Genomic DNA, 257,084 nt, shown 5'->3' on the forward strand with positions numbered 1-257,084 from the left:
CTGTGTTAGTAGTAGGGACTGAAATAGAGGTAGCTGGGTGTCAAACAGGAGGTCTGCAGATGCCTGTCCGGCTGAGTGCTGCAAGGTCCCTCCTTTTGACAGAGTATCCATTCAGAGTCAATGAGCTGGGTCAAAGCCTGCACGTCAGGCTGCAGCTCGGCCGAGCACTGGGGCGGTCCAAGAGGTCAGTCTTATTCACATGGCGCTGTCATGCAAATGAACCCACCCACGCTTAAACAACTCTTGGAATTTTTATGTGTGCTCCCTGGCCTTTTTTTCTCCATTTCTCCCTCATTTCCCTACTTTCCTCACTCCCTCTTCTCCTCTCAAAATCTCTCTTCCCTGTATTCACAAAGTAATTGACGAGACATTCAAAGCTTTTTAAATTGGCCAGCTTCATTGTGCCCGCACTAAAGTAGGGGGGAATGGAGAGAGGGAGAGTGTAAAGAAAAGTGGGCCTAAATATACTCCGGTCTGAAAGTAGTTAGATCATGTTCTTTTCATGGTCCGATTAGAATCAAATCGATCCCCCCGCCCCTCCTAACACTCAAAGGTTTGAAGAGGAGCGACCAAACAAAGATTTCTTGGCTTAGACAGGGGTGATGAATGCCCAAACCTGAATGCTAAACACACTCTTAAAAGTCTTATTCTGACACATGACAATACCCATGAGAGTAAATTTGTTTTAAGTGTGAGTGAGAGATGTTTGTGTGGATGAAGAAAAGATATCTCTACAGTGATGATACTGTAGGAGCATCTCTGGATGAGACCTGATCTGCATATAAATCAGGAAAACACACAAACCTCAGTGGATCTTCACTTAAAAAAAGGCTTTGAGACTCTTGATGACAAAGAAGAGGATTTCACACAAAAGTACTTTATCAAAAAGTGGTATTTTTCAATCAAGGAGTATTTTTGTGTGAGTTTTCTTTAGGACGAAGGTTACATACACGAAAGACAAAGAAGTGAGTTAGTGTTAGGAAACTGGCACTTTGGCCCGAGGATGTCAGATGACAGAGAGAATTACAGCTGGACGCTGCGGCGGTCCTCTGGGGAGGCGTTTTGAACTTGGTGACACCCTTTCTGCACCTGCAGCTGTGAAAATCATCTACTTATTCTTCATTTTTTGTCTTTTTTATTGGGTTTGTGTAGTTTTTGAGGGAAACAATTACAGCATCATTTTGACCTGATGAGCAAAAAATAAATTGCTTGAGTTTTTGATTTTTTTCCTCTTTAAAATCTGGCAAAACCAGCCCTATTTCCAGCTTTTTATGATGTCTTTTTCACAGAACCCAGTGGATTTAAATCAGTTTAAAGTCTTAGAAGACAAAAAGAAAATTTAGTTCTCAAAAGTTTAAATCATCCAGAATTGGAAAGGGAAGTTTTTCACTACAGAACAATATTTTTAGGCATGCTTATGTTTAAAATTATAAGGTGAAAAGGCTATTTTTAGCAGTCAGTAAGTTAAATCAGTTAATAAACTAGCAGGTATTTTACTTTATCCATCCCATTTATACCAGGAATGCAGTTTAAATAATGATGATAGCCTCCAAAATCATAATCAAAGTTAAATCAAAACCTGACTACTAAACTGTAGGCCTCATTAGTTCTTTAAAGGTATACTCCAGGATCCAGAGACTTCAGTGATTAATGAATATAACTACCTTTTTAGTGATCCAATTTTTTTTTAATCTGGTTCATTTTTAAAGCACTGATTTCATACAGTAAAATGTGAAAAGCATGCAACTCCCCCAAAGCTCTGTGTGAAAGGCTTGAATAAAATCGCTATGGAAACACTTTTTCCTTTCCCCTTTTTTTCTGTCTGACTTCTGGTTTCACTTTCTCTCTGTAGGTATCATTAGCCTTTCATAGTCTTTTGTTTTTGTTTATTATATATATTTTTTTATATCTGAGCCAAAGTTTAACCTTCTTTCACTTTTCTATTTTTTTTGTTTTGTTTTTAAAAATTATAAAATTATTACCCCTGGATAAAAACATGTCCTCAAATTTATTTAATACACTCTGAGAGCAAAGGGAAAATGAACAACATGGCATCTGTTGCTAAAAGAAAATGGAAACAAGCTTCTTTGGCCCCATCACTCGGTCAGAATGAGATTTATTAAAGTAAAGCAACTATTTTCATTTTTACTTCAGATGACTTAAAACTATAAAGTGAAATAAAACATTTCTGAAATTTTCTCGGTGCTTAACAATACTTCACCCATTTCCTTGGTGGTTTTCTCTTAGCATGATATATTTTTAGCCAGCCCGAAAGTCAAATATTTGACCCCTTTTCTAATGTTGTAATATAATTATTACAGCATTAGAAATTATATTACATTATAATAATATAATGTAATATAATGTCTTGTCTTGTTGTTAACCAGGATTTAATTTACTCATGTCTTATGACAGGAACAGAACATCGATTTTGGTCAAATAAAGGCTTTCATTTCCTTTACTGTACACAGCAAACCTGCTTACTATTAAGCATGCACAAACACTGTTTCTATGCCAGTAAAAATCCTATTAAAATCCACCTTTTGTATTAACTTTTGGAATGATGCAATAAGAAATCCAGCCTGGTCCTGATGCTGGAACCTCCAGGGTAGAAAGGGTTAATGGACTGTATTTATTTATATTTACTGTATTTAACAAGTGATACAAGTAACAAGGCTGATATATGTAGTTGTGTTTTACTCAATCGGAGGTCATTGTTGGTTCTATTAAACATTCTGTGTGAATAAACAGGTATAAATGTTTTGTCCTTTTAAGTAGCGTAGACTTTTAGCTATTATAAATTGTATTCAAACTGAGAGATTTAAAACTTTTTTTTATTGCTTTTGCTTTAGTGAAAGAAAACACATGAGTCTGAATTTTACCCAAAAAAAAAAAAAGCACACGAGATTATTTCCATTAGTTGGGATAATGAAGCCATGTGAATTCTAATATTTGCACGTTTCACTCAGTGTAAACATCATACAGCCTCATGCGGAGCTGGAACAAACTGATGCTGTAGATAGTTTATGATGTGGTCAGACAGTTTGCAAAAAAGATTGTATAAATGAAGGGGGGAAAGACAGGGAAACCGAAGCATCAAGGTAAATGTATACACATTGGCCCCTTTCAGTCCACATTCTCTACTTTCTCCTCCCCTCTCAGTTCTTTCACTGGAGTTATAGGAGCAGTCTGAACTTATAGCACGTACCACGAAGTTGTTTATGTTCTGAATCCTAGGAGAAGCCAAACAACTCTCTCGAAGTTGTTGGAGGTGGAGGGACAGAGGGGTGGGACCACCCTGCAGCTGCCCCCTTCTCTCCTCTCTCTCTCTCACTCCCACCTCATCCCTTCATTCCCTCTCCTATTCATCCTGCAGCTGCAGTCTTGTGGCTCTCTCTCACTCTGTCATAAAAAGTTTCTCCCTCTCTTTCTCTATTTGTCCCTGAGACACAAAGATGGATGGAGAAGCTCCTGGAATGGGGTCCACAATAGACTGTGCCACAAGGTGAGCAGCCTCAGCTGCATACGGCTCAGTGCTGCCTTTTTTAGCTCCTGCGAGGCTCCTTACCCGACTGGAGTATGTGTGTGTTAAGGGGGGGTTGAACGGCACAGTATGGCAACAGATGCTTTTGTTCGGCCAAAAGTCTGAAAGGGGCCTTGGGTGGGGGGCTTAGCAGTGTCAGAGCACAGAGTCATTTTTCTCTCACTCTGCCTCTCTTTCTCTGTGACTCCCTCTCCCCAGCTGTGCCTGCCGTGGCGGCTGAGCAAGAGGAAATGCAAGGGCAACGGCATGATGGAATACGTAAGTGGGGCGCGCGGTTTTGGCCTGTTTTGTGGGCGACTTCATTAAAGGGTCGTTTATCTGGCCTGTGATCCCATTGTCCTGGGCCTTCTTTATCAGACCCGGTGTGTCAGAGGGGTGTAATTGGCTGATTGGCCACGGTCTGCACATGCTGAGGTGATTTATAAAGCTGTGAATGGAGCTGACTCCTCTCCGGGCAGCACTCCCTCTCCCATATAGGAGACACTGCACTGCAGAATAACACTGAATAAATGCAGAAGAAATGTGAAAAGGATGAAACGTCCCCAAAGCTCTTTGTGCGAGTGTGAAATCAGAGGCTTGAATAAAGGGCGCTGGAATCACTCTTTCCCTTGTCATCTATTTTCTCCACCTTTATACTCTGTCTGACTTTGTTGTTGCACCTCTTTAGACGCTCGTCTTCTCTGTGGTGCTCACCCGCCTCCCCCCCTAATTTCCTTCTTGTTTAATCAGTTGAAACTTGGTATGAGTGAAACTTTTCTTTTACCTTTCCTACAAACTTTTGTCCTAATAAGTGAAGAAACATGGGGCAGACAGCAAAACTGTTTCATTTTAGTAGCATGCTTGTCTTTTTTATTTAATATACTTATCATAACATTTTAATTCTAGGCTGTGGAAAAGGGTGAGTATTTCCTTGCATAAAATTAACACAGACAAGAACAAGACATGAAGTTTTTTAGGTATTCAGCACTGTTTGACTGAAAGTCATTGTCCAGATTTTGTGCTTCCAGGTGGGAGTGCTGGCATTATGTGTTCCCGTGGTGTCCAGAGGTTGGCTCTTAATGACCTCCTAATTAAAGCAGGCCCTCCTCTCAAAGGGTTGATCATGTAGTGGAGGTCAGAGGTCATTTACAGGGCCGCTGGTGGCCAGAGTTCCTGCTCATGCTAATTGTTTTCCAATATACCCAAATGAGCACATGATCATTCTGATCAACTATAATGGTAAATCTGATTTCTAGTGGAATCAGCAGACGAGGCTCTTTCGATATTATTCCCAAGCATGATTTATTTTTATTTTTTTTAATTCTATTTGTATAATTTTTCTCTGTTGACTTAGAATGACTTCACCAGTGCTTCTTCTTTTACAGCCGCCAGTCTCTCTCAGGAAGTTTTTGCATTATCCCCCCACAAAACCTGAGTTCATTAAGCCAGCCTAAGTGTTTATCTAAAGGCTAGACGAGACGACTTAAATCTCTAACAAGTGTTTGTTGACATGCAGATAAGGTCTTGCTAACACCATTTAAGGGTACATTCACAGGCAGACCCTTACTTATTAATGCTACTTACTTACATACTGCTTAAATGGTATAGATTGTAACCTGTTTGTTAAAGAGAAAGTTGATTTTAAAAAAAGAAAAAGAGAAAAATAAGACAGCATGTGTTCCATCTTAAACGAGAAACTTAGAAAACAAACATGTTTTTCTTTGGTAACTACTCTCTCTGGAAGTTCTCTGGAACTGGGCAAAATCCTGATGGAGCCTCCTTCCACAAGCAAGAGAAGGCCAGGCGAGGAGGAGGGGCCTGGCTTGGGTTTAATGTAGCTGATTGTGTTCCCATGAAAAAAAGGAACAGTTTCTTCTGTGTTAATTTTCAATTTTGTTGCTGTCTGTGTGCCCACCCTTTGTGTCCAATTCTTCTTCCCTCCCTAACAGCACCAGCACCCCTCTCTTTTTTTTCTTTTCACTTCTTCTCTCGTCAGGCTGTCTAGATTATGTTGCTAAGGAGATTTTTTTTTCTTTCTTTTTTGCTTTTTTTCACTGTTTCCCATTGATTTGGTGTTAATGCGTTTTGAATGCCCCTTGGTGTGTGCCGAGCACTGGGGGAAGGAGGGGTGCGCAGGGTCTTGCCGAGTAGAGGAATTTAAATCTGAAGCATTTAGGTGGGGGTCCGTGTGGGTTAAGGCCCAAAGAGAGGCACTCAAGTGAGAGCTGAAGTGGTTTGCAGAGCTAAGGAACTTGTCCGGCAGCCGCTCCCCTTTTCTTCCCCATCTCTTTATTCAGGGTCACTCCTTCATTGGCAGCCCACAGGTGCACTGCCAATCTTCTCTTTTTATATCCAAAACCTAGCCCATGAGTAAAACAAACATATTATTTCCTTCATCAAAAAAAAAAAAGAAAAAAAACTTGAGGTCCAGCTTCCACACCATATTAGGTGTACAACAATTCAGTTCAAGGTTAGATATAAATCATGGTTATCATGGGAGATTTTCGATGCGGTGAGGAAGCCTAAGAAAACACGCCTTTTCATTTCTAAAGTGTAAAGTTTTCATGGATCATATTCTAGTCCCAGCCAAGAATCCTGTACGGTTATAGAGCTCATTGTGTACATCCAGAGGGAACAGTCAGTGCCTGTGCTTTATGAAGCAGAAAGTAAAGGTGTGAATGTGAGTTATTCATGTAGCCAATCCAGCCTTCACGCAGTCAGCCATATTTTTGCCTCCTGTTGCAGGCATTTGTCTCTTCTTTCACACTCTCTATATTATCCAATAATGACATTCAAGTCTGGTGATAGGTTGACTTCCTTAAATGTTAGAGCACTAAAAGCAGATGGTTGGGCAACTATGTCTATCTTTGTGTACATCAGAGGGCAGGGTATGCTTTTTGTGCCTTTCACCTGGAGCTCATGTTAATTTCCACAGTTTTTCCTTAAAAACAACTGAGTGAGCAACATCAACAAACAACCTACTGAGTTTTCAGATTGAAAAATTAGTGCATGGTTTGTTTTGGAATGCGGTGACAAATGATTTGACTAGTTAATGATGTTTTCGGTGATTAAGTGTGGTCACATCTGCGGCAATAAAACTTTTTTGCACTGGGTATTGCTTTGTCCCAGTGTGAGTCATCGTCATTCAGTACTGTAATAGTTTATTAAAAACACTCCGCCTTCCAGCTTCTTCCACCTCTTGGGTGGAACTTGAACTTGGATGTAGACTGTTATTATTCTACTGGGACAGGAATTACTGATTTGGCTGTACCATACAGAAAAAGCATGTGTACCAAGCAGGCTTACAAGTTATTGCTTTTACTGTGGTTTTAGTTATGAGATGGTTGGAGCTAATGGTTAAATGGGTAGCCACCATAAACAGTGCAAAAGATGAAAAGAAACATGCATTTTGTCTTCCTGCATGCTTGCACGCCAACCTGCTTACTTCAGTTCATGTGCAAAGAGGACAACGCTAGAGTGATATACATGAGCTTTTGAGGAGTAGAGATATAGACATTTCCGCACTGTTGCTAACACAACCTCGACTCTTGGAAAGAATCCGCACAGACAGCATGCTAACACAAGGCTAGCTAAGAACCCAGAGTGAATGCTGACACCAGACCAGCAGCCAGACCCTAAACTTCAGCAGGTAACAAAAGTAGTGATGAGGAGACAGGCTTGTAGCATTGTAGCCTTCATGTCTACCTGTTCATGTTTCTACAGTAGAATCACTGTGACAATTGCTTTGAAGTCTCTTTGGGCTGTTTTTTTTTTATCTTTGCTTTGTGTAGTTAGCTTTGTGTTCATACGTAAAAACTAAAAGAAGAGTCATATGTGTGTCTTCATTGGGATAGGTGTTGGTATGTGAGACTGTAGCCTCTGATTTATATTGCTAACTGGTAATTATGAGATATTTCAGGTCAATTTGCAGAATAAGGTAAAAGTAATGTAATGAGCAGTGTAGCAAATTACTTTCTCTGTCAAGTAATTAAGTAACACAATGCATTACTTTTAAGAAATATAACAAGTAATGTGTAATGCATTGCATTTTAGAGTAATGACCCCAATACTGCTTACAGGTACATCATATGCAACCAGACGCAGTGCAGCCCCCTTAGCTTCATGTTTCATCTTCTCCTTTCACACACACACACACACACACACACACACACACACACACACACACACACACACACACACACACACACACACACACACCTATCTAAGCCCTGAGCAATGTGAGAAGTGTCCCCACATAATGACCTTTCAGACCATTTCATTAACATCAGGGTTTAGCATAATTAGGCAATCAGAGATTTGCCTCCAGCACAGGCTGCTGTAGCAGGAAAGTTTTGACACCCAACTGCGGTGTATATCCTTTAGTTAGACCAGGAGTCTCAAACGCATTCTACTTTACCCACCCAGTTTGATCTTAAGCGGGGTCGACCGCCATCCCCAGTATATTTGTCACTTCTTTTCAGCTCAATAAAGCTCTATAGCATCATTTGGCATTTTATGCAGCATTAACAATGAAAATAAGATATTCTATTTAACATCTAACCCAAGCCCAGCTTTTAATAAATGCTTGTAACTCCAAACTAAAGCTTTGATTTGGAATTTGGCAGCAAACAACACTTTGAAATGTAAAAAGTGGTTATTTGTCTCCACACGTGTATTTATGTTAGATAAAATTAGAGTTACAGGTGAATGCCTGAGGTTGTTGTCTCTAAGTCAATTAAAACTGTTCTACACCAGGGGCAGTGTTGACCTCTGACCTTTGACCCTGGTTTAACTAACTAGCACCAGTGTACTACAAGGAGACAAACACTCCCAGCTGCTGAGGATCTCAATAGTCTTCAACTGAAGGGGAGGAGAGGCCATTCTGTAGCAGCAGCTAAAGAAAGCCCGAAACTCTTGTACTCCACTTGTAGGAAGTCGTTTGAGACTGTTGTTGTCTCAGCAGATACAATGAATGGTGCATAATATGTGCAAATTGGAAATGGTGCTTTGATTTACCAAATAATTTGAATGAATAAGGCATCTAATTCATTGTATTTTTGACCCCCTTAAAAACAGATCAATCGCTTCATGAGGTCGGCCAGAATACACGTACCAAAATATTTCCGTTTCGATATTCTTGCTTCTGTGTTTATTTTTAGTCTTTGCTGGGAACCTCTCTTGGTTGGCGTTAACCAGTTTAGCCATGCATGGCCTGTCACGCTGACATAAATCATATAATGTGTATGCAGGCAGAACGAAGAGACAAATAAACTGACACTTTTCTGATGTGATCTTTTATTTAAGTACTGATGCTGGTTTTCTTGGGAGATGAAACAGATGAAAATAAAGATTACTGTGCAGCTTCACTGTCAATTATGGTCTGCCCTGTTTGTTTAGTCTTCTCTTTGATTGGATAATGATAGACTAAGATGTAATGAGACATACACGGGAACAAAGAACGAATTTCACACACCAGGAATTATCTCTTTATGCTTTGTGCTTATTGATGAGCTGTAAGCCTTTCTCTGAACAAGTACCGGTTTATTCAAATATAAATAAAAAATAAACTTAGTTCAAACCAGCTGTGTAAACTTTGGTGACTTTGTGGTCTTCTGGGGTCTGATGCAGATAAAATAATTTGTTTGTAAGAAATTAGGGATTTTAAAGGAAATTTTTCATTTATAGGAGACACACAGACCTACAGTGGCTTTCTTTTTGTTTAACTGTTGTAGCTTGTAGGAATTACCTTATTACTGGCCACTGGATGGTTGCAAGCTTTCTTTTCAAGTGGTGTTGATGGTGATGGAGGTTTGTTTATCTTTAAGTCCTGTGGGAAACATGACAAATATTCCACCAATGTGCACACCACTTGTTTAGAAGCAGTTCCTCACACAGGCTCAGTAATTTTTACTGACTTAAATTGACAACATATGCATACACTTGCTCCTGAAGCCACCTGTTTTTATCCTCCACATAACTCACATACAAGAAAAATGCACACATATGCATGCTCATACTGGATACACACTTGTGCAATGCAACAGTAGCAACAGCAGCTGCAGTGGGGTGCCATCACTGGTCATGTCTTCATACGTTTGATCCTTTTGACAGCGAACTTTACTGGTGGAGGAGAAAAAAACAGCAAAACTGAGCTAATGTGTGTCTTTGTCCGCCATGGGAGGGGAGAGCCTTTCTTCTCCCCAAGTACAAATCGCAAGACTTTGGCTGCATTCTCCCAGGACAGAGGGAGGCAATGGCAGAGTGAAAGATCCCAATCAGACATTGATCTGAACCAAACTAATCCCCCATTTGTGCCAATGTGACCTTAAAAAATCGGCTTAGAGCAGCTCGGTTAAACTGGACACGGTTTTCTATTTAAGCGGTTCCAGCACAGCCCACCCTAATTTTGCCACCCACAGACATTAGTAGAAGAGAATTAAGACACATACATTCATAACACTTTTCATTACATCGAGGGTGGGGCTGTGGGTGGCGTATCTGCCGCCCTCACACAGCGAAAACAGCTCTACAAGACGGATAAGCCTGTGGGCCTGATGAGAGGAGTTTGGATGATAGGTTGATTTTTATTCTCTAACGGTTTTCAGTGGAGTTTTTTAGTATGGAAATTGGTTCTTTTGAACCTATGTGCTGTAGAGCTCACATAGTATGTTTGTTTTTGTGAAATATACACATAGAAATCACTTAATCTTAAAGCTCTGATTCGGATTAGAATACAAAAACTGTCCAACTTTACAGCATTTAAAAAGCCTGATGCAACAAACAGTTTCATCAGTCGGTATACTGGAAGTTCGAGTGTGTCCATGTTGATTGACAGGCGTCTGCTAGGTCTTACCTCCTGAACCGGAAGTGACTGAACTGGACCTGTCGGTGCCCTTTAGAACATTTTTAATGGAATTATCATACAAAACCAAGGGCTTTCTGTGTGTGTGTGTTGTGTTATGTGTGCATTAGACCCATACATTTTATGACCACAGCTTGCTAACCGAGTTTGCCAGTGTTAGTTGATAGCTTAGCACGGTACCCTCTAATCCAAATACGGTAACTTTGCATGTCAGTTACAGTTAGAGGTTTTGTATATTTGTCCGGTACAGTTTTTGTGTCTTGCTGGCTTTGTGTTTTTAAAAGAACTCAATTAAAAAGCAAGCGTGTGGTTTTTACACTAACAGTCGTCAACAATCCTAGCTCATACAGTACTTACAGGGCTCCTAAGGGTTCTATGATGGAGAAAACATATACAGTGGGGCAAAAAAGTATTTAGTCAGCCACCGATTGTGCACGTTCCCCCACCTAAAATGATGACAGAGGTCAGTAATTTGCACCAGAGGTACACTTCAACTGTGAGAGACAGAATGTGAAAAAATAATCCATGAATCCACATGGTAGGATTTGTAAAGAATTTATTCGTAAATCAGGGTGGAAAATAAGTATTTGGTCAATAACAAAAATACAACTCAATACTTTGTAACATAACCTTTGTTGGCAATAACAGAGGTCAAACGTTTACTATAGGTCTTTACCAGGTTTGCACACACAGTAGCTGGTATTTTGGCCCATTCCTCCATGCAGATCTTCTCGAGAGCAGTGATGTTTTGGGGCTGTCGCCGAGCAACACGGACTTTCAACTCCCGCCACAGATTTTCTATGGGGTTGAGGTCTGGAGACTGGCTAGGCCACTCCAGGACTTTCAAATGCTTCTTACGGAGCCACTCCTTTGTTGCCCGGGCGGTGTGTTTTGGATCATTGTCATGTTGGAAGACCCAGCCTCGTTTCATCTTCAAAGTTCTCACTGATGGAAGGAGGTTTTGGCTCAAAATCTCACGATACATGGCCCCATTCATTCTGTCCTTAACACGGATCAGTCGTCCTGTCCCCTTGGCAGAAAAACAGCCCCATAGCATGATGTTTCCACCCCCATGCTTCACAGTAGGTATGGAGTTCTTGGGATGCAACTCAGTATTCTTCTTCCTCCAAACACGACGAGTTGAGTTTATACCAAAAAGTTCTACTTTGGTTTCATCTGACCACATGACATTCTCCCAATCCTCTGCTGTATCATCCATGTGCCCTCGGCAAACTTCAGACGGGCCTGGACATGCACTGGCTTCAGCAGCGGAACACATCTGGCACTGCGGGATTTGATTCCCTGCCGTTGTAGTGTGTTACTGATGGTGACCTTTGTTACTTTGGTCCCAGCTCTCTGCAGGTCATTCACCAGGTCCCCCCGTGTGGTTCTGGGATCTTTGCTCACCGTTCTCATGATCATTTTGACCCCACGGGATGATATCTTGCGTGGAGCCCCAGATCGAAGGAGATTATCAGTGGTCTTGTATGTCTTCCATTTTCTGATGATTGCTCCCACAGTTGATTTCTTCACACCAAGCTGCTTGCCTATTGTAGATTCACTCCTCCCAGTCTGGTGCAGGTCTACAATACTTTTCCTGGTGTCCTTCGAAAGCTCTTTGGTCTTGGCCATGGCGGAGTTTGGAGTCTGACTGTTTGAGGCTGTGGACAGGTGTCTTTTATACAGATGATGAGTTCAAACAGGTGCCATTCATACAGGTAACGGGTGGGGGACAGAAAAGCGTCTTACAGAAGACGTTACAGGTCTGTGAGAGCCAGAGATTTTCCTTGTTTGAAGTGACCAAATACTTATTTTCCACCCTGATTTACGAATAAATTCTTTACAAATCCTACCATGTGAATTCATGGATTTTTTTTTTCACATTCTGTCTCTCACAGTTGAAGTGTACCTCTGGTGCAAATTACTGACCTCTGTCATCATTTTAAGTGGGGGAACTTGCACAATCGGTGGCTGACTAAATACTTTTTTGCCCCACTGTAATGATGAGCTTTCTGTCTTTTATGGTATAGCTAGTCATGGGAATGTCCACCACCTTGGGACAGACTCAAATACATTTGCCGCTACATCCATGTTTGGTGGAGTATTTTTTCATATTTGGGTTGCTAGTATCTCCAGCCAGGCTGTCTCCTTTGAAGACTGTTAGTTTATTGAAATTTCTTCATTGGATTGATTGTCATGATATTTGGTACATGTATCAGTGAGAACTAGAAGTTCAGGTAGAAGTTCAGGTATGTCGTCTTACCTATCAGTGTCTGACCAGTCTGACCATATTAAATTCTGTGCAATAAAAACAAAGCAATCTGTGAACAACAAATAATGTGCCATATTGTACCAGCCAGTGTGGCGTAAGCCTTTCTTAACCGCATCTAACGTTTTCATTTCTGCTTCTGATTAGAGACCATGAGCCCCGACAGCTAATCGCAGCTCCACCGTGTCTGCTGCCCGCCTGTCTGTCTGTGACTCTGAGTAGGAGGTTAGTATATGAATAGATAGGAGGGATGTTGCATGGAACTTTGTTTATATGTACAGCACAGTGAAACTAACATTAAAGAGGCTAAAGAAACACTAAAGATGTTGATCTGTATTGTGGCCTGCTAGCTTACAGGCTTGTCTGAAGACAGAAGGCTATTTTGAGCCTGGGTAAGAAGCTTCTCAGCTTTGTCAGAGATTGTAAAGATGAAGAAAGCAACCACAGTAAAAACAGTCATATCTTGATTTATATGAGCACCAGTATGGCCGCTATCCTCGACCGCCACTTCCAGGGATCAACGGCTAAACCAACAGCCAATAAGAGGCATTTTGGGGTTACTGGCAGTATGCCAGGGCCCATAGAAAGGGTCCCATTATAAAGCCAGATCCTCCTATTATACAGCCTTCGCCACAAAGACTCCTCTGACAGATCTCACACAGAAGAATTACGCAGATACAATGAATACAATTACGCATAGGTCTTATAGATTCTGTCAGATGGCCTTTCAGTTTATGACTTCACTCCTGTATGACACATGTCTGTGTAATTACAGTCCAAATGTTTATCAATAACAATGGGGATAAATTTCAAAGACAATCGTCCACTTCTTTCTGTGAATATGAATGATTGTGATGTGGCCGCATTGGAAATTATGAGGTTTTGTTTGAGTCTTTGGCAATTCAGCTGGGCAATTCTGTAAACTTTGACCATGCCCTGTGAGGTGTCTGTTTACTGTTTAGTCTGCCCCATCCGACAACACAGGCCTGGCCCGCGTCCTGTCTACTACTGAGACTCTCTGTGGGGAGGCCATGAATGTGTGAGAGTGTGTGTGTTCCTGCACCTTCATAAATCACTCAGTTGACTTCTTCTGGACGTCTTGCTGATACATCAAAAGACTAGCTATCCAATGAAGACAGCAGTAATCTTGCCCACCTACAGCAGGAAAACAGGCAGACACTTCACACATTTGTCTTGAGAAAAATGCAAGGTTGCAGACGGAGGGAGATTCAATTGCTAATTCGTTCACTGAGCAGAGGGATTCGGCTGTCATTTAAGATCATTTACATGAGTTAACACAGAGCTAGGTTACCTACTCTTTATGGAAATTGGAAGGAGGATTTAAAACAGCAATAACATTTCATTTGCGTACCCAAATGAAACATAAAAAATTGAGTTTTTCTAAAACGCTTCTACTTCAGACAAGCATGTCTTTTTTTTCTCGTTTTTTTCGCCAGCTGTATATCTGACCACATTTAATCTGGCTCTGACACAGTCAACATGTTTCTGACAGTCAAACAAACCTCATTTATTTCCATGATAGTTCTAGAGTCTCCGGTTTCCCAGCACTGTTCTCATCGAAAAAACTGAGCGCTTGCTGGAGACACGAACTCTCAGGGCAAATGAGGCAGCTTACAAAAACCACACCACTCTTAACTTCTCAAGAGAGACAGATGCACTCGAAACCATTCTCAAGACTCTCTTAATGTGTCTCTTCAAAGGAGACAAAAGTATAAGAGCACCAATTACGGTAAGTAATCTTTTTTAGTATCAACAAAGTGCTATTGAGATTCAAACCACAATGTGAATGTAGAAACGTCATCAAGCTCTGTGCAGGAGAGAGACGAGTGAAAGGTTACATTATTGTTGTTCTAAGGTGTGATATAGTTTTGCATGGTGCTTCTGTTGCATCTTTGAATGTGAAGGCCAGTGTACTTGTTTTTTAAGGCTTTAGTCTTTCATATGTTGCTGATAAACTGACTCCTCCAGATCTGTTTCCCATGAGACCACCTCAGCATGAAAAGACAAACACTGCCCTCTACCTTTTTTGTGCGGAAAGACAGGAACATCACAAACCCTTATTTGGCCTATCTATAAACAATGTGATGCAGCCAGACTTCGCTCACAACCTGCAATGTCTAGCTACAGTTATGTATTTTGCCCTGGATGATAGTATATTTTTTGTGCAACAGTTTCACGTGGCATTTTCCTCACTTGTTTACAGAAGGGAGACTTTAGCTGACTTTGTGAGGAGTGTGGTCGGTGAGTCGGTAAATTGTTTCTTAAAAGGAACCCAAAAAGTTTAATTTGCCAGCCCAATGACAATGTGATGTCTTTTTTTCTTACCTGGGGTTAGGGGCTGTCCCTTAGGGAAATATCATTCAGCAGGTCCCTCTAAAAAAACAGCGATTGTGAAGCTGTCAACCTGATCTGCACATCAGCACAATATTGTATTTTCACACAGCACTTTCTAATACCAAAGTTTTTGTAAGCAAAACAAACTTTTTTTTCAGCGAGTTAATTTGGAGACACAACATTTGAAAAGTCCACAGGGCAAAACGGACAAAAGGTATTAGATCCAGGATAAAACTGAGGATGTTACTCTGTTGCTTTAAGTTAGACACAAAGAAACATGAAGCTCATACTTTTCTTTAGTATGATGCTGATCTTTGAATGGCAAATGTGAAAATAATACCTGTTTAAGGCAAGAGAAGCTGCTAATAATCCATTTATACTTTTACAGAACTCAGAGAAAAATGCATCCAAACATATATAAGCAAATAAAAGGCAATAACAAGTAACTAATTATTTGTTACTAAAAGAATGATCTGTTTTTAAAGGACATTTTCAGCTTATAGTTAAGATCACTTTTCCCACTCATAATCTGTAATGAGTTCTTCAGATAACAACTACCACAAATGAATCCTTCGAATACGGGAAGACATCAATCCAAAGGAGGGTTTATCAATGGGCACCTTACAGTTGCCTACAGATAAATCCTGAGTCGTGAGGAAGAAGCATGTAGAAGCAGCATCTCAAGTACCACTTGAGATGTTCCTCAACACCTGGTCCCTCTCAAGGTGTTATTTAGTTCAAATCAAATATTTAGTATACGTTATCTTCGGTGCCATTATAGAAGCACAAAATCAAATAAAACTTACGAGCTAGCTCAGGCAGAAAAGTCAAGCTGTGCCGCGTCATACATACTTAATCACTAATACGTCAAACAAACACACTCCCCCAGTCCTCCCTCTTTAGTGTGGCTGCTGTTGTGCATCAAAAGAGTGATGCTAAATTCAAGCTAAATTCTTCTGTTGTAATAAATAATTTAAATGAGTTTTAGACCTGAATAACTTTATCATCATAGTCATGTAAAGATAAATATATATGTTTCATATATAGTTATTGTCATATTTGTCTCTTTGTGAAAACCAACTAATTGCATTCACTGAAATGCTGTTAGTTCAGCACTTCAGATGTACTACTTTCTGCTTCTTTATACTTCTGTTACACTACATTTGATAGGAATGTTATACATTTTACTGTACTTGTGTTTATGATTTATTACCCTTTCCAAAAGAGCTAATTTACATTTTTCTTTCCTTTGCAAAAACATTCATTATCTCATGCCATGTCAGATTTATTTAGAGGGGCTAAAGCACTAGACCAAGCCAGTGAACTTTACTCTATTAACTCATTCAAACTGGTTCTACAAACATCATGCACCAATTTTAAAAAAAATATCTAATCATGTAAAATTTAGCAATACATAGTTTTATTGTGAAGTGGAAGTAGGGGTCATTACTTTCCCTTTACACTGTTAATTGTTGTGAAAAAGATATGAATGCTCTCCTAATGAATTTAAAACAAAAACAAAAGGTCATCTAACACATGACAGATTTTACTACCTAAACTTGTTTCTTTTTTAATCTTTAGTTATAATCAAGACATGAAAAAAAACATTTATAGCCTGATCTCTAATCGTGTGGTTTTCTGTTGAACTCATCACAAATCTTTTCAGATGCACTCCAAAACTGGAACAAAACAACCAAGCCACACTCAGTTTTGATGAGTCTGTCCTCTCACTTGATCCCAGGACAACTATTCTCCCTGTGTCAGTAACAGGCTACTTTCTCATAACCATTATATTTATTTCAGGGGTTGCAGCTCATCATGTCTAATCCCCCCTGCAGCCATCTGGTTTCCATGGTGTTAGCCTGTGGCAGCTCCTGGGGAGGTGACCTATTACTGTGTATGGGGACCAGCTACAAATGACAATGACCTGAGGGTGGCACTCAGAAAAATCCCTGTCATTTCTTCGATCGGCCTGACCTGTCATTTGGCCTGCAGGGGGATTAAAGCCATCAGTCTTGCAGAAAAACTCATCTTCAGGTGGTAATGACTTTTCTGCACCTTTTAATAAATGCAACCAGGAGCAACTGGATGATATTCTCAGTCAATAAAAGTGATCAGATTCTGAAATACAACTTAAAGATTTTATGTTTACCTGTTATTTAGTAGTTCTTTGGCTGTATATGTAAAACTCATCAAACCACCGCTTCTGCTGTCTGCTGGCTCCATGTGGGAGGTCAGCTTAGTAACCTAACTCCACCTCAGCCGTGTGTGAAGGAGGTGGGCCAAGATAAGGGACTATAAGGAAGCATTCAAGGGAATTTGACATGGTTTGTTGGAGGGCTAAAACAATTTCCGGGCGTTGCATTTTTTGGCTCTGTTGAGCGTGACTTGATTCATAAAATCCTAATCATTTCTAAATTCTTCTTTTCACTTTCTCAAAATTTAGAATCACATCCCTAAATTTTCTATATTTCTAGCTAGATTAGACATTTCTTTCTTTCTTGTGTGTGTGTGTTAAGACAAAAACTTATTTCACCCTCTTGCCTTCGTAGTTCTTGAGGTGTTAATGATCCTGGTTTCTTGGGTGTTTCAAACTCACTATATTTTAGGTTTGGGTTAAAGGTCAGGAGGACCGGTCTGTTGGTATGACCTCCTGTAAACACGGTCACTTATACCAGTCTATGAATCATTCAGTAATCTGACCTTCTGTAGCTGGATGCTTACCAGCCTGCATCCTGGCAAAACTCAATTTGAATTGATTTCATGAACAAATAAGTTTGTATTCTGAGTCTGTACAAACAGATAGCAAAGTTAGCTACTCTAAATCACAGCATGTAATGTATTAAAATAGCTTTACACACTTTGTTGTTTGAGCCAACAAGTTTTCTGGTTTGTGTGTGATCTGAGTTGCTGTTGTCTTCCACAGGATCCATGTTTTGCATTCCAAACACGCAGTGTTTTATGGCTTTTGGTGTCGGCAGTGGGGAAAAGCCAAAATCCAGGCTCTGTCTGCTGAAGTCATTAGGCTGCTGGTGGACAACCTCTGAAATATTTTACTGTTAAAGGCTCAGTGCCCAGGAACTCCCGCCCTCTCCCATGTGGACCCCCACATTCAAACCTCAGTTTGTACACACAAAGTGCAGCTGCATGGGAAAAAAAGAAGTATACCCAAGGGATACTTAGTGGGTTGTATATCCATTTTTTTCACTGGCTGACACAAAACGCATCTCAACTCAAAGCATAACCTATCAGGCATTTCAGCTCACACACACGACACACATATGCCTCATATGAACTTAATTATACATTTAACAGTTGTCAGCACCCCAAAACCGAGAAACTACACTCCAAGCTGTATCACCTCTGTCTATATATCTCTGCCTTGAAAAGAACAGACCCCCCTGAACCCCCATCCAACTCTAGCTCGTAGCAGCCCTGTTTCCCACGAGCAGGCATAGGGAAATGGCCCGGGCGCGGACACAAAGGTCATCTAACTGACTGCAGAAAATGAATGGTGTGCTCATCTGCTGATTGACCAGCAGGAAAATCTGTCATTGTGGTTTTAAACACTTTCACAGAGGTGTCTGCTAACCTCTAACCCTGTGGCTACGGGGGGGAGGGGGGGACTGTGACAGTTCCATGTAAACATACACACATGCATAACAACAACTAGGCTGTGGTTTACAGCTTATGTACAACCTCACAGTTAAACATGACTCATGTTGTAACCCAGCAGGAAAAGCCAGAAACAGCTACACTATCACTGCATCTACAAACAGTGGAGTCTTGCAGGTAATTGACCGGAGATCATCAAAGCATCCGACAGTGACACACACATAACTGGAAGTGTTTTCCATTGCAGCAACAAATTTTCTTCTAATGAAAATGTCAAAGCATTTAGTCAGCCATGATTTAACAGTTGGAGTGAAGAGGTTTGTTGATTTGTGGAAATATGATAAGTAGTGAATAACACAATGGATGCAGTGAGTAAAAATGAAGACATATACATTGTGAAATTAATCAGAACATGGGTGTTTATTGAGCTAACCTTTGGGGAAAAAAATCCTCATATCAGGCATTTTTAGCAGAGGTGTCATGGTGGGGGCTGCAGAGCTCATGAGGCTAAACAGACTCCAGATGTTGAAGGAGAGCAGAGGACAACAGTGCAAGCGGCCTGACAGCAAGAGAGTACACAAGCAAGAGACGCTGCAGGCCCCCCAGGGCCCCACAGGGGACATGACTAACCGCTGGGTCATATCCGTCTCCTTCTTTCAACATAAAGTCATTCCTCTCTTTCCTCCTCTTTCTTTGCAACACTACGGTATGTGTCAAAGCCCTTCCTGGCAACATTCTTCCCACTTTCTTCTCATCAATACTGTATTTGCTAAATTTACTATTTCCGCTGCCAATTTGGTTCAAATCTACTCCTTTATTCTATGTTTCATCCCTTTCCTGTACCCTTCTCTCTGCTTGTGGCCAGTGTTGTGCATACTCTGCTTCTTCACAGTGATGCCTCTGTGTGTGGATTACAGAGGAATTTATTTACTGGAAACATGAATGCAAATTAATGCAGGACTAGGTTTATTCTTGCTCAAAGAGCTGGCTTGTTTTCCTGACAACTCCGTGTAGCGGGAGAAGAGGGATCTGCAGTTTCTATCAAAGGTCCTCGATGACATTCACATGTGCAAATAATCCTGTATTTCTCTTAGGTTTTGATCAAAGCTCTTAATTTGATTGAATAATTCTGTTTGATGGTACAGGATTCATATCAGGTGAACAAGTGCTTTATATTTGCACATTTATGTAAAAGTGAGCTCAATATGTTAACATAGGCAGTGGCTATTTCTGGAATTCATAGGATTTTTCCATCAGAAGGAATTATCTTAGCTATCAGTGGCTTGGATAGGATTTTACACACACACACACACACACACACACACACACACACACACACACACACACACACACACACACACACAAAGGTGCTGGAAATCAGTGCTACACTGCCATCTACAGCATCCTGAAGCATCACATTAACACTGCGTTCATCTCCGTCACTGCTGCATATGCAATTTTCTCATCCCTACAGATGTTACAAATAAATTAAAGTGCTTCTATATAGAAACAGTTAAATCAGTTAAAACATGGAACAATAGACTGAGGCTTCAGTCTTTGTCCACTAAAGGTGTAACTGAGATGGGAAACATATTTGAAGATAAAAAAAAATTTGATGTTGCATAAATAGCCAAATATGAACATGTGAATTGCCATTTGTTTAGAAGCTGTAAAACAGCATTTCATAGGCATTTATAAACTCAACCACCTTTTTCTAAAAGGGAACAGTCAATCTCTGAAAAGTGTTGTAGTAAAAGCTGGATTTGATCAATTCAATTGAGTTCTATGCTGACCAGTTAGAAGCCTGAAAACAAGCTGTACATGTAAGTTAGATTAGAGGAAGTAATATGTGTATATACACCAGCCACAAAAAGAAGATTATGATTACATAATATACAATATAAATGATGCACAAAATGCTGGAAGTAAAGCCAACCTACAGTGTTTACTTTAGGGTTATATCCAGTCACCCTAGCCCTATCTAAGCAAATACTTATGGTAATGTGTTTACTCCAGGCAAAGCAATTGATTGCCTTATCATGGAAGACTCTTTAGTTCACAGGTGGCCCAATAGATTAAGAAAATGAGGCACTGCAAAGCCATGGAGAAGATAACATATATTCTAAAAAGCTAAAGTGATACCCCTGACAGGATTTAGACCCACTTTATCATTTGGGCACCTTTAAAAGGTGGTAATAATTGTAAAGGTAAGTCAGCAGAAATTTAGCTAACAGTATACAGGATGACTGACAACGCTTTTGCCAGAGCTGGCACAGATTTGTAATTGTACCTCTTAAACTGGTGTAAAAAAAAATTACAATCCTGAGATAAAGTTAAGTTTTCTCCAGTTTTTCTTGTTGTTTTTCCCGTGTTATATACATTTTTAACGTAAATTTGTGTAATATATGTTGTGTCATAAACATAAACAATTTTTTGTGTATTTATTTACAATTTAATGAGTTTTTAAGATTTAAAGACTAATGAATAATAAGAATATCCAAGTAAGTTAACTTAAGGAAGCAAATTTTATTTTCACATTATAATAATTTAGCTCTTAATTTAACACATCAGTTCTCAATTTAGTAGTCTGTGCAGATTTATAGTTTGCATGTGTTAATGTATGCAAGGGAGTTGGCGAGTAATGCAGTGTATCACAATGATAGTTTGCTCTTATGTTAAACACATTTCTTAATTTGATAATGTGACCCTCCCTTCAGCCCTGAAAATTTTTCTTGCTGAGCTTAACAGACTTACCAAAGAAGCCGTCTCCTACAACTATAGATGCGGTATATGCTTCAATTCTGTTGCATGAAAATTTGCAGTGGAGGATTTCTGGAAGGGGCTTGATAACATCAATATATACTCACTGTCACAGAGCTATCAATCAGGCAGACATTAAAAAAAAATGCTGTAGAATTTCATGACTGGCTTAAAGCTGGTGATACATTTAAGGAGACTAATAATGTTTTAAAATTCTCCCAAGTGTCTGTTACCCATATAACCCTTTTACCCAAGGTTATTTATCTTGGTCTTACAGTTTTGCAGCTGTTACTAAATGGACACCATTGTCTTGTAGGTTTAACAGGTTAAGTAAACTCATCATTTCAAGCCAATTCTTTAGTCAACTCAAACGTAATACATATTTATATTAGGGCAGAATTTAAAAAAAATAAATAAGCGATCATATTAATTTATGGATTTTGTTGTGTATTTAGTTTGTGCATTTAGTAATATATATGTGTGTCATTGATTGACAATGGCATCCATAGATGGAACACCACATGAAATTCCTGTTCTCGTGACCTGCAGCGTGTATCTGTAAGATGCCTGATTGAACACATCTTCCTTCCTCAATCCCACCTGATTACTGAGCCGGCTTCCACTGACCCTGCCTCAGACGAAGTCACTCTGGCCCATTGTGACTAAGAGACTTCAATCAGAGCAGTGAGCCGGAGCTGTAATGACTTCCATCACATGCGGAAATTGGACCAAACTTTGCAGTGTTTGACTTTGTGACATGTAGCAACACACAATCAGAACGGTATGCATGGGCTGCCTCTCTCTCTCTCTCTCTCTCTCTCTCTCTCACACACACACACACACACACACACACACACACACACAGAGAGAGAGAGAGATGGTGTTCAGAAGCAGCTCATACTCATTTCTATTCTCCAGGGGGCGATTGTGGCTCAAGAGTTGGGTGTTTGTCTTGTAATCGGAAGGTTGCCGGTTCGAGCTTGGACAGTCTCGGTCGTTGTGTCCTTGGCAAGACATTTCACCTACCCCCTACTGGTGTTGGCCAGAGGGGCTGATGGCGCGATATGGCGGCCTTGCTTCTGTCAGTCTGCCCCAGGGCAGCTGTGGCTACAACTGTAGCTTGCCTTCACCAGTGTATGAATGAATAGTGGTATTGTAAAGTGCTTTGAGGGGTCCCGAAAAGCACTATATAAATGCAATCCATTGTTATTATTTCTCTTATCACTACTTCAGCAACACAGCAAGAATAAAGATGCTTCAAAATAAAGGATTGGTCACGTGTTTCATTTCATCTACGGCTCAGACCAATCCAATTATCCCTGAGGGGTGACAAACACATCAACCCCCTGCAGTCCATCCTATCGAAATCAAGGGATAAGGCAGTAAAGAAAACTTCTCAAAGTTGGACCTCAATGGATTTAGTGATCTGTAGGTGATCAAACCTTTCACTGCTGTTGGCAAAACTGTCCCAGATACAAGAGAACAAACATGTCACAGAGTAAAATTCCTATTATGGAGTTCCAGTATGGTACAGGTTCCAGCAAGATGACATGCAGAGAAGTATTTCTCCCTTTAAATCAGCAGTCAGCTGAGTGTTGTTGTGTTGGTGGCTAGAGCAAATTGTTTATGGCCAAGGTAAACTATTGATCGTTATATATGCAAGCATCAAAAGATAGGAAAGTTCGCCAAGGAAGTTTGTGCTGCGGCAAAGCTCCAGTCCAGATGTTCACATAGAGGGAGGAGGTGGAAAGACAAATATTAGTCTACAGGAAAGCTCAGAGGAGTGGGCTTTGGGTTTGGAAAAACATCAACAATGAAAGACTGAACACAAAAATTTGGTGAATGAGAAGATAAAGGGAACAGAACCCTTGTTCCTTAAGAAGAAAGTTTTGGCAGAAATATTTTAGTCAGCTGGGGAAGAGTCTTTGTTCAAGAACATAAACTCTAAAAAGCCATCACAACATGGATGTTTACTTTGAGAAAACTTTAGTTTCTTAGCAAAGCTGTTCTTTATGTATTTATGCAGAGGGCCTAAAATGGAAAAGTTTGTTCATAAAGTATAATTTGTGCTGGGAAAAATGGGGCCAGCACCCTGTGAGGGAGCATCTTTATTTTAATGAACCACATGGAAAATATAAAAGGACTTATCTTAGATCGCTTCCCTGAGAATATCTTTTTCTGAAGGAAACATTATAAACATGTCTGTAGTTATGATACATATAGGCCTCTTGAGTCTTAAAATATATGGAAGAATCAAATATTTAAGAAGGAGGGTGGGGCATTAAGAAAACCAGCAGGCATCATTAAATATATTAGTAAAGCAGATTGCTGATACACATGTATCAGCGTGTGTTAAATCATCTAGTCACGTGTCAAGTTGAGAAGTGTCGCCAACCCAGTTAGCATGAATTTATGCTGTTGTATCAGGTTTTTTCCCTTCTATGTCAAGGTCATGCTGATGAAATTGTTTCTGAGATTTTCAGGGTGTCCTCCTCAGCACCCCTTGGTCAAATTCTACTTATTAGTAAACCAACCCAGAGAAGCACCTACACTAGAGTAAACCAGACTCTCTGTGCCTCTGGGGCCCTGTCGAAGGAAGGGCTCTGGGTGTTAAGTGACACTGAATTGAATTAGCAAATAAAATGGACAGGCTGTAGCAGGGTAATTTACCATGTCAGCCCAAATCAAATTATCCCCGAGGTGCAGATGGCAGTGTGTCCATTACTACAGCTGAACTGGTAAATGCAGGTCATTTTTATCTTTAGTCTGCCAATTTCTTTCCCTTATTTTGCCTAGGAGGAAGTATGTTAAGCAGCAATGATGAAATGATTACTGATTAAACAAAATTACTGCTCTGGTGTTTAAGAGGAAACTTAAAAGAGGCATGCCAGGAATATTCGGCATTGTTTTGTGTTAACATAGATCACATTTTTGGAAACTGCAGATTATTGTCAATTAGCTGGATTCTCGTAGATTAGAAAGAATCTGGTTCAAAGTGAAACAAGCCTGCAAAACTTCCAACAGTGCTTGAAACACTGTGAGATTCTAGCACAGCCATACTTTTGGCTAAGCGCTAATCTTAGCATAGAGCCTTGTATCTTTAGGCACTTTGTTACTTTTGGAGGCTGTTGCATAAACACACAGTTTGTTCCCATTTCTTTATTTAAATCAATGAAAAATACCTTATTTAACAGAGTTTAGCATGAATAAAATTGTGTTTTTGTAAACTTATTAGCTGAAAACTGGGTATGTCTCAGCAAGGTGTGCATGTTTCCTTAAGAAAATTGAGGAGGCTGGACAGTGGAAGACAATGAAACTGGCAGTCCTAAAAACCTATCTGCAGCAGTGTATGAAAGTGATGTTCATAAAAGGAAACCCTATCCAAGGATTGAGGAAGCCTCATCAGAAAAGGTCTCAGTGGAAGAGTGGAAGAGTGGCTGTCGAGGCGCTATTCTTAAGAAAGAGAACGCGAGGAGAAAAGGCTGAAGGGTACTAATTCATACAAAAAGTGGACTGAAAATCAGTAGCAGCAGGTCTGATGTAGTGATGAATCAGTTTTTGAAATGTTTGGTTCAAATTGTTGGTAGCATGAATGTGAAAGTTCAAGAGAGAGGTGCAACAGTCAGTATCTACAGCCAAAAGATGGATTAGAGTAAAAGGATGGAGACTCTGACGTGGTTTGGGGCTGCATTTCAGCCAGTGGTGATCATGTCAAAGTTAATGGAATTATATCCTCAAAAAACTACAGTCAGATTTTGATTGACCAATTAGTACCAATCAGATGCTCTGGAAAGCGTCTGATTGGTAACAGCTTCATTTTTCAGCATGACAATGATACCAACCACACTGCCAATGCAGTAAAAGCATACCTGGGTAGAAAAACAGAGACTAGACCTCAACATTATTGATGCTGTGTGAGATCATCTTGACAGAAAACGGGACAAACGGCAGCCGACATCCAGCCAATATCTCAGGGAACAGGAGACGTCTGCCAGACAGGAAGATCGTGTTGGTCCAGGATTATATCTCACGCAAATCAGGTTCACTGTCTGAATGTCTGAATACCTCTCCTAGACTTCAATTCCAGTATTTAACAGTCTGGCTAGGAGGCTTTATTTTGGATGTCTGTGGAGGTAATAGACATTCAAGACACTGAAATGTGATTAGTTGTTAATTCTGTTCAAAAGTTTTCAGTGTTAGTTGGTGTAAACGGTTGTCTCTTATAGCATAATGTTCATACATGTTATTGAAGCTACACAGATGCCAAAACTGAATGTCTAGAAGAATCATAAAACCTTTCTGGTTCTCCAGGGGATGTTTTTACAGTGAGCAAAAAGCAAAACACATTTTTATAGGTACCTTAGAACAGTGCATTTTTTAAAAGAAAAAACAGTTGGACAAATCAAAATTCTGACCTCATCACTGAACTAGAAGAAAAGGTGAAAAAAAATCCAATACCAGATATTGAATTTGGATGAAAGAAAGTACACAATATTCCCAGAGAGGGGTCAAGATCTGTACTGCACTGAGTGCCAATCTGCCCAATAATTGTTGATGAATTCCACTCAGTGCCACAACGATCATCTAAAAACACTAACAATGGACCCCCTGGGAACCATTAATATCCTTACAAAAATAAAATGTCAATCCACCCTGCAGTTTCTGAGAAGCTTTTTGTTTGAACGGAAAGGAATAGACTGGCAGATCAAGCTGAAAATGCAATTTTCAGTGACATGCTCCAAGCATGGCAAAAGATGTTGTTATCACAAGTGTTTCAGCTGTAGGATAAGAGATCAGCAAGGAAAGAGTAGCAGCAAAAGATTCAGATTCATTTTTGTGCCCTATACAGGCTTCCACCTATGATACATCAACCTCTCGCCCATCCCGTTAGACAAATATTTAGGTTCCCCTGATACATGTAATAAAACTGTTTAGACTGTTTCCCCAGTGTTTCACCTCAGAGGAAGGACATAAACTATTTAACAGCTCAAGAAAGAGAGGAAGCGTGGAGCAAAAGGAGATTGAAAGCCTATGCACACCTTATCTAAATATTTAGGACATCTGCAGATTCTGGGTAACCTTTCCTGTCTTGAAAGATTAGATGTTTCCTGTGATATGGATCCTGCCTCATCTTTCCCATGAATACTGTCTCTTTTTTTATCACTTTGTCCATCTGGTGGCCCATCCTGGCCCTATAATAAAAATGATGCTTTAAAAAACTCAACAAAAGTCTTGCCTCTACTTTTAAAATACACAAAATAGGGATATGAATTAGAATGTAAAACGAGAAATAAAGATGCATGGGAGAGATCACTATGAGTCAGACACTCAGGAGAGAATATATAACTGCACTTGTAACGTCTCTCACACTCTTCATGCACACGTGTCTGCCTCCTTCCCAGTGGAGCTGAGGCTTACATAAGTGGCATCACTGAATTAATATTTAAGGTTTGTTTTGGGGATGGTGCTTCTTGCATTTTTTCATGCTTGTCTTTCTCCCATGATGATATTTCAATTGAGCTGTTACATCATCTGGATCACCGCCACAGATGAGATAAAAGAGCCCTGTGAGCCATTAGTGCTGGAAGTATGCTGCAGTATGGTCCATGTGATACGTGTTGGGAGCTAACCGGGATAGCTGCTCATTAATATGTCTCAGATGTGTTTCCAGAAACAGAAAGACTTACTAATCATTAATCTGGTGGTTATCGCCAAGGTTATTTATCAGCACTGGATTTGTGTATTCATCTGACTGATACAGTAAGCTTGTATGGGTATTAAAGTCTAATCTGAAACATTAAAAAAATCACATTTTATATGCTTTGCACATACATAAGGAGTGAAATAGAAGGAATCACATGGGGGGTCCTTTCTCATTGGTACAATATGATGCTCCTGACATCAACCCCGGAGTCCCTATTTTAGCCCACAGCTGACAGATTTCTCCAAAAGACATCGCCGGGCAAATGAGAGAGAAGCTGCAGGCTCTGTCTTTCTGATGGCACCTTGATCATATCATGCTTTGATACAGATCTATCAGAGTTTGAGGCAAAGCTCAGTGCAAAGGTAGATGGTGTTTCTGTTCTCTGTGACTATACAGTGCACATCAGTTTGTATTACATGTGCATCAGCAGAGAACTTTTTTCAGTATTGTAATGACTGCTGTTACATTACATCTTTGTGAATTTCCTCTTAGAGCTGTGCCATGAGCAAGTTTTAAACGCATGGTTACTCTGTTCAGCTGACAAGCTGATCTGAAATGTATGAGTGTGGCCGGGGGTAAAGGTCCTCATTTACTGTGAGTACTGGGAATAAGTCACTGTAATTAGCTATTAATATTGCTGGCATGTAATTAATCTGTAATGAATAAATGGTTGCGGCAATTGCTGAAAACAGAGTTTAATAGTATAATAAAATTACTAGTTTTATAAATTATATCTTCTTTTATTGTTCCTAAGAGAAGATATTAATTCTATCCCCCCATGACCCCACATATAACATCATATGTTGTATGTTATGCAGTTGTTACTGATTACCAAATGTTTTAGAGGTTTTTACCTAATCGGTGAACCCACCCTCGTTCTGATGGCAACAAATACTCTGGTCAAAGTCCCTGGTGTCTCAGAGACACACTCAAGTTTTTCATACAAGGGTTAAGTATTATAATCATCAGCTACATCAGCTAATGCACTAAATTGTTTGTTAACCATTTACAAAGTTTCATAAAGATTCGTTTTACTCTTACAATAACTGTCCACTTAATATTTACAATGGCTTATAAAATAAAGTAATTATTAATGATATTGTAAACACTGTCTTTTAAAATGAAATTCGCTACATTCAAATGACTATTAATTTACTATTTATTAATAATATTATAATATAAAAAAAGTTCTTGCCTCTACCGTTATTCCTGAAGGTAAGTATAAGCAACCAGCACAACAAGACATTAAGTTAAATTTGGCAACCCAAGTGGGATTTCTGTCTGAAATTCTCTGTCATTACTGCCACACATAATAAAAATCAAATTTCACAGCTTGGAAATAGCCTGAGCAAGATGATATGTCACATTGACTATGAAGTTATGAATTTGGTCGTGTCAGAGTTTGTGTCTTTAATCACTGTTTCATTCTTTTGAGTATTTTCACCTCAGTCTGCTCATTATATTGCACCCTGGTTACTGTCAGTTATCTGACACCTTTGGGAAGAAATGAAAGTTGTGCTGAGGAATAATCCCTCCAACAATATGTCTTCTTGCAAACTTTATTATCACTATTGTGTCTTATTTTTTAATTCGAAGGGTTTTTGCAAGCAGAAAAAAATAGTTGATTTCATGCCACCAGAAATGTTTCTTAAAAATATGAAAATCAGTGTCCACAAATGTAATTACTTTGACATGTAAAGCTGAGCTGTCGACAGAGGCTCTTTAAAATGACTGTAACTTTAAGTAATGCTGGTATTCTCTGTTCTATTCTCATGAAAGAACACGACTTGTATTATTTATGCCTTTACCGTGGGTTTAAGACACAAGCAATTGTTCATAAAGAACTTCAAACATAAACCGTCATCCATTTTTTCACATGGAACTGCACCAGTAACTTTTGGCACACCATCCACACTCCTGTTTTTCATGTCACCAGTCAACTTTCTGACACATTGCAGTGTTTTAGTATTCTGTCAGCTCCGGCCAGGACTATGAGTAAGATGGCTGTCTGCATCCATCTCCAGCACCCTGAGGGTTCCTCGGGTTCCTTCCTGTTTTTACATTTTTAACACTAAGCCTTTTTATACATTGAAGCCTGACTATACCCATAGTTTGTCTGAGAAATGACAGGGCGAATTGTAGGGTTGGATAGAGTGTTAGTCAGTAAGCAAAGAGAGAGAGGGAGACCAATTTTTGTGACAAATGATTAGAGTTATGTTCTCTGATTTTTCCTCCATTGATGGAAATAACTATTCTCTAAGTTATGGTGTAATTGATTTGCACATTGAACTGTGCTGTTGCATTCTTTTTGAAAATTTATTGATATATTGTCAAGCGTGGGGATGCTTAAAATGCTGCAGAATGAAGGCTTTCATCAATCCAACGCTTCCAGCTGCATTTCAGGCTACACTGTGTTTTTTCTACATTAAGTGAAGAAACAGTGTACATGTGTAACTCATATGCACTTTTCAGTCTATTGTCACTCAATAGACTTGTCCCTCATTGACTTTTTCCTTCCATGTTGTGTAACATTTCTTCTTAAATTATGAATGAGATTACACTCTGGACTTTATTATGCAATACAGCATCCTAAGACCACTGGTGCTATATTCAGTCTGTCAGAAGTTCTGGTCACAAGACATCTCCTGGGAAAAAGAGTATAAGAAGAGTGATGAATATTTAAGATGAGGACCTTTAGACTTTAGACTGTTTTAGCTTCACTTCTCAGCTAAACTTAAAAAGTCCAAATTATTAATCCGTTAAATGGATTGCCTATACTCAGCAGTCTCACAAGAGCCATGTGAAATGTGGAAGGTGTGCTAAGGTGTAAAGGAAATAACACAATCCATTCTATTACCCAAGTTAATCGAACTTGGCAGATTGTCAATTTCATTTATGAGAGCAACTTTAAGGTTAACAGTTGCAATTAGGTTTGACATGGGGAGGGTGAAGGCAATCAGCAGTGTTAGACAGTGGATCTATAGCAGTGCATATGTAATTAATGCATTCAGCTATACCCAGAGTGTTTCTCAGAGGAGAACAAGCAAAATGCAAAGGCAGCTTTAAAGCTGGGATAAGTACAGCTGCAGATGTGAGTGCACTTTTTCTTTGTCAAAACCTCCTTTGCTGCCTTGCTCACTTGCATGCGAGTGAACTGCTAAGTCCACAGACCGACTTCATTTACTGGCACATCTCTTCTTTTAATGTTCTGCCTGGGTTTCTGTGCATGTGTGCACTTACAGTATGCGTCAGGACATGTGTGGCAGAGCTGACAGGCCATCAGAGTAGCTGTGGCAAATGAAAGCGATGCTCAGGAGGAGAGATGCCTGAAGGAAGGCTGGGAATAAACACCCGGATCTGTGACGCACTTTGAAGCGCACATCTAAGAGGAAAGAAGGAGGAAGCAGACAGGAAAGGAACAAGTGCAGGGACAAAGTCTAAGTATAAGGAAGCTTTTTTCAAACCCTTATGGAGCTGAATCTTTAACTGACCAGACAGAAAGCCATCTTCCAAATGCAGAGTAGCATTCTCTGAGGACTCAGCCTGATGCCAGCCAGCAACTCCTTCAACATCACACACATCTACATATGTGCCTAAAGACACACACACGAAGACTTTGAATCAAGAGAGCTACAAGGTTGACCTGTAGAGCACATCTTCAAACTGTTTTTTGATGTCAAAAATGTTTTCTTGTACCCTGGATGAATAAAGCAGGTAAAGGTAGCAGAACAAGCTGACAAGATGATGGAATATCAGATAAGACTGCCATGCCTATAGCATCGCCCAGAGGCACCGAGACAATGTTTCTACTAGTTCTTGACACAGACGAGACAAGAAACTGGGGTCCTCCGGGGCACACACGATGTTATAAGAGAACTCGGTGTTTCGCTACAGAACAAATATAGGTTTTAAAGAATGTATTTACTGCAGTGTAGGATTAGGGTCATGTCATTGTACCAGCATGATAAGAGGAACTGAGATTACAGACATTCTTATCTAAAGCCCACCACCACTATGGGCAGCATTAGTCCGCTTACTCCAACACAGGAGTGTGTTGCGCACACTGTTATCTACATGCGCACACCACACATGCATATGTGAAAGTTTTAAATCGGATTATTAGCAGTAACAAAAATAAATAAATAAATAATAAAAAAAACTTTTATCCCACATAAAGTTATATCATGTACATTGGGCATCTAAAATAGTGCAGCAGCCTCATGTCTGCTCTTGTTTTGGGTATATTGACACCTTCAAAGAGAAATTCTCCTTGTCATGCTTCAAGGAACTGTAGCTTGTAGCCATATAATCACATTTTTATTCTGAAAAACAAAATTCAACTAAGTATAGATGCTGTTGTAAAAAACTACCACTTTCTTTGAAGGAACACACTACCAGATATTTTAGGATTGTGATTTAATATAGATATATAGAATAGACAAAATCAAAACCAAAAAATAAATTAATTAATACAATTAGATGAGATAAATATGAAATAAAACAAATAAGGATAACTGATAGTCTCTTTGGACAACATTCAAAAATTACAAAAAAAACCCTATTTTTTTTTAAATGCACATTTTGTTATATTTTATTAGACTTGAGTTAGACCACAAACTGATCAGGACAATTAAAAAAATAATAATATGTATATATTTTTTTAAAGTATGACAATTTTTTTAATTTTTATTGAGTTCTTGACTGACTTTTAATGTTTAGTGTAATTTTAATGTTGTAATTTAGCACCTGCTAGCTGTGGAAGTTCATTATTAATAGCTGAAAACACAACACACACTCACCGAACACCACAAATATCCTCCACCCACACTACCCTGCATGGTGTAATGAGCATATAAGCAGCCAGAGGCCCGGCGAGGTTGTGAAACAGATCAGAGACAATCTTGATCCTTTTAGGGATGAGATGCTCTGAATGCAGGTCTCTCATTATCGGACAGCCAAACGATGCAGAGCACAACCCCATTTTAATCCTAATCGCTTAAATGTATTCACCTGCACATTCTGAATTATTAAACCAGGATGTATTTACAGCCTTTTTTTCATGCCATTTAATACCATGAAAATGAGCAGGGATGCTGAAAGCTTCAGTAAACACAAGTGTGATCAAAGAGTGACACTCTGTGTGTGTTATAAGCAGGAGAAAGTATAAGAACGAGTGTGTGTATGTGTGTGACTGCAGGTTTATACAAGTGTGCCTGTGGTCTTGTGAGAAGCCATCTGTATGCATTTGAAGTGTTTATGCATTTCAGTGTGTGTATGCCTGGACGAGACTGTTGATAAGTGATAAGGGTCATAGAGAGTGACAGGGTGGACAGCCGGCAGGAGTGTGTCAGTGCTCAACAGGTTGAAATCTGGGTTATCTGACAGGGATTTTAGCTTGCACACAGGATGCAGCTGCTACAAAAGGAAAAAAAATCCAAGGTAGCAGGCTGTGGCCATTTCACAAAAACTATAGCAGCCTGTTGGACTATTTTTTCCTTCTCTCTGAGACTGATACCACTCTCAGATCTCTGTTCGTTTTCTGATACTGGCAGGAGCTTGTTAGTTACGTAATGAATCTGCTATTAATATCGCCTAGCAAAACATCTCACAAATTCATGATTTTTTACAGTACTAATTCTTCATGACAGTAAATATAGAAAGAACATTTTGGAGCTTTACTGTGTTAGACTACAGGGATTTAAAAAATCCCACAGGAAAAAGTAATCCTGCATGTAAAGCTGTATAAAACAACATATTTCCTCAGTTTTTGATCCTGGTAGACTTTATTGTTTTCCCTTTAGCCCTCATAAATTTGTGTTGTCATTTACTCCTAAAGCAGTACCATTACCTCATGCACTATCCAGCGGTAAGCATAATTTTCAGAATTCCTTCTTACTCCTCACACAAGTATTGCGTTATGTTGCATTAAATTGCATCAGCTCACACCTTAGAAACTGGAATAGTTAAAGTACATTACCTTTGCACTTCTGTGTGAATTGTAAAGTGAAAAAAAAGCGAGAGGAAAAAAAAGTTGCAAGTTTTTGTCAACACTCAAGAAAAAATATACCGTACCTGCAGAGACTAGAAAATCAATTCTAGCCATTCTTTTAAGTCAAGAGATCGCGCAAACTCAAGCGATTATGATGAAACTGATTTGGTGATGAGAATCATCTGAGGCTCATATATTGACTCATAGGAGTGGTGATAATATTTTGTAACTGAATTTTAATTAAATAAATCTTAAATAATGCCTCGCAATATTATTAAGAATCAAACATTAGATTGCAATGCAAAAATTATTCAGTATTATCTTTAATAATGTGATGTATATTATTCCTAAAATGACTTGTAAAAAGACAAATCCTTAAAAAGAAATTCAACTATTGTATTACTCGTGCTGAAAATGAATCCATAAGCCAAAAGCATGTAAAACCTCAGCACTTTAAACTAGATTTAATCGCTTAATGTAAATACACAGAGAGTTTAACAGCAGGTTATGTTGATGTTATTATCAGCTGTAATAACCTCATAATATCAGAACAACTCCTCTCCTGATTCTTGACCCTAGTTTGGGACCTATATTTCTTTTTCTTGTAAAATCAAGTCACCCCACCGATACAATTTACTGTACATGCAATCACGGGCATACATTTAATTCTTGCTTTTAATGAGGAACAAATAGAATATTTGCTCCTTTTTACCTATTTTGGTGATGCAAATGTCACAGTATATTTTGTCCATGTTCCTGAGTATATGATTTTGTACCTGTCCATCCAGAGAAACAGTACAAGCTGGAGGCTATTTTTCTTCCATTGCTGGAAGAAAGCAATATATCACTGTTGGTCAACTTCAGTCAGTCAAGATCTGCCAAGCAACTGAAAAATCATGCCTGACATCAGCAACAGGCAGTTATCAGTAAAAGTGCAACAGGTACAACAAAGCAAGACTAAGTCCCATTCTGCAGCAGCAAGGCAGCATAAACAACCTAGCAAACCACAAAGCTAAATGCCCTCTATATATCCTGGGGAGCTAATGAGCAAGCGAGCAGCAGCTGTGCAAGCAGGTGGCTGATCACAAGAGCAGTCAGGTGATTTAAAGGAGGCAGGGAAGCTTTGAGAATGCCTACTGGCAGGTATAGCATGAATGGGTCTTAAAAATAAAGTACAAAGTGTGTCACGGGGCTGAATCCTCCTAGGTTCTTCAGTGGAAGCATCAGCATGTAGCTACACCATTTTAAAAGAAAAAAACTGAGTTTTATTTGTTGTTGTTTGTTTGTTTTATGCTTGTTTGTTGAATTGAAAGGACATGGTCTTAGTGTCACTGAACAGTGGTTACATGATTCTCAGCGAATGAAGTTGGCAAATATTAAACAAGACTGTTGCCAAGGCTGAAAATTCCCTTAACACATGCAACCAGGACTCAACATGTTTCCCAAGTTTTCTTATTCACTTTTGATATGAATATATGAAGATATTACATAGACAGTGACTCCGGAGTTTCACCACTTCATGGTTGGACCATAATGATGGATCTGCTAATCAGGGGTGTCGAAATCCAGGCGTCTAGGGCTGGTGTCCTGCAGGTTTTAGATATCACCCTGGGTCAACACACATGAATGAAATGATTAGTTCATTACCAGGCTTCTGGAGAACTTCAAGACATGTTGAGAAGGTCATTTAGCCATTTGAATCAGCTGTGTTGAATCAAGGACACATCTAAACCTGCAGGACAGTGGCCCTTGAGGCCTGGAGTTTGACACCCCTGTGCTAAATCCTTTCTGTGAATCCACCTTTCTTGCCAGCTAACACTAGCTGTGCAGCTGCAAGTTGCTTTGCAGCTCTTCTTTTCATATGTCTGACTTATTCTGTGGTTATTATTCACTCTATTGTCTTTTGTTCCTTTGAGAAGAGAGCCATACTGCCATATATAAATCAATAAATAAATCAATGCAAATAAAAACAACATATCTTATTTTTAGTATTATATTCATGAGTTCAGGTGGTCATTCACTTGTAGTTATTTAGAACATGCACATAGAAAGTATCTTTCATTTGCTTCAGGCGTTTGCCAAATACACATAAAATAATACATCTGGAACATCTGGTAAAGAGTTTAGTAATAGTATGACATTTTTGGAAATATGCTTTTTCACTGTTATGCATACCGTGAAATATGGAAGGACTGTTCCAGGACAATAAATAATCTAAAACATGAATCTTTGTACAACATTAAGCTTTCATTTTTCTTTCTGCTATTTCTGCAGTTTAAATAAACAAGTAACTTGTTAATTGTTAGAGTTAAAGATTCTGGGACATTGGTTGTATTACCTGTGAACAGAGCTACACTCTAATCAGTAACAGTTTAACCAAAAGCAAGGCCAATAAAAGTAAACAGCTGTTCCTAGGACTGCGCTCTTCTGGACAGAGATCTCTGATGTTATTCCTGGGATCTGCTGGAGCCACTCTGCCTTTATCTGAAAGTCCCACCGAACTTCCAGATACGGACCGACACAATAGGGGGCGTGTCCCATTTTGACCTCGAAACTTCCAGGCCATACTTGGTACAGACGTTCCTGTAGACTATGCTGGCCACTTGGTTATGGCATTCCATGTATGCCCTGCCTGCTTGGACATTACACCCTGCTGTTATGAGCTGGGGCATCTTTGCACAGCCTGCACCTGGGGTCTTGTCTGGTGTGATAGAGCCCAGCCTCTATAGATCTTGTACTTAGAGCTTGTTCCTGTACCACCACGATTAGTGCCCCTGTGCTGTCTTTCAGTCCATTTTTGTCCACCCACTATTAAGATTTCTGGGTGTCAGCCACTTCATCTATATGCTGGTGCACATACCTTGCAGGGGACTGTCCTTCCATGATTGTTCTTCTCCTTGTTCCTCTTCTTTCTCTGGTACTTCCTACCTGAGGTACTCACAAAGCACAAGGTCAATTGGAGCCATCTGCCTGAGGTACTCATGGATGTTTGTTGTCTCATCCTGGACAGTAGTTCTGACACTCACCAGTCCTCGACCTCATCTTTACGTTTGGCGTGCAGTCTCAGGGTGCTGGATTTGGGGTGGAACCCTCCATGTCTTGATGTCAGAGGCTTCTATTGCCTCCTTTGGCCAGCTTATTATCCCAGAAGGGTACCTGATCACCGTCAGGGTATAGGTGTTGATTGCCTGACCCACTGCAGGTACTTTGTGATTGCAGCTTTCCTAGCAGCCTCTTTGTGGTTCCCATTTGCCTGTGGGATTTCCAGGTACTTGTGTGTATGTGTGTGTATATATGTATATATATATGTGTGTGGGGGGGTATAAGTGTATATATGTATGTATAGAGATATATGTATGAATCATGATATGAAAATAACTGATTTACACAGTATGAGATAGTTATGAGTTAAACAGCAGAATGGGGGGGGAAAGAGTGTTCTGGTCAAGCAACACTGGTCACCTTCACACTGACTCAAAGGCATTTTCTAAAGCTGTTGATACTTTAGCTACCTGTAGCTGCTGGTTCATGGAGAGTAGAAGCTGCTGACAGGGAACTCCCAAGAGCACCGTTAGTGCTGTCAGCAGTTGCTCAGCAGGAAATGCCCAGGCTTCAGGACTATCAATAGACCCTTTCAACAGTCACACACCAGCAGTGTTCAAGCCAGGTAAACAAAATACGAGTCACACCTTCCACGTAAATTCAAAATGTACAGTCTCAGTGCACATTCATTTACTGATGCTATGATATCCTGCATGCATGGTCTAATACCTCATTTAACCGGACTTAAAAAAAAAAAGCAGCTATAATTGTAAATTTATTTGAGTGCACCATCTGCTTCCAACCTGTGAAAGGAAACTTTGTTGTTTAGTTCAGCAAAGCCAGACTTAGAAGTTAACTGATTTTTATTTATTTTTTTGTCCACACCTGTAGGCAGAGGTGCCTTGGTAAAAATAAAACATCATATTTATTTTAATGAACGCATTGCTAATTCGGGATGCAAAGAGAAGAGGAAATGAATGCTTGTATGAGACAGAGGATGAAGGAGAGCAGTTTAACTGAGGGCTTAGACTGAAAGGAGAAGACAAAGGTGAATATGTGAAGTAAAAATGTAAGAATCTCATAATCATAAAGACTAATTGACTTTTTTTTTTACTCTGTTTGTGGAGAGAAATTAGCTTTGAAGTTCAGTGATGAACACAGTTTGTGTGTTCATAAAACAGCGACAAAAGACAGGGAGAAGTAAAGGGAGAGTGAAAGCGAGGGAAAAACCTCCTCCAGACAGCTGGTTTTCATCGTTCTGCTTCATGCTCCGTCCATCTTCCTCGTTAGGGGCTACTCACACGGCTTTCATCAGAAATTCTCACATCTCTGAGTTTGGAAAAGGTATTTCTCTTGTGTATGACTTCCACTCTTTTATAAGCCACCTTCTAAAAGTCATTCACACTGCCTTTAAGCCAGGTAATATGATTCAGTGCCAAGAAGAGCAAATGAAGGGTTTGCATCAGATGAAAAATCAACCTAAAAACATACAGATAGATTCTGAGTGCTGCAGAACGTAGCAAACCTGTTAAGCTGGTGTGCTTAATGATATGAAGCAGGGCTTTCAGATCATCTGCTTATCATACTGAGTTATTCCCCTGTAGGCTGTGAGCCTTTCACATAACCTTGTCTAATGACTGATCTCCCACATCAGAAGTGTCAAGCTCCTGACATGAATTCTGGCAAATCAAAAGGTGGCACATGGACTGTACGCTGAATTACAAGTAAAAGTTGCTGCTTCTCTGGGAACAGGTGTTCAGCCTTTCTACTTTTCCTTCTCTCTGTCAGTCTGCCTCCCTTTCTTCTTGTATCTCTCCCTCACACACCAGTCCTCTCCCCCTCCAGGTGCCCCACCTCTCCTTGCAGCTCTGATAAGAAGACAAAAGATAAACAACCCCTCCAGCATCTGCCATCGATCGCTTCGGGGTAAAAGCTTAATGGCTTGGCTCAAAGTAATAACACTCCCAGAGTTCTCTCAACTGATGGAAATGATAGATTCCCTTCCCTCAGCCTGGAGTTTGTAACCAGAGAGAGTCTGTATGTAGATGAGAGGGTGAAAGCAGGGGCATAGAGGTCAGGACAAGGAAAGAACAGAATATGCACCTCAAAGAACATAAGGGAGCTTCTTTTCTTGAGGCATGGAATGTATTGTTATGCCTGCCTTCACTCTCTGAGGTAGTTTGGGTTGCGCCCCAGTACATGCCACTCATTTTGATGAGCTGCCCGCATTGACATAGCGCCTGGCTCGTGGCTGAACCGGACAACATCCCTGTACTCAGTGTTCTATCTGCATATGTCTGCAGATGGTGTCTTTCAACACCAATTTCTAATTTTTGTGCTTTGATTGCCACAACCCAGCTCTTTATGTACGCATCCTGAGAAAATTAGTACTGAAGAGACTAGAAATACTATTAAAAACCCAATTTGGAGCAAACAAAGGAATCGAGGGAATACAGCCTGATAATATGAAATAGGATTTCACTGTCACTTTGCTGTGATACAATAAAAATGACTACAGACTCATAACAGAAGGCGATCATAGCGTTTAATTTGGGAAAACAATTCCCAACAAAATTACTTTTAGTGTAGTGATTGCACAGAAGGAAACAAAGACTTTGTCATACAGTTCAAGCTCGCTTTTTTGCTGGTACAAAAAGACTTGACGTTCACATACTAGGACTTGTTCATCATAAAGTCAGCCCACCTCAAAGCATTTTACCCTCTTTTTTTCTTTTCTAATGAGGACCATAATTTACAAAATGAGCATCATGTTGTATTCAGACAGACCCGCAACAAGTGATTTAGAGCAAAAACTAATCAAGGAAGTGTTTTCTAAGGTCATATATCAAGGGAGTAGTAGATTAGTTTCCCCGTAGTACAATACAATTTGACTTCTTTTTGCATGGCCATTTGCAAGAATGTAGGTGTATGACAGTTCCACACTGGCTTCATTTTTCAGACTGGGAAGCTGCACCCTGGTCTGAAAAATGAAGCCAATGTAAAGTCTATGACTTCAAATAAAATGCCTCATGCATTTAGGCCAGATTTGTATTTGTAAACGTACTTCTTAGAATTAACTTTTTCCACCTCCAAAATGTATTTCATATCATGTCCAAACATTCAGTAATAATGGAAGCTAAGCTTAGTATAAAAATATAAAACAGAAATACTAAATAACGCAGCTCTTTAATTTGTTTTTTAAAAGTGACTTTTTCTAAGGGGGTATGAATAAGAACAAGAAGGAGGATAAAAGGATAGAAATAAACAACACTTTCAGAGGAAGGTCCCTTCTCTGTCTTTTCAAGTGGTTTTCTTCAAAATTGGCTCTAACACTTTTTACAGCTTAAAAATCCTGCCGCTCCCATGGGGCTGTGACTACTGCTGCTCTGCCCAGTCAACAACAGCTTACCCCACCCTAGAGTATTTAAAACATTTACTGGGGTCCCAGCTTATTCGCAACCACGTGTCAGCCTCTATCATGCTCACATCGCCATTTCTTATGTGGCAGACCAGAGCTGGAGCTGGTCCACTGTGCAGCCTGAAGCTTTGACAGAGTGACATATCTTCTTTGGTGTACAGTCAGTAAAAATTTAGCTCCATGCAGGGTTTTGGTAATTTAGAGAGTTAATTAGGGAACTAATTAGCCATTCAGTCATTACAGTGACTTATTAGATTGAATAGTGTCAGAGATTCAAACAGTGTCATTCACTTACTAAAAATAACAGTCTTTGCACTTTGGATGACTCTAGTGGGTCTGATGCAATGACACGCTCTCCAATCAGAATTAATCAGCTTACGTTTACAAGGTTTTCTTCCATTCATTTTTTTTAATTGAAAAAATGATTAATCAATATTTTAACCACGTTGATGAGGTGACAGTGAACAGAGACAAGCTCTCTGTGCTACTGTGGGAACAGACGGGACCTCTGACCTCTGACCTCCCTGCTGAGGCTCCTTTTGATTGGCTGTGGCTTCGTGATCACAAACACTCACCTTGGGCATGATGGACTGTGATGGATGGTAACGCATGAGCCACAAGGTCAGCTAAGTCAGCCCCACACAGATTCAGCCACCTGACCTCAGATTGGTGTTTATCTACGTGTGTGTGGCATTGATTAATTCAACAATCCATGTGTTTAAATAAGCTTCTTGGCATTTTGTTTGGGTTAGATGAATTGGGAAAAAATCTCAATTTTATAGAATAAAGAAGAAAAAAACAGAAACTTGCAGGTGTCTGGTGATCATTGCTTAGCAACAAGCAGAAATTGCTTTTGTTCTGTTTGAAAAGCAATTGATTTTAAAATTCACAAGAAAAACGCTGCTATGAACAAGCAGTGAGGATTCAGCTGATGGTCTTGCATTTATCCTGCGGTGTCTCACTGCAGCAGCTCAAGTCTCCTATGTGCATGGCAGGATAATGATATCTCCCCTTTTAATCTTCAAAGTGAGTCCTGACACTCATGAAAATGTCCCTCGGCATCAGCCCAGGCACGTCCCCGCTCCGTCACAAGCACGCAGATGCCTTCCGCCATCCATGCTGAAGGTGGGAATGTTACGTAAGCATCCTATGATAGACGGGAAAGCAAGTTGGCAAACTGGCTCATCCTATCTCTGAAATCAGAAGGAGATAGCTTAAAGACACGTTTATACTGAGATGTGTATGATGAGGACTTCAAAAAGAGAAGCTCAGGCACGAATAATCACTGAAGATTATAATATTAGGCACACCAATTTGTAAATTGGAAGTTGGTACTATCTGATACACATCTAATATATAATTTCACAGCTGCAGCCAGGTAGAGAAATTAGATGACAGCTCCTTCTGCACCCTGAGATACCCAGATCACAAATGGCACACTCAAGCAATGTTTGCATTATGTATGCTTCTAATTAAAACTCATTGAAATCACTTAATTTGCCCTTTTAAAATTCATCACTTGCAGCATCCCCATCATTGGCACTAGCTGTCTTACATACAGCACTAGCACGGACAGAAAAGAGCCCACCTTTTACCATGAAGTGCGTTTAGGTAATTGCTCAAATTTCCAGGGATAAAATCAGACAGTAGGCTGCTCTAAAAGCTCTATAAATGGAATGAGTCCTTTTGTTCTTCCCCTAGAGACAAAGTCACACAGTTGCCTCACACATGGAGGCAGATGAATAGTTTTTAGCACTAGAGTGGAAAGCCTTTTACAAGGCCCTTCAACAAACTCTCATCGCTTCCTGTCAAGCAGCCATCATATAGGAAGGAGTTTTATAAAGGTATATTTAGCCACAACTTGGTTAGCTCTAGTGGACTTTGGACATTCTGTTTGCATTTCATCTTATAAATGAGAAAATTCTGACTCATAAAATCAAAGATGAGTTTCCCTTGTCCTCATGTGCTGGCTGGCAGTGGAGTGGTTCTGGGTAGGCCAAAGTCACTGGAGTTAATTACGAGAAAGGTCTGTTCTCTCTTTAGAGGAGAAACAGCAGGCCAACAAGACACTGTTCAGATAAAAGCTGAGGGACAGACCAAGCAACAAAAAACAGACAAGTGGACAAAGACTTTTAGTTTTCTTCTACCTGCAGTGAGAGGACCAAGAAGTTAAAGACCTTTTTGGGGTCTTTTGTGGAAGGTATTTCCAATTTGCTATTTTAAGGTAAACCTAAGATCACCTGTTGTAAGGAATTAAAGTTTGTTCTAATAATTGACAAGTCTACATATTTTTATCTGTGTATAAAGAAAGTATAACTTTACTGTTGAAGATTTCCGTCCCTAATCATGTCATAAAACCTATACAAAAAGAAAGTAAAGGCGGGGGGGAGGCTGACCTGAGCTATTCCAGCATAAATCTTTGAAAAACCTTAATGATGACTATAAATGTGTCAAAACTTGGTGCTTGTGGTGCGGCAGAGCATCATCATACTAACCCCTGGGCATGTGAGCATCAGAAGCAAACCCTCCAGCAATGCAAGAAATGATAGTTAACCTAACAAGTATGTCTTTGCACTATGAAAGGAGCCTGAAATACCCAGAGTGAGCCTACACAGGCACCGGAAAGACATCCAAACTCCACACAGAAAAGCCCCAGCAGAGCCAGGACCTTCTTGCTGTGAAGTAACAATACTAACCACTGCACCACTGTTTATTTACTCAAAAGCCAAAAAGTAGTACAATATGTCCCAACATTGGAAAATAATAGAAGAAGCAAAAATTTCCAATACAGGAAATTCCTTCCTCCAAAACAATGTGTCCACATGAGAAAACCCAAATTTCTTAATCACTAATTAGAACATTGTGTTCATGACTCAGGAGGTTAGCAACAAGGTTAGCAGATATTCACAACAACAGTTCACAACAAACTTTGTTGGACCAACTGTTTTTTGCGGTGTGATTGACCACTTGAATACTGTCTGTCTGGAAACTATCTCATCCATATTCAAGCTGAATGTAAGTCTCTGCAGGATAAACTGCACTTTCTCTTCCACAAAAAGGAAAAAATGCACAGGTAACTAAGGTCAGAGCCAGACAGAGGCATCAGCTCACACTCTCACACTCTCACACACATGCATGTTCATCACAATCCACCAGGAGAATAATGTGCTGCTCAAGGGTCTGACTTGGATCAAAGGTCACATATTGAGTCTGTCCTCATCAGACGTTCATCTCTGACACCGTTGAAGAGGGGTCGTGCATCGCGGTGGGAAGTCCTGCATGTCAAATTAAACCCTTGTGTAGAACGGGCCATCCTTCCTGTTTTTAGTATGTGTGCTTTTGTGTGTGTATGTATGTTTGGTGAGTGATTCACCAGTAAATAGTCCCAAATCTTGCATTATTTCACCAGCTATTATATTTTTTCTTTCTGTAAGGGTCTTTAGCTTATAACAGTTCATGTTTGTGTCTGCCGGTGTGAACAGAGATTTTCTCAATATGTGATTTTTCGTGTATAGTGGGGCAAAAAAGTATTTAGTCAGCCACCGATTGTGCAAGTTCCCCCACCTAAAATGATGACAGAGGTCAGTAATTTGCACCAGAGGTACACTTCAACTGTGAGAGACAGAATGTGAAAAAAAATCCATGAATTCACATGGTAGGATTTGTAAAGAATTTATTCGTAAATCAGGGTGGAAAATAAGTATTTGGTCAATAACAAAAATACAACTCAGTACTTTGTAACATAACCTTTGTTGGCAATAACAGAGGTCAAACGTTTACTATAGGTCTTTACCAGGTTTGCACACACAGTAGCTGGTATTTTGGCCCATTCCTCCATGCAGATCTTCTCGAGAGCAGTGATGTTTTGGGGCTGTCGCCGAGCAACACGGACTTTCAACTCCCGCCACAGATTTTCTATGGGGTTGAGGTCTGGAGACTGGCTAGGCCACTCCAGGACTTTCAAATGCTTCTTACGGAGCCACTCCTTTGTTGCCCGGGCGGTGTGTTTTGGATCATTGTCATGTTGGAAGACCCAGCCTTGTTTCATCTTCAAAGTTCTCACTGATGGAAGGAGGTTTTGGCTCAAAATCTCACCATACATGGCCCCATTCATTCTGTCCTTAACACGGATCAGTCGTCCTGTCCCCTTGGCAGAAAAACAGCCCCATAGCATGATGTTTCCACCCCCATGCTTCACAGTAGGTATGGTGTTCTTGGGATGCAACTCAGTATTCTTCTTCCTCCAAACACGACGAGTTGAGTTTATACCAAAAAGTTCTACTTTGGTTTCATCTGACCACATGACATTCTCCCAATCCTCTGCTGTATCATCCATGTGCTCTCTGGCAAACTTCAGACGGGCCTGGACATGCACTGGCTTCAGCAGCGGAACACGTCTGGCACTGCGGGATTTGATTCCCTGCCGTTGTAGTGTGTTACTGATGGTGACCTTTGTTACTTTGGTCCCAGCTCTCTGCAGGTCATTCACCAGGTCCCCCCGTGTGGTTCTGGGATCTTTGCTCACCGTTCTCATGATCATTTTGACCCCACGGGATGAGATCTTGCGTGGAGCCCCAGATCGAGGGAGATTATCAGTGGTCTTGTATGTCTTCCATTTTCTGATGATTGCTCCCACAGTTGATTTTTTCACACCAAGCTGCTTGCCTATTGTAGATTCACTCTTCCCAGTCTGGTGCAGGTCTACAATACTTTTCCTGGTGTCCTTCGAAAGCTCTTTGGTCTTGGCCATGGCGGAGTTTGGAGTCTGACTGTTTGAGGCTGTGGACAGGTGTCTTTTATACAGATGATGAGTTCAAACAGGTGCCATTCATACAGGTAACGAGTGGGGGACAGAAAAGCGTCTTACAGAAGACGTTACAGGTCTGTGAGAGCCAGAGATTTTCCTTGTTTGAGGTGACCAAATACTTATTTTCCACCCAGATTTAAGAATAAATTCTTTACAAATCCTACCATGTGAATTCATGGATTTTTTTTTCACATTCTGTCTCTCACAGTTGAAGTGTACCTCTGGTGCAAATTACTGACCTCTGTCATCATTTTAGGTGGGGGAACTTGCACAATCGGTGGCTGACTAAATACTTTTTTGCCCCACTGTACCTCAGTGAGAAGATAAAATGCTAAGGTCTGACATGTGAACTGAGGGAATGTTTTTTAATTTGTTCATTTTAAAGTATTTTTATTCCCAGAGTAATTGTCATGTGACTTGGTTGCTTGGCTAACCAGCTGCACTATGCATATGAAGTTGCTAAGAAGGATAGTTGCCACCTCTGCCACAGTGGAGATACAGCAATCTCTGTACACTTTCACTCATGCAACTTTCCAGGACTCTGCATTGTTCAGCCATCATTAAACATTTTGAGGGAAAACTTGGAAAAAATGAAAAGCTTTCAGATTATTGACTCTGCGGCACGTCTGTTAAATAAAAACCTTATTCCTCAGAGAGCATCCGTCACTTTTTTTTTATCATCAGTTTCTGCAACAAGAATTTCTGCAAACCTATGATGAGACACAACAGTAATAATGGAGTGAAGATAGCTTCCTTCATAGGCTTATTTTCAGCTTCATGATCTATGACACACGTTTGCAGTTGTCCAGGTTTCTGCTATTTAATGATAGATGAGCCACAGATTTAGAGATTGCTCTCATCTTCTCTACAGTTGTCTCCCCATCCCGCTCCAATGCTTTCCCTCTCTCCCTGTATCGCTTTTTAGCTCCGGTACATTTTCTCCTCTGAGCTTTCCTCCAGCTATCTCCCTTCACACTTCTCTGTCCCTCCCTCTCAGTGACTTTGTGGATTTTTGCATCTCTGTTACATAATGGGACTCCGGGGACGAGGGCACTTCAATCAATACTTCAAACAGCCCAGCTCCAGAGGACTTGCTCCAAATGCCACGTGACAACATGAGAGGATGACATTTGTGGAGGGGATCGTCTGCCCCAAAACACCTATTACTACCAACAGTAGGGAGATGGTTATGACTGGGAGGAAGAAAGTGCACCGGGAACACTGATAAGAGAGATTAGGGACCACTGGAGAGGGGAAGAAATTTCAAAAATAGGAAGAACAATGGGCAGATAAAAACACATTCACTTGGGGACCAGAGCCCAGGGTGATTCATATGTCTGGGTGAGATAAAAGCTAGCCGAATAAACAGAAATGGAATTATTCATACTGGTCCATCGGTAGAGTTAGCACAAGCTTTATTTTTGAAAAGACATCAAATCTGCATACACTAACTAAAAAAAGGCAGTCTGTTCACGACCAATTTTGTGAGGGTTAATTGTGAATTTGATCAACAAAATGAGGATTTATAATAAAAATATGTAAAGGTCTCTCTCAGGTGAGGTCGGTAACGTCATCCTCCCATTATCGAGCCCTTCAACTGGGACTTGCTCTGAGAGGAAAGCGAAGGCCCTGTACTTCATAAATCTTCTGCCTATTCATGCTATTTTAGGTCTAAGTGACAACATAGACGTAAGTGTAATTGTGAAGCTTGTTTGTATAAATCTTTATTTATTTGAAACACTACCTTTGAAGGTACACTCTCCTCCTCTTAGAGATAATCAGCTGAATAACGTACTGGGAGGTTTTGTATGATGAATTGAAGAGAAAAACAACAGCATGCATGCATAAGCCATTATTACAATGTTATTACTGTGATTATGTTATTAAGCAGATTAATGTTTATGGCAAATTTAATATGTTGATGGCTCAAGACAATTACAAGTTCATATATATACATATCATACACTCACCATACAAATGCTATGATATAAAATATTTTTTAATGGAGTATGAATGCTAAAATGAAGGGTGACAGTTTTGTGTTGAGAATGACTTGACAAATTTTATTCAGGAAAGCACAACCTGAGCGTATCTTTCTCCTCTGCTGGGCCAGTTTATATCAGATTCAGACCTCCTTGTTCCGTCTGCAGACCTGACCTGAATCTTTCAGCCTCTGCGCAGTTTTTTTTTTTTTAAACTGTTGCGTCCCAAATGTTCTTGTTCAATTTGACAGAGGAGGTTTACAATATCAGAACAGTAGAGTACTGGGTCACAGCCGCAGGATCATATGTGTGTGCAGTTTAAATGCAGGAGGTTAAAGTGTGTAAAGAATTTGATTGAGTATTTGAATTCTTTGAAATCATGCCCCCATCTTATCTTAGAGATCTCACCGTACCACATTTCCCTAATAGAGCACTTTGCTCTCAGACTTCTGGCTTATTTGTGGTTCATAGGGTATTTAAAGGTACAATGGGAGTTAAAGCCTTCAGCTTCCAGGCTTCTTTTCAGTGGAATTAGCTCCCAATTGGGATCTGGGAGACAGACAGTCTCTCTACTTTTAGGACTAGGTTTAAAACTTTCCTTTTTGAGCAGCATATAGTCAGGACTGGATCAGGTGACTCTACACCTTCCCTCAGTTACACAGCAATAGGTCCTGACTGCTGGGGGCTTCCCATGATGAGTACTTCTTTTTCACTCACCCTTTTTTCACTCTCACTCTCTATTACTTTGTACACCACTCTGTATTTAACCATTAGTTAATCTTCATCTCTGGCTCTCTTCCACAGCATGTCTTTGTCCTGTCTTCCTCCCAGCATCCCCGACCGGTCATGGCAGAAGGCTGCCCCTCCCTGAGCTTGGTTCTGCCAAAAGTTTCTTCCTGTTAAAAGGGAGTTTTTCTTCCCACTGTTGCCAAAACCCTTTGTAGTTTAGGGGGTTGCTAGATTGCATTGACTGTATCACTGGGGGTCTGTACCAAAGGCAACCAAATGTGTTTGAGGATAGAAGTAGCTAAATAAAACTTGGAAAAACAAAACCAGTAGCTGAAGTATTAAAAGTACAAGCATATTTAGAGTATCACTCTCAAACTGAACAATTCCTCCTTATACAGCATTTGTTAAATCTAACGTCAGTTTAAGTTTTCTTGAAATGCAAGAGGTAATCTGTCAAATTAGTCATATACTATAGCAATACTATTATCAGACTAAACATACCAAATTAGAGAAAAAAAACTATGTTAAATACAGGCTTTGTGAAAACCTTCCCCACGTTGATGCCTAAGGGTCCACATTTCCTCACATGACAACACCTCTGCAGTTGGTGCGAAGTTAAACTTATGTAAACTCTGATTAATGGATTACTCATGCCGAAATGTTCCCAGAAACAGAACCCTGAAAGGACTTTTCAGAACTAACACTAATCACAGCAGGGTTGCCATTTCCAGAACTGCTAATGGAGCAATTTTACCTTATTTTCTGAAACCCCACATTGAGGTCAATTAGTGAGTCAAGGTAGGCTGAGATTTTCACACTCTTAGTCACCACAGTAAAGAGCTCAGGTGGGTGAGGATAAAAGAGAAGTGAAGGCAGTTTGTAATAGTTGAGTCAGGGAAACAGCTTTAAATCCTCAGGTTTGATTACATTAAAAAATACTGATTTTGAATTTTAATCATAAACTAAAACCATGTATGATTTTAGTTGAACACTAAATTCTGCTTCTCTACTGTTAAGATGAAGGCCACTGACAGTTTCAGTTCTGTCTTGTTACCACTTTTGCAAAAGTCACTGAGCACTCACATTTTTTTAATGCAACATTGTCAGATTAACATTTAGGGCTAGTTTATTCAGCAACAGCACAGCACTGTGGGAAAGCAATCTGCTCTAGCCGGTCTAGTGAAGCTGTAAAAAATGTCCACAATAAGCTGACATTCAATAAAGGTAAGCAATATTGTTGTACTGTTGTGTGCTGTACAAGGAAAACTGATGGAAATCTGTAAAGCTGTGTACTACCCAACTGAAGAAAAGATAATCAATAATGTTTAGTTAGTTTAGTTAGTATTCACTTATTAATTATTTACCTTCATTTAATCAAAATCACTAGTTTAAAGTGTCCAGCAGATTCCAATACTATTATTTTGAACAAATTTAGATTAGAAATCAAGGAACTATGAATAAATTAGAATTAGAATTAGAATTCAACTTTATTGTCATTGCACATGCACAGGTACAGGGCAACGAAATGCAGTTTGCATCCATCCAGAAGTGCTTAGTGATATAGATATATTACAATATATATTAGCAATAATATAGATATGTAAGTATATTACAGAAATGGGTCTATTATGTTATAATGTACACGGTATGAAGTATGTTGTGAATATTCTATAACTATAAGTATGTACAGGCTGTAGTGAGTACAAGCTATGTACAGGATATGGACAGGATATAAATATGAAAAACTATACAGAATATGAAATAAATAACTTTACAGGAATCTGAGATATACAGCTATACAGAAATGGGAACTATGCAAGTTGTAAACAGTTGTAGGGTTAAAAATTATCGTATGTACAGAATGATTGTTTACACAGGGCTATACAGTAGTGCAGTTAAGGTAAGTGAGGGTGTGGATAATTCCTACAGAGGCTATATAAAATGCTAGTGGTTGTGAGTGGTGGTTCACTCCATGTTATTATTGTGTGTTTGAGGGTACAGTTGTCCATTGTGGGTGTGTGTATGTTCAGTCCATGAGTTAACGTGGGTCAGATGTCAGGAGGCAGAGTTCAGGAGTCTGACAGCTGTGGGGAAGAAGCTGTTCCGGTACCTGGTGGTCTTAGTCCGGAGGCTCCTGTAGCGCCTCCCAGAGGGCAGGAGGGTGAAGAGTCCATGTGATGGGTGACTGGGGTCTCTGATGATTTTCCCAGCCCTTTTCAGACACCGCTTCCTGTAGATGTCTTTTATGGCAGGAAGTGGTGCTCCGGCGATGCGCTGGGCAGTTTTCACGACCCTCTGCAACGCCTTCCGGTCCGAGGCAGAGCAGTTCCCGTACCAGACTGTTATACAGTTGGTCAGGATGCTCTCGATGGTGCAGCGATAGAAGTTCACCAGGATGTCTGAGGACAGGTGGTTCTTCCTCAGAGTCCTCAAGAAGAAGAGGCGCTGGTGAGCCTTCTTGACCAGCTTGGAGCAGTTGGTCGTCCAGGTGAGATCCTCGGAGATGTGGACTCCCAGGAACTTGAAGCTGCTCACACGCTCCACAGCCGTCCCCTTAATGTGGATGGGTGGATGTGGGTCAGCATTCCTCCTGTAGTCCACGATGAGCTCCTTGGTCTTCTCGGTGTTAAGCAGCAGGTTGTTTGTGTCGCACCACTCAGCCAGACGATCCACCTCCTCCCTGTAGGCGGCCTCATCGTTGTCACTGATGAGGCCAATCACCGTGGTGTCATCTGCAAACTTAATGATGGTGTTGGAACCATCAGCAGGTCTGCAGTCGTGGGTGAAGAGGGAGTAGAGGAAAGGGCTCATCACACAGCCTTGTGGTACACCGGTGTTCATCGTGATTGTAGATGAGCAGCGGTTATCCAGCCGGACATGTTGGGGGCGGTTGGTCAGGAAGTCCAGTAACCATTTGCAGATGAGGGAACTGATGCCCAGGTCTGTCAGTTTCCTGATGAGTTGTGAGGGGTGGATTGTATTGAATGCTGAACTGAAGTCTATAAACAGCATTCTGGCGTAGGTGTTGTTGTTGTCCAGGTGTGAGAGGACAGAGTGCAGTGCGATGGAGACTGCATCCTCTGTGCTCCTGTTCTGGCGGTATGCGAATTGGTGGGGGTCCAGGGTGGGGGGGAGACAGGATTTGAAGTGTGCTAGGACCAGCTGCTCTAAGCACTTAGTGATGATGGGGGTGAGTGCTACTGGGCGGTAGTCATTGAGGCAAGATGGGTTGGAGTTTTTGGGTATCGGGACGATGGAGGTGGATTTGAAGCAGGCCGGTAAAGGCATTAAATATCCACATCCACGTGACGCCTGCATGATAAATGCTCTGACTTGTACCTCTTTGACTCTTCCACGTATGTCTCCTCCCATCTCTGTCACATTGGCTGTGACTCACATCATTGGCCTCAGAGACTGATCAATCACCATCAGCACTGACCTGCATGGATGTCATCCATCACTACTGCTTCAGAGGTGTTTGTGATGGTCTCTTCAGTGCTGTGTGCCCATATTCCGGCACAGCCAGCCAAGTTCCCAGAATTCCTTTCATTTGGATGGAGACTGTTAGGATAATAATGATAAACATTGCTAATCCTCCCGTGTGCTTTGTTCCGGGTATTAGATTTGCAAAGCTGATCCATTGATCATTTCTCAGGGGATTTGGAGAGAGCATGTTACAAAATGTTAAATTTATTTTGGGATCCACATGGCACTGTATATAAGTTGTCTGTTGTGTAAGATAATTTTTTAATTGCTATGTCTTGATTAACTCCCAGATTTATCTCCCATAAGCCGTGTGTTAGATTCTTATTTCTCTGGGTTGAATCCTCAGCTGAAGGTGAGATTTAATCAGTGGTTTTGCAAGCATGACAAGAAGGAAAGAGGTTTTTTTTGTTGTTTGTTTGTTTGTTTCTCTAATCTCAATTCTTTTTATCCCAGTTTGCCTCATAAGCTGGTTGTATTAGTGAATGGTCATCTATAAACCTAAATGTCCTGTGTCATGTGCTTACATGCTGCCACCCCATGTGTATCCCCGGTGTCTGCTAAGCTACCTACAATATGACTCTGGAATTTAGTTGTGTGGTTAATTATCACAGCCAGTGCTCACAGAGCTGAGGGAGCAGACTAAACTGTTTGCCTGCATTTGGTCCCAGTTCATTTAGCTGCTGCCCGCGGGACTGAAGCTCTTTATTATGAATGAGGCGCCTCATTGATGTGCCTCAAAGTCAGAGGCTCATTAGAGTTAAATACTGTGTGCTGGCTTTGCTTGCATCTTGATGACTCAAACAGCAATGCGCTACCACTCTGTTGTAATGCCATCATTTTTGTGCATTGGCAGCTACCTGACTGATATGTCTGTTTACAGAGTTATATGCTCAAAATTGCACTTGAATTGATAACCCTTGCGAAGAGGTTCATCAGCAATTCTGCATGTATTTTGCATTTATTATCAAAATTAATGATTATGGCTTATTTTACATGTACATATAATTTGATTTAAGAATGTGGTGGAGGCAGTATTAAATATAAAATGCTGCAAGCAAACTGAAGCTCTTTTGGTTACGTTTTAGCCACAGCTGTTCTTGATGCTGTCATTTTAGGACAGACTTAGACAGGATTTAGACTTCTGGAGTGAATCTTTGTAGTGCCTTCGACATAAGCTATTTTAGTGGCTGACATAATTGCTAGCATTTATTGTTGTGTTGGAGCATTATGTGTTAATTACCTTGTGGTCGTGTCCTGGTGTTTTATATCCAGTGCCAGCTGATAGAAAGAAATAAAATGCTGGGACTCTTATCCCTCCTGGTCCCCGCTCTCTGTTGTTGTCAGTTGTTTTCATGGACAAACATTTTTGTTTATTTGAGATTTTCCAGATTTTTTTCCCCAGATTTTCTGGGTGATATTGTGCTGTAACAGATTTTCCTGTTTTTTGTGCATTCCTTCTTGTCCTTCCCAATAGTGTCAGCAGAGATTTGCTGATATTTGTGAGTCCTTATATTGATGCTGTGATTATTGTTCACCATATTAAGCATCAAGTTACTCACTTGATACCTGTAGGCAGCAAGTCATTGCCACATTACCTGTTAAGGATATAAACCTGAGGCTACAGTCCCAAATACCAACACAAATCCCTATTATAGTGACAATTACTTTTAGTGTTTAAGTGTGAACACAAAGCCAACAGCAAAGCTGAAAACAAACGAAAGAGCACTTCACAGAAAGACATTGACATTGCTCCAGTGCCACAGCCTGCGAGTCACTTCTTTTGTTAACTTTTGAAAACTAAGTTTTGGTTGTTTGGTTGGACTTGGCATACAGTAAGTTTTAATATTACTGCAGTTTTGCGTTAGCATTTTGACTTTGCTGATCCTTGCAACAAGCTTTGATGTTAACAGCAATACATACTTGTTTCTGGCCAAATTAAACTTGACCGTCCGTTGCTTTCATGCAATAAGAAGAAAAAGAAAATTAAAACTGATTCATTAAAAGTAAAAAAAAAGTCTTTATTTTAATATAAGCATGCATTTTTTTAAATTTGTGTTTTTATTCTGTTAACTTTGACAAGTTTTATTTGATAACCTTTTCTTCTGTCAGTGTTTACTGTGTTAGAAATGTGAAAAATGTAACATTACAAAAGGTAACCTAACTCCTTTTTCATTGTCTGGCATTTTCTGATTCTTTTTTTCTAAAGGGTTAGTTTGACTTTTTAGGGAGTCCTTATTCAGTTATTGGAGCTTTATTGAATAAGAAGATCAATATCCCTCACATGTCTGTTCATTAAAAAGAACAGTCATTTATCTTCAAGCTTAGCTTAAAAAAGACAATTGAAATTGAAATACCAAAGTTAAATACAGCAGACCATACAGTGTACTTGATAAATGTATGGTTTCCCTAAGACGGTGCATCATTAGGCTCGTAGCAACAATGCATTTTTACTGCACTCATAAAGAAATGTGCACTCAACAAAAACCTCACCAACGCTTTACTTACAGCAGTGCTTGCAACACAGATCAATGGCAAGCAATGAAACTGCACCTCTAACAAACCAGGCGCTGCGTTACAGCTGTCTGTTAATGTGTTATGTTTTCACCACATCCACTCTTGCCTAATCATTTTGTTGTCAGTTTGTCTCGAATAATGCTGTCAATAACCGTCCATTTTCAAAAGACTGAAACAGATTACACAACACCAACTGGAGCTGTTCATTGCTTTCATTTGAATAACTTTGCATAATGGGAATAATTAATAAACACAAATGTTTTTTTTTCTTCTTGAAAATAAAATGACAAAAGAGATTGAAATGAGTTGAATATGCACATAATTTCCTACCTCACCAGTTCACTGCTTTGTTTACATTGGTTCAAGGCCATTCTTACTGTGTGCTGCTCCAAGTGAATATTAGACGCTGGAATTCATGTTCACTTCATTCTTGTTAATAAGTAGGAAGCTCTGTTTGTTATCATGTGCGTCTGCATGTGCACGTGAGAGAGAGGGAAGAAACAGGGAAGTGTTTATGGTGATGAGAGTGCATGCACACCGCCCTCTTGGGAGTTGTTAACATGTTTACATCCGACCTATGTCACTATTCTTCTTTCTCCTTCAATTGACTTATTGATTCACTCTTAATTATGTAACAATTTCAGTTTAAAAATAGACCTTCGCCGCAGTCAGTGCATTTTGTCATTATAGTCTACCCAGCTCGGGACATCTATACCACAGTATTAGGGGGCAGCTGAATGGGATTAACAGCAGTTCAAGGACCCCTTTGCTGTTCACTCTTTCAGTCTCTCTGAGATCAATAATTTAAGTTCCACATTAGTGTTTTGTCTCTTTAAATGCAAAAAATAGCTGAAAATCACATTCTTTGCCTTATTTATCCATTGTTTACTATACCTTGCATCTATATGCTTTGTGCTCCTTAATATGGGTTTGCATAATAGTGTTGTTCCATGTTAACCTTGTTTAAGGGTTTTAACTGTACAGGCTTTAACTGTACCTCGGCTCAATACGCACTGTGAGACAGATTAAGAAGTTGATACTCTTGCATTTCCAGATCAACAACAGAGCTCACGCTCCACCTGGAATGTTTTAACAGTCAACATTCTAGCCTTAAGAACTCTGCAAATTCTCTGAAAATTTCTTTAAGACATAGGTCAAGTCATGCTACACGTTTTAATCGTTCTCTCCGTTGCCTGAACCTGTGATTGCTCTGGTCAAAAAACGTAGGTTATCTTCCGTACATGTGTCAAAGCTAGTTGATGTTACATACTCATACTTCACCTGGAGGTGGTCTTCCTCTGATAACTTGCACATGTGCAAGCTCGGTACCACACCATGAATGCTGTCTATCATTACACCCCTAACCTTGATCTGTCCCTAGCTGTGCACCTGCGAGTGGATAAAGCAGAGTAGAGCCATGCAGAGCAAACCTGCGATGTCTGATTACACGTCCACTTGTTAAGAGAGGGGAAAGACAGGCAAGGGAGTAGACAGCAGAAAGGAGCGCATTGCTTAACTGACTCATCAGAGACATCATAGACAGTTAAGCTGCAGTTGTTGGCATTTTACTTTAATCCTTTGACAAAATGCACAGAAAACAGCTTATGTTAATGCAACATGTAACCTTAAAAAGTACAGATGTGTGCGCACTTATGTTACCTAAGTCTGTCTATTAATGTTATGCAGCAGCGTGTGTTCACGATAGGTCACTTTCTATTTATGTCTGAGCCCGCACCCACACTCAGCTCTGCTTCGCGCCTTCCCCTTTATCCTCTCAGTGATGTTAACCTCCACGTCTGTTCAACGTCACAGGACAGCCACAGGGGAGGTTGGGCGAGGGAGGGAGGGAAAGGGGATGAAAAGGAAGGGATGAGGAGAGAAAAAGGAGCTGGTGTTGGAAAGAACACAGGAAAACAAGGAGAGAGGGGAAGGGACAAAAAAAGGGGCACAGTTCCAAGTGTGACCTAAGCAGTTCCCCTGGTTGACTCCTACTGTTGTGACAGTCTAGTTTCATTTTACACACATCCATTAATCCCTGGCTCTGTTTTCTTCTCATCCATTTGACATCTCCTCCCTCCTTCTTTTACACCGTGAACCAGCTATTTGGCTTAAAAGCCTTCAGTTTCTCGCTGCACTCCTCATCCTCCTCACCTCATTTTATTTCCCATGTCGGCTTTCTCTCTGCTCTGTGATGTGAAAGCTCTCTTTTACTTCTACACAGCAACTCTCCTCCGCAGTCTCCCAAGCATCATAATAACTTGTGATTCAAATACTGTTATTCTTTATCTGACACTGACCCTTTTTCTACTAAGCTTCTCTCAAGAGTTTCAACAGTACTGCCTGAACATCTTACGTCACCCTCAGGGTAATGAAAACTGTATCAGCCAAGTCTGTTTTGCAGATACTGGGAAAATTGGAAACAGAGCCCCGTCTGGGACACACAAGAAGACTTACAATAAACAATAAAGAAAAATACAGCGAGATTTTTGCTAAACAGCCGGATTAATATAATTTGTAGATCATTGTCATGGGTTTCAAATATTGCTTATTGCTTTATAGGGGTTTTGCGAAAATGTCCTCAGTATATACTTATATGTACTTCAGTTTCTGTGAGAAACTAAGTCTAAAAAACAATAAAGAACATACATTCACCAGTTACTTTATTAAGTACACCTTGCAAATACTGGGTTGGAGCTCTGTTGCTTTGAGAATCGCTTTAATCCTTTGTGACATAGATTCAACAATGTGCTGGAAACATTTCTCTGAGATTTTGGTCCAAAGTGACACGATAGCATCACACAGTTGCTGCAGATTTAGTGCTGCATATCCATCATGTTAATCTCCAGTTCCACCGCATCATAAAGGGCTCTATTGGATTGAGATCTGGTGACTGCGGAGGCCATTTCAGTACACTGAACATTGTTATATCCAAGAAACCAGTTTGAGTTGATTTAAGTTTAGTGGCATCGCGTGTCATCCTTCTGGAAGCATCCATCAGAAGATTGGTAAACTGTGGTCATTAAAGGATGGACAATTGTGAGCAACAATGCTTAGGCAGGCTGTGGCCTTTAAATGACCCTCAGTTGGTACTAAGGGGCTTTAAGAGTGGCAAGAAAGTCATGTTGTTTATACCAGATTCTGAGCCTACCAACTAAATGTTGCCGCAAAAATCAAGACTCCTACGATCAGGCAACATTTTTTAAAACTTCTATTGTCAATTTTTGTGAGGCCATGTAAACTGTAGCCTCAGTTTCTTGTTCTTACCTGGTCTCCTTCTGCTAGAGCCCATCTACTTCAAGATTTAACGTGTCATGTATTCAGAGATGCTTTTCTGCATACCTCGGTGTCAATGAATGGTTATTTGATACTGCTACTGCTGTTGCCTCCTATCGACTCAAAGCAGTCTAATCATTCTCCCTTAACATCAATAAGTATATGTATAATAAGCTTTTTAAGATTTGACTGACTTAATTCTAAAAACTTTATCGCAATTACCCAGCACCAAATAGCAGTGACAATAAGATAATAGCTGCTGAAAAAAGTGGAAAATTTAGCAGCTGAAGATCCAGATATTTCCCTAGGAGTAGGAATCGGGAAGCTAGTAGTACAGATCCTTGGAATAGTTGGTATATCTGCCTATAAATCCTGCGTATTGGTTCTTGCGCTACAATCAGATGATTTCAGCTCACTTGTCAGAGGAGGAAAATAGCCACGCAGTCTAGAGTGTGAATATGGACATTTATTTTTATTGCACAAAAAGGACGAGATACGTGGTAAAGTAGAAAACTGCATCCAGGACAGAAACAACCGCATTATGCTGCTGACACAACGCTAAGAACCCAGCAGCCAGACCCTGAACTTCAACAGGTAACAAGCAGCCTGCAGCCTCCCTTTCTACCTGTTCACGTTTGTAAAGCAGAATCAATGTAGTGATCGCTTTTTTGTGCTGGTTTTCATCTTTGCTTTGTGCGGTCGGCTTTGCGTTCTACTAACGATCTTAGAGATTTGTGTCCACATCAGGGTTTTGCGTAGGTATGTGGGGTTGTACCTCAGGTTATATTGTTAAATGGTGATTATGAGACAGCGAGTTTCATCTGTTTTACAGAGTAACAAGAAAGTAATGTAACGAGTAGTATAATAAATTCCTTTCCCCGGGAGTAATTAAGTAATGTAATCCATTGCTTTCAAGTGTTCTGTGTAATATGTGTTATAATGACTTTTTTGAGTAACGACTCCAACTGATCTCAACAAAGAGGGAAATACCTCAACAAAGGTATGCACAAGCATTTGACCCACAGCATGTAATTCATTAGCATGTACGTAATGTTTATTTATTGCTGCTCAGTGGTAGTGACTTTCAAAATGGAGCCAATGAGAATCCTATGGGAATCGATAGGAGAATCAATAAGGAACTGAATCGATAGGTGATGTTGATAAAGGAATTGGAATCGCTAAATTCTTATCAATTCCCATCCCTACGTAGGAGAGATCTGAACAGAGCAGATCATTACAGAAGAATATTTTTGGAAGTTTCTTGCTTATAGTGGTGTACTGTGACACAATTTATTGCTACAGTTTTCAGTGGAATATTAAAATAATAATGTGTTTAATTTGTTCATTTGTGATCTCAAGAGGAGCTGGTATGTTCATTTTAGTTATATGCAGTCAGCCATGCTAAGAATTGTAGCTTCATTCATTATATAAATCTTTTCTTGAATGAAAGTGAATAATGCTCAAATTCAGCAAAATGTTTTTAGAAATTTAGCTATATTTAATGGATTGTTTTATTAAATTAAATATCTTCAGAAATTGTTGCATAAGGAGCACTTTAATACAGCTGACTTCTGCCTCAGTTATATATATTTTATAATAGAAATAACTCAGTATAACTGGAACATGGCTTTAATTCAGTCATTTGAGTTCAATTTTATTTATATAGGATCACAACAACAGTCGCCTCAAGGTGCTAAAGTCAGGCCAAGACATCAAGCTTAGTCGCAAGCTTAGCAGATCAGTCTCTCCTGGTACTGGGTCTACGGCCCAGTATTTGTGTTTCTGACTCTGTAAATATTATAGTGTTTGATTATTGTTGTTCATGGTTTTGGTTTTCTTTAGTACTTAGTGACTGTAGTCCTTCCTCCCTTAGTAGTTATCTTAGCCTGTCTTTAGTGTCTGTTCCCATGTCTACTCTATGCTTTTCCTGTATCCCATGTTTTATGTCTAGTCACCCTTGTCGCTATGTTTCCTATGTCTCCCCAGTTACTCTGTTAACCTTGGGTGTCCTGAGTCTGAGTTTCGGTCTGTGTGCTTCCTGTTTTATTTTGATAGTCCTTGTCCTTCGTCAGTGTATCTAGTTTTGCTTGTCCTCGTCTCATCATGTCAGATTAGTCCCAGCTGTGTTTCCTCCTGTTCCTCCATCATCTCGTGATCCTACCTGTGTATTTTAGTCCTCAGTCTTCCCCTGTTTGTTGTCACGCTGTAGCCTCTCCATGCTGTGTTTTCTCCCCTTCCTGTTCCTGATTTAGTCTAGTTCATTGTTCCTGGTACATTTCCCTAGTTCATGTCACTTAGTTTCTTGAATCCAGTTTATTTCTAGTTTCCATGCTCGAGGTTTTGGTTTGGGTTTGTGAGTTAATTTCATGGAAAATTCTCCTAGCAATAAAGGCTGCCGCTTTAAGTTAATCCTTCTGTCTCTGAGTCCTGTGTTTGGGTCCTACATTCTGCCTGCCACACAGCACACCATGACACAGCCAGCTGATGAATCAGCCAGTTGCCTTCTATTAATTCATTTGAAAAATCTCATGCACTGTTTAAGTTGCTTTTGCCTGTTCAGATTTGCTGTGCACTTGCAGGGTTGCTCTGAATCCACCCTCACCTCAGCTCCACCTTTTCACACTCTATCTGACAAAATCAGTGTCAAATGTGTTGTCATTGATGCTTATTCTCTTCTAAACGGAGGTCTTGGCACTGCTCACCCTACTGTTAGCTTTTCACATATGCGAACAGAAGGGCACGGAGGTGTTTTCTCACACAACAGAGACAAACCATCAGGCATAAATTACTGCATTTTAAACTGATACACTTTTATTGTGGTCCTGACTGAAGTAGAGCCTAAATCTGGGAAATTATTGCAAAATCAAGTTTAGTACTTATTCAGTATCCAATTTAGTTTTCCTATATTAGTATTTCTGCTGTAGGAATACAGATGCTACTGTATACAAGCTGTCTTTTATGTATTTTTATGTCTACAGTGTTTCTTCAACATGTGCTTTGTCAGGGTCTGTGCAGAGTAGTATAGCTATGCCCTGAGGCTGAATGAGAGCCATCAAGATGCTTCACATCAATGACTCAGTTTCCCACTGGTAGCTGGCTTAAGAGCAGAGCAGCTGCTGTGACTGGCACACGAAGGACAATGGCCAGAGAAATATATAAGACTCGGATAGACATCACAGGAGACAAGGCGGTGTGCTGTGAAAATCAATACAAGCCTGAAATACTGCATAGAGAGAGCCATGGACATGCAAAGCAACTAGTCAGTAAACAACAAAAGAATCCAAAGAACTGATCTGCATCTTGGGAGATTGTAATAAGAAGGATGAAAGCAAAAGAAAAAGAAATATCATAAAGTCATAAATGGGTGGTAGGACTGCCAAAAAGAACAAATACACTGTTCTGGTAAGAATATAACTTTGTGCTAATAGGATTTGGTGCAGTATTTTCCTGCCAAGATTACACATCTCATTTGGAATACATGAACATTTTTATCAACAAATAAACATGTTAATAAGATTTTAGAGCCCCGATGGAAGTTAGCGCCTGCAAAGATCTGAGGCTTTTTGGCCGTTCAGCTAAGTGATCACAGTAGGGTAGAGAGAGAGGAGGAGAGATTTCTGAATATTTATAAAGCCTAATTCATTCCACGTTCAACACTTCTTCCCAAAAGGAATGTTTGCTTTCAGAAACACTGAACAAAAACAGGCCCTAAGCCGCCATCATCTCACATAAGCTTTTGCACCTGGATTTCTGCATCATCCTTTATCTTCACTGACTGTGTGCTGGTATCATGCTCATGTATGTGGATACAGGGTTACATGGCAGCTGAGTAAAGTGACTGTCTAATAAAAGGATGAGAGGATTACATTACAGTCATGATGAATGACTCCCGTCTGTTCATATTCTTGTAAGTCCTGGTCATCTGGACTGTTGCATCATAAGCCCAATTTAATCACTCCAAAATACTACGAAACGATTGGAGGAAGACTAACACTGTCCTAACGGGCCCCTGTTAATAATATGCTGCAACTGACACAACTTTTACATAACCATTACTAACATTATGAAAGATATCTGAAATGAGAATTGGAGGGACTCAAATAACAATTTTAAGAAGAGGGTTTTCTTGATAGGACAAGATGTTAAGTTAAAGCAGCGAAAGCCTTTCTACACAAACCACAACATAAATGTCATGCAAAGTTAGACTGTGGTTCGTCACTACTTGCCATCTATTCTCAGTTGGGTGAAATGTGTCTTTACACATCTCTTCAGAAGCAAGGAGGTCCTGCTGAGAGCCTGAAGGCTTGTCAGGGGCTGGGGTATGGCCAGGTATGCAGGGATTTAACAACTGGTGTGATTTATCCTTGCAGCTTACAGTACCTGCAGCTGTTAAAACCTGCTAGTACCCAAAATTGATCATTCACTCTTTCCTGCAACCTTCTCCATTTTTTGTAGTGTATTCTCTTTATTTTGTCTCACACTAGAGGACATGTTAATCAGCCGTCTCCTGTTACAGAACGTGAAACCAATCAGGCTAATGTGCCGTTAGCGAAGGCAACTTCTGAGTGACATATGAGGTTGGCGGGGGTCGCCGGTAGCCTCTCACACTGGACCAGGATAATGAGACTGTCCCGCTGTCAAGCATCTGTGGCCCTGCTCTAGTTTCCTTCAACACACACTTCAGGCCACACAAACAAACACATACACACACACATTCAGTCTCATTTACACGGTCACATAGAACATTTTATTCATTATGAGTCAGAAACATTAAAATTAATTTTAAAAAAATGAAAGAACTTCAGTAGAGTAGTGTGTGTGCGAGAGAGAGTAAACTGGAGGGGCTGAGAGGCCTTGGTCTGCGTGTATGTGTCTCAATGTGAATGTGTAGTTTTGGCAGCTGAGAGATTAACTGCATTCATCTTCATTTGTTAGCTGGCGTTTGCTGTGTTACCTGCTGGAACAGCAATGCTCTACTTCCCCCTGAGACTCAGACCACCGATGTGATTCTGAAAACTGAAGCAGACATACCGCTCATTTCATATCTCATTTTCTTTCTCCTCTCTCTCTCTTTCCTTGTGTTCTGATTCTGTATTCTGCTTAGCACCCTCCCTGACTGTCCCGCATGTTCAAATGCCTGGCTGAGTCTCACTGTGACATTTGACAAATAGCATAACAATCTGCAGTATCTGTCCTTTGCACTTTGAATGATGATATTCACATCAGCGATCACTTTTTATAGAGCAGCTGTCAAAAATGCACACATACACATGCATGATCTGCAACCGCTGTTGCGCAAGTTTCCTTTTCCTGTGTAAAAACGAGCCTCTTGTGACACTAAACTAATGACTTATTGAATACGTCATTATTTCCCCATATTATATCATCAGGGTTGGGAAAATTAAAATCGACTGCCCTACTTTATCAGCGTGCCTTTTTGTGCAAACGAGTGTAGCAGTAATAAAAGAGAAGTGAAACACTTAGATGAAAATGCTCCAAAACCCATCCTTTCAGATTTCTCAGCTCAGGATTGAAGTGTGTCAGAGGTGGGTGGGATTTAGAAAGGTGGCAGGGAACCAGCAGTGTCAAGGCAGCGACTATAACACACTCCTCTCTGATGTGTGACATGTTAAAGCAAGTATATGTTAACGGGCATTTGTTTGTAGGTGTGTTTGAGTACAGGAGCAGTGAAAAGTCACAATCTATTACCGCTGTGAGTGAAAGATGAGAGAAACAATATCAGACAGGAACACTTGCGTATTTCAGATGCCACCTTGAATTAGGTGGTTGAAGATTACGTGGTGAAATTGAAAGCATTTGCCTCAGAAAATGAATTCATGAGTGAAAAACACAATGGCAGCACTATTTTTCTGAGACTGAATAAAATGAGTAGACATACCGAAGAGAGCAAAACAGCGGGCACAGAAGCAGTCTGAGGGTAAACCATCAGGTAGATGGCAAATTGGAATTGCATGAACAGTGACACTTTCCTTTTTTTCTGCAATATTTGAATGTATGTGTGTGTGTGTGTGCCTGCATCGCTGCAAGTGTTTTTCGTTAAAGAATACGACAAACAAAATTTTTTCTAAGACACTCTCTGCCAGACTAGCTTTGTAAGGTGTGCTTAATGATTTTGAAAGGATTAATTTTTCAACCCCAATCATGACCTTTTTCTAAATTTAACCTACAGCTTTTGTTGCCTAAAGCCCTGAAGGAGTATGGCATCTAAAAGTATTCATTCCTCTCACTGTTACTAAATGAGAGTATTCTGAATACTTTGGATTACTTAATATATAATCATGCTTTTTACATCTACATGAGTGTACTGTTGCTGTGTGATTTATTACTATTACTGAAGACTACTCGCCATACCAATACCAACTAGATTTTAAAATCTTAATATAAAATGAGTAACAGTAAGGTGGACATTAGGCAAGGCTGCACTTTCTGCAGCGATCTCGTACAGAAAACTATTCCGTGCTTATATAAAACAGGTCCGCAGCTTCTGGCTAATACGTTGGGTTCCGTGTCGGGCTCATAGCTGAAAACTAGCTTTACTTTGTTGTAGAGATGGACCGATCCGATATTACGTATCGGTATCGGTCCGATACTGACCTAAATTACTGGATCGGATATCGGAGAAAAATAAAAAATGTAATCCGATCCATTAAATATCAGGAAAGCACCTCACAAAACTTGCAACATGCCGTAACTCACCTCAGAACGTTAGCACGTCGGAGCAGTATGCATCACGTGATAGAGCGGCTGTGGCATGCAGGACCTGTCGGTGGTCTGGATAGCATGTGGAGCTTCGCTAGCAACCCGGCATTTCATCTCCGACAAAGTTATCCCCGAGAGAAGTAAAGCAAGTGTGTAAGTCCATCTCTGAATGTAAAGCATTCCTGCGTTAAGCTTAACAAGCGACTGCCTCTCCTGCTGCTACTTCAATCATGAAACTGCTTATAATGATCAGCTGATCGGCTCTTCTGTCGCGAGTCCGTCTGTCTTGTTTGTTTTTGGCCCACTTTGCACCAGAAAGAGGAAACCAGCGGCTGAACAACAGCAGCACGTTTAAGCTTGATCAGCTGTTGTTAGAATTTATTTATTATTACTTTCTACTCGAGGATCTTTTTCTACGTAGCTGACGGCTGGTAACTGAGCAGGGGCGGATCTAGCAAAGTTTAGCCAGGGGGGCCGATAGGGCATTAACAGGGAAAAGAGGGCACAAAGACATACTTTTCTTTCTTATTCTCATTTAAAATGTCTAATAAATAAAAGCTTTTAATAAATAATTATCTGACACCCAAAGTTTTAATTTGATGTAAAATGAATAGAAGTCAATTACTGTATATAGTGACTATTAAGTCTAATATATATACCCTAGTAAGCTATAGCACTTTTTCCTTTGGGAAGGTACCATCTGTGCAGTCTGCAATTTTGTTGAAGAAAGATGTTGAATCTATTTAATATTTCTTGAAAAATAATTGATTTCTGTGGATTTTTTTTCACACTGCATCAAATTAAGGTTGATTACGTCGATTAAGCATCATGAGGTGGAGCGTGAGGGGTGGTTCCCTATTTTTTATTTATTTATTTTTGTTGCTGGGAGTTGGAACCCTATTAGTTAGGTTGCTTAATATTTACGCTAAGTACTCTTTAAAATACCAGAATAGGGAGGATGGTGTAGGTTTAAGTTTATTAGATTGATCAGTATTGCTGAACTATGAAACATTTTTTTTTTTGCATACAGGTATAACAGAATAGCTTTAGTGTAGTTGTTGTTTTAAACTTGAGTATGAACTTATACAAAATGCAGCAAGATATTTAAAAAAAAACAGTTTTGTTGATTAAAAAACACTATATCGGATTCATATCGGTATCGGCAGATATCCAAATTTATGATATCGGTATCGGACATAAAAAAGTGGTATCGTGCCATCTCTACTTTGTTGTCTGGGTCAACTTTGCTAGTGAGAGACAGAGAGAGGCGTTGAAAGGGTGCTCCAGTGGGACTTATTGTTTCGGAGGAAAACATGAACACAGTGTACAGTCGAGTCTTAATAGCTTACTTACAACTGGGCTCGTCAGGCACTCTTCTTGGCTGCAGTGGTTATTATTATATTTACATGCTTCCATCTCCCGTTTCTGCTCGATGACAACTCGTACTTTTCCACTTTCCTTTTTCTCCCTCTCTCGCTCACAGACACATAATAACAGGTATGGCAGTCCATTCTCCCTGCAGCACGGACTACACTGCCCATGAGGCTACATTCTTTAGGGCTGTAACACTCTACTTATTGCGTTCATATTAAATAACTTTTGTGAATAATTTTTTTAAATATTGCTTCACGTCATTATGCGGGCCGCAAGTAGAGGTGACATGGGCCGCGAGATTGAGACACAGGCATTAGAGCCTCTGTGTGTTTTGTTTGGGTTTCCACCGGCGTGGAAACCAAAAATAGACAGGACATAGCCTTTGAAACAAGGAAATACCGCTGAGTAATCCATTCATTTCAACAAAGTAACTGTATTCTGAATACCACCTTTTTAAACGGTAACTGTAACGGAATACAGTTACTCATATTTTGTATTTTAAATATGTAACAGCGGTACATGTATTCTGTTACTCCCCAACACTGTTTCCCATTTTATATTTATATACTAGCAAATACAGCTAACAAATGATCCCTGGTTAGCTTATCACATAGCACATTCCCAAAGACGTTTACTGGAGCTCACAGTATATTTGGGAGGTTTGGTGAGTCATTTTTTCCTGCTGTACCAGATCTGAAGTTTCACTTACTTACCAAGTCACAATTCACAACCTGACCACACCCGTAAACAAATCTGTATTCGTGAATGCCGCTGGGAAGTCATCCTGTAGTTTCACTGGGAAGTGTAAATCCATTTCACATGACTTCACCTTGTTTTTGCAGTAGCTACAGGGATGCCACTGGGATTTTAGTTGGACTTCTGATTTTGAACTTTATTTGTGCTTAAAACTTTGTATTAAAAATGTCCCTCATGTTTTTATATATAGTAGTAACCAGAGATGGGTAATCTGTTTACTTTTTTCAAGTAACGACTAAAGTAAGGGATTACTATTGCAAAAACGGTAATTAGATTACTGTTACTTTCCCGTAGTAACGCTGCGTTACTGCGTTACTAAAACCGTGATTTTTTGCCAGAATGTCTCACGACAGTGACGTAAGCGAGTGCACCGTTAGTGACAACAGCTGTGTGCAGAGCAACAATGGATAATATATCGATTGTGGGAGAGAGTATGAGCGTGCAGCGTTTAAAGCATGGAAGTACTGACCTTACTTTGAGTTTGATTCCATAAAAAGTGACAAAAACATTAGTGTCCATCGTGCGTGGGAAGAAAACTTCTTTTTACAGCGAAAAAAACCCCTAAACTTCCAAGCAAGCACCGAGTGTGCAACGACGCAATGGGAAATTCACAGAGAAACTCGCGGATTCTTCCACTGACCGCTGCGGCACACCTGCACCAGGGTAAACCTCCGCCTACCCTAGTCCTGCTTTACAGGTGAAAATAGAGCAACAGGACCGCTGAGTCTTTGACTTTATTTATTTTCTGCTGTGTTTTACTTGCATCTATTTGAAAGAGTGAGTGTAAACACAAAAAATATTTTATTTTATGTGCTGGAATGTGTAGAAAATAGGTTTATATGTTAAACTAATTTATTCAACTCAGAGAATGTTGCATATAATTAAATTTTTGCTTGATGCATAAAGTTAAAAGATTAAAACTGATAAAACAAGTTAAAAAAAAGAGACTTTTCCATTTGATTACATTTTGTATGATGGATTATGTAGAAAAAGTCGAATTGGGCTGAAAGATCTATCGCTTTATCACCTATTCAGGTTGTAAATCGTGTTTTTAAAAAGTAACTAAGTAACTAAGTAACTAAGTAATTAATTACTTTTGAAAATAAGTAATCAGTAAAGTAATGGGATTACTTTTTTGGGGAAGTAATCAGTAATTAGTTACTGATTACTTTTTTTTTTTCAAGTAACTTGACCAACACTGGTAGTAACAGCAGATGGGTTTTAATATATCTTGTGCGGTTTATATTTATACTAGATACTATTTATCTTTCATAACTGCATATTATAATCTCATAGCTCTCTACCTTTTTTATTTATTATATCTACATCTTTTATATTTATTTTAATTGCACATCATGGCTCATTTCAATCCTGTTTATGCCCTGTGCATATTGCAGAACTGACAATGAAGTTGACTTGAACTTTGATTTGTTTTTCTTGAGAGGTTTGCAGTTCTTCCCCCTATTTTGTCCAGCCAAAGCCTGCATGTCTCATATTGCTACAACAAAAATGGTATTTTGGCCACAGAATAACAGAAGATACCAAGTGCAGTAATAGCTAAATGTAACATCTTTATTGTAATATAAATATAAACTTAAAATACATTGAGTTGGTGCTTTAGTGTAAATGTTAAGTGTTTGTTTTTTTGGAACAGGCAAAACGCATGACCTTAAAAAGCCACACAGGCTCTTTTTCTTGGCCTGATACCCAGTGGTATGCTCATGATACCAAAATGCTTGCAACGCCACTGACTCACACCTGCACTCCTACAACGTCTGCGTTGAATAACCACAATAGAAAGACAAGAAGGATGCCATCTCCTGCTCCTTGGTGATGTTGGAGCTGGCTCGGTTGCATCTATTTGATTACTTTCATTCTGTTCTTTCCTGTCTTCATTATTCATGGTAGGCAAGGCATTTGCATTGATACCATGAAATATGGATGCTCTGTGGAAGGAAAAGAGAGACAACCGACCTTTCACTGCCACATGAGAATGGATAAAAAAAGAACTTAATAAAGGCTGTTTCAAATACTGAGTTAAAAGAGAAATAGTCCCTGTCTTTTTTGTCAGCCAGATTTTTTGTGTTGTTTTTTTTTTTTTTCTCCATTCGCATCTGCCATCTGAATTCAAATCATTGCACGGTACTTAGAGGAAATATGTCAGAGGAATGTGAAACAGTTAAGCTGTGAAAAAAATGGAGAAAACAGTAAAACTGTTTGGTGTGTGTGTTTCTGAGAGATGGAGAAATAAGAGAAAGGCAGGGAAGTTTGCTAGGAAGAAGGTGGGGATTGGTTTCACCTGCACTACAGTGTTTAGATAAGCTCCAGCAGCAGGGAGCTGAGGAATCAGCAGAAATGAAACAGGATGCAGGTTCAACTCAGCACTTCAAAGAGAACTTAAGAGTTCAAGAAACGTAAAATCTTTGATTCACTGCAGCAATACACACTGTATAATTTAGCATAAGGCGAATTTCATGAGCGTTCCTGACTCTTAGTACATCCTGCCATATCATACTGTTTGCCAGAGTCCTGCTGAGAAGAGAAGAGAAGAGAAGAGAAGAGAAGACTGCACTTATTTAGTTGAGAAACTATTATTCATCCTGTAATTTTACAGTGATTGTGAAAATATAAGACTGGCAAATATCTCTCCGAATCCAAGAACATTTAAGTTCATGTCAACAACAACAACAACAACACATTTGCAGGATTGTGAGCTCCATGTGAACTGGAATAAACTATGCTTGAAGGTAAAAATGGACTAAACAAATGCTGCTGATACTGTGAACATGAGAAAGGATTGAACTTTACTTATCACAATCTTAAAATCGTTAAATAGATTTACTCCTGTTCATTTGTCACCTGGGAATTTGCCTTTATTGCAGTACTGAAATAAAGGATTTCTAGCCTCATGAAAACCAAATATTATACACAGAGACACAGCCTACATTGTACCTTAATTTTACTTAGCTGTTTGGTTGACCCAACTGCAACTGTTTTGCTACACTTCAGTCATTTATTTTCTTTTAAGTAGCCCATCTGTTTGTTCTCTTCATGCACTCAAAATAAGCTTCAGATGACGGGGGGAAAAAAAGCTCTGACAGGTACTGCATAATAATATGTTACAAGTGTGTACTGTTTGAGAATATTCTTAATAAACAAGCTAAATGATTCAGCTCTGTCTGCGTCACTGAGTGACTCATAAAGAATTGTCACTTCATGTCTGCAGTTAGTCTGGAGCACCTGTGGCTCACAGTATCTGTGTTTAAAGAGCAGCCTGAGGTAGGAAAAGCAAAGAAGGAAGCCACACGTGAAAACACAAAGGATAACAACTGTTTTGTGCAAAGCTGGAATCACACGCATGGATTTAAAAGCAGCTTTTCTAAAGGAAAGCTTAGACAATGATAAGAAAGAAAGTCACATACAACTAGCAAGTATTCCGATTCCTGTCTTGTAGAAAGGTTTAAATGCTTACTCTACAGTACCTGGCAACATTATAAAAACCTGAGACATGTTGTCATTTACTCAGATTATGGGCTTTCTGCTAAACTACAGAGCACAGTGTTTCTGTTTCAGTAAGTGGTCTACAGAAAATCAATCATGTAGGTGTTTGAAATGCTTAGTGGGTTATTAAATCTTTGCCATGTTATAGAAAGGTCCTGTCTGAACTTGTAGTTTAAGCCACTGGTGGCATTTTGCATGACATTTTAGTTCATTAAAAATATTTTTGTTATTAGCACTAGTCACTTTTGAAGTGTTTCAGTTGCCTTTTACACAAAGTTCAAGGTTTCATTTCCTCTGCCCACGCTGTTTTAGAAGAAAATCCAGCTTCTGCTGAACTCCCAGTACAGGTTTGGGCAGTTCTCTTATTTACCTTTTCTCTAACCACGCCTCTATTCTCTGCCCACTTCCTGATCACCTTTGCCTGTTTAGAGGTGAGCAGGTTCTGGGCTCACACAGGAGAAATCCTCTCCGCTTTGGACTCATTCCGTATTTTATAAAGTCCAGCAGCAGGATAAAATTTCTCTCTTTCTACATGAAGACTGTCAGCCGGTCTCCGGTTTGCTTGAGTTGGACAAAGTCCTCTTTACGGAGTCATTTAACTCTCCTGTCCTTCCCCTCCACCTCCTCTCTGAATGGTTTAAAGTTACACTGCCTGCCAGACTTTACCTGTTCAGGTGAACTGCACTGCCGAAAGTGAATGTTGCTAATGAAGCCATGTAAGTATAGTTTCCTATTTTACATTTTATTAGAAGCATGTCTGTTATTTATCTTAAATGCTTCACTAAGTTACACAAAACGTCATGCCAGCAGTTATTGCTGCTCCGGTGTTTGCATGGAAAGAATTTGCATTAAATTTGTATTTTATATGTGAGTGTAGAGTATGTCGATTTTCTCTTACCTATGTGCACTGGTGTTAAGTACAGTCTGTGCTGACCCACTCAGCCATTCAGATACAAGTGACGCTTCATGGGGTTTCACATCTGGCTTCAGCTGTTTTCCCAGATTGAGGTGTCAGGTCTGGCTCAGACTCAACGTTCAGATTGCTATGAACTCAGAGAGAGGCCAGAATACACAAACATACCCACGAGCCTAATGCAGAGATTAGTAAAAGGGCAGAAATTATACTAATATTTGATTTGCACATCCCCTGTTTATTCTAAAAGGAACAAAATGCGCTGAAGAAATCAAAAATATTATGCTGTGCTACATTTGGTGTACAGTTCAATGATAGATAGATAGATAGATAGATGGCTGATTGTTGCTGTTTTTCCAATGTTTATCGCTGTGTGATTGCAAAACAGATGTTTGTATGAAAAGAAAAAATGGCTTGTTGGAATTTTTCTGTCTCATGGACATGTCTGAACACAACTGCCTATGCTCTACAACACGTAACTTTTGTGCCTGAGTCCAGCCTGCCTTGTGCTATGTTAAGCTTAGAGTCCTTGATTATTGACCTGTCAGCAGGTTATCTGGTACTATTTAAATATTTTTATGATATGATGACTAACCCATTTGTCAATGAGGAACTTATTGTTTCCACTCTCTAAGTGAGATTTCTCCTAACACGAGTCACAGATCAGTTTATTATCTTCACGGTCTTTAAGCTACACCTGTAACAGGTGTCTTCCTTGTCAATTACAGTAACACGGTGCTTTGATTTGACAGAGAGATCATTATGTTGCAGCATGAACTTGCTTTGCAGACACTCATACTTTGTCTGATTTGTCAGGCTTTGACTTTTACGCTGAGGGTGTGTTTTGTTTGGTCGATACAAATATGGTTTGATGTCTGTGACTAGAAATGAGGAGTGGATTTGTACATAGCAACAAGCTAGCTCAGTGTGGACAATGAGAATGCTGATACAGAAATTACCTTATTAATGGCTTATTCTTCACAATCGTTTGTTAAGAAAAGAAGCTGACTTGGCATGGCCGTGTCTCTTTATTAACTCATCAAGTTATTTCAGATCACAGGAGAGAAACCTGAGAGTGAATAAACAATGGTAGTTAAAGACAATGTGCAAACTGTATGAAAGAAGGCTCACGCTATGCTAAATAAACACCTCTCTTTGCACTCAGTTGCATAAGGCCTAGACAGCCAACAACTGGCATAACTATAGTTCAAAGATGAAAATAAAGACTACCCTGAGTGTTGTATTTACCATGTAAACATTTTTTTTACTTTGTAGTCCAAACTGAAAGCCTTGAGCCTGACAGCCCCACCTTTCTCATTCTCTTTGGATACTAGATGGCCGGTGTAGTCAATAATTAAACGTCAACAATATGTAGTCAAGGTTCAGTCAATTAGCTGTCGTGAATGATTTTGTTGTGAGGAAAGAGCAGCAGTCCCACAGGACTGTTGTGACAAAGTGAACTTATCACTTCAGAGATTAGGAATGATCCAGTATGAGCCAATGCTCCTCAGGCACGGGTGTGTCCACTGAATATGCCTGCATGCAAAAGCATGAAATGTCTGCATGTAGATACATGTAGCAGCACTGGGAATATCCCTGCTATTGTGCCATGTTGTATAGATGTTATTTATGCATGTCAGGCTCAACTTCTCCACTGTAAAATTCTTGAGAAAAAAGAACTACACCCAATGGAAGACATCATCGATCTGTTGGAATAACCGAACATAAGATTATCTTTGATTGTAAGTTAGAAGAAATGCAATGATCCCTGTGAGAAATTGTTTTTAAAAGTTCGAAAAATTTGCAGCACAATGACAAACAGCACAAACAGGAATTATATATCTTGATTGACGGTGTCTCTTTGGTCCTGTCTCCCTCCCCTCACCCCCACCCGGTCACGGGAGATGGCTGCCCCTCCCTGAGCCTGTTGCTTCTGGAGATTTCTTTCTGTTAAAATGTAATTTTTCCTTCCCACTCTCACCGCATGTTTGATCATAGGTGGTCATCTGATTGTCTGTGTTTTTGTCACTATTACTGTAGTATTTTTACTTTACAATGTAAAGTTCCTTAAGGCAGCTGTTGTGATTTGACTTGACTGAACAGAACCGATTTCCAGAGAAAGGTAGGGCCTCCCATCTTTGGGTGAAAGTTGTCTTTCCTCTCTCTGGAATATCTTGCGTTTGTTGGAAGATGTTCTTATGCGCAGGACTGAGCCAAGTCAAGATCATGCCAAGATCAGTGACGCATTTGACACAAAAGGAACTCCTTCCTGAGAACCACCAGTGTTGTCCCAGGAGCCGCAGGTAGCTCCTAGTGCTACCTGTTTCTCATGTGGCCCCTTGTGCAATTAAGTTTCCCAGGGGGCCACATGAGAAACTTGGCCTGTTGTTAAGGGCTGCATCAATGGGCTTAACTCATTTCTACTCAATATCAATTTTAGCTCTTGATAAATTTCTTCTGGACATTACAATTTGTGAAATTTTAAACACTTTTTATATTTTATACAAAGTGACAAAGAGCATGTATTGATTTCTTTGGTCAATAATTTAAGTTCAATAATTTAATCCCAGTTGTAATAGACCGTGTACCCTCTTAGATTCACATTAAGGAGAAGATAGGATACAAATGGACATAGATACATAATTACATTTTAAGTTTATTAATGGGTCAATATTGGCTTCTAAAGCCAAAAAACTACATTTCCTTGTGGTATCATTTGAGATTCTCAGTTTCAGCACTTCAACGAGGCTGAAATATTCGTTTGTTAGTATGTATAAGAAAAAAACCCATCAATGTTCATTTGATGAGCCAGAAGTTGGAGCTCTTCTTCTTGTTTGGAATGTTATAAAATCATTATACGCGAGCTCTGTAGTGGTCTAACATATTAGAATTTTCTTTTTGATCCAGCACCCCCCGTGCTACTGAACTCTAGGGTGTGCATGCCAGATTTCATTTTTATTTCTCTGTGCTCTTGCTTTTTCACATCACTGTTTAATACTATTGTTAGTTTGAATCGTTTTTTAACAGCTTTGCGTCAAGTGCGAGAAGAGAACAGACGTAAGCTAAAGAGAATATTAGACAAGCTTTATTTTTTATTTACTTTGACTATGAATCACCATTTTCTTGTTCTCATCACCTACTGACAGGTACTTGGTCTCTTTCCCTCCCCTTTTCTGTCTGTAGCTTTTCCTGTGTAGTGATGAAAGTGCTCTGCTTCATAGACAAAGTCAGACGTTGCCACAGTGTGTGATGAATCAGCTGTGCCACCACAAGTTCTCAGAGGGAAAGTTCATCTGTGTTAAGACTGTTAAGCCTCTACTTATTAGCCTTCCGCTACCCGGCATACCAAAAGACTGTAAGCTTGTGGCTCTCACAACTTGCCACCCAACAATTTCATACTGTAAAAAGAAATTATATTGATTAATTCTGCAGCTTGGTGGTTAATCTGGACATTTGCATGTATTCACAAAGAGGTAGGACAGATTTGTATGTATTACCATATTGGAATCCACATCAAAGTCTATTGTTAGTTATAATTTTTTAGAAATAAATTATTTAGCAGAAGAGCATGGGAATCTGTCCAATTAAAACAGAACTAGGGCTTGGATTACATAAATATTTTGTAGGCTCCAAACACAAGTTTTGTTGTTGTTGTTTTGTTTTTCTAACTTGATCTAGTGTCTCATTAAGCAGCCAACACCCAGCAGTGGGTCCAGAAACAAAGCATGTGGAGAGTCAACAAGATGGCTTATGCCAAGGTGACGTGTGCCTCACTGAGCCCATCTGTTTGTGTCCATGTGCCCAAATAGCATGCCTGTTTTGGGTTTTGGATATGACGCGTTCATTGGCACACTCACAATGTAAACCTGTGTATCAGTAAAGAAAAAAAAAAAGACTTGGCACGTCTAAAATCATGTCACATTGCTGTGGATTAACAGTGATGTATGTTTGTCAGGCTGTACACTGAGCAGGAGGCTGAAGACTTATCTGATTCTATCTGTCTCTGCACTTTCTGCTGACATGAGTAGTATTGATGTTGCTGCATCCACAGAAGAAATCTCACTTGTTCGATCTCTCTTCTCTGTGTCAGTGCAGAAAATCAAACTGAGGAGAAAAGACAGGTTTGGAGGACTGCTGCACACAACATGTTCTGTAGTTGTGTTTGAAAAATATAAAAATAAAAGTGTCCCTGCTCGGCTCCTCCAAGATATCATGAGTATTTTCATAGCAAAAAAAGGATGAGCAAATCGCCCTTTTAGATATATGTCACTCTTTGGACCCAAATAGTGACCCTGAAATTTATAGTACTTCAAAGTGATTTAATTTTGAGCAACTAAAACAGGTAAATGTGGCTTATATAGTGATGCATCAGTATTACTCATGAAGCAGTTTCATATAATTGCAGTCATTTAATTCAGTTCAGTTGTATTTATATAGTGCCAAATCACAACAACAGTTACTTGTTGTTAGGTAAATACTCTACAGAAATGTGAAAATACCCTACAAGCATTGCTGGTAACACTTTTGCACTTGACTTTTGAATACAGACTATATTTTTTTTTACATTTTTGTCTGTTTGCATTATATTTATCTTCCCCACAGCTCTCCTTTGCTAATGACCTCCTTACCAGCTCTAACATGGCATCCCAAGTGTTCTCCAAATGAGTATCCAGGAGCAGAGTACATACTCTGAAGTTGCCACGGCAATGGCTGAAGCATCAGCTCCACCTCTTTCCCCTTCAGACTATGGATCATTGTCTCCGACTCCTGAACTGTGCGCATCATGTGGCCACAGTCATCAGTTGGAAGAGAACCATGAGTACCTTTACAAGGATGAAGTGGACGATGACCTCATCTGTCACATCTGTCTGCAGCCACTCATCAAGCCTCTGGACACGCCCTGCGGACATACTTATTGCCAAGAGTGTCTCACCAGCTTCCTGCTGGAGAGTGACTTCTGTCCTGTGTGCCGTGAACCCCTCATGCTGCAGACCTGCAGGAAGCCCAGCCTTCTGGTCCACAAGCTGCTGGAGAAGCTGTCCGTGGCTTGTCCCTTCACTGACCATTGCACTGAAACAATGCCCCGTGGTCAACTGGAAGACCACATCAAGTTCAGGTAGGCTGGTAGAAACAGTTTGCACCATTAAATTCCCTGTTTAAAAATGATATTATTAGTATTGCTATTAAAGTAAGCAAGTACTTTAGCTTCTGGTTTTTCCTTTCTTCTATTTGGTTTTGATGTGTCTACTAAACTCTACAATGACCTGAAGTAAGTACACACTCCAAGTCTCCCGCCCTCCTCCTCCTCCCGTCGTCATTAGCCCACAGCTCCAGTCCCAAAGGCTAGAGTTCTTCCAACGAGACTTCCATCTAAACTAGGCCCAGATCCTCTGTTTATAAAAGAAAGCACTTCCTTTTTTCTCAGTCTGGGTCTGTTTTCATTAATGCTCATTAACACTTCCTTAGCCCAAAGGCCGCTGGGATAATTAGTGAATCTTGCCCCACACCACACATAAGCACCAGGAGTATTTCCTATTCATTTGCACTTAAAACTTAGAAAAATCAAATTGCCTAAAACTCCTTAAACTCTAAAAATTTTGTCCCTCCCTGAATCTTATTTCCCATTTCCAAAACATAGACTCGTTTCATCTGTTTATGCTCTTTTTATACCTTCTTTTCTTGCTCATCTTTTCGCCTGTCATTTCTTCCCTAGTCTTTTCCTTCATGTAATGTGAATGTTATAATGAGGTGTGGCTCTCTGAGGCCAGTTCCCAGAAGGATTCAGCTGTAGAGGTGAGAGACTGCTTTCAGAAAGATGACTCTACACACTGTTTGCAGGAATGTAGAATAGTTTCAGTGAAATGCCGATTTAAACATTTCCATCAGGGTCCAGTGGGTACATGGCGTCTTTGAGTTTTTATTGAAAGATGTTGGTTAATATTCTCTATATATTGAATCTATCAAGTATATTTAAATTATAAACTATAGGAAACTAGTAGTCTTGGGTCGGGATTATACTTTTCATCTCCGTAAGTCTGTAAGGACCCAGGTGCACCACTCAAAGACAGAGATAATTTATGAGTCCTTACTAAGACACAGGGTGCATGAGACAAACAGAGTCCAAAAAAACCAAAAACCACACATAGTTCAGGAGATCGACAATGCCTCGGGGCAAAACTCAGGGGCTTTTTCTAGCGGTGGAGACAAAGAGGATCTGGAGGTCAACCGCGATGCTGAAGACGAAGACGGAGCAGACCCTGAGACCGGGTTATCCACAGGCTCTGAACCCCTAGACATGTTATTTTCACAACTGGTGGGCACAGAATCAAAATTAACTGATTTATTACTTGCCAGCTCAGAAACAGAGGACTTTGAACAGAGAGTTCATTATTAGTCAGTTCAGGAGCAATAAACTCATATTTGATAGCGACTGGCTTAGATATACACAAGAAACTAAACAAACTGAATTAACAGTCTTTTGATTTAGCCTGTTTTGTTGCACACTGATCAGTCTTAGGTCCCGTTGTATTGAAAACAGTCTTGTTTCACTGGCTTTATTTGATCCAGACAGAGAAAGTCAGTTTCAATCACCCTCATGTAGTAAGTCCAGTAACCAAGGAATGGTGGATACCAGTCTTTGTAGCCTATAACTAACTGCTCCCTGATATCCTTACACCTTAAAATCATGCCCTCCTTCAACTCATCTAAGGGGTTGAGAGCTACTGGGTCCATAATGGCCGTGTCATTTTGTCACAATTCAGCCTTGTGGCAGGTTCGGCAGGTGCAGCACTTGGAAACAATGAGAATTAACTAAACTCACAACAAGAAACTAGGTGCTAGGAACAGGAAACTAGGAAACTACTAAGGAACCATAGACCTCACAGAAAAAAACAAAACCACACTCCAAGGGAGACTGAGGACATAAATACACAAGGGATAACGAGGGAACAGACCACAGGTAGGAACACAGCTGAAACTAATCTGACTGACGAGGCAGAACACAACACACACAGGATGAGAGACTATCAAAATAAGACAGGAAGTAACAAACACTGAGATTCATGGGCTAGACACTGGGACAGGGGAGAAACAGACATGGACATCAGAATAGGAAAGACATGAACTGACCAGAAATCAAGAATTACAAATACAAGCTCAGAGGCACAGGAAAGAGACATGTTCAGAAACTAGATAACCCAAAACGTATGATAACCTGGAAAACCCAACGTCATTCCTTCAAACTTTTGAAAATAAGTCCAGAACGGAAACTCAAAACCCTGGGTCACATGACACATGTCATCTTTAGACAGTGACTGCGAGCATCTGTGCAAATGTCTATGAGCCTGCTTGTTTTTTATGAACTTGCACTTACATGTGTACAATGTATAAAGTACACAAGCGCTCCGGGCAGCAGATTTAAAGAAGTTTAACAGAAACTATCTCCAGCTGTCTGTTTCCATGTCCGCAAGCAAGTATAATCAACGCCTTCGTGTAATTTTAACAGGACAAAAGTGACACAGGAGGAAATTATATACAAATACTGTAAGTTCTTTTCACCAACTCACTCAGCGGTGAGTTGGAGAGGAGTTCCAAACAGTGAATTTCATCATTTTATCATTTCATTTGCAAAGATATATTTTCTTGCCTGTCAAGCTGTTCCTGTGCATTCCATGTGTAAGCACCTTTATTAATTTTGCTCCCACTCTTCATTTATATCCTTTTGTCCTTCAGATGGTTAAATAGCTAATGTGAGAATAGCACTTTAAAATGTGAGAGTAAATCCACGTTGTTTTGCATGGGTTAGAAACCTAAAAATGCTTTCTGCTGTAGAATCAGTGCCATGGCAGTTTGTTTTATGGCCCTCCAAGTATATAGCAATAAGACAAAACTTAACTATGCTTTAGGATTGGAACAAATTTCCTAAAATTTTATAAAAACTCAAAATGGAATTTGGGGAAATTAAGCCAGTCAAGATGTGCTTTCAGTACCCATTTCATGTGTGTAACGCTGCTCCTCCCTCTGCCTGTATTTTATGTTCTAATGATGGGTGGACTGTTTCTGGCTGTTGCTACCCCAAAATCTGGCAATGTGTCAGGAGTTCTAATGACTTAGACAGCCATGCCATCTGTTCAGAGCTGATTTCATACTAATCTAATCATTTGTGACCTTTATTGGCCTTTGGATAGAGAAAATGCCATCCTGGACACATCTCTGCAATCAAGAATAACATCTCAACTATGTAATCTTCAGTATCTTTTCAGTTTTCTATTACTTTTCCCTGTATGGATATATAGGATATGGCAAAAAAAAAAATAGCCTCCTTATGTGATCCCCCAGGTATTTTCTTTTCTTTCTTTTCATTCGCTAGTTTCATGTAGCTATGTGTCTATCTATAATGCACAAAATCTTTTTTTTTCTGCTTTGAAGGTCTCTCATTCTCATGTTTTTCATATTAGCCAATTTACCCAGAGTTCTGTTTTGATGATATTTTGCCTTGAGCATGACAGCATTTTGTTCATCTCCTTTTTCCTTTTATGAAAACTACCTTGTTTTTCAAGTATGCCTCCAATGCCCACTGAGGAGTAGTTCAAAGCTTATGTAAATACATGTGATGCATGCAGACATTTTCTATTTTATTCTGTGCTTATTTTATTTTATTTCATTTCATTCTGTACTGTTCTGTTTATGGTTTTGGTGAACATGTTCGAATTAGTGTTTCACTAGATAGACACTCATAGAGGGAGAAAAGCCACCCAGTGAGGGAAGCGGAAAAGTGTTTTACCTGTCTATGTAATTCTTATAGCAGATTTATAGTTATTTACATATACCTATTTGATATTAGATGACATAACACACTCTGCAGAGAAGGGTGTTATAGGTAACCTTAATATCTGAGACCTATGAAATAATGTCTCTGATTCTGATTCTTTGTTTAATACATTAGTGGTTCTTATCTGGATTGATGTGTTATTATTGGGTTTTGGTCTCTGTTTCAAAAGGGCACTAAGCCCCTAATTGCAGAGTGAATGGTTCAGTCTTTGACACCTCCATGGGACAGGTGTCTTAGTGGAGGTGCCCAAGCTGCTACCAATGGCAGACAAGAGTTTTTAATGTGTCTGGTTGAGTGGATGAATTAGAAAGTACTTTGTAAAACTGCTAAGATTAAAAAAAGAAACTGACTTATTTGGAAACCTAACTAAATAACCAAGCAACCACAGTCTTTATTGCAAAGATTTTTAATTCAATTGCTTCACCATCTGCAGAGAGTGAACCACTGAAGGAGCTAGATAAATGTACTTTTTCAGGACACGGTTTCTCGTTAGTACTACCATAGTAGCAGAGAGAAGAAATACATAAAGTGTTACTGCATAATTTATTTTTAAAAAAGAGCTCTAGGAAAAGAGAGTAGGCACTTCTACTGTATTGCAAGCTCCTGCAATAGAGAATATCACGAAGCTGGGAAAAAGATGCAACACAGATAAACGCTATAACACTGTCACACCATCTCTTTGTTTCCTTTACATGTTACTTATTAGCGCTTAAACAGCCTTGGTTTGTAAGCTGACTTTAAAGCAGAATGTCAAGAATACAAAAATATTCTGTAAAAACTTTTAAAGATTATGACTTTGTGTCAGTATGATGGATTGGCTGCTGTGAGTGAGAAATGAAAAGTAATAATGTGGTTGGAGTATGTGTTTATGTGTATGTTATGATGCCTCTTTTGTGACTCCAAGTTAATGTGCAAGAGAATGAAATGAGTCCTGTGGGGCAGACTGGCTTCTGTTCACAAACTGCATCCTGTCACAATCCAATTACTTTTCCATTTCCTCCGTGCCCTGTGGTCTTGTTGCTGTGCGTACTGTTCAAATATTGCCGGACAACTTATGCCTCAGTTTGCATGCATGCATGCATTAACACACAGATGCACAAACGCATTGAGGAAAAAATTCAGCCGGTAACTATACTGCCTCCATCCATGAGAAATTCATCCAGTCAGGGTATTTACACCACAATTTACAAGTGTGTTTTTTGAGTGTAGCTCAACACTATGAAAATCGGATAAGGGTGGAAAATATAAGAGCAAAATAGAAAACAGAAAGCAAAGGCAGACTTGTAATTTTGGACTACATGAATAGAATATGGCTTGATTGCTCTACTTTGAGTAATAAATGAATTATAAACTGACGGAAACGCGACTGAGTGTCACGGTCTGGCTGGCAGATCGTGGGGAGATGGGGAAATAGGACCCAAACGCTGGACTTAATGGAATGAACAGTGGGTTTATTTACAGTGAGGTAATGGTACACCACACATTGAATCTCCAAAAGTGCTCCCTCGACTCCCGTGACGTGTCTTCTCCCAAGTGCTGGTATCCTGTGCTCTCTGCCCCTGTGCCTTCACACACCCCGTGTGTCTTGCAGTTCTGTGTTCCGCTGTCCTCCTGGGGAAAAACACAGACACAGCCGTTATGGCACCAACTCCGGCAGGCATACACTTTAACAACACTAGAAACACTGACATGGAGTCTAACTCAACGATCCTGCGCCGGAGGAAGCTCCATCGCTCTGTTAAGTAGCTCCCCCGACGATCCTGATCAGAAGCAGGTGTGTGGTAAGCTAGGCGTGACCAGCAGCTGGCAGGGCCACACCCATCAGGCCTGCAGGTGACTGTCCTTCATCCTCCAGCCTCACACACATACACACACCAGCATTGAACACAAGAACACAGTGCAGCAAACATACATCCAATACACTAATAACAATAAAGGTCCACACTGTTCACGAACCCCGAGTCCCCGGAACCGGGTCCGTGACACTGAGGGTGAGATTTGATAGAACGGAATAAAAATAGATCAGATGTCCTCCTGCATTTCATATTCACTTCCATTGCACTCTGTTTACTACAAATGAATGAAAAGATAGAAGAGGATGAAAGAAGCCCCATGCATACCCCAAACACCATCAGTGCAGTTAGCAGATTAAATATATCTTACTCATATTTAAAATCAAATCACAATAGTTAATGCTGGCTGCTGTCACCAACACCTAATACAGTTTGTCAGCACACAGCTCTCCTCCAGCCATGTTTCCCACAGCTTCTCCACAATCAATCTAAACAGGTGGAGAAGTCTTGGTGAATGGATTCATCCTTTGTTATTATGAATTACCTTTCCCCTTCCATTTACCAGCTCTTGTACATTGCAAAATTGAATTAATATGGAATGAATGAATGAAAATGGACAGTGTGTCAGTAAAGACTTATTCTAAATCTTCTCCTTTTTCGCCCATATTTCTCATTCATGTCACTCAGGATAACAAGGCTCCACCCGTGCAGAGAATATTGATTTGCCGGTGTGTTTTGGTCATGCTCTGTCTTTTTTGTTTCCACACATGTAGGCAGATTCTTTTGAGCGATCAGACCAATCTGCTGCACTGGGATTAGTCCATCGTTAGAGAGGAGGGGCGAGGGTTTTGGAAGGCAACATACTCTCTATCCTCCCCTTCACGGGTGAATGTATGTGCAGGCAGGGGGGAGGTGAATGCAGAGATTGTACTTGTGGGTATGTATGTATGGGAGTGTACGTGAGAGTACGCATGTGAAGAGGGTAGAGCCAATCACAGCGCACCTGGTACCTCTCCCCCCCTGCTGTCTCTTTTTTGGTCTGCTCCATCCCCCCCACCTCAGTGGTTTCTGCTGCAGTATAAGTCACAGCCTGCGCTGTTCTCTCTGACATACACACACGCGCACACATACGCACACACAGAGGGAGACTGACATGCACACACACGCATACGAGCACAAATCCTCTTACAACTCGCCAGTGCCCAGAGCAGATTAAGGGGCCGTACATCTCAAATTGTATTCCAAATGTGCCACCTTTGCAAGGGTCTTCTTCCTGTTCTTCTTGTACTTTTACATCTTCCTCTTGTGCACCAACGGGACTTCTCTGCACCTGCTTCTGCTGCTTCTTCTTCCTCCACTACGTCTTCAACCTCTGGCAACTGGCCCGTTTGCCTCTGCAGCTGAGATGACCAGGCAACCAGCCTGAGGCAGAGGAAGAAACTCACACAGACATAAGTAGAGAAGGGAAAACAAAAGGGGGAAAGAGAGGTTAGAAGGAAGGAAGTCGAGGATTAATTCAAATCTGAGAGCGCCCCTTGAGAAGAAAGACAGGCGAGGAGGGGTAGGTCAGCACGGCCAGGTTCGGAGAATTGGAGGTGGAGGAGGAGGAGGGGGAGGAGGGGGGAACGGGAGAGGAGAGAGCTATAGTTCAGAAAGGAGGAAACAGGGAAGAAAAGAGAGGAAAAGGAGCAGAGCATTGATCATGAAGGCTCTGTTGCTGCTAGTTTTGCCCTGGCTCAGTCCGGCCAACTACACAGACAATTTGGGCAACCTGCACATCCTCTATTCAGAACTGTGAGTACAACACTCAGCCTCCTCCTGCATCCTCTTCATCAACATCTACCCATCCTATCCCTCCATCAGCGCAGCTGTTATGTGTAATCGTGCATTTTGTTTACTTTTTAAACCCATTTCTTTGTGTCTGCATTCAGAGCGTTAATGCATATTTGTATATTACTTCCAATGTTGACATTCGGATCATCGCTTGAAGAGTCAGGGTGTTCTTCTTTGTTGTGAAAACAACCAGTCAGTTGCTTCCTGATGCTTTGGTCACTGGTTGCTGTGGCGCTAAAACGCAGCAGAGCCAGCAGGTTGTGCTTTATGCTGTCCAGGACGGTTGGGATGCTACAGAGCGGCACTGCAGCATGGCATCTCTGCCTTTATCTCGTTCTCTTTAGTAGCATGTGTGTTAGTGTGTCACTACTGTATTGACTGGAGCAATACAGTATTTGGACACACAAGCGAGTATTTTTTACACACACAAACACTGTGTGTGTACAGCCTGTATGGGCTCTCGGACGGTTGTAACTACTCTGTGTTTATTTGTGGAACAGACTTTCACCACATTAAAAATTCATATCTGGCTACTCTCAGTTTGCATCTACTGAAAATAAACTACACATTCACTTATACACACATTCATTTTGTTATACTGAACAAATTGAGAAATCTGTCTGTGTTGGAAACAACATAACATAATAATGCACCTGTTGCTGCACATTTCCTTCTAATTAATTCTGCATCAAACATTATATCAGAACTAATGCACATGGAAACATCTGTGTCAACATTTCTGTGTTCATTATAACCTGATCTGCAGAATACACTTCTAGTTAATATTAGTCATATGATGTAATGTCCTAGTAGTGCTTGTTTTGTTTGGCCAATAGTTTGATCTAAGTCATTTAGACCAGAGAAAAGTTGCAAATACTTTTATTTTTTGCTTGCAAATTGACATTGATGGATAATCTAACATTTAATACATTTACTGTACGTCACACCGTCTTCCTTCTTGGCTCCTCGGTCTCTCTTTGTGTGGGAGTAAGCATTGACTACATTCACTAGCTCCGTGTGAACTCAAAGCTCTGTGATCCCGGAGCTCAGCAATTGCTCTTCTCTCCAGTCTGTCGGAAATGTCCCATTATATTGCATGAACACATGGAACAATGGACCGCCTCGCAAATCCCCTCATTTCATTTTATGCGCTCTCTGCACTGAGTGGGGCTTTAGCTCCTGCAGACAGCAAGAGCCCGTGTTGGGCAGCAATGGATGCCAAAGAGGAGAGGAAAGAAATTTACACTGTAAATACTGCAAATCAAGTAAAACAGATTTATTATATTAGATAGGTCAAACTGATTTAATTATACACAGAAAGAAGTGGTTGAGGATGTAAGAAGAATAGAGTGGATGAACCATGGAGAGCACAGAAAAGAGTAGAGGGGAGATGAGAGGAGACAGGAGGGTATAAGGTCACTTCCTGTGCCTGCCTTCCATCTGGCTATACATACGGCTGCCATGGTGATGGTACCCAGCAGGCACAGTATGCAGGTCCTTTCAGCGAGTGCTTGTTTGTAAATAAAATCATATGATTTCTCTCTGACACTCACTAAGTGAGAAATATTGACAGCATGTGTTGGAGCGTGTCTCTGTACCGGTGACAGTAGAGCTTTTGCTGATTATGACATGACAGAGAGAGTAACTAGAAGCAGACAATCGCGGACGTGGTGTTTTTCTGCCTGGCTAGTGAGCAGTGGAACACCATTTGTCTTTATCCATACTGTTGACAGCAGCAGCCTCCAGCTCCCGTTGTGCGACTACCGCCTCAGCCTACACCCTCTCTCCACTCGTCTTTCTCAGTCTGTTCTTTCGCTTACAGATGTCATTCTGTGTGTGTGCGATTGCTTCAGTGAGTTTGTATGGTGTGAGAAAAGCGAGAATGGTTATAATCTGTCTTATTTACACATCAGTATGCTTGTACAGGCTTGTTTACACACTATACTTGCTATACACAGGGAGTAAGTGTAACCAACATTGCAAGTGCAGAGTTAATGTCTCTGTGATGAAACTCTTAATAGGTTTACTGCCATTGTATTATGTCATCAACAGCCAATACAAACACCACGCTGGTACACGCAACACAGCAACCGGGTGTGATATTTACTGCCCACATCATAACAGTGCACACATACACACACACACACACACCAGTCATTGGATCTTGCGTATTCCCTCCCCCAGCACACGTGGCATCCCCTGATCATCACAGTGTCGTGCTGTAGAGCATTAATGATTAATCTGTGTTCATTTCTGGGCTTGAGCTGAGATGTCTTAAACACTATGATTAGCTTAGCTTCCGTCTTTTCAGACCTCATCTCGGAGGTGTTTGATCACAACGAGCAATACGTACTCCTATTGCTCCAGACGACTTCAGCATGAACGCATCCTAACAGGCTTAGACACCCAGCCGCCGCTCACTCTTTGGATCTGAACAATACCAGTCATTTGTTTGTACCAGGTCCACCTCGAGTCAGAGGCAGCGCGCCATGCCATTCCATGCCCCCTTTAGCCGCATGTCTGAACCTAGTGTGGGGCAGGCTTCACTAATTAGAATTTTGTTTGGATTAAATATTAATCTTTGTTCTGTAGTCATGCAGCTCCCCCTGTCTCATTGTATCTAGCAAGGCAGATACAAGTGATACAGTGAAGGCCAGTGGGAGTGAAGCCAAAAGATAAAAGTCATGCTTACCACCTCTTGAAGTACTTGCACAGCTTTCCAAAAATTAAATCAGTTTAATTATTTCTTTGCATGGGATTCTAGTTTATGAAGCAAATTCAGTGAATCAACCATGCAAGCATTTATATGCAAAGGTGGGCAAAGTCTACAGAAGCAACACAATTAAACATGCAAGGAGACATGGGGCAAGGACACATGCAAAGGACACACTGAAGCAATTCAGACTAATGCATTAATCTAAAATTGCACATTACTGTTCACATAAAACAAATATGGACTAATCAACACACCAAAGACGCATTTGATGTTGTATAATTGAAGTGCACGCCATGCATGTGTAAATACACAGTCACAAAAGAACAGGTGTGTGTATTCATTTATTCATGAACAGCAGTGAGTAGCAGATCAGTGTGTTTACTTCAGCAGAGCTTTCCTCTCAGGTGTGTCTGGTACTGTCAGCATGCAGAAAGGTTTGAAGATGAGTCTTACCGTGGTGTTTCATTAGGAGAGACTTTAAGTAAATTTAAACGTCTAATATTTTTTAATTCAGATGCCCTTCTTTCTTAGCTACATGATAGAAGTTAGGTGTATTACAAAGATTAGTATAAGTTAACCTTTGCTTATGACTGACTCAAAGTTTTGCTGCTGTTGATGGGTTTTGATGCATGACGTGTATGACATGAAATGCTTTCTGCATCGTCCTGTCTGCAGCAGCTTATCTGCAGGAGGCGTTCCATATGAGCAGACTGCAGAGCACGCATCTAACAGAGTGTAACTGACAGCAGAGAGGAGAGCAGCGTAGAGTTAATCTCTCACGTGAACGTCGCCTACTAAGTGTCAGGGCTTTTGGTTGGGCTGACCAGTGCTGGCTGTGTTTCAGGCTGTTGTACCATGGCACGTGGAGGTAGAGAAACCAGGACACTGCCAAGGGCTAGGATGGCATAGAGTGAAAAATATAGGCTAAAAGGTGCCAAAGGCAATGTGGGACAGCAGCCTGGTGGGGATTCTCTATGATTATGCAGTTCAGCGTAGCGTGGAGGGGATTACAGTTAGAGTTGTCGACACATCAACGTACACATCGTGCTTGACTGCAGCACTGGAAAACAGCCACAGTTGAGCTGGACATACGTAAGGTGTATTAGTAAGCAGAGATGGGCAGTAACGCGTTACTTGTAACGCGTTACTGTAATCTGATTACTTTTTTCAAGTAACGAGTAAAGTAAGGGATTACTATTGCAAAATCGGTAATTAGATTACCGTTACTTTCCCGTAGGAACGCTGCGTTACTGCGTTACTAAAACCGTGATTTTTTTTTGCGAGAATGTCTCATGACAGTGACGTAAGCAAGTGCGACGTTGGTGACAGCAGCTGTGTGCAGATCAACAATGGATAATATATCGAGTGCGGGAGAGAGTATGAGCGTGCAGCGTTTAAAGCGTGGAAGTACTGACCTTACTTTGAGTTTGATTCCATAAAAAGTGACAAAAACATTAGCGTCCATCGTGCGTGGGAAGAAAACTTCTTTTTACAGCGAAAAAAACCCCTAAACTTCCGAGCAAGCACCGAGTAGCTACGACGTGATGGGAAACTCACAGAGACACTCGCGCGGATTCTTCAACTGACCGCAGCACACCTACACCAGGGTAACCCTCCGCCTACCCTGCTCCTGCTTTACAGGTGAAAATAGAGCAAAAGGACCGCTGAGTCTTTGACTTTATTTATTTTCTGCTGTGTTTTACTTGCATCTGTTTGAAAGAGTGAGTGAAAACACAAAAAATATTTTATTTTATGTGCTGGAATGTGTAGAAAATAGGTTTAAATGTTAAACTAATTTATTCAAGTCAGAGAATGTTGCATATAATTAAATGTTTTGCTTGATGCATAAAGTTAAAAGATTAAAACTGATAAAACAAGTTAAAAAAAGAGACTTTTCCATTTGATTACATTTTGTATGATGGATTATGTAGAAAAAGTAGAATTGGGCTGAAAGATCTATCACTTTATCACCTCTTCAGGTTGTAAATCGTGTTTTTAAAAAGTAACTAAGTAACTAAGTAATTAATTACTTTTGAAAATAAGTAATCAGTAAAGTAACGGGATTACTTTTTGGGGGGAGTAATCAGTAATTAGTTACTGATTACTTTTTTCAAGTAACTTGACCAACACTGTTAGTAAGCTGAGATCCAGCTCAGCCACACACAGCAGAGAATAAATCAGTTTTAGTACTACTTTAAATCTTCTTCTGTGTTGACAAAAAGAGTATGTGATTGCTCTCCTGGTTGAAACCAGACACTGACACAGTAAATGCTGCATAAATATTCTTCAAGCCTGATCATGGGGTCGTGGCTCGACTGATAATCACACATATTGATTTGGTCAAAAACCATGACTCAGAGTTCGGGCTGTTGTAACAGGCTGACTCGACTGACACTGTGCTGGCTTCTCATCTGCGCTTGAGAACGCTCAGATGCATTAAGCTTGCCAAACCTGCGGAGCCACTGCTCACTGCACAGGAGCACAATAGACAGTTCAAACAGAAAGACGGGATTTATCGGTTACTGTATGCGTTCCCTTTTGTTTTCAACACCCACTTATCTTTAAATGCGGTAAGAAGTCACGCCCAACAGAAGCTCACCTCCTACTTCAATTTAGCAGATCCGTCTTTAGAAACAAGCTTATCCCAACTGTCCTCACACGGGAGACGCGGCCCCTTCTAGGTTTGGCCTCATCCCCTCCTCATGCGGCAGATGGGATTACCCCTCACAGCAGGCGGATCCAATCAACACACCAGCACATCCTCTGATTAATACTCTTCTAGTTCATCATTAACTGGATTACTCTGTCTTTATGTCACTCTCTCTTCACTTGATCTATGCATCTATGCATCACTCTGTCCATTCCCCCCAAATCAAACTTTATGTATCTGGCATGCACACCTTATGTGTGATTGATTCACTACACTAATCAAGGAAGCAACTCTGCATCAAGGTTTTATCAACACAAATTCAATTACTGGCGGCCACTCCTACTGATACTGCGCTAGCATTCTTGTGCAGCCGTTTTTTGTGTGTCTATGCGTGTTGTGACCACAGGTGCTTCCCCAGAGCCTTGTGTTTTTATTTCAGCTCAGACTGTTCTAAAACAAGTTATGCTTGGGACTCAGCCAAGAGCTGTTAGAGATAGACAGCTTTCACTCCCTCTATCAGCTAGATTGGATGTACACCAAGCCCAGAGTCTATGCATAATTGCTGGATTTCCATGATTGATTTTCTGATTATAATTTTGAATCCTTATTTTTTGGCACATACATACTGTTACAGTGATGAATGTTCTTACTGAACATGGCCAGGGTTTAAAGCTCAGGTTTTGGACTGCCCTAAATGCTCTGTTTTTAATATATACATATATATATATATATATATGTATATATATATATATATATATATATATATACCTGCATAATGTCAAAGAGAGCAGATAAAACTAACATCATCCCATCCACATCCACAATTCTGTTTTCAAATACAGAAGCCCCACCTACCTCTTCAGCCTCAAACCTCCTCTTTACCAGAAGCAGCCAATTAGAATTGAGGGAGAAAGGAGCTAATATGGCTTGTTTCAGACAGTGAAGTGTCAGTGAAGTCCAAGACTAAAATTATGGAGTGGGAAAAGAGCCTAATAGATCCACTTGACCAGCGCAATAAGGAGGGTGGCCAAACATTCTTGAGCACATACCTTACATACCAATGGCGCAAAACAGCAAAAACAAATATTGCTTTTGCCTTTTTGTGCAATCATTTGGTTATTTTTGTGTTTACAGTGTGGCAGACAGGAGCATTTTAAGCCATAAAATGACTATGAAACTGTATATATACTGTTTACATATCACAGTAAAACCTTCTGTACACACATATACATACGCACACATGTGCAGTCTACTTCCGGGCTCACAGTGTAGCGTCTGCTTATTTCTCCTGGGTTCTCACACGTTATATGTCTTCGTTATATTTTCAAACCCATCTGAAAGTTGGCAATAGGAGCCAGCACTCATCAAGAACAACTACCTGCCGCTGCATTTAACATTAATAAAAGAATTAGAAGAAAGGCACATTAGTCATGCAACGCCAGTCAAACTGTAGTTCACAGAGGTTGTGTCACCACAGACTTAAAGTGTGAGTTTGTGTTTAAACAGTGCTTTAGATTCCAAACTGCATGTATCATTATAATCTGTTACCTACATTTGAAAGTATGCGCTGAGCCCAGTTGCTGTAGCTGACTGTCTGACCTGGAATTGTCACCTTATCAGAGGTAATTTGCGTTGTATGCGGACTGTGGCCCAACATGACTGTCCGTGGCAGTCAGGGAGCGGAGAGAGTATTTGGGTTAGAAAGGATAATCCACTCACCCCTAAAGAGGATTGGAGAATCTCAAGGGCTTTGATGAGTTGTGAGCTGGTGTTTATTTCACATCACATGAACAGCCAGGGCGCTTGGGCACGATCAGCGTGTCTCCGAAAGCATCATGGGTAATTGTTATTGCTCTGGAAAGAGTGCGGGAAAAAGGAGGGGAGGGTAGTTGCATAAAAGGGAGCAGGAGGGGCTGAGCGCTAAGGTATTTTGGTGTCTTCGCTCTTTATCTTGTCACAGATCCTGGGGTTTAGAGAGATGATGTGATAACTGAGGCTGACCAGGACAAGTATACTGCAGTGCTAATGAGCATCCTCTAAGCTGAGTGATCATCTCCTGAAACATGATGCTGAAAAACAGCTTTGCATAAGCACTCAAAGTCCCATTTTTAAAATAAAAGGATATGTTTCATGATATTATGTAAAAAAAAAAAAAAATGGAAATAAAGAGAAGTGTATGCTGTTTGTGTATTTCTCTGTGGATATGCAAGCACTTCACCTCTCCAGTGTACAGACTTAATTGGCTCATTTTCTTTGGCTCTAAGGTTGCAGGACCACCCTGGTGAGAGAGACAAGGGCTTTCTATCATGCTTCCCTGCCTTCAACCTCATGTAGTGCAGATTCTGGACTTAGCATTAAAAGACAGACATTAAAACTCTAAGCAGCAGAGATACGGTTATGGTTTTAAGGCAACTCCTATTCCCTAAAGAAAAGAGAGGAGGTTTTAATTAACAGAAGACAAAGCCTTTAATAAACTGGTCCTGAACTAAACAATAGCGCTATGCTGCTATCTCACAGACTTTGTATTATGACGCCTATAAGTTTCAAAGTGTAAGGGGTCTCGATATATTTCTGTCACGTCTTTATCTGAGACCCATCACAGCGCAAGAAATGAAGCCTTCGAGATCTTAGGTGATCTGTTGGCAACGCACACATTCAAAGCTGGTGTGTAGACGGCATTCGTTAATTTTTTTCTGACATTTTTTCCAAGTTTTGGGTGGTCTGTAAAAACTGAATGAACCCGTATTCAATAGTATTTGCACGTTTCCACAGGCTGACTTTGGTTTTCCGTTTTCCACTACTCATGCTAAAACAGGAGAATGTTGTCTAAGTATTGAACTCCATATATTCGCCATGACCACTACTTATACACAGTACAATACCTGTGAAATCAGTGTGTGGGTGTGTGGAGAAAAGCAGTCACACATGTAAGTCAGAAACACTTGAAATAAAAAAGGACATTGTTTTACAGAAATAGCCAGAGCTGCATTAACATACCTACTATAATATTACGAAAATTAAGGCCTAACTAAAAGTCTTCTTCTTTCATCCTTTTAAGTAGTTTTCTGTATGACTAATGCATGATGCATCGATGTTAACTGAGAATCTAACGCCATGATACTGATTCTTGCATCCAAACAACCCCGTCTTTTTTGCAGGCTGAGTGATTCCAGGATGTATTTATTTTTTCTGTGTGATGGCAGACAGGGGACCAAGAAGTAGTTAAGAGGGAACCATGGGAAGCCAGAAAATTCTATCAGGAATAAATCCAGTGTTGCAAATTGGCTTAGAAAATATCGAGCACGATTTTCAGGCTGTTGTCCAGCGCCCAGTGCCTTAATACAAATAGCATTACAGGAAAAGTTGTACTGCGTTAAAATCTAAAAACATTTTTGATTAAGCTGTTTTGTACACTGTTGAAAAGAATATCTGAGATCTCTCAAAACAAAAAGCAGTAATGCTACAGTATTAAAAAGTTCAAAGGAAAAGTCAAAATACCATTTAATTAATATCAAAGCATAGTTATTGGTAATGCAAAATGTCCAATTTCACTGTTATATAGGGTTCATTAAATTCCTGGATCACTCATTCATTAATTCATGTAAGGTTAATGCTTCAGCTGGAAATAACCGTAGTTACTTTATATACTGCTGAGTAGCTTAATCTATAATAATATTGTATCATTTGCAAGTGTGATTATATTTTATATTTCTAATCTAAATTTGCATTTAATGATAACTATGGCCATGAAATTCATCTAGCGGAGTTTAAAGTACAAGATTTGCCTCCAGAATACAGTGGAATCGAATAAGAAACTACCAATATCATAGGATAGAAATACATAAAGTACAAATACATAAAAGTTGTACTTCAGTACAGTATGTAAATGGTTACACTGGTCAGTTCACCACTGATCCTAGCAATGTTTTCTTATGGTAAGGGATATTTCAACCAGCACCATCTGAATAATAAATTAGCCACTGATCAACTGTCAATCCAGCAATGCCGTCTTTAAAGCAATACTAACATACAGGAGGATGACTAATGCTCTCCTCACTCTGATTAGTGCTGCATGGCTTTGCCCTTCAATGGTGCCAGTAAAAATATAAAGGCCAGAAGGTTTTCCATGGTTATTTGCAACACATAATATCTCACAAGAGCTTCTGGACTCTGGAGTCTTAGAAATACTAATCTGTTTATATAATCAGGTGACAGTGATAGGACATCTAAAATTGTCACTTATGTTCACAAGTTGTTTTGCAATTTTCAGTTTCTGTGTTGCATTTAAGAGAAAGGTTCACTTTGTACCATGTGCATATATGTATTGTTTCCATGTATATTCGTGCACAGGTGGGGAGTTTCTGCTTTCAGAGCAGTGTGCACAAGCTGAATTTAGATTTAAGTTTTCTAATTGACAGTGCGTGACGTGAGGAAAGCTTCTGCCCCTCAAGACTGCAGAGCTGCCCTCTCCTCTCCTCTTGATTGCAATATTACTCTATTCAGCCACTTCACTCAGTTAAGTGGTATGTTGCTGAATGGACATGCTTGATAGCGTTCAATTTACTAACTGAATGAACAAGAATAACACCGTGGCACAGCCCACACACAGGCAAACACATGCGACGTAACACAGTAGCACGTTTCTGAGGTCAGAAGAAGATCAATGGGCATTTCAGCTTTGTGTAATGTTGTACCTGACTACAGCTCGGAAGTAGAATCTACTTCAGGATTCAGTTATTTTCCTTGCCAAATATGAACAGAAAGCAGCATGCCCCACTGAGACATATTTATTATAGAGACAAAATACCACTTCCAGTGATGTGGTGCCCTTAAGGGGCTGATGGCTTACCTGGCTCAGTGAGTAATCTAGTTTATTTTTGTAACTGCTATGATGCCCACGATTGTACTTTGCTTTCATTTACATCTCCTTTTTGGTTTAATATCCTACCTGTCAGACCACAGCACAGGAGAATGGGTGCTGCTTCTCTTGTTTTTCTGAGCTACTGTTGAAGCAAAGCCTGGGTTTGATCCAGCTCATTAAAACCCAGTTAATGTTTGTGCTGATGGCTCCACAGAGACAGCCGGAGAGACAAGCCAGAGTTATTCCTGCGTCTGATGAAGCATCAGCTCAAAGCCTTTATGACTTTCAGATGGAAGAAAATTCTGCAGCAATAGAATACCATGCTCTGTAGGGATATCTTTAATTCGCACACAAACATTCCCAATTTAATATTGTCAGTGTGAAAAGCCTTTCGTGGCTTGTAGCATTATGTGTGTATAATTGTATGTGTGTCTATGTATGACAGACTGTGGAAATGTGTTGCGGCTGTGTTGTTGACAGCTGGAACTTAGGAATTAGATTTGTTTTTGAGAAAAACAACTATCAAACGACTTCTGTTTTATATTCACATGTTGTGTCAGTTACCCGCTCTCTTTCTTGCATTTGTATTCAATCATCTGTCAGGGACGCTCACACTCAAAGCAGAAAACCCAACCTACATGTGATTGCACATACTGTCACAAAGATGGTACAAAAACTCTTTTTATATATTTTTTTCTTTTTGTGAGAGTAAGTATGAAATTTTTAGACCAACCTCAGATGGCGTGACAGATGAATTCTAAATGCGAGCACTAGAAAATGTATCTTCCCTTACCATATGTTGTTGTGGTTTATTGTACAGCCTGTGTGGTATCTCAGAGAGGTGCTGTCTGAGTGTTAAGGTCAGATAAGCAGCCTTTGTGTGAGGCCATCCCCGAGCAGAAGATATAGGTCGGCATGAATAAAGCCTGAGGGTGGAGGACATGCTGAAATCTGCTTGCATTTGTCTTGAGAGTCTGACCTTTTCATTGGCTGCTAACGCAAATGTGTTGACTTTCACTCTGACTGCTTCAGAATTCAGTTTATTAGGGAGTTGGAGCATGTTTTAAAACATCATCAATGTCATCTATTTATGAACACGTCTAGTAATAATTGCAGCCACTTTGTAATTTGAGTTTGCTACTGACATTTTGTTTTTCGTGTGTGTAGGTGTAAAGGAGCCTCTCACTATGGGCTCTCAGCAGACAGAAAGCGACGCTCGCAGGAGGGCGAATGCACTGACAGCACCTCAGAACTCACCATTGCCACCCTGCCCAATGATGGCCCCACTTCTGCTGCTGTGGCCCTCCTGTCAGATGAACCTGGTCTGGTCAACCCTGCCTTTGACCCCAGCATGGAGGATAATAGTCAGTCAGGCAGCACGACTAGCCTGGCTGCTCGGAGTAGCACAAAGAAGAGTGAGTGTGAGTGGGCGAATAGATGTTTGTGTGTGCTCATGTTCAATGCCATATGACGTTATCTGGCAAGAGAAAGAGCTAAAAAGGTGTCTGTTTGCCATAGTGACAGACTGAAAACCAACAGAGTACAGAGATCTCCAGTCACAGTTACACGGTCTGCAGTCAAAACCAAGCACCAAAGATCTGTATTCATACATATATTTACACCCGCAAATGACATGACACATAACACCAGTTTCACCAATCTATAAAATCTCTCTGTGGAAAAAAGCAGAGAAACACATAGAGACAAAGTCACCGAGATGCAGGCACATTATGCAGTCAAGGAGAAATGGAAGGAGAGGTAGGTTAAATATAGCCTGTGCAAGTGTGTGTTAATGCCCAATGACGTGATCGCAGCTCTTCCCTCATTTCTCCCACCTGTGAAACCAGGAAGCAGTCACGAGTGTTCCTATCTGCCCGTCCATTGCTCTGCTAAAGTAAGCGCATAGGCAGTGGGGAAACCAAATGACGCTGCACCAGCACTTTAGGTCTGGTCAACTGAGCACCCTCCGCCACCACCACGAGCACCACTACTGCTGAACAAGCTGTCAGCTCCAGAAGCGGCTCGCGCTTTTAAAGAATAATGTGGCTGTCAGGAGCCTTCACATCTCCATGGGCCTGCAGAGGGAGGGAGGGGCACTGCAGAAGCTTGCCCCGGGCTGAGGCTTCTGTCTTCAATGGAAGCTCCTGTAGCCTAAAAAGCAAAGTACAAGTACAGACAAGAGCCTCTCTGGGAGGGTCTCTTTTGGTACCAGTTGCTAGAGTCCACTACTGTTGTTACGCAACCATGTAACTTTACTGTGCACGGATTTGGTTTATTAATTAAAGGACTATCAGCTGAACGCATTTCAAAAGATTTGAACTTTTTAAAACTTGCCAAAAAAAACAAAAACATAGCCCAAAGAGGGAAAAGAAAAGTTTTCTGTTATATAAGAAAAAGTAAAAAGATTAATGGGGCCCCAGTGTTTTCCCCAAAATTTTACTTGTAAACAAATATAAGCACGATTAATTAATGTATTGCTTCCAGTTTCTAATATGCTACACTTGGATTCATAACAAGAGGTACCTTGACTTGAGTATCAGTATTTTATTTGCTAATATCATTGTTTCTTTGGGGGAGTAGTAGTATTTTCTTAAAGCCTCGACTCACACATTACCTGAATATGGTGAAATTTGCAGCTGGAATGCGTTTTTTCTTTTTGAGCTCTCTATTTTAACAGAGCAAAAAAAAGAAAAAAAAGCATTGTTCAGCCTGAGAGGCAGTTTGTGGTCTCTCGAAACTCATTGATAAGGCATGCATTCTGACCACAGCGGAAATAAAAATACCAAATGGACACACTGAAATGTAGAAGGAAGAGACGGTCTCTTTTACAGGACAACCATGACATTCCACTTGGTTCATATAAGAAATTCCATTAATTGTTTGTACTACAAAAATAAATTTCAGTTTCTGAATGCTAACCTCCATGCTGCAAGTTTGAAGTGCGTGTGGAAGCTTCAAAAAGTTCCTTAAATATCAAGCACAGTCCCCCTAATCCAGTGTTGAATCAGAGTTAGGGATTGAGGCTTCCAAAGCTAACCCACCATTTGTATGCAAGGTGGAGTGTTAAGCTCACTTTAGAAAGAGTCAAAAACACAACTAGTGATACAACACAGAAAAGCACTGTGCTGATCAATACACAGTGCTTTGAACAATGTAATTCTTATGTTCATTTCACAAAAAAAGGGAAGCTAATCCAAAACCTTAACAAAACTGGACACTCTTCTTTAGTAATATCACTTTGCACTGTTTAGATCCTTTAGAGATTTAAGGGTTATGGGTATTATTCAAACAGGTCTTCCTGCATTATACAGGTAATTGCAACAGGATCACAGATTGCTTAATGTCTTTGGTGCAGCTCTGAGAAAGCTTTCCATTGGCTGTGAGTGAGATTCAGACATGTCTGGGCATGTTGAGGGTGAGGTCATCTTTAAAGTGCCTCTCTTTCACCCCTGCAGTCAGAAATTTTGATCGCTCTTCAGTGAGGAGTCGCTCCTTCAGAAGGTTGAACAGGGCCTTCAGCGTCTTGAGGAGGACTAAGAGTGGCAACGCTGTTAGCAATGAGACATCTGAGGAAAGAGACAATGCCAGAAATTCCAGTGTGCCACAGGAAGGTATGGATTAAAACCTTTATATCTGTGTTTCTGTGTTTCCCTGAATGTGTATACTTGTTTCCTCAGCTTTATATGGAGGGTGACACAGCTGGGTCCCACAGTGTAACAGTAGTATATGTTTCTTTAATAATTCAGCTGTAGATTGCATAAGCTTGTGCAGACAGATCATGGGAGAATGGTAGCCTGAGGGATGGGATGGCCAGAGGTCGCTGAAGATAAAGCAGATGATGTTCCTACTTCTGTCTCCACTACCTGTTCTTCTTTTTTATCTCATCCTTCTATTCAACTCTACCATATCCTGTCATTCCTTACCAACTTGATGATATATTCACCTGGGAAAGCAGTGTTCTAGACGTGGTAGAACCATAAGATGTATGTATGCAGTAAAAAAAAATGTGCCGTAGTGATATTTAATGTAATCTCTACAGACTGGCACTTGTGGTGGAAATATAGCCAACCATAGAGTATAACGTTAAAGCAGAATTGCAGTGTGATTGGACGAAGGAACGTGGGATTGCGTAAGAATGAAGGATGACGAATGATCTGGGAGTAGATTATTCTCAGAGGCCATCACTGACGGGGCTGAGAGAAAAGATTAAATATTCATTGCCTGCCACTGAGAGACAAAGATAGACGGGAAGGATGCAAAAGTGAAGTAGACGTAGTTCCATCCTGGAGAAATGTAAGGAAGAGTGGATGCAGAGTAAAATAAAATGAAAACAAATAAATAAGCAAACACATCATACAGTCCCATTGGGGTGGGTAAAAAAAGTATGTGACAAGATGAAGCAAGACAGAGGTTGAAAGGTGAATGATGGAGAGAAAGGAGGATTACATAACGGCTGTGAGTCTCTCTTAATGTGCTCTCCACCCTTGAAGCAATCTGCTGCAAAAAAGACAAAATATTGACTTTGTATTGGAAAAAGTGCAGCGAAGTGTGGAACAAGTGTCTGAGGCTACAGAGACAGAGATACGAGGGGAAACAGTGCATTTAGGAATAAGAAATGAAATGAAAAACTCAACTTCTTAAAGACTTTGGCCAAGGCTGTCAGCCAAGATAATGTCCCCCACCCATTTCCACATGGTCCTGTTCAGAATGAATCATTCTGCCATTTAGTAAAATTCAACAAATTCAACAGTGGGTATGTGGGAGGATTGCACAAAAGAATGACATAAAACTAGAAGAGACATACTCTTTCATTAAAAATGCTGAGGCTCATAATGAGGTCTGCATTATACTCGAATCCTTTATTTTTTGCAGATGATCAAGTACTGAGGTGAAAACAAGGGGAACAAATCTGTTGTGAATCAAAGTAGTTGGACTGTGTACAAATTTAGTGTGTATTACAACTTTTCTTACATCCCCACCCTAGTAATAACTTTGTGGAAATGTGAAATTTAGGGTTTTCCCAAGCATACTTGCTACAGATGTATGTGACTAATGATACAAACATCACAGAGGATAATCAGCCAAGCAAATTTTCCCTCTTGACTTCTACAAGTTTGTTTTAGTAACCTTAGGGAGTAGAGACAGCTGGCTCCACTGCTGAACCTCTACACTACGGTATACCTCCATCTCCCTAGATGTGTTTGTCTTTTCCTTCTCAGCGCTCTCCTTTTCTCCCATTTCCTCTCTTGTTTTATTTGGCTGGGTCTTTTTGGCTGTTGATCTTTGTACAATAGAACTTAACACAGCCTTTTCCTTCTTCCCCAGTGGTGGCTCTTCCTCAGCTCCATCACCTGATCCCTGATGGTGAAGTTACCAGTATTAAGATCACGCGGGTGGATCCCTCAGAGCCACTGGCCATTAGCATCGTCGGTGGCAATGAAACTCCTTTAGTTCGCATTCTAATCCAGGATATCTACAGAGAAGGTGTCATTGCTCGGGATGGACGCTTGCTTCCCGGGGACATGATCCTCAAGGTATAGTGAGTTTAACAAAGCAGCTGGAAGTGATAAAAAAGTCCTCCGTGAAATTACATTTCCGCTTGTCCTTCAGGTAAACGGCATTGACATTAGCAACGTGCCCCACTGCTTTGCTGTGACCACCCTCAAACAGCCGTGCCAACTCCTCCGGCTAACCGTGCTCAGAGAACAGCGGCATCGCTACCGTTCGCATTCGCATGGCCACCCACATGGCCACATCACTGGGGGCCACCCATCACACGGCCTACCCCATCATCCCTTGAGAGATGATAGCATCCATGTGGTCCTGAACAAAAGTGCTCCAGAGGAACAGCTGGGCATTAAGCTTGTGAGGCGGCCAGAGGAGCATGGAGTGTATATCTTTCACCTGCTGGAGGGTGGACTAGCTGCACGTGATGGGCAACTGTGCATTGGTGACCGCGTGCTTGCCATCAACGGGCACGATCTACGTTATGGCGCACCAGAGCACGCTGCTCTACTCATTCAGGTCTGTTAGCAAGTCAAGGAAAGACTGCATGCATTAGCATTACATAGAAAGTTCACAGTTGTGACAAATTCACCTTCATGTTGTTACAGACCATAAACAACTGTGTTGTGATCTTAATGTGAGTCCCTGAGGTATTAAAGATAATTGTGGTGATTCAGGCTAATTGTGTTGTGCTGTGCTGTTGTGTCTGCATTCAGTGCAGTTAATAGTATTTAATTGTGGTTACTCCCTGATGGACTGGGCCATGTGGCTGCCTCTGTATCCTGGTTGATGCCAGTCAACGATGGTGTGTTTTTGGTTAATAGTGGTTAATTGCAGTGTGTCTGCGGCTGACTGTGCAGGGTCTCTGGGCTCCAAGTTCCTGTCTGGGTTGTTTGACTGGCTCTACTGGGTCTCTGTGGAGCCAAGATGGCCTCTCAGAGTAGGCACTTTCTGTCGGAGATTAAGAACTGCCAGGATAGAAATTAAATTAGTTCAATTAAGGCAATAATGAGCTGGACTGGCTAATTCAGGACTCAGCTCTTTGCTAGAAAGACCCGTGGAACTCTCCAAGGAATGAGAGCATGGGGAGAGGGATGTATCCAGCCAGTCTGTGTGGCTGTATGCTTGCATATGTGTGAATGTGTGTAGGTCAGCCTGGAGTATAGTTCTAAGAGTTACGACAAAGTGGCAGTGAAGATTAGCTATCCAGAAAATTTCACTCAGAATAAAATTAATTTCCCCATTTAACTGCAACACATGTCAAATTTTTCTGTGGTTGTTTTTTAGGCAAGTGAAGAGCGCGTCCATTTCATAGTGTCTCGTCAGATCTGCCTGCCCACTCCAGACCTCATACAAGAAGATCCGTGGGGCATGGATGGTCCCCCACCATATTCCCCTGTGGATCTAGAGCAAACACTGCTGGTGAGAAGCTCATACAGACACATATATATACACACACAAGAGACAAGGACGGTACTGATACACAGAGGAGCTTTGTTCCCCCGACTCCCCTTCCCGTGATAAATATTCGCTTTCAGGTGCAAATGATCCATGGAGGTATTATTCTCCAGTCAAAGCTGAGTATGTCATTCAAGCAGTACAGCAGGAAAGCTGTTTTGTGTTGCACCCCCATCGATCTCCTATTTTTTTCACCACAAAGAAGACATCCCAACCTTTACTGTTTTTTTGAACATAGCAATTTATCTTGCTCTACGACAGAGCCAAGGTGAAAATTCATGGTATAATTTCAGGTTGATCAATTCCCTTTGATTTTTAAGAGGCAATTGTTTTGGCTTCCTGCTATAAGTAGAATTTGTCTGATTTCAAATTTGAATGTAATTGGCACAAAAAAAATGCAAGTTTGCGATACTTTTTGTCTTTGCCACAATATTTAATCACTATAATCACAAACTTCCTTACAGATCTCTACTTTGGGGATATTTTGCATATACAGTACAGTATCTTGTGGAGAGTTCCTCCTCTTTCAATGTCACCGGGATCAAAACATGTAAATGCATATATTTTTATATATCTTTGATTATATCTTTAATGCAGCTGCTTGAGAAGTGACTGATAAGAAATTATTCATTGTCAAACCAAAGGTGACATCTAGTGAGATAATGCTGCTTCATGAATCTTTAGTTTTGGGGACATTGTTCAGTGGTCTAGGGCAGTGTTGACAAACCAGTAATAGTCCAGTTAGGACAGCACAATATTAACTGAATCGTAATATTTTTCCCAGTGTCAGCTTATATGTTATACCTGAGTGATTTAATTTATAATAGTAGGGATTCGTGTGGTTTGGCCAAGACATATTCCAAGACATGAGAAGTACAATACTCTGCTTCATTATGCGGCCATCAGGGGCCATATCCTCACTTTCATCCGAATGCATAGAAGTTTACAGGAAAATGACCTCATTTGTTCTATGACCTCACTAAATACATTCCTGGTAAGTTTAACATCTTAAGTGCTAGTTTCAAGTCTTTTTGTTTTATTACTCCAGTAGTGTAAAAAATGTTGATAAATCAGGATGTTCTTTAGGTTAACACTGTATGCAGTGTCTGTAAGCTACTTATTCAGGCTTTACTTGTCACATCAGGTTTAAAAACACCAAGATGGGATTGAGCAAAATGCTCAACCAGAAGCTTCAAGATTGCACATTGCCCACTAACCAGTGGGTCATGTCACACTGATTGCACCAGCTTCTAAATTCTTCTTTAAGTTGTGTACATACTGATAAGCCAGTCTATTTAACAACTATCCAGCATTTTGCCTAAAACAAACCTGGTAAAAATAACTGGCATGCCACAGAAGAAATCCTTCTTTTGAACTCCAGGTGGTTGTTCTTTAATCACCACACGAAATAGCTAGCTGCTTGGCTAAGCATAAAGAACAGAGATGACAAAATATCTTATGTGAGCTCGCTGTGCTGGGAGGTAACAAACTCTGCTCATTACACAGCATTATTGTTCATCAAAAGCCATCAAATAATCTGGGAAAAAACAGACAGAATTGACAGTGCTTTAATATGAAAGCCAGGTAATGTGTTCAGTTTTCGCACTGTCATGCCATAAGGTCAGTCAAGTGATCTCTTGTTGTGAGTGCAGCTAAAACGTGTGAATGTGGCACATTAGCAAAGCAGGACAAGCTACATCCCACCAACCTCAGTGTGTCCATGTGTTATTCATTAGTATTCAACTCTGCCTCATATGACTCACACACTTGCTATGAATAAAACCTCATTCACTTTATCCCATGCAATGCCTCGTTCAAAACATCAAATAACACATCACGACTCTGTGTATGAATCTCTGCATTCAACATGGACAAAGACTGAGGAGGCACTTGAGCTGCCTAATGTTCTACCATAATAACCACCATATATTATACATTAACCAATTATGCTGACGAGGTCATTCATCAATCAGCTTTTAACTGTGTCTATGTTATTGGGCTCTTGTTCCCATAACCCAGCATGGGTGGCATTCATGTGACTTCTACCATTATTGCAAGTCTCACAGAAAACGCTCCTCATTATTATGCAAATGCACTACATCTAAATCTAATTACATTATATAATTTATTTAAGATGCCCTTGGTGTAAGTCATTATTATGTTTGGAGTGACGGTGCATGCGGACACTCAAAACACCACAGTGACAGCATCAGTTCTGAATGTGTGGTATGTCCATTAACATCACAGTTGGAAAAGAAAACGGGATATTAGGGGAAGGAATAAAAAACAACCTTGGTTGTTTTTAAAATCAGTCACTTTACAAAAAACTCTTTACTTCAACTATTTGTCTGTCTGCTTTCTGTCTCCTGTAAAGGACTCTTGTCAAAAGCCTGCATGTTATGAGAAGACAGTAAGTCTAAATAAGGAGCCGCATGACTCTCTGGGTATGACAGTGGCGGGCGGCATGTCCAGCCGAGGGTGGGACCTCCCCATCTACGTTACAAATGTGGACCCTGATGGAGTGGTGGGACAAGAGGGCTCCATACGCAAAGGTAAAATGAGTTGTCATCTAATTATGTAATCATTAGAATATTACTCATGTATTTCAGAAGAAATGTGATGTCTGTAATCTGTGCAAATAATTACTCATATAGTGGATTAAGCATGAGTTTCATTGCATAAAAATTCTGTCAGTATTTATGTGGGTTTGGTGATGAATACTTGTAACGAACAGATGGGGTGATTGATGAACATTTAAGGCTCATGTTTCATTATGAAGGTTATTCATGCAACAGAAAACTCTGGTGCTGCTGTGGTTCAGTGCTCCGCAAATTGGCTCTAAGAGATTTAAACAAAAACACAAACAAACATTAGCATAGCAGTGCTCGAGACTTGAACTCCAATTGCAATGCAGAAGAGAATTTGTCAAGTATCTAATTATTTTGCTACATGAAATTCGTCAAGACCGAACCAGCAAAACATGAAGAGACACACAATAGCTGTATGGAAGAGCAGCAGCCTTAAAATCCTGTAATGCTACTGAAGGCAGGGAGAGTGGAAGATTTTTAGCCCCAAATGCTGATTCCTGCATATTCACCTTAAAATAGAACCATATTAGGCCTTTCATTACTCTCAATCTCAATGCCTTAAACTCTGGTTATGAGAGGATTGAGAGAAATGCTGAGATGGGTGATAAGAAGTACAGTATGAAGGCTTAATAAAAATAGAAGTAAATTGAGTCTGTTGTCCTATTCATGGTTCAAGGTGCACATTATTGTATTCATAAGGGACAGAGCAGCAGCAGCTGCCTCCTTTTGTACGGTTATGAAACATGTTTGCGTTTTGTAATGGAGTGTTAATTTGTATTTGCATATCCTCACAGGGCAAATGTGTCCTTTGAGCTGCTTACTAGCAAGATGGACTCTGCGATTATCAATTTATCTTTGCACCACTTTCATCACTAGGAGGCTTTTTAAAGCACAGGTGGTGCTTAGTTTCCATCTCTTTGTCTTCTAGCGTGGAGGTTGATGAATATTAAATAGGCAGATGATGTGTCCCACGTCTTGTTTTAAGCTGTTATGAGGGTATCAGCCCCAGGCAGAGCTTGAGTTGTGCTGTCTATATCTTCCCCTGCAGGTGACATTTTGTTAAATGTGAATGGCATGGATTTGACAGGGGTAACACGAGGTGAGGCCGTGGCCAATTTGAAGAACACCTCCTCTCCTGTTGTGCTCAAGGTTTTGGAGATGCGTCCTCCAGAGGACTTTGTGCAAGATTGCACATTGCCACCTTGTCTTACGCCATCACCTACAGACAGCATCAAGAGCCCGGTGCCTAATGACGATTACTCCCCACTGTGGGTGTCATGGCTGCAGCTACCCAGGTAGAGTACCCACTGCTGCCTTTGCATCATCTCCATGTACAATTGTATGCTTTTTCTGAGGCCAGTATAAATTAAACCCCTCACACCGGTCCTTGTGACCTCTGCCAGCTGGTGCCAACTGAAATTTTGACAAAGCCAGCTGGGAAAGGAATGCTCATTATACTTTTAAAACTAACCTTTCAGCTTAAATATTTACCACTAAGATATCAGTTAAACTTTCTCTATGTTCTTAGCATATGAATTTAGAAGGTGTGTTAGAAAGACAGCTGTGTACTGATAACGACAAACAACTGCTGCTCCTAGTTTTATAAAGTATGATGAAACAGAGATGCAAAGAAACCAAGCACTAAGTCACAGTGAAAATTTAGCTTTGGACTGTGATTTGGTGCACTACTGATACAAAGTCCAAATCACACCTGCATTCAAAGGTTAGCCAGGCCTTTCTCTTTAGAGTGGGGCTCATTTCAGCACTCTATCTACAGCACACATGCTCAGTATAGATGCACAGTATGTGTAATCTAAAGATGCCGTTGAGAGATTAGTGTGATTAATCTCCCTCTTGGCTCATGCAGGCATCTCTACTGCTGCAAAGACATCGTCCTGCGGCGGAGCACTTCGGGCAGCCTGGGCTTCAGTATTGTTGGAGGTCAGGAAGAGGTCAACTGCAATCAATCCTTTTTCATCCGCTCGATTGTGGAGGGGACACCAGCTTACAATGATGGCAGGATAAGGTATCTGCTCGTTGGATATCACTTTTTTTCCACAATTGCCCATGGGCAAAATGTTTTAGAAGTCAAAGAAGATCATTTTCAATTCCCATTTCTCTGTCTGTGTAGGTGTGGGGACATCCTGCTTGAGGTGAATGGAAAGAGTACTTGGGGGATGACACACACAGCACTGGTTCGCCTTCTGAAGGAGCTCCGTGGCAGAATCACCCTGACCATAGTGTCCTGGCCTGGTAGCCTGCTGTAGCAGTGCTTTAAGCCATCCAGCACTGTTTCGGTGGCAGTGACCAAGGAATGTCAAAGGCAGAGCTTTAGTCTGGCTGACTACCTAATTTTGCTGTGAGGGAGAAGCTTAGAATAGTCGTGTAGCTGTTTGGATACCTCACGTCTGATGGACAGCCGTGACTTCGGCAGGAGTTTGGAGGGGGACAGACATAAGACTGGATTGTTACCAGAGGTTAACGTGCCCCTCAGAAAATGCTGAACTGGGAGGATCCAGGCTTGAGACACTTTTAACTAAGATGTTGGGTGTTATCAGTTTAGAGGACATGATCATTCTCTGGCATCGAGTGGGAGTACCGACAGGAGACACAACATGTTGCCAATTCCAGTAGTTATATGTTAGGATATGCGTTAAGTTGGACTCACATTTCTCTACTGTAACTGTTGGGTGTCTAAAAAAGATCCAAGCACTTGTAATATGTTTATTTTGTTTGTTTGTTGTATGGCCTTTTAATGTAGGCTTTATTCTGTTTGTACTGACAGTGGTTGTCATCTTCATCTGTTGATCTGAAGACACGTTGCCAAGTAGTAGTCTGTGAGGTTTTTTATGTTATGTCAGAAGCTATGGCTAAACTATCAAACCACTGGCAAAGAAAATATATGAAAAAATAAAGGATTAATGTGTTCATAACATGTTAAAAGATATTTAATTAGATAACAGTGTGGAGGCCTTACTAATTTTCTTACATTTAAGAAAAAAAATGACTTGGTTTCTGTGTATCAGTGGAAGGGCTGAGGCCCATCTACTGCAGTTCTATCTGTCACGCTTCGGCCTGTGTAGTACATCTGATGGTACATTTGGTTAACTGATCAATAAAATCATTTGAAAAATTGGTTGCTGTGACAAAGATGATTAAAAGCATATCACCCTGGGATTCACAAAGCTACATGTACACATTCCCTTCATCTGAAGAAAATCAACAGAAAAAGAAACAATGAAAGCATAGTGTACTAAACATTCATGAAATTATCCTTAGTTTTTCAAATAAAATTATTAATTTAAATGAATTATTACTACTGAAAATATTAATTTGTGAATGATGTTATCTATTAATTAATTTTCCGAAACAATATAATGTAAGAGGCCATAGGGCAGTTCTCTGTTAATCAGGCTGGGAGACTGAAAGTCAGTCAGATTTTAATTTCCTTTTTTGTTAGGAGAGAACTACTTGCTGGTTTCCTTGTTCTTCCTACATGTCTTGGCTTTTCTGTTTCTTTTCTGTTTGTGTCTCCTGTCCCTGTTCCCACCAACATCTCTGCTACTTCTGCTGCTCCTGACACTGCTGCTGTTGAAGACACAAGATAATGATCATTAAGGTTAGTTCTAGTATTTTCATCCTTTTACATATATGTGAGTGCGCTTGTTTCTCATTAGACCTTTCTGATCTTTTTCGTGATCCATCTTTGTTGCTCTTTCTCTTTTTTCCACTGCCTCTGTCATAGCAATACTTGTACCCTTGGTTCCTAGGCTCCCTGTGCTTCATTTGCGCTTCCCTGTTGCAGAAAACAAAATGGTTTTTATTTTATTCTTACATTACTTACTGATAAAACTTGAGAGTTTCTCATTGGGACATAACACAAAAGGGGGGGGAAAGGCCTGTTGACCCACAGGAAGACTGCTGCTCTCTTGCTCCAGTGAAAGAGAGATAAGTCATGACTCAAGGGATTAAAACTGTAACCACTGTGTTAGCTTTTATAACCTCCCCCCGGCTTCCACTTTGAGTAACAAAGAGCCCAATACAAGTGTCACAGCATGCCTTTTACATAAAAGCCACACATCCACACTGCAGTTACCTATAAGTTTTAAATTCTAGTGTTCATATGACCTCTGGAAACACACATGCAAAAACATGGTGAAATCAGTCTAAATCAGCACTGGAGACATATTGGACAAAGCAGCTGCAAACATGTATGGTTTAAAATTTATAGTCCAATGGTTCTATAAGTGAGTGAGATGGTCTTTTCTGTGTCTACATTGAGCACCTTGAGCAATGGCGTGTCCAGCGGGGTGGCCTGGGGGGGCACAGGCCACCCCCCCAACCAGACTGGCCACCCCAGGTGCCACCCCAAAGGCAGAACAATACAATTCAATCAAATATCAAATGTCCGATTATGTTTTCACGGTGAAGCTCAGATATCCGAGTGTAAGTGAATGCAGCATCGGCTTCTGCGCTACGTGCATCACGTTGGCAAAGGTAGGAGAGCCAAGCACGAAAGATGGCACCGCAGGAAACAATTTTTCGGTGAAAGAAAATGAGGACAGAATAAATGTCCCGGTAAGTAATATTAAGTTTGTTGAGTTTAGTAAACTTCGGTGAAATTAGAATACCAAGGAAAAAATAACACTTAAAGAATTATTGCAGCCGTCGAATATTTCAGACAGTATGCTACTGAGGGGAGCTAACATAAGAGTTATGAGTTATAAGATATAATCTAAGTCGTAACATTGCTGTATGGAGCTGCAGATTTGGTTGCAGGTTAACATAGCTGGACTGGCCATCGGGCATACCGGGCATATGCCCGGTGACTTATTTTTTATTTTTATTTTGTAAGGGCATGAACAATGAGAGGTGGTGGATTGGCCAGATGCAGGTCGATGTGTAAAAATAACTCAGTTGTTTGGTGGTGGCTATGGCGGGGCTTCCACAGAGGCCAGCAGGTGGATGAGGGAAGGGGAGGCAGGAGGAGAGACCCGAGGCAGCCGCCGGTCCGAGTGTCAGGTGAACTGAACTTCAGGTAAGAAGTTATGAGCTGCAGTCTATCTGGGTCAGATATAAACTAAGTTTAGGTGGAGTTTATTTTTGTTGTGCTGACTTTTTACCGTCAGTTGCAATAACTCATACTGCCCGAGCTAGCATGACGGAGTTTCTGTACAGCTGTTCAGTTGCTATGATGTTACTGATAGTGAACTTTATTTTATTCATAAGGTTAGTTAGTAGAGTTGCCAACGGCTCCTTAAAAATGGAATGGTCCCTCATTCAGAGAAAATATTATGCGTTTGGTATTGAGCTGAGAAGAGACGCAGTTTGTCCCGAACTTTAGCTAGAATGGAAAAAGACAAAGCTGGATTTATTCTGTGTGTTTACGCTGCACAGCTGCCTCTTCTCTCATCTCCCCCTCCCTCTTCTGTTGCTACTTCAATCATGAAACTGATCAATGATCAGCTTTTCTCTCTTGTTTATTTATCGCCCACTTTGTGCCAGAAAGAGGAAACCAGCAGATGTCGCGCTAAACAACAGCAGCACGTTTAAGCTTGATCAGCTGTTGTTAGAATTTATTTAATATTAATTTCCAGTATCAGCTGATGTTTGCTGGAGCCACAGCTGTAAAGCTGCTGGTCATGATGTCGGTTTGGATATGTGGTGAGAGGGAAACATGAAGATGAAACCAGGAGATGCCCTTACTGGATCATCAGAGCTGAACAGGTGATGGAGAAACAGGTTTAGGTGACATGAATGAGTTGAAGGGAAGTTATGAACTGTTTCTGAGAGACAAATAACACCAGGATCCTTTTTTACGTAGCTGACAGCTGGTAACTGTGCAGGGGCGGGTCTAGCAAAGTTATGCCAGGGGGCCAGGTAGGGAATTAACAGGGAGAGGTGGGGCACAAAGAAATACTTTTCTTTCTTATTCTCATTTAAAATATCTCGCTTTTATTAAATAATTATCTAAATCTTACAACCAAAGTTTTTATCTGATGTAAAATGTATAGAAATCATACATATACCAACAAGACAGTGTACATCACTGTCACAACAGCATTTGTTTTCATTCAAAGGCTTTATGGTTTTAATACCTGGGGGGCCGGTCTCTAGTCAAAATGCCCGATTTTCTGTCCCGGTCCAGCCCTGCAGGTTATACTGGCAGTGTCACCATGCCAGCTGACTGTGTTTCATCGTCAGCCAGTGTTGTTCTTTATCAATATTACCAAAGTTTACCATAAGGCAGCATAGCAAGTATTTACTTGCTTTCAGGTTTTATTCAAATATTAGTCTTTTCAGTTGTTTCCCCACTTTTTTCCTGTTTCAAAATCAAACACCAGTTTGTGAGAAGATTATCTTCTTTTTTTAAATAGGCAGATAAAATTTTACATTGGCATTGACTAATTTGTCAATTGTTTGTTACAAATGTTCGTATTTTAATATTCAAAAATGTTTTTGCCCAAAACATATGTGCACTACATGTCAGTAAAAATACTATGCAAATATTGCTGTCCTTGAATGCTGAGTAAACACTGACAAAGCACTGATTGTATCTCTTGTACTTTATCAACGCAGTATCTAAAAACTTTGCACCGTAGTGGTTAAAATCTCATTCTAATAAGAGTTAAAAGCTCATTCGGTTATTAGGTTTATAGGATTATTGAATTATGGTTAATGGTTGGTAGAATTTTTTTTTTAAACATTATCTGCCAATTACATCTGCCACCCTTCTCCAAATCTGTGCCCCTACCTGGCCCCCCCAACAAAAATTTTCTAGACACGCCACTGACCTTGAGGTACCTTAAAGACCAGGAAAAGGCTGATCCAGGCGTGTCACTCCCCAATTCTCTGCCTGATTTTCTCTCTAGGTACTAAATATCCTATTAAAAATAGCTAAAAATGCCTGAAAAAAGGATGTTTAAACATGTTTTACGCACTGCTTTTTTTGGCCAGTAAACCTATTTTATTGTGGTACTTATTACATCTTTGGACCAATGTAATGGCTCTGTTTTGTAATATTTGATGTCATGGATTTTATCCCATTATGCTGGCAGCTTGTTAAACTGTCGGTCAAACCACCTAGAACACTGCTTACAACTGAAAAATGATGAGAAATTCCTCTGTTGTTATCAGGGATGGTCAGTAACACCTTAGTGTAATCCAATTACTTTTTTCAAGTAACGAGTAAAGTAAGTAATTACTATTGCAAAAAAGTAATTCGATTACTGTTACGTTCCCATAAACATGCTGCGTTACTAAACCGTGAGTTTGTTTGTGAGAGTGTCTCATGACAATGATGTACGAACATGCGACGTGTGCAACAGACGTGTGTAGATTAACAATGGATAATATAAAGTGCGGGAGAGAGTACAACCATGCAGGGTTTAAAGATTGGAAGTACTGACATTACTTTAAGTTTGATTCTGTAAAAAGTGACAAGAACATTAGCATCTCCTGTACATTCTGCGTGGTAAGAAAATTTCTTTCTACAGCGAAAAATTTAACTTCAAATCTGAGCAAGCACCTATCATTCACAGAGGAACACCCAGATCCCCCCAGTGACATGACTGCTGCGGCACATTTTTGCTGTTTTACTTGCATCTATTTGAAAGAGTGAGTGTAAACACAAAAAAATTTTATTTATTTTTTTATATGCTGGAATATGCAGAAAATAGGTTTAAATGTTAAACAAATAATCTCCACTCAGAGACTGTTGCATTCAATTAAATTTTTGCTTGATGCAATGTGCATGTAGTTAAAAGAATAAAACCAATAAAACAAAAAAAGAGGCTTTTTCATTTGGTTCAATATTATATGATGGATTATGTTTTTAAAAAGTAACTAAGTAATAAAGTTGCTAATTACTTTTGAAAATAAGTAATTAGTATAGTAACAGGATTACTTTCTTGGAGAAGTAATCAGTAATTAGTAACTAATTACTATTTTCAAGTAACTTGACTTGGTTGTAAATATCAAAGGGTTAAGCTGCTAGCATAGTTTCTCATTTTGTAATTCAGTTCACAGCAAAAATGCAAGAAACCATGCTAAAAATTGTTGTTGCTCTTTTAAGGCCAGGGGCATTTAACAAATTGAAAAGCTCTTCCTTGATCCAATGTCATAGTATGGAGGGACATGAATAACTTTCAGATGATATTAGTCTCAGATAGTGTTCTTGCGAGAAAACGTATTTTCTATTAGAACAAATCAACAGAAGTAGCAAATGTACCTCAACTCATCATCTTGCCACTTATAAGAAAGGAAAACACTGGAGGATTTTGCCTACTGCAATGAAGTGTTTGGAAGAACATTGAGTGATAAATTATTCAGATACCTGAAAGCATCATGAAAGAATGTGGACTGAGTGGCAAGAAAAGTGCGTTTGGGTGCAGTACTACTGTGGTAGCAAAGACGGCCACTGAGGCGAAGTTATGGAGTAGTTATAATTCATTTAAATACAGCTGTGAAATCATCCACACCAGTGAAGGTATTGGTACTCAAAAAAATGCCGCTGCACTCAGGTTGGCATACACTCAGCTTTAACATCAATGTGGGCTCTTGGCTTTGTGTTAGCATGCTGTCTGTGCAGATATTTCCAAAGTGCCGATGTTGAGTTAGAAGTAAAATGCAGCTGTTTCTGTCCTGGATGCAGTTTCCACTTTACCTTTATGCTCTTGTCTTTTCATGCAATAAAAATAAAAGTAGTGTCCATATCTCCATTCATCAAAATTTGTAGACCCATGCATCATTTTCTGCCTTGAACCAATATCGGCTGACTGTAACACAAGTACGTAGAAATATAGACGTTTGATGTTTTCTGTCTTTCTATCGGTCCTGAATGCAGATAACTTTATAACTTTATAATGCAAGTAACAACATAAGTGGAACTGTAATGTGATTACTGAATCGCAGTAACTTGTTACATTACTCCATTTCTGAAAAAATTTTACGTGTTACTTTCTAACACATTATACCCAACATGGGTTAGCTCCAACATAGTTTGTTAATCATTATGTTTTTACATTTATGTGGATACATATTTTTTTATCTCCTCCAAATTAAATTTGTATGATTTTGTTTGATTGTTTGAATTTTATCTTGTGCTTTCATTGCCTCTTCTTCTTCTTTTTCTATATTCCACCACATGAATTAACTCAGCAATGTTGAAATATTCTTCATTACTGTATTTTTATTTTACATGGTCTCTGATATATACTCATATTCATACATTTTTTCATCTCCCAGTCACCAGTTTACCGAATATCAGGACTGATTTATCGTAATTATATTTGGGTTTTCTGTCTGCTCTTGGTTTTCCATATTTACCAGCAAGCTTTCTATGCATCAAGTCTTTGGATCCTCACCAATTACTTGCCCACCTTAATGGCAACTATGTTATCAGACAGAGACCAACTAGTTCTCTGCCTTCAAAGAAACATTGTTTCCTATTTTAGAATTCTGTAAATAAAATCTTTTCCTTCTGCTTCAGTGTTCTACATCTTTCAGTCTGCCAGCACCATTAGTTTTATTACAGCGAAAATCTTACCCACTGCTAAGAGTGAATGAGTAGTGTATTAAAATAATTTTTCCCCTCTCTATCTAACTTGCTCATCTCGCCACCTTGGCACAGCAATAGTCTGTAATTTTAAAATAATCAGCCTGACCTTTAAGAATCATCAGACTAAAGGCACTGTTCACGTCCCGTTTTTCCAAAAAGTCTATAGAAAAGTACAGATGATGCGCTGCTTATGCAGACAGTGTGCTCACACATAGCTGGAGTAATTATTATCATTCACTTGAACAACACAGAGAAAGAGAGAGAGAGCCTTAAGGGGCAACTGTTGCAAGTAAAAAGCTAAATATATTCAATATTTGTAGACAGCTCTTGTGTTAGCAGCAGGGACTAGGACTCTAGGCCCACATTTGTTCTTGCTCAAAGCCATTAGTTTTAACACAGAAACATCTCACCACACATAATACCATAAACACACTCAAATGACTCCAGAGGAAAGAGTAAATTATAGCATAAAAGCCTCCTTTCACATATATTTTTTTGTATTATTTTATTCAAAATTAGTGCTCAAGCTTGACCGGATGAGCACTACCGTAGAATTCACAACCTGACTGAGAAACCCTGATTCTTCAGAGAGTGGTGTTGTGGACACAAAGTACAATTTTTCAATTAACACAACCTGTATAGCAAGGGATGACTGCTTTGCAGTGAAAAAGAAATTTGTTTTTTTTTTCTTTTGTAGTAATTATCATTTAAAACACAATCATGGCCAAATAATGCAATCTTTATTGGGGTTGTCAAGCTTACGTCTTCTATTTGAATTTGTGATAAACATGCAGGACTTTTGCATATTAGAGCTGATTAACATGTAGATTCTTTGTATCAAGGTCACATAGCAGAATTTATACATAGTGTTAAGCTCACACACTTTTTAGAAATTTGATATTTAGGTAGAAAGAGTTGTCCTTATTTTTAATTTTCTACATATGTTCATTATGGTAAATTACATTGTTTTGGATTAACTGACATGTAGGATTGGTTCAATGTTCTCTGCTAGATAACCGGTGGTATAAAATGAGTAATTAGCTGACTAACTCTGGGTTTTATGCTCTACTTCTGCACAGGTTCATATAAAAGGCACAAATCAAATCAGACTCATTTAAATAGTAAAACGCTATGTTCTTCTAACCCTTTCTAATCTCACCTTATTCAGTTTTTGTATATTAGTATGTGAGAACAAAGACAGGGTCAGTGCATTTTACAATCATTGGAGTATAAATCTAAGACTAAATAAATTGTATGTGAGAAACATGTATGTTTCGTAAAATATAACTAGTATGCAATGACTTGATCAGCTAATATACAGCAAGCAAGCACACAAGTGTTTCTGGCAATGAGTGAAAGTCCTAAAACAAAGATATAAAAGCTGTACAGTCACTATGAGTTATAGCCGATATTATAGTGCCTGCATCTAGAAATATGTAAGTTAAAGTCAAGTCAAATTTTTATAGCACATTTAAAATTTTAAATTTCATGCCATATAAAATATACATAATTAACAATAACCAGTCAACAATAAATATGCACTAAAAAACACACTAAAACAATAAAAACATCCGGGTATCCTGCTCAGCAAAGTGTCGAGCAGTGTTTCAAAATGATTGAGTGACTGTGCAACTGTTTTGTCAAAGATTAGGTTGTTTAAAAGTGTCACAGACCGGCTCTGGGGACTCGGAGTCCGTGAGCAGTGGGGACTATGATTGTTGTTGTTGTGATTATTATTATTATTATTATTATTCTCATTTGGTGTGTCGTCTGCTCTGCCTCTGGTCTCTGTCCGCATCTGTATGTAGGCAGGTGTGTGTGTGTGTTGCGGTTTTCTGTGGCGAAGTTACAGGCACCTTCAGGCCGTGGCCTGGCTTGAGGACTGGCCACACCCGAAGTCCTTGCCACACACCTGCTCCTCATCTGGGCTCGTCGGGGGAGCTATTTAGAAGAGCGATGGAGCTTCCACCGACGCTGGATTATTGCGTTTGACTTCACGTCAGTCTTCTAGCGTAGTCGGAAAGTCTGTGAGTGTATGCCTGCTGGGATAAAGTGTGTTAATGGCTGCCTCTATTGTTTTCCCTCAGGAGGAATGTGGGACGAGAGAGAGCAGTGAGCACGGGGAGTGCAGAGACACTGGAGCAGAGAGCACTACACTGGGACTTTTTGGGAAGAAGACACGACATGGGAGTCTGGGACACTAGGGGATTTATTGCTGCTTACTTCACCACCTTGTAAATAAACACTGTTTGCACTGAAGAGTCTGGCGTTTGGGTCCTGTTTCCCCACCTCTCCACAGTCTGCCGACACAGACCGTGACAAAAAGATTAGGGATCACCACCAAAAATGCTGTGTTACCTCTGTTTTTGAGCCTGGATTGACAAATGTCCAAGAGCAATAGTTTCATAGACCTCAGGGCTCTAGTAAGAATGTAGGGCTGTAAAAACAACCACTGATACTCTTATAAACAAGTAATACAAATTTAAAACAGACCCTGAAATGGACTGGAAGCCAGTACAGAGGCCAGTACAGGTGTAATGTGATTAGACCATTCTTTTCTGTCAAAAGGCGAGCTGCTGCATTTTGTACAGCCTGCAGAAGAAGCTAGGAGCAACTGATAAAGGCAAAGAATTATTAATAGTTAAACTGAGAGGTAATGAAGGTGTGATTACTCTCTCAATGTCATGTGGAGGGAGGTAGGCCTTCACCTTACTGTGGAGCCTCATTTGAATACACAGGTAACAACAGAGCTAATCTGTTTATCTTAAAAGCAAAGTCAAAAATCACATCAAGGTTCTTTGAACTGGGTGACAGTAAGAAGCTAAAAGACCAATGGTGCTGTCATACTCATCGAAAGTGTTGAGTTGCCCAAATAAAATAATTTCTGTTCTATTTTTATCCAGGTTGAGGTTGAAATTTAGATACCAGATGATGCAATAGCAGTTGCACTACACACTGCCCCTCTCTCACCTGGACCAGAAAAACACATATGTGCGGATGCTGTTCATCGACTATAGCTCCGCCTTCAACACTATCATACCATCCAGACTCATCGTGAAACTCCGTGACCTGAACATCAACTCCTCCCTGTGCAGCTGGATCCTGGACCTCCTGACAGACAGACCTCAGGTGGTTCGGATCGGCAGCAACACCTCATCCACACTCACACTCAGCACAGGTGCCCCCCAGGGATGTTTGCTCAGCCCCCTGTACACCCTGTTCACCCACGACTGTACAGCAACACATAGCTCCAACACCATCATCAAATTTGCAGATGACACCACCATCATCAGCTGCATTTCTGATGGAGATGAGACAGCATACAGGGCAGAGGTGAGAGCCCTGACATCATGGTGCCGCGACAACAACCTGCTGCTTAATGTCAGCAAAGCCAAGGAGCTCATCGTGGATTACAGGAGACTGCAGAGAGGAGCCCACACCCCCCATCCACATCGAAGGAGCAGAGGTGGAGAGAGTCAGCTGCTTCAGATTCCTGGGCATCAACATCAGCGAGGACCTGAGCTGGTCACACCATGTTGGTGTGATCACAAAAGCAGCGGCTCTTCTTCCTGCGGCGCCTGAGAAGATTCGGCATGAACCCCAGAATACTTACAAACTTCTATCAATGCACCATTGAAAGTATTCTGACTGGCTGCATCACCACTTGGTACAGCAGCTGTAATGCTCTGGACCGCAAAGCTCTGCAGAGGGTGGTGAGATCAGCACAGCGCATCACCAGGACTGAACTGCCAGCCATACCGGATCTTTACACACAGCGCTGCATGAGGAAGACACAGCGGATCCTCTCTGATCCCAGCCACAGACTTTTCACACTCCTGCCGTCCGGCAGGTGGTTCAGGAGCATCCAGACCCGCATTACCAGACACAGGGACAGTTTTTAACCACAAACTATCAGACTTTTGAACTGCTGACATTCCATACACACCACTACACACTCACTACAATTACAGGACTCTGCACACTGTCACTTCAACAAATGCTACTTAAATGCTCACTGCACAACTTTGTACAACCTGCAGATACTCTTGCACAAACTTGTAAATACCAACTTGTCTTAAATGTAAATACCAACTAAATTCTCTAATATTTAATACTTTTTCCTCTCTTTTTTATTGTTGTTATTATTATTATTATTTTATTACTAATAAACTGCTATTTTCTGTTATTTTCTTCTCAATATAACTGCACACTCTCTATATGCTCATGTAAAGCTGAGGAGCACGAGGCAAAGAATTTCATTATGGATAAATGTGGCTACACTGTTATCTGTACATGACAATAAAACTTGAAACTTGACAGGCAAACAATGTAGAAGTAATTTTAAAATTTATCTGGCACAGGCACCAGCTCTGGGAAAAAAATGAGTTTCTTGAATGATACTGAAAGAGAAAGACAAAAACATGTCACACTAAGAGATAATAAAAAAAACTTTGGTGAAAGGAAAGTAAAAACAGATGTAGGTGAAAGAATGTCCAGGCCCCAAGACAGACCCTGAGGCCAGGATAAGTGTGGCATCAGGCACAAGAGTAGCCGAGGAAAATCAAGAAATACATGGGAATTTAGACTATGCTCTAACCTCTAAATCCAAATCTGATGTTTCAAAAATGATGAAAATGAAGTTGCATGAAAAAACTGTTTCCCCCTAACACAGGCAAAACTTTGGTAATTTTGAAATGTTATTCTTTAAATAATTCAACTAATAAATTAAGTGCAAAGGTAATAACGTGCTAAGCTTTCAGGAGTTTTGTTCCGAATTAGCAATAGCCTGATTTGGTTGCACAACATACCAGCAAACCTTTTTTTTTTCAGCTATTAGCTCCTTTTTAATAAAATGTGAGCCATACCCTCTGTTAACGCTGAAGCGAGTCTTGGAGCATAATGATGCTTTTAATCCAACCTAATAGAAGATAATTATCATTTTAATTTCCTTATCACACTAGATTTTCTTAATTCCGTTATTATCCAGGTTTGATCGAATTATCCAAGAGGTATTAGATCTATGCCTTGTGTGAACTGATGTCAAGAAAAAGAGGATATTGCAATTCGTCACTGTGTTGTGCAAGGTCGGGCATATGTGTGCATGAAGGAAATGAAGAATATCTGAGGTACTGCCAGCTGGAAAAAGTTACGTTTATCATCCAAAGCTAAAATTTACAGTTAGGGGGCAAATGTTGACCAAATGGCCAATCAGTTACTCAGACTGAATGTGTGCCCGAAAAGTACAATATATCACTCGGTCTGAATAAATGTACTGGTGAACAATAGCCTTGTGGAATCTATTAGTAGTGGGGTTAAATCCGAGGCATGATGTCACAGTCACAGCTAATAACCAGTAGCTGATACTTAGAAAACCTCTTGCCACACTTTGCCTGTGTGCATGAGTAAGCAAAGGACAAATAGGCTAGCTAGTTTCTAAATGAATAACACATACATGTAACACTCCCACTGACTTAGTCAGTGAACAATAAGGATGGCTAGCAAAGCTATGGAGGTCTCCATCTGCTTCTCTGTCCTGCCCACACACACACTAACAATAAATCCCCCTGGGCCTACTCTAAAAATAATCTAGAGCCCAGTAATAAATCAGCGTAACAAAAACATAGAACTTGTACATATGCATGTGTGTGTGTGTGTGTGTGTGTGTGTGTGTGTGTGTGTGTGTGTGTGTGTGTGTGTGTGTGTGTGTGTGTGTGCGTATCTGAATTCTGATCATCTGACCAGAATGTAGGACAAAAACGTCAGCAGAGCCACTAACGTGTGAGGAGCACACACTGGGCCAAAGGAATAGTCCTGTCAGCTGGGACCAAATCTGTAGAATGACTCTAAATCTCTTGTGTGTCTGTCATGCACATGTGATTCCCATTCTTCAGATCTTCTACATTTAGCCTATAACTTCCCATCTGTCCCATGTCCCACTTCCCTTATTTGACCCAAAATGTTGCTTTGAGCTATATGTATAAACCTGAATTCAAACATCTAGGGCATAAACACTCAATGAAATGCTCACCACTTCAAGTAGGAAAAGTGCTGAACAGCACAGAAAAGCATGTAAGGATATTTTAACAGAGCCCAGTACAGTAAGAAATACTTCAGCTTGTCATTTTTGCTATTTTGCACTTATTTTAATTGCAAGTTAATTACCAGCAACGCTTTTACAGTAGCTGATGCAGGGATTTGTTGTTATCAACAACATTACAGCTTTTGAAGCCAAAGAAACAGAAGAATTTCACCTGCATTGCATATATTTGTAGTTTCAAGTATTTAGAGGCAAAAGGGGTTGGCTGTAGCTCAGGAGCAATAGCAGGCCATCTACTAATCGGAAGATGGTGGTTTGACCCCTGACTGTCCCAGTCATGTCAAATATCCTTGGGCAAGTTACTAACCCCAGGATGTTCTCAATGAATGTGTGTGAATGTTAGATAGAAAGCACTTACGTGGATAATACACGAAAGAGTGCTTGTATGTCTGGTAGACTAGAAAAGAACTGTACATGAACCTATTCCTATTCCAGAAGGTAAAACCCCACGCAACCTAACAATACTATAAGCCTGCCTTTTCCTATAGTACGAGCTTCAGGTCAGCTGAGGAGTGTGTGAAAAGATGTGCCTGTGTGTATTACAGTTGACAGCTGTCTAAGTTAATAATAATTAAATAGAAATTTGGCTAATGGTCAACACTGAGAAATGTAGGGCATGATTTGGCTTGTTCACATGTTAGCATGTATGAGTGCTTGTACAGCAGGCGCTCAGGCTGTCACACTATAGGGTAGTAGGGCACTATGTGAAAATTGGAGAGGAAATTATACTGCTCCGATCAGCTGTGAGCCTCAGAGAGAGAGAGAAAAAACAATTTACATGCTGAGGAGTGCAAACTCAATCTTTCTCTGGCAATAACTGGCAAATATAGCAAGTTATTCCCTCATCTCACTGCACCAGAAAAACTGAAATAGTTATGCCTGTGCTGGCAATAATTTTTCCTTGTCTTGCAATAGTCTTGATTTCTGTCACAATGGCCTTATGCTCTTTTGCAATAGTATGCATTTCTTCACTAGGGCCATTTCTCACAATAGTGTGTTTATTTTATAGCGATCAGCTGGAGAGCCAAGAGGGTAACCACTCACAAATACAATGCCTTTAGCTGTGTTAATAGAAACATTTTTGGGTAAGTTCAAATACTAAAATAATGTCGTTTATGTCTGTATTTTCAAGCACAAACTTAATTATTTAGAGAACTAATTAATCTATAAAAAGCAACTCTTTTTTAAAGTGTATTTTTTTATTAACACTTGTCTTGAGCAACTTTGGTTCTTCGGTTCTCTGCCATCTAAGACAGCAAACATAACACAGAAGCAGCTTCACAACCATATATTGCACTAATATCTTGTCCCTGTCTGGTCTAACCTGAAAAAACAGAGCTACAGAGTTTTACACTGCACCTCATGATCATTTTTTGGTTCTGTTTTTGTCTTTTATCTAAAATTTTCAATTGCTCTACAGCAAAATTCTCTCTCTTGCTCTCTTTCTCTTGCCCTCTCTCTCCCTCAGTGTGTGTGTGTGCAGGCAGGCTGCAAATACACACATACTGAACAAGGCCAGGAGAGAATGAATATCTGGATTACTTCCAATATATTATATGTTGCCTAATCCAGAAGGCCACAGCTGCACAGCAGACATTCAAATTCAACTACTGCAGAGGCACCCAACAGTGGAGAAAGGAAGAACAAAAGGCACATACATTAAATAAAATCATCATCAGTTCACATAGACCAACCTATAATAGGAAGAGGAGCAGCCCTCCTTCTCTCTATTTCTGCTTCTTTTGTTCTCTTTATCTTGACCATGCGCTCTGGATCTGTCTCTATCCTTGCCATGCTTTTCCTGCAATATGTAGCATTCCCGAGCCTTGGTGGTATCAATCACTCCAGGGCTGATGGTGATTCTTCCTGGGATTAAAAATGATACACCCATTAAAGAACAGAACCAAACCAGGTCAGAAAATTGGGGAGAGCAACTAACAACCACATGCATTACCATTTGTTTAGCAATTAGCTCTGAGCTTTGAACCAATTCTTCTCACCTATTCTCACCTATTTCTTTTTCTCTAACGGTTAACACAGAAAAAGATCTAGTAAATATATTCACATACTGGAAGTTCAAACTGAATATGTAGGGGAGCTGAATAGTAAGGATTATGATTCAGTTTTCCAATACTCAAGACAGCTGAGAAATATGAATGAGAGAGCACGGCCTAAGGTAATTTTCAGAATGGTTGAGTGCTTGGACACCATACCTAACAGGTTCACTAAGACAGTGTAATATACAGTACTGATCTATCTTGAAACAGTTAATAAATATGAAACACTATCTCTTATGGACAAATGTACATACTTGATGAAGCTGATGGGCTGTTAAAACTTGTAGAGTTCCCACTGAAAATAGAAAATAAAGAAATATGTGAAAATCCTATATTTACATCAGACCTTTACAGATGATCCAAGTTTACATTCTTTTTTTCAAACTTCAGTTTCCATAAATGGCATTAAGAAGGCTTTCATGATAGCATTTTTGAATTTTTTTAAAAAGACAAATTACTGTTACTGAGCAGAATTTATTAAAACATACAATTAGTAGTATTAGCAGATCTAACAAAAGGACAACATACATTACACATAGATTTACACCAACTGTATGTGTCTGAGGCCCAGAGTTCTGAGAACTGTATAAATGATTCTTTTGGTTTTGAAATGTGATTTATATTCCAGTTCTGTATTATTTATAGTTATTATGTATACTATGTGTTTTATTGTGCCATTTATTAGATAATTCCCTTTTGTCATGCCATTTGGTTCTCTCAGTCTTGTCTCGGAATTTGTCTTTTTCTCGTTCTTGTTCTCCTGTTAGTTGTGTCACTTTATTCTTGTCGCCCTGTTCTGTTGTGGGTCACTTTGCTTTATTTTGGTGACCATTGTTCTCTGTGTCTTGTGTCAAGTTTTTCTTCTTGTGTCATTATGTTAAAGGTCCTCGGCTGTTTTCACACCTGTTACCACACTCTCATTTTCTTGTGTCTATCGTCTACGTCTCCCTTTGTCCTTTATTATGTTGTCCCTGATTGCTGTGTATCTCCTTGCCATGTGTTCCCAGAAAGTTTCTGGTATTTGGATTGTTTGGTTCTGCTCTGTAATGTTTTTGGATTTCTTTATTCCCTACAGCATTGAAGCTGAGTTTTGAGCTTATTTCCTGTTTCCTGCATCCTCAATTTGGATCCAGCTACAAGATGACCCTCGACAGTCTCTTTTTATCTGCTTCTGGCAGATTGTATTTGTAATTGTCTGTTTACTGTCTTTAATGTTTAAGGAATGTTAATGTGCATTCTAAAAAAGGAAACCGCATGAGCAAACAAATTTACAGATGAATCAGTGAAGGAAAAAATAAAAGAAGCGGGTCTGCAAAAGGATCAAAGCACTTTTACAAATGCACAGCTGTGTTCTCCAAGTGTTTGAAGTGACTGGCTCATTGTCAAGGCATAGTGTGTGCTCGCCAACGCAAGAGGAACGGATGGAGGGCATATTACTGATAAAATCTGGGTCTTCTGTCCGTCCACGTGGCCAGGGCACACTTGCCTCCAACTGAAAACTTCCGAATGAGCTGAATGTGAACTTGGCTTTTGTTTGAAGCTCATCCAAATGAACGCCTTTCCAACAGGTGTGAGCCCAGTTATGTTGCTCCATAAATCCAAAAGTAAACAGTTCCATCGCTGAGGAATTTTATTTTTGGCTCAACAGATGCACAAGAAGTTAAAAGACTTACTTATGAATGGAGAAGAATCAATGAATGGAAGAGGGAGTCTGGTTCTCTGAGCATGTGACAGGTAGCAAAGCCCAAAAAGATTGGTAATGTAATATACACTTGAAGGTTGATAATGCTCAGAATCAACAGCTTTGGTCGAGGAGACTGATTGAACACACACCAAAATAAAGTTATAGATGTGTGATAAAACTCTATGGAAGATATGGCAAACATGCAAGTCATTATCATGCTCTAACGTTCCTTTATTAATAGATCACAGTTTTTATACTGATTCGGCCTCCCTCTAGGATGACTAAAGGAATATTATTGTGAGATATGTATAAAACATAGATGAACATGATTTTACACTACCACTGCCTGAACAGTTAACTTTACCACATTAAAATTTAGCTCATTTTGAATAATTTTTCCAGTGATTTTTGTTTGTTAGTTAATTTTCCTACAAAGGGACATTTTCATTTTGAGATTAATTGCTACATCCTGTCACTATAAGGGAACAATGTTGTAGAATTGCCACAGTCTAATCAGATCTTAAGTATTTTTGAAGCCCTCAGGACCCTTGGCCCTCATTGCAGCATGGCATGTCAAGGCCAAGATGATGCCAGAAATACCTGCTGTTCCTAATAGCCCCAAGGGAAAGGCAACAGTGAAACCAGGACTATCACTGCACATGTGTATACTTTTTTTTAAAAGTTTAAAAGGAAATTATTCATAAAGCACACAGGAGATGGCTGGCAGGGTTCATAGGAACAGTAAGTCCCTGAAGGATGTGAGGATTTGGCAGATGGACTGAGATGTGAGAAAAACCATCTTTATGGACAAAGTACTGAGCACATTTAGGCACACATCAGACACAGCAAATTAGGGGAAGGGAAAAAATAGGAATGAGAAAAGAGAGAAAAGATGAAGGAACAGGAAGCTAGTGAGACAGACAAACAGAGCTGGACTCAGGAAGGCTGGATACAGACAGCATCCAAGTGAAACAAGCACAGCAGCAAACACAAATGGAGTAGGGCTGCATTCATTAACGTGTAAGAAAATGCAAGAGGGGTACAACGTGGCCCACTTGTGATCCAAGTTGTGTAAATTACTGCTGAAATGTGGGAGTTTGCAGACAGGTTGTGACATAGATCGGAAAAGCAGAGTGGAGGGGGTGCCTGGAATACTGATAAACAGGAGACTGGAGGAACAAACAAGGTTGCTATCTTGCTTTCTACCTTATATGGCCATTGATTCAGTTGGAAGATGAGCAACAGTGCATGGTGTACAGAAAAGAAACCCCAATCCAAGTTGATCTTTAGAGTCTAACTAGAGACACCTGGTCTGTTTCAGAAGTTGTTTTATCAAACTTTTGAGTTACTTCCTTTCACACTAACGTAATAATCGCTTGACTAATGATTTCTAGTCCAGTCTCTGAGTAACATTTTTCTTTCCCTCCCTGCACATTTGCTGAATTTGTGAGGGAGTCCGGTTTTCACTTTTTCACTGACACAGTAACCTTCAGTTTCTCCTCATTACGGTCATTACATATAGAGCTGACCTACAACTGATGCATAAAGATAGACACATTATAGGGCTCACCTGACCGAAGTAGCAGTAGAGGAGGGAGGTTGGGGACCTGAGCAGGAAAAGAAGACAGCAAAGTTATCTATTGTTCTCTTCAGTAATACTGAAATTCCAAAAAAAAAAAAAAGATTTTAATACCGTAACTACATTCAACCTCAAAAGGGAAATAATAATATACCCACAATAATTTGCTGCTTTAATTAGAGCAAAGAAAATAATTATTTAATTATTGCATGAAAATTCACGAAAAAGCTGCATATTAAAGGTTGTACCCCTTAACAGTTTAGAAGGTTTAGAATATTATACGTATTCCAAATGCAGATTTTGTCCAACACAGGCCAAATATTTTAATCAAATGGAAACAGAAATAGTCTAAAATCACACATTAAACGTGAGAAGATGTTTTGTTATTATTAATATAGCAACAAATAACAGAAACACAAGACAAATAACAGAAACACAAGACAAATAACAGAAACAATATAAAAGAATATGAAAAAATATAACCCATTACCAGGAACATGCATTCATAATTTATAGTGCTGCATCTTTTAATCTTAAGAAATTAGATCAGCCTCAAAATGTCAGTGCAACAAAATGTAGCAAGTGCTACTTGCCTTTTCCTCCATCAATAAAACAGAACAAGTCAAATGCTTGAGTGCACACTTAATGGACCCACTTGTTATAATGCTCAAATTTTACGTGACCAAGCTGCAAAATCAGCTCTCACACTTGCTGTACGGAGCCAATGTGTGTACACATAAAGACACACATACAAGCACACATATATAGAGAGATTCCTTTGAAGACTCAAGGCACAAGCACACATTCACATCTGGATACCATCTCCTACTTTTTTTTTTAAAGACCCCTAACGTGAGAGTGGCTAGAAACAGCTTGGTTGAAGCAGGAGGAAGAATAATATGAGCTGCTATGTGTGCTGTACATATGAGCTGCCTGAATTTGAAAAGAACATCAAGATGCCGTCCTGTGAATAAATCTAAAACACTGTTTTTTCCCTTTCAAATACAAGTTCCACAGAGTTGAGATGGCCCGAAGTGCTCATGGAGGAGTGTGGTTTTTGATACTTGAGACACCTGGACACCCAAAGAAAAGAGCAGAATTTAACATACACGTACAAACTTCTCAAAATTCAAGACATCGAAGTCTGAGAGTGTAGCCTGGAGGGTCTTCAGGTAATTCCCTTTAATGTGATTCCATGATGTGAATAATCAGGAACATGAAGAGTGCAGCATGTAAAAAAACATCTGCGACAAGCTCTCATTACTGCAAATAGATGAGGTCACTGCATGAGACATCACAAAGAGTTTGTAGAATGAATTATACTACAGAAAATCTAAGTGGATTGTAAAATGTGATTGGCAGTATTAGTAACTTTGCTAATGGAATGCTATGCAATGCATACTGTATACACAAGCAGATACACAAAGTACACAGCAGCTTGTCCATAAACATGCCATCAAGGTTAGCGTGAGTGAGTAATTGTTTTTACCTGTGGTGATCTCAAGTGAGTGTTTGATGGAGGCTAGAGTTGCATGCTTGGCAGCATATGAGAGAGCAAATGGCTGAGGGCTAATTGCATCTGATTGTTTTTGCGTGGTTTTGAGTCTCGTGCTAATGCTTTACAGAGCTACAGGCTGCAGTGTTTTAGATGGAGCTGATATTTCACATGGGACAACTGGCTGCTGTTCTGCACTGCAGCACAGGCCCAAGTGATCTTTGTTAGTGTAAAGGCTACTGTCTCCCATACTCTCAGATGCAGCAATCTGCAAGGACAGATGTGCATAAATCTTCTTGCAGTGACAGCATCCTGTCATTACACTGTCACCTGTTAAAAGCACAGCCATCAGCTCTTTACAAGAAAACTAGCATTCTCCACTCTAAAGCTGAAAATCAATACAGGGCACAGATTTTTTTTATGTTATGAATCAAAACAAAACAAAAAAATTATAAGGTTAAAAAAGCATTTTTTTAAAAAGTCTTATTGGTAATAGTCCTAATGTTGCTCTGATTGTTCATCACGGGGCATTTACTTGCATAGTCAGTTTTTTAAAAGAGTTTAAAAATCTGCTCAGTTCAGTCAGCGAGGACATTCACATACAAGCTCTGTTGCTACAGTGATTATAGTGACCCAGTAACCAGCTGTATGGAAGATTAGCTGCAGTGCACAGCAGCAGGCAGCATCACCTTCACTGTGCTGCACTGATAGATGACACAAGTACAACCCTGTAATGACACAGCTCCACTCCAAAATGTGCACCTATGAAAAACACTTGGCATCTAATGTGACCTTACTGAAAAACAAACCAAAAATTAAAACAGCCCCTTCTTTTCCTCTGCCCTATTCCCCACAGTTGGGTCTGTTCAGCACTTTTCTCGTGCCTCAATCTGCAGACACAGCAACTTTTTTCTTTTTTTTACCAGGGGCTATTTTTATCATGCTACACATTTGCCTCACACAAGGAGACAGGGCCTATAACTTAAAGAAAGGGGAGTGGTCGGCATTAAAGCTATGCATATAACTTCAAAGCTGGTGCCGGCAGGATGTTTGATATTTTGGTTGTATTAGTGGCTCTGGCACGGGTTTTGCTGTGCAGTATGGGGCTCGGAGGGTAAGGGGCAAGCAGGCCTAAGCCGGCATTTCTATTTCAGAGCCTTTGAAGATGAAGATATGGCATGTGCTCAGCTGTGTGCTTGCGCCAGGGAGCCTTCCTGGATTTCAATATGATTCACTGCAAAGACTAAGAGGAAGTCTAAAGACTGATGGACTCCCACCTGGACAGCACTAGATACCTGACTGCAGGAAGACATATATCCATACAGTGCCTTCAAACACATGCAGGCAGGTGCAGAGATACACACGTATACACACAGCTAAGTTCACCTCTGTCCTTCAACTCCACAGGATAATTTATTATGACACGTGTTGCAGCTTCACAAACACATGGTCTGATTGCTATTAGTCATTTGTGCAGCTGCATGATGCATGATGTGTCCAACAGAGGGTTCTCTTTGGGGCCTTAACACCTGAAAATCTTAGTATTAAATCTAAATATTCTCCCGCAGATAACTCACATGTTCATAATTATCATGTCACATGAAAAAGAACATACAAGAACCTTTCTCAAATAGTTTTGTAAATATAGTAAATAAGCATTAATATAACTAAATGTGTTGCATTCCAATAGCAGAGTGACTTACGTGGTGGAACTCTCTTTTTAATAAATTTAAAGAAAGAGTTCTTGCTGAGTGGAGGTGGCAGCTGATTAGTATTACTGCTGTCCTCATAATGGCACATCTCACAAACAACCTGAAAAATAAAGATAGTTACTGTTATTTATGACAACAATAAAAAGAAAGACAGCGACAAACTATCAACAATAAAGTTGTAGGCTGAACCAGTAGCTTAATACACATATAGTTTTTTTTTACAAAAATTCTGTGCGGAACACAATAAAAATGCTATGTTAATTGAAATTCCCATAGTTCAATCAATTGTCTGCAGGTTGGTTCATGCCAAAAGGTTTAATTATAGCTTCCGAGACTGATCATTTCAGGTCCTCCTGCATTGGTGCCCATCCTTATTAAACCCATACTAACATAATACCTGAGTGTTGCTGCCTCCATCATTATGACATTGGTGCCCATCCTCTCTGCTGGATTCAGGTTGTCCTCCAGCCAAATTAGTGATAGGATCTGAATCTCTGTTGATCAGGTAATATGATAAAGACTGTACAAATACATACAATGTTTTGATACTGTCACGGTCCTGGGTCTCCTGACCCAGCGTTTTTAGTTCTTTGTGATTTTTGTATTATTGTACTTGTGTGTGATTTATTCTATGGCTTCTAGTTTTGATCCCTTGCCCTTCATGTCTCTCTGTGTCCCCTCTGTTCTGTGTAATTGTGTGTCTTTGCATGTTTGAGTTTCTTGTTTTCTGTCACTCTGCATTGTGCATTATGTTCTCATGGTTGGTTTTTTGTTACTCTCTCTAGTCTAGTCTCTTGTGTTCCCAGCTGAGTATTTCCCTGTGTATTTTGGTTCTTAGACCTCTGCCTTATGGTTTATGTCTCTGTATTTCTTAGTTGCTGTCTCCACTGTGTCAAGTTCGCGTCTCTGTGTGATACTTCCTGTTTTACTTTGATGGTCCGTGTCTCATGTGAATGCGTCCTGCTTTGCTTGTCTCGTCAGTCCTGATTTCTCCCAGCTGTGCCCTCCTTCTGTGTCTCATTCCCCTCGTTACTTCCCAGTGTATTTAAACCCTGTGTTTCTCTGAGTCAGTGTCACGTCGTCCCTCATGCTGTGTGTGGATCTCCCTGTGTCTCCCTGTGAGTTCTTAGTTTATGGTTTCCCAGTTTAGTCTAGTTTTGTATGTTTGTTCTACCAGCAAATAAAGCTGTGTTTTGAGTTCACCTCCCCGAGTCTGTGAGTCCTGCATTTTGGGTCCAACTCCTGCCTGCCGCACAGCGATTCATGACAGATAATGTCCTAAAAAAGGCAAGTGGGGGTTCTCATACATAAATCCTTCTTTTTAATGTGATGCTGATGTGCACTTATATAACATTTTTAAAAACAGGACATTCATTTATCCTAATGTCACTTTAAATGTCCTTACTTAAACCCCCTGCAGGTCCATTAACGCATTAAACCTCCTTATCTGGGTCATCTTGCCATCTTCACAAAACAGCCCTTTACAGCCCTAAACCCTGCTACACTCACCCCGAGTGAGCTCATACACACACATACGCACACAAGCGGAATGTTAACCCGCTTCTGTCACAAGGACTTTATCAACAGTAGAGAAAAGCATACATAAAAAAGTAAAAATGCCTACATCTAATGGCAACTCAATAGGGAAGTGCCTGCAGCTCCTTAATGTCTCTTTGCTCCAGATCTGAGAACACAAACACTTTTGACCTGAGCTGCACAAAAACAAACCAAAATCTTTACTACATTATCATGTAACACACTAGTAAATTCCTTAATCAAACAGTAGACCCTCTTTGAATAAAGAGGGTCTTGGTCAATCGCTGTCACATAGGGAGAGAGACATGACACACACATGACTCAGATCTGTGTCCTCCTCCTAAGGGTAAACTTGCCGATGGAGAACAATGACATCAAGTAGGACAGATCTTAAACTGGCTGGCCATTTCTGTCAGTCAGTCTCAGATGATGGTCAAGGCATCCAACAGACATCTTAATCACCATTAAAGTAAATGAATAGAAGCAGTGGTAAAGAACCTGTTTTGCATGGGACAGCTTCACTCAATGGCTGAAAGCATGGTTTTATAAATAGCTGCAAAGTGCTTGCTGAGAGTGAATGTTTTTTCCTAGCATTAAAAAAAAAAAAAAAAAACAGGCCCCTCATGAGTGTGTACACGATTTTTTTTTTGATTCGTTGATGACTTACTATGCATCTAAGCACAATCCATCCATAAAGCAAAACCCCTGCAACTGTGTTACCCTATTTGACAGAGGTCTGTTCACAGTGTTATTTATGACCTCGAATAAATCAAAACCAAATTAACAGGATTTGTTAAAAATTTTAATTGAAATCTGTTTAGCAATGCACCAAAAATATCTCTTTGCAGGAAAAACACACTTGTCTACACATAAAGATTTGGCACTAACTGGGTTATAAAGCCCAATCTAGTTATGTTTGATGAATTGGTCGCTGCAATCGCAAACTGTGACGTCAAAATGCCAAACCTTTTATATTTGCACTTGTCTGCAGCATTTTTCATTAGTAAGTCATGGCTTGGAAAAACACACCGCTACACTCCTGGAATAGCAACAGAGGAGGTCATTTACAGAAAGCTGAAAATCTCTTTTTTTTTTCTATTGTCTCGATCCACAAATTCAGTGTCATCTAAAAGTCCAATGCTCCCACACTGATGGATGGCACCTCCAGCTCATCCATTTTGTAAATGTACCAGCAGTGCCTAAATCATCTAATGTATCAAAAGAACAGTATACAGTAAACAGAGACGCTATTCACCTAATCAGTTCTACAATTATATATTTATTACACTAAATTCTAATGAATTACTACAATTTTTAACTAAAACTACAGCGGCTGTTAAAGTTGGAGTAAAAATCTGCATTAATTTCTGCTGGCATAGGGTTACATTAAAGAACCTAAAATGGAAATACTAATCAGGGTTTTTCCTGACTCCAATTGGCCTATGAATGTTAACACAGTTATTTTGTGTTCAGATAAGTCTTCTTATCTTCAAATGAACAAAAGTGGTTTAAATAGTCTCTGCTTAAACCTTTTACCCTGCTCAAGTAAAGCACAACTGTAAATAAGCATTGACTTGTGCCCAAGACAAGCTATGATCACAAAGTAGTGTCACTGTTGTTAGCAGATAAATCATAAATGTATGAAATATAAATACGGGAAAAAAGAATGGCACAAAGCCTAAAATTTTTTTAAAAAGCTTTAACCTTCGATGAAATTTTGCCTTGGGCTTTAACAGATGAACATAAGTCTGTGTTTACCTCAACATTTTGCAATCCCTTGCCAAAACAACCCTAATATGCTGAGCACATCTTAGGATCACAGAAAACAGATGGCATCAGGCAGATAGTTGCCGTGTCACAAACAAACAGAAAAAAACAGCTGCCAGCTTCTTCTGGCTCTGAGCTCAGAGCAGTAGCATAGAATGGGATAGAGGGTGTAGGACTGAAGGCACAAAATATAACAGTATGGAGAAGACATATTACTGACCTGAAAGCTACAATAGATGGTCTGCCTGGGGAAGAATAAGCACAAAACACCTCCTCTTCTTCATATCCAGTGTGCCTCTTCTGGGCCTGAGCAGAATAACAATTTCTCAAGTTTCAGTCTGATTTATTATTCCTAACTATGTTCTCCTGTTTAAGTGAAGGGTCTCTTTAAAAAGAAGGCTGACTAAATCACATTAGTGATAGCATTATCTTACCCTGTCTTTAGCATTTACCTTTCTTATCATGCCATGAAGTTTTGCTTGTTTCCTACAGTAAGCATTCCAGCTTTCTTCATCAAAACCATAGTTAAAGTAATCTGAGATGTTAGCACCTAAAATAAAAACACTAAATGGTAATGAATAGGTCTGAATGTAATTACTGAATGCATACAAGAATCTCATTGATGTGTCAGGTCAAACAACAATACTTACCAGCTTTTCTCCATGGCTTTTTCTCCAAAAACTCTACTTTCTGGTTAATTTCTTCATTTCCTTGGACTTTTTCTAACAATAGGTCATTTGTAGTACCTGTAAATCATCCCAATGCAGACATAATGATGTCACATACATTTCATATATTTGTCACATATATCGTCATTTCTCATTTATTTTCAATAAGGAATATTTTAAATCATAAAGATCTGAGTTAAGTCAGCTGATTTGCAGTAATGAAGCTGACATTCTCAATGTGAACTAATTATGAATATGTGTAAAATGACTGAAAGTGTACTTTTTTAAATGTCAAATGGTCACTGGGTTCTCTAATAGGCTGATCGTTTTCACTGTAAAATTCTATATTTAAATTCTTGGCTGACTCTGAGGAGAAATATAGTCACTGTGTGTCTTTGGAAGCTGAATGCATATCAGTTAACTGATATAAGACATTTATATCTTATAGTCTTCTTATTTCTTAAACCAAGTTTACAATAAAGCCTGGTCTTTGTGTGGCTGTTTTGTTTAATGTTTCACTGTCATTTGTGTTGCCCAAAAATCTCAAAAGGGTTGTCACTACTCACCACCTACATGTTGTGTCCTCCTAAGATGCATAAATGTACTGCAAGAAATAAGGAGGCCCTCACATCATCACCACTGTTATCTCTATCATCATCATTAGTAACTTTAAATAACAGAAAGAAACACTTCTGTCTGGGTTGAGTGCTGATGACACAACGCGTTAACTTAAACACTATGAAAATATCTCAAAGCAAATTTTTGACAGAAGGGGGTTTTTGACAAATAAGGCCCATTCATAACATACCTAACAGCTACAAAAACACAATAAAAAGCTGGAAAAATTCAAAATAATATGTCATTATCATCTTGGACAGCTTTCAAATTGTCCCATAAACAAAAGAAAGGGATGAAAATAATATCAAATCATCAAAATAGAAAAGAATTTCCACTCACACAGATAATTGTCAGAATGATTTTACATTACTGCAAGAACACTAAACCTTGATGGGTACAAGTGAAAAATGGCATTTAACCATGTCTATTCACGTTCAGGTTTTTCATGTGGGTATTTTTTTTCCCATTAGGCACTGATCAACGTAAGTGACACTGTTGTTCTTTAAATTGCTTGCATGATTTCAAACAAATTCCCAAATGCAAAAACAACTAAACTATCCCGCCCAAAAAACAACATTGTTTAAGCCTTAGTATCCTTTACAGTCACTAACTGTAATTGGCATGTTATGCTACATTTATTCTGAGGCATAAAGGCTGGTGTAAACATACAAAAAAAAAAAAATCAGGGCTCCAGTTGTATGATTGCTAACATCCCCATTTCCCAGCTCACAAACAAATACCTCTCGCCTGACAGCGAGTTAATGAGCATCAAATTCTTTTTAATGCTCGACATGACTGATTGCACATTTCGGGCAGCACACAAGGTGCCGTCACATGTATTGTGCAACTATAATGTCATTATCGTACTGTGAAAACTGTATTATACCTGAACGCTTCATTAGTATAATACTGTTGGAAATAATCATGCCATTACAGTTTATTTTCAATTTGTCTACTGCTCACTGCAATTTACGGCCTGTGAGACGAGTATCTAACTCCTTCTAATTCATGACAACAAAATTAATATTGCTTTGTAACTTTCAATAATTTTGTATTCTTTTGTATTGAATTGTTTCCTTTAGTTTTTAGTGGTTTAACTTAATTTAAACAACATTTCATGTATATTTTTTTTATTATTTAGAATATTGTCTTGACATATAAAGGGTCCCCTGCTTGGTTAGCGTGGGGACCCTTACTGGTCCAGTGTCGAGTACCACTACGCCTTATATACATATATGCACATATATATACGCGCAATGCCAGAACAATGGCTGTACACAACTGTAAATTTGCACACTTATTTATTTAAGGCACTGGCTACACACCTGGGTGAGAGTCCAACCCTTTGTATCTCGTGTCGGTCATCTGTGGCGTTCATGTCATATACCCCTAAAACAAGGAACTTGGAGGTACATTAAAATCAAAGTGGCTCTATTGAAAACAGAAGAAACAGCTGGCCTCTTTAAACTAAGCTATGGTATCTTTCCGTTAAACGCTGGGGGAAGTGATTTAAACAAATATAAAGAGGAACTCATAACTCTAAGCATTAAACATTTTTAGGGGTTTAATTGTTTGTGCCAACTGTCATTTAAATTCGTTTTTTAATGAAGGAAGCTCGTGTCAACAAATCGCCATGACTAATTTCAATTAGCTTAAAATCCATCAAGACTAATTAAACTTCACATGTTTAACATAATTTTTGAGATTAAATTTACCCGCTGGATCTTCCCCCTTTTAGCTCTTGTCGTTCTTGGTTATGGTAGTGAAAGTCTAGATACTTCGTGAGAATATTGCATAAAAAGTTTTCCTTTATTAACTCTGTAACGATTGTTCTCGGGATACTGCTTATTGTCATAGCAACGACGTTTGGGTGACGTTTTAATGAAGCGACGGGTTAGCGCCACGTCACCTTTAAGAGACGTGTGTTTGTTTTGTTGGAGCTACTTAAGCTGAAATTGCTGATGTGTCTTTGATTTCGGTGAATTTAGCTGATACACGTAACTAGGAAAATGTTGGCGACTGAGGAGTTTACGCGATTCCCCCTCTTGATGTGGGAGAAGGTGCTGTCGAAGGTAAAGAAATCTGTTGTTTTCATGGATGACAAATGTGCAGAGGCTCTCCACTGGAGTGGAGGAGCTGCCACGTTATTGGAAGCTGGAGCCAGGAATTTAAAGCAGTTTTCGAGTTTCGAAGCGTGCGGTGTCAATGAGCCTAAAGCCGTGTTTGTTGTCAGCACACTGTTGAAAGGGAGGACAGTTGACATTATTAAAGACATCATATCCCTCAGTCACTTTCAGTACTGCGTTGTCTTTACCACCGTTGCTCACTCCGTGCACCTGCTCGTCAACAAAGTTACGACAGAAATGGAAGGAAGCCCTGTGTTTGAGCAGTTTGAAGAGAAATTATGCGAGTGGATGGGAAATATGAACTACACGGCGGAGGTCATGCATGTTCCAGTTGTCTTCGCCCCTGTGTCACAGCAGTTGATAGTTGCACCCCCGTTTGCGCACCTGTTCCCTCTTCTCTCGCCAGACCTGGAGGCCATCAATGAAAAACGACCAGAGAAGAGAAGATTTGCAAGCCTGAATGATATAGACATGCACTGTCTCCCTGCTGAACTGCAAATTGAAGTCAAATCCTTAGCTTCAGCGTTAAATTCAATGTTTGAGGCTACAGGTACGAGAGAGGAGAGTTTTGCTCTGGGTCCAATGAGCCGCATCATAGCAGGGGAACTCGCCAATCTTCCTCAAGCAAAAAACCGAAGGAAGACAGCCCCTAATAAAGCATCGATCATCTTTGTAGACCGAACGATGGATCTTACAGGTAATATTTGTGACCATGTTGTGTTTGACCTTTCTGCATGCTGCATAAGCCCAATCACACCAGAATCATAACAATGAGAGTGGTAAGAGTCAAGTAAATGTCTAGCACAAAGATAAGCAGTTCATTTTCCCAAGAGGGTTTCATCTAAAGAAAGTTTAGATGGGTCTAATGAATCACCTTTACCTTCACTTGCCTGGCTTGGTGTGTGGGGGTCATTTAGCTGGAGGACACATGGAACCAGAATGCACATTGGGAATAAGGAAAGCCAATGGAGGCAATGTGATGCTTTACCGGCTGGGAAACCTTGGGTCCTGCCGTCCATTTAGATGTTAGTTTGATGTGCACCACTTATAAGCATTGTTGCAGACCATGTACATCCTTTCAAGGAAACTGTATTCTATCATGGCTGTGGACTCTTTCAGCAGGATATTGACCCCTGCCACAAAGCAAAACTGGTTTAGGAATGGTTTGAGGAGCACAACAACAGGTTTGAGATGTTGACTTGGCTTCCCCAGAGCTCAGTCCACTAAAACATCTGTTGGATCTGCTGAACAAACTAGTTTGATTTATGTAGGCCCACCTCAAAACTTACAGAATTTAAACTGTCTGTTGCTAATATCTTTGTGCCAGATACCACAGCACAACTTCAGGGGTCTAGTGCAGACCATGCCTTGATGGGTCAGGGCCATTTTGGCAAGAAAAGGGGAACCAACACAATATTAGACAGGTGGTCATAATGTTATGCCTGATTGGTGGATATACTTTTGTTTACTGGCAGCAGCCTCTTTCTTCTGTGAAAGCATATGATTCGTCATGTAAAAGAGAAAATGTAAAAAGAAAAAAAATTCCTCACAAATTAGGTTGATATCCTATAGATAAATTGAAATTAAAGAAGAATAACAGATGCTTTGGTTTGAGCATCCCCACCAATTAGGAACTTTCTGTGTCGAGTTTCTATGATCTTTCTGTCTTTCTGAGTACACATTTATATTGTTGCCTCTTTTTAAATTCCTGTCTTCTGTAATTTGGCAATCATTAAAATTAAATACCACCCACGATGAGATTAGTTATTGCAGAGCACTGCAGATATTACCTTAGCCACCTCCCAACGAATATTTATATCAAGTTGTCCTCTGATGCACATATATTTTTCCATACTTTTCTCCCCAAGACCAACATACATATGTACAACAGTACACTCACCAGCCAGAGCTACCTATTACACCAAGTAACCCAAGCAGCCAGGGAATGTTCAGCTTATTGATGTGGCCTTCCACAACAGTCCCAGTTTTCTTTGTGGCTCCTTGGGAAAATTAATTGCTTACCTTTTATCTGGTATAGAAGGCACATATTTTTGTTGCGTTACCAATGACTGCTGCTACATACTCAACACATATTTGTTCTTGTTTTAAATCCCAAATTTATTCATTTACAGGGGCTGTTGGTCATCATGGTGACAACCTAGTAGAGAAAGTTTTGACTATGCTAAAACTCTTACCGGGTCATGTGACAGACGTGCAGGTGGACATGCTGGAGCTCACAAGTCTGCATAAAACCCCTCACTCCAAGAATATCCTGGCCCCTGGCTGTCTTGCACAGATTCAGTGAGTGTATTTAATTTTTCTATTAATTTAGAGCATTCACCACATTCCCCGTCATGTAGAATCTAATAAGGGTGACTTGGCAATAGCTCGTCACATCATAAAGGCAACATCCAAGTGTTGCTACAGCAATGACCAGCTTGGGGTGTTAGTTTTTGCCACAGGGCTACTCTGACCCCATTATTTACAATACTTGCAGAAGTACCACATATCACTTATATACATCTTAGTACATATTGAAGACATACGTAGCACTTTGATATTGTTTTTGCTGTCTGATTTATTATAACCATTTGATCAATCATTTCACCTAATTTCAGCCAATTGTTAAAACAATAAATGTCAGTATTTGTGCAGTATTGCCGTGTATAGCCATAACCTACCTGCAACAATATTTCTCAAGTGAAGATCTGAAATATTTTATTTTGGCATTTCATACAATGTGTTTGCACTTTAAATTCCGAGTCCACGGTTCTCTGGCGTAAGACGGTTTATTCAATCTTTGCTGGCAATGAGTTGCTGCCCCGAGTTAATGAGTTTAAGTATCTAAAGTTTTTGTTCGCAAGTGGAGTTGGAGACTTACAGCTGCTGTGGCTGTGCCAGTCCAAATCAATAAACTGGTACACAAAGGTAAAGCTGTCCATTTACTGGTTTCTCTACATGCAGTGGTATAGTGACCAAAGAAATAAGGAGGCAGATAGAAGTGGCAGAAATGTGCTTCCTCTGATGTCTGTGTGTGCTCAACCTCGGTAGTAGGGTGAGGAGCTCAGTCATTGAGGAGAGGTTGACAGTAGTGCTGCTACATCCTTTTTATGTAGAGGTTGTTCCACTGAGGTTGTTTGGGGATATAACCAGAATGCCTTCTAGGTGATGCGTTTCAGGCATGTCAAACTGGGATGAGATCCCAGTGCAGGCTCATGACATGCTAGATTAAGTCTGTCCGCTGGCTTTGGAACACCTTGGTGGCCAGGGAGAGGGAATTTGCTAGTCCTACAACCCAGACACTGATAAGTGGTTAAAAAAAAAAAGAAAAGAAAGAAGATGGTTGGATGGATAAAATCATTTTGTCTAAACAGAGTTTAGACAGGTCAGCTCTCTTGCCTCATAAAGCCAGCTTTCCTTTCCTAATTTTATATGTTATGGAAAAAATGTACTTTTGTTTAAAGAACGGACCCTGTTTCTTACAGTGAAAGCATGACTATTCATTTAAGAGAGCATTTTTTTAAGAAAATAAATAAGGCTGATATCCCACAAGTAAGTTAAATTGAAATAGAGTAACAGCTATGTTTGGATTTGAACTCTACACCATTTAGGGCCTTTCTGTGTTTCCAGTTTCCATGATCTTGCTGTCCTAATGTGGTTTTCCTCTTGGTGCTCCAGCTTCCTACCGCAGTTTAGACATGCTGGCTAGATTAATTGGAGACTTTACACAATTATATTGTTGTCTCTTTTTATATTACTGTCTTCTATAAATTGGCAATGAGTAAAAAGGCATCCTTTAACACAACCTAAAAATAGATTTCTCCCCAAGCCAGGCATACTTATGGACAAATGCACACTTACCAGCCAGAGCTACCCACTCCATCAAGTGGCCTAAGTAGCACATGATCAACATTAGTGCCAGTAGTTGAGTGAAACCTGCCTCTGGTCTTAGCTCTGCAGATGCACATGCTAGGCGCCTGCGGTGGTGCTGTTATCCATGGCAAGGATTAGTCCTACATCAAGTGTTCCATTCTGGATTTGCCCCTTTATGTGGTTGCTGGAGGAAAAGACTTTGACTGAGAAGAAGAGTTTAGTGGACTGAGCTGTCATGCAGCATGTCTGACTGCGGTGATTTCATGAATGGACTCACACATACTGAATGTTTTGAGCTATGGTAAAGATTCTCTTGTAAGAGAACCTGTTTTTCTAGTTGGTGTTCCCCTTGTAATTATTTAAGGACATCTAGGCAGGGTTACCCCAACATGTGGTTGGATGTACAGTTCAAGTTTGGATTCCTATCTACCAAATAACTACGGTATACCCACAAATTACTGTAGTTGCTCTGAATAGCTGCACATCAGAATTAAATCTGGATAATTACAAGTACAGCATCAACAAGGTTGCCCTCTCATTGTTAATTTTATGATGGTATAAATGGGCCACCCCAAGGAAAACTGATAACAGAAACGAAGGTACCAACCACAATCACTGTTCCTGAGCTTTTCACCAAATATGACCAGACTCCCAGCCTAACACCAGATCTTAAAACATTTAGATGATCCATTCAGATATTGTGAACAAGCTCTGCCAAGAGCTCAGATTTTTTTTTTAAAAAGAATGCAGATAAGTATTGCTGAAAGTAATAAGTAAACGACGACAGTCTCGGTGGAGAATATCTGTGATCAGAGCCAGTTGGATCAGCAGGAGAGTTATTCCCTACACTATCTCTAAGCAGATGATCCAGCTGAGCCTTATCACAGATGTGTAGGAGTAGAGCTGGGCGATATGAGATTTTTTCATATCACGATATGTTTTTTTCATTTCAGGCGATAACGATATATATCACGATATAAGCCAAATAACTATATTTGTAAGATTTAAATGTGCCGTTGCTCACAAGTAAAATGTGAAATAATCAGCAGCTTGTTTTTATTTAAATATTTATTTCCCATAATAAGTTCAACAGGGTAGATGTACTTAAGGAACATGAGACTTTTTCAGATAAATAAAGGCAAATATTGCAAACTACACAAAAGGCAGCCACTAAAGCGTTTAAGTTTCAAAACAGAACAAACGAAACAGACTACTAAATTGTCAATTCCACTTAGAAACAAAATATTAATTCTAAAAATAAATCTTAGTTTGTTTTACAGAAGAACAGACAAAACTGACTAACCTTTGTCAATATCAAATAAACTGAGAACTAAAAGGAAATTCTCAATCTCTCCTTGTTGTATAGCTTAGCTTTTCAAACAGTTTTAACAGTTACTTTAGTCTGACAAAAGCCGAATGACGAATTAGCGCTTCCAGTCAGAGACTGAGGCTACGTCCACACGTACACGGGTATTTTTGAAAACGGAGATTTTCCGTTTTCGTTTTAAAAAATAATCCCGTCCACACATAAAGGCAGAAATGAAGGAAAACGCTGCTATGAACATGCCAAAGCAGCAGGTGGCGCTAGATTCCTAACCGTGCAGAAATGTTGGCCAATCAGAAGTCTAGAAGCCTCGGTGGGAAAAAGTAAACAAAGCTGGGGCATAGAAGCAGAACCGAGTCGTATGTGTGGAGGGACAGTAACTGTGTGTATATGTAAGCATTTAAACACTGCAGAGAGTAGAATTAACAGTAACAGTATTGTAGAAATTCATTTCACCGAAACAATAACGTGGCGCACAGTGTGACGCATGCACCAGTTTATTGTATTTCCAGACTTGCTTTCGGCACAATTTACAGTGCACGCTACTCTGTTTTTGTCAGACTTGAAATAGCCGAAATACCTTCACACTACGGAACTTCTATGGCTCTTCCGTTCGACAATCTCTCCGGCATTGGAACCATCATCTGTTTTCTCTTCGGTCGCGCTCGGTTGATTTTTCTAGTCGCTGGCTCCATTACCCGCTGGCTGTTTCCCAAACAAACACACGTGCGGCTTGGCACTTGTGCTGTACGTAACAAGTCACGCGACGTGACGCTGCGGCTGTGATTGGTTCGGCTCTGCGCTGCTTAATTTGGATTGGCTGACCTTTTTTTTTTTTTTTTTTTTTTTTTTTTTTTAAGAGGACAAGAGCGGCGAGGTCTATCGCGATAGCTTAATTTCTCTATCGAGTAAAAGTTATATCGCGATACATATCGTTATCGTTCTATCGCCCAGCTCTATGTAGGAGATTGAAATGCTGCTGAAGCAGAGCAAGGGAGATGCCTAGAATTCCCACTTTCTTTAACTGGCCTCAAGTGCACAGCTCGCTGCAGGAAGTGTTTATGTCAATCATTCTAATATGTTCAAGACAGAGTTCCTTAAATGCATGTTTTTAGAGGTCTACTGTTCTTCCCTCCTACTGGATGTTTATTTACCCATGATGTTTTTTAGCTATTTTTAGCGTGGGTAACAGAGTGTTTTTATTGGTTTTGTTATGTATGCCATCTCAACCCTTTAAATATTAGGTGTGGATTTAATTTAGACCTTTTGTATGATATTTCCCTCTGTAATTCCAGGATATTTTTATAGATTACTATGTCTTAAACATTCTGTGGGTGGCTGTTGATTCTAGCTCTACAGGCAAGACCCCACACTTACTGTGCAATTACTCTAGTATTGTCTTTCATAACCTGGTGTGAATTTCCATATCCTACAGCCTGACTCTGTGGTTGTAGTAATCATGCCAGAAAGAAAGCATACAGCATGTGGGTGAGTGCACATGCAAACCTAGGCTCTTCGTGCAGTGTTTTTGTATATTTGCTATTTCTATGCTACTACTGTCCTTTTTTTCAGCCATTAAACGGCACCAGGGTGCGCCACTTCGTGTATATAGAAAGATGATGAGTGAAAGTGGCAGTCAAAGTGTTGTTTTATATGCGCGCGTGTGTGTGTGTGTGTGTGTGTGTGTGTGTGTGTGTGTGTGTGTGTGTGTGTTTGTGGTCAAGTACGTTCGAGTCCCGTCTGTATAATTTGCTGTGCTTGGATTCACAGCCCTTTTGATCCTGAGTAGGACATTTGAACCCCATTGGCAGAAGGCACAGAGTTTTCCTCAGTCTCAGACTGAACCCTGCACCCCCGTCATCTGGCCGCCTTGGACCTTGATGCTGTGGCGGGAGTGTGTGCAGTGTGGGCAGAAGCAAGTATGGGTGGCCAAGGTGAACTGGGCCTGCCTTGGGAGCTGTAGAGATTGAGCCAAGCAGTGTTACTGACCGCACCCTGCCATGAGAAAACACTACATGGCTGCCATCTCCACAAATCTGGCCTGCAGATCCCTCATGCATACCACCAGAAAAGAGGGAAAACACCTATTTCTGTCCCAGCTGGGAAATATGAGCATGAATAAAAGCCATGAACACTGATTTCGAACAGTATGAGAAAAGTAACAAAAACAGCCTAGATAGTAAAGGGTGGAGAGGATAAAGCAAATGACAGGCAGTTGAGGATAGCCAAGCCTGTTTTTACTCTACCAAGAATAAGAGTAGAGTATGAAAAGTCACCACGTTTCTTCTACGGTTTCTCCTTAAAGGTTAGAGATTGTTTTGTTATTCTATACTTAGACAGTGAATAGTGGCATGAACAGCTGAATGAGTCTTTCAGTGATTTATAAGCTTAGCAACCATTCTGTTCCTTGCCAACAGTATAGTATGAGTTCCTATACAGTCCTGCATAAAGTAGACACACAAGAAGAAGGTTCAAGCATAGTTGAACTATGCTGCATAGGATGTGGCTTCTGGTCAAATGTGAGGTTTTTGCCTTTGTATTTGAATGAACATTTATAGTAACTGGTTTCAGTGTTGGCTGATTTTACAACTAATGATAAATGTTTCGTATACAGAAAGTGTACCCAAAGGAAAAGACACAAAAAGGGAAAATGACTTTTTCATTTCTTAAAAATAATAGTCGATCCAAAGTGAGAACCAGTTTTGCTTTGTATCTTTTGATTATTGCATTAAATTGTGAAAATAATTTCTTATCCTTTAATAAAATTGAGCCAGTTTTCAATCTGATTTTATTCACTTTCACTTTTCCTAAAGGTTAATGACAGATAAAGCTGATTTGGAAAATAAAGTTTATATCAGTGTCTAAGATGCAAAGTTTTAGCCATAATAATACATTTAAGGATGGAGTAAGCTGATGTGTCTTGTGGTTCTCCTCTTAAGTTGTTTCTGTTTCATTCACTCCCTAATTCTGCTTACTCTTCTGAAGAAGGTATCTCAAGCTGAAACTCAGAGTACATCAATCAAATAGATTACGTGCACCTGAACAACATGTACTCTGTGTTCCCATCAAGACTGAGATAACATAACCTTTTCAGTCCTGTATGCTGTCTTCTACTCTGTGGTTTAATTTACGCTGCAGAACACAAGAGCTGTTCAGGAAACTTTGTGTGTATTTGTTAACTGAGTTGATAAAACATCTCCCTAAAATGGTACTTTACTTCCTCCAGGCCCATTCCTTCAAAGAGCCCCTACTGCTGGCTTTTATTTGAAATGTGAATGTAGCCAAGACAGAGGAGGAGAGGAAGACTCCTGCATTTCCATTTCCCCCCATCAAGATCCTTTGATTTTTAACCTTCTCCCACATTTTACCATTCTGCCAGTGCTGCAAAAAAGAAACTTTTTAACATGTCTTTACTATAACCCTGTTCAGAAGACTTGACTTTCTTTCACTTAGGCATAAAGATTTAATCGACATCTTTTATGGATGTTTTAATGTTAATGTGATTGTTTGTTTATTTATTTATTTATTTATTTATTTATTTTTTGTTAAATGGAAAGCTCAAACTGCCACATGAGAATTCACAGCCACTCTATTTGGCTTTTGTAGCATCATTAAATAATTAATTCATAAGTAATACGATAAATGCATTTCGCTTCTTGCAAAAGAAATGCATACAAAAAGAAAATAAGTTTGGGGAAATAAATGGAGGAAGCAGCAATGGCAAATAGAGATGTAAATATGGAAACTAACCACGAAAAATGAATGAAATCATAAATACAAATAAAAATTACACGTGAAAGTAGATAAATAGAAGTATCAGTACAAAAGTAAATAAAACGGTGTGAAACGGACAACAAATGGGCACGCTGTCTATGTTGATTTTCCTTTATTTCAGTGACACACTACTGATAGTTTCTTTTTCACTTTTGCCTCTCCACCTACGCATGCAGATTTCTACCTCTGACACACACTCTCTACTCTCCGGCCTCACAAATTACAAATCACAGAAAATGATTATGAGCTTGTTAGCCAAAAATCACCCCCACATCCCACCAACCTCCCTGGCATCCCCCTGTGTTCACTACACCACACCTCCCCTGAAGCTGAGCCCGGGACCACACCTCTGCCACAGAAGCGCCCATTTATTTTACATTTTATGAATTGACACATTTCATTTTCCTAATTATTTTGGTGCATTTGATATTATTTATTTGCTGTCGCAGTTTATAGTTGTCTTTGACGTGTTAAATTAAATGTACATTATTTCTATGAATGAAATTACTCAGACATTTCTTTACTCCGTGCATTTTATTTTATGTCAAAGCCTCGAACCTACGTTATCCACAATGTCCGATTCAATTCAGATTCAGAAATTTTAGACTAGCAGTGGCTTATGTAAACACAAGGACCAGGATCTATAGGTTATATTAACATTTTAGTTTTTAGCTCCAATCAGGACAGATTTAAGCAACATCACTTGAGGACATTTCATTCTATTTGACTTCACGTGCAGCCAACACCTATAGGGAGATGACTTTTGTGCAAAATTTCTTAAGCTTCCTTTCCTTTAACGATTGCGTATTTCACTGTTTTAGTTGTAGTAAAAGGAAAAACCTTTTACTCATTATTAAAGAAGTGCAGTTTTAAGACACATAGAACTGACCCTCAAATTCGCATCAGTTTGTTTTATTTTACTGTTTTTTTAATTATTATTTATTTATTTATTTATCTGTTTGTGGTGTGCCTCTCCCATCATTTCCCCGCTTCCTGCAAAACTCCTCTGCCTCTTTTTCTCTCCATAAATTCACTGGGTCATTTGTCCCTCTCGCCAGAACACACAGACACTCAAGGCCAGGTCTGGTTTTACTCCCCCGCCCTCTTTCTCTCTCGTGTCATGTCCTGTGCTAGATGGGGATGTTTACAGAAAACCAACAGTGTTTTTTACCCCATTAAACACACTCCATAAATTAACTCACCAAGGAATGGGTATGACCTTGCACAATTCTGTTAGTCCATGTCTATTACGTGCAGTTCTACTGGAAAATGCACAGATCATCTAAATCAGGTGTGATGGGAAATGGATTACTCTCTGGGTTTGCAGTCTGCTGAGTGTGAAACTTCAATACTCTTTAACACATTGGGATTAGTAATGTTGGTTTGCACTAGAGCGTAATGTAGTTTGTTAATGTCACTTTTTGCAGAGATGCCAGCGTACTCTATGAAGTACTTTCATAGATCTTATATAAAAGATCGGCATACCCTTTAGGACTGATAAGGGAAGTTGGTGTTTGGTTGCCTTAGTCTTCAGTCACACAAGCCTGGAGACTGGCCTATGACCCGCCTGACAATCTCTGGGAACTAGAGAAAAATCTATATTCCACTGGTTGATGAGTGGTCTATAGAGCTTACTGGCTGGTGTTTGGTTAAAATCAGTCTCGAAGATAGTGCTGCACCAGAACTCTTGTTGTGATTGCTTTGGTTGCCTGTATTTTGTATGAAAGATGGAGTCAGAAGTGGAAACTGTTGCTTTCAAAGTAAAAATTATGCCTCACCACTGCAACCAGCATTTCAAAATACAAATGCAAAACATTTCTACCACATGGCAAGTAGTTTGCAAGTATTTGCTGTCAAGTTGATGACTTCCATGCAAACTGTGGGTGACTGTGGGAAACTGCTAGCAATCACAACAATTCCAGAAAGGATTTTGGTGCAGAAATGTATAATGCATTGTGGTCAATTTCAGACTAGTAATTGCAGCAACCTCCAGAAAACAACCAGTTCCGGAATACACACTTTTCACAGTATGCTTGGTAGTTGCCAGATGGACACTAACGGGTCTAAGCCTGTGTGAAGGAGACCTAACTTGCACTCTGTTAATGGCTACTGAGGGGTCCAGTTCAGTAGAATTCTGTGATTATAAAATCTCATTGCTCACTTAGCTAAAATCTCAGTAGAAACGTACCTAATGAGTTTATTGTGTCAGTCGTTAGTTTTAAGTCACTACATACTCACTACATGTAATCCTGTAACTGTTACCAGTGAAGGTAAGTGAGGAAATAAGGGTGCTTCGGTTTTGATGTGGGGGGAGTTTCCAGGTGGCGAATGAAATGACCATCTAATACTTTTCCTTCAGGCTTTATCAGTCACATGTATCAGTAGTATGACTCCTTTCTGAATCATAAACACTGAATTTTGTGGCAAACATGCACATACATGTTTGGCAAAATAATGAACTGGGGGGGGCTCATGAAATCCTGAGTCACCATGGTTTAAACTATCCTATTATGCTGCATCATACTTCCAGGAATGTTACCCCCCCCCAACCACACGCACACCCACCCCACTTTCTTTAATGGGTTCGATGTGGTAGGAGGAACATTAACAGACATTTACATGGCCATTCTTTAAAATAGTACACAGATTTTTCTTCAAGCAAGTATTTGATGTTTAGCTATTTTTAAATGTTACAAAACTCATTACTAATGGAATTTACTTTGGGTACAAACACCCATACACTTTAAACCCCCACTCAACATATCCAAGCAAGCTAGACAGGGCGTTCAACGTGATGTACACAAGTCAGGTGCAAGAGTGCCCCCTTCAGTCTCTGTGTGAGCAGCCTTTCAACTAAGAGAGCCTTCACTCTGCACTTCGCACTCAGAGAAAAAAAAAAAACAAAAAACAGATGACCAAACACGCGAACCCCAGTTTCCCAGCACCCCACCTCCTACCCCTTTCCATAGTAGACTAGTTACTCAATAAGGTTTCTGGCTGATTCTGTCTCACACCCTGCCAATATAAACTTCACCCCCGGGAGGATTATTCTAGCTCAAACCCCCACCTTCGTCTGACCAAATGGCCTGAGGAAAGCATCAGGGGAGTGGGACGTCTGTGGTTTTTGGGGGGTTGGGTGGGCAATAAGCCAAATGAGAACCATATTTCATTTGTACTCTGCCGAGGCCCTCCAACTTACAAGAACACATGCAGATGTGCAAGGTTGCGCACAGACATATACATGCACACACCCTCAAACAAACTTGTGGTTACTTACATATGGCCCGGTCAAGTCACAATATTGGTATTTCAGCCATGACAAGCATGTGGGACGTGATTTGATTAGTCTTAGCAGTTTTAATGCATCATCGAGTTTTCAGGGAATGGGCCCCTGCCATGACTCTTCATTAACCAGAAAAATCTGCAAAGTATTCAGAAAATCAGGTAATTATTATGATTCTATCTGATTCATCTTTCCTTATTTTCCCAAAGTTTTTACTGTATCAGTCTTTCTGTATTTAACACTTGTTGTCGGCTGAGTCGTACTTGCTGGTCTTTGTGTCTAGTTCTAGTGTGAAGATGGCGGCTGTCCCCTTGTGAGCCCCTCTTCTCCCCATCTAGCCCCTGCCCAAGGTCTGGAACAGATTACATCTGATATTAAACACATGGCAGCAGTTAGAAAGGAGAAAAGGCGAGCGAAGAAAAAAAGTTCTTAAAAAAGACGAAAGAAAAGAAAAACAGAGTGGATTTGTCAACTAGGTCCCTCCTACCTTCTCTCTGTCCTCTGTTCATTTTCTCAGTGTAGTCTCTTTCTCTACTTTGTTTCTGGGCACTCCTGAGTATGTGGAAGATCATGACCGCTTGTCTGAATAGCTATCAAAAGCACAGACAATGATGTAAGCTTTTTATGTCCTTTTATTCAACCAGCAAAGTTTAAGTTTTCTTATCATGAGGGGGGAAAAAAGAAAAGAAACTAGACCAACTTGTACAGAGACATAAAATATGGTCTGAAATTCTTATATAGAGGCTGTTTTGTAAGAAAAATGTCACTTTCTATTCATTTAATGATGATGAGGCTCCTCAGTGACACTCTTAGATTATTTTGGGGAAAGATTTGAATGCGTTTCTGCTTGCAAGCAGATGGTAATGGTCTTAAACGCATGCCTTGCCGCCAGTCTCCCATTAGAGCGTGTTTCGTAATAGCGTATAAAAAAAAACAAACTAAAAAACACTAGGGCCTGAGATGGCACAAAGACGAGTCTCAGTCTCCAGACTTACTTTTGTAAGGACGGTGGTTATCAGTCCAGAGGAATGTTGGCACACAGATCTTTAAGGTGGATGCAAAACATTCCTAATGTTCCCTCTGTTGATTTCAGTTTTTTCCTGTGAGGGCTCCCATCGGGGAGTCACCAGTCCCCAACCAGTAGGCTCTCTATCACTGAGGCTTGAGCTCAATCATGCTCATCTTGTTCTGTGTACTCTGAACAAACAAGCAAGAAAAGTAACCATTGCTCAGCTTGTTAGTGCTAAAAAACACAGTTCACTTTCTATTGCAGTGTTATGTTTTCCTCATGACTAAACTTAACCTGTTTTGATTGCTCTACCTATCAGGTCATCTGCAAGGTCTCTGTGGGACGCCATGCTGACCAGTAAACACAAAGAGGGGGTGATAGAGGTCCGCCGGCAACTAGTGGAAGCAGCCAGTAAAGAGAATCTGCCAATCAAGATGAGCATGGGTAAGAACCACTATGCCGTGGAAGGAGCAGAGCCCATATCATGTTTCACATTAATTAAAGACTAACTTATACAAAACACAGAACAGTCATATCATATAAAGTATGTAGAATTTTTCTTGCTTAAAGAGAATCATGTGCTACTTCTGTCATGTTTTTCAGCACTCTCAAAAACATTACAAAAGCACCTCCTATTGAAATCAAGCTTCTTTGCCTTGCTGTGTATTTGCCCATGTGGCCACAGAAGGAAATGTGAACCACATGTTGGCTCTGTGACACACACTTACACACACATGCTGCTTGCACACATGCTGCTTTCGAAAACTTTTGTTGTTTGTTAATGAAGCAAAGGGACTGAATCGAGGGATAAAAATATGCGTAGGCACACAAATAAAGTCATTACGTGCACGAGTGTAGCGTGTCCTTGTGCACGTTCACCTTTATGCTACCCTCTGACTTAAAGAGGTAATGGATGTACTACACTCCCACAAACACACATACGCACACACTCCCGTTCATGGCTAATATGCAGGTTAGCATCTGGCAAAAAAGGGGGTGTAAAAGGGAGGGGCACTGTGGTCCCTTAGCTCCTATAATCTATGAGGTAAAGAAGGTCTTGTCTCTCGTAACAGGCAGGTTGTAATATGCTGGAGGTCGCACACATATGCTCACACCCAAGGCACTCTGTCTGGCGTCCAAATCTACACATGGCTGTTTCCTTTCACACACGGCAGTCCCTTTAATTCCAGATGTGTGCAGGCTTTTAGATTTTATTGAGAGAAATACGCAACATCAAGTGACGCTAAAAGAAAAATGTATAAAGAAGGTATAGCACTGAAGCTTCTCCCGCTGGTTCACTGACAGCCTGTTGACTTAATGTTTTTGCTGAGAGAGAGAAAACGAGAGAAGCAGTGAGAGAAGGGGGTACTGTAATATCCTTAACACTGAACCTTTATACCCCGCTGGCAGAGGACCAGAATTCACAAAACCCCCTGAGCTCCCATAGCACCCCCCACAGTTCCCATCCTGCCCACCAGCAGAGTTTTCAATCCATCATGCTCTGCTCCTGAGACCAAGCTAAACCGAGTAACACAAAACACTTAGCATTAATACCTATCTGCTCTCTCAGTGCCCACTCGCTCGCTAGGAGAGGAAAATTTTCCCCCTGCACCCAAGAGTGTTCTCACTCTGGTGGGGTTATGCAGATCAGAGGAGAAAAGAGGATATCGCTGTATTCCAGGCCCTAAATTTTCACATACAGACTGACCCAACTTGGCTTCTTTTCATCTCAGCAGGATAAGATCATCCTGTGAGAAACAGAAAATAATCAATTTCTCAGCGCCTGATATAACCCGTCAGGTTTCTCACAGCACAATAGAATGATGAAATTCCCTAGCTCTGTGTAGGGATATGTACAGTATGTGGTTTTGCAGAGTCCAGTGTTTATCTTTGGTGTTTTTGCTCTTTGCAGGGAATTAGCTGGACAGCTTCGGTTTCATCTTCCATAAACGTGCGTTCATCTCATCCATCTGCTTGTGTTTGTATACATGCGTGGATATGCGTGCGTCACAAGTTTATACCCTCTGTGTATGTGCTGCGTGCACGGACACCGTGCGGTAAATGGGATGTGTTGACAGGACCTTTCTTCCTGTGGCACAGTCCGGCCTTTTAACGACAGAGGAGCGTGAGTCAAGCGGACAGTTGATTTGGGGAAAAATACATTTTTGTAACAGCAAAGATGTGTTTATGTTTAGCAGTGTAATTTCTCCCTTTTGAAAACTAAATTTATATACTCACATGTATACATGTGAGTAAGAGGAAAAATGTTATATTTTATCTAGTAATTAAGGCGGGCCTATTCATTTCTTGTTTTGTTTTTGTTGAATTGGATTCTCTGTCACCATAAAGGAGCAATTTTTTTTTTTTTTTTGTCTGTTTAACAAATGTTCGTCGGATTTATTTAACACTTGGCAGGTGAATTGCCAAGTGTTAAATCAAATTTGGGATTCTCTCCAGTGTCTATTTTTCTGCTTTTCTGCATTTATACCAGGGTTCCCATACCAATGTAGATGCTTATGATTGATTTGATCGATTTGTCCCAACAGTGTCACCAGCTCACGTAGCATAATTCATAAATTTACCTTAAGAAGTGAATTTTAAATGAGTTAAACACACAGAACAAGGAACCTTTTAAATTGCACGTTACCTTTTAAAGCAAATGAAATGAAGACCTGATCGTAGCTTCTTTTTTTTTTTTTTAGTCGTATTTGCTTCTGTTTCTATGAAAAATTGTTGAATTTTATATTGAATGTATTTGTGAAATTTTGTGAAGAGGTGGACCATGGCAGATACAAGCCAAAATATAGATAGAAATCTCTTTCTTCAAAATTACAAGATTGCACATTGACCTTTGTGAATGACTCGTCCTAGGAAATGTCGCTCTAATTTCTGTATATCATCTCTTTTCTGCTCTTGCAGGTCTGCATTATGTTACTACCAGTCACATCCACACAAACTGTTTAACTTGTGTCCCTTAGCCAGAGCCTGCGGTGTTGTCTTGCAGCTTCATGATAGCCAGGGCCAGTCTACCTGGAGCATTTAAAAGCTGGCTTATTAGCTCTTGCATCCCTTTTCTCCATTTATCCAGCACCATGTTATTTGTATGGTTGGTTTTGGGTTTGTCATTTTAGGTTTTTTAAAATGCACAACACTATGCATACTTATTAACATTCAGTCATCCAACTACTGACACACTGATTAGAACCCCTCATTGAGTACTATACTTTTCTACTTAATTAAGTTAATAAATTGGTAGATTTTGTTTCAAGTGATTTCTTCCCATTATTTGTCATGGCCCTTGAGCCATATTGTGACACTCAGATCTTTTAAAATTTCAAAGCATCCTAGTTTACGTTTAAGGAATGAGAATCATTTCATTTGTAAACATAGATTTGTCCTATTAGTCGTGTTAACCACAGAAACGATACAATCAAAATTTCCAGTGATGCACTTCAAACATCACTCTTGAATTTGAATGAAGTCTCCCACCCCAACAGATTCAGTTTGAAATTTACTTTAAGTTTGAACTAAAGAAAAGCCAGAGATAAAAGCTTTTTTTGGAGAGACACTGAAGACACTAAGTGCTGCGACTGTGTAGCTGCCCACTTGTAGCCTCTGCTCTAATGTACAGTAAAGTCTTAAAAGGGTCCCTAACATACATCCTCAGATAAAGGCTCCAACATGTTCCTCCTCTTGGAGTGCATAAATAAAAATCTCTGAGCCTTCCTGTGTCCTCATCCACACAGAATTACTTATGAGGCTGTCCAGCTGCTGAGGCAGGCTACCACTCAGCTTCACTCCGACATCAGACATCACTTACCCTCTGAGTAACCCTGTGCACCTAGAACTCAAGTCATCTTCCAGTAACCGGACTAAATCATTGTTGGCCCTTGCCCCTTCTTACATTGTTGAAGACTTTGATCATAGCCAAGTCTCAATCCCCACTTCTGCACATCAGGCTAAAATGCGCAGAAGATCCAGATGTTTATAGCAAGAGATTAAAAATGTGATTTGCTTTATGGCTGACTTTGCAATAAATGCACCCAGAAGATTCTTGCAATGTCCAAAAGGTTCAGGTTTCCCTACCATCTTGTGTGGAAAAGCTACAGAAACTGCAGTACTGCTGATTCATATGTATGTAGGGTTCTTCTTAACAAAACTGACATTCTGAAGTACTGATGTTATTTATATTTATTTTGAATCGCTTCTTATTCCATGCACACCCAATGCACTGAAGACTGAATGGAAATATTTCTATACTTGGCGCTTGTCACCACCAGAAAGGAATGCACGGTTTCTTGAAATGCATTCAAATTTACAGATGCAAACATTTCGTTTTAAAACAGTTCTTCTGTTTTGCTGCAGCTACGGTAGTTAAAATGAGAGCTCAGCTGACAGATCAGATGACAATGAGAAAACGTAAAACAGATTCATTTTGCATCTGGCAACAGGATGCCTGAAGAATCATAGCACTGTTTTGAAGGAAGTTTAGAGACACAGATAAGAGCTAAGGCTGAACCAGGACTGTTTGATTGTGTAATGGAGTGGAGGCTTTTGTGAGGCTTTCTTGGCTAAAGTACTTTCTCCGTGTTTCTTTCCGATGTTTTACGTTTTCTCATTCTCATCTGGTCTGCTGTAGCTGTAAATTCCGATTACCTTTAGCCTACAGGATACCATTCTGGGTGAAATTATTCCCTGGTTCTGTGCTGAATTATGGTTGGCACATGAAGCTTTGTGAACTTTAGTTATACTGCCAGGATTTTTATGGCTGGATATGCTCACAAAAGAGCTTTTCAGTATTCTGTCTGGACTGGAGCTTATTCTTTAAAAATACTTTAAATTCAACAAGAAACTTGATTCGCCTTCGGAGGCGCTTGCTCTGTTTTGTCTTTAAATGCCACCCAGTGCACTCAGTCCTTCAGTTCATTTCAGAAGGTGTTTCCCAACACATACATATGGAAATATATGTTCCTGTCGTGTTTACTGATTAGCTGTTGTGAATATAACTTTGGTAGCAGCTTTGTGTGGCTCTCCCAAGTATCCCTCCTGAAAATAGTACAAAGCTACACATTTTGTCGTCCAGTTTAACATGTGCCTTTTTGCATTTCTAGTTCTGTCTTTTTAGATTTCTGTTTCGTTTGTATCCTGCCTGTCTGTTTCTCTTCTGGTCATATGTTTTGCCTCACTAAAGAAAACACTGGCCATGTAGTCCAACAGGAAATACTCCCACATCTGGTGCTGGTTCAGAACATCAACATAAAGAAGTAGGCTTTATGGCAAGTTAATGTGTGCCCTTTGTCTATCCCAGCCCCTGACACAACCTCTCATACCTCTAAGCCGCGCTTCATACCACCCCTGGACTTTACACCCTTTGCACTGCTTTTCCTGTCTCTTTAAATGGGAGAAGTTAGGGGAGATTCAGAGGTTCCTAAACAGTAAAAGGAGTCTGGACTCTTTCTGCTACCTCTATAAATAATCAGTGAAAACTTCTGATTTACAGTTATTAGTCATACTCAACACGGGTTCAGTGCCTCTTGTCAGTGTTGCTGCACCTCAGCTATATGTAGACATGCTTAAGCACCTACACACATGCTTACATAGTGCAACATTTATGAGTCACTGGCTAACAACAATCACAGAAACTCTACGCAGGAACAAGCACATATAGAGAATATTCCTTTGTGACTGTCACACGGCAACACTCACGCAAGCCGTGCAGTTTGCTTTCTCTCACCCTGTGGAGTTTTTGCCTATTAAGATAAAGTTATGCTCTACTTTAGTCTCAGTCATTCCCCTCTGCCCCAAGATAAGTGTATGATTTTTTTTTTTTGATTTTTTTTTTTAATGCTGTTATGCTTGGTAAAAGGTTATTGTTGTTTCTGCTTTTGGCTCTTCCCTTCTATGTGTGTGCAGTGTTCCCTCGTTAATCGTGTGGGAGTTACGTTCTAAAAATAACCCGCAATAGGCGAAATCTGCAAATTATTATTTTTTTACAATTGTTATAGATATTTTAAGGCTGTAAAACCTCTCACTACACACTTTATACACTTTTCTCAGACAGGCATGAACATTTTCACACTTTTCTCTCTTGTTTAAACACTCTCAAAGTTCAAACCTTCGTAGAAAAATAACTCCAGTATTATAGAATGAAACCAACTTCAGAGTCACAGTGCTAGCAATCGAAGATTTATGTAAATTTGACAAGGCCAGCGCATTCTGTACTGGACAGGAGACATGGCACAGAAGAGATTGATTGACAATGGTCTACAGCCGATCAGGACACAGAACACAATGAAAACACACACACACAAAAGCACGCAAAACAAAATTGCACTAAAAAAAATCAGTGAAACGGCGAGGCCGCGAAAGGTGAACCGTGTTATAGCGAGGGACCACTGTATAGTCTAATCATTTTCCCTTAATATAATTCTTAAAATGCTGTATGTATAGAATATGTTTGTACACTGTAAACCCAAAAAAGTTAGCAGAACTTAAACAAATTAAGGTAACCAACTGCCTTAAGTTTTTAGAAGTTGATGAATTTCAAAATTGAAGCTTATCAGTACTCCAGTATTTCAGTTACATTTGGTATGTATCTTTTGACTAAAATAAAAGTAAAACGTTTAGTAATTAAATTTTTAAAAAAAGTAACTAGAACTTAAAGTTTTCATTCATGTTTTCATGGGAATTAGTTGACATAACTTCAGTTCGACTGAGTATTTAATGATTTGGATGATTTTATGACAAATTGTGTCTCCAATTCATGGTCGTCATCGTCATCATCATCAATCATCATCAGAAAGGTTTATAGTAGTTGTGACCCAGAAGAAAGTGGGCTAATGCTAGAATTCAAAGTCTCAGTTTGAGGTTCATGATAAAGACAAGGAGATTTTATAAATGGTGGAATGTTGGGGGGTTTTTACGCCCTAAAAACCGATAACCACGGGGCTCCAAAGTTTTGTTGCTTAGAGTGTGGGATTCCTTTCATTCCTTTTTATTGTAAAATACAATCCAGCTTTGACGCATCTTTTACTGAGTAGAGGGTCCACTCTGCCATAAAGTTTAGTGCTTCAAAGGTAGTTGCCCTTTCGAAAGTTTCTCCCATCTTCACCCCAAATCTTTGTAGCTCAGTGTGAGTAACCACCAGGTTTAGGTCTCCTTCCTTCCACCTAAAACATCAGGAAGGAGGGAATTCGATCAAAGTTGATAACTTCATGTTCTGAGGCTCCTGAGCCAAATACAGCAAGCGCTCTGAATACTTATGTCAATGTAATATTTCAGATTTTTCTTTTTAATGAATTGGCAAACCTTTCAACAATTCTGTTTTCACTTTGTCATTATTATGTTTGGATGAAATTAATTTTGAACAATTTCATCCTAAGGCTGTAAAACGTGTGGGAAAAGTCAAGGCGTCTGTAAACCTTCTGATTGCACTGTATACAACGATCTTTGCCAGATTTTGATTGATTAATTTCTTACGGCTCCAAATTGCTCGCTAGATGATAACTGTATCATCTTCCCTCCTTTCAGGCCGTGTGACCCCCGAACAGCTGTGCTCCTACATCCAGCTGTTCCGGAGCAGTAGAGGGGCGCTAGAGAGTCACTGTGGGGTGCTTCAGCTGGGCCTGGCCACGGCCCAGACTCTCCGACATCCAAGCCTGCCTCGCTGGGATTCCTGTCTGGCCTTCGAGAGGCTGCTGCTGCAGGTGCGCGCTCATCTTACACGGCCTTATTATCCATATGTGCTAGAGCCGATGAAAACTTGATGTTTTCCTTTTTAAATGAGATGTGAACATCTTAAAAATGCGATACCACCTATGACAGATTGACACATTTTTGAGCTCTTCAACTGCAACACAGTAGCCTATTTCAGATGAAAGTAGTTTTCTTTTAGAGTGTGAGAAGTGTGACTGAAATAACTTCAACAACACATATCGATGTTAGATAATAACTTGAAATAAAGCGACACTGATAGTTTTAACTAAACTGGAAAACTGCATATTCGCTAGCATTTTTAATTAACATCGCTCCTGTTAGTAAATATGTTATTACCAGTGCACAGGAGGTAGGTGTGTGTTTGTGGTTAGCAAGATGGTGGCAAGAATGTTGTGTTAAACTGACAGCAACAGGAAAAAACAGATTCCTCTCTGTCATAAACAAGGTCAGTTTTGCTTGTAGGGAAAACATTCCGTTCAAGTAAACACGGAGAAAACACTAGATTGCCATGATTTCGTGTAGAGCCTTTGAATCTACAGGAGGTCTTTTATGGTGGAGGCACATGTACATGTGTCTTTGAGCTTTTAAAGGTCGCAGGATAAGTCGGGGGAAGGAGGCGGAGTATAACGAATAAATCAAAAATGAGAGCACAGTCAGTCATCACTCATTCACCTCCACAGCAGTGATTAGTACATGTTCTGTACTTTCTAACACACAATCTTAATGGCGCCAAGCTATGAGCTCACTAATACAAAGCCATTTCCTGCTTCTCTTACCTTGGTATTTTCATTGAGTCGCTCTATACTCCTGAAGCTGTAAAGCAAGCAGTAAGACAGCCGAGTATTTAGGAACTTATTAAACTAAAGCACGGAAAAACAAAACAAGCTCTTAGCCATGCCCCATGCCAAATTAGAATTTGAAAACAACCTCATAAACCTTCATCCTCAGCTGGGGCCATCCCTGTTTTACTTAATAAAGGAAGAAGACTTTAGGGCTTACTGTTCCAATATCCATTTACTTCATGAACCCACTTTGATCCACTGCCCCATGGTTGTCTGCTATACCTGGATAATTTCTCACCACACTTTTTTTTAGTTTTAGTTGTATCTTATGAGAACTAACTTCATTAAAGTGACTGTGTCTCATTAAGCTGATGGTGACTATGTTAATAACAGTGTAGGATACGTGGCACTTGCCCCAAGTTCAAAATTGCATTCTTCAAGAATCAAATCTCACAAGCAGGCCTTGAGCGCAATTTGAGGGTTGTTTGCAATCAAAACTGGCTTGAGTTTTATTGAGGAATTAAGGGAAATGAGTTGTGTGTCCTCTGTGCCCCCTCTGTTTATTTAATCTTCGTATGAGTCCGTTTTTTCCCCCTCTGCTCAACATGGTCAGAGAGAAGTTAATTACTCTATAAAATGGCGGGATGAAATGCCTTTCAGCTCTGCCTGGCAGTCTGGATGTGTTTGCTCTGCCTGAGTGTGTGAGGGCTGCTGTGGGTATGACCGACCAGAGCTGGACGCTCCATTGCTGGTGGACAGTGTGACTTCATTCAGGCCAACACCTCTGTGGTTCACTGGGGCTTTGGATGGGCAGTGACCGAACTGAGGCAAAGGACCAATGAGTTCAAGGCCTAGCCTAGTTCATGCCTTTCCCAAAAGTTGGCTACAAACACAGAAGCACACAAAAGAGATTCTAATATCTCAAATATATCAATTTCTGGTGAAATAAAGGTTCAAAAACACACGTCGTGTAAGATGCTGCGTAATATCCACTATGTGACCTGAGCTGCTGTAGAATAGTGTTCTGGTCCGGTCATGCTTGAGTACTTGTGAGGGTCTTGCTGCTTGGAGGTTAATCAGAAAAGGGTACAGATGTGGTTTTGGAGGTCAGCATGTTAGTGGGACTGTGAAATAAATGTGGTTAGTGTGATACTTAGTATTTATACTGCCACCAGATTTATTACCTCCTTAATAGAGTTGTTACGTGTGTGTGAGCTAGATATCATCTTGGCTGGCAGTGCCACCCTGCCTGCTCTTATACCTCCCTCACTGTTCTTGGCCCTGGCTGTCTGACATAAGACTGGGGTTTCATCTGAATGGTTCAGATTGAACAGGCTTGGAGGCTCTCCAGTCCACAGAATGTGTAGTACTAGGCAAGCTAGAAGGGGTGGGGCAGCTAAGGCAAAACTCAACAGACTCACTCTTTCACCACTTCCAGGAACACTCACTGCTTTACCTTCCCATCACCATCCCAGCCAGGACCTCAGCCTTCCCAAACTAAACATGCACACTTCTACTGTACATCCCTCCCACGGAGAGTAGACTTTGCAAGTTCATTTTTTTAAAAGACCGATTTTTATTAAGGTACGTAGTGTCTCTATATAGCGTGCTGTCCAGCCTACTGTTGATTAGTCTGTCACATCACTGCACTTGGAAGTGATGACAGCAGTGCAATAGAGAGGAGCTAACCTCTTTCACCCCGGCCTGTTGCTTTACTCTGCTGGGATTACCAGGGCATGCCTCTGCAAACATTCAAACTCAGAGTTATTGCTGGTCACAGCGCTGCTCAGACAGAAAGCTGCACTCGGCTGTATGTCCCCATCTCCCAAGGGTAACTCAAACTGGTTGCCTGGTTCTTATCGCTGTCTCTGCTTTAGCTGCATGTTTGTGTTGTAGTCTGAAATGGTGTTTATATGACTAAAACTGAGCTATGAATCCAAAACCAGTACCCTTAACATTACTTTATGGCAGATAGATAACATTGTAAAACCTCTTCTATGTACAGGATATGAAAAAAAAAAAAAATAACCCCCATTATTTCATTAGTTCAGATAAGATTGAAAATGTAAGTATCTGTTGGTTTTTGTTGGCAGGATCTGAGCAACTACAAATATGAACTGAATTGGTCCGACTTAATACTAGATATCCCTCACAAGTTGCACCATTCCCACCATACTGACTTCAGTCTCAGGTGTGAGTGTCAGTGTATGTGCCTCAGTGGGATGTCAGCCTTCATTTTCTTTATCAAAATCATTTGGAAAAAAATCCATCCATCCATTCGCTTCCACTTGTCCTTTTTCAGGGTCGTGGGGGACGCTGGAGCCTATCCCAGCTGTCATAAGGTCGCCAGTCTGTCACAGGGCTAACACATAGACAGGAGACAACCAGTCGCACTCACATTCACTCCCACATTCACACCTATGGGCAATTTAGTGTTTCCAATTAACCTAACCCCACTAACTGCATGTCTTTGGACTGTGGGAGGAAGCCGGAGTACCTGGGGAGAACCCACGCAAACACGGGGAGAACATGCAAACTCCACACAGAAAGACCCTGGCCTGATGGTGGAATTGAACTCAGGACCTTCTAGCTGTGAGGCAACAGTGCTAACCACCAGGATGAAGTGTAATTATTTTCTGTCATCAAGATTAAACAGAGAGTTTGACCTGCAAATTTCAGGAAAAATTACATAAAAGGCTACTTTTTGATTGCAGCTGCTCCCTAGTTGGGTCTTTTGAGCTGACAGAGTGTTGAATCAGTCTTATCCTAAAATCTGTTTAAATGGGGCTTTTTGTGCAATATTTCCACAGAAACAATTTAGTTAAAAATGCCCAACCTGTGAGACCCTCTTTCGTAATCGTCCACAAATTATTCTGCAAGCACACTGAAAACCTACAGTTCACCATGAGGCATGGTTAATTCATCAAGATAAGTCCAGAATAGTTTTTTTTTTTATTATTATTTGTTTATGCATTTGGTGACGTCTGTGTTATAAATTATTATATAGCCAGGGTGGAGCCTGGTGACCCTAACACTCCATTAATAACCCCCAGGACAGTGTCAGTGGGCTCTGCCCTAAAGACTCGTGACCCTCAACCTTTATCCCTTGACACTCTTGGATGTACAATGATCTGCAGAGAATCAAACCTGCAGGTCTGCAGTATGTTAGTAGTTTGACAATAAAAACCCATGTCATCTCCTTTTATATAAAGCTGTAAGAAAGTGCACCCACAATACGTATGCTCATGCAGTTATATATGCAACATCTGGATTGCATCATTTCTTATGGTGACAGAGGGGAAAAATGTTGATATTGGTCCCAAGTAACTTTCATCTTATCTGAGCTGCATGCCAGAGACAGGCAGGAGGCTTTAAGCCTGTAATTGGCCTTTCCCCAGGGTATGGAGACTATCCCCACATCCCAGACATTCCCCCTTATGTTCTGTCACCACTGTGTCCCTGCTGTTTTCTCTGTTTTCCTCCAGATTGTAACAAAGGGGTGTGAATGACTTCGGGGTGCTGCCCTGAGATGTCCACCATTGACCTCCTCTAGTTCCCTACTGTTTAACAGCCTCACATCTGTACTGACCTGGACTGACCGTCTCCCCATCCATCCACTTTCTGTACCACATTCTCCCTCATCCAGCCCGTGTATTATCCTCTCTGTGAGTTTGTTAGCCCTGGAGCAATGCAGATTTGCTCACAGAAGAAACCACAGGAGGTTCAGGATCAACTCCTGTCTGTTTCTCTACAAAGTGGACTCTTTGTCTCTCAGCTCCTGTTTCCTTACCCATTGTTTTCTATAACTTCATCAGGCTTCCTTTTAAATATGTCTTGAGCAGGATTACTGTTTCTCTGTGATGCGTTCCACAAACATATGGCTCACTACAGCATAAGCTCACATGGCCCATGTGAACTCCTGTACTCCACTAAAGTCCACGCCTCTGTATTTTCAAGCATAACAAGCTTTATAAAAATGTAGAGTGGGAAAGAAATTAGTTTATCGGAAGATCAAGTTATTTACCTATCTCTTCCTTCCTGTGTTTAGTTGGAAAGGATTATAGTAAGGGGGAAGAGCAATGATGATCACTCCCAGGAAGACTCAGGAATAGCCCCCATGTCAAGCCAACACCCCCCCCCCCCCCCCTTTCCAGCACCAGTATCCTGAGACGGCTGTGTTTACATTGTTCTGCACAGCTCAGCCTTAATGTACTATCTGTTTAATAGGCAGAGAGAGGTCTGTTTATAGAGGGGGGGGCTTTTTAGCAGAGGTGATGGGTTGGTAGGCCAGAGGGCAAAATCAACTCATCTCACTTCCTGTTATCATTACCTCTCTTCTTTCAGACAGATAGGTGCTTGACTCACCCGGCTTTCTGCATTACTTATCCTTAATCGCCTCGCCATCCTGCTGGCTATAATTGTGTTCAGTTTGTGCCTCCCCTGGAAAATCAAGTAACACAGGAAGGCTCAATCAAGTTGCTTCATATTAGGCCTTGCTGCATTCACTTCACAGCTCAATAGTCATTTGCATGTGCTGCGTTTTAAGTGCTCTACGTCTTTCTACTAAATCTATATCTCAGCCCACTGAACTGAAATTTTATTGCTTTGATGTTAATAGCTGTAGAATTACAACGCTGCAGCGCTCTAAAATTTAAAGGTGGGGAATAAGATGGTCTCATAAGGTTTTGATATACTGAACATTTTCTCTTCTACTTAAAGCGCCCCTCGCTCTGTATCGAGGCAGAGTTGCACTGTCACATATGTACATCTGCGGATATCTTTTGTTCTGGTTTCTATTGTTTACTGCGCCTGTTAAACTGCAGACTCAAAGCCCTTCATGTCAGGAGGATTTTTCATGTGGCCTTGAGTTTTTTCCCCCACGAGTGTGTGTGTTTTGAGGTTTCTGCAGAATGTTTTTCACAGCGTTGGCCAAAGGAAACTCGTTTTTCTCACCCTTGCTCAGACCAAACTTTCATCGCGCTGAAATCGTTGATCTTTCTTGAAGATCATTTACACTGCTCTCTCCACTTAGGCACACTTTTGATATTCCCGAAATTTGTTGTGCTGAGGTGCACTGTCATCTTGCAGTGTTTAGGTGAGGTGGTCTAGGGAACATGATCAGAAGGTAAGGGGGGGGGGCTCATAAAGCTTCCACTAACACTCTCCATCCGTGGTGAATCAGGTTAGTGTGGTCTGCTGACTTGGCCTTCTGGCGTCAGACTTCATTTGAGCATGCTCCAAAAAGACACCACAGACTGGGAAAAATCCCACAATACACAGCATTCATCCTTGGATTGTTAACAGGGAAGACCGTAGAAAAAGCTGACCATTAGGGAAGATGGCGGGGGTTTGCAAGAGGCCCAACAATGACCCACTGTCCCAGATGGATCCGAGCAACGAACCGCATCGTACCTTTATATTCCTGAGACTGGCACACAGACTCTGCCTTCAGTTTTACGTGTCACTGCTCATTGTTGGTGTTCCATTTTTTTCCCATGGTTTTGTGCATCTGAAACTATATCCAGATGTTCTTGTAAGCAGGTGCGTGTGTGCACAGCTATGTGTGCGTGCAACCATTCATGCGTGTGCATCCCTTAATGTGCTTATTCTGGTGAGATTGTCTCAACTTCCTGTTGTCACAAACAGGCTCTGTGTTCGCTGTAGAAAAGCTCCACCTCAGGACAGATTTACTATCAGGTCATTTGTCACTACCTGCTGAGCACAGGCCAGGGAAGGTCAGAGCCCACAGGACATACGTCTTTGTGTTAATTTCTCTTATTTGAAATAGAGACAGAAGAACATTCCAGGACCTTTGACTGTCCTCTTTGGATACTGTTTAACTAAAAGTAGATGAAAGAGTTTCATCAGATTGAAGATTTATTGTTATTGGTCAGTTAATGGGAAAAAGCATATCAGCAATCGGACGATAAACCTCACTGCTAGTTCTTGCATTCTCAGCTTGTCTTTAATCATGCAGGCTTGTGCATAAGTTCAGTAAAGGTGAATGCTCTGACTTGTGAGCCATTAAACAAACACAATCTTCCCACTTTGGTCGTGATAAAAATCAAGGCCCAGGACAAACATGGGTAAATTACACATTACCATCTCAATCGCACCCTCAGTATCATAAAAGGAAAAGAAAACAACATGAAACATAATCAATAAAAGCCAGAGACATTAATAAAACTCAAGGTGAATAACTGAATCTGTACCACTGCCTAAATGCCTCTACTTAAGTGTCTGGCATTCTTCTTCTGTAATGACGTGTTATAGATCACAGGTAATGGGTAAACATGCCTGCTCTGTGCTGTGTATTTTAACATTGACATTAAGACAGATTGTGATGAATTTGCAAAGAGATGTGACCAGTTGCTCCCAAAAGGCTTAATGACACAAGTTTGTGAGATTGCTTATAAATATCTTATTAGAATCAAAGACTGTATTAAGACAGTATAAAGGATGTATGATAGCAAACAATTATAGAAATTATTAGAGACATAATGGAGGATCATCCAGGATATGATCATTAGCTAACAACTCATCAATCACAAGTCATCAACCAAAGAGTGTAGATCATCCCATCACGTCGTGTTTCATGCACCAAGATGGCCACAGCATAAATACTCAACTTGAGACTTTATTATAGGATATTAGCCAGGGGTTAATGTTACCCTGGCTACATTAATTTTCAAACAAGCAAAAAGGAATGAAGGCGAATTAATGTGTTCTGTAGTTGCAAAACATGTCAATGTCTTAATAAACCACAAGTCAGCTGTAGATACAGTAACTTAAGTCAAATAACAAATGTGATGTAGTTTTAGGATGTTTCAGGTTGTATAGTATCACACGATTGAAAGACTATGATGTCATTCACTCTATTAAAGGGATTATCGATAACAAACTGTAAATAAATGCATAAAAATGAACTTGTCAGATTTGTTGCATATCCAAGTCTGTTACTGCAGTTATATTAGAGTTTAAGTTAGCTTAACAATTAAATCTGATACCTGCACACTCTGGACAGGTTGCCAATCTGACATAGAGCTAACACAGAGGGACCGACAACCTAATCCAACTAAGTGCGTGTCTTTGGACTGTGGGAGGAAGCTAGAATACCCAGAGAGAACCCGCACAAACACTGGGAGATGCAGACTCCATACAGAAAGGCCCCCGTCAGATGATGGAGTCAAATTTAGGACCTTCTTTTTATAGGGCAATGTGCTAACCAACTTATTATAGTGCTGCTGCCCTATTATATTATAATATATAATATATATTCAGCCTAAATTAACATGCATTGAAATTCATGGAGCTTAACAGTACTCAGCATTATGGTTGTCATGTTTCAGTTCACATTTCCATTATGTGGTCCTTCACTTTTTCTTAGCCAGTGTGGCCCTTGAAATGATGTTGCCCACCTTCTCGACTAGAACCTCTCTTTGTTTCAGAGTGTAATTGTGAGACGCCAGTCTGCACAATTTTCTTTCCTCTGCACCCAACACTTTGTTACCTCATGCCCGTTCTGTGGGCTACCTTGTGGCCCCAGGGAATTGCCCAGTCACCCATAGGGAACGAGACTGACCAATCACTATGGCAACTAAGCGGTGAGGGTCAAACCAGGTCAATCAGAGACAGACTGTTGCCATCCCTGCTCTGTCATTAATTACGTATACCTCCCCAGGCACTGCTCCATGTGTAATGCAAAGCTGAAAGGTTTGGATCCAAATGGTTTGAGTGGATGGTCAGGTGAAGTTCACCGATTCATTTCATACGTTTATCTGTGACAGGGTCAGACTTGTCTTTATTATGAACCAAGAGAGGGTTTCCACCTCTGACTGTGTTTGGAAACTAATGTGTCAAATAGATATGTCATGTTAGCAATAAGAGCACAAACGACCTGTGTGATGTTACAGAGACCTCTGACTCTAGAGGAAGGCTTTATTTGTTGATTTGATTAAGTCCAGCGTCATCTCAGTGTTGTGCGAGCCTGTTCTTTAGAAGTGGGCATTTAGTTTGATTTGAGCAGCCAGAGCGTACAGAACCCAGTCCTCTCCAACTTTAAATGGTTCAGTGTTTATAGGTTGTGACAACACTTGCTGTGTCTGGTTTAGAGCTCAGCTTTCAAATTGAGCTGGTATTTGCATTTGTTAGGCGCTATGGAGATGAAAAACTGCATGCTGCACAGCTTCCCTTCTGTGTGTGTGTGTGTGCGTGTGTGTGTTTAGGAAGGTTGCCTTTTGCTGTTCTTGGACTGATCTTGTATGAGCTAGAAATGAAACTCATCTGTGGAGGGAAACAATCTCTCTGCTTGCCTTGTAACATGATTGACATAGGGGTGCAAAGAATAGGGAAATACCCCCCAGGCTCTCTGCTGGAGTGGAATCTGGTGATGGTTAAATGTCCTCCTTTCCCCTCATTCCATATTATTAGTGTTTTCTTTCTTAGTTTAGATATTCTGTTTCATCCAAGTGTCCATCTTTTTCCACCTCTAACCCTTTATTTTTCAATTTTTTAAACAATTGGACTTCATTCGTACAAATGTGTCTGACGATATCTTGGTTTTTATCTGGAGTAGAAGGGGAGTATCTGGTCCTGCAGTAAAAAAGAACTGTAGCCATGTGCTGAAACAGCCTGTAAGACACTGGAACCAGAATGGCCAACTTGAAGAAGTACACGCTGATGAAATATTTGTTAATGAATTTGTTTGAAATGCCTTAGAACATTTGCCAAAACACTGGATATGTTTAGTAGAATTATGACAAATAGAAACCACTGCCCAAATAGCTGCTAGATACAAGTGACACAAAGGTAAGTATAAGTATTTTAAATGAGCTACACATTACATAAATGCATTGAATTTGCAGAAATAACTAAAACATGTTGGCTATTGGACAACAGTGCATTTCACAATGCCTGCAGAGCGTTCTTGAAAAGTTTCCACTAACTGTCATGGTGTATACCAACCAAGGCCAAAATTAAGCTGTTCCAGCCCTCCACGCTGCATTTTATCCAATACGACCTCACTAATTCCTGTGTTTTCCCACTCTAGCTTTCATCTGGAGTGAACTCATACACCCCACTTTTTGTCTACTATTGTTCTCGCTGCATTTAGAGACACATGTGGGTCTGTTTGTCCCACTGCTGTTTTCATGGAAATGGGGCAAGGAATAAAAGTAACCCAAAACGAGCAGTGACGCCGAACCGCTAATTATGAGCGGGGGGAGGGATGAAGGGGCCCGAGGAGGAGGAGAGGACTGCTTATATACATTCCCCCTTCTCACAATCTCCAGCTATAAGTCTCCATCTTCTCCACCCTACTGTTTTGTTGTTTTGCTTTTGTTCTGAGTTATTTAAGATGCTGTGTCTTTCATGTGTGCAGTTGTGATCTCTCTGAGCTTTTAGCACCGTGGGTCGTAACACAGCAGAGATGTCTGCACGACGGGTGCCAGTGACAGCAACAAGTTTTATGTTCTGTGCTTGTGCGGCATAATAATTCATACCTTTTTATGATTTGATGATTTTGTGTTCTGTTTAGGTGGTCATGTTGGTGTTAAAATTGTCAAAAGCATCTGCCTTTTTAGTTGCTGATTGTGAGTATGAGGATACGATCATAGGAAAAAAATAAAGCATTTAGTCAAATGACACATTAAGCACATACTGCACATCTGGCCGTGAGGATCTGAAGTTCAGATGTCCTCGTTCACACTGCACTAACCACTTCTCCACATCCTGTCTAAAGCATAACAGTACAGAGGTTAAACTGCAGAATCCAATTTTTATTTTTGCAAGTTTGCATGACTCCAGTCTGCAGTTGGCTGTCTCTGTTTTTTTCCCTTACTTTGTTGAGCAGGCAAAACTTTTGCTAGACACATTTGGTGAAATATGTCATAATGCATTCATGAAATAAAGCAATTTTTAACATGACTGAGTTTAGAAAAACACAGTCCTTAAGCCAGGCTGTGTTGCCAGTTAGATACACCTATCGAATAGGGGTGCAACGATACACAAAATTCACGGTTCGGTTCGATACTTTGGTGTCACGGTTCGATATTTTTTCGATACAAAAAAATGTTCATGCCTTTTTAATTTGTCATTTATTAAAATTATAAAAATATATTTTAACTCAAAAGTACAGTTTTTAAATTTAACCCTAACCCTTGTGCGCGTTTTTTATTTTGACAGCGAATGCGCACCTGCGGACCACTTATGTGCAGCCCTGGTTATTTAGCTCGTCATATTGCAGCCACAGAAATTCTTTTGTCCATGAAACCATAAAGCTGCACTTTCTTTTTGCCTTATAGTCTCATTTGTCATAACTTCTCCGTTTTGTGGTAAGCTTTTCTTTGGCTGTCACTTCTTCACCCTGACCTGTCTTATTTGGCTCAGCAGAACTAAAATATATATACACTGCTACTTTTACACACGACTCACATAAGCTCAGCGATTCTCTGCGCGATCAGCCTCTCACATGTTTAAGCTTGCTGCGGGAGATTTCACTTGTCATGTTTGCATAGTAAGCTAACGATTAATAAGACGATGTCAGAGGAATTGGTGCACAAATTATCATCACTCACAGATCAGTGCTGTCATTGCAAAGTGAAAGCAAAAAAACAAGCGCAAATTCAAACGCGATTTCAATATGTCACATATTGACAGTGGCTCACCGATGCCAATGACATAATTACCCAGCTACATTTCCGAAAGAATGCAAAAGCATTGACATATATTTTTCCTACAATAGCCCGACGGGCAGGGCAGAGAGATTTTTGTAGCCCGACTGGAAAGATCGCTAGCTCCGGGACGTCGGGCTAGCGATTTTGCAAGCCCTGTATCTGATTGAGGAATCACTCATCTTTGGAAAAGAGAGTTTATTACAGAGAAATGTCTCTTTCCAAAATAAAAGCTATACTATCCGCTTCTTCTGGGCTATATTCTCAGCAGCATAAGGAGAATCACGTGCTAACAGCTGTCTAAATGACTCGGCTAAAGTTAGTAGCATGCTTGTTGTTTTTGTCTTTGCACTAGGATGATGTCGGCGTAAATGTGCACTCATATTCGTTGTGTTCCCACTAGTGCTTTCAGGTTAATCTCGTTGAAATGACCTTAACGCCACAACACGGCAAATCTCCGTTAACGAGCTACCGCCGATCGCCCCGTGCATGGGGCTAGACGGCCAACACGTTAACGAGCTAACTGCGCTAACACACTAGTTCACACCAATGTAATTAAGCATTGCATGGCACATCCAACATACTGTTTTACTTTAGTCCATGACTCGCTTACCTTCAGGGTCATACGTCACATGAAAACCAAAATAATTCCAAACGCCAGATCTGAATGAGGGTGGGGGAGGTCCATCTTGCAAGGAGAGCTTAACTTCTGTCTCGCTAGCTTGCCCTGCGCTCTTCCTCCTGACTATGCTGTCTGTGTTGAGCGCTCAGTGGATCTGCGCTCGACAGTGCAGCCTAGGCGGAGTAGTCGAACGCAGATTCACTGAGCGCTCAACACAGACAGCATCGTCAGAAGGAAAGTTGATAAAATAAATTACAAATGTTGTATTGTTCGATACATATGCGTACCGAACCGAAAGCACTGTATCGAACGGTTCAATATCGATACGAATATCGTTGCACCCCTACTATCGAACTATAATCTTTTCCAACACAGAAACTCTGCAATAAATCTCATTTATAAAGCTTATCATATTCAGTTTGTCTTAAGACTGTGCCAGAGAGGTTCTGACTCAGCTCTTTGGTCATATTGGACGCTATTGTGAGAGACACTCCATTAAATTATAGTAAAGTTGGTTGCAGCTCATAGTGCTTTATCATTTTGATAAATATCAATAAATCCCAGTGAGTTTAAAATAATTTGACATCAACTATAAAAAAAAAATTGGTGTGTGTGTGTGTGTGTGTGTGTGTGTGTGTGTGTGTGTGTGTGTGTGTGTGTGTGTGTGTGTGTGTGTGTGTGTGTGTGTGTGTGTGCGCGCCGTACTCTTTTTCAACCAGTGTTGGAGGTGGAGGTAAAATGTTTTGGTTGAGTGTGTTACTTATAGTTTTCTTGAAAACAATTACACCTGCTGTTTCCAGGTCTTTCTGTAACTCTTGGACAACTCGACTGATAATTCTTTTTACTCCTCTGTCTGAAATTTTGCAGGGAGCACCTGGTCATAGTTGATTCATGGTATGTTTATGGTGAAATGATGTTCTTTCCACTTCCACATTATGACCCCAACAATGCTCATTGGAACCTTTAGTAGTTTAGAAAGTTTCTTCTGTAACCAATGCCCTCAGTATGTTTTGCAACAATAAGTTGCAAAGGTCTTGAGAGAGCTCATTTGTTTTACCCATCATGAGATTTTTTTGTGTGACACCTTGGTAATGAGACACCTTCTTATAGTCCATCAGTTGGGACTCAACCAGCTGATATTAATTTGCACTAAGTGGCAGGATTTCTTTCTAATCACTGATGGATTTCAGCAGGCGTCATGACTTTCCATGCCTTTTTGCGCCTCCCTTGCTTCATGTGTTATTATTACACCTAATTTATGGACATCTGTGGTTTGATTTCTTTTCATGTGTGGACTGGATTGGTTGTTACCGACATCTGGTTCATGTCAGTAGCACTTACAAAATTGGTGACATGTTAAATATTTTACCCGTTGTATACTATGAATATCAGAAAAAAGTGGATATTCTGTCATACATATACTGCTATCGCAATGCTCATATGAAACAAGTACAAGTAATCTCTGTCAGTGCAAGGCTCAGGCTATAGGCAGCTCTTAGTGCTCTGTTTAAAACTGGGGGTTTTTCTACTCTTGGATCTGTATGATTTAGCTCTGGCTGTGAGCATACAGGGAGTGCAGAATTATTAGGCAAGTTGTATTTTTGAGGAATAATTTTATTATTGAACAACAACCATGTTCTCAATGAACCCAAAAAACTCATTAATATCAAAGCTGAATGTTTTTGGAAGTAGTTTTTAGTTTGTTTTTAGTTTTAGCTATTTTAGGGGGATATCTGTGTGTGTAGGTGACTATTACTGTGCAGAATTATTAGGCAACTTAACAAAAAACAAATATATACCCATTTCAATTATTTATTTTTACCAGTGAAACCAATATAACATCTCCACATTCACAAATATACATTTCTGACATTCAAAAACCAAACAAAAACAAATCAGCGACCAATATAGCCACCTTTCTTTGCAAGGACACTCAAAAGCCTGCCATCCATGGATTCTGTCAGTGTTTTGATCTGTTCACCATCAACATTGCGTGCAGCAGCAACCACAGCCTCCCAGTCACTGTTCAGAGAGGTGTGCTGTTTTCCCTCCTTGTAAATCTCACATTTGATGATGGACCACGGGTTCTCAATGGGCTCCAGATCAGGTGAACAAGGAGGCCATGTCATTAGTTTTTCTTCTTTTATACCCTTTCTTGCCAGCCACGCTGTGGAGTACTTGGACGCGTGTGATGGAGCATTGTCCTGCATGAAAATCATGTTTTTCTTGAAGGATGCACACTTCTTCCTGTACCACTGCTTGAAGAAGGTGTCTTCCAGAAACTGGCAGTAGGACTGGGAGTTGAGCTTGACTCCATCCTCAACCCGAAAAGGCCCCACAAGCTCATCTTTGATGATACCAGCCCAAACCAGTACTCCACCTCCACCTTGCTGGCGTCTGAGTCGGACTGGAGCTCTCTGCCCTTTACCAATCCAGCCACGGGCCCATCAAGACTCACTCTCATTTCATCAGTCCATAAAACCTTAGAAAAACCAGTCTTGAGATATTTCTTGGCCCAGTCTTGACGTTTCAGCTTGTGTGTCTTGTTCAGTGGTGGTCGTCTTTCAGCCTTTCTTACCTTGGCCATGTCTCTGAGTATTGCACACCTTGTGCTTTTGGGCACTCCAGTGATGTTGCAGCTCTGAAATATGGCCAAACTGGTGGCAAGTGGCATCTTGGCAGCTGCACGCTTGACTTTTCTCAGTTCATGGGCAGTTATTTTGCGCCTTGGTTTTTCCACACGCTTCTTGCGACCCTGTTGACTATTTTGAATGAAACGCTTGATTGTTCGATGATCACGCTTCAGAAGCTTTGCAATTTTGAGACTGCTGCATCCCTCTGCAAGATATCTCACTATTTTTGACTTTTCTGAGCCTGTCAAGTCCTTCTTTTGACCCATTTTGCCAAAGGAAAGGACGTTGCCTAATAATTATGCACACCTGATATAGGGTGTTCATGTCATTAGACCACACCCCTTCTCATTACAGAGATGCACATCACCTAATATGCTTAATTGGTAGTAGGCTTTCGAGCCTATACGGCTTGAAGTAAGACAACATGCATAAAGAGGATGATGTGGACAAAATACTCATTTGCCTAATAATTCTGCACTCCCTGTAGAAGCAACCGACCTGCTGGTTAAACCTTCCATTTGCAACGAACAACCAATTAGATGGAAACTGACTCAAAAGGAGGAGAAAAAAGACTATTTTTTGTTATGGCTCATGGACATTGGAGTGCCAAAATGGCTCTGTGGCACTCCAACGTTTCGGGTCAGTCAAGCAGTACTTTTATGTATTTCAGATCCAGATCATCATTTCAGTATTAAATCACTGTAGAAGTGCATTTAGTTGGGGGGGAGCAGTGTCAGATGTGTCAGAATCATCCGATTTACATTAAATTTACATAGTATATTATTTTTTGCAAGTGTTATAAAGAAAAAGGAAAAAATAATTACTCTTGTTCTCCAGTGGCACAGAAATCGACATTAACTCTTTTGTCCAATATCATGTGAGACTAAAGACATCTGAATGACAACAATAAAATCCCTCGACTGTTGTGACCTAAGTAGTTAAGGTTTGTACCACATGGATACAAATGCAGCAAACTGCAGTTTGGTTTCTGGACAGTTAGGCTTTTACAATTTGTCCTCTTTCAGCTAGCTTTTGCCCTTTATGTCTAAAGATAACTGTGCCATGTAGCACTGGCACAAAAGTGTGAGTTTAATTGTTTAACTTTAATTGCTTTGATACTCATTAATCAGACATTTTTATCAGTCTATTAATTGTTGCAGAACTTTTTTTAGGAGATTAAATCAAAGTATAACAGCATTTTATTAGAATGGAATAAAACTTTATAATATTTTGATCTACAGATTTATGAAGTCCTGAAGTGGAAATTTGTTAACAAAGTATACCAAAAAGTGTGTGGTGAGCGCAAGTCTACAGACTACTGAATACAGGCGTTGTGGTACAAATTGGATAATATTAGCCGAGTGGTATACTTGGGTGCACTTTAGTACTTAAGTCATCAAGCACAAAGTGACACTATAGTTCTCACAGTCTTAGTGCTGTTTGGAGAAGATGTACCTCTTTGCCAGTGTGATGTGTTTAGTTCTTGTTTAACAGCGAGGCTCTGCGCAGCGTCACAGGATAGACAAACAGACAGACAAGACATTAGTGATGTGTTTACCATCTGTTCAGGAAGGACAGAGATGATGGGAAGGGATGAAAAAGAGAGACATTTATTTTCACAGTGTATGAAGAGATGAATGGTGTCTGAGGATTTACTGCCAGACATCTACTGTTATCAGTTATCACAGAGGTCAGGCAAACGTCGTGCACCCTGTGACACATTGTCAACTTTAACTTGGAATAAAGGCCAGAGATGGTCAGTGATTGTGGGCCCAAGAGGTGCAAGGGATATAGTCAAATTTGAAACAGCTGAAAACATTTTAAGCCTTTTCCTTAGTTGAGAAATTATCCACCCAAATAGAATGTGTGAGAAACATCAGCAAGCTGTTGTCTTTAAGTTGTTGTGAGGGATGTGTGATGCGTGAGGGGAACGCAGCACGTGACCCAAGAATTCTGGGAAGTGAAGAAGAGCCATAAGAACTCTAGGAGGAGTATGATAAGGATTTGGGTATAATGTATGAAGGGGAGTTCAGTGTTCAAGTTTAGTGAATCACTTGGACTCATTTGTCCAACACCATCTTGATCCTTAGTCATTCTAAACTTTCTTGCAAAAGCCCTCTGGAGCTGTTACTTGATTAATGCTATAATACTTGTTAGTGTTGGCAGTTGTGATTTCACCATTTGTGATTTGTAATTGAATCTTGTGCGTCAGTACACCAATCATGTTAGCACAAGTCATCTCTGTGCTATGTTGCATATTTATGGAAGTACGAGATCTATCCACAAATCATCATAACTTGCTGAATTTTCAACCAGTGTTTCACAGGTTTCTAGCCAATGCAGGATGTGTTTATATAATACTTGATGTTTGGTTAAATTGGAATGTGAGCTTTGATACTTCTTTTGTAGATTAAATTTCTATTTTCATTAGTTTTTAAAGTACATTCATTTTCTCTCAGCATAGTTGGCATGTCATTTTGTATATGCATTTGGAAGTCAATTAAAAATTACTCCTGATATCCCTGATACACTATGTGATGGATTCATAAATCTTGGAATGGGGAGAGAATAATGGGGATGGGGATGTGTTGCGTCTAAAACCAGGTTTGGGGGGTGGGGAAAGGTGTTAGCCTGTATTAATGGTTTAAGCTTGCTTCAGTACTTCTCCTGTTAGTGTTTTTAGCTGAGCCATGAGCTTAAAGCTCTGGGAATGTTTGCGCAGTAGAAATCCTGGCTGATTTTGTTTGTATTGTTCCATTTCAGAATGTGTTTTGAACCAGAGTCAGCAGACCAGGACTGTTTCGTTTTCACACAGACGCACACATATATTCATACATAAAGAGAAGTCAGCCATGCGCTCATCACCCTGCCTGTCTCCATCCTGACCCCAACTTCTGTCTCCTTCAGCCCCTGTACTTGTTTGTGGCTATCAGTCTTTGCCACTTTTCATGAAATGTGGGTCAGGCTCAAATGAATTGCCAAAAAGAGATCCTGTTAAGCCCTCTGATACTCAGTGTTATAACAGATGGAATTCATGGAGGGTGATGGGTGTTACTGTGCAGACATGTAGTCTGCAAACAATTCGCTGTATGTCTGTGCTCGCGCTCTTGCCTGCATGTTATGTTGTGTATAGCTTCTCCTGTGACACGTCAGTTAACATAAGCATGGCACAAAATGCTTCTGTTGCTATAATTTGGTGTATGTTTGCATTAGTAAGGCAAAGTTAAACTTGTATTAGTGGTGACATGCTAGTATGTGTGTGTGACAGAGGACTGTTGTGTGTGCAGAATTCAACCCAGACACAGGACTTGGGTTACTCACAGAAAAAGCTTTCTTTTTATGGTCCACTGCTCTGACATGCTGAGCACAGACAGAGAAGTTACTGTGTTTAAAAAAAAACATCTTGCAAAGATGTGTTTGTCAGTAACGCTTTCAAATTTTGGAAGTTAGAAATAAACATTTTATCTCTTCTCAGCTTTTATTTTGAAAGTTCCTTTCATCACTAGCCTTGACTGTGGCTCCAGTTTCCTAACTCAATTTTCTCTTCTCCTTTATGTGTGAACCATGGCTTTCCAATAAAAAACGGATTGAAGAATCTGCCTGTAGCTCTTTATTATGCGGTCATTCAAATCTTTAATTGAAGTGTTTGTATGCACACACTGAAATTCAGGTCTTCTTTCACAATCTGCTGATTTTAAAAAAAATAAATACTCAGACATCTAAAGTTAGCCTCAGCTCAGACAGTAAAATGACCTGGTTAATCATAATTGACTGATAAAGAATTGGTCTGAGTCTCATCACCAAATAGATCATCAGAGAGCATCATGGGATCTAGCTCACTCACTAATAGCATCTCTTAGAGGAGGTCTTTCTTCAGTCACTTCCCATAATTCCAAACTTTTCCTCTGTCTGTCTTTGGATTTATATTTATGCTTATTGTATATTCTTTCCAGATTGTTTTGTTTGTTGTTAAAGTCTTCCAGTACACATCAACATCCAGCCAGGTGTGTGTATGAGAGTGCTTTTACAGTGGGATGAAGGGAGATTAGTTGTTTTCCATTTCCCGTTGCAGTAATGAGTGTTCTATAAATGTTTAGGGAAGAGCTGCCACGCGTAGGCGTGTTTGTCTGTGTCTATCTGAGATATGCACAGGTTGGCTAGACAGTCCAGATTATGATGTAGACCTTATTTACACACACACAAAAAAACCCACATGCATCACTCACATTTCCTCGGCAAGCCTTGAAACCCATTGCTTTAAAACAGATGTGTGCATAACCATTTTTTTCTCATTTTGAAGTCCTCTCTGGTAAGTACAGTGTTGCCTCTGACCTCTGTGTTAACGTGAGGTCAGAAAAGAAGCCCTGCCTACTGCCAATATGCGGCTCACGATATAGTTCCTCAACACACACACACACACACACACACTAGCTCCGTCCATTGAGAGACTGAGAGCACACTGCTGCTCCTCAGAGTAATGACTCGCGTCATAGTACACCAGTACGTGATGCAGCTCTTAGTTTATTCATAATGAATTTCATGTTTTATTCAAACGTTACTACAAACTAATTGATGACAGAGTTCTGCCAAAGCTAGTGATGACACGCTGCTGAATTTAGAAGTTACTGCACGGACAGACTTAAGGTCAGATATGCAGGATTCACAGTCACACAGCTCTGACCGGCAGTATGCAGCATATAGTTTAAAAATATTCATTTCAACTGTCGCACATTTCCTGTCTTTTGAAGCCTTTTCCAGAATGGAGTTTTGGAGGGAAAGAAAACAGACAGACACAGTTCAGTCCATGCAGGGTGCATTCATGGATGGGATTTGTCATGGTGCAGCAGTGCCCCCTAATGTTTGTGATTTTCCTCAAGCCCTGGATCTGAATCAAAGTGCAACATCTCTCAGAGGCAGCAACTTTAGCCTTCCCTTATACAAACAGACTCATTAACTTAAAAAAAATTTTTTAATCATAAATCAAGCTTAAACATATTGAAGGATCATGCTTAATTGCAAGTAAGAATTTACACATTTGAATTTTGCCTACTCTTTCCATATAAGCCAAGCTCTTATTTTGAAATAACCTCCTGGTTAACTATACTCAAACCCCCAACTATTCTGCCCCCACCGACTATGCAACTTCTCATCCATGTGTGAGACAGACCCTGGATTCAGAGGGGCTGTTTTAATCTCTCATGTTTCTTTGATTTAAGAAAAAAAGAAAGAAAAGTAGATGCATGAAAAGAAAAGTGGATATGTATATTGTGTCTGTTCTGAATGGATGCAGGAAAAAGTGAAACTGAGCAACAGTAAAATGTCAAACACAGTTGTTTTGCTTTGAATCCCATCGGACGAATTGTGGCCGTTTCATTCTGCTTCGTGTAGAAACCGTGTGTTTACCTCAGGATGTTTTCTCCCTGCTGGAGCCTCCTGAGTCAATTAGTAGTGGATGTAATGTACTATCCTTGGCAGTATTAGGGGGATGTTTGTGTGTTTCTGTGTGCATGTGTCTTTGTATGATTTGGTTTTCCTCAGTGTGAGAAAAATGCGGGAGGTTTTACATGGCCCTGGGGTTTGTGGCTGCAGTTCTCTCATCTGGAGAATTGCGCCATAATCTGTTGCAGCCCATGCAGCAAAAAAAAGAAGCCTTGTTAATTTCCTTATGTTTCCAACCATAAGAGAGTATACTACCTTAAAAGCTTGTGCGACTTCTGTCTTCCGTATTTTTCCAGCACCGCAAACGAACTGCAGGTCTTAGCCTAAGTGAGATAAGCAGGCATGGTGTCGTGTGCCGGGCAGACAGAATCCAGCCACATTGACCAGCATGTGGCTGACTGGCGGTGACAGGGTGGAGTGCGGGGACTGTGTTTGTTTCTGTGATTGGGTCTCATGTCTCCTCTAAATTATAGTCCTCAAGCTCTGTGCCAAACCAACTTTTGACACACAGGGAGCAAAAGAGGAAAAGATAAAAGACCGAGAGTTGCATGGGGAGACAGACGATTAAAGGGGATAAAAGGTGAAAGAGACGAAAACTGATGTAAAAACTACTGAAAGTTTTTACTTGCACAGACAGAGAGGCAGCTGACCATCCATCCCTCTCTGTGCAGATGTTCATTGATTTCTCCCCCAACAGTGTAGCGTGCAGTTCAGCATCCGGGCTACTTGGCTGGGCAGAATGGAATCACACACATCTCAAACACTGTGTGGTTATTCAGACCTCATTTAAAACAAAAGTTTTACGTGTCTGTCATCCAGCAAGCATTACAGGCAAGCTGCTGGATCTAGACTGGGGGGGTCACCTTACAAATAAGAGCTTACTAAGCTCACTTTCTGTACAGCGGCCTAAGAACTTAGTACATACAACTTGATGAAATGCATACGAATCCAAGAAATGTTAAGAAAACATTTGCACCAATTTGATATTGCAGGTGCAGCATTCAGGAAAAAAATAAAACAAATACAGGAATGAACTGTAATACAAAAAACAATTTCCAGTGCGTTGAGCTGCCAGGCAGCTGTACATTTATCCCATCAGGCAATCAATAAAGTACTCATGTCTTTCTCCTTTACTCCTTTTTTCTATTTATGTTCCCCTCAGTCAGAGACATGCATGAGTTGGCCCACTGATAGACAACATGCATGTTTGCGATCAGGGTGTACGTTCCATAATCCACCCTGTACAGGTGGAGTTGCATGAAAGAAAATCTCGGTCTGCTTTCCCCTCAAACATTTTTGTTACATTACCAGGTCACCTGGATGATGATACGTCTAGAGAAGAGAGAAGTGACAAGTGTAATCCTTAAAATTTCAGCCCTGGTGTATGTGGCAATACCTGTAGTTGTATGTAGTACCTGAGTACACAAAACGTTCAGAAGCTACTTGTTTTTCAATTTACATTTGTACATCATAGTCATGACTTACATCAAAGTCAGCCAGCAGCAAAAGTAAGATGTATTTGTAATTTCGTACAGCTTCTGAACAGCTGAAGCCTCACATTTTAGAAGGTAGGGAACCGCTCAGGCTTTCAGATGTTGTAGTTAGCACAATCCACGTCTTTGGCCTGTCTCAACCTCTGAAAAATTAGCCAAATTGAATGATGTTTTGTGAGAACAAAAAATGGACAAAGACAAATAAACTCTGCAAATGTTTGCTGATAAAAATCTTACTGTAAAAAGCGGTTTTAAATGTCTCTTGTATATAAACAAACACAATCAGACTTAATTTCTATGGCTAATTTATTGCTTGTTTCCTGATTAGGAAGACAAGGATGGGATGAATAAATAAAATCCAACCTCATTTCGCAGAAAACAGAGTGATTTAAGTTGATCTTCCACTGTTCAGTATGTCTATGATCTTATGTGCACACTTGCTCTTCTTTGTGTTTAAAGTCCTGTTTCCGTTGTTCTGGTTAAAAATCTGATACAGTGTCCACAACCTTTCACACAAGACAGAATAATGGCTGTTAAGAGATCCAGAGATAAACTATATTTTTCCATTCCTCCTTAACTTGAGGCAAATTTCCGCCTTTTAATAAACGGTAAACCCATTCTCGGATCCGTCATTGTCATCACAGCAGGTTACAATGACCAGGTGTCTCCGCTGAGATACTGCACACGTGCACTCGTGCCAGCAGGCTTGGATAAGGCATGCTCCTTAACAGAATGTGAGTTTGCATTCATTTTTGGTGTTGTTTACATGTGCAGAATCCTTCCAGTCTCTCTAAGGGTAAAGACTTTGTTTGTCTTCCAGCTGTTCTATTACAAATCAATGGTAAGCTTGCATTACATAATTTAGAGGCAAACTTTAGTTGCTGTCTTCATTCCCCGAGGATTTATGTGTTTTGCTTTTAGAAGTTTGCTTGTATCCCTTCCAGCTTTGCGTGTTATTTGTGAATGCAAATTGGTTGTGATTATATATTTGCAAATGAAGCACATGTGTGCTTTTCCAAAATAATTCAAATTAGTTTTTTTCCTGGTTCCTATGGTAATGATAAACTGTGTGAAAACCCTTTGAGGTGAGTTCTGGCCAGAGAGTCTTTGGTCGACTAGAACAACTGACCTATAGCCAACTTGGTTCATGCTCCCACAAGGACCCACACCTCCAACACCCACCCCCTCCCCCTGCCTTCAGGCCCAGAAAAAGGTTCATTGTGCAGGCAGGGAGCAATGCAAGTGAGGCCTGGTTCTGGTTAGTGCACTGCACTGCATCTGAAACACTCACCTTCCTCCAGGGGCTGCATCTGGAGCTGGTTTCCTGTGCAGGCAGCACTAGGCTTGGGCGGAGTTTGGCCCGACTCTGTGATTGGACGAGATTGAGCCTTTATGGACTCCAGGATTGTTGGAGTTGCCAAACGGTAATCTGTCAATCACTGGCAGACATATTTAAACCAGAACATAAGCAAGAGCGAGCTAATGATTGGTGCAAAGGTCTGAGCAAGATGCCAGTGATGTTTCAGCTTTCTACCAATAGCCTCACTGGCAAACGTTGCATTAGCCAATGTCCTGAGTCCATTTGGAGAACAAAGACAATTTCTATATTTTTATCCAAAGTCAGCTTTTCTTAGGCAAATACTATGTCATGATAAGAAACTAGAGTAATTTAAAGTAATGGCTTTCTCTGAGTAATTGCAAGCCCTAAAATTAGCTTTGTTTTGACAGAGTAATGCCATTGTTATTCTATAATTGTATATAATGGTCGCATTAGAGCATGGCAGCAGAGGCCGTGGATTCAGTAATTGTCTTTAATAATAATAATAATAATGCTAGTTTCCTGCTATTACAGTAGTAAGACTGCACCTAAATCTACACTCTTTCACAGACATGCGTGTCACAGATTTAGCCATCTTTCTGTCATTGGGTGTATATCTTGCAGGATTTCCTGGGAAGGTGCTGTTTTTTTTTTTCTGAGTTTACATAAGTACTGGGCTCTTATAACCCATATGCTTGATAATTGCACTTAAATTAAATACACCTTTGCATAAAATGAGCTTAGGTGGTCATTTTTAGAGCGTTAGATTGCTGATGCTGTGATTATGAGATCCAGAACTTGGAACTTGCACTGCTCACTGTCTTATTTTTTCTTTTATAAAGTCCTACTTTGCATTTTAATCTACACCTTTGTGGCTAAATTATCTTCTGGAATAATCTGAGGGAAACACTTCTGTCTGACCCAAACTTCTGCTGAAAGCATGGTTTACTCCACTCCATCATGTTCACAGAGGTGTACAGTTCACCACCACATTTCCACTTATCCTGTGTGCCAGAGCTGTGAGTCGGCCATTGTTGAATTTAACTTGGAGAGAGTTTTACTCAGAGGTCCCACTCAGCTTCACTCAGCTCAGTCCCAATTCTGTACCAAGACTTCTATTTCCTATCTGGCGCCATGGTATACAGCTGACAGCAGCTTTTATAGCGCGCTTGAAAGGACTCAGTTGAAGTGCACACTTGTCTTGCATGTGAAAACACATGCACATAGCAGTACACAGTTTATACATATGGTTAGGGAAGGAATGCTTGGTTGATTTGTACAAATTTGAAAATTGGGGCAAGTTTAGACGGCACAAGTTTTGATATCTCGTAATTGCTGTTCTGCTTATGTACCAAAACATGTTTTGTCCCTTACTGTCTATAGGTGATCTATGCCACTGTGTTAATTCCAATAAGATGTGTCAAAAGTCCATGATATCAATGGGTATCTAAAAATCAGAAGCTCATTGGATGAATACACAGTGTGCATTTCATTTGACTTTCTAAATCATCATGTGTAATTCTTGTGAGCTAATAGAGATCCAAATAGGGAATCAGGACATCCTTTCATTTTCTACAGCAGGGGGCAGCAGTCTAAGTAAAAATGTCCGGCCCTCCCTACCTGCCTTCAGCACTTCTGTAGAAATACCAAGGTGTTCCCAAGCCAGTTAAAAGCTACAATCCTTCGGGCTACTTCCGGGTTGCACATGCCAGAAACACCTGTAACACCACCCCAACTGACCCATTTGATGCCCAGCGGGTTTACTTTGAGTCACTCCTGAATGACTGAGGTCCTTGCCCTTTCTCTAAGGGAAAGCTCACATATGAGTATGAATGGTTGTCTCTCTCTCTGTTAGCCCAGACAGACTGGCGATCTGTCCTGGGTATACCCTGCCTCTTACTCCATGCCACCTGGGATAGGCTCCCACATCCCTCACCCACAGCTCCAAATTGGATAAACGGAAGAAGATGGATGGGGTTTTCAATTTTTTTCATCCAAATATATCAATGTAAGAAACAAAACCTCATTCTTAACTTCGAATGCTCTTAACTCAAACCCACATTGTGGCCAAAACGTATGACGATCTGTCACAGTGGCCATTGCTCCATTTGAAAAGGCCACAAGCCATAAAGGTTGGTAACCGCATGTTCATCTGTCTATCCATTTTTCTCAGCTTTTCCATCTCATGGTGGCTCTGGCCCCTATCCCAACTGTCATTGGATGAGAAGCAGGATACACCCTGGTCACCACTCTATTACTGGACTAAACCAGAGAGACAAATAACTATTTTTGCTCAATTTCACACCTATGGAAAATTCATAATCACCAGTTAACCTAACATTCATATCTTTGACATTCATGGACTGTGGGGAGAAGCCAGATGGGAGGACACGGAAACTCCAAACAGAAATACCTTAGCCAGAAAGCTTATTTAAAATGAAGCAAGAGTGCGACATGGGAACCATATATACATTTAAAAAACTAAATAATTTTCTGTGTTATAATATTATCAAATGCTTACATCCTCTGTTGTAGTGTAAATACCATAAGTGAGCCATTTGTAATGATTATAAGACCGTTTAGCGTGTCAAATTGAAACTTTAACTGCAGGAGCAAACACTAAAAACACTGAATCTTCTACACTTGTAGTACACTGTTTGAGTGAGGTAGTTTTTGTAGGGCCCCAGAAACACTCCAGAGCTCCCCTTTCAGCTTTCTCTGCAGTACCATATGCTGAAAGCTTCTGATGCCAAAGTTACATGACAACGGGTACCTTTCAAGCCAACTGTGGTCAAAATGAAAATGTAATTTGCTGACAGTGGCACGCTTCTTTTCAAACCTAAAAGATCAGGTTGAGCGTCGTGGTATAGACAGAAGTGTTAGAAATCAATATTTGTTCTAAGGTTAGAGAGGAGGGTGAAAGTGCTCAGCAGTTTGCATTTCAACAAGAAAGCCATAATGTTCTTTGTCTGTCTTTCCTCACTGCCGTCTGCAAGTGAAACGAGTGAGGGAAAGCATTGTTTGGCAGTTCAAATGAGAGCAGCTTGGAGAGGTATTTGATTTCACAATGTTTAAGAAGAAAAATGTGTGGTGGGATTGTGTTTGAACGGTCCCCAGGGCCGAGTGGTTGGCCGGGGTCTGATGCAGGAAGGGGGCCTCGTTGGAGAGACTTCTGTTTCTGTGATACCTGCGTGTTTAAAGGACGTGAATGATACTGATTAATTCACCTTCAACGTCTTTTCCTGCCACTTTCATTCATATTAAGTTATTTATGATGCATGAAATCAAAGACTTCACTGGCGTCATCGTAGGTGACCTTATACTGAGATAATTGTTTGGTGTGACAAGGGACAGTCAGTCAGCTCTGTGGCTTTGGCTTACCATTTCTGGACTGTATTGGATCTTTGGCTCAGTGAGGAGATCTTCTGGGTCAGATACAGGATCCCCCCACTGGGCCCACCGCAACATCGAGAGCTGCTCATTCTGAAGGCCTGTTTGTCTTGGTGAAAGAAACACAAATGTCTTTACAAAAGAATCTCTTGTCAAAATGAAATGTATCCATGTGGGCATTTGTAGCTACAGCCAACACAAACATAATATCCTCTGTTAACATTCAGCCCCCCCTTTATGCTATCATCTGAAGGTTAATTACTCATTTATTACCATAGTATCTTTTTTTGCATTGCTTTTTTGACTTTTCCCTCTGTTGAGGGTCTTTCCTGTCTCTGTTTTTGTCTTTTTGGGCCTTCAGCCCTTTTTTCCCCATTTGAATTTCATGCTGTTCATCGGACAGATTAGATCCACACCCTTGTTTTATAGGTCTGTGAGCTCACCCTTGTTGTGAGAGTAGCCAGTGTTCTGTAAACGGTCCCGTGATCTGCAGCACGTTGGATCAGAATGCCATCCAACCATCGTGAGGGCCCAACTATTCAGACCTGCTCAGACAGGCTCACAAAAACAGGTCACTGCACCTAAACATTGCTCCAAATGTTGGCTTTGTGAGTGTGTGTCTTTGTATGTGTGCATTTGTGATAAAAAGAGAGGGGAAAAAAATAGTTCGGTACCCGAGCAAATCCAAAAAAAGACTAAAACAAAATTAAGCGTTACATCAGCCACCCAGAGTTGTAAAATTAGCAAATGGAACGATGAGCTCACTCACACTGTCCCTGTGATTTTTAAACACTTACAACGCAACACAGTATTTTTACGCTTATGTCAGTCATCAAGAATGTATACTTGTGGTTTAATTAAATCAAATGATCGAAATAGTTTATCTCCCAATGCAGTTTATTCTTGATTTTTGTTTATGTAAAATGTCCACTGGGAGTAGAAATGAGTAACTGGGACATCAGAACAATGGGGGCCTGTCAAAATAGTGACTTTTATATTTTGCTTCCAAGGTGCCAGACTTACTTGTAGTTTTATAGTGGTTTTGAGCAAAAGTTCTTCAAGTTTTCTGAACGTATTTCAAAGTTTTTCTTTTGACATTGGCAGCTTTTTCACTCTGAGAGAGGGAGAATCTTAAATTGTGTGCTCCAGCTACAGGGGGGTCATACTGTTCAGCCTCCCTAAAAAGGTCTATGCCAAAGTCCTGAAAAGGAGCGCTCATCTGTTAGTTGAATCTTAGATTCAGGAGGAACACGCTGGACCACCTCTTTATCCTCTTCGAGTGTGTGGGTGGCTCGAGACTTTGCATAGTATTGTATGTGGAAGTAATAAACTGAAACAAAAATAAAATTTAGACTTTATTCTGGAAATTTATTTCATTTGGATATTTTCCAGTGTAGTTAAAAGAGTAAGGAGGATTCAGTGCAGTTTATTACGACTTGGATGTCTTTGTGATGGTGACTGAATAACCAACATAAACATAAAGGGTCCTGAACTTGTTGAATTTTGTCTCATATCTATATTAAAATGATAAAAATACTAAAAACAAATATTAGTAAAAAACGCATAAAAATCTGCAGTAAATAAACAAAAAAATCCGAAGGTAAGACAGACTGTAAATATTATACAATATTATATTATATTATATTATATTATATTATAGTGATGGGGTATCTATTACTTCCCATTGTACCATTGAAAAAAATTACCCTTAAAACAATACTGTCAAACATATAGTCAGTGTGATGTGTACTTTATTATAAACAATATTCTCCTTGAAGTACACATTTCTATTATTCTCTAAATAAAATACATTTCTAAGATGATGTGCTCTACAATGTTCATTTCTGTGTAATTTATATAGATATATTGATTATATTGTCCATATTAGCAAGTTTCTTATTAAAGAGATGACTTTGTTTTCTATGCATTTAAATAATATGAAATTTAGCGTTAACTAAAGGATTCTAATGTAACTGTTGAACTGTATGTTACCTGTCATATCTTAAACTTTTTTGTAAATCTCCTGTTTACATAAATGCTCATTAGAAAAGAAAACGTAAGAACCAGCACATCTTGCAGTAATCACGATTACAGATTAGCGTGGGTGTTGTAATGCTAACTCAGCTACCCTGCATATGACCCTTGCCTTGAAGGCAACAGCTATGCTCTTGCTAAAGCTTATTAGCTTTATAGTTGCCAGTTAGATATAGAATTTAGTTGAGTTTAGTTTAGTATTTACTCTTTGTGTAATGTTTAAATTTGATTATCATACTTTTTCAAAGCACTCTATATGTCCTATCATTAGCCATTTTATGTTCACCACACATTAAAATTTTTTAGTTTCATTTAAAACAAAGAAACAAAGAAAATAATTACTACTTGAAAAGTGTGAAGTAATTGTGTGTTTGGAAGTCATTTATTCTGGAAATATAAGCCTCTGCTAAAGAGTTAAACAGCATTTAATGAAGTCTTGGATTTTCGGCTAAGCTAAACTAACAGGTTAATTGTGGTGGCTTCATATATGGCGTGCAAAATTGTATTGATATTTTAATTTCACTTCCAGCAAGAAAATATGTTTTCCAAACATGTCCAATGATTCCTATGACGAACATCCTTAATAAGCCAGTGGTCATTTCTTGGTATGGTCATTAAAAATAATAAAACCAGCAAGGTTCAAAAAACTGCATTCCACCGACTAAGCCCTTTATTTTTATTTTTATTTGTATTTTATTTTATTTTTTACGTGTTTGTGTGCCGTGTCACAGGCTCTTGGAGACGCCGACTTCCCTGCTGTGCTGAGGCAGCTGCTGCCTTTGATGAAGCCCCGTGGAGTCGAGGACACCTCGGCCTCAGGGTCGAGGCTCAGGGAGGACGAGTTGGGTCCCGATGAGCTGATCCTCCTGCTGGTCTATCTCTACTCCCTGGCTGATGAGACCCAGCCTGCAGATCATGATACAGAGGAGGAGGAGGAGCTGGAGAAGCTGGAGAGGGACCTGATAGGAGCGCTCACCCTAGTCATCAGTCGAGAAACAGAACTCAGCCCATTGCTTCAGAAACTGACTGGTGAGAGAAAGTTATTGCCATTGCGGTTGTTCAGTTTTGCAGAAGCGCTGTTGGAAAATGAGAGCAAATGGTTTGTTTATTGCTGCCCCAGTTCTTGGAATAGGGGTCATTTTATCATTGTCTTGACACTTCATCCTTTTCTCGTGTCACACACTATAGTGCACACACACCTACACGCATTTTCTAGTCAGTTGGCCAAGTGGCTGTGGGAACTTTGTATATTTGGATAGGTGTGAGAGAGAAATTACTTCTACCTTTAACCCCTACAGCTTCCCTTTCCACAATATTAAGATTTACCTGTAATGTGTGCATCTATGGGAGTCCGTGAGAGTATATTGATTTTCTCTGTACTTTACCAGACATTTCACTGGTTTAGCTGAGCATGAAACCATGTGGCAGAGAAGATCAAGGCCAGCTCATAAGATGAATTAACAGTCTTCCTCCACAACACAGCCGACTGTACCTCCCCGAGTAATGGCGTCTTTAACCTTGAGCCTCTCCTCCCCTACCACATAGTTCATAATTAGCGCTGCTTTTAGTTTTGGCTGTACCTTAGCACACGCCCTGAAATATTACACTGGGATTGGGGTTTTCATCTTATATGGCACATGGGGTCATATGGTGTACATATAGGGTTGGTAAATCTATGTAAAGCACTAATAAAGATTAGTGATACATCTTTTGTATTTTTACTCTTTCTCTCTCTCTTTCCCTTCTTATACTCAGTCTCTCTCTTCTTCCTGTTCTACTTGGCCAATGCAGTTTAGAGGCGAGGGGCCTCTTGGCAGGCACAGGCTGTGAGATGTGGCTCATGTTAAAAACCTGACTCTCTGTTATAAACACTTCATTGCAAATTAGCCTGTCATGGTGTGCCAGGTGTGCTTTAGACAGAAAAAAACAATGTGTGTATGTACTCACATTGCGCACGTCTCGCCCATTCAGTGTAATTTGGCAGTGTGTGCACTCTTTTAAATTTGAGTCTGTGTGTGTGTGCACGAATGTCTGCGAGAAAGGCTTTATGGCAGTCGATGAAGTGCTTGGCTGGGGTAACATGAGCCGGGAGGTCGTCTCTTTCAGCATCCAGAGCAAAACATTGATTGTGACATTCTCCCCAATTAAAGGACTCAAATGAAAACCAGACATTCAAAGAAACCTGGTCGCCATGAGAACAATGTTTTTACAAATTCTTTTATTTTGTTCCCCTTGGCTACAGTACACAGCCAGAGCTTAGCTAACACGATGCAGATACACAGAAACACACAGCGCATGCACAAACATAGTGCAGAAACACAAGAATAATATACACAAGCCAGAATGCCAGTGAAAGGGAGTAAGAAATAAGGACAAATAAGTTTGTGATAGTAAGCAGCAACACACCCTAACCCTTCTAACTACCTCCTTCTGGGAACTTAATTAAAGAGCATCTTCAGGAAATGGTGTTCCTCGTGTGGAATTGTTTTCTGTTCGATGTTTGCTGCCAGCCCCCGTGGACTTTAGTTTTCATGAAACTCCTGTTAACTTTTAAATATATTCAGACAGCATGTGTGTGGCAAGGGTTAGTAAAGCCCCGTTTGAGTAATGTTTCTGTTAGGATAAGGTGGATGTTTGGTGTGTGTGGTTTTTTTATTAATGCTAATGGGGGTGGTAAAAACTTTCCCCCCGTGACTTGAGTGAATTTCGACTCACAAATTTGCATCAGGGACAAATATCAAGCCTTGTAGACAGTGTTAACATTTGAAGAAATTGAGGGCTCGAGAGTCCACGGTGGAGTAAACAAGCTTCCAGACTTTATTCTTGTCTTTTTTGGGGGGGCGGGGCAGCGAGAGACTGTTCTACAGTAGCATATATATGTGTACCTTGAGAAAACTCGGCGTCTTTCAAACAAAAGGGAATTCTAAGCTTGCAGTTAAATCTTCTCATATTAGTCAGCATACATTATCATTTGCCACACTCATTTATTTAGTCCTTGGATAAATACTGAATGATTTTATAGATAAACTGTCAATGATAGATTTGGCATGTTTATATGTTACATCTGATTCTGCAAGGTGAGGTTTCATTCTCGACATGAAAAAGCATAAATATACTTTTTTTTCCCATTTCTGGATATGAAATACGTTTTTTTTTTGTTTTGTTACGTTTTTTTTCCACTGATTTTTTTTAAACTAGAACACGCTAGCTGTGAAAAGGCTGTTTCATCGGTTTTATTTAGCTTCATATGTTTGAGAATGATGTACTCCAAAAAAGGTGGTTTATCTTATTGTTGTCATCTAAGCAGATAAAGCTAGCCGGCCATAGGCAAGTAACCAGGACCATAATGCTAAAAACGACAGTACTTGTTCTTTATGCGTACCAAAATTCTTCGTGAACTGACAGTGCTAGTGCTAGGCAGTACTGCTACGTTAGCTCCCACCCCCACACTCATTGATTAGAAAGGCAGTAAGAGTTAGATGAGCATTTCAACTTGTGAGATCAGCTGTTTTCCATTGGCTAAAACATTTAATAATGTCATGTAAATGCTTAAGCTAAATTCTACCATAGTAGTAATGTTTGAATGCTATTCAGGAACCACCCTAACATTTCAGTCCTGTCAACGAAATATAATCTTTTTTTTTTTTTTTTTTTTTTTTTTTTAAATGTTAGTGACACAGTAAGGTGAGGTCATGAGTTAAACTCAACTTTAAGGCCAGAAATCAAATGAACTAGCAATGGGAGTCAAGACTACAGTTTACTGACATACTGTATGAGCAGTTTGTCAACACATTTTAGGGGTTCTTGCATAACTGGAGTCAGGAATGTCCTTTAGCAGCCAGCTCTGAGTTATAATTGATGCACAATGAGCAAATTACTTTATTTGAGGACATCGTTTAGTGGGTGCCATATAAAACGAACAGAATATCTTCAGTAAGTCTTAAAAGTACTGACCATAAACTCATTGTGGGAAGTGCTTAATGTGGTTATAGAGCAAAGAAGCCTTATGTATAATCAGTTTTCTTGATTGAGGAATTGCCCATTAGAAAGAATTCAGGTTACCTTATTGGCTTCATTTGTCAGACCCAAAATTTATTTATGCTCACATTTATATTTTAATAATGAGCACTGCAGCTGCAACAGTTGACCAAGAAGCCCATTAAGGTGTCACAGATTCACAAAGCTCTATGAACCAAAAATTAAAGAAATTAAAAACATTATTATTTTTTTAATTATTTTAATTGTGGTTACCCCATCAAAAATCCCAGAAAATGATTACCAACAATGTGTAATAATTTTTCACTTATCCATTTAGTCTGTGACACTGAGACCCCAGTTCATATGTCCCAACCCTTTTTAAAAAATTGGTTATGAAAATAATTTCATTTTGCCAGTGTTGTCTTTAGTAAAATTACTCAAACTGGATTAAATACTATAATTTTGAGGGGCTATTTTAAGCAAAAGATTTGGCACACTACTAAATATTTATGGCAGCTGGACCATGAATATGGGGCTGGCTCAAAATAAACTGCAGTGTTAATGTTTGTGGTAGTGAGAGAACATGTTGGCCAGTGCAAGGGGATGATTTAAAGCCCTTGAAGACCTTTTAATAGATATAAATTAATATAATGGCTAGAATAACACCAGTAATTTCTTGTAGCAGCGCTTCTTTAAGTTGTAAATTTGGATTTGTGCAAAGAGCAATGCTTTGTTTTCATTGTTAGCATGTGTCTATATACTATAGACATATTGCAGTGTGTGTGCAGCATGTATTGTTGTATTAGGGTATGGATTTGATTAAAGAGCTGAACAGTATTCATCCAAGAAAATTGTTCCACTTATTCCAGACTGGGAAATGAGCTCTTAAACCAAATGCTCCGCAGCCAACACCACATCTGGAACGATCTGGATTGGTTGTAGGCAACGCCGCACACAGAGAGCAAATGATGGGATTGGAGAAGCAGCCCAGTTTGTCCTGAAGTCTAGAATGTGATTGGCTGCTGGCAGACTGTAGTGTATGTGGATGTGGTGTGTGTGATGTGTGTAGGTTGTAAATAGCTCTGAGCATTTACTGTTAATCCCTCATTCAGTTGTGGCAAAAACTACATTTATTGTGGTAAGAGAGCAAAAAATTTGCATTACTTTGTGCTTTATGGATTTGTTTCCTGTCAGCCCTGGTAAATTTTGGTTTTCTTTGGTTCAGAATCAAACCTACTCCCTCTGTTTTTTCCCTCTTTTCGCTCAGCATTGGGGTGCAGAAGACAAAAAAAGAAATCGGGCCGATTCAAATGTTCTTAATTCCCTTTTGTATGACATCTAGCTGGCTACGGATGATGGATCGTAGTTTGTCTATACTTATGTCAGTGTGGGGGCGTACAGGGCGGGCAATCCACAATTTGTGCTGATGCTTATGATTTACTCACTGCGATGACAGAAGAAGGAAAGAAAGTCACAGTATTCTAGGGAACTTCTAGGGAAAATCTTAACTGAAATGGTTACATGACATGTTCTTCTCTCTCACTCTGTTTCTCAGTCGCACATTTTGTTTGTTATTCATCCTGTCAGTGGGGTGTGCACAGGGTAAGGAAGAGGGGAGCAGTCGGAGACTCGGACCTCCCCAATGCTGCTGTTTGGGTTGGCACAGCAGCATGGGCCGGTCAAGGGACATGAAAGGGATCTCGCATAACTCTGGCCACCAACACGCTCTGCCTACTTTTTAAACTTTACTTCTCTTTTGTTTTTATATTTCCTTTTTCCATTTCTCCCCCTTTTCTCTCTTTTCTGCCTCCTTGCATCTCTCCTTTCTCTCTTCTCCTCCCTTAAGCACCTAGCTGGTTGCAGGGGGGAAGCGGAGCATAAGTTAGTCTAATGATTACGCCTGATTAAATATATTCCCCCTGTTGCGCTATGTTTATGAAATTAGTCCCAATTATTTTTAATTGGTGGTCTCTCTTTACTTCCGCTACTGTTATACAAACACATATGCATACATATATGAGGTGAAAACCGTACGCCCCAGGGTGAACAAAGCAGCCTGTGGTGTTGTTCTCTCTAGTTCACTTCATCAGATAAGCTCAAGATTTGGAGTTCAGGCTTTAATTAGCAAAAGCTCATCAGAGTCCTCACTGGCAGGCCTGGTTAGCAGGCTGGGCCACACACAGAGCTTGATGAGCCCCAGAGTCTCGCACCCAAGAAATCTGTTCCCAAGTCAACACTGTGGTTGCTTCTCAGCACTGCCTCCAGATACTATACCTTTTCTTATTTCCTGCTAGCTATGTAATATACCTGCCATTTGACAGGGCTAAAGGGAAAATGTGTAGATGATGATGAATCACATACTTATAATACTCATAATCAAATCAGCCCAGCGCTTCTGTCTGTCCGCTTCAGTTTCTCACAACATTTTCTTGGCGTGTCGTCCATTGAATTGAAAGGATATGTTGTGTTTCAAATAACAACGTATTGATGACATAATGTCTAGCAGGCTGAAAGTGATTATACTTGTTAATGGGAAAAAGAAGAAATATTTTAAAAGTAGACCTTTTCATGGATTTTCATAGAATTTGTTCGTGGTATGTTTAAAGTTTCTACAATCATGCAACTTTCATTCAGGGTTAATCAACTGCTTTCCTGTTCATATAAACTATTTATTACTTTGATTTTCTTTTCTTGGATTTTTTTGGTCTCTATGTTCAAAACTAGTAAACCTTCTTTTCAAAGCTATTAAGTATTTAATCCTGTTTTTGGTGTTTCACTTGCCGCTGCTATCTATGGATGGATGGATGGATCCACATTCAGTTGAATATTGCTGCATATTATACTTTTTGTTATTATTGTACTTATTATACTCAAAAATCCACTATTTTAATCACATTAGAAGACTCAAAAAGTCCTTTGGCATCACAGTTTTAAGACTTTTTTCTGAGACTGCATGAGCTATAAATGATACCTGTGATCTGATCACTCGGCAGCAAATCATTTTAGTCAGCAGTAGCTGCTGTTTGTTGGGTGGATTTCACAGAACTGGCCCAGTATGGAGTTTACACCTCTGTTTGGTTTATGGAGTGTGTTAGCGCTCGTCTGAGAATCCCTCTGCTTCTTATTTATGACAGGAAATGCACATCATAAAAGGCTTGTAAGCACTTATCTCTCTGCTGGGAGTTAGGCTTGATGAAAAGGGAGACTATCGAGATCCCACACAGATTTGCAAATACATACGCACATGCTTGCTAAACAAAGCAAAGGAAGAAATACATACCAGAGGCGCATAGAGGCTGGCTCCTGAGGGACTCTAAATGAGCCCGCGGCCCATGGCCTCTACGCACGCGTCAGTGCAGGCGTGGGTTGCGCTTTGACCCCTGGACAGCGAGCCGGCTGAGGAGGCTGATCGAAACCTGCATGCCTCTCTGCACAAACACATCTTTGGGTCTGTACTTGTATACATAGGGCTTCTGCTTTACAGCCTGCAGAAGAATTTAAATAAGGCCTCAGAGGATGTTTTCGTTTGAGTCTGCGGAGGTCTCTGTGCGATTTTTCTGCAGTTTCATGGCCATAGCTCAAAAAGTATTCATGAATAAGTGTAGAAGTGTGGTTCACGATGCCTGCATGTGAGTCACCAGTTTTTCACCAGACCCACTCGGTTTTACAGCATATCTGCGTTTTATCTGTTGGTGCGGAAGAACTTGTTTACATTTAGAATTCCAGTCAGCAGTGAAAGATGACCTCTCCTAATGTACCCGCTTTCCTCCCTAAACTGTCCCCTTTCCTCCCTTCCACAACCATCCTAAGTAACATTTTGAATCAGTGGAGTCTAAGTTTCACCTCAATCATGTCACTGAATGTTCAAGTAACCAAATAGCCACACCGAGTACTGATAGATAGAAAGAAGGTGATCTTGATTATCGAGGTCTAGACTGAAAGACCGCAGCCTTGCACTGCTTTTGCCTCATTTGACCTCAAACAACAGGAACAGAATGACAGTGTTTGCAGCAGTGTCCTGTACAAGCAGTGGAATTATTCTCAGCAGTCCTGGAAGTGAAACGGTTTCATTCACTTTTGCTCAGTTCGGAGCTCTCCTGGGTGGAGGACTCAGCCTCGATACCAGATGGAAGCTCTCTTGGCGCTGAACTGGCCGGGTTATTTCCTGTCAGGCCTGGTGTTAATCAAGCGCTGAGCCAACAGGAACGCCCCCACCACCTCCTCCTTTTCTTTTTTACAGCCCCTCTCCTCTTACACCCCCTCATCACGCAAAGAGACTTGAAAATACACTTTTTTCTCTCTCCTCCCCCATTTTTCCCCTTTAGTTTCTGTTCTTTTGTCTTCCATGCTATGCCCCAGCTTTGTTTAGTTTATGACATGCTACAATCGGGGTGTATTTAGTTGGTCTTCAATCATGTTATCAAAGTGTCCCTACTGAGAACTGCAGGTCCAGCCAATAGATAGAAGGAGATAGTAAGGAATGAGTAAAAAGGAGTCTTTCTTTACTTGCCATCTGGTGTCTGGTCATTTTCTGTTGTGTCTGTTGGTGTCTTCAGGAGTGTGATGGACACAGTCACAGATAGGCTTATCTCCTGCTCCACCTACTCAGCTGACCTCTCGACTGAGCAGACACAGGCCTTAGAAATGAGAGGGGGCCTCAGTTTTAGGGAACATTTGAACTCCGTCTCTCCTTATATTCCTGCTATGTTTTCCTCAATTGCTTAATGGTCTACGTGCCTTGTCTTGTGACACATCAGCTAAGATGTGATTATTTTTCATGGAAATTATTTAACAGTACATGCGCTAAGAGCCTAGATACATGGTTCTCATGTGTGGCTCACATATCCTAGTTTTGATTCAAGATAAAAACATAATCCAGTAAGAGAAAATTCAGTTAAGCTAAATATGAAAAACAAATTAAATTTGAAATTTGCTAGACACGTAATAATCCATTAATGTTTCCTTATCATTGGGATAGAACTGACTGCCCTTAAGGATCACTCAAAGCAATTTAGTTTTTCATATAGCGCATCTTCCACACACTTAAGCAGGTACCTCACCTGCAGCCAAATTAGAGGCATGAGTTAACTTAAATTGTATACTTTTAAACTAGGAGAAAGCTGTATTATCAGATAAGTGATTTAGTTCTCATGACCAGTTCAGACTTGTAGTTAAAAACACAAGAGCCAGCAAGTTGCTAGGAAACCAAGCAATTGGTGGCACTAACAAATTCAAGCACCATTTGAAATCGAGAGTGTTTATTTGGACACTTGCTTCATGTTCACACTTCATTTCAATACGTACTTAATGTTTTAAAACAAATCCGAAAATGTGAAGTGTTCCAGTTGTTTGCCTTTGGTAGATGAGTGTCCCTGTTGTGGGACAGAGTCTGATAAAGTAAATGGCATTGGGGGAAGATATCTTATGTCTTTTAAATCTTATTGTCAGTAGAGCGTTATTCCATCATCACATCTTATGTCTGCCTCTCCATCATTGGATCTGATCTTCTCTTAGTTCAGTCTGCTTCTTGGTCCCCTCTTACTGATTCTTATTCTGTTTTTCTTGCAGACATTTAAACATACACACACACACTGGACTTGTGTTAACTTCTCTGTTGCCGACAGCTTTTTGGCATCTGCGCTGTGTCTGTGAGCCCAGCGCTATCGCATCCGACTCTCTGTCCAGGTAAACGTCTCATTCTGACTGGCAGAGATGGAAGGAGGAATGAACTGGTTCTTTTAGCATTTTCTGTGTAGTCTCTTCACAAAGCGAGTACCGTTTTAGCAGAGAGCACTACCACTGCCATTAATCATGGTCATCCACGTCATGTAGGCGTATAGACAGCGATAAGGACCTTCTATAGACAGCGATAAGGACCTTCTACAGCCAGTATTGCTGCAGTAAGGCCAGTATAAACTCAGCGCCCCCCCAGAATAAACACATTAGAACACACACATATACACACACACCTTCTTTATAACTGTCGCACTCTTGAGTTAAAGCCAAGACAGCCCACCTACTCCTATTTTACACTATTCCTGTAATACAGCTTTTTCTCATCCCTGACCCAGAACATACAAACTACTGCTTCCACTTTGAAAGAACTCACTATTTCTGACTGTGCTTTCATTTTCCTCTCCATACAGTAGCAAAAGCAAATTCTAAGAAAATCCTCTGAAAGGGGTGTAATATTTCCAGGAAGGGATATAGAGTATGGTTTTAATTTTCTCCTTTTCCTGTTTTCTTCTCCACACCTCCTCCCTCTTTAGACTTTCTCCTTGCATTGCTGCTGGAAGCGTACACAACCTTTAGTAGCATCTCTCCAGGGTTTCACAGTTGTATGCAACCTCTCCTCTCCAATGAAACAATCATTCACTTAGCTACACGTGTTGACAAAGTGATATTAATGCAGCATGTTGGTGTATTAAACAGACTCAGAATTGCGACTGAAATAAAGCACAATCGCAAAAGAATTCTTTTCAGATAGTCTTAAAATGAAAATATATGCGTGTTAAGTGTGTGAAGTACTATTAGACCAGTACTTGCCACTACTGGCCGGCTCATTTCTGCCTCAAAGCACAAATACTTCAGTTGTTATTGCAACATACAACTGCAATGAACTGCTAATTCACTGAATCTGCATTTGGATTCAGCTCTATGCCCTGGACAAGTTCTTAAAAATAACTTCTGTGAAGAGGAACCCCAGTCTGTTCACTTTGTTGCAAATGGTACGAATTATGAGAGCATGACTTATCAGAGGTCCTAAGTGACAGAGAGGAAGATAAGAAACTTTTTTGGGTGATGCAACCAAAAACTAACTACCACTTCAGTTAATCAACAATCTTACTCATTAAAGAGTATGCAGAAACTCCCTGTGTGTGACTATGAGTGCACCTGGGATGTCTGCATTACTCAGATCAAGTGTGTAATCTGTTGAGACAAGGTGGTTGATGCTAACATGGTTCCAAGCAAGCTCAATAGACACTTGGAAACCAAACATTCCCCCTCAAAGAAACCACAAAAGAGGTCATGATCTCAACAAGAGGCAGTAAGACTGTTTTTTGGACTGTGTGAAAGTGTCTGATAAGGCAGCGGAGATCAGTGCTGCAGTGGAGCTTATTACAGAGACAAAGAAACCTCAGACGGCCACAAACGAGCTGTTTAAAGTGCCTTTGGCTTACAATACAATCAAACAAACGGATTATGTGTCAGATCACATAGAAGTGGTTTTGTGCACATATGCATATAAGTGTGCCTTGAAATTTTGGCTTTTCCTTAGGTGTGCCTTGGGCACAAAATGTTTGAGAGACTCTGTCATAGACACACTAATGTGCATTTAATAGCATTGCATTGGCAGGTCTCTTTACCCGCGTAGGCACTTGGACGCATGCACAAACTCTCAGGTGGGAGCAGCCAGCCTCTGCTAGGCCTCTGCATCGCTGCAGTAGTCAAGTGGTTCAACACACACAACACCCACTTCACTCTCTCACTTGAACTTGACTATGAAGTTGTTACTCTTAGTTAATCCGTGACAGCTCTATGTTGCAGCATGGAAGTACAGATTAGCTGGGATTTTTTTGGTTTTTCTCTTTTGAGTGTTTATGCAGGACTGGTTCATATAAAACTGGTGCACTGGGTTGTTTAGGTTTTGCTGACTCACTTTTATAAGAGGTATAATGCATGTCTTCAGCAGAAGTAAGACTGTCAGCCCTCAGACGCGGGTAAAAATGCATGCACGGTATACGATTAAAAGTAAAATGAACCTTAAAATAATGGAAAATGACAGGCATATAAAACGACTACATATTTGTGCACTTTTTTGTGAAGATGAAGCATTGCAACATTTCCTTAAAACAAGGGTGGCGTCAACATATCAAGGTCAGTAATAATAAGTGCTATGTCTGCTAGCGGTCACTGTAGCGCTCGTCCACCCTATAATCCACTTTGATGTGGACCTAAAACCCAGCAGGATGTGATGTTTATGTAGGATGCCTGCCTGTATGGGTAAGTATACATGTGACTCCCTTTGGTTTGTGGGTATCGTTGTAAGTGCTCATATGATGTCGAGCTCCAGGGACTGAAAAGGGAAGCGAAGCCACGATTAGGAGGATCTGACATTTGCAAGAGAAGCTTCCTGTGATACGAGGTTTCCTCTGTGTCTTTGGGACTCACCTTCTTATCTCGCCCCCCCCCCCCCCCCCCCCCCCCCCCCGTTCTCTATCTGGCGTTGACTACTCTCTTGAAATTCATTCCTTTCTTGCTCACGGTTGCGCAAACATGTTTCCTGTTAAAGCCTCATATTTTATTTATAAATGAAGTTCAATTTGCATCATTTACAATTTTTTTTTTTTTTAAAAACCCATTTTTTTCACTTAATCTTAGTTGTATTTAAATTTGTTTCAGCCAGCCAGTGATAATGAGTGCAAAGAAATATAGTATGTGTAACTCACAACATTGAGAAATGCTGTTTTTAAAAAAGCAGCACTAACAACAACCTCGAATACATAAATATGAATAAAAAAGAAGATGGGGAGGATGATAGGGAGGAAGTTGGACAGTATACAAGTTGCATGTTTTCCCATAAAAACAGAAAAAACTGTAATTGATTCAAATTTGGCCCAGTATTCTTTAGGGTCAAATGCACCTCTTCACCATTTCAAGTGCTCCTGCTAAGTTTGGATCGCCTTACAAAAGTCTCCTTCTGATCATTTGCAGAATCTCATTTGAGATTTCACCAAACTTGCTCACAAAGCAAACATTAACTTCTGTGTGAAGCTGACCCAACTTTCATGTCAAGGATCGTCACTTGTTCCAGACATGACTCAGAAACAGAACAGCACTTTTCAGTGGTTGGGCCAGCAGTGGAGGCACAAAAGGTGAGGAGCCGGACAAGGAGCATACAGAGGATAGTCACCCCAAACGACCTGGGCTGTGGTGAATGTGGTGTTTATGGCCACACCAGCAGATTTGCTGCTATTTACGTTTCCTGGATACCAGTTTCGGGTGTCTTCAGCATCACATAGTTGCTGCAGATTTGTAAGCTGCACATCAATGATTCAAGGCTCCTTTCCACCAAACCAAAAGATGTCCCACTGGACGGAGATCTGGTGATTGTGGGGGGCATATAAGTACAGTGAACTTATTGTTATGTTCAAGAAATTAGCTTGAGATCATTTAAGCTTTGTTAACCATCAAAAGAGGGATAGAGTTAGGGAGGGATAATGGGGTCGTCAACAATACTCTGTTAGACTGTGGCATTGAAACAATGATCAAGTTGTACTATGGAGCCCAAACTGTGCCAAGAAAACATCCCCACCACCAGCAGCCTAAACCGTTGAAACAAGGCAGACCTAATTCAGACCCAGTTTTGACCAAATCTTCTGAATGTTCAGATCAGGCATCATTTTCCAGTCTTCTACTTTCCAACCTTGGTCGGTCTGTGTGAATTAAAGTGTCAGTTTCCTGTTTTTAGCTGACAAGAATACGACCCGATGTAATCTTCTGCTGCTGTAGCCCATCTGCTTCAAGGTTGACATGTTGTGCATGTCATGTAATTGTCTTCTGCATACCTTGGTTGCAATGAGTGATAATGTTGCCTTCCTGTCAACTTAAAGCAGTCTGGCGATTCTCCTCTGACCTCTGGCATCAACAAGGCATTTTCCCCAGCGAGTGGTTGCTTACTGGGTATTTTTTCTCTGGTAACTCTGTAACAAACGACTTAGTCTCACTTTTAGCCTTTTATAAATTCTTCGAATTATCGTGAAAAAGTGTTGGCATCACTTTACATCATCCCCACAGCTCTGCTGTCACAAGTCTTTGTCCTGTTTCGTGCATTTGATAAACTCAGTTGCACAACAAATCGCTGTTCTCTAGGAGAAATCTTGCTGCAGAAATGAGATTCCTGTAATCCGTTAGCCCAGAATATGACTTTCTTTTATCCATAATGTTCATGTTGCAGAAAGCTGATTAACGCTTTTCAATGCTTTAAAAGTCCCCATTACTTTGAAACTTCTTTTTTTTCCTCATTTGAACTACATGCAACATTTCCAGTGTGTTATCTGTATTTTTTACAAGGACATGTTCCTTGTTTTGGGTTTTTTTGGCTACCTGGCACTGAAAAGTAGAACTGAAATTGAAGTTTAAATGCCTATCATTCCAAAATCAACATGCCAGCTACCCTTGGAAATCCTCACACCCATGTAAACAGTTTTAAGTGGCAGAAACCTCCTATGAGAGAAATCTGAAAACTATGTATTTTCACAAGTTTCCCATTTTTTTTGTTTTTAGGTCCCATGTTGAACTTCTGATCCCTCTGTAGCCTCCACCTTCTTCATCACCACGGGCTTACACAGAGACTAAACCTATCCCTCCTACCGTGTGCTACTGTTCCTACAGTTAGAGAAGTATCAGAAACGTCTTCATAGAATAGTTGTCTGTGGGGAGAACACAACTACTTCCTCTGTCATGCTACAGTGCTCTTGTAGAACTGAGACTTAAAGATGAAGAGTACCTCAGTCTCTTTGTTCTCTGCAGCTCTAGTTTGTGAGCAAAGCCCAGTGCAGCAGCTCTTCAGTCTCCCATGTTGAGAAAAATCCTGTGAGTCACCTAGATAATCATATGACTAAGTCACACTAAAGTAAAGCAAGTGGCTGACTGGAAAAAAATCCCTTGAAATGTTAGTCTGAATGTGCACTGCAGTATTGTCTGTTTTGGCTTTGCAGTGGAAATTTTCAGAGAGAAGAAAAAAAAAAATCCAGATTAATCAATCAGTCTGTGTGCGTGCGTGTGATGTGTGCTACTCCTCCACATGTGGCTTCAATCTCTGCTCTCTATTCCGTCCCACCCCTCCTTTACCCTTTACAGAAACTTGTGACCACCGAAGACGTCTTTGTGGTTCAAAACAAGTCATTTCATATTGAAATTTACATCAGATTTGTCCTCACTTTTTTTTTTCTTTCATTATGACTCGGAATACGTCACAGCAAAAAATCCAGTTTTGCGCAGCGGTAGTCCATACAAACAGGTATAGTACGACCGTTGTAGTGTGTTGACTGATGAGCCAGTAAACAGACCCTGCGTCTCAGATATCAGTGAGTTTATTGCTCTGCGTTTAGATCGGTCAGTTCCGAGTTGTTTATTTGGCTTCCAGGTATGAAGCCAGTGAAACCCGCAACTCTCTCTCACAATCGTATGTGTATCCCCTCAGTTTGACCATGCAGTAATGGCTTTGTAGAATCAATAAACAGTCATGCAAGAACTTGTTCGCACAAATACACAAGTCTGTCTCCAGCGCATATAGAAACTAATCTCTCTTTTCTGCTTTCCCACAGACAAAAACACATTTTCTCCCTTCTTTGACCCTACTGCTCACTTTTTCCGGCACTCGTTTTAACATACACACATATAGAAGTATTCTGCATTCCCATACTTTGTCCCTAGGCACACTTGGCTTTTAAAGGTCACACAGATCTGCTGTCCGACCCTCCATCCCCTCATCTGCAGTATGTAATTCAGACCAGCAGCACCCAGTGACCACCATGGGGTAGAGACTACACAACCACCTGACCAAACTGTCACCCACTCATCAAACAAGCACACAAACATACACAGCCGCCACCACAAGCCTTCGTTCCCCCCGCCTCTTTCCTGCTCCATCCCTGCAGCCATTATCAAAGGATCTGAACAACGTCAGCGTTATCTATCGGCTGTCTCCCATGGGAGCAGCCGAGCACATTGCACACTTATCATGCAGCACTCACTCTCGGTCTCTTTCTTCCAGCACACTCTAACATGCTTGCATGCACACACACACACACAAACGCACGCTACAGAGTGAAGATCAAAGGTTAAACATCACTTTTCATCAGCTGCGCCACCCTCTACTCTATCTGTCCTCTTCCTGTCTAATGGTTGTGTGTTTGTGTGTGAAGCTATGTGTACATGAGTACGAGCAGACGTTTGTCTGTGGTTGTGGGAGCATTTCTGTCCTCACCAGGCGACGTTTTGGAGAGGCTTTTTTTTTTCCTTGCACACAGTAAATAAACAGTCCTGTCCTCCACCATTGTTTTCCTCTATCTTTCTCCATCTCCTGGATGTTTTTTTCCCCCCTATGAAACTACAGTTTTGTTTGCATTAAGCGATTAATGGGAGACTTAGTGTTTCTTTTGTAGTTGTAAAATTGGCTATTAATTTGACGTATGCTCCAATAAAGTCTGTAACAGAGCCTTTCTATAATTTGATAAGTATGTGAGATTTTAAAGTGCATGCCTAGGAGTTTGCAAGTGAACTGAAAATCCTGCTCTCGACTCTTTCAGGGTTAAAAATAAAAAAGTGAGAGAGAGAGTGGGGTACTTCACCACTTAACCCCCCCGTGTGAACCCCAGTCCTGGCTAAAGCAGGAAGCGTGCACTTATTCTCGAGGTGTACGTTTACAGAACCTCTTTCTCTGCACCCTCAAATTTTTGTGGGTCAGGGGTTCAATACGGCTGCAGAGTACTGTAACGTTCAAGACATGAGGTATTCAAGTTTTATTCAAGTCTTTTCTCTTTTTTGGAAAACAACACGTCTTAACACTATTCACAGTAAACCTTGAGAACTCCTCCTCCTTCCAAAATAAGTGCTCGAGTATGAGTTTGGCAAGTGGATATTTTTGTGTTGTTTTTTTTCTAAGCTTTTCTTGTGGCAATAATTTTGAACTTCATAATTATCTCTGGTATTTAGAAATATTCTTGTGAGAGTGTGTTTCAACATCAACACTTAAGGCAGTGTGTGTGTAAAGTAAATAGAAATAAATTATGCAGTGTCTGGGAACACGTTCAGACTATGAAACCTGGTATGTTAACGGTTTCCTCCTAGCGCTGTATGAATTTGTCCAAAGTGGTTTGCAATTATTATTAAAACCAATTTCTTTCTTATTTTTGTAATTACAGTTCTTTATTTAGCTGAAGAAAGTAGACCTGTGTGTGTCTGTGCAATCTTTAAGACTTCATATGTAAATCACATTGCGTTCTAGCCGTTATCACTGTTGTTTCTTGTTGCATCTGGCTGACTTTCATTGCGAAGTCAAGCAGCCTTGCTCCATAGTTCATTAATGATAACCCCATCAGTGAGGTTGGCCACAAGCCGTCCCTTTCCTCCAGCTCTTCATTAGCACGGTGTTGTGGGTTTGAGCTTCAGAGCAGCCAGGCTGCACTCTGGGCAATCCAGGCTGCCATGCATATTATCACATTATTATGCTTCCTAGTGTGTGGGATTGAACATTTGCCGTAAGGCTTCTAAGCACTTTTACCCGCTGATCCGCCACACACTTGTAGAGTTTTTGATGTCATTGCGACCTACATGTAAATGTAGATTATTTTTAAATCAGCAGCATGCATATCTTTGACTCTGCTGTGTTTTATGTAAAGTATAATCCTCGTGGTGGATTTCTGCTGTTCATCAAAAAAATAGGTAGTAGCAGACGTAATCAAATAAATACGTTCTTTAGCAAATAAATGGTAAATGGTCTGTGTTTATATAGCGCTTTACTAGTCCCTAAGGACCCCAAAGCGCTTTATACATCCAGTCATCCACCCATTCACACACCTGGTGATGGCAAGCTACATTGTAGCCACAGCCACCCAGGGGCGCACTGACAGAGGCGAGGCTGCGGACACTGGCGCTACCGGGTCCTCTGACCACCACCAGGCAACGGGTGAAGTGTTTTGCCCAAGGACACAACGACCAAGATTGTCGGAGCCGATTACAAGGCGAACTCCCAACTCTTGAGCCACGATCGCCCCAGACTCCTCAGGGTTAAATTTATACTTAACATGGTTTCATAAGCTTTTAACATCTAGTGAGCTAATAGATTATTTCTTTTAGGATTTTCGACTCCACATTAATAGGCCCTTATGAGCTGTGCTTATATAACTGCCTCCAGTGCCACGACAAAGTTAGACAAAAGTTATATATAGAAGTTAATAATTGTGTTTTCCCTCATTTGCTGCTCCTGGAGGCTGCTACATGTCCTACTCTCCTGTGGATGGCTGCTAATTTTCTCTGCTAGAACTGATGCAGTGTACTTTTCTGTACCATAACAACAGCTCCTCTGGCTCAACCATATGTCGAATTTTTAGATTTTTACAGAAAGGATTTAATGACGTCTCCTGATAATTCGTGTGTTAAACAGAACTGGGTCGGATTGGGGGTTTATTTGGCCATTTCCAAATGCAGAGGCACTTGGCACACTCATTTTGGAAAATTTGCTTGCTACAACTGACATCTTAGTTTAGCTTAGCAAAAACACTGGAACAAACCAGTTATACTGCTTCTTTCAAGGTTTGCAAAACCCACCTACCAGCATGTTTAAGGCTTACCAACTAGCACATTATATTTCTTTAATTCATTCTTATATAAACAAAGTGGTTTAGGTGGGATTCTGTATAAGGGCTATTTTTTTGGAGTGATCAATCCTAGGCCAGCGGTAACTTAAGTTTCCGCTGGCCTATTAAAAAGTGGCAGCTGTGCCAGCAGTTTCCACCTATTTTCTGTCTTGATGCAAAACTAAACTGCTACCTTGAATCAATACAGGAACTATTCCATCTACTGTAATTCTCTGTTATAATCTAGTGCAAAATATCATTAAACATCTTTTCCACAAATTAAAATATAATATTCCTTGTCACTGCATTGCTGCTTCTTTGCATAAACTACAAATCCACAAATTAGTATGTAGACCCAAACAAGCTATTCATTCATAAAAATATGACCCCAAATAGCTACTAGCGGTAAAAAGTAAAGTGTGAGATTAACCATCCTTATCTTTTTTTGTTTAATTTTAGCTCACTGGCACTTCAGCACTCTTCACCAGCCTCTTAGTGGGCTCTGCACTATCGAAGAGCCCATTTTCTTTACTCAGTTGTTCTCATGGAGGTCTTATTGCAGAGGTTGTTTTATTTTTACCTAAATACTAGGTTTGGGTCTCTATGGCAGCCTGGAATTGGTTTGGTTTTCTAGGAATTCATTTACCTTATCTTATTTTCAAAGAGCTGGGTACTGCTGTTTCACCTCAGTGTCTCTCTGAAATACCAAACTGTCCATGTTGATGATAGTGTATTACTACTATGTATGCTATTTGAAAGCAGATCAAACCTCTATTTTAACCATCATTACCATGTTACAGGTCACAATTTCTGTGTGAGGTCCTGCACATCCTAGATGTGGTTTGAGAAATGTACTGTAGCCAACCTGCCTGTCACTCCCAACTACTGGAGCTCCTTAAACTGTCCCTTAAGGCTGTGATTTAAAAGAAAAGTCAGGTGTGGGTGTAAATACAGCTTCATGCATTTTAGTGTGAGGGTCATCATACACACAGAGTAAACAACTAATTTAAATGCATGCTGTAATATGCACTGTTAAAACAGTTAAAATTTGAACTTTTGAATTGTATTTTTGGATGTTTTTCTACTCTTCCACATCATACACGTTAACTGTTCTTTACTCAGCAGGAACCACAAAAGCAAAAATTTAATTTAATGTTTTTGTGGTTCTAGTAATATGCAATGTGCTTCAAAATACAGCAAAAAAGAACGACCAGAAAGAGGCAGAGAGACCAGAGGAGGAGGGAAAGTGGTTCTGGTTTTTTCGCAGGTTTGAAGACACTGCGCCCACGTCTGGGCTACAACGTCCGTGTATTATCTGAGAAGTTTGAGTCACAGAAAAAGAAGAAATGACGTCGAGCTCCCCCAGGAGAACGAGAGAAAACAGTTCATTCGTGGCAGCAGTGAGAGTTGGAACGTGTGTGTCTGTCTGTGTGGCTGTGTGTGTTGGAGTTCAGGGTTCAGTGGTGTAATAGTGCACCCTTTTGACCATATTGAGAGCTGCAGCGTTACAAGATTGTGAGAAACTGAAAAGATTAAAAACAAAGTATTGCTCTAAGATCCCGCATGGTTTATGCAAAAATTCTTTAGAGTATCTTCAGCTCTGCAGCATTTCCCATAGTAAAATGGGCCTGGAGACATAACCTTTTTATTGAAAAAGGGAGGCCTGTCACAAAGGCCAGATATTCTTGCCAAGTGAAATATGTTCGCGCTTACACAATGTTTGCTTAAGAGCTGTTTTTTTTTTGCCTTGGATTTCTTGGTTCAATATGTAGTAATGCAATAAAAACGTCAGACACAGCCAGAAGACAATAAGCTCTTCGGTGCAGCTTTCACTGGAGAGTCGTATCTGCCACGTTCACACGTTCACAGTGCCCCGACAGCCAGGACATTAGGACTGCATTCCTCAGCCTGCCTTTGAAGTTTGTGGTATTTACTTTTCATCTAATTAAAAAGATTTAAATTGTGCACAACTTCACTGCAGCATATTTAATATATAATAGTCATATACTACAACTGAGATAAAATCCATCAACTTCAAAATGCCCTTACACTTTTATGTGTTGCTCTCCAGTGTGTATGTGCGTCTTAATGTGTCCAACAGCGCACATGTGTTTATGCGTTCTTGTCCACCAGTGCAGCTTGTAACTCTAGCCCAGCATGTTGCACAGAGGAACACCACAGATGTTCAGATGTTTCTCCTTGGAAAACAAACAGAGAGGCCATTTTCTCCCTGGACAGAGTGACTGTCAAAATAAGAGCCTCCCCCCCCTTGGATCTCCCCTGAAACAGAGACTCTTATTCATAGGTTCCTTACTCGCTCTGACCTGCATTTGCATGTGTTAGTTTTAGGTCAGAGTTTCTTCTACATTTGAATTTTATAAATATTTGTTTGCACATGCTTCTGGACTGCACATTTTTCTTGTGGCACACAGGGGAGAAGCTTTGAAGGTGAAGATGGTTCAGACTGAGAGAGATTTAAAGTCCAGGGAGGGGGATTAGAGAAGTCATGGTGGGAGAGCAGGGCGCCCTCTCCTCCTTCTGCCTTCCTCTTTCTGCTCCGCATTTGATTGATGTCTCGTGCTCTACAGTGTATGGCAAGGCTCCACCGGGGCCTTACAGAGCCCCAGGTGAGGACCTTGGGGAGACCGAAATGGAAGGGGAAAAAAATAGAAAAAACATGAGACGGTGGGCTAGCTGTTTTCTTTTTTGCATGTCATAGGCCAGCCATTTGTCTTTCAGCTTTACAAAGATGATATCATTGTTTTTTTTGTTTTACCTGACACATGCATCAGTCTCACACTGATGATGATGATGATGATGAGACTCAAAATGAGAGCATATACTTTTTCTGAAAAGACCCGCGTTTTGTGCCAGTGCCAGTAGTAGAAGATTGGTGTGATAAAGTCAGAGCAGAGGGGAAAGAAGAAAACAAGCTGTGTGAGCTGTGAAATTGAAGAGGATCAAAGTGTCAGCGAGTCGTAAATAAATCCTGGTCCCTCCCTGTGGGTAGATGGACAGGCTGTTGCATTGCACTGATTCCGTGAGCATCAGGAAACACACTCGAATCGTTATAACTGCATGTGCAAACTCTTAATACTGTCAGTACTTTAAGAGACGGTAACGCTGCTGAGGTTGCTCATCAAGACTGAGGAGGTGGTCCATTGAACCCTTATTGGCCGGCACGCTTTCCCAGAACTCTGTGTTTGTGTTTGATGCAATGCTGGAGACTCGCAGTGCTATGAGCTTGTTTCCTCTGAGCCACATGTGCTCTGCGGTGCTGAGCAGACTCAGAGCACAGCAGTAATGAGAAGTCCAGGTGCAGATTTTACCCTTGGGGAGGAAGTCCTTGTTTACTCATATTTAACCTTGTTTCTGACCCACCCACCCCCTTGTTTTTAAGGCATTCTGACCCCACGGACGTTCTGCTATGGTAGCCAAACTGCTCCGCAACATGTTAATGATACTCAACCGGTGGACTTTGATATTATATACTCAGATATGTTAAAACAAAATTGTACTTGTTACAAACCAAAACCACAGCTACATTCCAGTCACAGGCGAACACTGAAACACAAAGTGATGACATCAGTGCAGGTGTCTCAGCAGCACTTTTTTTTTTTAAAGATTGCATAACATCTCTATAAATCCGAGGTTAACACAGATTTAAATCCCGCTTGTGTAGATACAGTGTTCTACACTGTTGTGCACTTTTATCTCTAAATATCATCATGTACTGGCTACAATAAAATGTTCATGACTGTTCAAAGTTAAAATCATGCCGCTTTTATAGACCTGACTTTATTTGCTTTATTCCTTTAAGTATAACCTGACAACACCAGTAAACTTTGTTATTATTAACAGAACTTCCTCTCAAACTTGTGACAGTTGAAATAAAATTTGTAGTAAAAAGAAAACAGCACTACCTGCCTCCCAGACAAGTTTTTCTAATTAATCTTTGTCTAATGATAATGTATAAAATGTGAAAATAACATGGCAGTATTTGGTAGTAGATGTTTTCTTATTACCCGACTCTGTACCTCCTCCTATTTTAATGGAGCGTTGCAGTGAATTTGGCAATAAGGTCAAGGCTAGAATTGTTCTTGACTGCAAAAAACATTAACAGGGAGGAGATATTCTACCAAATATTTTCTCTAACATGTTTTTAGGAGACCAAAAACATTATTAACAAAATAGTGAATATCAGACAAACATTCAAGTCAGGCCAGTTGGTCAAAGATTTTATGCCAAATTAATGTTAATATTGCCCCCTAACTGCAGGATGTGTAAATGAGCAAATGTTTGCTGAGTAAAAAAAAAAGAATTGAGGTTTATGAAAACTTAGTTGCGCTTCATTAGAAGATTTTCCACAATGTTAATTAAGCAGAACTTGTTTTCCAAAACATCTTTACCCTTATTTTAGAGTGTGCCCGTATGATTAATGGCCATGACATCTAAACTACAGTTTCATGACTTACACTCATTTAAGAGCTGCACATCAGACAGCGGTTATGTTTGTTTTGACTAAAAACAGGCTTTCTGTTCATGGAAAAAGATGTTTACAACCCTCATAGGAATACCCTTTGACTTTATAAATGTTTTGCCTATTGCAAATTAAGTGTCATAAAGTTTTATACTGTTTAGACTGCTGAAGGAACTGCAGCCTTATAGACACAATGCATTCAGCTTTTTTTTCTTTTAGCTCCAAAACAAGATGCATGTAATTTATTCTCTGCATTGCTGCTGTCGTCCTCTAGGGGACAGACTAAACCAACTTTTGCTCACAGCACGCCTTAGTTTAGGTTGGGCCTCACTGCCCTCACCGCTGCCTGTGGAAGAAGGAGCTGTTGTGTCATGGTGTGTCTGTGTTTCTTGTTTTCTTAAACAAGATATGCAATCTCACTGCCCATCCTACAGTCAAAGTCTTTGTCAGCAATTTGGAGGATTAGAAAAGGAAACACTGTGAGCACTTTTACTGTGGAATGGCCTTATGTCTGCAGCCGCTGATGATCGGCCTCTAGAATGATCTGGAATTGAGGAGTGATGAAAACTGCACCTTACCATCTGCTGACGTGTGCACGGTGCTTATCCAAGTACGTGCACAGAACCACAACATATTTTAATACAATTTTTTTTTTTTTTTTTTTTTTTTTAAAACCTCTCTGTCCGGGTTTGGCACATGCACACACTCAGTCATCACAGTGCTAATGACATTCTTTCACACACATGCAGCTATGATTGCACAGCAGGTTCAGTTGGGTTCAGTATGTGACCTACAAGAGGGGATTGCACTGTGACTTTGTGACTGTTGCAGATTCCAAATGTGCACATTTTACAGTCAAAACTAGATTTAGGATTGTCAAATAAATAATTTATAATTAGGATTTTTTTTTTTTTTTTTAATGAGGTGTTGAGTGTTTTGTTTTTTTCTGTATTACATAACGCTTTAATGGCCAGCCAGCTGCATGATGATGTATCTTTGGCTCCTGTAATCAAATCCCTCGTGCTCACTGTTAATTAAAGTTCAGTTGTTTCAAATGGCAAGAGAAGCCATTCTCATGCACACATGCATGCTTGCATATGCACAGGTACCCCACATACTTACACGCTTTAGTGCACACACATGCACAAATGAAAGAGACCCTGAGCCTTTATGAGATATACTGTGCCTATTCATTGCAAGGAGCCTTTTAAGCATTTCTAAAGGGCTTCTTATGTCAACTTCCCACTTACCCGCAGACACTCAGATCCTGCAAACTGTCCAGATAAGCAAGCACCTATTGACACACTTTATGAACTCAGACACCCAAATTGAGAGTGAATACAGTTTTCATAGCATTCCGTAAGTAACTTTGCTCCCAGTGTGTTTGCAAGTGCCTGCTACTTAACTACACAGCATTGTATCCGTTACGATTTGATGTACATTACTGGTTGCATTTTACAAGTATGGTGCATGTTCCATGTATAGTTGTAAAAATTTTAGTTAAAACCAGTGGAGATATAGTAGCAAAAAGTTTACATTCCTGAAATTTTCTAAAATTATGCAAAAATATGGAGGTAAAGTTTAAGAAACTTAATATTAATAGGATAAATTCAGAAAGAATATGATATGAGTTTTTAAAGGTATTCTATTCCATCTTGCATAACTAAAAATAAACTCTCATAATTCAGATTTCGGACATGTTTTATCCTTTTTTTTTTTTTTTTAACGCCAGTGCTCTCCTAGCATCATTGTCACACACAGGAAGCTGATTCCATGAAGGCAAAGCTAATGGCACATTGAAAATTAGATTAAATTAAAACGTATACAGTGGAACCACGACGACCCATCGCGCGTTTTGACTGAGGCGATGCTGAACGATAGGCTATAGGCTAATTGCTAACTAGAACAACAATACGTGGTTCAAGTGGAACAGCGAAGCGCAAGTACAGAAGCCAAGGGGTTGTCACATGTTTCGGAAGGCATTGTGGGCATTGTAGGCTCAGCCAGTCAGAGCCAGCGGATTTCGTTACTCGGGCATTTTGCCGTAACACGGGCAAAAATATTGCCGTTCAGTGCCTTCGTATCTTGAATTTTTTGTGAAACGGGGTATTCGTAAGTCTGGGTTCCACTGTACCAGGTAATTAGACGAGACTTATCTCTGGCTCTCTTCCACAGCATGTCTTTAGCCTGAGCCTGGTTCTGTCGTAGCTTTCTTCCTGTTAAAAGGGAGTTTTTTTCTTCCCACTGTCACCAAAGTGCTTGCTCATAGGGGGTCATATGATTGTTGGGTTTTTTCTCAGTGTGTATTATTGTAGGGTCTACCTTACAATATAAAGCGCCTGAAGGCGACTGTTGTTGTGATTTGGCGCTATACAAATAAAATTGAATTGAATTAAACTGGTATGATCACTCCAGTCTGATTGCGATTGATTTATTGATTTGGATTTAATTACACAACTTGTTCTTTACATTTTGCTGCACTTTATAAAATAAAGATGTGGAGCTCAGGGCTTTTACATTTTCCTGCTGTAACATCTAGCAGATTTGACTTGCCCTGTTTGGACTGGATTACGGTGAACAATGATAAATGTAGTTTTGACACAAATGACTGCATAATACATATTCGATCCGATTACAAAACGCATGAAATATTCAACAACTACTCAGCAGACTTGTGTGCATGTAATAATTCTTTCCGAGAAGAATATTTTGCATGTGCTTAAGTCTCGCTCAGATGCAGTTATGTAACTACTGAGAAATTCATGAGACAGGAGAGCTAACATGCTGCATATGCATTCAGTCAGGCAGCCACAGTTAAGCTGATGTGGATATGGGGAGTTTGTTCAACATCTTCAACATAACACTTTATACAACACACACTGCTTTCCCCTGCTCCCCCTCGTCCCTCTATATTAAAGAGAGGACTCGGGTTGCATTGCGTGCAGAGTTGTAATTTTGACTTTGTCTGGAATTGGTGTAATTTCTGTGTACCTCTCCTCCAGATTTCTAAGATTTCTACCCCAAAACCGTGAAACACTGCAACCGCTGTGATTATAACACACTCCGCCATTCAAACACACTTGCAAACACACAGCACTGTAATTACAAAGGATCAAAGACAGATTTAGCATGCCTGACATCTCAACTAATAGCACATGACGGCACGCTAAAGCGCAACTCATAAGGAGCAATATCAAAGAGAAGTTTCAACACTGTTTTTTTACAGTGAAGTTTTTATGTCTTATTTAACACTGCAGTCATGAGTCAGCTGATGTCTGGCACAATCGAAGAGTTTTAAATAAAAAAGGAAAAGAATTTGAGTACTGACTTTAATATGAAAAGAGGTAATGTGCCATTCACAAAGTATGGTAAAGCTGTAGTGTTTGTGCAGCTTTGTTCACACAGTGAAAGTGTGTGAGTGTTTGTGCGCCTACCCATCTGATCTGCTTTTAAAGACCTCAAGTTAGATGAGAAAATTAGGGCCTGCCATTCTCTGAATTAGCAGATTGGTATGTTACCCTATGATTTAAACTGGTGTCCTCACATTCAGCTCAGAGATAGCATTAGACACATGTACCCTTATCCTTGTTAGTCATTTATTATACTCATGCATACTGGCAGAAACTCCCTTTAGTGGTGACAGGGTGTTTTCTCCATCAGAGGGTGAGTCCTGCGTGCTCACTGTTTGATCACACCTGTTAGCAAACAGCATAACATCTGAGGGTTGCCACGCCACTGCATCCCACATTCCTGTCATCTAACATAGCCACCAAGCTGACATGAAAGTGCTCTGTGTTATTAAGGCAGATCCTTTTGCTCTCCACAGTTATGCTGTCTGCGGGCTGCTTAACCATGATAGTTTTCTCCATAAGTGGCAGAGTGGAGACCACACCTTCCCCAGCATGTAATTAATCACATTAGCTGCCTCGCACTATCTCTTGTAGCAGAGGTGTGTGTCCTTTTTGGAAATGACAAGAAGAGGAAATAAATATAGAAACTCAGATCCACACTAAGAGTTGTGCTTTGCAAGGTCTTATAACAGTGAGGGAGGTGGGAGTTAAAAGTGAGTGCTTGATGGCCTAAGGGGGGTGTGTGTGTGTGTGTGTGTGTGTGTGTGTGTGTGTGTGTGTGTGTGTGTGGCATTGTTCTGTACTTCTTAAAGAGTCAGTGAAGCAGCTCAGATTAACAGGTCTTGTGTTTTTTGTCAAGTGGGCCACTCTGAGAAGGATTAAGTTCTCACAGTGGAATTCACACAAGTATATGCCCAACTTTTTCCAACTTGGATGCTGACACAGCAATCCAGCTCTCAGCTTTAATTAGTTTATCACTGATTAAAGGTGGACGTCCTATTTTGTTTTTTGTCCTTTTAGATCTGCCATTTTTGCATTAAGTGATAATAAATAGTGGTCCTTTTGACTAGTTCGACACACATCATTCAGGTATTTAAAAGTGTAAAGTGAAGAAAAAGCTAAACTGTTAAGAAAAATTGGTGGATAAAGCCTCCATAACACCCCCTATTGATTTGTGGGCTACCATTTCTCAGGCGACTCCGAAGCCCAGTGACCTTGACCAGAAATCAAGTTTTCTGAAAATCTTGTGAACGGTGTAACTTGGGAAAGATGCAACTTTTGGATTTTCAAAGTTGTAGTCTGGTTCGACTCTCAGTCTGATCTCAAGGTCAAGGCCAAAGGTGAACTTTTCAGAAGATCGCCTAGGGATTTCAAATTGGTGCATCTACTAGTAGAGTGAAGGGTAGAGCTGGCAGCCGCTGGTACATTTACATTTTTTTTGTGTTAAAAAAAAAACAAAAGTTTATCAACCTATTAAATTTTAATTAATTTAAACTCAATAAATTGCAAATATTCACATGAAATTGTTTAAAAAGTTTGTCTGTGTGGGAACAACTCCCATTGAGAAACGCTGCAGTTACCCTCCCTTAATGTCCTTCCACTGGTGTTGGTCTTTAGTCAGTGGTGCTGTGGCCAAACTTTGGTTGGCCTCCAGGGAAATAGAGAAATAGCTTTTGGAAAATGAATTCATAAATGTTAGAAATTCTTCTTAACGGTGTATGTAATTTGCTGTTTTTATCAGATTTTATGAACATGCACATGCTTGCATCATCTTCAACTTCCTCATAACTTTGATTTGCTGTTCATTTGCATAAAAGTCCATTATGATTTTCCTATATTTATTATTGTGTTAGCAAATGAAAGTACACAAATCCCTGTATATCAAAAGATCCACCTCAGTGATCAAAGATTTTATGGTTAATTTTAACCTGCAAATCTGTCTGAGGTTAACCTTGACCGAGCTGGATACAGTGTTTGTTTTTCAGTTGTCAGGAAGCATCATCATGTAAGGTAAAAGAGGCACGACAAGCATGTAGCTCAAAAAGCCCACTACTTCCGTCTCTCCTTTTTCATCCCGGCGTTCTGCAGGAAAGATTTTCTTCCTCAGCATTCCACACGGGATTACCACGTCTGATATAAACTCTTTTTAGAAAGTTGTGCTCGGCAGCATGAATCCTTCTCCCCCTCGCTTAAAAATCACGTACTCTCATTCTTTTCTCAGACCAGAATAGAATTTTTGATCACGTTTCAAAATAAGCTGTGATATTTATAAGTAGTCGGGTTGTCTACATTCCACTGATAAGTACAGAGTGATTAGTTTGATTGTGGGGTCAGCCATAGACAGTGAGCTGTTGCAGTGCAGTTTCAGTGTTTTGAGGGTTGTTGAGGAAACAGACTGTGTTTTTCTAATTTAATGTTCCCTGTGTTCTTTAGCAGAGAGTGCATTTCTTGTGAGATGAATAGTGTGGCATTGGTAATGAACACAAATGCTTCCACATTTTTTACTTCCTCTTCTTTGATGATTTTTTTTTTTTTACTTGATTGTTTACGTGCACAGTGCATTCAGTCTTTGTTGGTGCAGCTGCTCTGTTATATGCTCGAGAGAATATTTTTCTTGAACCTCAGTTGTAACTGTACATTTGGAATTTTTCATAATGTGGAGAAAACACACAAAAAGGCTCCGGTAATTAATGCGCTGATCCTTGTAACAATTATTTCCTGTATAAGCAAAGCCTGATCTGTCCGATATGCCTGCACTAGGCGACATCTTTCTTTGCTAGCATGAGAATTGGCACTCTCCTGTATTTTGACTCAATCCTGCATACACTGTCTTGTTGCCATAATAACTCAGTAGAGGGTAAATCATGGCTGAAAATAGTCCCCAGCAAATACACCTCCTGTTTCAGTAATGGGTGATCTAAAATATGTATATATAGACAATTACTTAGCGATAAAAAGGCGTGTTTGTACAGAATACGTGATGTATGAATGTGAAAAGTGGCTTAGTTTGTGCTTATAGGGCAAAAACTTAAAGTTTATTTTTCTTTTTATGACATTATGTAATCACAGTCTCTACTAAATACAGTTGTGGTCAGAGGTTTATATACTTATCGTGGACATGAATTATCGTGGTACTTTTAATGATTTCTTTTTTATGTTCTTTTTCCAGGACTGTACTAGCTTACATCTTTAATCTGTAATTGGGTTCACAAATTTGAAATGATATAATCATTTCAAACTTGTACACCCAATTCTTGTTTAAAGTCATTAAAGATGTACAATGTACAGTACAGCAATGATGAGTTCATGTAAATGTGTGATCTTAACTGTATAATACGCATATGTCACCACTCCCCCTCTTTATTTTGGATAGGCGAGTGTTTAACTATGAGCTAACTCTTGCTAACGTTGTTAGCCCAAGATGAATCTGTAAAAACAAATCTACTCATCTGTTAATTAGTGCTAAGAAACATGTAAAGAAAATACCAATTCACACATCAAACAAGCTACAGCCCTTTGTGTCATCATGCAACAATAGACAACTTTAATAACATTTAAACGACTGAGATATCCTATAAAATCAATTTCCTGTACAGTTATAATGACAAAGAGATTAGCTATTGAGACAAAACAGTGTTTTTTTCATAACAGTTTGCAAACATGTTTCTTTGCGCACTAAAGTTGGGCTTTGACACACAGGAATCTAAAGGGACTCAACTACCCACTGAGGAAACTTCAGTCGTTGGCACTTAGCCTGTTTTTTTGGTTTTCAGCCTCTGAGGTTGTCGTATAAAGTGGTAAAAAGAAGGCCTGTCTTTTCTTTATGTACAATCCCACACAGCTGTGGTATAAAAGCTTGTCATCTGAATCATCCAAGCTTTTATGTGAATCAATGCGTTACACATTCAAAAAAATAGCAACACCTACTTTTATGAGAACTCATCAAATCCCATCTTTTCAACCTGATAGTAGTTTTACTTCAACAATGAATATTTTAATATTTCTTAAGTCTTCAGCATCATCTTCCAGCTCTGCTTATGGTTGGTTCTTTTCACCTTGTGAGTGTCACAGGTTATGTTTGCACCTCTCTTAGTAATTTATTGCTCACCTCCGGCTCTGTTAGATCAAATTAAGGAAACACTCAGTCAGCTGTTTCCTGCCTGGACTCTTACTGGACTCTTTACCTAATCTCTTTGTCTCTAAGCAGTGTAGTGTAGCGATGAGTCAGACTTGAATAATATTTTCTTATCTACTAAACAAGTTGGTGTCTGTTAAGATGGGTTGTTTCTGGATATAAATGCATACATGGAAATGGCAGAGCTGTTCATATGACAGCTCTCATTTATTTTCCATCATCGTCCAATGTTGTTCACTTAATTTAAAAAAAAAAAAAAGAGAGAAAGAAACGGGGGGATAAAGATAATTCAGCTTGCATATTTGCATGTGAGACACGTGTGCTGCCGATATGGTGGGTGGCGTGACTGTGCCGCGTGAGATGAATTCAGACACAGGTGTTCAGCCTCGCCGCCAAACTGGATGTTCCCGGGTCAGCACCTGGTCCTGCTCCTGCTCGGTGTCTGCAGATCAACATCCAAAGCACAGGTTGCTCGGGGTGGGACCTGCATCCAACTCCTAGCTCTGGGCGTGTACTGTATTCTTTGGCAACAAGTCGAGCAGCTCCCTCATGGCAGACACGCAAGCGCTCAAAGAGATTTACACATCTCCCTCTACCTCACCCTCATATTGGAGTGGACTGCCACCACTAACACACCCACTATGCACAGACAGTATTTTAGTTGATTGCTTTCAGTAAATCAGTAAAATTTACTGCGTGTTTGCCTGATCCCCCTTTTCTTTTGCTTCTCACTGTAGAAATGCTCAGTGACTAACATTTGTAGTAGGGTGTTTTTTAGGACGCTTTCCCCCTCTGCGGGTGTCTGGAAAGATAAGACCCACATCTGTCTGAGGCTTCACGCTCAGCTCAATTGAATAGACCCGCTGTTTTTTTGTAGGAGTTTACCGCTCAGCCTGGGCAACATGGGAGAGCAAATTCAGCGGACCAGACACTTTTACATTCCTGAAGACAGCAAATCAAAACAAAGACACGCTTTGCTTAATTTGATATCATCTATATGGGATGGGGAAAGGAACTAACAGAGATCAAAAAAACCCAAGCTAGCATGCTGAAAAAGTAAAGCTGTTCACTCTAACTGCTGAAAGTGATGTATAGCTCTACATACACTACATACAAAGGGTGGCCTTTTGTTGTGGGCAGTCTGAGGTACACCTGTGCACTACTCATGATGTCAGATCAGCATCCTGATGTGGCACACCTGTGAGGTGGGATGGATTATCTCAATATGGCAGATGTGCCCACTACCACACATTTGGACTGATTTGTGACCACTGTTTGGGAGGGATGGTTATATTGTGTATCTGGAATGAATTTTAGGTCTCTACGTCCATCCCATGGGGAATGGGAGCAGTAACAAAGGTGTTGCGTTTATATTTTTGTTGAGTGTATATAGCATGCCAAATACCATAAAGCAAACTATTTCTGCAGGTCTGTTTTTAGTGTTGTGAAAATCCTCCTGAAGATATAAGAGTTTGAGGTGGCGTAGGTGCTCTTGCACTCCATCAATTTAGCTTGCTGTGCATAAAGGGCGATTTTTACCACATGTTCTGCGAATGTTCGATTTTATCTTCAAAACTCACATGTTCCTAACACACAATGTATACATCTGGCTTTGCTTTCATTCCAGAAGTAGGTCTGTGTAAGACATGAGCTCATGGTTTGTTATGTAATATTTAGGTAAGAGCTTTAAGAGAGTTTCCAGGATTCAATGGTAACCCTGTGGTGGTAGAAGTCATGCATGGCCCTTTGAGTCTGCTTAATTAGACCGATGTTGGGTTTAGCTGAGAGCAGTAGTGAGTGTTTCAGAGAAATAGAGATATCTTGTTTTTTAGTGTCTTCTGCATTCAACAATATAATTTTTGCTTTAAAGTGATGTCCACAAAATCAAATGTATATATTATGCAGCTGTTTTTATTTTTTATATTGACAGCTGCTCATCTGAACAATTCACACTTGGTGGGTTTATTGTTACAGACCCGAGTTGGGATGCGTGGTTCGTGTATTGTGGCTAAAATTGCTCTCAATTCCCAGGATTCTTGTGGTCTTTGGTTTCCTACAGTGATTGCTGTTTGGGCCTCCCTGTGAGTGTTTGGTTATCTTTGTGAGGGCATTCATTGACATTCCTGAACCTCTTACCCGTAAGGTTTATCCTTAACAAATTAATGTGCAATTTAAACCTAATTCAACCCCAAAACAGGATGTGGATAAAAAAAATGAAAACAGGCCAAAAAACTTCTAACATTTGCAAAGATTTAATCTTTTTGATGGCCCAGAACTCAATCTAGCTCAAAAGATAGCTGGTCATGATTTTTTTTTAGTTTTTTATTTATTTATTTGTTTTTATTGTTTTTGCATTTCCTGTGAAAGATGGCTAAAATCACTTACTCATCTTTTTGGATGAGTGGTTCTTGATAAAGCTGTATCCCACAATCTGTCCACTGTGCACAGTCACATGCACACACTCCTTCAGTGAGTGTATCCTTAAAGCTGTCCGCTTTTGCCTGCGTGTAACGCGATTAGTGGATATCTGTAAAGTGTGCCGGGAAACACGAGTGAAAGAACAAACAGATGCTACGTTAGTTCAAGTGAAAACGCCTGTTTCTATTGCTCATGTCTTTAAAACTGCACAACTCACACTCTCGATGAATAAATACTACTTAAGGCCAGAGAAAAATAATTTAAACAAGAGTTGGGTGTAAACCGTTCTGTTAAAGCAGCCACAATTAATATCTTTGTAATAACTGTGCATCATTTGGCAATGCCTGTGTCAGAACAACGTGACAGGCTCTGTAGTGAAGGGTCCACAAAGAATTGCCTGAAACTCCCTCATCTCTCAGCTTTATAAACCCTTCTAATTTCAGCTCAGTGTTTTGTATTCACTGTGCAACTTAACTGTTTTGATTCACTCACATGGCTCGGAACAATATTTTTGTCTGTAGCAGACATCTGTTTTCATTTGTTTCATTTCATTGTAGACTTCATGTCTAGAACCAAAACGGCAGACACACACTTATGTCCCGCAGGAGTTGGGAGATACCAAAAATGGAGTTAAAAGGGTCTAAATGTTGACGTTTTGCCAGGTGACTACAATATACACCAGAAGAATCATCCTATCACTGAGGGATTAAAAAAAACAAGCAGGTTTTACTGATGAATGGATCGATGGATGGGATTTTTTTTACTGTGCAGCAGCAGTGCTGTTGTGGGTCATACCTGCTAAACATCAGAATGTTTCCATTGATATTATGAAATCATGTAAACATTTGTCATACTTCAGGATGTAAGTGTGATAAATATATGTAGCCAGAAGTATGCATATGCTGCCATAGACCACGAGTATGGGCTAGAAACCGTGATGAAAACCTCGTACCTGCAGGAATGGAAGCTGCCTGTTTGTTATTTGACAGTCCATGCAGTATTAAATCTGGGGCGCTACATGAACCCGAACATACTTAAGCAGATAAAACATTTATGAAATGCACATTTGCATGCAGAAACTATGACTTGGCCCTTATTGTGGCTAAGTGTTACCGAGCCAACAGAATAACTGTAGACTAGTCTTGTTGCGTTATTGTTGTTTTTAGGATTCACCCATTCATCATTCCAGTTTCTGAACTACTTATCCTATTCAGGAGTGCTAGAGGAATGCTAGAGTCTATCCTAGCTGTGAATAGGGTGAGAGGCATGGACTATGTCCCCAGTGACACAAGCCTGTAACCTGGCTGGCAACCTTCTTGTGACTTCCAGCAACAGTTTAATAATTGAAATCACAATTTTTAAAGGCTAAGCAGCTGGGATTGGGGAATACACATTTTTCCTACTAAACTCAGTTTAAACTTTGCTTTCCTAACACTGTGAAACAAAGTGTAACTTATAAATACATATTATGAGTATATAAATGTAATGATTTGGCATTTATTGGTTATATAGTAGATAATAACAAAACAGAACAGAACTCAGATGAACAAAATGAAAAATACAAAAATGTGTTTATCTTATTTGCACTCATTTCAGTTGAGTTCAATTAGTCTTTACTGCACTTTGGTGTAATTTGTGGTAGCACTAGTTTGTCCTTTCTCTGGCTTTCACTGTGTGTGCAACTGCTCATTACTTCAGTAATGAAGCAGATAAAACAAGAGTGAAGTGACGTTCACGGCATTAATACGTGCTTCAATACGTGCAACAAGATCTTGTTGTAATTCCGGTTAAAATGTACGTCAGGTTTATATGATATAGGTTGTGCATTTTTATCACTGAGTGGACCAACATGTCCAAGCAGAACATGAGCCAGTTCCTGACTGTAAGGAAACTGTAGCTTAATGTTGGAGTCACGCCGCTGCGTGAAAAGCACTTTTATGTGTAAACTACTTGTACAAATGGTGGAGTCATCATTGTTCTTTTTGTTACGAGCCTCTCAGAGTCTGTAGTGCTGATTCAGTTTTCAGGTCTGTGTTCTGTAACACAGCTGACCTCCTTGTTAATTAAAGGCAGGCAAATCCCCAAGCTGTGTGCTGTGGAACTGCAGGTGCCCCTCAACCCACTTTGCCAGAAGCGCTCTAAACGGACGTCTTGGGCGCCATCGTTTAGCCTTCTTCACTATCTTCTCACTCGGTTTACTTGTCTTTGATATTTTTAAGCCCCACTCTCCTTTTCTCACTGCCATTTCTCTTTCTTCTTAAACGCTGTCATTTCGGGTTTATTTCACAGCAAGCCTTTGCTTCCCTAGGCACTTCTTTAGAAAGAAGGGAACATTAGATTTTGATTAGGCTGCAGTGCTTTCCGCTGGAATAAAGGAGCTCTTGTCCTCTCACTCCCTTGCGTTTACCTTGATAATTGGTTTCAGTACACACCCAGCTGAGAAAATTACCCACAAAAATGAACGTGCCACATCTTATGGCCAATTGTTTTTGCAGAATCAAATGGGTTGTTTTTGCCTATTTAGCTTTCCTCTCTGGCCAGTTTTGAAGCAAAATGTAATGTGTCTACTTTTAGATGAATCTGTGGTTTTTAATGTTCTGTTAATGAGACTGTGTGCTTGTTTTTTATTAGGTTGTACAAATCCTGAGGAGCTGACCGCAGAGCGAGTTCATTCTGCAGTGGAGAAGATGTTCAAGACCCTCCGAGGTTTGAGCAGCACCAGAAACCACCTCAAGCAGCTACGCTCCATCTACACTGCCAGCGATGGAGTTCACCAGGTTGGAGGCACACAAACTCTGACTGCCAGCCTCAAAACACATGTTACAGGGGTGGTTTGCTTTACCCGTATCAAGTATGAACACTACCACAGCTTCAACATATCCCAAGTTAATACAGAATACAGTTTTTAAATGATGATTTCATTTATTAAGGGATAAAAGATATCCAAACCTACCTGGCCTGATGTGAAAATATAATTGTGCTCTAAACCTAATAATTGGTTGTGCCATCCTTGGCAGGAAGAACTGTATTTGTGTCAAGTATTTGTGTTAGTGGTAATGAGTCTTTCACTTTGCTGTGGAGGATTTTTGGCCCATTCTTTTTTGCAGAATTGTTTTAATTAGGAGCGTTTTCCAACATGAACAGCGTGTTTAAGGTCATGTCAAAGCATTTTAATCAGATTTAAGTCTGGACTTTGATTAAGCCTCTCCAGAATCATCATTTTGTGTTTAATCCAAGTGCTCTTGAGCATCAGGGTATATACTGATGGCCAGACATTGTCCTTTAGGATTTTCTGGTAGAGATCAGAATTCATGGTTCCATCAATTATGGCAAGTTTTCCAAGTCCTGAAGCAGCAAAGCAGCCCTGGACTATCACACCAGCACCACCATGTTTGACTGTTGGTATGATGTTCTTTTTTATAAAATGTTGTGTTAGTTTTTCACCAGTTGTAACAAGTTCCACTTGTGTCTTGTCAGTCTCTGGGATCATCAAGATGTTTTTAGACACATGTGGGATGAGCCTTTGGTCAGCAGTGATTTTCTCCTTGGAACTCTCCCATGGATAGATGTTTTTTGCCCAGTCTATTTCATATTGTTGTTACTCTGACTGACACCTGCAGTTCTATAGATGATATTCTGGATTGTTTTTTGACCTCCTGGATGATCCATTAATGCGCTCTTGAAGTAATTCTGGTAGGCTGGCCACTCCTGGGAAGATTCACCACTGTTCCAAGTTTTCTCCATTTGTGGATAATGGCTCTCACCGTAGCTCACTAGTTTACTTTCAAATCGTTTCCAGCCTGATAGATATCAGTGACATTGTTTCTGAACTGTTTCTGTAGATCAAGGTGTGATGTATTGCTTTTTGAGATCTTTTAGCCTACTTCAGTTTGTCAGATACTTTCCATTTAAGAGATTTCTTTCTCAACAGGCCAGGAATTAATGAGGCCCGGCTTTGGCCTGTGTAATTGAACTCAGCTTTCTGAAAACTGTGGTGAATCACACTTAATTCATGATTTAACAAGGGGGACATTTTACTTTTTCACATAAGCCAAGATAGGTTTGGAAAGCTTTTTTTCCACCTTAAGAAATGAAATAATTAATTAAAAACTGGGTTTCATGTTTCCTCTCGTTAACTTTGTCTAATATTAAAATTTGCTTGATGATCATGAACGTAAATATTACAAATATCTTTTAGAAATCAGGATGGTGTAAACACTTTTTCACTGCACTGTACATGTAACTTTTTACTTTGTGTTTTATTTAACTACTCCATGTAATGTTCACTCTTGCAGTGGTTGTAGCTAGGGGTGGGTTTTAATAATCGATTCATCGATTAAAATCGATTCTGGCTTGGATAACGTGATATCGATTCATTAAAATCCTGAATCGATTTTTTTATATAAATATATTTTGCCCAAAATTCCAGAATCTCAGGTGAAACGTCACAAAATTTCAACAACCACCAAACATTTAAAACAGTAAATGAGAGCAGGTACACGGCTTCTGCACAAAGACGTAAACACAAAGCGTGGACCCGCGGATCAGAATCAGTGAGATGTCGCCTTTCTCACCTGACGGCACGGACACGGTCGGGGCTGAAAGCCGACAGCTCGCTGACTCTGATGTTTCGGCGGGTCTGCGCTTTGTGTTTATGTCCTTTTTGCGCTGATCATAAAGCTGTTAGTTTTATCTCTCTCCAAACAATATTGACCAAACCAGCAGCAAAAGAAGATCCAAACTACGCTTCACATAAACATCGTCATGAATTCCCTCTTACTTTTGCTGTTTTGCTTCGAACACGATAAAATCACACTTCATGCACATCTCTCTCTCTCTCGCTTTCTCTGTGTACTTCAAGAACAGTTTCCCGTTTATCCCCAAAATCTGTTTTCTGCATTATTCTCTTGCTTGTTACACACAAGTCTACCGTTGTTTACAGCACTGTCGGCTGATGTTTTTTTTTCCTTTTACTTACTTCCGAAAAGAAAACCTCATTTCTGCCGTTCAATACTGAACAAATTTATAAACTTTTTAAAATTATACAAAATGCAAAACGCTTAGCCGTGTCTCTAATAAAACCGCTGTAACTTCAGAGGTAATGTTCATATGTTGATTAATGGTTTTCTTTTGTTTTTGATGTACTGCAGAATATTTTTATAAAATCCCAGGCCAGGAAAATCACCTACATGTTTTTATGTGTTTTAGCTTCAGCTACTTTGACACAAAGGCCTCTGCTGTGACGCTCACACCTTTGATAAAGTCTGGAAATTGTCAGCTTCCTTTTTATAGATACAAAAATATGTAAATGTACTGATCTGAATTATAATATTTCTGACTGTCTGAGGCAAAATTTCCCAGATTCAAATAGAATCGAATCGAATCGTGGATCGAATCGATTCAGGACCTTGTGAATCGGAATTGAATCGATTCTAGAAATCAGTGACGATACCCAGCCTTATTTGTAGCACAAGCACAGATTTACCAGAGGACCTCTGACCTCTCCTGCTTTTGTTGCTTTCCCTTTTGCGTCATGCAAGCATGCAGGCACATGGGACTTCACTGCGAGAGCCTCGTCACACTCGTCTTGGAGCTTATGTAACTCCAAAGGCCCTCTCAGTGCATCTGAAAGCTTTGTCCTTTTGGTATAGACAGTGACATTCTAGAGTGGCGGCTTCACTGCTGTTGTCCTTCATTCTCATTGGGCAGTTTGTCAGAGAATTATAGGCCAGGAGAAATATTCTTGGAACTTAAGCTTTTGCTGAAGTTTCATTTAACAATACTTCTGTGTCCTTGTCATTTAGTCTTTTTCTTGTCTACTTCTCCTCCTTCTACCCTCTGAGGTTTATTTCTTGAGTGATTCTCTCAAATCTTACATCAATAATTTAACCAATCACACAGCCATGATGTAGAAAACCTTGGAGATGAAGTTCGTCAGAATAGTGAGATAATATGGTTGAAATGCATTTGAATGTTGCAATCTTTTATCCATTGTACATGCTTTTTCAAACATTTTAGCCACAGTATAAAGTAAATGACATTTAATATAAAGTAGTTACTATAGTCATAGGAAAATGTAATTACTTTGTGAAATAACTTACTTTAGTTTCTTGACAAGAATGAGAGCTCTCTTTCTCTCTGGCTTGCATGCATTCACAGAAAATCAAACCACAGCTAGCTAACTTCAAAGACTGGGATCAGTGACGTGAAGTCTTGCCTGTTTGCAGTCTAAACATCTTCAACCAATTTACAATCTAGACATAACAACTACAAAAAATGTAATGTGTCATTTTTACACAATGTTTCTTGTATTCACTCTTCAGTGCATAGAAATAGAGAAAATAATAAAAAAGCTCCACCATAAGTAGAAAATAGACAGCTGTGCTTCTGCAGCTCTCTTCTCTTCTCTTCTGTCCTCCCAACTAGACAAGAATTACCTTATATAAATTGTCTGCATGGACTGGGCCATCTACATGTTACTGTAGGTGGCCTGTGCATTGAAGCTCCCAGTGCTCAAATTTTGTGCTGATGTGCAATTCAGATTCGTAGGTGTGCCCCAAGACTGGAGTCTAATTCTTTCTCAGACAACTTAAATATCTAGTAACTGTTCCAGTTCAGGCTTATGTTCTTGATTAACACAGAAGTTTGAATACATTTCATGACTCAGTCTCTCATTTCTGCATCTGAATAACACTGTAAAAATAATAATAATCATGCAGTGTCTGTGAAAATGTGCCAGTAGCCTCTTGACTGAGCAAGCATTTTGGATGCATGTGAGAAGCATTGTGTTAGGCCAGACCTGGCTGTTCTTGTTCCAGGACTATTATAAAATGATTTCATATGAAAGTAGGACAGTATGATATCTGCCAGCTACTGCTTGTTCTTGAGAAACGTCAGAAATCATCCAGCCTCTCTGAGGATGCACCCCTGCCTCCAGTGAAGCCGACACCTGACGTTTTCTTATTAGGCCGTAGCCTAATATGCAGAGGTCCTCACTCCAATGTTTAAGGCCACTGAAGAGGAGTCAAGTCGTTCTGTGTTATCTACTCCTGTTGTATGCGTGTGGTACCTGTAAATCCAGTGTAATGATGTTATATAATCAGAATCAGAATCAGAATACTTTATTGATCCCTGGGGGAAATTATTTTTTGTTACAGTGCTCCATTTTAAACCAACATTAAGACAAGACAGACAATACGCTAACTAAGAATAGTACAATATATACATATATATACATACATACATACATACATAAGTCACTTATAAATAAATATTTGGAAAAGAAAAGACCCACCCTTTACAAAAGAATATGTGGAAAGACATGATTGTGGCTTTGGCTTGACATGGGTCAGAATCTCTTGCTCTGACTCTGTGATGGGACTCATGGGAATCATATGTTTTTATCCTAGTGTGAGGGAATGAGTGTTGTGTGCCATCAGCTTCAGTAATCAAGTGTTTTGGGGTTCATCAAAGCGGTGAACAAGAGCAAATGAATTAAGTTGTGGCTTAAGTAGGGTTGTTTTGGGGTTGAGCTCTGTCGTTGCATGTTGTCATTTGTGTTGTGTTGTAACTACATTTGTGTGATTATAACACTAAACATAAAAATATTTCAAATTAAAATCAAATACCGCAGCTCCTTTGTTTGCTTCAGTTAGGCTTTCTTTGTTACAACCATAATTATTCTGACCAGCAGACAGCTACACTCACAGCCTTGAATGGTCACGTGTATTCTCGTTGTAGAGGCGCACAAAACTCGCGCATGTCATGGTGTGAGTAACTGAGCACTATTGAAATTCCGAGAAAAGAAAACAGTGGGCTATAAGTGATCAAGCTGTAACAGCGAGATGCTAAAAAAAACTGAATTCGAGTTCAACAAAGGGCTTGATTTTATTGCTTTTGTGGGAAACACTTGAAATTGGGTGGAAAATGTTCTTAGTAGCAAGCATCTGCATCATGATGAAAAGTTTTAAGACTTTCAGAGACTAGCAACAAGGTGGGAGAGTTGTATAACCAACCAAAAACCATAGTAACGAGAAAATGAATCATTTGCATCTACATTGAACAGATTGTGACACATGGGTGAGCATACACACCTATGACTAGATAGACTGTCCTCCCTCTTGCGTGGGTTTTTGAGCACAGGCTTTCGGAGGTATTTACTCAGGTTTTTATGTCTTATGTAATATCTTTTCTCTTTCTATTATGACCAGTCATTGCATTGACATGGTAATAAGATATAATCTATTACCACCTACATGAGATGTGAAGCAGTCTAAAGCATAAGTGCATCCAAAATAAAAATGAAATTCAGAAAACGAAAATTAATGTCCAGCGAGGGCAGTGACTGAAAATGACTCTTATTGAACATTAAACATTAATTTCAATTGTTATTTAATATACAGTTATATTAATTTTTAGATGTTACATAGAAAAAAATAATAAAGGAGGGTATTATTTAAGGCTGCCCTACTTTGTGATAAGTAAAGTTGCTAACATACAGTTTCTGTTTCTTGATCAGCTCTTGCCTTCTAGTTCAGGAAGCTACTGTTTCCTGCCAGGAAACAGGTCAAGCAAACTCCTTGTTGCTTCAAAATTATTACTATTCAATTGTTTTCTAATTATTTTTAGTCAAGGCAGCACGGTGGCACGGTGGTTAGCACTGTTGCCGCACAGCAAGAAGGTCCTGAGTTCAATTCCACCATCAGGCCAGGGTTCTCCCCGTGTTTGCGTGGGTTCCCTCCGGGTACTCCGGCTTCCTCCCACCGTCCAAAGACATGCAGCTTGTGGGGATAGGTTAATTGGCTAATCCAAATTGCCACTAGGTGTGAATGTGGGAGTGAATGTGAGCGTGAATGTTTGTCTGTCCCTGTGTGTTGGCCCTGCGACAGACTGGCGACCTGTCCAGGGTGTACCCCGCCTCTCGCCCTATGACAGCTGGGATAGGCTCCAGCACCCCCGCGACCCTGAAAAGGATTAAGCGGAAGCGAATGGATGGATGGATATTTTTAGTCAGTATATTGATATATTAATGGGAGGAGATGGCCTCATGGTTGTGTGTTGCCCAGTTTTGGGGAGAGCCACGTCTGAGAATGTTTTGCCATCAATTGGCGGTAAATTAAAAAGAAATTACAGCATATATTCTATAGCAGCATCAGTTTTCCTACTACCTACATCCTGCTATAGAGAGTGTATTCCTTTACATACTTAACATTTAGCATGACTCGCTAAAAGGTTTCATATTTTGACAGGAATGTTCAAAAAGAAAAGAGTCCACAGGCTGATGAATTAAACAACACCATTTTTAGGCATTTAAATGATATGCATAGTACAACTTTATCATATTTTTGGACTGGGTTGTTTCCAGGGACATGCCAGACTGTAGTTTTCCATGCTCCATTTGTGTTTTTCATTTTATCACCTGTTGTTTTGGAACATTAATTCGTTCATCTACCTCAAAGCCAATAAAACCCATGGGGAAACCTGATACTCACATTTGACGGGGGTGTGTATGTGCCCTCACATGTTTGTGTTTGCAAGGGAATATTTAAGCGCTGACATTATCATATGACTAATTCTAATATTGTTTTTAACATGTGGGTGTTGGTTTAATGGTATTGGTTTTAGGTTTTTCAAATTCAGATGATAATGGAGAGTGCGTGACTGCGGGTTGGATTTGTTGTTTATGCCTTGATGTTGCGTATGCACATGCACGATCATGCTTGAGCCAGAGGTGAATCATTATTGTGTTTACTCCAAGGTCTGTTTGTGCAGAGTGACCCAAGCTGCACAGTCATTTTGGTGGAGGTGTATGTTAGTTTATATCATTTGGACAGCAGGATTTCCCCAAGCCTAATCTGGATTCTCCTGCAGGTTGTTGAGGAGTGGGAGGCTCTGAGGTGTCTGTTAAGAATGATGCATATTGAGAGGATGTCTGTGGGCAGAAACACCTGGACGCATTAACATTTAGACAGTATTGTATGTGTAGGTGTGTGTTTTTAGTGCTTGTTTCTTTGCAAGATCTAAATCGGGGGTGGGCAAGTAGTTTTTTCAAGGGTCCACATGAGAAACTGGAACTGTTCTGCTCAATATTTTTTTTTTCTCTAGGGAAATTAAATTATCTACCAATGATCTAAAGGATAATCCGCTCCTTCCCACCAAATATAACCTCATGTAAAAAAGAGACTTTCAGTTCTGGAACATGTTCACAATGTTTATTTAGACACTTATGCTATTCACAGTACTCAAATAAGGCTTTGCCAAGTCTTATCTGGGTCTTTATTGTTCTCTGAGAGAGCAAGCTTTGGTCCCTTGGAGAAAAAAAAATCCGCCTTGAATTCTTGATCCGCTAGCTTTGAGGGCTATAAATGGTTCATTTTGTCCTGGGTCACTGGGCAGAAAAAGTCCTCTGTTAGAGTTTTTTTTTTTTTTTTTTCCTCCATGGATCACTGTAAATAAAGACATTTATGAAGCTTTAGTTGAGGTTGTGCAATTCAGCTCCTCCAAGGACACACACTTTATTGAAACACCTTCTTTTTTCTGTGAAGTGGGACAAAACATAAGCTGCGGTTATTATAAAAGCAAGGCTGCTGAAACTTTGGAAAAGTGGGCCAGGTGTCTACTTTGAAGAAGGAAGTTACATCACACACTAAGCTGTCTAAGGCGAAAGGGGGGATTGATGTGTTCACCAAAGTTCACAGTAAACCATCCACAACCATTTGCTGCTAATAATAATTCAGACTGGACATAGAATAGTTAAACTAGTCAGCATGAACTTAAATATCCCTGTCTGAATAATCTTAGTTTCTGGGAATCATGTTAATGGAATATCACATTCTTCATTTGATTCATCCCTTTATCACCCACATGGTTGGCCAGAGTGCTTTTTTTAGCCACATATAACCATGTGGGGTTCTTTACTGCGCTGTTTTAAAAGCTCTTCCTGAATTGACTCATAAGTCAGCAGCCTGTGCAGAGCTTGAACAGGGCTGTTTATAACTTCACTGTCTAACACCCAGAGCCATTCACATAATCACGCAGGGGCTAAAAGCCCAGAACAATATGGACTCCACAAAGACACCAACAGTTCCTCAACCCCCAACCTGTAGCAATCTGTATATTTGCATAGAGGCTGTTATAAAGAAAAACCTCCACTGTCATTGGAGATGTTAAGCATGCTTATTTGTGTGGTTTGATATTTATGCTTTACAGGCGACCTATCGACCTTTCCTGCGGCAGATTCTAGAGGAAGTCTTTCACCCTGATCGACGTGAATGTCCTGACATCGAGCACATGTCTGGAGGTCTTACAGACCTGTTGAAGACCGGCTTCAGCATGTTCATGAAGGTTAGACATTCCTCACAAACACTTATATGCAACAGAGTCAGCTCTGTCGCAGAAGAAATTACCTGATTTGAGTTATTTATACTTAAATTGGATAAACTGTTAAGAAAATGTATGAATGGACGAATACATAAAAGATTAAATATGGAAACTTTACAACTGGGTTACATTAGTACACATGGCTCTGGTAACATGCACTCTCTGAAGGCATCATTTATACTGAAATGTGCATGCGGAACCTGCATTCCAGACATTTGGTATACTGTGAAACAGAAAATCCCAATGTAGATCCCAAACTGTCAAGCCACTGAAAGCCGATGTCAACCCTTTACCATTCACTTTCACACGAAAGCAACTGATTTCTTTGGTTGCTAAATGACTGCAGTTATAAAAAAGAAAAGTCAGTCTTCACAGTGATAAACATGTCGTACCGTATTCCTGTGCCAGTTTTTACCAACATGTTGCTAGCATCATGTTCCAAATAAACTATCAGTTTTTCAGCTTCCGCTTTTTATTACGATGTCTTTGTACTTTGTTTATAGTCAAATATAGTTTTAAACAAATTTTCATTTAAATCTTATATTGCATCGCAATTTTTTGGATATGGCAGATTTCAGAAATCCCACACAAAGCTGAATGAAATGACTATACTTTTTGGACAAAAATCAACCCTTCAGAGGATAAACCGCCAAACTAATACTTTTTATACACATTTTCAAAAGTGTTTGTGCTGTACCTCAAGTCTGTTATACATATCAACCAGTGATATAACTAGAAAGGGTTTGCTGACTATTTTTCTTGATTCCCAAGAATGAGACATCTTTATTGTATAACTGGTAAAAATGAGTCACTTTTGGGAGCTCATTTGAAGAAAATCAGAGATTACTGATGAAAAAGCATGAAGCCTTATAGTCTGTGGAGATGAATATCTTCATGATATTCCAGTGCCTGTCACCTATGGGTGATTTTTGATCTCTGGGATCTATATGTGTATTAGCCTCATCTCCACAGTGTTTCCAGCCTAATGGCATTACATTTGTCGACAGTGTTGGGGTACTTAATTAGTTTCTTTAATTCCTTACTGCTTTTCTATTACTCTTTAACTCTACAAGATGTACTGTTATGTAATAACTACTTAACAATATAAATGTTATGCTACAGTGCAACACACTGGCATAAACCAACCCAAAGAACGCTTCAGTGATTTTGTTGTAGAAAGTTGTCCTGGTAGAAATTGATGCTACAATATTACAAGCCTGGCTTGTAGTTAGTATCTTGCCCAAGGATACTTGACATGCAGACTGGAGGAGTCAGGGATCAAACCAGCAACCTTCCGATCAGTAGGTGACCATAATATGTATTATACGATTTTTTTTAAAAATATCTGTGATATTTCTAGGATATCTAGGATAGCAATGAATTTGCAACTTTTGCAGAAAGATTTGCAGAAAAAACACATATGAGAACTGAAACTGTTGTCTGCCGCCGTACCCCAACTTTTTTGCCTGGATCTGGTCATAAAGCCTTCAAATTGGATATCCAGCTCACAGTAGAAGCTATGCCAGGTCACTACTTCAAAGAATCACATTTATTTTAAGGCAGAAAATAATCCTCAGATGACAGCAGCACAGTATGATATTGAGGCTCTTAAAGAGCAAGACCTTAATGGGAACCGAAACAGAAAAGAAAGAAGTAATGCAGTTGGATTTGCAAAGTTTAATTGTTAAAAGTCGTTGATAATTGGCTTATTCTTTCATTATTCTTTCATTATTTTAGCACTAGTCTGAGTTTTTTTTTTCTAACACTATGCATAATGTACATTTCCTGCAGAGTGGATCACTCTCCACAGTCTGATCTGATCTGATCTCACATCTGGGCCCGCTTAAACTGATGATTACCCAGAAGGGAAGGAATTAGACAAGTTGTGTAACTGTGGCCTGGTTTCACTCAAATTAAGAAACTTGGCTCAAGAACCACCAAGTCAGACAACCTAAACCTATAAAACTGACCTTGTAGTCTATAGGAGCCCAGTGCACACCCTTTATGCCATAAAACACCTCCTATAAAACTTCTATTTTCAGCCAAAGAGTTTACTGTGAACACAGTTTACATTATTAAAACACAGTGGACCCTGCTGTCTGGACCGTGACCTGCTGAAAGCCTGTGCAGTGTTGTTTCAAACTGTCATCTTAAACTGTCTGTAACCAAATTATTTGTGTGTCTGGTGTACCATATTTAGTCTTTGTTTAAACAGAATCCCAGTTGTACAAGCGATCTTGTAATGTTAATGCAACCATAGTTCTTGCCTATGACTGACACCAGAGAATCACAGAGTGATTTATCTTGCACAATTTACAAATGCAAATAGTGCATGGAGGAGAGGAGAAAGTCTGGAGTGGTCAAAACAACAACACTTGTATTTTATAGAACAACGTTGTTGCTTGACTGGCGCGTTTCAGCTTGTAGCCTCATCATGGTCGTCATCTGATAACCCTGATGACCTTATCGTGTTGGTCAAGCCATAAAGTTGTTCTGTGTGCTACAAGTGTAGTGAAGACTTTACTTCTTCACTTTGTGTAGATTGAAATCTGCTGTTTGTGAGCACCCTGCAGCTACATTTTATCAGAAATCTGAACGGTTTTTGTGATAAAGATAAGGACATCTTTATTGATCTCTGCATGGGAACTATTTTTTTTCCTTTATTAGAAGCATTTAAATAAACTCATCAGAACAGAAAATCCAAAACAGTAAACGTTTGATTTTCTGCAGTTAAGTTCGGGGCTCGTTTGTGAAGGGTTTCCATTACTTCTGCACATCAGATTGCTTCTTTACTTGAATTCTCTGACAAGCAGAATAGATAAACTAACTGATCCTATTTTGTTTTGGTTTACCTATTAATGGTTACCAGATGTCAAAGGGGAAATCTTAGCCCAGAGGGTCCATCTACACTAATTAAGCATAGTGTTGATTAGTTAGTTAGCAGGACAAGTCAAGCTAAGGCATCAGTCACAAAGGCTTGGAGACCACTCAGCAACCACTTATTAACATCTGGTTGCTAGACAAAAATGTGCATTAACCAGGTGGTTGATGGAGTTTGCCCGCTGCAGCTGAATGAAACTGGGTGCAAACAGGATGCTTCACCAAAAACCTCTTTGTGATTTCTCTGTTTGCTAGCAGACTGCTGCAGTCACATGTAGTTTGGATGGATGATACCATCTTGATGCCAACATATTACTAACCAAGCAGTAGTGAAACTTGAGAAATGTAAACCTAAAATGGGTTTATATTAGTGCTGTCAGCGTTAATCTCGTCAAAATGATATTAGCGCCACGTTAGCAAGCTAACCATGCTAACACCGTGCAGCCCCACACTCCTGTGCACACATGCGCTAACTCATTAACGGAGATTTGGTGCGTTAATGCAGTTATGGCGCTAACGTCATTTTAACGAGATTAACGCTGAAAGCACTAGTTTATATCCATAATCCCAAAAAAGTTTTATTTTTGCTTAATAATTTTATATATATTTATAGATTTTTTTTCTAATTATTCAGTTGATATTTGCCATGATTCTGTGTTTTGTGCTCATCTTTGTGTTTTTATGGACTGCTTTAAATTGAACTAAACTCAACTTCATTTATTTTTTTATTAAAGAAATTAATAGCTGGTGTCTAGCAAAAGACAGAGGCAGATAATGTTGAGAATTTTTTTTTTTTTTTTGAGAATTCACATTAAACAGTTTGGTGAGTGGCATTGTAGAAGAAGTCCACAGATGATGTCTAAAAGTATGTTTTCTTTTCCTCAGACACACTCTGCAGCACATTTCAGCTCACAGCCCCTCCCTCACCATGTGAGGTTCAGATCCAGGGAACACACTAGTGGGGATTTACTTACACATGGGGATGCCATGTCTGCATTGTTTAGAAGTCCCACCAGATCTGCCTAGATGTACAACATACAGCTTGAGCTGAGCAAGTTCCCAAAATTTCCCATGAACACATGTTGAATCATCCCTGACATGCTTTATCCCAGCCTGCTGCTGCTTCACGTGGATAGCCACTCTCTCCTTAGGTCCACCCCCTGCAGCTCTGATTGCTTGGTTAGCATTCACAGGCTCGTCCTGACCGCTGCCCGCTGACCAATAGTACAAAGCCATTGCTCACCACCATAAGCACCAGACATTACCTGGTGTTAAAACAGCATTTTAAATGACAGTTAATAATGTGCTAGCACAATTTTTTTATATCAGTCTGTGAGATGCGCCCTGACACAGGTGATGTGGGATATTTAGGTGTCTGTGTGTTGTGTAAGTGTGTGTGTAGAGCTTACATGTCCACGTGTTAGCCATCATGACACCAGTGTGAGGAGACGTCTCACTCCGAGTGTTGTTAGCAGGTGCACTGTGATCAGTGGCACCACAATATCACAGGAATCCAGCTGAGAGGTGACTCAGCAATAATACATAAGAGATGGCAGAGGTGTTATATAGAAAAGAGATGATATAAAGTGTTCAGTGGACAAAAATATATGTTTATTAAAGGAAGGAAAGAAGCAGCATAAACAACTCCAGTGGCCTAAAAATACCTGTCAAAATGTCTCGTCTTAACTCCAGGTGAGCCGTCCACATCCTGGTGACAACCCTCTGCTCCTCCTCTTCATGGTTGGTGGAGTCACACCATCAGAACTTCGTCTCATCAAAGAGACTGTTGCCACACACAGACCGGGGACCCAGGTGAGTCTGTGGCCTGTCGCTGTCAGGTGACGTTACTCTTTCCCAGTTCTGCTTCCAGTCCAGTTCAATAATTGGGGAAATGTTTTGTTCAAACTACAAATGGCTTCACTGGTAAAATTAAATGAAACACATCATGTTTTAAAGCAGAATTGAGATCCATGCTAGCAAGCTTTACCTGCATGCTTTAACCTCAAGAATGAGCACTGAAATAACTTTTACCGTCATATCACTTAAAGTGATGCCATACAAAGTGATTAAACTTACAACTAAAAATATAGTTTCATTTAATTCAGAAACCTAATGCCTGAGCTCCATATTTTGCTTTATGTTGAACTGTTTATAGTAATATACACTGAATGGACACTTTATTAGTGGACGGGTTTGAGATGTTTTAACTTGAAAAGCTAACAAAATATATCAGAATATGGATACACTGTGGCTATAAAGGGATAGACATGGTCAGCAACAAGATAGTCTGCGGGATTTAAATAATTCTCAGTTGGCACTAAGGGGCACAGAGTATACCAAGAAAACATCCCCTACACCACTACACCATTGGATCCATGCTTTCATGTTGTTTATTCAAAATTCTGACTGTACAATCCTAGTTTCATGTTTTTAACTGACAGAAGTGCCACCTGGCGTGTTCTTCCGCTGCTGTGACGTATCTGCTTCAGCATTCGACATGTCATACGTTTAGAGATCCTCTTCTGCACTCTGGCTATTTTCCTCTGACTTTAGGCATCAACCAGCCTTTTTTATGAAGAGAACTTTTGTTCACTGGATATTTTCTTCCTGCCAGATAATTCTCTGTAAACCCTAGAGATGGTTGTATGGGAAAATCGCAGCAGATAAGCAGTTTCTGAAATACTCAGGCCAGCCTGTCTGGCACCAGCAACCATATAATCACCTTTCTTCCCCATTGTGATGCTTAGTTTGAACTTCAGTAGGTTATCTTGGCCATCTCTATTTGCTTAAATGCTTTGAGTTGCTGCCATGCAATTGACTGTTTAGATATTTGTGTTAACATAGAGTTGAACAGGTGGGCCTGTTAAAGGAGCTAGTGAGTATATATTATATTATATTATATTATATTATAGCTATCCAAGCTTTGTTACCCTCTCCTGTGACAAAAGCCACTGGTGATATAAAAGATTATTAGAAATTTAACATTAACAGTATCAAGCAATCCTTAAGTTCCATACTCAGTAGTATCTGCTGAATTTCAAGCAAAGACTGACTGCATGAGCAAACCTAAGTACTGACCTACATAAACAGGTGGCTCTGATCAGGCATAAAGGTGAGCATGTCATCTGATCTTTACACCTTTTAATACACTAATTGCATACACAAGATGTTGAGTCTGTCTGCCTGTCTGTGTGTTTGGGTGGTTTGAGTGCTTATTGCATATGCAATCAACACTAACACACAAAACATGCAGATGATGCATTTCCTCTGGATGAGAGGAGTGCAAGAAATACGCGAGGGACATGAGGCTCGTCTTAATAAAAGGCTTCAAGAAAGAGGCCAGAGGCAATGAAAGGCTTGGCAAAGATCAAAGCCCCCCCATCTGTAATCAGAAGAACTGAATAAAGACCAGCTTATATAATAACCTGCAGGGCCACACGCACTCTAACCCTTACACAGAGATGTGCTCACACTTTATGTGATGTGTTTGGACCAGACATTCATGAGTATTTACACTGAAAACAAACAGCGACGTTTTGCTTTTGCACTTGGATGTCATTCTTCTGAAATACAGTCACTCTGCCACCACAAACAGCCACTGCTGTTCTAGGCAGTTAAGGGCGCAGAGTTAAGTCAACGCTGCTGCAAAGAAACAGGGCTTCTCTGTTATACAACATCAGAAGAGGTCTGCAGAACTATAGGAGTGCATACTTCAGCTAAAGCCGTTCAGCTGTGTACTTCTGTCATTTTAAAGTTACGTTTTTGAAAGCTGCATCTGAATCCAGAGCTGCGTAAGAGAAAACAACCACTGATCCAACATCCATTACACTACCAAACAAGAATTTGGACAGGCGCAAGGTAAAAATTATCAAAAAGCAGATATGGGTTAATGCAGTAAGCAAAAAGACAGACCTTAAAATGCCTTATATTGCACACTACTGGCAATCGCTTCATGGGGTTGTCACCCGTAATGGATTTCATTTAACAATGAGCCTTATCAGAACTTAGGTCATACACAATAAGCTCTCCCAATTTGGCAATCTATGTAAGCTGCAAAATGTCCCACCTCTCCCTCTGACGGTTTAGTGCCCTACATCACTACCTCCTGTTTAAACCTGTCCAGCCAGAGCATTATCATTCCCAGTGCGTAACATATCAACGATTTGTCGTGCCCCTAGGCGTCTCATAGTAACGCTAAATGTACCCTTCTACGTCCTTATGAAACGCTTGCGGCTTTCTATTACAGCCCTGAACCTAACCTTAACACATTTATAGATTCATGCAAACCCGCTCTCATGCCCCTTAACGTGTTGGGATGAGAACCTGTTGCTCCACCATCCTAGCATCCACCTGTATCCTCCCAGATGGGGGTTGCTTCATCAATTCCTAACTTCTATGTGTGTCTGAGCATAGACGCCACACTCTAACTGTATTCAGCTGTTCTGCTGTCAGTCATAGAAAACTCAGTTAAAGCAGTTATCATGAGAAACGCCCAAGAAAAGAAGACCAGGAGGCCGAGTTTATTTCTTATCATCTTTAAAGATCGACAATGACACCCAAGATTACGTATCAATGACGCATCAATGCTTTCCAGCATGTGAGTGGTATTTGCACCTTATCAGCCTCTGGGAGGAGATTGTGTTTCATGGTCCAACTGCTGTAAAACAGCTTCTCCACAACAACAACAGTCATCTTAGTCATCGCACACACACCTCATATCAACTGCATTTTTAACAGATATGCTGCAAAGTATTAAAGATCACAAAACACACTGGCTCACAAAGCAGTGTGATACTGTGTTGATGTTGAATTTTACTGAGCATATTTTACAATCTTATTGAGCTTCTTATTAACTGAAAAATGTGACGGGCAGCCAAGCAGCCAGCCATCCAAATTCACCCACAAGTAAAGCCTCACACGTGCTGCACAGCAACTGGATGCACTTGACATAATTCCTGCATTTTCTATTTCCATCTTTCGCATCCAAACCTGTGCCAAAGTTTACGTGAAAATAAATAAATAACGTTTCTGGATCGACGCTGTAACTCTATCCTGTGCTCATTCAGCTGTTGCCTAACTTTCAGTGCTTCTATTCTTTACATACAAAAACCTGCAAAATGATTTTATAAAGCTTTTTGTCAGTAACGTACTTATAAAGTAAAAGTTATGGCAGGATTGTATTCGTTCCCTATGTCTGAATGAACTTACTGAATTATTCCAGTCATATTTATTCTCCAAACTAAATGTATGGATAACTGCTGTCTTTGATTTAACATCACCCTTACAAAGACTTTAAAATGAAAAGATCAACTTTGGTTTGCGAGTCACCAACCAAAACATCATTTGTTTGACAGCTCAAAAAAAACCCAAAAGAAGCCAAAACCTTCTGAGTACTACTACTTAACAAAATAACCCACCTACAACAGAAACTGATTCACGCAGCTCTTGGATTTCCACCTTGCGAATTTCTCAACATGTGCTTCATTTATAAGTGTCGGCTTGCACATGTTGACATCCTTTAACTCTGACGAGTGTGTTGTTCCCCACTCCAGGTGCTCGTTCTCTCCACCAGGTTACTAAGACTGACAGACATCCCCGAGCTGCTCTTCGGCACCCAGAGACTGGTACCTGATATCGGTGTGTAAAAACGGAAACGCAGGTGTTAACACGCGGATGAACACATGCACCTCGAACATCTAAACACTGAGGTGTGAAGAGGGCATGAGAAATTAAAATGGCGTGTCAACAGACGACATGCAAATGAAGCAACATTCCTGTTCTGTAAAAAGCCACCTCTCTAAGCGTGAGGCGTAAAATTCCATCAAATGTTAATATAAAGCAATAAAGTCACTTTTCAGACACCCATGTGTGATGTCTTTTATTTGCATATATACACAGGACACAAGAGGTCAAGTTAGCTGTTTAAAGCAGGTCTCTGTGTGTGAACCCATTAGAAGTGTTAACAATGGACAGCATGCTGTTGTGGCCGGAAGAATACACACACTCTGTTAACATCATCCCCTTGCAAACATCATATGGTGACAAATAAGACCAGGATAATTAACAAAGCCTTTCACACTGCCTGCCAAGGCCGATAAATTGCTCACACTTAGACCTCACCTCCACCTTCCATCCCTCCCGTCTCTCTTTGTTCTCTCCAACATGAATCATCACAGCTAAAGCTCAGAAATTCACCCACAACTGGGGCCGTTCTCGAATCTCCCTCATTTTGTCAAACACAGGTGTAATTCAGCAAATCCTCGTCTGGCAGGCTTGAACAGAATTCCCTGATTAGGTTCTGAATTGCCAGTAAACTGATGCAATTGGATGTTTTAATGGCAAACTGTTTTAATATAATTTTCACCTCATCTTTGGGACCGGTGCAGTTGTTCGAGGTCTCTAATGAAAACAAGGTCAGCTCTGAAAGAGGGGGAAAAAAAACCCCATAAGGATTTGGCTGCAGTCGCATCAGCAGCTTCATTCTTTAGTCAAAATACTTTTTGGGAGGTCAAGGACTGCACAGAGCTTTTAATTTTAAACAGCTCACAAGATCTGTGAAGCGGCTGTACAGTCATGCTTCCATTGTGTCCATGCTTTTCATCACTAGTCTGATATCTAAGCCTTTTTAAGAATTGCTGTATTCATGGGTCAGACTACCTTGTTCTGTGTGCGTCATCTGCTCCCAGTATGAATGCAGTTTATTAGTGTTACAGTCCCAAGGACATCAGTGACTCAGAAGTTCTATAATCTATTGTTTGTAAACTTTATTCCACACATGCAAAATGAATAATGCTCCAGAGACATTTTATTGGAAGTTCTTAATATTTTTATTATGAAAAAGAACTTGTAACAAATAAATAACAATAGGCCCTTTGGACTCTTTTTAATAAAGTGCATCAGTGATAATCACCAACACATGCTACATAGTGGCTGCTACCCCACAATGATACTTCAACCCCCACCCTTCCCTCACTCATCAATCATGCACAATGATGCTTTTGTAAGTTGCAAAAAATAAACTGCAGATATTCAAATATGAGAGTGAACACACCGAGAGCTGCACTGAGACCCAGCTTAAGTGGCTGGTATAATAATGCCGGCGTTTAGCCTTGATGAAGTGGCAGTCTGAATAAAGAACAGCCACAACAGGCACAGTACAGCTAAAAATAAGCAGTCCTTCAGAGCTGTTGTTGCCAGGAGGGCTTTATGTACAATTTTTATATTCAGTTTTTAGTTCTCTCAGCTTCAATCGGCTGTTTCTGTCCTCAAAGGGAAATTTTCTCCCCCTGAACTGCTTCACCGCTGCTCTTTGCGTCATCTGACAGGACAGACTCCATCTCACCAAGACGCCATTTATCTCTGCAAAGATTCATCTGCCTCCTGCTATATTGTTCATATCACACCAGCTGAACTGGAGCAGGACTTCACTGGAGAAGCGTGAATCTTCAGTCCTCTTTTCCAACGTTTAGTACTTTCTGTGGCCACTCTCAACCACTTTCAGCTTGTAGCGCTCCTCACACTGAGGTGACAGTCCGGACTTTGGCAGACAGCGCCTGCTTGAAGCGCCTCTTCAGATCCTGCATATTGGGAGACTTTGGTCTGGGGATGAGGAGAGAGCGCCTCTTCTCTGTGACACCACTAGCAGAGGTGGGTGGGGAGCTAGAGGCAGGGGGTGGCTGCTTGGCTAGCTGGCAGCACAGCCTGTGGAAAGCCCCGTGTACCTGGTTGTAATCCTCACTGGCAGATACTTCATAGAAGGAGCAGCCCAGGTTTCCAGCCAGAATGGGACCCTGCTGGGAGTCGACTCGCCTCAGGTGCAACAGGTCTGCCTTATTGGCCAGCAGGATTACTGGGGGCATACTGGCACCGCTGCTGCGAACAACCAGCTGGTGCAACTGATCGATCAAATCAAAGCTGCTGCGGTCAGTCACAGAGTACACCAGCACCACAGCATCCGCCCACTGAATGGAGCAGGTCACATGGTCAGGTAGACTGATGCCATTATCTGTCATCTGGGGGAAAAAAAAAGAAGAAAAAAAAAAAGACAATGATTAAAACACAACTTCCTCTGAAAAACATTTCCAGCATTCTTGTTCTGATGCACAAAATCAATCAAATTTCAGGAAAGATTAAATGTTCCTCATGTTATGAAACTGAGCTTTTGTAATGTCTGGAATGCCAGCTGAGGCAGACAAAAGCTATAGGATTACTCCTCCAGAAGAGAGAGGTGTGGGTGATTGAGAAGTCTGGATGTGGATCAGGGTATCATTTACTCTGGCCCCAGACATCCATTAGCTTAAATGGAAGATTAGACAGGCAAAACAAAGGGCTCTACTTCAGGAGGAAAACAGACATGCTCGGTTTTGGAGCAGTGCCTGAAGACGCTTAGATATTTTTTAACCAGACGGTTATTTTGTCCACTCTGTTACCCTCCAGTCAGCCCAGACAGATTATAATATGTCCCTTTCTGCTCACCTCGGCACCAGGAGTGTCCTGTACTTGGATGGTCACTTGCTCTCCATCCACCTGGACTTCTCTGGAGTAGAGATTACCTGCACATAGGAGGAACAAAACCTTTAGTACCCCACAAAATAACAATTAGCTCAATTTTAGCGTTTTCCATTCATAAAAATACAGATATTCAACTTACCAGCATTTCTCTCGTAGTCTCCGATGAAGCGTTTTGTTAGGAATCTCACCACGAGTGCTGAGGAGAAGCGAGAAAACAACATTAAACATATACGCCAGGGTATACGTTACCTACAATGCTTGCGTATTTTTTTTCCAGTTTCCTCTTACCTGTCTTCCCCACACCGCTGCCTCCTATAACGGCTATTTTAATGGCCCGGTTGGGGGCCGAGTATTCAGAAGCTGGATACTCCGCTATGGTTGTCATGTTCTGGATGAGGCGCATTGTTTTTGCCCGTCAGCTCAGTCAAAAAACGAAAAAACAATCCAAAGCAGAGACGAAACTATTTTCGAGTCCAAGTATAAAGCGAGCTTTTAAATAAAGTGAGTTTAGTAAATTCCGTTTTCCTCGCAAAGTGGTTCGGTGGTCAATTATTTTCTTCTTGTAAAAACCCGGAGGGAAAAGTCAAAACAGTCTTTAGAAGGAGAAGCTGCGAGTAAATGCTGGCGCAGAGGAGACCACGGAGTTTTTATAGCGCTCCAGAAGCGGCCACATCTGATTGGGTGTCGGTGATCCCCCCCTCCTCCTCTCCTCTCCTCGTGCGTCCCCGCCTACACGTGGATGTTCAAGCTATCCTCAAGCAGGAAAGCTTTTGCAACAGGTGAGACCTCTGTCTGGGTGTTCTGATAAAATACCCTTTGTTTTTGAACGGGGAAAGGTTGTCTGTCCTCTGCAGGTATGTCACTATGAATTACACAGATTTGGGAAAGAAAACGACATAAACAAAGCTTTAGCTGTGTGGTGAAATGTCTCCCCTAAATAAACAACAAATACCCCGCATGTATAAGAGCCATCGTTACCAGAAATCCTTGAAATTCAACCCACTACTTTTATTTATGTCTTAAATACGATTTTTATATCATATTTTATTTCCTGTTGAATGCACACGTTGCTGTTCAACCTCCCAGCCTGTGTTGTGTTGCGTTGCAGCTGGTGACCTGTTAAGACATGCCCCTAAACTTGTCCACACAGGGGGTTAATGGCTGTTGATGTTGCATCAATACACCCCCTCCCACACATCATACACATTCACGCATACCTTACAGAAACTCATGCAAGTGTATGCGCTTCATCTCTGTCATTTTAGTGCCAGCTGTGCCACTAAAGGTACACATTTGTGCACAAGTTACATGACAAGTTCAATTTGAAGCTGCTCTCCATTGTGATTTAATCCATTTTAGCTTTTTTTTGTCCCATTTTTCTTTTGCCTCCTGTCATACACCCCTCCCTTCCTCCTTCTCCCATCTTTCATTTATGCTCATGTGCTCTGAGGTATTTTGGCACCCAGTTCTCCTGCGCCGTGATTACGGTCTGGTATGTATTTTTGATAAGAGTGCTGATGACAGGCAGCTGCACTGAAATATGAAATTAGTGCCCATGATTCACAAGCAGGCATCGTTGCAAGGTGTACACACACACACAGCTGTTCATTTTAACCACATCACAGCCGATGTGGTGAACTCCACCCTGGCTGTGATGCTAGTGCCTGTTTTCTTGCTAATAGTGCATAAATACTGTATTTACATTTGATGGCGTGTATGCAGGATTTTCTGGAGTTCACCCCCACGGCTCAGTGCAGGGCTTTAGTTAAACATAAAGCCCAAGGTTTGACCTTTTTAAGTGAATGTTTTGAGTGAGGTGCAATTTCATAATTTTAGCCCACACACCAGCACATTTGTAGCGCAGAACAATTAAAAGCATCACTGGTGCTCTCTCCTCGACATCAGGGGAGAAGGCTAATGATGACAGATAATAAAACGAGGATGCTTGTGGGGGTGTTTTTATTTGTTAGCCTAATGGATAGCCAGGGTTCACTCTTTTGACACAATCAAAAATGGTGAGTGACTCACATCGGTAGGCAAAGCAGGTTGTTAACACGACTTTAAACTGTTTTGTGAATGATACATTGCACCATAACTCAGTCTGTATGAAAAGCATTTATCCTGACACGAAAGCACAGTGACTGCAGTAAAGTGCACTCTCTGTGTTGTTGTTCCTTTCTGCTTCTTAGAGGCAAATTAATGCCTTTAAGTGAAAGATATTTATAACTACAGCAAAGCAGTGGAGGGCCTGTTATAGGGATCAGGGTGTCACTCACATAGAGGTGACAATAGATGGTTATAAAGGGTAGAATGGGGCTAATCCTTTAGTTGCGGTGTGGGCAATTGTCAGAGAGGATTTGGGGTATTTATTGCAAACGGAGGAATGTGGAGTTAATTGGGAGGGGAGGGCAGTCAAAATCTGGAGGGGAGGAGGATGGTGTTCGCAGAAGGATGTCCTTGTTGACACAGAAGCGTGGACTGATTTCCCAAGGTGGCCTCGCCTTTTGCAGTAAAGCTGACAAGAGGCAGCCTTCACTTTGCCCGGGGCACGAGCCCACAAAAGAGGGTCATTTGGGATGTTAGAGAAGCACAGGCCAGGTTAAGAGGCTTTCCAGAGCCAAATCTTATAAGACAGTCATTTTGTAATGTCAGTGAATTGAAACACAGGGTTTAAAACTGGGATTCTTCAAATTTTATTAAATGAATGACAGTTTAGGGAGCCAGCTTATACCTGAAGGCTAGACAGGGGGGGGGAATGCATTTCGTAAAAACAATAATGAATGTCTGTTTAGAGGATGGTGGTTTATTCTGTCAGCTATCAATTGTGTGTCAAGTTATAGTCTTTGAAACAGTGAGGTTGATGGCACATTTCTTGACACTAGCTGTATCGATCTGTATCGTGAAGGTTTAGTCTTCTCTATGACGGTTAGAAGACTGTAAACTAAAGGGAAAATTTTCCTTTTAATCTTGTTCTGTGTTATGATGTCATGTCATAACCCGAACTGTGGATGTACAAAACATATAATTAGAACAAAAAGTCTTTTGCGTGTTTAGGTGCCCCATAAAAATGGGTCAAAGTTGGGCTGTCTGCTATAACAGGCTATTCATTAATAACTAAAAACATAAGAAAATGCAGAAGGACAGTAACTCCAAGACTAGAAAAAGACAACCACCCAAAAAAAACCACACTTTGCACGCTAAAAACCGTTAAAAACATCATCAAAACTGAGTGAACTCTGACCGTACCTTTAACTGAAGGCGCTGTTAGCTGCAGTGTACTAATGTGCAAAGCTTAAATTAATGCATCACATAGACAATCCTTCTGTTATTCATCTGTTAAAAATACCTCAAGATGCTTCTGCTAAGGCGGTTCTCAAACAACAAAAAGAATTGCGTTTGGGTTTGCAGCACCAAAAGTGTTGCAAAAATATTTGACTTTCATCACTTAAATCGTCCATTGGCCTGCTGTTTGCTTGGTTAGTAATTATTAACTTTATTTAATTTAGTGCCACAAGTTTCAGAAATACGTTCAAAGCTGTGTAATACAAAACAATACTCACTACTTCAAATTTAAACTCAGAAACAGAGTTATCTCTGAAAAGCACACATCTTTTCACTCTTCAGTTTATCAGCAACACATTTCCATTTCCACTGATGTATGGAAATTGAAATGGCCTGCCAGCACAAGCAGCTCTGAGCTGCTCAGTGGTAAAAAGGTTGTTTTTCTCTCATTGAAATGTAAACCTTCCAACGTGTTTCAGCATTTGCATTCCTCTGAATGGTAGCAGTCGTAGGGCGACGGCAGCAGTGGTTTTTTGCAGTTGTGTTTGCAATGGCACTGGCTTTCAATGACAATAGCTCCCTAACAGCACCATCACTACCGCCGCACACGCACATGGCACCTCCTCCCACTCGGGGAACGACAGCGCTTAGCTGTGAAAAAGAAGTTAGCAGTTTGCCCATTGCCAACCTTTTGGAAAGCACAATGTAAAATATTTAAATCTCAAGTGGCCATCTCTCATTCATGCCGCGCCTCATCTCTGGCTTTCACCGGTTGGATTCACATGCATATGTCAGTCACCAAATGGGGTGTGTGTGCCAACATGTTTTGAAGAGAAGAGAGAGGAAAAAACAGTAAGTGCTGCAGCAATAACAGAGCATAGGGGTGTTTTAGTCTGACATGCATGTGACTGTTAGATATTGGTATATAAGGTAAAAGACTTTAAGCTCAGGAATTATCCTGCTTCTCCTGATTTAGAAGCTGTTTAAAGTCTTTTTATTCTTGCATAACCTGTAAAGGAAATACAAATAAGAAAAATTACGTGGTCTTGTTTCTCTTTGCTATTTTAGGTAAAGACATCAGGAAAGTTTTGATCTGAGAAAGGCAGGTTTGGTTTAGTGTTTGCTTGTTTTGATGTAGATTTACCTGTGCATGGCTTAATCACATACAAATGGCCTTAAACACCAACTGTACAATAAAAAGTGCTGTCAGTGTCAAAATAAGGATTTTAAGGAAACCAATAAATCCAGAAAGTCACCATTTACCACAGTAATTAGATTTAATGCATCATCCTCTCCACCATTATTTAAAGTGTACAGTAAATAATGGTGTAATTAGACCACATAGTAGATAAACAGAGAGGAGAGTAGGAGAGAAGGTGGGTTTATTTATTTGCCTCTTTTTCATGAATCATGAGTGTTCGTGGGAACAAATATTCATTTATTTACAATGTAAGTTTCTGCAGAAACTGGGAAATGGCAATGAAATGAAACTCGTCTTTCTATTCAGGAGTATGACACACAAAGGGATGGGGACACAGCAGTGGACAGATCATGTTGGGACACAGCGTTCACTAGTTGAGATTTATGGTTTGGAGCCTCCGTTAGTAATTCAGACTTCCCCCCTGGGCCTTGTTTCTAGTCTAGCCTGGTTTACTGCCCAGGCAGTGAGGATCGGTCTCTGCGGTGGCTTAATAAAGACGAGCAGCTTCTCTGGGGGCTGAGTCAGGGCCAGGCCTCAAGTCCTGCTTCACATACTGGCAATTACACAAACGCAATGAGAAGTCCATGCATAGTACTGTGTGTTCCGTCTCATAATGTATCAGGGGTGGACTTGATTTGTGAGTGTGCGTGTGTGCGCGTGCTACAAAAAGGACTGAAATATGTGTTTCAGGTGTGATTCTGGCTCGAAACTCTGCCTTCTCTGATGTGACTCTTATCACAGTTCGTCTCTCTTCCTCACAGTGGGACACTGTGACCTGTTCAGCTCATCAGCTCGCAGGTAACAAGAGCTCAGTGATGAATAGGGAAAAGAAGATGTCACTCTGCACGTGCAGCCTGAATCGGGTGTAGATTATATGAATGTAAACACGAACGAGAGATGCACCATTTGCATGTTGAAAATAAGCGCCCAAATATTTGCTTTGATTATGTTCTCGGTCACGCAGACCCGACTTCTGTCAGCATCAGTATTCAATACTGATAACATTATGTGCTTAACCTAACTCTTGGGGGAAGAATGGACTTGAATGCAGGTAGATTAGACACCTGTGAACACAAATCTGATAGCATCAGTGCTTTCTTAAAAGCAAAGGAAAGTTGGAGTTGGCCGTCCGACTGCGGTCTGGAGTGTGGAGCCTTCCTGCTGCTGCGGAGTCGGGGCGGTCTGCCTCCCCCCACCGCAGGGAAAAGGGAAACACCACCTGGGTCTGGGTGCAGTTCCCCCCTCCAGGGGCGGGGGCACCTAGACCCGGTTTGTAGAGTATGCTTGGGGAGTGTGATCGTGTGTACAACGTCTCTTTATGTATGTCTCCACGTTGGTTGAGTGTGGAGTAAGTGCATATGAGAGCATGAGGGTGGGAATGGATGTTTGTATCTGTGTGTGCCTGTATGTCTGTGTCTATATGTCAGGTTGGGTGTCAGGCGCCACCTCTCTGGGGACATCTCAGGCTCTCCAAGGTTTGGAGGCCTATCTCCCCCTACCACCACTTCCCCTGCCAGTGGCGGACCCCCTCAGACATCGGTGCGTTGGTGGTTCTTTGTGTCCGGGGATGGGCGTCCAGGTACACACCGGCTCACTCCTTGGCGGCCGCTTATCGGGGCCTGGAGCCTGGGGCTCGCTCGGGCCACTTCGGAGGTGGGGTGCCCCCGGCCTCTCGGCCTGGGGCTCGGTCACTCAGGCGCAGCTGGCTGCCGGCGGAGCTCACGGGCGCGTCACTGCAACTCCCCCTGGCTTCTGCTCCGCGGCTGCTGAGTGAGCCCTCATCTGGGACTCTCCTCAGCTCTTTCCGGGACAGTGGCGCAGCTGCCCCTCTGTTGGTCTTCCTTGGTCTCTTGTGTTCTGGGGGCCTCTGGATGTCTGGAGTTTTGATCTCCTCCACACCTGCTTCACGCCCTGGAGGACGGGGCTGTGGCCCCCCCACACCCTCTAGCAGATTATTACATGAAGGAACCTTTTAAAAAAACAAAAAACAAGCGCGTCCATGCTCACAGGTGTACACACGGGTGATCACACCCACAAACTACACCCTTTTTGGCTCCTACCTCAAAGCACACTGTGTTCTGTTGATCTTATGTGCTGCACAATAATGTTTAACATTTAGTATTTACTGTCATATTCCCATATATCATTGTGATGTTGTTTATTCTATTACTCTTGTTCTCTTCTGCTTGCTTTCTTTTTTCTTTCTCAGCAGGTGATCCAGGTGATTGATATATGCATTTTTTTTTCTCTGCCCGTTCTGTTGGTTTTTGTCTTTTGCCCTTCTCCCCGTCCCTCTTCTCAGCTGTTTCTCTTTCCCTCTTTCTTCCTCCCCTTCTTTCCCCCAGTCAAGTCTGTCCCGTATTCAGTAAGTGAAAATAAAATAAACAATAAAAGGTGAATCAAATGGACCATTACGGCAAGGCTGGGATGGTCAGTTTGGTAAAGTAAATCCGTTGGGCATCTTTCTTTGCCTTTAGACAACAATTCTGATGGCAAAAGAGCCAAACGGGACAGGCCAAAAGAAAAAAAAGAAAAAAAAGAAAACATTTTCCTCTGAGCTCTTGCCCACCATAAACAGAAGGTATGGTGGGTGAAGCGTTGTGCTCACAGCTAGCGATGACTGTATTCAGACATCCTTTCTTCTTGTCATCATACAGAGTAAAGATGATTCTTTTAAAGTACCACTGCGTTTCACTTTCAGTAAAATCCTGCACACTTTTTCAAGCGTGCTTTGATTTTTAGCATCGCATTCTGTTTTCCTCCATGCGATGAACCAATTGTCTCTCTAACAAGCAGCTAATCATGAAGGCTCCACGAGTCTTCTGCTTCTCTCACCACAAACACTGCATGGATGCTGGTTAGTACACACTGTCTCCAACCCTAGCCTGACTTCTAGAAACACACTGTGACTCCTTCAGATACAAGGAGTGGTGTAGCTGGGCCATTAGGATGCCACAGAATGGGAAGAGGAAAAACAGTTAGACCAAACAGCCCTGGGCAATAATGCAGGATACGTGTCAGTGTTCTTGAAGGGTACACACTGTACTCAGCGTGAAAATTGGCACTAAGCTTAACGAAAAAAGAAAAAGATGTGCTTTCACACAGGACATGGCACAAATTGTACACTGAAACACATCGTTTTTTATTTTTTAACACCACATGAATGGAAAAACACAAGCACAGCTAAAGAGCTCTTGCAGGCATCTTCATGCTCCAAGCAATTACACCTGCTGACTCAGTGAACTGAAAAGAAGCATTCAGGTTGCAGTACTCTAAGCAGAGGAGGCAAAATAGAGTAAAGGTCGATATTTGATGTCTAAATTAGCTGAATTACAGAATACGTGTGTGAGTTTGTATCAATGTCAGGGTAGGAAAAGTGTTTTTAAACATCTATTAAAGCTTTTGAGGTATTATCAAAAAAGACTGATGTCCCACGGGAAGTTTTGCATCGTGTCTCTCTCGAACAGTGACCTGAACACAGCACATGCAGCATCCTCTGAAGACTCTGATAGACCTATAGACTTTATAGGTCCATAATGGGCCACTGGGAAAAAAAACATACTGTACAGCTATCTGGCTAACCATTACTCTCTCACTAATGGAGTAGCTATCAAAATGTTATCTGAAGCCAGATCAGTTTTTGTTTAGTTTTCCTTGTGATATTTAGTCTATGTTGCACTGGGACTCGCTCATTGTTGACATTTGCACTGTAGGGAAATGGAAGAGAGGCAATGATGCTTAGATTTCAAGAATTTCATATAGAAATCGGTCACAAGACAACCGAGAGACTAGGAAAGTCTGATTTCTTAAGTTGTATTACTGTCCCTTCAAACATTGCTTGTAAATACATGAAAAAAATAGCACATGCTGTACTTTTAACTGACTGTATTTTTTGTGTGTTTCGTTTTTGTTTTTACATTTTCGAACGTCCTGGGAGGGGATCTGAAAGTCCCAAACATCTGTACATGCGTAAAGTCATTGTATTATTATGCCTTGTTACATCAAAATCCAAAACTTGTGTTTAAGGGGAAAAAAAGATGAGGAAAAAGCAGAAGAAGGCTATAGTACTTTCACTAAGTGGACCTGCAGCTTTCAGAGCACCTGGCAGAATGATTTAATGCGGTTCACAGGACTGGAAAGTGGGTCAAGCTCAAGTGCTTTCTGCAGCATGCTCAGCTCACTGTAGACATCCAGTTATACAAACAGATCTATTGTTATTGACCATGATCAGGACAATGTGCTCCTAACCTTTCATGTGAGAAGGAAGGCAGCCCAGGAATCTGGAGCCACTCAGAGAGATGTAAGGGGAAAAAAATGCAGGCGATATGGTATATGAACGCATGTGCTATCTTCCAAATGATACTTCTGATATATTACCCATTTTAGGGCTCTATATGGGCATGATCTGTCTTCCCTGTGTTTCCTTCTTTTAGTTCACTTTCCTTTTAATGTCCAAATAAACGACAGTCACACATATTTTATGATTATCCAGGATTACCCGTCACCTGATATCACACAAGTTTGTAAATGCCACTGTGCTTGTGGGAGAAGATGAAAAGTCCATAAGAATTAGGTCAGCCCTTTATATAGTCAGACTACCACAATCATCCACTAGCACTATGATCTTCTGCCATAAACCTGAGTGTTTAAATGAACTGCCAAGTGAATATTACCTAAACAATATTTGCGATCCTTTCCATTTGCCCACTCTAAACTCTACATCAATTGGATTGTATTATGACTCACCCGTACATTAATGTGCTCGTGCGCAAACACAAGTATAGAAGCAGACCATATCTAGGGCTGCCTGAATTACATGGTTACAGTTAACAATTACTGCTTCCTGCCTTTTGTAATGAAAACAGTGCAGCTATTGCTTTGCTGTATCTGGCAGAAAGTTGCAGAGTAGAACAGGTGAATTTTTAGGTTCGCTGATGGTGACAGCAGTAAAAGGCTGTGGATGTTTTTGTGATAATCTAAAAGAACATTTTTGTTATTTGCATTTTCAGGATTCTGGTAAATGAAATGTGTTGTTTTAGTTTCTGTTCTGCTTAATGCACAACATTTTTTATTAGCTAGCGATGCCTGGAAACACAAGGAATTTGATTATAGAGTGATTATCCCCACAAACATGTAGAAGGAACGCAGGACGAAGAGCAGCAGTACAAGCAGAGCAGTTATAAGATGAAACAGATGAGCTAGAATGTTATCTAATTATCTTCTTTTACAAGAAGTTAATTAACTGGTTAAAACTCAAGTAAACATTTAGGTTTTCATTGATGGTTAAATGAGATGAACATTGTGCAGATATCAAATTAGGCTCACATGTTTGTTTTACATTTGAGGTCTTTTCACCTCTAATATTAAAGTGTCAACAGGGTGACTCCATGCTGCATGATTCAAATTTTAAGGCAATAATCAACCAATTAAAATGATGTTTTTTGGAGTATATGCAGTTTGAGGTGTGTAAAACTACTTTTGATCTAGCCTTTATAGAGACTATAGATCAATCAATAATGAGGATATTAGCTCTAGTGTACTTTTACACCACTACACAGCTTTTTCATAGTATTTCTACACATTCAGTTGCTCATTACACAGAAAAAATATTACACGCCTGTGTGATAATACAGTGGCGAGCCTGTTGTGGTTCAGAGAGCGCATGAGCATGCCCTTCTCTTCTGTTTATAGTGGAGGGGGTAGTACATATAAACGAGAGATTTTTAGGAACAGTGTGTACGAAAAGCCAATGAACGTGCCAAAGCTTTCGTGCACAACTACCAATTCACCCCCCTTTGTTTTTGCTGTTCTCTCTGTTGTGGCCAAGTTCTTAATGTTTTTTTCTCCCTATCTCCCTTAATATAACACACGCAGGGTTTATTTTGTTAGGTTCAAGTGTTCCGAACGTGGAACGGGGAACGTAACTTGACCGGGATACAAACTCTAACGGGAGCTCGTGTCTGATTGGACAAAAATTAATCATAATAGAATTCAGTCACGCAGAGGATTTTCTTGCTGGATACAATATGAAGAACATCAGTTACCTTAAAGTCAAAGTGTTAATACTGCTGCACATGTTTTGAATACATCATAATCTTTCCCACCATGTTTTGTATTACTATAAAAAGGCGGTGCCACCTAATACATCTTCTTCCTATTTGCCAACTTTGAAATCTTTGTACTGAGAAGCCTAACAAGATAATAAATAAGAAAAAGGCTTCCTCATGCTTTTGAGACAGGACATAAGATCCAGAGCTCTGACATACAATAGAGCAAACACTATAACCTGCCTCTCCATTTCAGATGCCCTGCAGCTGCAGAAAGATACTAAAACCTGCTTTGTTTCTGCTTTCAATTCTGAACATGAAACCATCACAAAATAAAAGAAATAGTAGTCATCGATATGACGTGGCACTATCACTGTCACACAAGCTGAACGTCTAGCTCCTTATTTGATGGAGCAACATTTACTTGACATGTATATCTAAACTGTTTGAATGCACACGGATAGTTTTGTTAATTACTAGTTTTTGGGGATGCAAGTGCAAATTGTGGCTTAAAACATGAGACAAGTTGAGATCAGAGCAAAAGTCTGTCACAAAACGCTTTTATTTTCACTTCAAATACTACAAGTGTATAAAGAAATGTCACACCAACTGAATCATTCTGAACATGCAAAATTTGTTTGTAAAAACTTGACTTATGACTCATCTGGTATTAGCAGTCATCATAACATAGTCAGTCCCCAGGAACAGATAGACACTGTGTCTCACATACAGTGGTTGGAGGAGGGGATTAAACTTTTCTACAACAATCTTAATAAACTGTTCCTAACCTTGATGTTTCAGAAGCCTGTGCCAATGCCAATGTGCCTAAACTGAAGGATTATTTCCTCGTGATGCATAATTCATTTTGCCTCTCTTTGTAGCGGCTAAACAACAGGAAGGTCATCAGTGCTTTTAGCGGCGGAGCCAGCCTCTTTTACTGGAAACTTTTTTTTTTGAAACCCAACATTAAAATTTTTTTTTGGTGTGTTCGCTTGCCCAAACATTTAGCCCCACTTCTGGTCTCAAATGAGGCAAGCAGGGAAGGTTCTTTGAGGTTCATTTTCACAGACGTCCTGTCAGCTTCACCTAAACATGAAGAGGAAAACACTAGATGAGAGAGATTAAAACTCCAGATAAACGCAGATCGATTGATCCCCCCCTTTTCGGTTCACCTGAGACCTTCTGACGATACATGAGCTGTCCTGCAAAGCTTACAGAGATAGGAGATAAAACTGATTTGATCTCATCAGCAAGGCCGGGAATAGATCATCAGAGATGCAGAACAGGAGCTGGGTTTCATTGTAAATGCTTTTACAATGACCATATTTTTCTTGCTCTTATGGTTACTTACTGAGAACATAAAGAGCAGGAAAAATTACAATAAAAGCAGTATGAGTCATGGCATCAGCATCTGCTGTGGTCTCTGTCCTATTAATACTGACTGGACCAAAATAGAAAGCAAGTCTGGGAATGTTTTGTGTCAAGAGCCAGGAGCTTCAACCACATGTAACTGTTTCCCCACCCATCAAACATTTTTCACAGATAAACCATGAGAACATCAGTCAGCAAGATTCTGAGTAAGTACATGGTGCATACAAAACATCTGATCAACAATGTGGCTCTCCCATCCTCCTCAGCTCAAACTGCCCCCGTTATTCTGTTATTTGTTGTTCTGTTAACACTTTTATTCCTTTCTCCTTTTCCCATCCCTTTTGAAGTATGTATGTCATAATTATTTGTTGTTTTCCTTTCTTTTTGTTCATATTGAAATGCTAAGGGGATAATTGCTGAGGGAATGTTTTGAAAGCACAAACAAAGCTGTTGATAAATGAGAGAGTCCCGAGGGCCCAGGACTCCTGAGGTGCCCTTACCTCATAATGCCCTCTCTCTTTTCCTCATTGTCAACTAATTGGCAGATAGAGAACCAAATAACTGGAAATTAAATGATAATTTACAGAATGTCACCTTGCAAAAGAATGCACAACATACGTTTTCAAAGTGTAAAGGATTATCTCTGAGGCCTCTCAGTTTCAGAAAGGATTCCTCTGAAGTCTAAAGAAATCTCTTTATGATATTATCAAGAGTTGGGGACTACTTTTTAAAGAAAAGGCCTGGATTGCAAACAGGCCATTTGAAATTTAAAAGAAGCAGAGGTTTAAAAGGCAAGCAGCATTCCAGGAAAGATCCCAAGGGGATGCATCATGAAAAGAGGATATATTATGTTACCATTTCCAAACTGATTTTGGATTGGTGAATTTGGTTAGCACTGGTGTCTCACAGTACATGGATTCTTGTTCAAACTCAGGCAGGGTCATCTATGCGGAGTTTACATGTTCCATATGTGCTTGTCTGGACTTTATTCAGGAGTGCTTTCTTCTTTTTTTTAAATAAAAAAATGAACAAATAAGTATTGCCAACTTGGAATATATCTATCTTGTAGGGGTGCAACGATACACAAAATTCACGGTTTGGTTCCGTTCGATACTTTGGTATCACGGTTCGATATTTTTTCGATACAAAAAAATGTTCATGCTTTTTTAATTTGCCATTTATTAAAATTATAAATATATATTTTAACTTAGAAGTACAGTTTTTTTAATGTAATGTTGCTGAAACAACATAATAATAAAAAAAATAAATCAATCTGATCAAGAAATCACTCATCTTTGGAAAAGAGAGTTTATTACAGAGAAATGGCTCTTTCCAAAATAAAAGCTATACTATACGCTTCTTCTGGGCTATATTCTCAGCAGCATATTAAACATACCAGGAATCATGTGCTAAATGACTCGGGTAAAGTTTGTAGCATGCGTGCTTGTTGTTTTTGTCTGCTTCCACTTGTCTTTGCACTAGGATGATGTCGGCGTAAATGTGCAGTGATATTCGTTGTGTTCCCACTAGTGCTGTCAGCGTTAATCTCGTTAAAATGACATTAACGCCATAACGCAGCAAATCTCCGTTAACGAGTTACCGCGGATCGCCCCGTGCGTGGGGCTGGACGGCGTCAACACGTTAACGAGCTAACTGCGCTAACGCACTAGTTCCCACCAATGTAATTGAGCATTGCGTGGCACATCCGACATACTGTTTTACTTTTGTCCATCAGGGTCATGCTTCACATGAAAACCAAGATAGTTCCAAACGCCAGGGCCCTGTTTCAGGAAGCCGGTTTGGAAAACTCAGAGTGAAAAACGACACTCACGGTTGAGTAACCCCGAACTGTCCAACTCGGAATATTCGGTTTCAGAAAGGCTGATAACAATTAGTTCAGTCAACGCGGAGTTGCTTTAACCCCAAGTGAAGCGCGCGGACGAGGATACATAAAGCCCTGATAAGCGGAGCACAGATTAAGCGAGTCACCATGGAGACGGAGGGAAAGAAGGCGCGGTCAATGTATCTTACAGCGCTTGAGGCCGAAATTCTGATGGCAGCATATGCCGATAACATGCAAATTCCGCGGAAAAAAGTAACACAGCCACAGCTGCAAAAGACAGGGAGCATGCATGGCAAAACATAGCCGACAGAGTCAATGCGTGAGTGTTAATATAAACATTGATCTAGGGATTTCCACCCATTTAACACGTTATTTTATCATATGTTATTTTATTTGTTATTTTATACATTTTATTTTGTGATGTGATGTGAGCGCAGGTGCAACCCAACAGGCCCCAAACGTGCCTGGCAGCAAGTAAAGATGAAATATAAAAATATAGTCCAAACAGGTGGTGTAATTGTATTATGAGCCATAGTGCTTGGTCTGTTTGTCCGATGTAAATCAATTGCAGTTAGAGGCTACATTAATTTTCTTTCTGTAAGCACTTATTGAAATTATCTGAGCACATTACAAGTACATATTTGCTTACTCTGTATGCTCAAATGTGGCCCGTTATAGCCAACAGAAAAAAAGCGGAGGCCCGAAAAACAGGTGGGGGTCCTCCACCACCACCACCCACAGAGGCTGAGCAGTTGGCCCTCAGCCAAAACAGTGGGCGCCCTGTGGCCGAAGGCATCTCTGTGGGGACATCCTCTGAGTCAATAACCCCGCAAGACACAAGTGCCTACATAGGGGGTAAATTCAAAATAATACATGATGTGCATACATCCTTTCTTCACAGTCACCTTTGCAGTGCTACTCATTCATTTGATAAACTCTTTACCATAATGAATTATTTTGTAGTGAAGTTATTTTCCGACTGATTTTGCCTTCCCTCAGTCTTGGTTGTCTTTGAGAGCATAATGACAATGAAGTGTAAGGTGATTGGTATGTTTGTTAATTGCCATTTGGTCCCTTGTAAGTTATAAGTGACCTGTATAAACCTCATATTCTATCAGTTGATGGTGATGGTGTACTGCATCTGGTGCAGCCTCCTGTTGAGCCAGACCAACATGCAGTTGTGAGTAATACTCCACAGATTATATGAGTTTACAGTAGAACAGCAATGTTGTTAATTTCTTTACTACAGGAAAATAATGAAGAAACATTGACAGCTGTTACAGAGGAGGAAGCAACAGAGACACTTTATGAGGTTTACATCTTTTAATACTTTGTGTACAGGAAATACAGGCGACCAATAAAGCCAGTTGAACAAAAAATCTGTTTATTCTTCTTTCAACATGTTGAGGTGATGGGTCAAAAGAAATGATTGTGACATATGGTGTCTCTGACTGCTCTTCCATCTTGTATGTCCGTGGGAGGGTCAGGATGTTCATGGTTTGGATCACTGCTGATGTTTGGTTCAGAAGGACAGTGTTCTCCTCTAATTGTGGCAATGTTGTGAAGAATCACACATGCCACAATAATGTCACATGCCCTTTCTGGGGTGACCCTGAGTCTTTGCAGGCACTGGAACCGGGCCTTAAGCATTCCGATAGTCATTTCAATTCTGGCTCTTGTCCTGCAATTAGCCAGATTATATCGCTGCTGTGGGCCCGGTTCAGGGTCAGGGTAAGGGGTAAGCAAATAGGGTAAACATGGATACCCCCTATCACCAAGCAAGTAGCCAGTGAACTCTCCTAAGACAGAAGGGTACACTTCAGTTCAAATGTCCCTGAAGCAATTGGTCTTTATATATTTTAAAGTATTCTCAACTCACCATGTCCAAATTTTGTGCTCAGTGTACATTCACGGAATATTTGTGAGTCATGGACAGAGCCTGGCCACTTGGCTTCCACATTTGTGATAATGTTGGCAGCATCACATATGATCTTCACAGTGCAGAGAACACAAATTAGCATCCATTACTATAATGAAATAATTTGTTAGTTTGAAATGCTACCGGGAACTATGTACCTGTACATTAATGCTGTGGAAAGACTTCCTGTTCACATAGTCTCCTTCATTTACTGAAGGAGCAATGATTGGAATGTGAGTGCCATCTGTACAGCCAATCACGCCTGGGAACCGTGGGAATAAATGTAAAATTTAAGTAGTAGTTCAAGTATCACCACATCATGAATTAAGTTCTGTTCATCCTGCTACCTGCAATTTTGTGGCATCCCTCTTTGATAAATCTTGTGGGTCTATGACCGGGGAACACCACAGACGAGTACAGGAGACGTTTCAGTGCAACTGTAACATTCCTGACTGCCCGACAGACGGTAGCCTTGGAAACGTGCTCAGCGTCACCAATATTATACAGAAAGCTCCCGTTTGCAAGAAACCGAAGTGCAATACAAATAATATGCAATGAACTGAGAGCATGTCCGCGATGTGTCACATGAGCAATATTAGGCCTGAGGATGTTATCCAAATAAATTATAGATTGTGCTGAGAAACGGTAACGTTCGCACAGAAAATCATCAGGAAATGATAAAATGTCCAAACGCGCTCTGATCACTCTCTCCCGGCGGAGAGCTCTGCGGAGAATTTGGGCTTCACGATCTACTGGCTCTTCAAGGAAGTGGCACGCCATGTCCGACACTTCCTACTGTCAGGTTTCCGACAAAGGGGCGGAGACAGTCAGGGTTAGTTGTAGTAAACCTGCTAGGGGGCAGGTTAGCTTCACGGAGTGTGTCGTCATAGTGACTCACTCAGGCTTCAGCTGAACTCGCTTTGTGAAACCGAAAACCCAGAGTTTTCGTTAACTCAGGGTGTACTTACTCAGTTTTTCCACTAAACCGGCTTCCTGAAACAGGGCCCAGATCTGAATGAGGGTGGGGGAGGTTCAATTTCGGCTAGCGTTGAGGCAGTTGCCATGTTGCACCGAGCTTAGCTTCTGTCTTGCTAGCTTGCGCTGCGCTCAGTGGATCTGCACTCGACAGTGCAGCCTAGGCGGAGTAGTCGAACGCGGATCCACTTAGCGCTCAACACAGACAGCATCGTCAGAAGAAAAGTTTGTATTGTTCGATACATATGCGTACTGGTTCGAACAGTTCAATATCGATACGAGTATTGTTGCACCGCTACTATCTTGGCCCCAGAAGGATCCTACAATAAGGTTATTAATCTCAAGAGTTTCACTTCCTGGACAAATAAAACAAACTCAATGTGAATGCCATATATTTATGAAATTTGAATATTAATTTTCTTGTACACCTTGTTCGATGGTTTTTTTCGTATGTTTTCAAGTTGAACACAATATCTGTTGGGTAGAAATTCTTTAAATATGATCACATTCACCCAGGCTGTTTTTACTTGTTTTCAAGTTGTTAATGTTATGACATTTTGCGCAGAAAAAGAATGTTGCTTCAGATGCATTTTTACTACTGGAAGTATTTCATCTAATTTAAGCTGAATAGTTGAGCAGCACATGCAGGAGGTAGAATACATGACACCCATACGCTTACTGTAAGTTTACAAGACAATGACCTGCTTTGTTCACACATGGACTTAATTTGATATCTCAGTCTTTATGCTAGAGAGTTGGCAGGTTAAAATCCATTTACTGGCTGAACTAAGTGAGTCAGACATTTGGATTCCTAACTCTGCCCGGGAATGTGCAGTGCATATGTGAAAACAACTTTGCGTGTAAGGGCCTGTGACCTTGTCTTTTTGACCATAACTCAAGAATTCCTAAATTAATGACAATGGCAACATTTTCCAGAAATGTAAAACAGGATAAAATGATGAAGAAATTTGCAATTTTGACCAAGAGGTCAAAATTGTTGCATTGTAATATTACGTAAAAACACTTTTCACAGCCTTGAAATAAGGGAGACTGTGATCATATTTTATTTTGGATACTGAACTGGTGACAGTAATCTCTGCTGGCAGATCTCTATATAAGAGACAGACAAGGGTGTAAATTACAATACTGGAAAAATTGCGAAACAGCAATTCTAGTAACTGAACTCATACTTATATTGACTTTTCTGCTCCATTTGAGCAGTCAAAGCACTTTTAGAAATATGAAGCTAGAGACTCCAGTAACCATAGTTAATTGTATTCCAGGGCCAGAACAGACAACACTGGAGACAATTTGATACTGCTGTCTAAAAGTAAGCATATATTCAGTGAGATTGCAAATCACAGTGAAAGTAATGACACCCATTTGCATCAATCGGAGGTCACTAAAATTAATATTGAGCCTCATGCCAGGAGTGACATGGTTAGCTACATGTTCTCCTTAAAATGCTGGGTGTCCAAAACATGATGTGGGCTTCATAGTCAAATGGAACCAGGAAGCAGAGGATGTAGGATGAATACGTTAGCTTAAATGAGTCATACTGACTGTCAGAATCCTCAAAGCTAAGGCCGAGGAGGAGGAGTGGCTGCAATCTTTCACTCCCTGTTATTAATCAACCAAAGACCCAGAAAACTCAAAAAACAGCTTTATTTGTTATCTATCATTCACCTCATAGTTTCTATCTGATTTCTCAGACTTTTTTTTTTTATCTGAGTTAGTGCTCCGTTTTGATAAAATCATTATTATACATGATTTTAACACAGATATAGATGGTGAAAATGAAAGTCTCGACATAAATGTTATTTTTTTTAATTAGACTTAATTTACTTTTCTCAAAATTTAAATGATCGTGCAACTTCGCAATATTTTCTGACTCTTTATTTAGACGCTTTCTGTCCAATTAATCTTTCTGAGTTAACTTAATGTCTTCCTCTAAACCATCACTGTGACTTTTAACTGATCATTTCCAAAGGAACAGTTTATTTGAAGCATTTTAATCAGGATTTAAAATTCATCATAGCACAGAAACAGTACTAGTGAATGTTGTACATAATGATCTTCTTACGGCTTCTATATTGCACAAATATAAAGAACTCCCTTTATTCATTTGCAAAATATCTCTAATATTTAGAAACAGTCTGTCTCAAATTGATGCTGAAAAGCTAGTCCATGCATTTATTGCTTCTAGGCTGCACTAACTTCAGCTATCAGGTCCCTCTTCTTTGGAAATGACAAACATGCTGTCTACTTTTAAGATTAAACTTAAAACTTTCCTTTTTGATAAAGTATATAGTAAAGGCTAGATCAGGTGACCCAGAACCATCACTAAGTTACGCTGCAATAGGTTTAGGCTGCTAAGGTACTTTTCTTGATGCAATGGGGATGTCTTCTTTACTCCCCGTGTGTTTATACACCAGTACTGTATGTAATCATTAGTAATTCATGAACTCTGGCTCCTTTCCACAGGACACAGCAGATGGCTGCTCCACCCTGACACTGGTCCTGCTGCAGGTTTCTTCCTGTTAAAATTGACCTTTTCCTTCTCACCGTTGCTTGATCATAGATACATATCTGATTGTTTGGGTTTTCTCTCTAATATTATAATGTCAAATTGCATTGAAATGGAATCAAATTCAGTGTCTTTACCCATTCATAATTTTCTTTCTATGCTTAAGTACTTTTAACTAACTCACACACTGGTGGATGCATCTGGGACAACTCGGGGTTCAGTAACTTGCTCAAGGATACTTGGACATGCAGACCAGATGAGGCAGGAATCAAACCACTGACCTTTTGCAAACCACTCTAGCTTCTGAGCTACAGCGACTACTCTTAAAACATATGTATTGAC

The 257,084-nt window shown here is 40.3% G+C and overlaps 4 protein-coding genes across 11 annotated transcripts; 2 read left to right on the forward strand and 2 right to left on the reverse strand.

Annotated features, from left to right (window-relative positions):
- The first annotated feature begins 69,100 nt into the window (after positions 1–69,100).
- lnx1 (ligand of numb-protein X 1) lies at positions 69,101–104,962 on the forward strand. Of its 4 annotated transcripts, none has more exons than XM_085448665.1 (11): positions 69,101–69,395; positions 74,195–74,708; positions 93,443–93,696; positions 95,731–95,886; positions 97,601–97,809; positions 97,886–98,299; positions 99,068–99,202; positions 101,613–101,790; positions 102,875–103,121; positions 103,694–103,852; positions 103,958–104,962. In XM_085448665.1, the coding sequence occupies exons 2-11, from the start codon at positions 74,254–74,256 to the stop codon at positions 104,091–104,093; spliced, it is 2,343 nt and encodes a 780-aa protein (XP_085304791.1). In that variant the 5' UTR covers positions 69,101–69,395; positions 74,195–74,253; the 3' UTR covers positions 104,094–104,962. The 4 variants fall into 4 exon arrangements, with proteins under 4 accessions (XP_085304791.1, XP_085304793.1, XP_085304792.1 ...); XM_085448667.1 differs by having other exon boundaries at positions 102,914–103,121; XM_085448666.1 differs by having other exon boundaries at positions 93,443–93,690.
- On the reverse strand, positions 104,757–132,452 carry fip1l1a (FIP1 like 1a (S. cerevisiae)). Of its 5 annotated transcripts, none has more exons than XM_085448671.1 (14): positions 132,314–132,452; positions 131,924–131,987; positions 130,547–130,584; positions 129,963–130,058; positions 129,765–129,862; positions 129,533–129,618; positions 127,213–127,287; positions 126,407–126,503; positions 126,001–126,109; positions 122,794–122,830; positions 119,794–119,834; positions 119,177–119,348; positions 105,506–105,622; positions 104,757–105,414 (listed from the first exon to the last, which is right to left on the reverse strand). In XM_085448671.1, the coding sequence occupies exons 2-14, from the start codon at positions 131,974–131,976 to the stop codon at positions 105,294–105,296; spliced, it is 1,140 nt and encodes a 379-aa protein (XP_085304797.1). In that variant the 5' UTR covers positions 131,977–131,987; positions 132,314–132,452; the 3' UTR covers positions 104,757–105,293. The 5 variants fall into 5 exon arrangements, with proteins under 5 accessions (XP_085304797.1, XP_085304798.1, XP_085304796.1 ...); XM_085448672.1 differs by having other exon boundaries at positions 104,757–105,411; positions 131,924–132,000; positions 132,314–132,451; XM_085448670.1 differs by having other exon boundaries at positions 131,924–132,000; positions 132,314–132,451.
- A 9-nt stretch (positions 132,453–132,461) lies between these two features.
- Positions 132,462–234,928, forward strand: scfd2 (sec1 family domain containing 2). Its single transcript, XM_085448669.1, has 9 exons — positions 132,462–133,421; positions 134,857–135,025; positions 146,307–146,431; positions 153,518–153,693; positions 182,816–183,113; positions 217,440–217,585; positions 226,017–226,151; positions 230,760–230,879; positions 234,620–234,928. Exons 1-9 carry the CDS (start codon positions 132,608–132,610, stop codon positions 234,710–234,712), a joined length of 2,076 nt encoding a protein of 691 aa, XP_085304795.1. The 5' UTR covers positions 132,462–132,607; the 3' UTR covers positions 234,713–234,928.
- A 903-nt stretch (positions 234,929–235,831) lies between these two features.
- rasl11b (RAS-like, family 11, member B) lies at positions 235,832–238,211 on the reverse strand. Its single transcript, XM_085449297.1, has 4 exons — positions 237,867–238,211; positions 237,718–237,774; positions 237,543–237,619; positions 235,832–237,079 (listed from the first exon to the last, which is right to left on the reverse strand). The coding sequence occupies exons 1-4, from the start codon at positions 237,979–237,981 to the stop codon at positions 236,582–236,584; spliced, it is 747 nt and encodes a 248-aa protein (XP_085305423.1). The 5' UTR covers positions 237,982–238,211; the 3' UTR covers positions 235,832–236,581.
- Between the last annotated feature and the right edge of the window lie 18,873 nt (positions 238,212–257,084).

The sequence above is a fragment of the Copadichromis virginalis genome, linkage group LG23 (genome assembly GCF_057382275.1).
Source record: "Copadichromis virginalis isolate Kocher_CV1m ecotype Utaka linkage group LG23, C_Virginalis_male_GT1.1, whole genome shotgun sequence".
In the NCBI taxonomy this organism is placed as follows: Eukaryota; Metazoa; Chordata; class Actinopteri; order Cichliformes; family Cichlidae; genus Copadichromis; species Copadichromis virginalis.

What these genes read in the sequence shown, in the direction of transcription:
- lnx1 (XM_085448665.1), top strand. Translation starts at nt 74,254, where the DNA reads ATGAGTATCCAGGAGCAGAGTACATACTCTGAAGTTGCCACGGCAATG. An exon ending in TTCCAGTGTGCCACAGGAAG is followed by an intron (nt 95,887 to 97,600) that starts GTATGGATTAAA and finishes CTTCTTCCCCAG; the next exon opens with TGGTGGCTCTTCCTCAGCTC. An exon ending in TACAATGATGGCAGGATAAG is followed by an intron (nt 103,853 to 103,957) that starts GTATCTGCTCGT and finishes CTGTCTGTGTAG; the next exon opens with GTGTGGGGACATCCTGCTTG.
- fip1l1a (XM_085448671.1), bottom strand. Translation starts at nt 131,976, where the DNA reads ATGAACGCCACAGATGACCGACACGAGATACAAAGGGTTGGACTCTCA. An exon ending in ATGGAGGCAGCAACACTCAG is followed by an intron (nt 126,110 to 126,406) that starts GTATTATGTTAG and finishes TTTATTTTTCAG; the next exon opens with GTTGTTTGTGAGATGTGCCA. An exon ending in CAGCCCATCAGCTTCATCAA is followed by an intron (nt 119,349 to 119,793) that starts GTATGTACATTT and finishes TTTTAATCCCAG; the next exon opens with GAAGAATCACCATCAGCCCT.
- scfd2 (XM_085448669.1), top strand. Translation starts at nt 132,608, where the DNA reads ATGTTGGCGACTGAGGAGTTTACGCGATTCCCCCTCTTGATGTGGGAG. An exon ending in GGCTGTCTTGCACAGATTCA is followed by an intron (nt 135,026 to 146,306) that starts GTGAGTGTATTT and finishes TCTACCTATCAG; the next exon opens with GTCATCTGCAAGGTCTCTGT. An exon ending in ATTGCTTCAGAAACTGACTG is followed by an intron (nt 183,114 to 217,439) that starts GTGAGAGAAAGT and finishes GTTTTTTATTAG; the next exon opens with GTTGTACAAATCCTGAGGAG.
- rasl11b (XM_085449297.1), bottom strand. Translation starts at nt 237,981, where the DNA reads ATGCGCCTCATCCAGAACATGACAACCATAGCGGAGTATCCAGCTTCT. An exon ending in CAGCGGTGTGGGGAAGACAG is followed by an intron (nt 237,775 to 237,866) that starts GTAAGAGGAAAC and finishes GCTTCTCCTCAG; the next exon opens with CACTCGTGGTGAGATTCCTA. An exon ending in AGGACACTCCTGGTGCCGAG is followed by an intron (nt 237,080 to 237,542) that starts GTGAGCAGAAAG and finishes TTTTTCCCCCAG; the next exon opens with ATGACAGATAATGGCATCAG.